This window comes from Thamnophis elegans, chromosome 16 (assembly GCF_009769535.1).
Source record: "Thamnophis elegans isolate rThaEle1 chromosome 16, rThaEle1.pri, whole genome shotgun sequence".
Classification (NCBI taxonomy): Eukaryota; Metazoa; Chordata; class Lepidosauria; order Squamata; family Colubridae; genus Thamnophis; species Thamnophis elegans.
The window spans coordinates 101,069-335,769 of NC_045556.1; the positions used below are offsets into that span (position 1 = coordinate 101,069).

Here is a 234,701-nt window from a genome sequence, read left to right on the forward strand (position 1 = left end):
AAGGTGGCTGGCGACCTGCTGGGCATAGGTATTCCTGCCATTCCCTTCCTGAATCCTTTTGGCCAGGAGGGCCTGGGGGCTGCTGGAGAGGTGGGGATGCAGAACATGAGCAGATGCCTTTGCGGTGAAACAGGAGGAAAATACAGTGCAATTACATGGGCAATTGAGCTTTGGGGAATGTGTTTTCAAAGCTCAGAACACACGTTCACTCGTTCGCCTCCATGAAGAAGAAGGAAGAAGCCTTAATTGGATGTCAGTTGAATTTCCATGGCAGAACGTCCCATCTTTCATTCCAGAGGCTCCAGGGACAAAGGAAATGCCCAATGCCAAAGGTCCAAAGTGCCACCTCCTTAATTACTTCTTAACTTGCTTCCAAAGTCTGGTATACCAAGTGTGATATTTTTTCAAACACTCCATGAGAATCATCACCAGCAAAATGCCCATTTAAACACACAGCCGTCCGTTTTCTGCACCAGGCACCCAGTTGTCAGAAAGCCAGGATATAGAGAGGGTGACCTTTGTGGGAAGGAATCCACTGGCCAGAGGTGCCACCCTCTAGGCCCCATTTGCACTAGGTTGGGGCTTGCACCTTTTCACAGTTCCTAGGGAGGCGATCGGGTGTGGCCTTTCAGCTGCCCAGGGCAAAGGCGGCTGTGATCTTCAGCCCCAGCAGGTATCTCCTCACAGTGTCAAGTGGCAATGCAGGAAAGCAAGACTTCCATTCACTGGCAAGCAGCTCTTGGCTCTCCATGTCTCTGGAGCCTGACCCACATATTATTTGCCTCGCTTTTGTGTGGCTACCCGGGGCTCAGCTGGGCTTTAAATGAGACCCGTCATTCAGTGTCTCTGGCGTTTCAAGCCACACCGAACCAAAAGCAGCCGTCAGCAGCAGCAGCAGCTCATAGCCATTTACAAACAGTGATTAGAAAAGAAGCAGGTCTGTTTGATAATGTATTATTCTTTCACAGATTTATTGCTTATAGGGATTGTTTAATTATGAAGTTTCTTCTCATTTGATAAAGGAAAAATGGAAAATTGTACCATCCCACCAGCCACTTAATCTCTTAAGGGCAGCCAGAGTGGAAAAAGGAGGTTGAATTACTAGCTATTCATCTGCTGGAGTTACTATATCAATGGGATGTTTGGTGACAATTTTTCAAAGGGTGCAAAAGAGGTCCCTGCAGTAATGGAAGGGGGCTTATGTGCCAGAATAGAAAGAAGATTCAAGCAGCCAGAATCCTGGTGAGGAGTAATGCAGCCCTCCAGCTGGCTAAGAAAAAAAAAAAAGGCTTTGGCAGAACCACAAGAAACCAGCCAACAGGAGAAGAGGAGCTGACCCACACCTCTTGCTGTACCAAAGCATCATAGGCGGAGACTAGAATTTCTCTCTCCAAGATGCCACAAATTTCATCCACACCCTTGCTGATGAACTGGCCATATTTCATATATTTCTTTGGAGGCTTTCTGGAGAACCCGAAGACACTGATGGTTGTGCGAAATGACGGGGCAAGCAGAATCTACGAAGGTTATGAAGTGGAAACAATCAGGAATGAAGCAAGAGTTGCCCAAGTGACCTCACTTGATCAGGCAGCTTTCTTAGTAGCCCTCTGCAGAGCCTTTGAAAAAGCACCCCACCAGCCATCCTGGTTAGCCAGCTGATTGTAGTGGATGCAGTTTGGAAGGACGCTTTCCAACCGGCTCCAAAAGTGTCTGATCAGGCTGGGGGGGGGGGGGGGGGGGGCACTGAATCATAATGGCTCGGGGGGGGGGGGGGGGGGGGGAGAGAAACAAGAGAAACCCCCAGACTCTCAAGGCTAAAAGTAGCTGAAGTGGAGGCTGCCTATCCATAAGCACAGCTGATCTTTTCAGCTCCCAGGAGGTCTAATGCTGCTGCGAATAATGTCTCTTCTGCAGGCGGTTGCTAGGAAGCCTCCAGGCCTGAGCGTGCCATCCAGATGGTATCCCAGCCAAAGGGCCCTAACATTTGTACAGATGCTGCCTTGACACCTGCAGTGCATCTTGAGCATGATGGCTTTAAGGTTCTCCTAAAGGCCTGACATCTTAACATTCGTTAAACAATGTGAAACAAGCAGGACTGTCAAGAAGGAAGAGGAGACCGAAGCAACAGAAATGAACAGGATGACAAAACAGGAAACCTTCCCTGGGAGAAGATTCACAGCACATTTTTCTGCAATTTCTGAGGTTTTTAAATATATATATATATATATATATATATATATATATATATATATATATATATATATATATATATATATATATATATTATACAAATAAAACAAAAAAAACATATATATGTGTGTGTGTGTGTGTGTATTTTATTTGTGCTGATAAATAAATAAAGGGAGACTAGTATAGATCTATTTCAAGCTATTTAGTTCTCATCAGCTAGCCATACCCTTACTGGGATTTGAACCTGGGCTATATTACATACTAGGCAGACATCTTAGCCATTAGGCCACAGGCTCTTATCCGTTATCATCTAGATAGATGATAGATAGATAGATAGATAGATAGATAGATAGATAGACAGACAGACAGACAGACAGATAGACAGACAGACAGATGATGATAGATAGATAGATAGAGGGAGAGGGGAGGGATAAATATGGAGATGATAAACAGAGATAGATGACAGAGAAAGATAGATGATAAATAATGGATGGACAGATATATACGTAAATACATGAATGAATGAATAAGAAAAACAAGAATTAATCAGGGTTTGCCATGACATGAGCATTGCTGTCCTGAGTTATGGGCAACTTGGACATTAAATCATAATTTGGCGGGGGCTCTATTTTGCCACTGCTTTGGTTATTTGTTCCCACATATATACAGATAGTCCTCAAATTACAACCACAATTGAGTCAAACATTTATGCTAGTATGTGAAACATTTGTTGAGTTTTGCTCCATTTTATGACTTTTTGCCTCAGTTGTTAAGTGAATCTTTGCATTTGTTAAATTACTAACATGTTTGTTAAGTGAATCTGGGTGCCCCATTGACTTTGCTTGCCAGAAAGTTGAAAAAGTTGATGGGACATTGAAACCATCATAAATATGAACCAGTTGCCAAGTATCTGAATTTTGATCAGGTGACCATTGGGATCCTGCAATGGTTGTGTGAAAAACGGATACGTCACTTTTTTCAGTGCTGTTGTAACTTCATTGTCACTAAATGAACTGTTTTAAATTGAGGATTACCTGTACAAAAGTGGATCTTTAACAGATGCCTCATGATCCCTTTTTCCTGGTTTTGTGTTTCGATTTTGGGAATAACAGGAAGCTGAAGCAGAGCGGTTTCTTTGCTTCGTGCCGATTGCCTGCTGCTCTCACCACCAAGAACAAAGACCAGCCCAAAGCAGGAACCCTGGGAGCTTGGCTTCTTTTCGCAGGATGCAGCTGAGGGGGGGCAAGAGAGAATCTGTCCTGGAATGCATCCCTGCAAAACCTCCTTTTAACCTGCTGAGCAACCTTTGAGAGTTGGCTGAACCCCTTGGTTGAACCACTGGAGAGGAACAAAGCTCAGGGGAAGCCCCCTCCTTATTAGGCCCACTGAGGTTCGCACCGTTTTCTAGCAGCAAAGAAATGGCCAGTTCAGGCAGTACGTTCTACTCTGGAGCACATCTACTGATTCAAAAACATTCATATCCCAGCTGCTCAGCCATGCCTGGGAAGAAGAGATCAGATAGAAAGTCGGAAAGGCAGGCCCCTACTCTATTTCAAAGGGAAACAAACCCTTGGCTTGCAGGATGGCAATAGCAATAGCACTATATGCTGCTTTATAGTGCATTACAGCCTTCTCTAAGCAGTTTACAGAATCAGCCTATTGCCCCCAACAATTTGGATCCACATTTTACCCACTTTGGAAGGATGGAAGGCTGAGTCAACCTTGAGCCTGGTGAGATCTGAACTGCCAAATTGCAGGCAGCCGGCAGTCAGCAGCGGTAGCCTGCAGTACTGCACTTTAACCATAGGATAGAGATAATGAAAGTCTCATAGAAAATTAATTTAATGCTATATAAAACGGCTTCTCTGCCTTCCCAGGGCTTAGAGCAAACCGACAGACATATGGCCTTCCATTTAAGCATTTGCTAAAAATTGTTACTGCTGATGGGGATGAGGGCCAGCTGGGCCTCTTCCATTCTAGGTGCTATCATCAGGGAAGTGGCTGCCGCTTCAGGCTTGACAGGGCATCTGCAGTGAAAGGGATGACTTCCCTTCTCCTGCCGTTTAGCAGGCCTCTCCATCTCCTGAAGGCATCTTACTCTTGGGCTGTTGATTACCCTGGAAAGGCGTCTGGGAGAACGAGCGTCTGGGTGATAGGGGAGGAACTGTCCCTGCTTGAAAGAAGTTATGAAGATGTATGTTTCTGACTAGCTTTTGTTCTTTTGGAAGCCAAGTTCATGCGATAAACGGGGTTACCACAGCTTTGCCATGCCATCCCCTTTGCTACCTGAAGTAGCAGATATAGGTAGAGTTTCAATCAGCCTACAAATAAAATCAGCTTTCCAAGTATTTTGCCACAAAAAGAAGACTAAGGTAGCAGATCCAAGGCTGCACCTTTCCTGCCTTGATTCCCCAAGCAAGTGCCACTGCAAGCCACTCTGTGTGATTTCCCTGCACCTCCCCATCTTTAATCAGATGCCAGAAATTACATCCACCAGCATTTCAGAAGAGCAGGCAGTGCAATTGTGGCTTTAGGCCAGCTGTGCCAAAACAGATGTCAGTTTCTCTGCAGCTGCCTGCCTGTGTGCTGTTCAACCCAGTCCTCCCTGGGCTTCTCCGGGTGGGCTATCCTAAAGAAGCAGAGATGCTGAAGGAAATCTGGTGCTAGCCCTGCCTCTCTGGGAACAACACACCAATATTCTGCCAGAAGTAGGCACGGAGTCTTAAGCAATGGCTACTTATTTTCATCCTTCTATCTCTTGAGGAAGGGGAAATTGTAAGGCACACAGGTGCATACATGCATTTCCATTTTAATGATTGCTACAAAATGCATTTCCAAGAGTGGATTGGAATCACCAAGAATGGGGAGTGTTACAACCTAAGGGGAAGGGGGAGAAACCTTGTCTTGGGTTTACTGGAGGCCAGGAACCCTTGTGAGGGAGAAGTTTGGGATCTAAGAGGAATCCTGCTGGGTAGAGGGTTTCCTAACCTGGGCAACTTTAAGATACCTGAATTTCAACTTCCGGAATTCCCAAACAACCCAAGAGTTGAAGTCCACACATCATAAAGTTGTCCACGTTGAGGATTGTTTTTAGGAGTGAGGTTTCTAAATTGGACAGAAGGTTCCCACCGGTCACTTACCTAAATGTGTGCCTATTCCCCGGCTATCCACCATCTCTGCTTCCTCCAATGAAGTCCCATTACAGCTGGGGATTGCCAGGGCAGCTGCGTGACTCACATTTGCCCAGTCATCGCTTGGCAGGCAGACCGACATGGAGTTATGACCAAGATCTGCCCTTCCAGGTGGTGAAGACACCTCCATGTAGGGCTTGTTTTGAATTCCAAGGAGCTGTTTGGTGCTTTTTCCACATATGTCAGAAACCACAGCACCCCATCAGGGTGCAATATTCAACGGTGCAGCTGGGAGCCTAAAGTAGCCATGGCGTTTTGAGCCTCTGCATTTCCTTGCACAGCTTCAAAAAAAAAATTGTCTGCTTTTTTAAAAGCGGAGTCCAGACGCCCGAGATGGCCCAATCATGTTGCAGCACTCTATTTCCTGCTTCTTGGAAGTAATAACTATCCACTAGGCTAACTAATTCCTATGCAGACAGCAGCTCTAATCATCTAATTGGCCTTAAATAGTTGAAAAATCTTTGAACAAAATCATCATTTTTTGCCCCTATTTTATTTCTAATTTCTATACTTCATTTACAGATATTCCTCTTGAAGCTTCAGCTCATGAAATATAAACACTAGTCACAGCCCCTCCCCCCCAAATTAAATAGGCCAGAACCCAAAGAACGTAACCCTTCAAGAATCTTCCATGGGCACCGTGTCCTGTAGCACCTGGACCATCTTTTCCTCCATCAGCTTGGCTTTGCCTGAAAGAAATAAATCACAGGTAAGCAAATGGTTTAAGCTTTTCTAAAAAGAATACATGGGTTCCTTGCAGAATGCAAGAGTTCAGATGCAGCTTCTGAACCAGTCAGCGAGGAGATCACAGCTAAATCCCCCAAAGCATCAGGCTATTAGGCCAGGATGGAGCTTTGGAGGATTAACCAAACAAGCCACTCGAAGGATCTCCCCTCTCCAGCCATCCTGGGTTCCATTGCTCACCTGCGTGGGGGGCCTGGATGAGGTGGATGCTTTGCTTGACTTCTTTGATGTCCTGTGCTTTCTGTAACTCTTTCCCCTTCTTTAATCTTGGAGGAGAGAGAAAAGGAAAAGCTAACAAGCATCCCGGCAGAAGCATTTTACTTTAAGACCCCGGGTAACCCACAGCTATACCGATGGGAAGTTTCCACAAAACCCAGGAAAGCTCCTTCCAATATTTGGCCCTTCAAGCGATTTAAGAGTCTTTACAAGGTCAGTGACATAATTTTCATGCATATTTTTCATTACACTGCTGGATGCCAGCAAAGTCGGTCCCAAAACGGCAGATTCCCCAAAATGAGTTTTTTTCTGCAGGAAATATCCAAACCGCCCGGCTTATCCCCCGAAAGTTCCAGCCGGAGGGCAGGGAAAGCTCCTACCTGTTCCAGATGAACTTGGCCTGGCGCCTCCGCTTGATATCTTCCACCCTCTTCATGGCTTCCACTGCAAGGGGAAAACAGCGGCGCGTCAGCAGAGGAGCCGCCCGGGAAGAAGGGCGCCCGGTGGACCCCCGCCTCCCCCTCCGCCTTACCGCTCTGGCTCCACAGCTCCCGCTGGTACTTCACGGGCTCGTGGCGCCGCTTCTCGAACTCGAAGGACCGGTCCTGCGTGGGGAGGCGACACAGGAGAGGCCGGCAGGGTGAGAGGCGGCTCGCAAACCGCCGCCCCCCCCCCTCCGTCCCAGGCGCCCCCGCCCGCCCGCCCGCCCGCCCGCCCGCCGCCCACTCACCACCGCCAGCTCCTTGCCCGCCGCCCGGCGGAAGGCCTTGGTCCAGCGCACCTTCCGCGGGTTGCGCTTCTTCTGGAAGCTCCGGTGGCACTTGGACCGGCAGAACCGGAAGGCCTGCGAGGAAACAGCCGCAGGACTCAGCGGGGGGGACGGACTGGGCAGGGAGGGAGGAAGGGAGCGGGGCCTCGACTCACTTTGCAGTCGTTGCGGACGAAGAGCATCCCGTGGCCCGGGTACACCGGTCCGGAGCAGAAGTAGCACTTGTCCACGCGCATGGCGGCGGCGGCTTCGGCGGCGAAGGCGGAAGGCGCCCCGTCTCACTGCGCCCCTTGCCGGCCGGAAGCCCCTGCAGCCCTACTGCGCGTGCGCTAGGCGCCGGACATCTCCCCCCCCCTCGTGTCAAGCGGAAGCGCCTCCCCCTCGACTTCCGTTCCGTCCGCCGAGCGAGGCCCCCTAGTGGGAGGAGCTACGCCGGGAGCGCTGTTGCCCCGCCCTTCTCTGCCGTAACGCATTTGGGTTCGTGGTCCCGGGGCGCTAGTCCTCAATAAGCCTTCCCCCCCCCCCCCCAGTCCTTCTAGCGGCGGCGAAACGGCGGCGGAAGAAGAGGAGGAGGCGGGATCTGGCCACGGACTGCTTTATTGCGCGTCTGCCGGAGGCGGGAGGGCCGCGGCGGAGCCCTCAGCAGCCGCAGCCGCCGTCGGGCTGCGGGGGCGCCTCGGCGGGGCCGTCGGGGAGGCGGGCGCGGGGCCCGTCCACGCACCGCTCCATGCGCTCCATCAGCAGCCCCAGCAGCGCCTCCACGGCCGGGCCCACGTTGGCGCCGTTGGCGGCGCTGGTCTCGAAGTAGGGCGCCCTGCAAGCACAGCGGGCAGCGTCAGGCGGGCGGAGGGGGCGGCCGGGGCAGGCAAAGGGTCGCCTCTCCCGCCGCCGCCGCCGCCGCCCGCGAGGCCCGCGCAGGAAGCCGCCACTTGCCCGTATTTGCCTGCCAGGCGCTTGGCCTCGTCCTCCTTCACCACGCGCTGCCCCTCCAGGTCGCTCTTGTTCCCGCACAGCACCACGTCGGGGCTCTGGCAGTAGGCGTGGGTCTGCAGCTGGCCTGCCGGGAAGGGAAGCGGGGAGCTGGAGCCCCTGGCTTGGCTGCCCCCCTGCTTAAAAGCCCTCGGGGCTCCCACCGGCACCCCGGCAGTCAGTAACCCCCCTGGGTTCCCACCGGGCTCCCTCGCGGCTGGCCCTTACCTTAGCCCGGTCCCGCCGCGGTGGCTGCAAGTGGGGTGAGACTTACTCATCCAGTTCCGGACGTTGAGGAAGCTTTGCTCGCTGGTTAGGTCAAAGAGCAGGAGGAAGCCTATGGCGTCCCTGAAGAAGGCGGTGGTCAAGCTGCGGAACCTACCAAGAGGAAGGGCCAAGCATTATTACCCTGCTGCTCTCTCCTCTCAGGCTGACTCCATGCCTGTCCCCGGAGGCCTCTTTAGGCTTTCTACTTAAGGACGAAATATCTGAAGTTTTAAAAGTGATAGAACAAATGTCTTAATTTCTAAAGTCATAAAGAACACAGGTTCCTCAGCCATAGGAAACGCCCAGTGCAGAGGTCGGAATACTGAGGGATTGCCAACCTCTGCTTGCACTCAGGCATCAAGGCGACTGGTCCCATCAGGAGCCAAATTGGCCGGGTAGTGGAGGTGGGTGGTTCGGTCCATTTTTCAAGCATGCTCACCTTTCCTGCCCTGCTGTGTCCCACAACTGAAGATGTATTCTCTGTCCTCGGCCGCTGACCCCATGATCTGGTCTGTTAGGTCGGTACACCTGATTCCAAAAGGATTTGTGAATGTCTCCAGCCATCAGCTGACAAACCAGGAATCTTTCTCTCTTCCTCCCCCCTCCCCCAATGCTTTGAGGAAGCCAATAGATCCTTTGCTTTCTTCATTCATGGAGGAGCTTTTAGAAAAGTAAGCAGATTCGTGTCTCACTGATGTTTGTATAGGTAAATCCATGGTGCTAAATCCATGGCCTCCTTCCCATGTGAGCCTATTGCAATAGTTTCCTGCAGTCCCATGTTTGCTTCGTATGCCCTTCCATCTGGTAGCTTTCCAGAATCTCAGTGTTTCTGCCTTCTAACCCATTATGCTGCTCCTGTAAAAAAAAGGTTGATTCCCCCTTTTCCTATTATGCTGGTGTTTGTAGCGCATGTCTATATAGTGCATCTACAATTTGCACAGAGCTTCAGCTCGTGTTTGCCATTCGCCCTCCTCCCGGCAGTAGCACCCATGTTTCTTGCACCCATGCATAGGCCCTGACTCTGACATGTCTGAATCTGCAAAATTCCCTTCAGGGTGAACCATGATTAAATATTCTTTTTTTTTTTAATGTACAGGAATGTCCCTCAACACAGCAGCCCCATATCCACAGGGAAGAAGCAGCAAATTTCAAACTTGCCTGCAGAAACCATATTGAAGAGCTGCAAACTTGGCAGCACTGTGTCTTTTGTTGGGCACAAAAACACCAGATCCACAAGAAGCAAGTTGTAAGCCTGGAGGAGGACTGAGGGCAGGCAGGCAGTCCCACACAAGGAATATGAATTCCCTCCAGAGCACGGCTGGGAGCTTGGAGTGGAAGACAGTCATTTCTCTCTTTGGAAAAATGCCAGGGAAGGGCCCAGGGCTGGCAGCGTTAGAGGCAGGATTGTTTTCTACACTGTGGAACGGGGTGGTAGGTGCCAATGGATTGAACCAGCTCTCTGGAAAGCTTTGCTCTTCTTGGACTGATCTGAAAGCAAGACTGCTTTGCAGAAATCTCATGGGAGGAAAGAAAGTGTCTATCAGCCACTGACAAAAGTCTCAAGTTCATCAACCTGTAGAAGGCCAGATGTGGACAACCAGAGGCAAAGTTTTCACTAGAAAGGCAGAGTCATTTAGACAGCCTGCCAGAGCCGTTCAAAAGGGCAACCGAGGACTTTGCGCAGGAGAGCAAAGAACCAGGTGCGGGGTTTTTGCAGACGACACCCCGCTTGGGCAAGCAGAAAGAGGCAGCATTTGGCTACCAGCTGCCTTCTGCTTGGAGGGCATCGCCCCCCCCCCCCCCCCGTTTCCACTCTTGGAAGGGTGGGTGGCTGGAAGGCAGTTGAGAAGGGGTGGATGCTGGCTCTTTCAGTGCTTGGAGGCTTGTGTAATGATAGCCAGTAGGTGAGAACAAGGTAACCAATCAGCACTTTCTCTGCATCCTTCCCTTGCAGCAGGATCTAGTCCCTAAGTGGTGGTTTTTGTCACTGGTGTCCATGCAGTAAGGGTCGGTGGCTGGGAAGGCAGCAGGAGTTCAGGCCAAAGGCGCTTCTGAAGACCGACCAAGAGGACGGAAGGCAGAGGGGGCGGGGAATCTCAAAGGAAAAGCATCTTGGCCTCTTCCCTTCTTCCTTCGTCTGCCCCGACATCAGGCACGGTTTCCTGAATGATTTCCTTCTGCATAGCTCATCCACAATTTCTCCCAAAAAGGAATGCAGTTGGAAGGGACTTACCAGCCTTTTTTCCTGAAAATCAATGCCTACAGTTGTGATGAATTTGGAATTGAATTTCCCATCTGTGTACTGGTAAAGGAAACTGGTCTTTCCAACCCCAGAATCACCAAGGGCTAGGAACTTGATAAGGTAATCGTAGTCCCTGTCAGACATACCGAGTGATCCTTAGTAACAGCCTGAAGGGGGGAAGAAAGGAAGAAAAGTTTTGAGTCCAGAGGTCTCAGAGGAGCCTCCCGAGTGGGTGGGGCCCAATAAGAGGCTCAAAGGGACACAGTGGGTGCCTGGAACGCTGTTCCACATCTCGCCCACAGGTAGCACAACATTGTTGGCGGGTGACTTTGGTTCACTACAGGTATCAAAAGGAGCCTCTCTGGATCTGGGCCATTGGGTGTGGAACTGCATGGAGGTGAGGTCAGCAGACAGGGCTCAGAAGGCGCCTAAATGGGACTGGAAGGCCAAGACTTCTCTGGGGCCCAGCACTCATTCCAGGAGATGCTGCTGCTGCTGCTGCAGGTGGGGGTACCCAGCCCTCCCTGGTCGTCTTGTAAAAGACAGGCTTTCCCCACAGATAATACTAGGGGGATGCTCGCTTTTGAAGTCCCTCTCTGTGGAAAAGGGGAGCCGTGTTCTTTCAGCAGACTCCCACTGCTTCCTCCTCCTCCTCGGAGGTTGCCTTCAGGCTGCCTGTAAGAGTCTTATCAATGCTTCCTCATTTGTCCCTAAGCACAAACATACCCTGGCCATCTCTTCCTTCCTTCTCTGTGACAAGGACAGAGACAAATCATTTGGATTTTATCAGGAGGCACGAGGCCTGCTGTCTCCTGGAGCCCCTGGCTGCCTGCAGTTAGATTTTGCCCACCAATCTGCATGTTTTCATTACTGAGGAAACAGTGGCTTTATCCCTTCTACACAGGTTGTCTAATAACGCAAGCTCGGTTTCAGATCAGTCTTGGGCATTTGACAATTGGAAGTGAGATAGAGAAAGCAGAGGAAGGCAGCTGCTCCCGAGGAATATAGCTGAGCTCATCATGCTGAACTTCTGAAATTGGCCAAGAGGCGAGGCGCCTCCTCCCTCCGCAAATATTGAATCTGCAGCCTCCTCCCTTTGTCTACTTGGATTTTGGATTGCCCAGGAGTTGCTTTTTGGCTAATGCCAAGGGGATCCTTCCCAGAATGCCTGGCAAAGAGGCTGCCTGCACATCCAGGATACAGGTGGGGCAGGAGCATCACTAGTGCAAGACTCATGACGGAGACCCCCCCTTCAGGAGTGTAGATTGCAGGACCCCCACCCCTCCCGCCAATTAACCTCGCAGGGGATCCCTAGACAGCTTCAGCTAGCCAGCAGTGCCAGACCCCCAGCTTGACATCTGGGAGGGAGGATCAGTCTTCTACTCTGCCAATTGGAGGGCAATGCCAGAAGGCTAATCTTTGAATTTGCACCCTGCGTGGCTGCCCCAGTAGCCATTGCAAACAGCCTCCCCCAGATCCTTGTGAGCAGACAGATGTGGGTTTTCTTAGGAACGTCAAGCTTTCTCTTTTTGTCCAGGGCATCCTGGCACAGCTGCTTTGCTGCTGCACAGGAGGCTTGTGAGCGATGTTGGCCTGGGCTGATCTCTGCCTCCCCACCTCCTTTTTGCATCAGCCACCTACATTCCCTGACGGTATTGGCGGCATCACCTTGCCCGCAGCCCGTCCATTTCCACAGGAGCCTCCATGCAGAATGCTGGGTTAAAAGGGGGAAAGGGGCTGCCTGCTCCCACTGCTTGGCACCTGCCTCACTCTTCCCTGGTCATTCCACCACCCTGGGAGGGCCCAGGCTCAGGATGCCACCCCCGCTCCCCAGCGGCTGCTTTGCAAGCAGTCAGGCTGAAACCCTCCTGGTGAAGGGAGTCATTTCCCCAAGTGTGCCTCCCCCTCCTCTACCCACTGCAGCGAAGAGGCTGCCCGCTCACCCGTTGCTGCTGCTGCTGCTGCTGCTGCTGCCAGAGTTACCTTGGGCTGGCCTCCCGAGCCCCACCTGCTTCTCGCCCAGCCAGGAACAGCAGCAGCCGCAGCAGCAGCTTACGTGTCACCTGGAGACTGCCATGGGTGGAAGGTGTGCTTCCTGAGGCCAGCCAAGGGCATCGGGGCTGGGAAAGGGGCTGTGCCATCACCCCTCCTCATTTGCAGGAGCTGAGGCTGCATTCAACACCACCTGGGCTTCCTCCTGCCAAGCGAGTGGGCTCAGTTGGGCAATTCCCAGGGCAGCCTTGTGTCCGGGCATCCCAGTCCCTGCAGAGGGAGCTGCCTCCACCAAGGACTAGCAAACAGGTAGGCTTGGCAGGAAGAAGAGCTAGTTTAGGAAGGGAGTGGAACTCTCTGACTGAAGGATCCAGACTTGGGCGTGGCATGAAAGCGGTGGGGGGAGGGGGAGACGCAAGAGGGGGGTGTCTTCTGCTGCATAAACTCAAAGGTGCCAAGGAGGTTTAGCAGGGTGCTCCCCACGTACCTTTTAGCAAGACCTCCCATATGCTGGAGGGCTGTGCGGGCGCATGTGCAAATGTGGGCATTTACTCTGAAGGCTTCAGCAGCTCAAATTTCATCGGCAGACTACTACAATACTAGACCCGTTCTGCCGCTTATCTTTTGCCCCACGCAGCCTCTGTATAATAGTGGCCCTTCCTCAGGCGCAGACCCTCCGCAGCTGCCTCTCTGCAGGCACAAAACCAGCCCAGGATGCCTCCCCCACTTCCCAGCCCTGCAGGATTTCCTCTGTGGTGGTGGTGGAGGAGGAGGAGAGCCGGGAAGGCCTTTTGGCTGAAGGCCAAGAGGGGAGGGGGAACAGCGGCAGACCTCCCAAGCTCTCTCTCTCCAGCTGAAGGGCTTCCATAGCCTGACAACCAGAGGGAAAATGCACTGATCCCAGAGGCTCTCGCGCCCTCACTCTACAGCGCAGAAGGCATCTGGAGCGGCAAAAGCTGAAAGGAGATGCATAGTGGTGTGGCTGGCTTCAGTAGGAAATGGTGCTGTCAAGGGCTTATCAGTCATTTCTCTTGCTAAATCAATTTGATTGCGCCTCTGAGGTGTTTTCTTTTATACCTCATCAGAGCAGAACTTATGCAAAGCCTCTCCAAGTGCAGAGAATTCACATCCTTTTCAAAAGAGCCCCCAGACTCAAAGGCTCACGGCTGGACCCAAACCGAGGGCAAGGATTTCTACCCCGCCCGAATGTTGTATGCATGTTGCTCATTATTTTATTATGTGTTGTTGTCTCAATGTTGTATTTCCCCTTTCCCTGGTTTTCTGTGAGCCGCCCTGAGTCCCCTCAGGGAAAAGGGCGGCCTACAAATGCAAATAAAACCTAAAACCTAAACCTAAACCAGAATAAACCTGCCTACAATTCCACCTTCACCCCATGTTAAGTTTGCAGAGCAGGGAGGGCATCTGCTCCCTTTGATTGAGGGCATAAAAAAGCAGAAACAATGGAAAAGATGAGAGCTTTAAAATGTGACTGCGTACATACGAGCATGTCAAAAGGAAATCTTTTGGGACTGGGGGACCTGCAGTCTGCCTAGATGGCTTATTTCGGTGGAGTTCAACTCCTTTGCCATCCTGTTTGCGCACTGTCTGAAGAATGAATCCGCTAGTACAAGATGCAGTGCTGGCGTCAAAAATTAGTGGGACCAATTTGAGGAAATCTGGGGGAGCAACGGCTCTTAGTGAGGCTGCTTCTGTGGGGCATTTGGTGGGAGGAGGATGGGCTTTCTTGGGCAATTGGCATACATTATGGAAACAGGATGGACCGAGGTCCCCTGTACTTATGGATATTGGGGATTCACCAATGGCCTCAGGACAGCCAAGACTCCACTCCGGACACATAAACCATTTTCTCTTAAAGGGGGTGTATTGCTGAGTCAAGGCAACTGCAGCCAAACCACTTTACAAAGTGAAGATGCTTTAAAAGCTGCCAAAGCATGGAAGACTGTCCCCCTGCTTCCGCCATTCAAGCTGCCGGTACCTTCTTCTGCTATGCCAGCGTTGCCGCCACGTTTACCTCCGCATCCCTTCTCAGAGTGGGTACGGAGTTGGAGACTGGCTGAAGGTCAACCTGCAGGATGACTGGATGGGAACATTTCTTGCAGCTTATCAAGCTATAACAGGCTGCGCAAACAAGTGAAGCCCCATCTGCGGGATAAAGGCAGCACGTCCCATGAACTGGTCCCCAGCGCCCGAAAGGTTGGGGGCAGCTGACCTATAACCATTGCCTCCGTTCTGGAGCAGCAGGAAACCAAGAGATTGTCCAGGAGGCCCATCCTGAACTGAAGAGCTGCCACGGTGTCTGAGAACGTGAGTGGCGCATAGATCTGCTTGGAAAGAGGTTGGGAGTTGAAGCGGCCAGAGGCTCTGGAAACAAAGACCATCGGATGCTCAAGGGGTCTGGAACAGGCTAGCCAGGAGGGAGGCTCCAAGCCCAACCAGGTGCCTGGGCTGGCTCTTGTCCTCCAAGGAGCCTCAGCTGGCGGCAGTCATGTGGCTGATCAAGTGATGGCGGATGATGTTTTTCACTTCCAGAAAAAAGGGGGCAAAGGGGGGGGGGGGAAGAGGAGGCGCAGTCCCTGGTTGGAGCCCCTTGCAGCAACATCTGTCAGACCCTCCAGCAGAGGGTGGGGATCTTCCTTGCCATGCCCAGCTCTTCTTTACATGGTGGAAGTATCAGGTGTGGTGGAGTTGCTGAGCTAAGCAACGGCTAATTTTTGCTACAACAGGCCTGGAGAAGTTGGCCTTGAAGGCCAGCAGAGATTCCAGCCTGGAAGGGGGCAGGAAGCAGCAATAGCCCTGTGTCCCATCACAGCTGGAACAACTGTCTCTCCTGAAGCAGAAGCCCCTTTTGCTCCATTCAGAGGGGAATATTTTGCAGGGGCCTGCAGCTGCTGACTAGGGGTAGGAGTCTTTTGGAGGGCCCCTTTGTCTGTTTTGCCCAAACCGGTTGTTCCCTACCTCAGCCCATTCCAGACCCAGGACTGTCAAGAGAGCCATCAGCCCTGGAGTCACCTTCCCTCCTGCGAAGGCCGGATGTCCCAGCTTCTCCAGGACCAGTTTGGACCCCTGTGCAAAACGGGGAGTTTGCCCATCTCCACTCCGGTTGCCTCCAGGTGTGGCTGGGTGGGGGGTTACTTACGTCTTCCCGTGGGCTGCACCTTTAGGGCTACTGACAGAAGGATTAGTTACCCACCGGCGGTTTCTTGTGATTTAAAAGAATAATGTCCTTTATAAGGTAATAAATGCGGGATAACAAATAAACGACACCCGGCAGCCCTTGAACACCACACTCTAGGAATTCTGCTCCCCTCGAGGCTCATCCATAAGAAGCAGCGAAAGCGAAAGCGGCGGGAAAGAAGGGAAGAGCGGCGTCTCCATTTCCCAGCCGTTTATTCCGCCTCTGGGAGGGGAAAAGTCTTATGTCCGCTTAGGCCACCAGCGCCGCCGAGGCTTCGGGAGCCCTCGAGGAGGAGGAGGAGGAGGAGGAGGAGGACGACGCGCGCTCCGCTTCGGCTCACGGGCGGAGATGGCGGCGTCCACCGAGAGGCCCCCTGGGCGGGCGGGCGGGCGGAGCAGCGGCGGACGAGGCGCCCCGGGAGTCCCGTTTCTCCTTCGGGGCCGGCCTCCTCCTCCTCCTCCTCCTCCTCCTGCAGCTTCAGGGCGGGCGCTCCTAGGCGGGCGGCGGCGGCGGGGCCTCCTCGGGCGGCGGCGGCGGCGGCGGCGGCTCGGGGTCGGAGAGGGCGCGCAGGCGGGCGGCCTCCTTCCGGATGGGCTCGGCGCCGTAGATGCCGCCGCCCACGCCCAGCACGAACACCGTCACCAGGCGCACCAGCGGCTCCCACCCGCGCATGGCGGCGGCGATGGCGGCGGCTTCGGCGGCTGCGCACGCGCGGGGGAGCGGCCGAGGCTGGCCTCCCGCGCCTGCGCCCTCCCTCCCTTCCGCGGCGGCGGCGGCGGCGGCGGGGGCTATGGAGGCGGCGGCGGCGGCGGCGGCGGGCGGGGCTCGCAGGCGTCAGCCGGGGGGTCGGCGGGCGGAGGGTCCCTCGGGGTCCTCCCGGGGTCTCCTGGCGCTGAGCCTGGCGCTGCGGCTGCTCTGCTGCCTCTCGGTGCGCACCAGCTTCGTCCCGGACGAGTACTGGCAGTCGCTGGAGGTGGCGCACCGGGCGGCCTTCGGGTATCCTGGGGGGGGCGGACGGGGGGCGGGCGGCGGGAGGGAGGGAGACCCCGCCTCGCCCCTCCGTCCAGCCGAGTCCTTAACGGCGCGCCAGATACGGGAGCCTGACCTGGGAGTGGGCCGAGGCCCTGCGCAGCCCCCTCTACCCGCTGCTCTTCGCCGGCCTCTTCAAGGCGCTGCAGCTGCTGGGCAAGGACCAGGCGCCGCTGCTGGTGAGGGGAGCGGCCCTTCCGCGGGCGCCTTTGCTCTTCAACGACCACAGGAGGAGGAGGAGGAGGAGGAGGAGGAGAGGGTGGGAGGCGCCCCTGAAGCAGCTCTGAGCCGAGGGACCGAAACGCCCCCCTCCCTCCCTCCGAGGCCCCCTCCTCGCCTCAGGCTCCCCCTCACGAGACCCAGAGGGCCGCATTAGGCCAGCCCCACCGGGTTTGACTGGCCCAGGGAAGCCCCTTCAAAAGCGGCCGGAGGGAAGCATCAGACATTACCACCAAGGGTGTGTGTGGCGGGAGGGAGGGGGGGGGCGCAGTGGTTCTTCAGCATCCTTCCATGTAAGCGACCACCTCAGTCTAAGAAAGCCGGTCTGAAAAAATCCCAAACAGGGAGACTGAAAAGCTCTGATGTCCATGCAATCCTTGTGCTTTTAGTTTTCCTGCTTCAAATGTGGCTTTGGAGGCTTTCTGTTTCAATGGGCCTTTGCATTTCAGCGAGAGATCAGATTTCTGTTTGGGAAGAAGCAAACGTTTCTTCCACGCTCTTCTCCTTGTGTCTCATCTTCTAACAGATCTGGCTCCCTAGGGTTTTCCAGGCAGTTCTGGCAGCATTTGCAGATGTGAAGTTATATTCCTTGGCAAAGCGACTGGATAACCTTGAGACGGCCAAATGGGTGGTGAGTCTCAGCCTCTCCCCTCAGTCTGCCGTGGTGTGAGACCTGGCAGACTTCAGAGCCAAGGACTTTGCTGTGGCTGGGACCCCCCAACACACACCTACTCTTCTTCGGCTTTGTTCCCAGTACTTTTGCCAGTTGTGTTCTTGGTTCACGTGGTACTGCTGCACCAGGACCCTCACCAACACCATGGAAGCAGTTCTCACCATCTTTGCTCTTTGCTACTATCCCATGGAAAGCACCAAAACGGAAATCAGGTGAAAAACCTTGTATCATGGGATGGAGGGGGTGTCAGGCAAATTATTCTTAGGCCAAGTTTTCTTGTGCTTGGCTGGTTTCCCAACATGTTTTCTTCAAAACTGCTTTTCCCTCAGTTCTTTTGAGCCTTGAGCTCAGGGACCCTGGACCTTTCTCTGTTTCCGTCTCTTTTGTGAAATGCATGAATGCTGCAGCTCCATGTACCTTTATATTTGAATAAACGCTAGGACTGTGTTATGGTTGGGAGCCCGTCTCGGTGGCTTTCCTGTAGCTGTCCTGAAGTTTCCCATCTGCTGCCTTTCCAGCCGCTGCTACCTAGCCCTGGTTGCGCTGGCGTGCATCATCCGCCCAACGGCTGCCATTCCATGGGCTCCGCTGCTGCTTTGGCACTTTGGGAAAGAGCCCAACAAGAGGCGTTTCCTCTGGGGTGCTTGCCTTCCAGTGGGGTAAGAGGGTCTTTACGGAGTTTTGTCAAAATCACCACAGTTTTAAACAGTGCTCAACAACACAGAAAGGAAGCGTCATTGGGTTCTAGGAAACGCTGTGCTTGGCATGGCATAGGTGGGAAAGAGCAAACGACTTGGCTGGGGACAGGCGCGGGAAACAATGCATGGCCCCCATCCAGGGCCTCATGGGGGGGAGGGGGGGAGACCCTGAGCAGGGGAGAACCTGTCATTTTGCCGTGGAACTGTTGCTTTTCTCTTTTAACAGACTAATTGCTTTGGGAGGTTCGTTAGTAGTTGACAGGATCTTTTTTGGCAAGGTAAGCTGGTATCATCAAATCCTCCAAGGATTGTTTAGTCTTGAACCCAAATGTCTGTCTTTCTCTGGGCTCTTCCTACAGCCTATAGGACTACTGAGATGGGCACTGGGCCACCAGCCTCTCCTTGCCTTCCTCTGCTTGTCCCATCTTCTCTCCCCATTTTCAAACGGGCGCTGGGCTTGCGGGAGAAACCGGTGAAAGGCTGTGAGCCCAGGTCGTGTTTTGAGGATCACATCAATGCAAAGTTGGAGGATGCAGGGTCTCCCCTCCACGTGATTCCTAGCTCCTTTTCCCAGCGGTGTAACTGTGTGCAGGAGAGGGTGGCGTTGTAGGATAATGGGTTGCATTAGGGTGGTGCCATTCCTTGCCAAGCAAAGCAAATCCTCCCGCAGCCTGGGCTGGAGACTGTGCGACGTACCCTTATGTTGGGCTCAATTGCTGGCATTTCTTTGCCCAACTCCCCAGCCCAGCTTAGAGTGCGGCCAGGCTGGCCATCTCCCATGCGAGCTCTAATCAGACCTGCCTGAGCCGGCTTACTTTTTTTTGTTCTGGAAAAGAGAGAACGGGGCCGACGTGGCTCCTGAACGTTCCCTCAAGGGGAAAACTGCCGGCGTTCCTGTCGTGGGGCAAGCTGACCATTCCTTTTCTCGTCCCTGCAGTGGGTTGTGGTTCCCCTCAACTTTCTGAAATTCAATGTTCTGCATGAGCTGGCCACCTTCTATGGATCCCACTCCTGGCACTGGTATTTCACCCAGGGCTTGCCGGCGATCCTCGGTCCCCACCTGCCTTTCTTCCTCCACGGCTGCTTCAGTGCCCCGAGGAAGCATCGTGTGTTCTTGGTGGTTGTGCTTTGGACTGTGACAGCCTACAGGTACCACATGTTCTTGTTCTTCTGAGATTGCTTCGTGCCCTTGTTCTTGTTACTGCTCGGGATAAAGGCTCTTCCTGCCCTGCCCAGCTAGAGGTGGCTTAGTCAGCTTGCCCTTAATCAGCCAAGCAAAGGGGAGCTTCTTGGCATGGACGGAATGGAGCCTTCCAGCGTTTCTGAGGAAGAGAGAAGCCTTGAACTTAATTATTCAGGTAGAAGTTGGGGAACGTCCATGATGGTCTTGCCCTGTCCACTTCTTTCAGTGTTCTTCGTCACAAAGAATTCCGATTTATCTACTCCATCCTGCCCATCTGTATGCTCTTCTGTGGTAAGCACTTAGGCTTGATGGATGTCGTCTTTCGTGGGGGGCGGGGGGGGGGGGGAGGCACTCTCCTTTCCCAAAGAGTGGTCAGCTATCGTACAATGCCAGTCCTGGTAAGTTCTTCTGCAGAAATGGCACAGGCCCACCCCCCACGCATCGTGGCAGCCGTGGCCATCTCTTCCACAGCCAAAGCCGCTTCCCCCGACTTCAGTTTTCTACCATACGGAGAGTCTTTTATTTTCTTGATATTTTAGTCCTTTAACAGGTGGTCCTCGACTTACAATCGTTCGCTTAGTGACTCTCCAAAGTTACAACGGGACCTGGAAAAAGTGACTGATGACCATTTTTCACACTTATGACTGGTCATGGGATTTAGATTCGGATGCTTGACAACTGACTCACATTTATGACGGTTGCCGTGTCCTGGGGTCAGGGGAACCTTTTGCAACCTTCTGACAAGCCAAGTCAACGGGGAAACCAGATTCATTTAACAACGGCAGCAATTCCCAACAAATGTGGCATGAAAAGTTGTAAAATGGGGCAAAACTCAACACATTTCTCACTTAGCAACATAAATTTTGGCCTCAGTTGTGGCAAAGGGCTACCTGTAATTCACATCCTGGAGTGACAATAACGTCAGGGATTTGCACTGTGTATGGCCCTTATTCTTTCAGGCAATTATTTGCCATCTTAAGAAAGGAACGCACCCCTTGGCGTCCCTCTCCTGGTCCAGCACCCTCCAACCGACTGTCTTGAGCCCCTTCTGAAAAGCTCATTTCCACAGGACATTCTCTGGCTCAGCTGAAGAGGTGGAGAAGGGCTGCCGTCTCCTTCTTGCTGAGCTCCAACCTGCTCCTTGCCCTCTACACGGGTTTGGTCCATCAGCGTGGCACTCTGGACGTGATGGTCTACCTCCGGGAGCTCTGCAACCCTTTGGCCCGAGGGCAGGCATCATCCATTCTCCTGCTGATGCCCTGTCATTCAACTCCTTTATACAGGTAAGGCCAAGGTTCTTGTCTAGCAGGCAACCTGTCTCCTCCTCCTCCTCCCCTGAAATGGCCTTTCCCAAAGGCCCCATCCCCCAGGAGGTAGCCTGCCTTGTATTTTTACTTCAAGGTGGTGGGTGGATCTCTGTTGTCTTGCAGAGACATGAATACACAAGCGTCTCATCATCTCTGCCCCCATTCTTTTGATGATGCTTTAGCACAAACAAAGGCCCGGAGGAATGTCAGCCCAGCCACCTCCCCTTTTCAACTGTTGGGGTTTTGTTTTGCTCCTAGCCATATTCACTGCCCACTGCAAGTGAGATTTCTTCAGTGCCCTCCGGATTTGATGGGAAGAAGCAACTATCTGGATGAAGCTGACTTATTTTACTCTCGCCCTCTCCTGTGGCTCCACAAAGAGTTCCCTAATGCTACACAACTGCCCTCCCACTTGGTCTTCTTCAATGTCCTTGAGCAGGTAGGTAAGCCCGAGTCCCCTGACCAGCAGAACCTTCTTAGCAGGGCTCCTTGTGGCCTCCACAGGGGGAGCCTCACCGCCAAAGGTGGCGTGTGTGTTCTGACCCACCTGAGGACGTAAAGTCTGCCTAACGAGATGCATGGAGGAGCCCACCGCCCTGTGCCTCCCTTCATGTCTTCATAGTAGCACATAGTAAATGTTAAGTCTTCTTTAGGGTAAGTCAGGCTACTGGTAGCCCTACCCTCAGCCAGGTTGGCATGAGTATTGCCAGCTCAAGACACAATGGTGCAGTGGTTAGAATACAGTGCTGCAGGCTATTTCTGCTGACTGCTGGCTGCCTACAATTTGGCAGTTCGAATCTCACCAAGCTCAAGGTTGCTTCAGACTTTCATCCTTCTGAGGTCGATAAAATGAGGACCCAAATTGTTGGGAGCAAGAGGCTGACTCTGTAAACTGCCTTAGAGAGGGTTGTAAAGCACCATGAAGCGGTAGTTAAGTCTAAGCATTACTGCTATTAAAACAGAACCGAACATAGTTGGAAGGGACCTTGGAGGTCTTCTAATCCAACCCCCTGCCTAGGCAGGAACCCCTACACCGCTTCAGACAAATGGTTATCCAATATCTTTTTGAAAACTTCCAGTGTTGGAACATTCACAAGGGCAAGTTATTCCCCTGATTAATTGTTCTGTCAGGAAATCCCTCCTTAGTTCCAAGTTGCTTCTCTCCTTGATTAGTTTCCACCCATTGCTACCCTCAGGTGCTTTGGAGATTAGCTTGCTTCCCTCTTCTTTGTGGCAGCCCCTGAGATATTGGAGCCCTGCTATCATATCTCCCCTAGTCCTTTTAATTAAACTGGACATAACCAGTTCCTGCAACAGTCCTTCGTGTTTTAGCCTCCAGTTCCCTAATCTTTATTGTTTTTCTCTGCACTCTTCCTAGAGTCTCCGCATCTTTTTTACATTGTGATGACCAAAACTCTGTACAGTATTCCAGATGCTTTGCAGTGTATGACTTTGCTCTGATTGATCAGGGGGAATGCCATTTTCTTTTCAAAATCAGTATTTGCCCTTTGTTTTTCATTATTGGGTAATAACTCTGTAAGATTTGGGGAGGGAGAAGGCAATCTACTAGTCTTGTGGCAGCTTCCCATGCAAGTTGAATGAACATTTTTCAAAGTAGATGCAATCTATGTAATCCTTAACTGTATTTTTAATTACAGGAAATATCATCATTTCTGATTTCGAACAGATATGTAAAAGCTGCCACATTCTTTCACACCCATTTGCCTCAAGGACGAGTTGGAAGCCACATCTATGTGTTCAAAAATTATTTTGAAGATTGATGAAAGTGGTTTAAAGGATGGGGGGGGGGGATGGAGCTGACGCAAGAGGAACAACAGCAGCAGCAGCAGCAACCCCTGACCTGAAGTCTGTGGATAAGTAGGAGAAGTAGGAGAAGTGTGCATAGCTCTGGAGAGGTGGAAGGTGCCACCTTCCACATTTGTTTTTGCAAAGGCGGCCTTATCCTTCTGCTAAGATTTCAGATTTGCTCAGACTGTACGCAGCTATGCAAACCTCTATGAATAGACAGTTTGGAACCATCTTTTTATTATTATTTTTACAATGTACAGTTGTGCAAGAAAATTTAAAAGCAAGATGATCAGAAAGAGGACACGCAAGAAATCCCATCATGATCAGGGTAATTAAACAGCTATCAAGATGTGCTTCTGGAGCATGAGATGAAATCTGTACCATATCTTTTAGTAGAACCAAGTACCAACAAGTGCAGAAAAGCTTATTTTACAACTTGTCTAAAGCTACTGCTTACCCTGCTGATTTATTGTAATAGTAGAAAGCAGCCAAATTAATTAATGCTTCCCAAGAAGACTGCAAGACAGGAAGGATGGAGATGAAGCCAGTGGTGAAAGCTCTCTGAGGGGCCAATCATGGAGGGATTTTGCCAGCCTGCAGGGCTCCCTCACCCCTTCAGTACTTAGGGTCAAAAGGGAGCCGCCCCACTTCAATCTCCAGGTTTGCCGTGTGCCTCCCATTGTTGCGGCCCTGCTTTTGCCATCGGCTTTCCTTCTTGGAACGCTGCTGGTGCTTTGGAAGGGGTCTTTCCTGCTGAGGGCTGTGGGAGAACATGAAAGAGGGGTGCTTACTGGGATGGGGTGCAAAAAGGAGGGGAAGCAAGGGGTGACCCTGGAAGCCTCAGGTCCAGCTATTCAACTCCTTGTCACTTGAAAGGAATGCTGTGGAAGCCCATAATCTCCTAGTATTCCTGATACTGGGGTTTGATGGGGCAAAGAAATTGGCCGACAGACCAGGAGTCCTTGTAACTTGTGCCTTAGCGTGAACAAGGATCGCCTTTTCATCTCTTGGCCCGAGAGAAGCCTCCCTTACAGAGGCATTGCTATGATCCCCCCTCCTCATCCCCGTGTGCAGCAGCCCCCACCCCCACCCCCTCCAGCCCTCGTGTTTTGCACTCACCTGGATCCACGCGGAGGAGGCATCTGGTTATAATGATGGAAGTAGTACTGGTATATATACTTGTCTAGGCCTTCAAAGGCTCCATCGCTGGCTCTCTGATATTCTTCCATGTCTTCGAGATAGTCTTTGACATCGTTGACAAAGTCTGAGAACAGCATCTGGTCGTGAATAAAGACACCGTTGCGGAAGAAGCTGCTGGTGAAAATTTCCAGTTCTCGCCAATGATGGAAGTTCTTTACTTCCTGCTGCAAATATTTGTGCATTAATTGATTAAATTCATCAGCCCGAATAGGATCCAGGACTTTGTTGAAGAGGCTAATAAATTCTTGGTGGGCACAGTCAAAAATGCCAGAACAGCCTTTTAGGATGGCGTGCTGCTTTGGGCTACCCGTGGGGCCCCTGGGACACTGCCCGGAAGCACCGTCCGTGGACAATGGCGAGAAGGGCTGGGGGTCCTCGGGCCGAGGCGTCCTCTGGCCAAAATGCCTTTGGCTCCCTGGAGCCTGGTGCTGCGCCGGCTTTACAGGACCATCCCGAGAACCGTCCGTCTGATGCATCATCCTCCCTTTCCTGTTGGTCTCGTGTCTTCTGTCGCTGTACCTCTTCTTCTCCCTTCCGTCAAAGATGTTTCTTGTTGTGTCCTTAAAATGTCTAAAGGTGGACTTGACAGAGTCTGAGAATTTCCTCAGGTTCTCTTTCACCGCTTCTTTGGCCTGCTTGATTTTCTCTTTGTGGTGGCGTACAAATTCCTTGGTCGAATTCTTCATGGCATCAAACGTTTCTTTCACAGAACCAAAAAAGGTGGCTTTTGCCTTGGCTCTATTTGGGCTTCCCCCTTTCCCAGCTGGCTTCTTCTGGGCTTTCTCTGCTCTCTCCTGCTTCTCTGCACGATCTTTAACTTCAACGTACAGCTTCTCCCACAAATCTGACCGCTGCTGTTCAAAGCTCAGCTTCTTCTCCAGTTCAGCCAACATCCCTCGCAGGGTCTCCGTCTCTTGGCCCTTGTGCGAACCGGCCTCTGCCGCCAGCGGCCCGTGCCGAGCGTTCAGCTTTCCCAAGGTTTCCCGAAGTGCTACCGTCACTTGACGTTCTTTATCAAGCTCCCTTCTCAGCATCTGAGCTTCAGCCAGCAGGGTCTCCTTTTGTTTCACAAAGCTCTGCATCCTGTGCCTCTCCTCCTCCAAGTGCGCTCTGAGTTTTTGGTTTTCGGTCACAACCAGAGACTCCGGCCCAGGGCCTCTGCTTTCCAAGTGCCTCACTTCTTCCCTCAGCTTCCTCAGCTCTTCCTGTAGCAGGGCCAGTGCTTTTTCCTCTCTCTGTAAAGACTCTCTCAAGTGCTGGTTTTCCGAGGCAAGGCGGAACTTCTGAGATTCAAAGGATTCCTTTTCCGTCTGTGTTGCAAGCCAGCACTTTGCAAGGCCCTCCTTCAGAGACTGGGTGGAAAAAGAGAGCACACGGGTTGCACAGAAGGGAAAAGAGGCAATGGAGCAGCAGCAGCAGAATTAGGCCAGCAGAAAGCCTCCCTCCCTCCCTCCCTCAACAGGGCAAAGTGGCCCAATTCCGCCCTTTGGGCTTCGATGTGGGACAAGCCCTTGGCTTCACCCGGGCCTCAGACTTAGCAACTGCTGGCTCTGCAGCTCAAAGCTGGAAGGACAAGAAGTAGGATGCGTCCACTTGTTTCTGCCCACTTGAAGTGACAAAGTTACAAAACTTTGTAAGGGAGAGGGGGAAATGATCAGGGCTGAGGTATTTTTGAATTATGGGGAATGGAAACGTTCTCCTTACCCCACACGGTGTTTTACTTCCTTGTTGGCATTGCAAAAGATCCCCCTTCATATCATTCAGTTTGTCTTCGTGAGTCTTCTCCACTAGTTCCTGTTGTTTTTGGATCTGAACTGTACCTTGAAACATAAAATTTTCTTTTTTATCTGACAAGAAAAATGGGAAGTTAGGCAGCTTATTAGAGACACATCTTATATTCTTCCTTTAGTTTCGTCAAGTGAACTATGGCCTGGTAGAGCAGATTGAAATGCTCAGCTTTAATAAAAATGAAAGGCTGATACTTTCAAAGCGGCAGATTGCAACGCATGAGTGCACAGGTGCAACGGGGGCATCCATCGCACAGCCAGTATCAGCCGCTTAACGCCTATTTTGAAAAGAGTGAACGGAGTGGGGGAGGGAGGACCAGCCCTCTTTGGAACAGTGGTCACATCAAACGGCGTCCACCTGGAGAGGAGTGGGAAATGTTGGGGACTGCAGCCTGCCTCACAGCCATCTCCAGCAGCCACTTCACGTTACAGGAGCTCAGGCAGCAACGTCTCAACAAACCGAAAAAACCTCATGTCAAAGGAGGAGCAGCAGCAGCAGCCACGGCCAAGGACACTCGGGAGAGGCAGCACTGGGGAAAAGTAGAGGGCCAGGCAACCTGATCCCAGGGCAGGTAAAGGTTATCTTGCCCACTGTAAACACAGAACCAGCACATCTGGCAAAGATGGCTAAATTCAATTTACAGCAGTCAATCGTGCCTCTTACTTTCACATTTCCCGAAGAACAAAAGCAGGTGGATATCAGCATTATTCTAAAGGTAAGTGTAATGTTTTCTACCTCAAACCAAACCAAAATCTGGGATCACCAGAAACCAATAAATACTAATTGATCCAAGAACAGCTACGTCGCTTCCATTCTGAGCCAATTCATTACAAAACCAGAATTTTGCCCATCATCTGGGTTCCCATCTAAAGAAAATTCTGGAGGATATTTGTGTTGCTGGTTTGTTATACGTTAATTATATGACACGGCACGGAGTGCCAAAGCGTGGTCCAAGGCTTATTTACAAAAGGATTTTTCTGCAACCCAAAATGTTCCTGTTGCGTAGAGTCTGCCTCTGGAGAGCAGCCTTTCCCACAAGCTCTGGGCTGGGACTGAAAGCGGGCTTCTCCACCGCAGCTAGCTATATAAAGAGTTCCACATCTAACCCTTATTTTGCTTCTGGGGATGGGCAAGCGGTTAAAAATGTTAGATTCTGCACAATTCCTCTGACGAGTCATCTCATCGCCTGATTGGTCATTGCAGAAGCCGCTTGCTTTTGCCAGTGGATCTCCAGGTTCTCCCAAGAGGCAGTGCCTGGCTGGAGCCCATGACTTGGACGTGGCGGACTGGAGCTGGGTCTCTCCGTGCGCCAAGCACTACCTAGAACTCCCCTCTTTAGGCCTTTGCTCACTTAGGAGAAAAGGGATCTTTCCCAGCAGCTCTGAACTTGGGCTTTATTCCTTTATAGCCCACCTTTCCTGGAGAACTCCGAGACTTCATCGTATGCCCTACGCTCTTCAGTTTTGCCCCACAGAACCCGCCCTATGAGGCTCCGACCTCAGATCCCCCAAGCAGTAGCAGCCTCGGCTGAAGCCCCCGACAAGAGGTTCCCGTTTTGCCCCTTAAAATGCTCTGCTGCACTCACCATAGAAATGTCCAAAGCCCATGCTGACCGCAATCACCAAGGCCAGGATGATGCACCGGTTCAGGCCGCTGCTCAGCAGGTGCTTGGCCTGCTTGACTTCCGGATCGGGAGGAGGCGGACCTTCCTCAGACTCTGAGCTGGAGAGAAGCCTCTTCTTTGCCCGCCGGCGCCTCAAGGTGGGGCTGGAGCCATGACTGGTTTCATCACTGCTGGATTCCTCCCCACTCGGCTGCAGTGGGAAAGCTGGGCAGCAAATCCAAGCAGTGAACACACCACCACTCTGGGATTCCCAAGCAGCAGCAGCAGCAGCAGCAGCAGCAGGCCTGGAAAGGGAGCTGCCCAAGCCAGGCCCTTGCACTCCACGCACACACACACACACACTCACTCAAGGGCCCCGTGCCGCTCTTCAGCCCACCGGCGCCTCCCCTTGTGCTCCAGAGCATGCCTCAGCAGAGGCACCTCTGTGCTTGCTGGGGCCGGCTGTCAAGCAGAGCTCTGAAACTCTCTGCGCCTGCTTTGCTTTGTGGGCTGTCTCCATGCAGGCTTTCTGGGGCTGAATCCTTGGCAAGTCCCGTACCGGCCAGTCACACCACATGAGAGCCGAATGATAACCAAAACCTTGGCCTTCAGCAGAATGGGTGAACTTTTGATTCCTTTGAATGCAGCTCACTTTCAAAAAGCCGCTCTTGTGCCAGATGCAGGGTAAATATACCATATTTTTCAGAGTATAAGACGCTCCAAAGTATGAGACGCGCCCAGCTTTTGGGGAGGAAAACAAGAAAAAAATTTTTACCTCTGCCTCCCAGCAATTTGCCTCCTTGCAGCAAACACCAGTCAGTCAGTTTCAGCTTCAGCACAGCCTGATTAGCACAAGCAGCTGATTGTCAGCCTCCCAACAATCAGCTGTTTCAGGCTGCGGGAATTGCCATAGCCTATTGCCGCCTCTGCACGCTCCATTTTCCGCCCATTCTGAGCAGCGGGGATCAGAATGGGCGGGAAATGAGGCGTGTGGAGGCTGAAAATGGGGTGTGGAGGGCAAAAATGGGGCACGCGGAGGCGGCAATAGGCAGCCTGAAATAGTTGATGGTAGGGAGGCCGATCCGACATGCTAATCGGGCTGTGATGAAGCTGAAACAGGCTGTTGCTGCAAGGAGGCAGAAGCCAAAGCGTGGAGGCTGACAGGTGAGCGGGTGGGGCTACATTCAGTGTATAAGACGCACCCAAATTTTCACCATCTTTTAAGGGAGGAAAAATGCATGTTATACTCTGAAAAACATGGGTCGTTCAGAAATCAACCAGTCTTTGGGCCCTATGAATTCCAGAGACCGTTGCCATCTGGGGTCATGGCAACAGGACCAAAGCTTATTCCAAGGCTTAATCAGGTCAGAGAAGCTTCTCGCTCTTGCATGAGTGGTCAGGTGTGGGGAAACCCTCCTCTGAAAGCCCCTGAATCTGTGTCCTGGTTCTGTTCTCTCTGCCTGTGGGCAAAAGGCCACCAAGGGCTCCCTTTTGTTAGGGGGAAGGGGCCGGGAAGTGCATCTCATCTTTAAGGGTCAGCAGGACAGGACGAGAAACCTCAGTATCTACAGTAGGTAAGTCTTCATATTACGTAAAGGATTTCATTAAACATTTCACACTTGCAAAATTGCATGCATGGAAACACACACAAGCACACGTTGAACAGCAAGTCAGAAACCAAAAGCATGAAGCCGACTATAAACTTGAGACTTTGGAGTGGTACAAGTCTTGCAATATGAAGGGCTTGTAATGCATTTTCTTATACTGATCTGGGATTTATGTTAGTCTTTTAATTTGCCCGAGACCCTCAACTGCTCTCATGCTCATCTTTAATGTACGGCTGCTCCAAGAGCCCTGGCTTCTCTTCCACTTCCCCCCAAACACCTCCCCCAAGAATTCTTTCTTGTGGGGGAGTGGTGGGGAAATGCATCCTCTCTGCTTCAGAAGCACGACGGCATGCCCAGCTCCGGCCATCATGCCAGCTAAGGAGAGGAGAGGCCGGATACCAGCTGCTTACCCCATCCACTCACCCACCGCAGGACCACCGTCCAAAGCTTCTCCAACCAACTGGCTTTCAATGCAAAAAACAAAGGGAAAGATTTGTAACTTCCAACCAAGAGGCTGCAGCAAAGGGCCATGTCTACGGAAGAAACCTGCCTCCTTCGAGCCCTCCCTGTTCAGGCTCCAGGCACTGAGGAGGCCTGGCCAAAAAAGAAGCAGCAGCTGCTTGTGTGCCGGATTATGACTCTCATCAATTAACCCAAGTGACTGGCAGTTAGTCTGCATCTCCTCCCAGAACAGGTTGAAGAGAAGGAAGAGTTATTCTAATGCCAGAGATGACTTGACTTCAAACACTCACTTTCCAGGTAAACTGTGATTAAAAGAGTTCATCTATTTGAGAGGTTATAGACCAGAAAGCAAATCTAATCTCAGAGAATCGAGCTTAATCTGAGGTTAAGTATTAACTCTACGTAACAGCTGTAAATAAGAGCTTAGAAATACACTTGTATGCTCCATCTCGCTTCCCAATGAAGGTTTTAAAAAATCACCAACAACCTTTATTTCAAATGAAATGGATGGGTGGAGGAGTCCCAAGTCCCATAAGCCTTTGGGTGTTGTGTGCACAGAGCAGCATTCTTTGCCAGCGCTGGCAAGGAGCATGGGGCTGGTTCTTCAGGACAAGGCCTCTCTAGAGCTCATAACCAGATTAACCCAAAGAATACCCAGCCCTGCTTAACTGGGAGGAGAGTTCCTTAGTTGGGGCATATCTTTCGGGGTGTCCAAGTGACTAAACAGAGAGCCCGAGGATGTTCTACGCTCAATAATATAATAAAACAGAAAGAGAGGGGGGGAGAGGAGGGATTTTCTTTTTTAAAGAGTCCTCACAATGGGGAGCCAAAAACATGGGCTATTTCGAATGCTCAAGAGACTTCAGGCGAAAACCAGCTTCCTATCCTTAGTCAAATCAACCCAATGACATACTCAAAGTTGGGGGAAATGTTTGAGGAGTGTTGCCCTCAGGACACAGAACGCTGCCTGCTTTTAAGAGGCTGAAGAACGCCACATACCTGTTTCTGGCTGGCAAAAGGTATACTGGCTGCTGGAAGAGGAGCCCATGTTGAAATTCTCCGAGGCCGGACCTTCCTCCTCTCCTGAGGCGGCTTCTTCCTGGCTTCCAACTTCTTCTACCTTCGGCACCTCCAAAGTCACAATGTCTGAATCATCACTTACTCCTCCCACACAGGAGGTCTCATCCAGCATTTTTTCTTTCTCATCCTTGGATATAAGGTTAAATGATTATTATCAACTTGAAAAATGAAATTCATAGCTTTTTGCAAGTGCTGTTAACTCAGAATTTACACACCGATGGCCTGGCGTCTACAGGCTGCTCACTGACGTACAACAGTCTCATCATTTGGGGGAGAAAGCTCTGAAGCCCAGCAAGCCGAAGAGAGAACACCCGTATCAGGATTGGGCAAGACATGTTCTGAAGAAGGGCAGCAGCAGCACAGCTCTCCTGCACGCTGTTTCCGTGGGCGATACCTTCCCAAGTGCCCTCCTCTCCTATGGCCCCAGGACTACAGCTTCCTCCTAGCTGGAAGGCTCTTGCAGGGAAATCCCAGCAGCAGAGAATAAGGTGAAATAAACACCCCTTAATTTAGGGCACATTCACGGGGACCCCTCTAGCAAAGTCAGAGCCTGCTGGCATCAGAACAGGCAACTCAGCAGGGATGGAGAGATCAGCTGGGCCTCCCCTGTTGGCACAAGCTCTGCCAAAGAGGCCACTTGCAATGTTTCGCCTTTCTGCTGAGAGCTACAGAAGAAAGAGGCATTTGTCTCCAGACGTGATCTTCCGAGCCCTGTGTTGAATCACGACTTACCCCAGGAACCAGCTTGCTGGGCTCCGTGGGGGACTGGCTTGTAGCGCTCACTGGTGCCCCATCACCCTGGCCAAAGTCAACTGCAGAAAGAAAGAAGACATACCAGGTTGCTCCTCCATGACCCTCCTGCACTGTCTCTGCTCTTAACACCCACTCACGCTGCTCAGGCCAATCCAAGTGGGCTCATCACAGCTTTCCCCCGGAGAACCTGGGCTGGGGAGCTTTAGTTATACGGCAAGAACGTCCACTGCACCCATTACACAGGAACCTGGCTATGGGAACCACAAGAGCTTGGGAATGCTTCTACCACAAATGAGACTTTTTTATCTCCAAGGCCGATATAGTTCCAGTCACAAACCAGTGACTGGGCCTCTGGAAAACTTGGCTGCTTTAGTGCTCCTAACGCTCCCCATCGGCATCTCAACTACCAGCCTGTTTCTGCCCTGCACAGGGAAGATCATTACGGAGCTTATCCGCAAATGCCTGTCAAAACAAAGCTCCCCATTTCACCCCTGGCCACCCAAACCTCAGATCTCTTCCCCTCCCACGCAGCCAGACGTTGCTCAGTTGGCCCAGGAATCCTCCTGTGCGATTCCCAGCAGCTCTTTGGCCCAAAAGAGAACGCAGCCAAAGCTCTGTGCCCAGACTCACCTTGCTGCTGGTCTTCCACTTGCGTTGGAGACAGACGTTCCTCCGAGGCCAGTTCCTCGTGGCCACTTATGCTATCAGAGTCTGGTGCTGCTGCTTCAACATCGGAGCCCTAAAAATACAAACACGCTCACTGGAGATTGAGTCGGAAGCCCCAGAAAGAGTCCCCGGATGTTCCACAAGCAGCATGTCATTGAAGCCGAGGAACAGAGATGGGCCACTAGTAGTGCACAAGCAGGATGCATTCTTACCAGCCGAGCTGTTTGCTCCCCAAACAAATGTGGGAAGCCTCTGAGAAACAAAGCAAAAGACAGAAATATTTCCATGCTGCCCACCAAGCCTCCCAAACTCTGCCTGGCACAGAGCAGAGCCTCCTAGGACCTGGAAGTGGACGGCGGAAAAGGATAAGAGAGTGCAGGGGTCGCCTGTTGCGGCTCTCACTGCCTGTTTTCACCCGTTAGTCTGTCTTTCTGAGTAAACGTTTGACTTCTGCAAGGGGCCAGTCTGTTCGTGTGTGCTATCCTCACACTTTCTGGAAATGGAGGCAAGGGACTGCTCTAAGCCAACACAGTCCTGCCGCTTTCAAGCCCTTTGAGGCTACAGATGAACCTTTCACCACCAGGAATCTCGGAAATGAACTCTGGATGACTTTCCTGCTCTATTTGAAAACCAGAGAACGCATCCGGTGCCAGAACTCAAAGGACTTGCTCTTCCTCTCTTTTATCTTATACTAGGGAGTGCAATTAGCTTCCCCACCCCTCCTCCTCTTAAGGACTGGCTTGCTTTGGTTCCTGAAACCGTCAAAACAGACATGAAGGGGCCTCCCAAGGGTCTCCCTTTCAGGAGCTTTAATGCAAGCAGCCGATAGGTCCCACAGAAGAGCTTCTCCAGTGAGGCGCTTCTGCCAAAAAAAACCCAAAGATATCAGGGCTTTTAAGTGGACTTTAACTGAAGGAGGAGGCCAAGACTGAGCATGTTTTGTCTCTTGCATGATGGGGTGGCTTCCAGGTCAGCTGTGCTGGAGATTTGGGGGGGGGGGGGGGTCTGGCAAGTTTTTGAGCTCCGGCTCAACAGACCTCATGGAAGTTGGGGGGGAGAAGGGGGGGGGGGGGAACTCCAGCTGCCTTTAAACCACTGAACGTTGGAACGTTGTTGTTATTAGAAAAGGTCAAGGCAGCAGCCAGGCCAGCAACCCAGGCAGGCCCAAGCTGTCCCGCACCGCAGCCTTTGGCAGCAGCCCTTGTAGCGCCCCCGCCCCTTCTTCTTCCGGATGGAGACCCGTTCCGCCGAGGAGGCGCTCCCGCTCCTGGAGCCGAGCACGGAAAGACAGCCCCACGGAAGTCCGCCTGGTACCTCGTGGTTGATGACCGTCCAGCCACAAGACGAGTCGCTGTCGCTGGAAATCTCTGACATTGTGAAGAAGCTGCAAGGAAAAGAGCCTCTTCAGCGGCCGCCTTCTTCCTCTGCCTTAAACAGACCCAGACCTCCGCTCCTCCCCTTCGCCCGCCTGAGCGGAGCCGAAACCGCCGCTGCGGGAGGGAACGCGGGGCGGACAGCGCCGGGGGGGGGGGAGGAGGAGGAGGGACCGGGTCCTTCGCCTTCCTCCCTCCCCCCCCCCGACCCAAGCCGGCTCGGCTTCTGGCCTGGGGGGGGGGTTTCTCTAGGGGCAGCGGGCCTGCACTGCCGCCCCCACAAGGCCGCGGAGACCAACGGTCGTCCGCCCCTCCCGTGCGAAGGGGGCGCAACCGGCGCTTGGCGGCCAGACCGGCCAGGAGGCCGCGGGGCGGTGCGGGACCGCGACCGGCCTACCTGCTGGAGCGGCGGGCAGCGCAGCGACCGGCGGCTCCCCCCGCTTCGCCAGAACAACAACCGGGGACCGGAAAGGCGACGCCGCTGCGCCTGCGCCTCCCGCGGGGCGTCCGCCGGGAAGTGTAGTCCGCCCCCGCCCGGCGCTGTGGCAGGCTGGCTGCTCCAGGACTACATGCCCCAGGGGGGAGTGCGGCCCCGCGCATCAACAAAGGGCGGGGCCGAGCCGTTGCCCGGGCGACGCGGAAGGCGGCTCGCTGCACAGGCCTCTCTCCTTTCTCCTCCTCCGCCGTCGTCGTCGCGGTCCGGCCGGGGCAAATGGCCTCCGGGAGAGAAGGGCCGCGCAGCCTCCCCGCCGCCAACCCGGGAAACCCCATCTTCACGTGCCTGGCGGACGCGCGGACGCTGGTGACGGGCACGCGCCTGAGCGCGGCGGTGCCGTTGCTCTACAAGACCACCGCCAGCGACTACGGCGCCCTGCGGCCCACCTCGGCCACGGCGCCCTGCCGGTTCTGCCCACTGGACAGCGCCTTCACCGCCCGCCTGGCCGCCGCCGGGCCGCCGCAGCACAACGGGATCAACACGGGCACCGACCGTTCGCCGGTGTAGCCTCCCCCCCCACCCCCCGCCGTCCCCGGGAGAAGAGAGCTGAAGAGACGAAGGAAGAAGGAGCAGGAGCGGCTTTATTGGGCCCAGGACAGAGCCTCTTCCCCAGGAACGCCGTCTTTCGGGCCCTCTGCCTCCCGAGCGGGATGCTCCAGCCCAAGAGGAGAACAGCCAGTGCAAAAGAAATCTTCCAAAGTTGCCCGAAGAGTTTTTCTACTCGTTGCCTTGAATTATGCGCCGAATCTTCTCCACATCCTGCTCTATATTTTTATCTGTAGGCTCGATCTTGAGAGCAGCCAGATAATCTTGGAGGCCTAGAATAATTGTTAGCACCCATCACTTATCTTTGAGGCCACACTACAGATATGGTATGTTTACGTAACAGCATTAACAGCCTTCCTCAAAATAGCTTTACACTCAGATAAGCCTAGAGGAAAAGGGTCCAGACACAACTCCTGAGCACTGGGGCTTCCTGGGCTCTTAATACAGCAAGTGAGTAGAATACGTGAAGTTTAGTAGAATACAAGTAATTTAATCTAAATACAAAATACCAACCCACAGTTAGCATTTTATAAATAATTGCAAAATCACAAGCTAGATTCCCAAATCACATTTCCCAAATAACAATGAAGAATGTGAACGGGTCAAGCTATATCGATGGTGATGGTTTTTTAAAAATAGCCACTGTGATTAATATCATTTTTTGGCATTCACTATATTTTTGTACATTTTTCTCTGGACCAGACACTAAACTAGAACAATACAACTGACAGGAAGAGCCTGAGAAGAGACGAAGAAAAGAACAGCCACGTTATAAAAGATTGATGCAAGAAAGCAGTTGATAATCTTAAATTCTTAATGAAGCTTAGCAGGCAATAGGTTCACACAGGACTAAGTTTAGAAAAGGAAAGGATTTGGAGTTTAACAAAGGAACAGAAGTTGTGAGCCTAGAAAATAAGTTTCATGTCCCTCCCAATTTCCCATAAACCAAAATATTTTACATAAATAATATTTTTAGTACAGTAGCTCATTTCTACTGGTTTCAAGAAGCACTGTGATAATAATCCTTTTTGTAAGGAGAGAATGGCAGCAATATAGTGGAAGAAAAATAAATAAAAGTAGAGGCATTTTACCTTTCAAAGTCTCCCTCTCCTTACCTTCTGTATACAATTCCAGTTCACAGAATGCTGTCCCACGCCTCAGGTGAGCTTTTAATCTTGCCTTGGCATTGTTGGAAACGGGAGGGATGAGCAAATCCAAGGCCTGGCAAAATAAAATATACAGATGGAGTGTGAACTAAACCCAGTCTTTGAGTGTAAATGCATCACTTCGGTCCTTTCTATCTGTTCTTTGAAGGCAGCCTGTAGTGGAAACTTCATGAGTGGAATTTATCTCGGATGGGAACCATGCCTTTCCTGCCAGCTCTGATGGGGTGGGCTGATGTAACCAGGGAGAGGGGATCCCTCAGCTAGCCTGATCCCATGCTACAAAGGGCTATAAAGGTCAAATACCTGAGAGGAATCCTCGATTACTTTATGTAGATTTCTCAGCCTCAGGTGGCAAGCAGCTCGATTCAAGTATAAGATTGGTATCTTATTATTAATACGAATTGCCAAGTTGTAAGCGTTGATGGCAGCCAGATAGTTACCAGTTTCAAACATTTTGCTAAAAAAAAGAAGAAGATCCATGTGAACAAAGGAATAGCTACTGCATTTCCAACGGGGCTTAAGACTTTGGCATCTTTACTAAAGATCACTCAATTGATCACTAATCACTAAACTGATTACGTCAACCACTCACTTATGAACATATTTATAGCGCTTTGTGACTCAGCAAATATATTTTTCTACTTACTGACAGCACACATACACAAAAATACACTGTTGACTCTGTAAGATTTATAAGAAACTGAAACCGAAGTCTTAAAACCAAACAATAGCCTAACTATCTTATCTTGGTATGCATATAGGACATACCTCATTTCATTGTAATTAATGAAATGCCCAGTTACACTATGATTGCCTCCGCAATGCTGTTGAACAGGGGAGCACATGGGAGCTGCCATTCTGGTTGCTTAAGGAAGAAGAATGTGTGTGAGAGAAAGCTGTATACTAACAAGCACAAATATTGAAGCCCTCTTCTCCCACAACCTCCGGTCTGTGGACTGGCACCGGTCCATGTCATGCCAGAATCCGGTCCGTGAAAACAAGTGGAGTCCCATCTGTGGACAAAACCGTGTCCTTTCCAGTCTGTGGACAAACCTCTCCACGGAACCGGTCCCTGGTGCCCAAATGGTTGGGGGCCGCTGCTCTAAATCATAGCAGGTTTTGGAGACCACCTTTGGGAAGCCCATTCCAAACTCACTTTCCCTTGTTTTTCAACCATTCTGGGTTCCTCTCCTCTTCTTTTAAATCCTCAATCTCGGCAATATCTGCATTTATTATCCTGCGAGCCTCTGCTTGTTTACATAGCCACTGCAAATAAAACACACACACACGCACATCAGCTAGATGCTCCTAGCTAAACTATCAGAGAAGCATGGCTTCAAAACAAGCTCTTCCTGCCTACGATTCTACTCAGAGAGGCTCAAAAGATTCCAGCCAACTTGTAAAACTCGTTGCTGTTGACATCCTGCTCTTGCAGAGGCTGCCTCTTCTCCTAGGACCTCTGTTAACAGAAAAAGAATCCCTGAAGAGAAACTGCAACATTTCTCTACAGTTGGTATATGTTGTATTTTCCCTAGTGTATGTCAAAGTTTGCAGTTACAATGTTTATTTTTGTCATGTACAATTATAATAGTGAAGCACTGCATGCATAGACATAACAAAATCTACCTAACTGACCTCCCTTAAATATTTTCCTAACAAATATAGCTTATTACCGTATATACTCGAGTATAGGCCGACCCGAATATAAGCCGAGGCACCTAATTTTACCACAAAAAACTGGAAAAGTTATTGACTCGAGTATAAGCCTAGGGTGGGAAATGCAGCAGCTACCGGTAAATTTCAAAAATAAAAATAGATACCAATAATGTTTTTGAATATTTATTTCAAAGAAAAACAGTAAACTAGCGGTGTATTCAATGAAATACTTCACTCACCTCATGATGCTGATGTCCCGCTGTGATGATGATGTCCCGCCTCCTATGACACACGGCACAGTGATTCCTATCATTGGATCACTGTACCAGAGGAGGTGGGACATCGCTATGTGGCTGCTTGCCATAACAAGGAGGAGGTGGGACATCGTTGCAGAGCGGCAGGAGGGGGAGGAAGGGGAATCGTAAGACAGCCCTGCATTACATTAGAACGTGAGGAGGGGGGATGGTGCGGTGCGCGCTGTGCGGCAAACTGACACAGAGGGAGGGGAAACTCACAGGGGCACTGGGCCATTCACGAGTGTCACCCAGCGGCATGGCCCCGCCCCTTTTTCTCCTCCATTTCGGGCAAATTTTTCACTGACTCGAGTATAAGCCGAGGCGGCTTTTTTCAGCCCAAAAAGTGGGCTGAAAAACTAGGCTTATACTCGAGTATATACAGTATGTTCCATTTTTATTTTCTAGCATTTTGTCTCTCAACACTATGTTGCTATTAAGGCAATGCCAGTCCTTCTATGTAGGCCTAATCAGGAGATATATTCTATATGTTTGCCTGGAAAAATACTTAAGCTTCTGTAACTGTTCCTATATAGTGTCTCTAGGGCTCCGTGGCTCCCTAGAGGTAATGCAGTGGGGTTGAAAATGCATTCCTGATACTACCTCTTTTTTGCCAGGGTGTTTAATAAGACACTCTTATTTCCCTGGGGCTATGGCTTCAAGCCATGCCTCATGAAACATTGTGGAACATTTATTCCAGATCTGCAGGGAAAAGGAAGGAGAATATCTTACTCTTCACAAGCCATTACAATTCCTCACTGTTTTATGAGGCATGGCCCAAGACAAGTTGCTGGCACCTTTCCCACCCAAGGACACTGAATATTTTTCAGCCTTAGTGTTGAAAAGTAGTGGAGGAAGCAAGCACCATCTGTTTTCCAATAACTTGCTGCAACTCCTCTGCCTGCCAGCCCTCCATGGCACAAAGCAGCTAATCCCCCTACCTCTTCCTCCTCTGGGATTCGTGATTCTCTGAGGGCTGTTGGAAAGACACGAGGTGTAAAATGTATCATAATGCTACCAGGGGGACGTGGAGAAGGAATTGAATCATCCTTCATCTTTTCTGAAAACATATTTCCATAATGTCCACCTGTAATAGTCAAACACAAAAGCTGTTTAATGTTATAGTAGCAATAAGGGAGAAAAAGAAGTCTAGCCACTGATATGTTTCTTGTTTTGGATATTTATAAGGCAGATGTATGCAGATACAAATGCAAGAAGATTTGAACGAAACCAAACACTTAATACATCCCTATGAGGCATTCCTGGAATGTACTACTATGAGAGTTATGACCCATGTAGATGGGGGGGGGGGGGGGGGACACACGAAAAATATGGGACTGTAACTGGTATCATGCCAGCATTTTGAGGCAATTCTAGAAATCTGAATGGAATTTTATTTCCACAGGAATAAAATCTTGAAAGCCCCTCCCCCCCCGGAGTTCTCCCCACTCTCCCTCTTAACACTATAGTGAGCTGGGAGAAGACAGACTGAGATTCTTTGCTACATTTTTGTTATTGCTGGAGCTTAAAGCTTAAAGCTTTTGCATATGTAACCATCACAGCCTCGGTCTGGTTTCCCCAAGGTGATATCACTGCAGAACATGAAGTTCAGAGTTCAGAGGCTAAATGCCTGCAAGCGCCTTTGTCTCTGACTGTAACCCTTTCCTTGGGCTAACAAAATAAGGCGCTACGGGAATTGATCAGCATTGTTTGAAAAATGCTTTTCAATAGTATTTGTACATCTTTGAAACTATGGTTTTATATTATCAATCTGTACACTGAAATTCAACAGGGGAGGTTTTTAATTTTTTAAAAAATATTTTAAATAAACACAGCCAGCCACAGCAAAGCAAAAAGACTGCAGTGTCCCGTGAAAGAAAGTGCAATGTCCATCTAGTAACACAATGAGAATGTTAATACCTTTAGTTAATGCTCCTGATGTGGACACTCCCTTTCCAGCCAAAGATTCCAGGTTCTGGCATTCTTCCATTTCTGCAACCACTTCTGTGTTTCTATCTGGCAGTTGGAACTTAGTACATGCTTTCTTTTGCATCTCATTCTGCCTCCTCCATGCCTCAATCTCCTCAGTGCCTTTTCTCCGCTCTTGTTCTTTTAGCTCTTCTATTCTTTTTCTTTCTGCTTCTTCTAGCTGTTTGAATTATAGGGCATTCATTCTGAAATTATTTTTCTGCTAAGGGACAAGCTTCCCCATTAACAACTTATCAGGCAGGTAATTAAGATTCCCACTTTCAGAGAGACAGTTTTCCGAAGGCCACAGGGGAGTTAAATATAAGGCAGAATCTAGAGATGCACCTACATCTCTTCTCTTACAGCATCATCTGAGCATAATAAGAATTTGCAGAAATGCATCTGATTTCCAACAGCAAATGGTAGTTACTGAACAGCTAGTTTTAATTATAATTCTTTATCCACCTACTGATAGTATAATACCTCATTTCCAGAAGCATTTCAGTATTAGCCTTTTATGTATTGATTTTAATAGACTTGTGAGTTGCTCCAATCACAAATAACTCCGAGCTGCATGTATAGTATACATAGACATTGCTGACACTTCAGAGTGAAGTAAGTGGAGACAAGATGTTCACCAGATTTGATAACCCATCCGATGGGAGCTAGGATAAGCAAACGTTCCACTCATGAAAAAGAGGTGAGTTAGAAAGAAGAAAAGAACAGGGGACGCAGGTTGAGTAGAGGAAAGCTTCGAGGCTGAGGTCTATGAACAGATGTGGGGAAACAAGTGTAACAGGACAAAGGAAATTAGAATTCAAATGTTGCAGGAAGAATAGAGGACCGGTTGGCCAAAACTTGAGAAGAGTTACAATAAGAAAAGGAACAAAAGGTGTGCAGGGGAATGAAGCTGTCATGGCTTGAGAAAGAAAAATAAAGGACCAGCTATGGGGGTTCAGAGGTGAAAATACAAGGCCAACAAGATCCAGAGCTTAGTCACAACAGACGGTAAATTACTGGACAATTAATTGAGACACCCGTATTTGAGGGAGGGTACTTCTGAAGAGAGGGGGCTCCAGGAAGGCCAGACGTGGGTTGCAACTGGGGGGAGAGGAGAAGGAAGGAAGGAGTGAAGAAGGAGAAAGACCATCCGGAGACTTGTGATGGGTCAGAATTCTAGGGCTGGAAGGCAAACGAAGCGGACTTGGACAGCAACCACTGGCGGTGCTTTCCCTCCTTGAGGGAGGACCGTTTACCTTCATGGCGGCATCCAGAGCGAGTCTGCCGCGTTCCCGTTTCTCTGCCGACTTCGCCGCTGCTTTCGCTCGGGCCTCCTCTTGAGTTTGCCGGGCGGCCTCCTCGCGAATTTCCCGCATCTTCGCTTCGTTCCCTGAAAAAGACATTCCGGCTGGGAAAGGTTCGGGGCAGGAGGCAGAAGGCGGCCGCACGGGATGCAGGGCAGGACCCCCCCCTCCCGCCCCACCCGGTCCTCACCGTCCTCCGCCCGCAGGGAGGCCCACGGGGCCGCTTCCTTCTTGAGCAGGGTGAAGACGACGCAGCCATCCCGGATCTCGGCGCGGCTGCGCTCGGCGTCGATGGGGGCGAAGAGCGCAGCTTCGAAGAGCAGCGGCGGCGCGCTCACCTGCGGGAGTCGGGCGGCAGCAGCGGGTCACCTGGCGTCCGCCCGGCCTTCCGCCCGGCGCCCCCCAGGCCGACCTTCGCACCCACCTTGAGGTACCGCTCCGTGCAGAAGACACCGTGGCGGCGGAGGCGGCCGGCCCGCAGCGGCACGGTCAGGCGCACGGCCTCGGCCGTCTGCTCCCAGCTGAAGTCGCGCACCCAGACGGGCATGGCGGCCGTTGCCAGGACGCCAGGGTTGCCGGAAGCGCCGCTCTTCCCGCAGACTTCCGCCGGAAGCCGCTCTAGCCGCGCGCGCCTGCTCGGCCACGCCGCGTTCACTCGGCGGTCCGACGTTCATTCGACGCCGTTGAAGGGAAACGGTCGGTGTCGCAGCGCCGATTTCTCAGGACCGTCAGAGCGGACACAAATTCCACGAACGACAACATAGATCAAAAACGGATGTAATCATTGCCCTGAGGTCCGCTCAGCTCGCCATCCATCCATCCACCCTCCCACCCTCCCTCCCACCCACGTAGAAAGAGAAACGTCATTCCTATACTTCATAGGAATAGGCTCGCACGGGCACCGTGATATTACGAAGGCATTTGCATTACATAGTAATTTCATTTCTTACTAAGGGAACAATAACAGACAAAGTTTGGGAGCTTGGTTCCAATATGAATTACATCATCTTTGCCGCAGCCACCGTCCTATTGTGTTATTTCAGAGATTATTTTAAGAGTCGCTGCAAAAATAAATGTCACCAATGTGGAACACGTTTGAAATTGTATAAAAATTACTCAACTGATATCCCAAAAGTAGGTATAGGTGAAGCATACATTACAAAACACATGTTTTAATATGAAATGGTAATTACATACAACCGAAAAGACACATTGCCAAGTATGCATAACATGTTACTAGCATATCTATTTATATATAACGAAGTTCACATATTTAAGCACCAAGGATAGCAACATTCCTATTAAAAATAAAATGAAAAACATAAGTCACAGACTTTATTTTTTTTAAATGCCTCATCCACATTAGGGTATTTAAACATCCCCACAATTTGTAAATGTGAAGTGTTGTTCCACACATAATTAGGGCACAGACAGATGAGAAAAGGGGAAGGGGTTCACAAGTTATGTTCCCTCAATTTGGGTGGCTTCTGTGTCCATGGTGGAGGGGAAGGGAGCAGCACCTTCCCTCCACAGGGCCAGATCTAGAACAAGCAGCAGCAGCAGAGCCCCTGCCTGCTGTGAGACTCTACTTTGGGACACTAATAGATTGCCAGTTGTTTTAAAGCCACACAGATACCTGAAACAGGAATGGGGGGGGGGGGGGACTACGGTAAATCACAACAGTCCTTCCCCAAATTCCAGGAGCATGGAAGCTAGACTCAATAATAGAAGACCTACTGGATTTCTAGGTTGACTTCCATCACTTACTTCTGGATTAAGTTGTCCAAGTTATTAATTTTGCTCCAATTGTTTCCAGCCCAGAGGTACAGATCCATTCTGATTTATCTCCCAAGACAAGGAATGAAAAAAATGCTTAGTGTGGTATTTATTTATTCATTTTGTTTTTATTGTTGGATTGATCTTCACAGCTATGAAGGCATTTGCCATTTGCTCAATGGAGATCCTAGAATTCCCAGATTGTTTGGTCACAACCAAAATTTTGTATTCATCTGCAAAACTGTATTGCTGTGGTGGTTGCTATCTGGGAGACTTTCCCACTGCCTGGGATAGCCCACCAGATTTCCTCAAGAAGAAGGGAAACGGTATGAGTCATGTTCCCATCCACAAAGGAACTGGAAACGCGTGCGTTTTCTTTTCCACCAACTTTTCCTGTTTTTAGGTAAGCATCAGGGAATCCAAGTCCCCTCCAAATGCTCAAGATGGTTTCAAAAAATGGCCACTGGACTGCAGGGAAGGTTGGGATATGCAGCCCCTCTCCCACAAATAGTGGCCATGTGGTTGCTGCTACTCCTCTCAAGATGCTTCTATACGGTTGTCCCTCCTCATCCTAATCTCCAGGATAAAACTCTGCAATCATGGCTGGTAGCCATGTTGATTGGGATCTCACACTCAATTATTAACTGCCAGGGGGTCAACAGATGGCCACAGTGGCCAGCTCTGTACCTGGCATTTCAGGGAGAAGGCCTGCATGTTTGGCTATCAGGCACTGAAAGTTTGGTACTTGAGGACCCTTGCTTGGAAACAGGCTGCTTGAAACTGACAAGAGAGAAAGTGAGAGAGCGCGAGAGAGATATCTTTCGATAAAGACCGGAATCTGTTTATTGCAAAGGCCCTGCACATAATACTAATGCGATCAGAAACAGGCACTATAAAAATAACAGAATAATCCAAAAAGTCTAGCTGGGTTCTCTCACTAGATAAATTCCAGCTCATATACAAAATCATTTTCCCTGTAGAGGAACAAGGTTAGGTTAGGTTTATTGGATTTATATCCCGCCCTTCTCCCAAGGACTCAGGGCGGCGTACAACATAAAACACATATTACAAAAATTAAAAGGGACATTAAATAAAGTATCCAAAAAAACCCCAATTGATATTTACAATAAAAATTTAAAAATTAAATTAAAATTAACAACCAAATTAATCCTATATTTTATTCTATTCAGGCCAGGACAGCTTGCTGGAAAAGCCAACTTTTTAGGGCGTGTTTTTAGGACGGAGGGGGGGGGGACAGCTCATTCCAGAGGGAAGGGGCTCCCACAGAGAAGGCTCTCCCTCTGGGGGTCACCAGTCGACACTGTCTGGCCGACGGCACCCTGAGGAGGCCAACGCTGTGGGATCGCACTGGTACCCTGGGCCTAAGCCACGGAGCGCTTTAAAGGTCATAATTAGTACCTTGAATCGCACCCGGAAGACAACCGGCAACCAGTGCAGGCCGCCTAAAAGGGGCGTAACATGGGAGCACCTAGGTGAACAAGTGGTTTGTTTTCCCTCTGGGATGGACCTTCTGCCTTTTCAACTGGAGAAAGCGCAGAGACAGAGTGAGACAGTAAAAGGTACTAATAATATATTGCCACATTATGGTTTGTCCACTGCATTCCATCAGCAGATGAAGAGTTGTACAAAAGCAGCCCTTTCGGAGGCTTAAACCTGTCAGGAAGAAAGCATCTCCACAGGTTCTTCCGAGGAAAGCTTAGTGCTCTTGGGCAGATAACAAACCGTGTGGAAAGTAATAGCGGGCCGCCCTGCCGGGCAAGCAACCGCCGAACCGGCAACCGCGATGCGCAGCCCGACCCCTCCGCCAGCGGGGCTGACCCTGCACGGGTCGCCTCCCCTCCCGCGGCGCCCCCGCCAGGAACTGCTGATCGGCCCGCTGGTGGGTGGGCGGGCATCCCCGGGAGGAGGAGGAGGATGCTCCTCCCGAGCTCCCTACCCAAGGAAGCGCTCCTGCCCGGAGAGCTCCTGCCTGCCGGCTGCGTCGGAAGATGCCTGCGAGTGAGGCGCTTCCCGGCAACCGGCCGGAATTGGAGGTCGATGGCGTCCCGGTGACCTTCCCCGGCCAGATGCGCAGGTCCTACCCCGATCGTTCGTTTCACCAGGGCCCCACCACGAAGTTGGGAGAAAGGATAACGGAGCCCTCAAGAGGGAAACAGGCCGCAGGTTACTACAGGAAACTTTTATTTCAACTGTGCAATCCATCTGTGTAAGATAGCAGTTTCATAAACATTTTGGCATTTAAATTTCTACTCATTTTTGGCATGACGTTTGTGCTAGAATCAGGACAAGCCTGAGAAGAGATGAGAGGACAGAGGAAAGACACAGGTAAACATTCATTATGCTATCAAAAGGGTTTTTTTTTTTTTTAAAAAAAAGCATATTATAAGCAAAATGTTAAAAAAAGATATCTTAAAAAGGTACATTCATTATCAGACCATCACCAACTGTCCTGACACAATGAAGTTCACAGAGCTGATCCCCTGAGTCAAAGATAAAATTAATATAATTCAGCCCGATTCCCCCATTGGCCGGCCAGCCACTGATGATGGCCCTTCAAGAAAACAGCAGGAGTGGCCAGAGCCAGAACACCCTTGGCCAAAAAGCCCGGCTGGACTCCCCACTGGCAATTCATTCACATTCATCTTTAAGGATACAGGGAAGCACATGTCCCTTAAACAGCCACGGAGCAAAGAGCCAGGCCTGGTGCAGCAGGTGCTCTGTGTGGGCAGTGACAAGCTTGAGACATCTTGGGGGGAGGGGAGGGGGGGTTCCCACTTGATGGAAGGTCCATATGCCAACCTGCCCAAAGAGAGCCAGGAGTCAGCCAAGCACGCCCCAGGGATGAGCTTCACACTTGCTCCAATGCACAACTGGAATCCAGATGTGATGGATTTCAGGTACTTCAGGGACGACCTTTGCCTCCTGCTCTGGTGTTAGTTGCTCTTCCTAATTGATGGGAAACGAATTCAGGGCTTCGCCCCAAAGTGCAAGGGAGAGTTGGGTGGTGTTGCCCCCCGTGTTTGAGATGCAAGGCAGCCAGAGTGTGCGAGGGGATGCCCTGGCGGTGGTGCCATTGTAGCCCCTTTCTCCCAAGGCCTCATTGCCCTGCTTTTGGGGTAGGGGGGTACACCACTTGAGAACAAGAAGAGTGAAAGCAGCAGCAAAACAGCTGTGCCCAGAGAAAGGAGCAAATCTTGCGGTGATGATGCCAGCTAGAGTTCTGAAGCATCCCGAGAAGGAGATGGAAAAGCATAAAACTCTTTCTAAACAGATAAATAATTTCAGAACAAAATGAAGAAAGGTGTCTTAAACCTGAAACCTGGGATAAGGGTCTCCCAGACGAATGGAAAGGTTTGCTGAACCTGCCGTGACTGGGGAGGTTCACAAACCACATGCTTTATGCACAATGCTTGCAGATCATTGTGGCCGAGCCCACACACTCAGCCGTGCCCCCCCCCCAATGCAGGTCAGGAGGTCCCCCAGGTGCCGGGGGGGGGGGGGGAGGACAGCCACACTCAACTGCCCAAAGTCCTGCAAACTGCACACACAGACCCCTCGTGCACCTGACCTGGCTCTTTTTTTGGCTCTCCATGGACAATATGCCCTGAACCGATATTTGGAAAAGTGGCCTTCACTCTCAAGGGGCATTTATGGAGGACCTGCTTACAGATGTTTCCATGTGAACCAAGTGCTTCACCCTTTGCAAGTGGCTGATGGCACAAGCATATGCACTAGAAGGGTCAGGTCACACTTCCAAATGCTTTCTTGGATGTCCCGGGGAACTGATGGGGGCAGATGCCCCTTAAGTCCCCCTGGATTGAAAAGGAGACGGAAGGAAAGAAACCATTTGCTAGGAAGCATCCATAGGTCCCCAAAGTGTCCTTCTCAACCCCCACCCCACACTGCTAGCCTAGGTTTGCCCTGTGATGAAGGAAAGGTCATTCACACACACACTCACAGCCCCATATACAGGTGGGGAGGGGACAACTGAAAAGATAATGTCAATTCAAAACAAAAACAATAAAACTAAAGAAAGGTCACCTACCTACCTAGCATAGGCCTCTATGTCGAGGTAGCCTTAAATATCTTTGGTTTTCTTCATTTGCTGCTCTGCAACTTTGGACACAAACTATTTCCCACTTGCGAACCCCCCTCCCTCCCTCCCTCTCTTGAGCTTGCACTCTGGCAACTCGGGAGAAAAGGACCCTCTACAGGAAAAGCGGGAGACCCAAGGAGGCCATCAGTGTACCTTCCTGGGCCAGGATGCCTCTGCTCCAGCCCCACCTCTGTGTGAGGGCAGGCTCCTCCATCCTGAGGGCTCCGCCAAAGGGCTCAAGGGACGGGGCGTGTCTTCGCTGCCAACTGCCAGAAACTAGGATGCCCTGGCGCTGCCTCCTCGTCCCCAGAAGAGGTCCCAAATTGTCAATATTCACAGCAAACAAGTCTTTGGAGAAGAAGGGCACAGCAGGCCTTGAAGGGTATTGCCACGAAAATCAGCAAGCTGCCCACTCAAGCAGACGTCATTTGATGGTGGGGCAGGCTGAAATCTGGCCAACAAGACACACACACCCCCAATCAATCTTTGGCAAGCAAGTTTCCTTTTCTTCAACAAGTATAAATGGGCATTCAGAAATATTCTCTCTACTGCTTAATAGAACTGCTGAAGAAATGGAAAACAAAATTACACTTGAAGTCACTGGAGCCAAGGAGGGCCTTACTCCAACTTTTATAAAACAATTCTGGCAGCAATAGCATGAAAGATCCCTTTGTAAAAACCACCCAGTCCACTCCTAATCTCCATTTGGTTCTCGGCTCCTTGGGGTCCACATATACTTAGGCATTAAAATTATTTGATGCTGCATTTTTTAACTATCTCAATTGTCTTTTGGGGGAAATATGTAGCTTTCTTCTCCTTTCCACAGAAGATTCTTTGGTACAAGATTATTATTTTCTTTAAAGCCTTTGCATCAGACAAATGGGGGGGGGGGGGAGACAGTGCCGGACTGGCCAACGCTCTCAGCTGATCCGGCAGCCTCTGGGCTCTTGCAAGGCAAAGTGGGGCAGGGGAAGCTGGGAGGGGGACTGTCGGTCTTCTCACCAAGCCTACCGCCATCCAGACCCACCACCAGCCTCATGTCCTAAATGTACATTTCCTGTCACCTGCAAGAGACCCACCCGGGAGTCACATCTGGGACCTTTGGCCAAACCTTTTCCCAATGGAAACGGGAGGGAACTGTACCAGCTAGCTTAGAATTTTGGGGAATACGACCGGGGGGGGGGGGGGGGGGGGTTTCGCTTCCCTCTCTCTCTTGCTCACCATCTCACTCACTCGCTCACTCACTAAATTCAGAACAAAACAAAACACGAGATACCCTGTCAGTTTGCCTTACAACACGCAAGGCAGCTTAAAAGTCATAAACTGCACCCTGAGCACAGGAAAACAAGAACACTAGAACAATCTTAAAAAGAGGTAGCATCAACCAAGAGCCATGTGGGAAGCAAGAGGATGCGCCGCTGTGCCTTTAGGGGAGGGGGGCTCCATCCGAGCACTGGCCTGAGGACCATGACCCAGGCCAATGGGCCCCCGTGCTCAGGACCAGCGAGGGGAATCAGTGGGGGGGGAGCCCCAGGGCAACCTGCAGGGCACATGGAAGGCCTCGTTCTGGACTCCAGAGAAACTTCGCAAGTAAGGCAAGCAGTGAGTTCATAACTATCTAATGGAAGGCACCGTTACCGCCAGAACACCTGGGGGCATCATCTGGCCAAGGGAGGACAGCAGAGGCGGAGACACACACACACAGAGAGACATCCTGTCTCCCCAGCTGCGGACTCCAGAAGAAGGCACTGACAAGGCAGGTGGGACCCTGGGGCTGGGGTGGCCCCCGGGTGGCCCCAGAGCTACCTGCTGCCTCTGCCCTGCTGGCCCTTGGAGTGACCCTCTTTTGGGGATCCTTCTGCCCAAAGCCAGTGGGGCAGCTCCCTCTGCTTCCCAACACAACTCCTTGGCTCCCAGGCACACGCTGGCTCTCCATACATTCAGGGAAAGGACTCGGGGCTGCCAGGATCGCCAGCCCTGCAGCCACAAGCAATACTTTCACACAGCAAATGAGGTAGTGCGGTTGCTTCCTTTGGCGTCTGCTTTGGCAAGCTGAGGTAGATATCCAAGCAAAGGGGGCACCTTTGCTCCAGTGACAGAGAGGAGAGCCACCCTGCCCTCCTTTCACATTTTTGCACACTGGACATTCACTCGGGAAGGGAAATACGAAGAGGCAGTGGAAACACGGGTCGCCTGCTGGTCCTCAGGCAGCCCATTGAAAGCTTGGCCTCCCAGTTCATTGTTCCCTGAAAAATGTCCCCCCGCTGCCATTGGCAGCCAGTGGCGGCTGGAGAGGCCCAGGGACAGGACAGCTGCCTGGGAAGGAATCTGCAGCCCCAAAGCCGGGAGGGGGGTGCAGCTCCTCGTTGGACTCGTGGGAGAACCTTCCCGAATCCCCCGTCTCGTGGCTGCCTTGGCTGTTGGCTGAATGCTCGGCGTCAGTTCCCAGGCTGCAGATCACTCGGGCACATGGCTGCAGCTCTTCGCCAGTGAGCACGGCTGTCCCTGGCCGGTACAGGAAGGCTGCTGAGGCCAGCTGCCTCGGGGCCTACAGGAAGAAGAAAAGCTGGATGTTTGATGCAGCCCCCACCCTGCCATTGAGCCTGCCTCCCTAGCCAAGTAGCCTTCTTTGGAATGGAAGGGCTCATCTATTCCTGGGCTGGCCTAAGGGAGACAGCTGATCTGGCTGGGCAGTGACTGGTCCTCGCACATTACCAGCACCTGTGACTGAGGAGCTGAAGAAGGGAATAAGATTCCTCCAAAGAAGCAGGAGAAATCAAAGAAGGACGTTCTGGTTCAGAGACCCCAGGGATGCCAGCTGGAGTGGACGGCCGTGGCTTCTCCCAGCGCAAGGTCCCTTGCCAAGCCAGTTACAACTTCTCAGGGGCCTGACCTGCCCCGGCAAAGCCTGCTGGGCACACGCCTGCAAGGGAAGCCCCCTCTCTTGGTAAGCAGCCCCAGAGCACAAACTTCATGCGCAGCTGCAGCCTAGCTGCAACCTCACGGTGGACGTCTCACCCGGGTATTGCCAGGCTGAGGGAGGGGGGAGGGGTCTTAGCTGAATTCACAGGGAGTTCAGACCTGAAGCTGCCACCACCGGAGAAGGATATGCAAGAAAGACACCCACCCACCCGCTTTTCCAGGCACTTAGCCTGCTGTATCAGGGGAAGAGCCAGCAAAGAGCAGAAGGCCTGGACCCCAGCAGAGGCCACCATCTCCCCAGGAGGTGGCCCTCCTCCTGCACTGGTCAACGGGGCTGCAGCTCTCACCTCCTCTGCTTCCTCCTTCCAAGAGCCACGGAGGAAGAGCCGTTTCTTCTGGGCTCTCTTCTTCATGACTGGGCCAAAGCGGTTTATAACGAGGTCAGTTCCACCCTGAAGGGCAGGAGAGACTTCCGTTATTCTCAGGGAGAAGGCGAAGGGCCCAAGGCCAGCCTGCCCCCCAGGCCCACACCCCAAGAGTCAGCTATGGTCTGCCACACACTGCTGGACGCTCTCACTGGCACAGGCCCTGCTGAACCTCATGGGACTTACTCCTGGGAAAGCAGGCAATGGACAAAGCCCCTTTGCCAATCCCCTGAGTGCCAATCCCCTTCGCGAGTGAATGAACCTACATTGCTGCCAGCAGACAGAAAAAGACCAAGAACTCTCCCCCAGACCAGGGAGGGAAGAGAGAGCCACGGTCCTTCTGTGGGGCCGAGGGATCACAAAACTGTCTTTCTTGGATACCTATCCCACCTGTGGCTGCCAGTATTAAAAAATGCAGGTAAACCACCAAATGTGGGGAACACAGCACAGGTAAGGACCGGGCCAAAGGCAAAAGAAGTCCCATCACAGCTTTAGCAGCCTCTCCAAGGTGACCCCTGAAGGGTTTTGCTGCTGTCCCACATCAGGACCCCCCCCCCCCCAAGAACTTAGAAAGTTGGGAAGAGTGGACAGGATATCCTACATGGAAGGGCTATGCATGAATAAAACCTGATGTACATGGAGAGCTGGACTAGAAGCCACAGTGACTGGCTCTCACATCAAGGTGCTTAGAACCCATTTTCTATTTCTTTCCTTTCCCTCAAAGCCCTGGGAAATTTAGTTCCAGGGCCCCTCCTTTCCCTGCAGCCTGCTCACTCCCTTTTAAGGTCCCCCAGAGCGGTCTTCTCCTTCGTGGACAAGGACAAAGGCCCCCAGACCCTGCAACGCCTCGTCCCCCGAGATCTCTCCCATATCTTTGATTCTGCAATGGGGTTAGCCAGTTGTTTTGCTATAAGCCACCTCACGAATTGCAACCGAGCCAGAAAAGCAAACAAACGTATCTTTGTACCTTGGCATCCAGAAAGCCTCCCCCTGTCATCCTGGGCAAGAGTGACCGCTCATTCTCTGCCAGGCTTTGAAGAGCCTTGGCTCCCACGGGGCTCCTTGCAGAAGACTGGCTGCCACTGCCAGGGAGCGGGTCAGGGCTGGGCTGGCTGCTCTTGGAAGGGGCGGCTTTCCTGGGGAAGAGGAAACCGGTGGTTAAACTGCCCTTCTAGTTCGACCGCTTGATAAGCTCCGATCCACAGCAACCCCATTCCGAATGAAGAGGGCTGTGGAGGCCTGACAATGGGCGGAGGGGCAGGAAGAAAGAGGAGAGAATTCCCCCCCCCCCACCCGATATTGCAAGGGCTCCTCTAAGCTCCCCCTTCTCTCCACCTGCCACTCCCTGGGACCGTCAAGGTTAACGGTGGGAGGGGGTTAAGAGACAGGAGAGGTGCCCGAGCATCCCAGTGTCCGAAAGGGGCAGCCAAGCAAGAGCCTGACCAGGAGCCCCTCGGTCCCTCTGTCCCTGAGGCCACGACGACCTGAGCTTCCACCAGTGAGGATTTGCTCCTGGTCTGCGTACAGAGACTCCGATGCGCTCGCACACCCTACGTTGGCACTGGGGGCCTCGTACTTCCCACCCAGCCTTTCACTCACACACCTGCAACAGGTTTACCTTGCTTTGCCACGGTAGATCAGGATGAGGATGCAGACCAAAATGCACACCAGGGCAATGGAGACCCCTGCAATTATGCCCGTCATGGACCTCGGGTCCAACTGGTAAGAACCAGAACGAGCTGCAAGAAGGAAACAGGCACTTCTGTCCCAGGGGCCTCGGTGGGATGCCCAGAGCAGGAAAGCCCACTCCACAATGTGCCAGGCTGCCCATTCTAGGAGAGGGAGGAGTGGTCTAGTACCCAGGGGGCAGGGGGACCGTGTGACGCATGCAGGTGGGGCCAGGGGCTCACTTGTGTCGGCCTCCGCGGAATCCAGGCGTTTTGGTCTTTGGTTTGCCTCCTTTGGCCGGACCGCAAGTTCCACCGTGCTGGAAAAAGGCCCTTCGCCCACTTCGTTGGATGCAGCGAGTTTGATGAGGTAGATACTCCCCACCCTGAGGTTCTCTAGTAAAGCCATGGTTATCGTCCCTGCAGGGAGGAGAGAGCGGAGATGATGAGGTGCCAACCGTTTCTGTCTCCCACCCTTCGCCTGGCACAGCCCTTCAGCCCGTTTCTGCTCCCGAGAGTCTTCCTTGTGCAGGATCCCTGTGAGGTCTACGACTGGCCAAGAAGACGTTACGGAGTGGCAGCCGACCCACCCTTGTTATCGGAGCCTGACTTCCAAAAGAAGAGCCTTGCTAGCTCTCCAAACAAGATGGTCACTTGGAGCCATCAGCCCAGCAGACGAGGGCTACCGCCTCCAGGGCAACAGGTGGGGCAGCCATGCGGTTGGGGAAAGCGGGAAGGGACCAATCCTGGCACGCGGAGTCTGCAGGCTCCCACTCACCTTCCCGATGCAGGACATGCCACTCGCCTGCGATCCAAGCTTGTCTGGAGGCATACAAGATGGTGTAACGGGAGACGACGGTTCTGATGCCAGCTGGTGGCTTCCAGGAGACCAAGGCCGTGTCTTCCTCAATCAGCGTGGCCTTCACTTCCAGGGGTGGACCCGCTGGGGCTGTGGGCACAGGTAGGCTGTCAACGAAGCCTCTGGGGCTCCAGAGGCCTCACCTGCTAGAGCCCGAGAGGCTGTCCTGTGGGCAGGAGTAGATTCTCAGTCAACGAGCACCAGGCAGCAGACTCCTCCTTACCTTCTGGCAGGGTGGTGTGGTAAACCACTGGACTCCATGGGCTGGAGAGCTGATCCACATGCAGCCGAACGGCAAATTCGTATCTGGTATTTGGCTCCAGTCCTTGGACCATCAGGTGAGTCTCTAACCTGGACAGAAGGAACCGGTCAGCAGGAGACCCCTGCCCACTGCTTTTTGCAATCCTCGCTGAGTGTGCAGCAGGGGGAGGGATGCACCTCAGCTTTGCCATGGGAGGGGAGGGAGGTGCGGCACTGGGCTGGCCATACAGTGGCAGGGCTCCCCCTTCTTCCCAGTCGGGACCCGGGGTTGCTCCTCTGCCTGGACTGAGGGGATCGGGCTGACCAGTAGCCCTTTCCTCATGCAAAGCCACCAATACCCCACAAAGGCAGATTTCAATGTCTTCATTGAGAGAATGCCAAGCAGACCTTTCAGTTTAAATATGCGATAACCAAGAGAAACTCTCTTGGTGCTTCATGCAGGCCCCCAAACCAGGCATGAAGGCGGCCTTTCCAGCGCAGAAGCCACGGCGAAGGCAACGATTCGGGCTTGTGTGAATGGAAGGGGTGCTGGCCAGCTCCTCGGAGGGGGGCAGGGTGAGGACAGAGCAGGTGAAGGAGGCTCACGCACGTTTGAAGGTAGAGCACCAGAGACGCATTCTGCAGCCCCACGGGGTGACAGCGCAGGGTGTAGTTGATGACCTGCGCCGAAGTGAAGGCAGGCCGTCCCCAGTGCAGGAAGATGGAGGAAGAAGAGTTGGCTTTGGCATAAAGGTGGTGGGGGGGCGGAGGGGGGGGGCACCAGGCGGTCCCGGACAGCTGCAGAGAGAGATGAGATGGCCTAATGTGAGGGAAGCAGATCAGGACTCCCCCATTTTTGAAGAGCAACGGTGACCAGAGGCTCATCATCAGAAGTCCAATCAGGGACATCTTCTGCAGTCCCCGTGCCCTGCATGGCTTCCCTCCTCCAGGCTGCCTTTCCGTCAGGCCCCCGTCATTTGCACCAGGGGCTTCCGGCGCTAAGGAACAGAATGGAAAAGCTTCAAGCCAACCTCTATTGTTTTGGACCCACATTGTCCCTTTCTCAGGCTTTACAATGTTCACATCATTCCAAAAGATTCTGGACGTGCCACAATTACAGCAGAAAAATGAGCTGGAGACTCACACACGCAGCTGGCGGTGCTGACGGTCTGGTCTGCCTCGTAGCCTTCCTCCATGCTGTTGTACGCCAGCAGCCTCAAGTGGTACTTCCTTCTGGGCTCTGGACAAGGTGGAAGAACAGCTGCTTAGCACAATAGGACCCAACACTGGGAGGGAAACACAACATCCTGATCCTCACTCAAGTCTCTAGACGGGCCTCCTCCAACTTGGTAGCCCAGAATTGCAGCCAGCCTGGTCTGATTAGAGTCTGCCTCCTCCTCCTCCTCCTCCTCCTCCTCCTCTCTTTCCTCCAGCAACAGCCCCGAATTTGCCCCTCGGACTCATTACTGCTCTTGATCGTGTCTGGTTGCCCCATGGCCACTGGTCTCCCCGGAGGCCCTGCGCAAGGACTGCGTGAACACAGCAGCGCACTGCATCCACCAACAGGGAGCTGAGAATGGGGGAGCCAGATGTTCACACCCCCTGGAACATAGCCGAAGGCCCAAAGTCTCCGCCCCCTGAATCTCCTAACCAGGAGGACTTAGCTGCTGCCTTTCATGCTCCACAGTCCTGTGGTTAACCCCCCTTCAGACGCATTGTCCCCAAACCCCCGGGCTATGGGGCAGGCGGTCAAGAAACAAAGCCCACCTCCACCCCCAACTGGACCAGGATCACTCTAGCCACAGCTCCCCCCCGCTCTCTATCTACGAATATCCAGCCAGCCTCTTCCTGCAGCAGGACGCCAGAGGGGGCCCTTCCCCTTCCTCCTCCGAAGAAGCCACAGGCCTGGAGGGGCGGCAAAAGGTGGCCGTTCCAACCAAAACCTCTGTGGGAAGATCAAGACTATCCAGTCAGCAAGGTCCCTGGAGTCCCGCAAAGACCCTTTACCTTCAGCACCACTTTGGTTTCCTTGGAAGAAACGGGGGGGGGGGGGGGGACAATCCCCAAATCTGAGCAAGGCTGTTTGCCTCAGAGAGAGAGAGGGGGGGGGATCTCTTCACAGTTTCTCCCTTTGAAGGCCAGCCCCCCCCCCCAAAGCCCCCTCTTCCCTTCAGCTGCTGCTGTTTCCAGGGCCTCCAAGGGGCCCCGGAATGAGGCCAGAGGTCAGGATTAGGTAAAACAAAGGAGGAGCCCAAGGCCAGCCTAACCTCCTCCTGGCACCTCCTCATCCCAGCTGATGGAAGGATTGGGAAAGCCCAGGAGGGGGGAGGTCAGCAATCAGGTGGGGCAAGGACCGGGGAGCTTCAAGGCCCACCAGTGTTTCCCCCCCCCCCCCGGCAGAGACGGAGAGGCGGGGCCTCTCACACCCACCGCCCCACCCCACTTTCCCAGGCCTGGGATTCCATTCCCCTTTTCCAGTTCTGTGGCCGTCTCTGCCGGTCTCTGCAAAGGATGGGTGGGAGGCAACATTTAATTAGCTGGGTCTTTAAAAAAAACACGGGAAGGTAATTGTCCAAGCGATGCCCGTGGGGGTGATGGCAGTTTGCAAAGCGGCTGGACCTGCGTGGAGCTTCATGGGACAGTCCAGACCTGCGTGGCCAGCAGACCCTTTGCTCCGCTTCTGCTGCGGGCACCCCACCCCCAAACTCCAAAGTTCAGCCCAGGAAACTTGCAAATGTTCCTGCTGGCATTTGAGAGCTGCTGAGCCTTTCAGGGAAAGGGGCCCAGGCTCCCCACCAAATGTCCAGTTCGGACTTTTGTCTTCCTGTCAGCTATTGTTGAGCCCCCAAGACAATCCCCTCCTCCTGCCGCACAATAAACTCCAGACCATCATTCAAGAAGGGGCCGGCAGCCAGGCTGCTCTGACATCTGGGTCGTGGCCTTTGACCCGGGACCTGGGGCTCTCCCAAGCCTGCTCCCAGCAACGGTTGCCCGGTGAGGGGGAAGGGTGGGAACAGCCCTGCAGAGGGAAACCTGACACTTAGAAGGGGTGCACTGGCGGAGTGAAAACAGGATCCACCCCACCACGAAGGGGGCCCGGCTACGGATGGGGGTGGGGTGGGGGGAGAAGAGCTCTGCGGGCACTGCTGGCTCCAACAGCAAGATATTTCAGAGACACACACACACACACACAATGCATGCATGCATGTAAAATAACATTATAAATTATAAAGTCCATCCTTGCAACTTGCAGCAACCCTGAAGGTTGCATTTCTGGCACCTCTCAGCTGGCTGGGTAGATAAAGGGTGCTGAAAGGATCCCTCCTCTCTCTCTGGCCTCCCTTCCCCTCCTCAGGGACAGATCCCGGAGCTTCCTAGGAGAGAATCTGGCCTCTTGCTCCCCCTCCCTCCCTCCCTCCCTCCCGGTGCTGGGCTTTGTTCTTCCAGAGGAAGGGGCAGAAGAGGGGTCTCTCTTTTTCTGGAGCTGCTGGGGCACAGCCTGGGCTCCGATGCCAGTCCACGCTTTGCTTCTCATGCCAGTGTGGAGGGATGCAACTGAGGGCCTCCTCCTTGCCCTTGATCTGATCCCTGCGCAGCCTGCCTGCTCAGCCCCTGTGGCGGCAGCGGTCACACCGCATGCCCTAACCATGCAACGCGCCCCTCGCTTTTGGCAGCCAGGAGCTCCCAGTGTGTGATGGCTAAGTGATGGGCTTCTCCTGTTGCCCAAAAGCAGATGGGAGGCCCTGCCCCCCCACCTCCCTGAAACGCCTCCTCACAAACCTCCCAAGGCTTGGCTAAAGGGCCCCCGTCTTCCCTGGAACAAATGCTGCCCATGGAAAGGGTGGGTTTCAGCCCAACAACTAGGAAAATGTGCAGAAGAGAACAGAGCCCCCCCCCCCCCATTCCAGAGATCCCTCTGATCTGGTGAGCGCTTTCCCCAAGAAATTGCTCTTTTTGAGAGAGTTGATTTCACTAGGTCACTCCTATCGGCCTCTGGGTCACTTACACTTGGGGATTGTGTTACACGTCTTGTGAAATGGATGGTACAGATACATCTAAAGAAAGCAGGATGGAGTCATTCTGGCTGCCCTCAAAAGCCCAACGCCCCGAGAGGCCAAATCGTGGCTCGTGAGGATGACTGCAAATCTCGGTTTTCAAATGCTTCCAACCAGGCTAGCTAGCCAATAGTTATTTCAGCAAACCAGTTGGATAGGATGTCCAAACTGGGAAATGCAGCCCCAGAGAGCTGAAAACTCCCACTATGGGGTTCAGCTTGAGTGAACCCTGAAGAAAGGCAGGGCAGAACCCCAAGCCTCCTTAGGGGCTGCAGCCAAGAGTAAAAAAAGAAGAAGGGAAAGAGACAAGCCAGACTCCCCCAAAGCAGCCTGGGCCTCGTAGCCCCTTCCTCCCTTTTGTTGCTGCTCATCCCCCGCTTTGTAAGATGAGACCAGGGCCTCAGACAGCTCACCTCTCCCAACACCATTCAAATGAAATTACACAGAAAGAGGAGGGGGCAGGGTTAAGGGGCACCAGAGCCCCCAGGCTGACTGGGGACGACATGGTCATCTTAAAGCACCTGGTGGGGAGGGGGGGAAGCTTGACAATTTTTGCAGTTTAGTTGCAATAACAATATAGAAACATAGGAAAGGGAACAAACAACAAACAGTTTCGGAATGTCTGAAGCTGCGGCTAGTAAGGGCTCCGCAGAAGGACAGCGCCCACTGGTTGCCCACTCAAACGGAAGCCCTTGTTTCAACATCCAGCTGCACAAACCAGCAGGGGGGTTCCTGCAAAGCAGAGCAGCCCAGGTGAACTGTGCATTGAAGGGAGAAGGAAAGAAATGCGCGCACCCCCCCCCCAGGGGAACACAAGGGGGTGGGGGAACAGAAAAGGAAAGAGGCCAGGCAATTCCACCGTCCTTTCGTCTGCAAAGCCCACTTGCCTGGACAATCTCGAGAGGGCCTTTGCCAACTCAGCATCTCTGGATGTGCTAGGACTACCATGCCCATGCTTGCAGAGAGTGATGGGGGCTGTACAAGAGCTTGGCATTTCCAGCTCAACACAGGAAGGGAAGCGGGATTCTTTTCATTCTGAGGCTGAAGGATCCTTTGCTGGCGCTACCAACTCTTGCCTAAGGCAGAAAATCTCTCAACAATCCTTGAATTTGTATGAATCCCCTTTCCAAAATCTTAACCTCTGGATGGTAACAAAAGCTATGAGCAGAGAGAATTAAAACTTTTCATCCATGTTCAGATGTTCCTTTTTGGTTTTAGACACAGGCAGCCACCAACTCAGGTCTTCTAACTCCGGAACCCCTTTCATATGCTAATGGCACTTAACAAATTGTCCCTCCCATCCGACTCGGCCAGACCTCCAGCAACCTCACAAGAGGAGCATCTGGGCCGATGGGTTGATTGATCCCCCAAATGATCAAGGTTGACTTCATTTCCTCAGGCAGACAGTCTCTTCAAAAGCCTCTGCTTTTTAAATTGGGATTGAAAAGCGCAGGGCTCATCTCAAGGAAATACAGCGTAATTCCCAAATTGTAAGCACCCGAGAACAAGTCTCTAGCTACAACTGCATTCTAAAGATTCTTCACTGAGAAAGGAAAAATAAATCTGTGTTTTTCCCCAGGAGTGAAAACACAGAGGAAAAATGACAGAATAAAAGCACAAACATTCCCCCCCCCCCCGCTTTCACCCTTGCCAAGAACGCCCAGATAGAGGGACAAAGCCTGCAGGTACCTCCAGCTCTGCTTCCAGCTGCACCACAAGGAAGGATGCTGGTCAGTTCTAAACCCAATTTGGCCACATTTTCCACGAGACACGCATGGTGAGCACAGAAGCAAACAGGCAAATCTCTCCTAGAAGGCGCACAGCAGCAAAGCCCTTGTTAAGCTCGACCATCACATCAACCTTTGCAACTAAGAGACAGGAACCACTTTAGCGAAAAATAAAAATGAAAAATGTTTGAATTTCAGTCAGCATGATGATCCCTGCTGGGATGCGAGGTTGGCTGTGGAGCTCTTTGGGGCTGCTGATTCTGGGGGAGCCAAGGGGGAACCCACCTGCCTCACCCTCTTTGACTCCCCCAGTGGTGGCCACCTTCTCTTGCTGACTGCCAGGTGCTACTATGCATTTGAAGCATAACGAAGGTCTGGGGCATCTTTTCACCAGGAGGAGCCTGTCAAGCCTAATCCAAGGCAAGACTCTTGCCCAGAAGGAGGAGAAGGAGAAGGAGCTCACGTATTTCTCCCTTGAAGCCTTCGGTGTCTTCAAAAAGTCTCCCCTCCCGTGCAGTGAAAAGACCGTCTCAGCTGGCATCACTGTCACTCGCAGCATAGCTTGTAGGGTGAGAAAATTACAGGACGTTATCTGAGGACTCCAGAAACAGCTCTGGGCATGGAGGCCCAGAACAAACAGGGATTTTCTGCAACTCCAGCTGGGTCACACCTCCTGACCTTTCCCTACAGCCAGCCTTGGCCCCCTCATATGGCGTCCAGGTGTCACTGAAGGAGGGCCACCTCATTGCTCGTACCAAGTTGGAAGGAAGGAAGCAATCTTGTACAAGGTGAAGCTTCCCTTTGAGATTCTCCTTTGCTCCAGAAGTGGCGACTCAGCAAAGAGACAGGAGGAGGAAGGATCTACATCTCTCAGACCTCCCAGCAGATTCTTCATCTCTCTCTGGGCATCAAGTGGCAGCTCAGGTGTGCCCGCCCATGTCGGCACAGTATCAGAGCAGAGAGCTAAAAACAGAACTCGAGCAAGTGAGCTGCAATAGCAGAATTAGCAATACAGGAGGTGAAAGCGTCTTTTGTTCAGGAGACTTTTGTCACTCTCCAAACTCTGGGTTCCCATCAAAGATGACCTTTCCGTCTAAGGCAGCTTCCAAAATATCTTATCCTCTTCCTGAAGAAATGATGGCCAAGGCAAATCAGTGGGGAGACTTTATGAGGAAATTTAAGTTGGCATCTTCTGAACTGCTTAGAAAGTCCAGTCTATTTTATGCCACGAAGCAGATCAAGCTTTTCTGGCCACAATGTTCTCTCTCTGGCAATGCTTAATTTCTGGCATAAGGATTTTGTTTCTTAATGAAAACAACGCCGCCCCGCCCCCCCCCCCCCCCCACTTTGGTTGGGTCTGTGTTTCCTTGAAATGAAAAGACCGGGGCAGAGAAGGGCCCTCCACAAATTGCATGACGTTTCTTTCGTATCCTTTAAACTCTTTTCATTTCAGATTTTTTTCTGATATTAATTCAAGGTGGAATATTCACCGAGAGAATATGCAGAGTATAAGCTCTCTCCTCTTGCAGATATGGAAGGGAAAACATCTCATTTCAGGCCACAAAGGAATGTTCTGTTCCAGAATCTCCATCCCACCTTGGGTGGTCAATGCCTTGGTTAACACCTCCGATGACCTGCAGCCATAATCGGGCAGAACCTCCAGACTCCCCTCTTGCCCAGCCTTTGAAGCCCTCCTCCCGTCTTTCATGGCCCAGCATTTCCTTGGCATAATTGGGAAGCAAAGGGCTTAAGCCCTGGAGACAGCCCACCTCCACCTGGGCTACGTGGCTGGTGGAAGAGGGTGGATCTCGGCCCTCAGCTATCGACACTTTAGACTTGCCCTCAAATGCCACAGTTAGACAGGCTCTTCCTTTGCCTCCTGGCTAAACTGCCTCAGCCGGGGAATCGGCAGAAAGACTCCGGCCATCTTCTTCCACTTGGCAACTCCTCTTTCAGCCTTATAATCTCCATTTTTTAAAAAAATGGCAGAGCTTGTCCTTTTCCTTGGGAGTCCAGAACCTCAGCTTCCGTCAGGGGTTCTAGTGGTGGCTTTCTTGCCATCTGGAGGTGGTTCCCTTCCACAGTCCTCAAGGCTCTTTTCCACTAGTTAGCACCAGGCTGAAGAGAAGACTCACAAGGGAACTGGCAGCAGAGCCAGGGATATGGCAGAAAGGGCTCATCAACACAGGCCCCCTGGGAATGGACTCCTGGCCAGCTGGGTGGGTGGACAAGCACAGAAGTCAACTTGTGGGGAGAGGGGAGCCTAGGAAAGTTGACCCTACGCAGCTTAAACACCAGGCTTGATTGACGTGGTCTGAGAAAACAGACCTGCAGAAGCAGCGGGCTTTCACATGGGCAAGGCCTACCCAGGCTAGCTGCACGGCCATGCCAGCGAGTCAGATAAACCTTCCTCTTCACCCGCCTTGTATGCACCCCCCCCCCCGCTAGGATTCTCTGAGGGAAGGAGGTGGGCAGAGCCCGAGAGGGGAGAGGATCTACAGAAGCTCCTCTGGGAAAGCAATCTCCCCTGAGGCCTTTTTATCACCTGCTAAAACCACATCTTTCCTCTCCCAAACACACAGGAACATTCCCAAGCACAGCCTCCTCGCCCGGCCCGTCCTGGGGAAGAGGACACAAGGCCACCCATAAGCATGGTTCTTGTAGTCCCCTTTCAGCTTTCTTCTTTCCACACTTTCCTGCAGGGCTAGGATCTTCCGCAAACCAAGAAAATATGTGTTTATTCCTCAAACAAAACATTGAGAAATCTGCAAAGGGTCCCCTCAGGGAATTTCAATGCCAGGAAAATGTCAGAAGGATGAAACGAAGAGTGGCAAAGATAGCAACCCAGGGTCCAAACAATAACACAGGAAGCAATATCAATCCACAGAACCACATCCGCTGTCATCAGCATCTGAGACTTTTGGCACCATCAACAAGGGAGCTGGACTGTTGGTTATAAGGGGGCAGCCCAGAATTCCAGCCCATCATGCGGAGCCTTCAAAAACAAACGGGGGACCCCAAGCAGGCAGAGTCTGGGGGGAGTCTGTGCAAGAGCCTCGGCCTCCAGGGGCAAAGAGCTCGCTCGCCTCTCCCAGCAAGAAAGGGAAGGGGGTGGCCTGGATCTTCAGGGCAGCCAAGGCAGGAGGGAGGCAGCCTTCCTGGGGCCAGCAGGAAGGGTGGGGAAAAGGCTGCTCTTCGGCAGCAGCTACTCCCCAGCTGCCAGCTTGGCAGGAGAACCTGAGAAATGGCTGTGAACTGTGCCAAGGGGACTATCCATCGTCCATAATCCCCGCCCAAAAGCCCCCACCTGGATGGCTGGGAGCCCAACTGAGCCCCGTCTCTGCAGTGGGTGATGCCAATGGAAGCCTGACATAGCCTTACCCCCCCCCCTCCCTCGCTTCTCCTGGGTCTCCGTTTCCATGGAGATGCTCATTTCCTACACACCTCCTAATCGGCTGGGCCCATTCAGATGCCAAAGAGATGGTTCGGCTGCTCCCACCCAGTGAACAACCTGCAGCATTAGCTTAGCTTAAGCACCACCTGTGAGCATTCGGTTGCCCCTTATCCTTTCTAACACCCACAATATTCCAGCACCAGCAGCAAATACGCCCCCCCCCCCCACCAACTGCTTCCTCCAGGCTGCCCACGAATAAGTTGGGCCCCGTCTGGGCTACCTCAAAAGGGCTACGATTGACCTTCTCTGGCCACCCTCCTTGTTCTCTGAGCTCCCCCTGAGCTGAGAGGGTCATCCTGCTCACCCAGGCCGCCGATGGTGTAGGTGGAATCGCTGGCCCCGAGCAGAATTGGCCCGCTCTCCTGCTGGCCTTCTTCCTTATAGTACAGCTTGTAGCCTTGGACGGCGGCCACGTCTGCCAGCTCTTGCTGCCACTTCACGGTGATTGCTGTGCAGTTGAGAGGCTCCAGGCGCAATTCGGGAGACTTTGGTGCTGGGAAAGAAGGGAGAGGAAAGGTTCACCCGAGGGCAGGACTTACACCTCCCTCTGACAGCCGGTCAACCCTGGGCACCCGAGTGGTTGGCCACGCGTTGATTTGAGCAGGGGGTGGGAGGCAACCCTGCCAAATTAGACATGTTTGTTTGCTGAAATTATATGGCTGACCGTCTCATCGCTCAACCCAAAAGAAAGGGGTCCACCCCCCCCCCCGGCCCCAGCGCTTGTGAAGAAAGCCAGATCACCCCGGATTCTCTGGCAACCTTAGCAGCGACGTCTTCTTCTGCCCGGAACTCCCCTCTCCCTGCCTTTACTTGCCTTTTGCTCCTTACAAACACACGTATGCAGGAAGAGCCACCACGTTGCTTGGGAGCAGCCTGCCTAAAGCCCCCTCGGCCTACGCCGACTGGGCGGCCCCCGGACCCTCCAGGCCACCTCTGAGCCTTCCTCGGGGGGGGGGGGGGAGCTCCGTTTAGGCAGAATAGCTCTGCTGCTCCTTTGGAGGAAAAAGGCACCTTGGACACTGGTGGCTTTTGGGGTGCGATGGGAAGTCCACAGAGAGGCCTCGCCCCAACCAACTTTCGTGGCAGCAGAAATGCGAACCAAGTAGATGCTGTCGGGCTTCAGCCCCCGGAGCAGGTATTCGTAGGTGGTCCCCGGGAGCTCCAGCCCCTGGATGCTGCTCTCCGTGCTGAGGCGGAAGGAAAGGCGGAAGGCCACCACCTCCCCTCGCCGGTACTTGGCCGGGATGGGCAGCCAGGAGATGAGGACGTCGGAGGGGGTTCTGCTGGTCAGGCTGAGCTCGGGAGCCCTCAGCGGCACTAAGGAGGCAAGGAGGAAGACAGTCAGCCTCTCCCGGGGCCTGAGGGGGGCTGCGGGCTGGAGGGGAAATGGAGCATTAAGGGACCGAGAGAGAGAGAGGCCTTGGCAGAAGGGCTTCCCTGCTTCTCCCACTTCTATCTTCTTCATGATATGTTTCCACAGCTTTCTAGTCCATAGGGAGGACTCTGTTCCAGAGAGACTCTGACTCTCCTCAAAGGGCTGGAAGCGGCCAGGCACAGACGGAGCCAGGCCTCTGCTGCTGGGGCCAGAGATGCTCCTGAAGACACACACCCCCCGGGACCCCCTTGGCCTGTGGCAGCTCGGTGGGCCTAAGGATGCAGACCCCTCCCTTACAGAGCTAGGAGGGGGGATTCTCCTCAATGGACTAAACTGTTGCCACCTGCCGTTTCCCCCCCCCCAGCCCACGCTCTGGGCTCTGGGTCTCTCGTGGCCATTTTTCCAGCAAGGAAGCCAGTACCGTCTTCCAGGGTAGGCCGAGTGACGTGGTCAGACATCTGGCTGGCCCCCAGGGGCATGTAGGCCACCACGTAGAAGGTGTAGTTGCTGGCAGGGTCCAAGTCATCAATAATATAGTGGGTGGTGTCATTTCCAATCACCACTTGGTATTCTTCATTGTTTAAGCCTGGAACACAGTAACAGCAGAAGGAGCATCTAGAACGGAAGGCTCCCTCAGAGCCACCAAGCGGCACGAACAGGGCAGGAAGTGGGTGAGATCTGGATGGAAAATGGGCTTTGATCTAAAACAGAGCCTCTTTTGCTCCTTAGCAGCATTCTGTGGCCATTGATGTCCAAAGGCTGGATGTCCGTCCGGCACAGCCTCCCAAGGCCTCCGAAGCAGACAAGAGCTGGCAACTACTCTGGACCCTCCTTAGCACCCAAAGCCCGTCAGCAGCCTCTCCGCTGTGGAAAAGGCACCCCCCCCCAACCCCCATGCCCACCCAGCGGAAGCAGCATCGGCTCCTCCAGGTCAGCAGGACGGCCATGGCTGACATTCCACCCGTTGATTTCCAGGCATCTCCCTCCATCTTCTCTCTTACTCCCTCACAAGGCATCAGGCACTGCCCCACGCTTCCCATGCCCACCATCGCCCTTCCCCGCTATCAACTTCCAGAGCAGGCCCCCTCAAGGGACCCTCGTTTCTTACACACACACCCACACACACACACACACACAAGCCCAATTCCCACGTTGGAGAACTGCTGCCAAAGTAGCAAAACTATCTGCTGTGTGAGAAGCCCCCCACCCCATTTGGGAAACAGAAAGCCAAGAAGCCCTCCGCACCCCCTCCCATCAATTAGGGCCCTCAGGAGCCTCAGCCTGGGGCCCAGCTCGAAGCCTCCCAAGGCCAGCCTTCTGCTCTCACAAGGCTCAAGCAGATGGGGCTCAGCCGCCTGCTTCCCCTCCAGTGCGGAGATCGGTCCCCCTTCCAGGACACGCTGGAAGCCCACCGTTACTCTCAAAAGGACCGTTTGCCAGCAATCCCTGCCCCTCCGAATGGGCCTTTTTCCTAGGGACGCACTAGTTAAATAGAGCCATTTTCCGGAATGAATCAATATCAGCTTTTCAGTCCATCATTCAACTAATTTATGCAATATTTATCCTTCCAAAGATCTGGTAATCTTTTAAAATAGTATTTAATAAATGCCAAAATGTACAATATGATGAGAAGGAAGTTATGGCTGCCTCTAACTGTTTCTGAAAACCCTGAAGGGAGCTCGCATGCAGAAGCAGCTCCGTGGTTGGTCCCACATGGACCCGGGAGGCTCCTGGCACCAGGAGCATTTCATCCCTCCCTCCCTTTCGCAGCCGCTCTCTTTCCGCGGCCCACGCGGCCCACAGCAGCCCTGCCCAACTCACCTTCCGCCTTCATGTAGTGCACCGAGTAGGCGATGACTTTGTCTGAATTATAGAGCGGCCTCTCCCAGGCCAAGAGAATGGCCGAGCTGGACATGGTTTCTGCGTGGACGTGGCAAGGGGCGCTGGGCCGGTCTTCGGAGAGGACCACCGTCAGGCGTGCCCTGGCAAGGACAGACCCTTGGCTGTTCTCAGCCACACACTGGTAGATGGCATCGTCTTCAGGGATGATCTGGTTGATCACCAATTTACTGGAAAGATGAAGAGGGAAGGCATTAGGAGGGAGCCAAATCAGGCAGGTGAGAGGCAAAGGATGCGTCCACCAGGCCAGACTCATCCGGGCCTTTAACTCTCACCCACTGAGCAGTGCTGGGAAGGGGGTGACGAGTGCTCCTGCCATGCTCTTATTCCGCTCATCAGATTCCACTTCCACGGAGGAGCAGCCTTTCTCAAGCACCTCTTGGGCAGAACCCTCAGCGGAAGGAAGGGCCCTGCTCCACTTCTCCCAGGAGCAGGCCCAGTCCTCCTCCCGAGCTGCACGTCTGTCCCTCACCACCACCACCACCAAGGACCACCCCTTGTTATCAGAGAACCAGGCCGCCTGTTCCCTACCTGCTGTAGGTTTTGATTCTGCCGTTGGAATGGATCTTCCGGCCATTCTTCAGCCAGGATATCTTGGGTGTCGGAATGCCTTCTGCCTGGCAGGCAAAACGGGCTGTGCCAGCTCGGGGCCTGGTCAAGCTCTCCGGCCACTCCACAAAGGCAGGGGGGGCTGGAGGAAACACCAAGCGGGTTCCATTTCACCTTCCCCCTTTCTAAAAACTGCCTCAAACTGTACCTCCCGGGACCCATTTCTGAGAGCCTCAGAAAGCCTGGCCCACCTTGGCCCAAGGCAGCCTGTGCCGTTTGTCAAAAGAGTTTGGCTTGAAAGCCCATCTTGGATCCCTGCCCAGAGCTGAATCTCCTCCAACGTGCTCCTCACCTAACACCAGCAGTGCTGCCATTGCAGTGGTGAAGTTGCGTGTGCCAGGGATCGTAGCACGGCAAACGTACACACCAGAATGTTGTACCTTCACGTCCGAGATCATGAGGTTCCCATTTCCAAGCACCCGTGTGTTGAAAACATCGATGGACTTGTGGTCTGTTTTGAGAGGGACATTTCAACCACCTGCCTCGGTTTGTGGTTCTTCCCACCCTGGGCTGCCTCGTCCCCTCTAAAATCTCTGTGAAGTGGAACCTCAGGCACTCATCCAAATGTCGGACCTCTGGAGAAATGCCAGCAGACCCCTAACTTCCCTGATAGGAATGGCTCTGACCCACCGCCCTGGCCTTTTCCCCGTTGAACAGCCTGCTCCTCCCACTCTTGATGCTTGTGCCTCAGGGTACACAAGGATTGCACAACCAGCTGATCTTGCGATGTGCAGAAGCATTTAGCGGAAGACAAGCAAATGGACTCTTTTCAGCTAGCATGGATGGTGTAGGAGTTTCTGCCACAAGTCAGACTGAGATGCCCATCAGCTGGAAAAAGACAGTCATGCCCACCAGCTGCCAGAAATGACTGTTCTCTCCAACCCATTTTTCCTTTCCAACTTTGGGGCACTGACTGAGAACTTCAAAGGGACAATTTCCCTTTTCACATGCCAAACTGTAGGCAGCAACAATGAAGGTGGCACACTCAAAGGGGTTCCCACTTACTCTCCCTCATGCCACCTGCAAGTTGTGGCAGCTTTCATTTCCCACAGCTGGAAGCCAAAGAGACAATGTGGACCATTCAGCACTCACCAAGGCGACTCCAGGACACAATTGGTTTTGGATTCCCGATGGCCACACACTCAAAGATGACTGTTTGGTGGAGAGAAGCTGTCATATTTTGGGGGCCAGCTATAATGGATGGCTTATGGAAGAGCTTGGTATTGGTAGCTGTTGGAAAAAAATGCATACAATAGAAATGTGTTGTCCACATACATCAAATGTGGACCACCTCAAGCCTTAGAAATGGAATTGTGGAGGGAGGCACTTTGGTGAAGACCCGTTTCCACCTGATACACCCGGATACACTCAATGTTTGCTGGCAACAATGCTCGAAAAGCAGCAATATTTTCTGGATACCTGGCGCAACGGTGAGTTTAGCCTCGCCACTCCTCCGCCGGCCGACAACTGTTGTAGCAACACAAGAGTAACTCCCTGCATCTTTTGGCTCAACACTATAGATCTGTAGCACTCCGGAGGGCAGCGCAGTTATCCTGGAAGGACAGAATGGGGGTAGGAAGGGAAGCCCCTCTGTACCTCCCAGGGGCCCTGCAAGCCTCTTGGGCTGCTTTGGCCCAGAGCCAGGAAGGGGGACCACCGCCCAGCTGGATTAGGTTGGGGGAGGCTGCAACAGGGAACCCTCATTTTGGAAGGCGGAATCGTGTTCCCAAATTGCACAAAACACAGCCGCATTTTCTTAAACCCAGCACTGGCCTCAAACGTCACCCATTCGTTTTCTCAAAGTCAAAGCAAGAAACGTCTGTCTGAGCGCTGCTGCTTTTGCATTTCAGCACGATTGGAGAGTCGACCCACAACCAAGACAGGCGGCAGACTCCGGTCGAAGGAGAGACCCACTCGCATCCTCCCCCCACCCCGCCTCCCCTCACAGGGCTATGGGACGGACTGAAAGGGAGGCGGCCCATGTCCCACCCTCTGCGGTATAGCGCTGCCTAGGAGAAACCCTGAAAGCTTACCTGTCCGTCTCCATTAGCAGCGCTGTCCCATTCACCTCCCAGGTGATGATGGCTGGAGGGTGGGCTGGAATTTTGCAGGCAAATCTAGCCACGCCCCCTTCATGGACTTCCGTGGGGAGGGGCTGGACTTCAAAGGCAGAGAGGGCTGCAAGGAGGGGGAAGAGGAGAGGCTGAGCCCCAATGGGGAAGGGGGGAGCTCTGCCTTTCAGTGCACTTAAGGAAGGCCAGCAGCACAACGGATCCGGTTAACCTGCTCCGGTTCCGAGGAATCCCGGGAGGCCTTGGGGAAGGCGGCCAGGAGCCCCCCTGGGAATCGCTCTGGGAAAGGCAGGCTCCCCGTCCCCACCCTCCCGGGAGCTTTATCAGCACTGCTCAGTTGAGCTTCAATAAACTGCAGTGCTGCCGATAAGAGGGAGCCTCTTATCAGCAAGGTCTTCTTAGGGTCAACTGAGCAGGCAGGAGCCCCTCTGCCTGCCTGGAGTCTCTCTGGCTTCTTTGCTGGGCAACCCACCTCTTTGCCCTCCCCTACGCTCCAGAGTGAAGCAGCACAGAAGTCTGGATGCAGCGCCAGTCAATTACAGAGACTCCCCAATGCCTCCCTGGGCACTCTGGGCTCTGCTCTCTTCACAAAACAAGACAGGAGGACCCCCTTTTCCAAGCCCCCCCCCCAATCCACCTCCCTTTCTGCCGTTACCCCAACACAGAGGAAACGGAGCGTACAGCCCATGACTCTCCTGGAGGGCCACTAAGGGAGCGCCATGAAAGAACATTTCCTAGGACAGAGCAAAGGAGGAAGGGCCTTTGCCTTGGGTCCGCTCCCCAGGGCTAGACCCAGCCTTCAAAAGCGGCATGGGGCAGTAGGTAGGCCTAAGGGCCATGGCTCTCAAGCGGGAGTGGAGCTGGCGGGAGAGCCAACGGGGGCCCTGTGCCAGAAGAGCATCCTGGGAAGCAGGGACCCTGCAGGGACCCTCCCCCCCCCACCTTCCGCCCAGCCTGCTCTGCTGCAACAGAATTGCCAGAAGTGTGAATGGTGCCTGTGCGTGTGTCTGTGTCTGTCTGTCTGTCTGTGTATGTGCCCGCGTGTGCTGAGCAACACATGGATCAAAGCATGAGGGGCTGTTTTTTCAGCACTCTGTTTCCCTTGGAGAGGTGTAGAGGCATAATAAATCCCTCTTGCTGGAGAGATGGAACAAAAGCGTTTGTGGATAGAGAGGAAGGGGCATTCCAGATGCAGTAATGAGGGAAGGTCCCAGCCATCTGTCTCTCCTGCCAGGCCCTATTCATCACCACTGCCAGGATCAATCCCACCAGGGGCTGCTCCACACAGCTCTCAGTCGCAGGAGGGCTGACCCACAAGAAGCAGGGCGAGCTCTGGGGTGCCCCCCCCAAATGAAATAGAGGAAAGAAACACAGTTGTGCCCAAGGGAGACCTTTGGTACAGTTCCCCGAGCGCCCCCCTCCCCAGGACTCTCGCCGTGGCATTGAGTCACCTTCCCATCTCCTGCCTCTTGGACAGCAGCCAGACTGTAGCTGAGACCTATGGAGAAAGGATGATTCAAGTGCATGGCAGCCAACCGACTCTCTTTCCGTGCGACAGGCCACATGTGCCTCCTCCTCCTCCCCCCCTCCCTTCCTTTGCAAAGAGCTTTTTCCCCGGCAAAAGGAGGGGGCCCTTCAGGAGGCACGATGGCCAATTGCTGTGCCAGGAGTGCCCTGTGCCAAAGACTGGCTCCAACAGCAGCGGGTAAAGGGGGAGGGGATTTTGAGCCCCAAATCTAATGTCACCCTTAGCAGAAGCTAAAAAGCCAACCGCCCAGGGAGGCCCGGGGGCCAAGGCTGGAAAGAGAGGAGCTCATAGCGGCAGGGGCAGCTGGTGTGTCCCCCCCCCCCAAAGGCCTTGCAGTGAGCAAATCTCCTTCCCGCCAATCACAGCCTGCTTCCAAATGGCCCAAATCTCGCCCCCGTCAGAGTTCCTGGCCAGGGAAGGCAGAGAGCGCCCGGCCCTCTTCCCCACCAGGCCTTGAGATCTGCAGAAGCGCTCACTGGGTACAAATCGCTAGGGCAGATCAGGAGGCCTGTGCCACCCTCCGGAAGGGAAGGGCAGGAGTAGGCATGTGGATAGGCATTCCACGGGGAGGGAGGGGAGGGAAGCAGGGCAGGATGTGCAGGGGGCCTGGGGGGGAGGGGCAGGTTCAGGGGGCAGCATTTCTGCAGGGTCGGCCTCCGTGCAAGAGAGCAGAGGGCCAGGAGAACTGCCCTCTTGAAACCCGAGCCGTCCATCTCTTTGTAGAGCTGGAGAAAAAGAGGCCCCCTCTCAATCTTCTTTGATGGCCGGCCAAGCTGGGGAGGGCCCTGGTGACCCCAAGCCCCCCCCTTCTCTGCCGGACCCCTCCTCTTCTGAGCAGATGAATAGCCTTCCTCAGCAATGTCCGCCTCCCCCCCCCCCAACAAAAGAATGCGAATCTGGAGACTGGAGGGAAGCGGTGGGGTCAGCTGCGCTGGCCGGAGCAGGAGAAGCGGCTGCCTGGTGCTTCCAAGTGTGGCCTGGGCTTCCAGAGGTCAGCCAGGAACCCTGGCAACCTCCCCCTGGCCCACGGGAATGCCGGGCGCACTCACGCCCCGGTGGGCTCTGTGTGGCCAGGCAGCTTTTGTCTCTCGCAAGCAGCCCAGCAGTTGGGGATGGGGGGGGGGCTTTAAGCCAAGAGACCCTCCTCAGACGGTTTTAGTTGTGAGCCCATTTGCTTTTCCCGCGCATGCATTGGGGCGTCATTAAAGCTGCCCTTTGATCTACGAAGCAGCCCAGGGGTTGCTACTGCAAGGGCCGAAGAGAGAACTAAGAGAGGCCTTCATGGGGACGGAGAAGCCACTTCGGAAGCAGCCTCTGTGGCGTTTCCTGCCCTGCCCTGGGAATCCCTCCTGTCCAGAGCACCTATCAGCCAGGCCCCCCTTTGCTCCCTGAGCATCCAGTGTCCGTGCTAAGCAACTCCCAGGACTCCCAGCCCAGCAGCCTTCTTCCTTTCCAGTGTTTGCCTCCGGTACGTTTTGAATGGCAGCTTCTTGATACCCACAGACTCAAAACTCTACAAGCAAATCAGGAATGTTTGGTCCTTCCTCCATTCAGGCTAACCTGCAATGTGATTTTGGATTTATAACAAGGAACACATTTTTCTTTTCAGTTTGGGAAATGGGAAGGCAGCTGCGGAGCACAGAGGTGGAGGATGCTGTGGAAATGAGGACCTCGGAGGAGGAGAGCCCTTGCTGGGGGCGGGGGGGGGCTCTTCCCCCAACTGCCCTCCCAGTGGTGGAGGAGGAGGCCGTTGTCTTCTAGCTTTAAAGTAAAGGAGAGGCATTTAAAAGGCTCCCCAGCACCAAACCAGAAGGAAGGATCCCGGTGCATCTGGGCTCCTGGATAGAAGTTTCTGGCCTTTGACCTGGGTCTGGGGTGGCAAAGAAGCTGCTCACAGATGTGCAAGTGGGCAGCAGAAATCAATCCCAGGTGCAGAGAGACAAGACCCCCAAGACCCCCCCCTCCTCTTTTGCTCGGGGGCGGATGGGATCAGCTCCCTTCACGGAACTGCCTGCTTAGGGGTTCTACTCTGCTCTGCCCAAACCTCAAAAGCAGCTTCTTCAGGGAGGGCCACGGGACGCACCCCCAACCCTGTCAAGCTGCACCCCGGCTCTGAAGGTCCAGAGATGCACGGAGCCTTTGAAGGAGCCGAGGGCTGGAGAATACCCTGCACTCTGGGCCTGGCGCCAAATGGGGAGGAGCAAATCTTCAGAAAATCTTTCCCTGCCGCCTGCACCATTGCCCTGGGCTGTGCCACTTGGGCGATGCCCGCTCCTCCTGTCACTTTCCCAGCCCAACGACATCTTCCAGAGCTCCGGGAAGCCAAAGGCAGCGAGGCCAAGCATGACGCCCCGGGGCTCACTTCCTTCATGGGCCCTTAAAGGGCACCTTGCGGCTTGAGCTCGGAATACACACACACACACAGCAGCCAAGCTGTTCCCCAGCCAATGGGAGAGCGGACAAAAATGCTTCCGAGGCGGCTCTCCTGTAGGATCCCAGTGGTTCTTTCCCTGGGCCAGACGAGGAGCTTGTTGAGCACAGCGCATCCTCACACGGGAGCCCCGTGGCTCCTCCCTGCCATATTTTGCTTCGGTTTTTTTCACAGAGTCCTGAAAAGGAGGGAAGGCACAGCAGCTGCCCTTCCCTTCCCTGGGAGCTCAATGCAGCTAGCGACTGAAAAGAAGGAAAGAACCCTGAAGTGTTTTAACACATCTCAGCACAAAGTAAACACCAGCTGTCACCCGACCCAAGACTCTCCCTGCTGCTCTCCCCCAAGGGGACCATCCCGGGGCTCCTGAGCAGCCGCTGAGCCTTTAGGGCTCAACACCAGCCCTAGAAAGGAAGCCCACGGGAGACTTTCCACCTGGGAACCGCTCGGCCCCATGCAGCAGCTAAGACTCTCCAGATGTGGGACTCTGCTCTCCTGCTCCAGCAAGGCAGCCAAGGCCCCGCACTGCTCCCTGACGGATGCTCTGAGGACCAAGACAGCCCCCTGTGCCCAATAATGGACACAAAGAATGGCAGCCCAACTGCTGAGCTGGCACCTCCCACAACTGCCGGAGCTCATCTCCCATGCTGCTCCACTATGGCTCACCAGCCACCACAGCTGGCTGAACATAGTGCCCTGAGCCCCACACAGACCGTGTGACAGCAGATTGTCACGGAGCAGCCAAATAGTGGAGCTTCTTGCTTGGGGTAGAAAATGGCGAGCGGGTAGCCCTGGACAAGAGATGCAATTTCCAGCAGCCTTCGTGATGTTGTAAACAAGACAGTTGCTTAGGGAAACCAGCCAGAGGGACGGAGGCCTCAAAGGTCCTGCTGGGCACATACACATGTGAGGGGGGCTGCATGTCAAGTCTGCTGTAAATCCAATCAGGCTGGAATTTTTGCTCCCCTTAAGGCAGCTTCTTTCTGAAGAACACCAGGAGCAGCCAGAACACCCTGCTTGGTCCTGGTGGCTTCCCATCCGCTTCTCACTTCTGCTGCCAGTTTTGCCCCCATGGTAGCCAGAGAAGCACCTTCTTTGGCAAAGCCCAGGATCCAGAGGAGATCCATCTTCTGCGCCCAAGGAACTTCCTTCAGCCCCACCTTCCTTCCAGCAGCCAAACCCGCAGCATGCGATGCCACTTGCTAGCGGTCTTTGCATATTGGCCCAGGAGCGCAACGGACGGCTCTGAAGGGGTTAATGAGGAATATTTGCTCCTCGTTCTGCTTGGGTCTCAGGAGCTGCCTGCCACGGCAAGAAGCCCATTCACACGTGCTAGGAGGGGGGAAGAGGCAGGAGCTCAAATTAGATCTGAGGATAGGATGCTGCTTCCTCCTTGCCATTGAGCCCAGCACTCCCCTTGTGCGTGGGCAGCTGCTTCACCTCCTCTCCCAGCACTGGTTGGTTGGCTCCTTCCTTCCTTCCATTTCTTATTCTTTCTCTGCCCAGACAAAAGCCTTTCCCGGCTGGGTGGCTGGGCATCGAGGCAAAAGCTTAGCATTGGGGCTCACTGTGCATGGACACAAATGCCTCAGCCAGAAAGCCACCCCTCTTCTTCCCGTCCCTCTGGGGATTGCAGCAAGTGCGGCTGAGCACCCAAAACAGGCAACCTGCGTCTTCACTTAGGTGAAGGTAACTAACTATGAGCCTGGAAGTCACCAATCCCAGTTTAAAGCTGGGCCAGCAAAGCCACCCAAGGGAAACAGTGCCAAGCTGAAGCCAAGGCGGCTGCTGTGGGGCTTCTGCACATGTGGGCAGGAACCGTCAACCAGCTTTCCTTCATACAGGCCCCTTGATGACTGACACCCTGGTCCTGCGGGGACCAAAAGGCCCAGCTACTCAGCGGAGAAGCAGGGAAATGGGGCCAGGAGGCCCTTTTGGCAGCTGCAGGAAGCCAACAAAGGCAGAGGAGGGGGAGCCCCAGTGGGAACCATTCTCCTCCTTCTGCCTTTCAGCCTTGTTCTTGTTCCACCACCCAAACTAACCAGGATCTGTTTATGCAAACCAGAGGATAGGGACAAACCCTGGGTTAGTCTTCCACAGTTAACATGGGTGTTAGAGGAACTTTTAATTAGGCAAACTTATTTGCTGACTATCTGGGGAGGAGAAAGTCCCTGTGGGCCACCAGCCACAGAAATAGTTATTAAGGGGGGGAAAGAATTGGCTTTCCTTTTCTGGACTTCAGGCTGTTGAGAAGCAAAACTGTAGGTTTCCATCTTTCCATAACCCTCTCTTTATTCCCCTTTTCCTTTAGAAATGTAGTAAAGTAGATGAATCTGCCAATTTCTTCTCTCTGAAAAACAGCTGTTTGTTTGAAATAATTTCAGGCGGGTCTGCAGTGTTCCGGATTCTCCCTTAGTCCGAGTCCTGCCTGCTGAGATACCAGGGCACAGGGAGCCAAGCTGAAGACTGCAGAGTCCCTCTCAGCTCCTCTTAGTTCACAGGGCAGGTGGGGGGGGGGGGCTGGCCTCAACTTCAAAGGAGAAGCCCAGCCCCCAGCCCCTTAATCTTCTTCTTCTTCCGATGATATTAGCATTTTACCCTCACTTGGTGCCTCACAAAGAAAATGGAGAGGAGGAACCTCCCCCCCCTCCACCACCCTCAATTATCCTGCTGTGCGGGAGAAGCCCTGCGGTTGGCTTTGCCTGGTCCCTATCTTATCTTTGCGGCCCCCTGTAAAAGGGGGAGGTAAGGAAGAAGCTGCCTAGATGTGAGACCCATCATTTCCTGCCCCCAAGACAGCCCCCCCCTTGCAGGATGCCATCACTTTGATGGCCTCTCAAGATAAGGTGTGTGTGTGTGTGTGTGTGTGTGTGTGCATTCCTCAGGAACAATCCAGGGCAATCACTGAGGAGTTGGCATGGAAATCTCCACCCTGAGGAGGAGGAGGAGGTCATCCGCTCTTTTAAACCTCATCCTGGCCAGTTTCTAACCTTTTAACCCAGCGAGTCCTTAATTTGCACATGAATAATGGAATGGTTGCAGAGAGGGCAACAAGACTCCACTTCCTGGGTAACTTTTTAGGCTCCCTCTGTGTTGGGGCCTTAAACTCCATGGCAGATTAAAGTGTTAGAATTCCACAGGCAGCACCCAGGATTGCACTCGAGGCACAGGAAGGTGCTGAAAGTCTGAAGAAAGATCCACAGGGTGGGGAGGTGGGCGGGGACCCCCCCCCCCATGCTTCTCCAGAGGAAGGGAAGGGAAGAGCAGGAAGGCCCCTCCTCCACCTGCTGAGAATGTGGGGGTTCAGCTTAGCTACAAAGAAGAAAGTCGTTTTGTTCTTAAAGGCTGTAAAGCCATCACAGACCAGGGGAAACTCTTTCCTCCCAGCACAAAATGCTGGAAATTCAACCACCCATCCCCCAAGGACCCTCACAGCAGACAACGGGCAGCTTAATTCCACCTACTTTCAGCTTCCTCACATTAATTGTAGGAGTTATGGACATCAGAGTTTGGACATGCAATATTTGAAGCACACAAGGAAAAGGCCATTCAAAACATTCAAACGCTATCAGTCTTCCCATCTGCAGGAAAAGTGCTTTTATCATCAATGCAGAGCTCCAAATTGTTGGAAATAATGGGGAGGCCCAACAATGCAACACCCCCTGCTTGATGTCTTCCAGAGATACCCAGGAGAAGGAGCCACACAACTGCAGGACATCAACGAAGTCCAAGGCAGAAGAGCTCAAGGAGCAAGGCTGCCAAGCACAGCTGGAGGAGGCTAAGACGCTTTGGGCCAATTCGTGGAGACAGGCGAACTCTGGAGTTGGCCAACCGACAACCCAAATGTTGTGCACCTGCAAAAGGCCTTCCCTGGAGCCTCTGAAAAGCTGGCAAAAGTTGGGAGGGGGTGGGTCTCCTTTAGGCTCTCTCTGGAGAGCATAACGTGCTGCTGCTTTGCTGCTCCTCGTCACTGAACACTCCATACAATCACCCCAATGAGGTATTTTCTTAATTCCTGAAGGCACAGTATAAATGTCCTTTCATCCCAGTTTCCACAAGATGGGCACAGCCCCAAACCTCCCTCCCAGCCACTTACAGGTTTATTAGCTCCCAGGGAAGAAGAAAGTCCTGCTGCAGAAGAGACACCCCCTCCCCGGAAAGGCCAGCTCTGTTGCCAGATCAAAGGGGGAGCTGTTGCTGCTGGCCCTTACCTTCATCAACACCTCCCCCCTTTCCGGCCTGACACTGCCGTGTGGATGGCAGGAAGGACAGCCCCCCCCCCTGCACCCCACAGCTGGATCCCGCTGCATTGCTTGAGGGATGCTGGGCAAAGGGTCCTTCCTGCAAGCATTGGCACGTCCACCCCTGCGTGCCCTGAGGGCAAAGGGTTCCCTGGTCATGGAGCAGCTGGGGGAAAGGACCTGCCGGAGGGCACAAAGGGATTCCCAAGATCCTTTCTTGCAGCTCCTTTTGAGAGACAAAGCAAAGCAGGGGAGCGAACACAAGCACAAAATAGGACTCCTTAGGACTCCTCCACCGAAAAGCCTGCAATCTCCACACCCAGCTTATCTCCTGAATTATTCTGTACCACCATTTGGAAGTAGGGAATACCTTTAACCTTAAAATGTAATTGGAATAAAGACCAGACGTGCATTAAAACAAATGTGTAAAAACTGCCCTGCAACGATGGGGTTGCAGGCTCAATCCGGCATTTCTTCCAACAACTGACAGGCAGATTTTACCCAGAGACCTTGAAGGGATCTTTGGCCCCACCCACTTTATCTGCCTTACAGACAAGCAGAGAAAACGCAGGGAATCTGAGAAGTTAACCTACCCCAAGATCCCAGGGCCTTTGCTGCCTCCGCTGGGAAGGCGGGCACAGGTGGGAGGAGAAGGCCCAGAGCACGGAACACACCTGCTTCTACGAAGCACCCCAGGACAGGTCAACCTGCCCCAAACCAGAGGCCCCGCCCTGCGATGTCCTGGAACTGACCCTCAAAGGAAGTGGTGGAAACTTACTTGCAAAGGTGAGATGCGCTTTCTGGCTGAGAACAGCGCCGTGTTTATTCAGGGCCAAGCACTGGTAGACGCCTTCGTCCGGCCTTTCGCCTGGCTTGCCGCTCTCCGGCTCCCGTATAAATAAAGAGCCGTTGGACAGAGAGTGGATCTGTTCGTTCTCAGAAACCGTAACTCCGTTTCTAAGCCAGGTGATGGTGATGGGGACCTCCCCTCGGGCCAGGCAGTCCAAAACCACCGCCTGCTTTCTGGCCAGGGTCACGTCTTGAGGCTCTTTTACGAAAAACAGTTCACTGAAGCTCCTGACCCCTAAGAGAGCGAGAGGAGCGAAGGGTGAGCAGGGAAAGGCTCTTTTGGCCAGGGGCCTTTGACCCTCTTTCAACCCAACATCCCCAGGGGCCCCACCGTGGCCGGCAGCCTTGGACCCTGGGGAGAAACGGCTGGGTCTTCCGCTGCCCCCCCCCAACGCGGCAGCTCCTGAAAAGCGGGGCCCTCCCGGGGACCAAGCCCTCCCCGCAAGCAGGGCCGCCCGGCGGAGGGGCCGGCCGAGCTCCCTTTCTGGAAGGAGGTGGGGAGCGGGTCGTCCGTGGGGAGGCCCGCGAAGGGACCCGCCGGGGAGGCTTCCTGAGCGGAGCAGGCAGCCGGGCGAAAGCAGCGCGCCGCTCTCCGGGAGCACAGCCGCGGGAGGGACCGGGCAGCAGCGAGCGGGCGGCCGGCGCGCAGTCAGGCGAGGCTCTGGCCTTCCCCGGACTGGCCGGCTTTCCAGCAGGAGCGCGCTCTCCCCGTCGGGGCTCGCCAAGGGCCGCCTGCCTGCCCAGAGCGCACGTGCGCCCAGCGAGCCGGCCGGGCAGCGGCGGCGGCGGCGGCGGCGGCGTTTCTTCCCGTGGGCTGCTGGCGGGGCCGGAGGCGCCGGGCGAGCCGGGTCAGATGCGCGCCGCCTGGCCGGGAAGGGACTCACCTGGGAGGGCGGCGAGCAGGAAGAGGGCGGCGGCGGCGGCGAGGCCAGGGCTCCGGCGGGGCGCCATTTAACAGCGAACAACGGCGGGCTCTCCGGGCATCGCCCTCCCCGGCCGGCCAGCCGCGCGACCTCTGGCTCCGCAGCCCCAATGGCTTCGCTGCCGCGGCCGGCCTCTACCTCCTCTCCGGCCGCGCGCGGTCAGACGGGCACACAAAAGCGGGGAGGGGCGCCGCGGGTCCGGCGGGGGAGGGCAGGCCGGGCCGGGCGGAGGGCGCGAGGCTTCCCGGACGCGCCGCGGGTCCGGCGCTACTTTTGCGGCGCTCGCCATTGGCCGTCGGCGCGGCCGGGGAGGGGCCAGCGACCCCCTGCTCGCCCCTCCCCCCGAGGCCGGAGCAGGCCCCGCGGGGCAGAGGCGGCGGGAGGGAGGCGCGTGCCCGCTGCCGGCCCCGCGCACTGGCAGCCTGTCCCTGGCGGGAGGCGAGGCGCGCAAAGGCCCCCGGCTTCGGCCGCTTGCTCCTCCGCCTCCCAGCGCGGCTTTGCGGACCCCGAAAGCTCCGCCAGCCACCCAGTTTGTTCCTGGGCGCTCGGTGGCCTTTCCCAGCCCGCCCCGAGCGAGCGGAGGGGACGGGGGAGGCCGCGCCTGAGCCGAGTCTGTCCGTCGCCTTCAAACCCCCCGGAATGCGCGGGCGGGGGGAGGGAGGCGGGGGGCGTCCTCAGCCCGAGGAAGCGCAAGAAGTGGCGGCGTTGCTTTGCAGGCGATGCGAGCGCCGGGGGCCGCGCGGATCGTTCTGGGCAGCCGGCTGGGCCGAAGGTCTCCGTTGCCTTCGGTGGCAAGAGAAGCCGGGAGCGGAGCGGAGGCCCCCAGCAGCCCCGTCCTCGGCAATCCGGCCACGCTTCAACTTCTGCCCCCTTTGTGGCCGGCAAAGTTTCGCGCAACCCCGAGGAGCAGCTCCGCGACGGCCGCTCCTTGAAGGCCCGAGGGAGCCCAGCTGGAGGCGGCGCTCTCGGCGCGGCTGCGCTTGCAAGCCGGCTGCGGGTTCCATGCTCTCCTCCCCTGGGTGGTTGCCGGCCTTTTGTTCTTGAAGCCGCTCCCGGGACAACGGAAGCTTCCGCCGAAGAGGCCGCGGAGCTTCACTCGAGACGGGCTGCTCCGGGGCGTCTTGGATGAGGAGCGAAAGGATCTCAAAGGAAAAAGGCGAGCAACTCCGGGGCCTTTGGAGAAGCGCCTTCGGGGTTTCCGCTGACAGGGAAGGTCGCCCCGCAGGGCAGGGCCGGTCCATCTGGAAGCCTAAGAACTCGGTCCCCGGCATCCACGGAACCTGCTGCTTTGGGAACCGGCCTGGTTCCGTGGATTTCAGGCGCCCCTTCTGGGCTGGACAGAGCGGAAGATCAAGGGACTCTGCTCGGAGGTCCTCTGCCCTCTGGCGGAAAAAGGGAAGAATTGCAGAGATCCTGGCTTTGGGAATTCCAGCATTCCCTTTGAACTGCGGAAAAGGTATTCAGCGCCTTCAGTACAAGTCTGTGGAGTCTCAACCAGCCTGGTTGGTCACGGTTGTCCCAAAGGGGCTTTTCATCTCCATCCTGCTCCCCCCTCCCCCGGTTCGGCCTTCTCTACTTTGGGGGAACAGGAGGGGTGCGCTTGAAGGATGGCTGGAGGCTCCAAAGCAGAACCAGAGGCCAAGAGAAGGTGGCAATGAAGCCTCATCGTTAGATAGCATAACATTTGGGGTCCACAATGCCTTGGAGCACCCCCAGAGGTTTACAATGTCAGCCCCCAACAATCTGGGTCCTCATTTTATCCACCTCGATCAGCCTCCGAATGATGGAAGGCCGAGTTCCCTTTGTGCCCAGTCAGGATCAAATTCCAGGCAGTGGGCAAGAGTTTGCCTGCAATGCTGCCCTTTAACCACTGCTGCCAGGGGGCTCCTGGTGGATACCATTCATAAAACTGGAACCACGTATTGAACAATTTCCACTTTTGTCTGCATTTCCACTTGGAAACAATTTCCCAAGATTAGGAAGAGCACCCAGCTTCTCTGCAGCAACTAGAAACCCAGGACTGCCCACCCCGGGATCCCCCAGGATCACATCCTGCTCCACCATGGTGGTCTCTCCCCGTGGGAGCCAGGGGGTCTTTGCAGGCCTGTGGAAGTCTTCCAGGGCTTCCTCTTTGGCAGCCTCCCTGAGGCACTTTCTTGGGGGCGGCCTAATGAGGCTCACGGGTGGGAGGCCACAGGAATCGTGACCATAAGCTTCCCTTGGGGAGGGGGCCCACACACAAACTTCCCACGGCTGTCCTCCCACCCAGCCACCTTGCCCCACTCTCTCATGGAAGCATTACCGGGTTGGAGTTGTTACCATTAAGAGCCCAGTTGCCACCTCCCTTCTTGCCACTTTGCTGAACTCGGGACCCCCCTTGAACCCTGTGGCCACCAGGTCTCCCCGTCCAGTCCAGCTCACCTCCAGCCCCAATGCCACTTTTGTGGGAGGGAGGAAGAGGCGGGCACCCCTCTCTCAGCCCAGGATCCTCGCTCTTTCCCAAAGAGAAGCACTGGGTCCAGAGGGGCAGAGGAGGGCGAGTGCCAAAGGGGCAGCATCCAGGCCAGGAGGGCCCCCAGAGGCCCCCTCCCTCCCCAGGCCAAGCCAGAATGGAGACCCTTGAGCTCTCAAGAATGTGCTTCTGGAGTCAAATTTCATAGAAAATGTTTTATTGTTCCTGAAAACATTAAAAAACAAATGTTGAGCACTTCCAATAAAAAAAATGAACTGAAATGCTACGCGGCAAGACCTATCCACTCTCCTTAGCGGTCCAACAGACAACGAAACGCTCCTCGAAAGCTGGGCCAATGGATTTGGGGGGGGGGGATTTACGGAGAGTCCAGGTGCGCCACAAGTGGCTCCTTCGCCTGCTTGGGGAAGAAGCAGCATCTGGCTGAGGGCGACCTTTGAGCCTGGCAGGATCGTGAAGCGAGTGGGCAATTCCCCGCACCAATCTGGTTGTGCAGAACCGGCCCCCGGGGAGGGGAGGGAGGGAGGGGTGGCTGACGGGAGTCTAACTAGCACGAACGAGGCAAGCCGAGAACACCACCGCATGCACATGAGTGAGGATGCACCAAGAAGTGAGGCAAGCACAGACTTTTCCTGCTGTAAGATTCTCAGGTAAGAGAATAAGAGGAGATGTATCTCACTGAGATAATTTTGCTACATAAAACAAACCACCTTTCCTCCGGGGACAGCCCGCCTTTCCTGGTAGAGGAATGGCCCAAAATCTCCTCCTCAAAACTGGGCCGCCCCGACTGCCCCGGTCCCAGGGAAGGGGGTTGCCAGCTGGGCCATAAGGAAGGGCAACAACCGGGAGGCCTGGGCTGTGGCAGTGCTTAGCCCCCCCCTCCCCCCCCCAGGAAGGCCAGGCAAGGGAGAGCGAGCGGAGGACCCCCTAGCACCATTAGAGCTGGGGTGGGGGGAGCCCCTTCAGCCTGAGGGGCCCAGCAGCTGCCCTGCTTCCAAGCTCTGCCAGTTTCCCTGGAAAAGGAGCTCCAGCGGCTGTTGCTGGAAACGGAAGGGTTGGCTTCTGCCTCTGGGGCGGAGTTCTGGGTGCCTGGATTGGGCACGGGAAGCCCACTGCTTACGCCCAGCATCCCAGCGACTCCGCCTCTCTGCATCCCACAGGGCAGCCCCACAAACACTACTCGAGTGGGGGGTGTGTGTGTGTGTGTATCTCTATACGAGCAATGCGCCCAGCAGCAGCAGCAGCGTGGGCCACCCTGGCAAAAGCCGAGGGCCACAGAGAAGCAAGCGGCCCCCCAGCGCCATCCGTGTGCTTGTACAGGAGCAGATTCTCATGGCTGCAGAGGCTTCACGAGAGACGCCTTTGCGTGGAATCAGAGCCCCCAAAAGCTTTCTGGGACAGGCCTCCTCTGAAGCCAGGGGTGGGGTGGACTGGCGGTTGCCCCCAGAGGGGAGGCCGAGGAGAGAGGCTCCCACTGCTGGCCTGGCGAAAGGCCAGGGCGGGGCCTCCTGGGCGCTTCCTTATAAGGCACCCAGTGCCCCTTGAGCCAAAGGAGGATCCTTGGGCTGGCTCCCAGGCCCAGTCGGCTGCCTCGGGGCGCTCTCTTCCCCCAGGGAGAGGAGGAGGAGGAGGAGCACCCCACCTTCCCCGGAGCTGTGCTGGTAAAAGAGGCTCAGGGCTGGCGATGCAAGAGCAGTGCTCATGGCACAGCTGCTCCTCGGTTGGCATCAGCCCCAGGGACCCCGCCCCAGCAGCCCCCCCACTTCCCCGTGGGTGCTGGGAGGAACGTTTCCGAGGACGGGCTCAGCCACAGCAGGCTCCCCACGGTTCCTACCACGGAAGGCCTGGGGACGCCACCCTCCAGCGTTAAGAAGAGTCCTCCAACTGGGCATGACTTCCTCAAGAGGGAACTGGCCAGTTGCGTCAATCCTGGAAACATTTAACTAGTTTCTGCAGAAAAATGTTTCTTTTTTTAAAAATAAAAAGCCTGTGAGTTAGGGAAACTTGAATCACGGTCATTCTTGCGTTCTAGTTTTTCGTGTGAACAAAAAAAAACTATAAATCCTGACAAACCTTTTAGGGTACATGTTGCCACGGAAGGAACAGATTTATTAATCGCAGGGGTTGGGACTAGTCTTTCCTACTCAGGGACATTAAAAGCAGCATTAAACTGTTTGCTTTTAAAACATTCTGCTGTATTCTTCATGTGAGCCGCCACCCTGTGGCAGAGAAAGTTTTCCATCTGGGAGAAAAGGTTTGGGCTGCTGCTGCTCCTTCCTTGCTAGCCTCTCCTGCCCACCGTTAGCCCTTGATAGAGAGAGAACTCCCATCTCCCCTTCCTGTCTATCGCTGGCCTTCCCTGGCAACTGGCCAATGAGGCACACCCCCCCCCCACCCCCAGGAACCTCCCCTGGAGAAGGGGGTGCCAAGCCCACCACCCTTTGGGAAAGGCCAGCTAGTAGCGAGCGCTGGGCCCTTCTGCTTTTTCCACTCTGCGGGCAAAGGGCATTTGTGATCAGGATGCTCGCTGGCTTTGGTGTGCCAGCAAAGACGCGGCGGGCTCTTTGCGCATCCAGAGTGCAGGAGCACTTCCTGATCCAATGCGTCGTGCAACCCATCCACGCACCCTCCCAGTTTCCGCACTGCCTCTCTGAACTCTGATGCCAATGGAAGGCCCTGCAGAGCAGACGGAGGGACCGCTCCCTTCCTACCTCCCCCCCCCACCCCCTCCCACAAAGGCTCTTTATCCTCCAGAGGCAGCAAGCCAAATTTTAAAACCTAATCCTGGCTCTGGAGCAGGCTGCATCCTTCAGAAACGCCTTAAACATTGGTTAAGATTGTACACACCCTGCTGGAGAATAATAAAGCAGCTGGTAGAGCAGTTCTTTTTCTTAAAAAAGTCTCACAAATTTTGTATCTGCTGCAGGAGGAGGCACTTCCGTTAAGACAAATACAGCATGTCTGGTCTTCGGAGTTTCTTAAATACAGTGTGCTACGTAGATTTCATACACACACACACACACACACACACACACACACACACGTGTGCACGTGTATATATATTTACACACACACGTATATATACACACATATATACATATATATATATATACGCACACACTCACAAATATGTATAGGTGTGTATACACACGCACACGCGCACGCACGCGCTTCCTAACCCAGCATTTCCACCGCGGGGTGGTCCTTGCTCTCCATCCAATCAAAACCGGCGGAGCTGATGGAGCCGATGGACTCGTTGCAGATCTGCTGGAAGAGGGGGTCGTTCTTCAGCTCCTCCAGGGTCGCCTCGTCGTCTTGGCCCTGCGGGTGGGCCGGGTCAAAGAGCAGGTTTGGGTCCAGGGCGTTGAGGTCGTTCATGCTGCCCGAGAGCTCCGAGGTCAGCCGCATGTCGCTGGAGAAGACGGAGGCCACGTTGGTCAAGTCGGGAGGCACCTGGCCGCCCTGCAGGCTGCTCTCCTCCAAAAGCTCCTTCACGGTGCCGCTGAAATCCAGCTGCTGCTGCTCCCCACCGTCCGAATGGGCCGCGTGGTCCCCAGAAGCAAAGTCCGCCGGATCGGGGCTGCTGTTTTTAGCGAGGTAACCTGGTGTTTGGAATTCAAAAACGGACGGGCTGCATGGGGGCATGTTCTGGGCGTTGGCACTTGGAAAGGCGGCAGAAGTCTCTAAAATCTGAGTCAGGTTCATCCTGGCGGTGTAGTTGGAGGGCAGGTTGTTGATGCCCAGGCCGCGCACGGCATCATCGTTCTCCGAGTCCAGCTTGCTGAGCAAGACGTTGGTGATCTTCTTGGAACTCGGCTGCTGCTGCTGCTGCGGAGGCTGCGAGAAGGCCGTCTCCATCATCACCGTCAGGGGCACCGACTGGCTGCGCTGGGCGAGGGCACTGGCACTTGGGTCTGCGTGGACGTTCGCCAAGGAGGGGTGAACCTCCGGGGTGACCGGACTCCCAAAAGAGCCCACCATCGTTCCAGGGCGGAGCACGGCCGTGACAGGGCAGACGGTGCTTCCGCTAAGATTCCGCTGGCGGTGGACGGCGGGACTGACACTCCGGCATCTGAAATGGCCGCCATGGGAGGAGCCGGTACCTTTGTTATCGAGAGGCGCCGGGACAGCAAAACCTTCCTGCTTGCTGCCAACGGGGGAGACGGGAGTCACTCGCCCAAAATGGGGGTCGTAGTGCCGTGACTGAGACTGGTAGGACTGGCCGGGGACGGCAAAGGCATGGGGCTTCCTGAAACGGTCTTCCACCGACTCCTGGTAGCCGGGCAGGATCCCCTGGCTGGTGACAGAGGACGCCCCCCCCACGCTGCCATAGCCGGCATTCATCCATTCCAGCTTGGTTTTGTCGGGGTGGGTGGCCATGGGCCGCTGCATGGGCTTCACGGGGCTGCTGGAGACCACGCTGGCGTCGTGGTAAGCCATGCTGGAGCTAATTGGGGTGAAGGCAAAGGGATTCCTACACTCCACGGGGCTCGGGGGCACGCTGCTGCTACAGTTGGAGTGTGGGGTGCCAACAGGCGTGTGCCGGCTGCTCCCCAGGGCGCTGTCAACAGGCGTGGTCTGGGCCATCCTGGAGCACGGACTCTCCCGGGACACGCCTTGCGATCCTGCCATGATTTCCGACGTGGGTGTGGGTGTCGGGGTGGGCGTGGGGGTGGGCGTATGAACGGGCGTGCCGTTGCTATGGATCGGGTGATAGAAGTGGGCACTGCTGGGGTGAGGGCCCAAGGGGGTCCCCTGAGCCACCCCCTGGCTCTGGAGAGCCATCCCCAGGGAGGCGCTGTAGAGGTGGGAGGTGCCGAGGGACATCTGCTCCTCCATCAGCACCAGCTCCTCCACGATGCTGTCCTGGGTCAGGTCGTCGTCGAAGGAGAAGAAGTTCTCGTGGGACTGGGAGGCGGCATCCTCAAAGTCCTTCAGCTCCTGCTGCAGGGGCAGCTGGCCGGAGCTCTGGCCGGGCAGGGGGTGGTCGAGGGAGGCTGGCTGGACCTGATCTGCCAAGGGCTGCCCAAAGACTGCCCCCGCCTGCTGGAACCCTTCTAAGTGCACCGGCTCCCAGGCGGACTTGGGCAGGTCCTCAGAGTCGGGTGGTCCAGCAAGCGTCATGACGCTGACGGGGGGCTTGCAGGCCTCCTGGGCAAAGGGGGAGCCCTTGGCCAGCTGCTGCCACACACTGGGGTTCAGGCTGCCCTCCGACTTAGAGCCGTTTCCCAGGACAAAGAGGTCTCCTTGTTCCAACTTCATTTCCACGCCTGCTGAGGCGGTCGCTGGGGGCGGCTCGAGCAGGGAGTCGCTGGGGGCAATGATGAGGTCGGCATCCAAGGGGCAGGAGGGCTCCAGGCTGATCCCTGAGGCTGCGGACTGGATTTGGAGGGCCTGGATTTGGAGGGCCGCCTGGCCGGGACTCTGGAGAACGGCAGCCGGACTGTCGCTGGTGGGGAGAGGCAGGCCGCCCGTCTGCTGGGCTTTCTTGGCACCGCTGGCCTGGGGGTCTTCTGCAGACGCCTGTCCCACAGAGAGTTTCTTGACTGGGGGCCCCTGGGCATCCACAAAGGCCGAAGGCAGCCTCTTCCGCAGGCCTTTCGGGCACCCTTGGTCGCCTGCAGTAGGTGAGGGGGCGATGCCAGTGCTGGAGACATGCTGACCCACGTCCAAGGGGCCCGGGGGGGCTTCATGCGCCTGGGAAAGGGGTTTCCTCTCTGACTCTCCCCCCTGGGGGTCGCTGCTAACTGCCCCGAGACGCTCCTCAGCCCGGCCCTTCCAGGCCTCGCCTTCCACAGTCCTCAGCTGATCCACAGGCTTTAGCAGGGCGACTCTGACCGACTGAGCAGGGCTGGGATTCTCTTGATTCTGCTGCAAGCTCTCCTCCAGCCCCAGTTCTGGCTCAAGTTTGACCTCTACCGAAGACGGGGCAGAAGCTAGGCCGCCGCCGCCGCCCCCTTTGGTTCCCGGGGACTGGAGTGAAACCACAGACCCCTTCTTGATCTGAGGAACGCTCCTGGCCTCTTCTGCGGCTGCCGAGCCAATGGCGGAGGCCGTGTGCTTGATGGGCGTGCCACTGGCACTGCTTGGGGCAAGCGAGATGGCGGTCATTTTGACCACGTTCATGTGCTGAGCAGGAACCACCGTCTTGATTGGGCTGCTCGTGAAGAGCACCGTGGTTGGGGAACGAATGGTCAGCGCGTTGGTGTTGGCTGGCTTTGGCAGGATCTGGGCATAGCGATGGCGAGCAGAGCGGTCTCCCACGGGGCTGGCCGGCACATTTTGGGGAGTCTTTGGAGACTGCTTGATGGACTGCATGGGCTGAGTGACCACCTGGACGTTGAGTGGAAGGACTTTGCCATCGGCCGAGCCCATCGGGCTAGGAGACGTCACCAACTGCCGGGACCTTGGCACCTGAGGGGGGAGAAGAGGGAGTGAAACCGAGAAAGGGAACAGCCGCCCTCGGAGCTGACCGGTTTGCTTTCTTCTGGGAACAGGGGGCTCCCCCCTCCCCTCCCCCAACCCTGCAGGACTCCCAGATTTCTCCTTCCCATCCACTCCGCCCCATCCCTCCGCCCTCCCAATTCCTGACTCAGTGCCTCAACCCCCCCCCTCCGGAGTCACTCCGGCCAAACCCCTCTCCAAATCATGGAATAGTTTTCCTTCCTGCATAAGGGTCTCTGCCTGGCACTGCCCCCCCCCCAACAACAACATTCCACGCTACTGGAGGCAGCCCTCCCTCCCTCCCTCCCCGAGAGACTTACTGTGATAGGACTTGGCACGGCAGCCACCACAATGCCAATGGACTGAGGGGACAGGATGGCCGGGCTCCCATTCGGAAGGCTGGCAACCCCGTTGCTCGCTGTGCCCTCGGCCTTCTTGGCGGGCGACTCGCCTGGCAGAGGGGACTGCAGTTTCTGCTCCTGCTGCTTCTTCTGGATCTTGCGCTGCAGCTGCTGCTTGGCATCCACGGGTGAAGGCAGGGTTTTCATCTGGGGCTGGAAGCAGTTGCTCTCTGCCGTCGGGACGAAAGCCGACGGCTGGGGGATCCCCTTGAGTCCTGGAAGGGGCAGGCAGGGCCTTGACCAGGGGGAAGGCTCAGCTCGGCCGGCGTACGGAGCACAAGGGGGAACCTCTGGACGTTGGGCAACAGGGCGGCCCTTCCAACAAGCCTCGGCCATGCCTCTAAGGAGCAGGGCGGCCCAGTTTGCTCTTTTAGACGGGCAAAAGGGAACTGGGCACCCCCCTCCCTCCCTCCCTCCCTCCCTCTCCTCCTCGTCCAGACCAGCCGTGAAAGATGCCTGGCAGATCCCCTTACAGGCCCAGCGTCTTCCCTGTCCAAAGGGCCTCCCTCAGTGTCGGGGTGAAGCCGTGTCTCAGGAATGAAGCTCTACCCAGCTCTTGCGAGGTTGGATGCCTTCCTGATGCCCCTCAGGGGTCCCCAGGGAAAAGGCAGCCCCTCCCTGGGCAAGAGCGAAGCTGCTTCCTCCCTTCGTACCTGCAGGAGCGCCCGCCATCACTGCCAAGGCGGCCATGGATTTGGTTCCCGTGTAGTGGCTCTTCACCAGGAAGCGGGCCAAGTCCAGGACAGAGTCAAAGGGCTGGCTGAGCACTTTCTGGGCCCACTCGCAGACCAGCTGGCAGGCAGCGGACACAATCTCCTCATCGGCACTCTGCAGGCGCCCGGCAGGCTCTGCCCCATCCAGCTGCAACCAAAGCCCAAGGGGGGACTGAGGAGACCGTGCTCGGCCACGTCCTGCCCCCCCCCACCCGCTCTGCCCCCATCCCCTCTGAGGAGGAGGACTCCTCCTCCTCCTCCTCCTCTCCCCCAGGGAAACCGGCAGCTTCAGAGCCGGCCATAAAACCTCCTCCGGCCACCCCAGTTCTCGGTTTTAGTCAGGAGGATCATTTCGAGTTTTATGGGAAGTCAATTTCTCTCTTTACCGTCTGCCATGAAGGCTGCCGAGTACTTTGCCTTTGTGTAAGGGGCAAGCAGGGGCTGCCACAACAGGCCTCGTCCCTCTGCAGCTCCCCAGCCTCCCCCCCCCCCGCAGGTGTCTCCTTGCTCCCAGCAGCGCAGGAAGGCCTCCGGGATGCAGCCCACCCATTCCACCCCAGAGGAACCAAGGGAAAACCCAGCTGCCCTTCTCCTTTCAGAGACTGCCGCCTCTCACGCCCGTCCTCAGCTGCTTCCCCAGGTTTCCCTTCCCTTTGCTCAGGATGGTCGGCCGTGGAGCCTCTTCTGGCAGAAGCCAACCCCCCAAACTGCCCACACAGCAGGGGTCTACGTTCTCCTCCGCCGGCTGCAGCGAAAGGAGCTTTATGCCACTAAGATGCCCAGATCATGCATCACGCCCATCAGGCGGCTTTTCGAATGGGGTCAGAGAAGCAGAATCCGGCTACCCCAAATGTCCCATTTCCCTCCCCCCCAACACCCCCCCCCCCCGCGGCCTTCACTAGAACCAGGGGGGGTCTGGCTTGAGAGGATCCCTCACATGAGACTCCGGGTGTCAAATTCCTTTCGTCTGGCCATCACCTTCCTCCGGCTCCTGGAGCCCCTTCACCCGGTCAACGGCCAGGAGATAGCCGCCCGCCCGCCCGCCCGCAGGGAGACCTGGAGGGCAGCGGCAGAGCTTACCCCGTCCCCCGTTTTAGGGAAGTCCAGATTGGGGAGCGATGGCATCAGCACCAGGGCTTTCTTCCGAAGTCCACTGTAGCAATATGTGATTTTAACAGTTAAGGCGGTGCCGTCTTTCAATGCCAAGAGGGCTTTTTGTCCCGAAGCGCCATCTGCCCCGCGGCCCACGGACAGCCACGGCTCTTTCCAAAGGATATTTAGATTTGCCTCGCGTGCCCAGGCGCCGGGCCTTCATGTTGGGAAAGACGTTCTTCATGATCTTGCCAAAATCTGCGGCGCTGAGCGGGTGGTAGCCGAGATTGTCACAGTAGCTCCTGAAACAAGAGGAGGGTCTCAGGAGGGACCCCAGGGGACGCAGGGCCCAACGCCTGGCTTGGCCGAGGAGGAGGAGAGCGGCCAAGAGAAAAACGGCCGAGGGGCGGGGAAATCTGGAGGCTCCCAGCCGCCCATCCATACAGCTCCCGCTCTGCAGGAACCCCCCCCCCCCCGAAAAAGCTCCTGGGATCCCTGTGCCGAAAACCCAGGAGGAGGGGGGGGGGAGGGAAGGTGGAGGTGCAGCCCCTGGGAGCCTCCCACCAGCCCTCTAGCAGAGCTGAAAGGCTTTCTGGGTGAGGGAACCAAAAACCCATCTCTGCACTCTGACACCCCGGCTCTTCCCCAGGGAGCCTGGCTGCCCAACCTGCCCCTCGGCACAGGACCAGCCTGGCATCGGGGCCGGCTGACTCTGGCTGAAGGGAGAGTGCTGGCATTTCGGCCTCTCAGCACGCTGGGTGGGAACCGCTGCTCTTGGCAGAGGGCAAGCTCCGGCCTGGCCCGCCCTGCCAAGGCCCGAAAGGCCAGCCCAGCCACGGGCAGACTGACCTCTCCTCGCCCCCCCCCCAGAGCCCAGGCGGGGAGCTGCCCAGGCCCTCCCTCCAGATCAGTGGGGCAGCTGCTTCTCCCCGTCTGAGCTGAAGGGCTGCCCCCTCACTTTGGTTTGGGGGAGCTCTGCTGCAAGGGGGACCCCCTTTGGGAGGCGAAGGGGTGGGGGTGGGCTTCAGGGCAGGCGAGCAGGGCCCATTCAGCAGCCCCTTTGACATCCAGAGGAGGGAGCAGCTCAGTAGGCAGAGCCAAGGGGCACCAGGCGGAAAGCAGCCCCCCAGCCCTCCCCCCCCCGGGCCACAGACAGGAGAGACTCACTTGTACTCATCGTAGACTTCCTGCTTGGGAAGGGAGGTCTCCGGGTGTTCCTCCAGGGTGTTCCGGATCCAGGAAAGGGCATGCACCTGTTGAGCACGGCTGGAGGAGACGGAGAGCTGATCACTGCAGCAGGGAGAGGAGAGCTCAGGTGTGGGAACGGTGGCATCGTCCTCGTGGGACGCCCCCCTGCCTGGGCTCAGAAGGGCAGCCTCCGTCCGTGAAGGGCCCCTGTGGAACCCCCACTGCCACAGGGCCAGGAGAGCTGCCTCCCAAGTGGCGCCCGAGGGCCTCGGGATAGGCACGCCAGCTGGGCCCCTGGGGAGAGGGGCAGGTCCTGGGCCCCAAACAGGCAGCTCAGGGTTGCCGCTCAGAGCCGTCCCCGAGCAAAGCGAGCGTGCTGCTCATGAAGCAGGGAGCCCCTCTGCACGCATGGGAAGCCGCGAAGGGCGCGAAGCAGACTCCCCCCGGAAGGCTGGGCTGCTTTCTCTCCGAGGGGAGGTGCCGCATAAGCCAAGGCAGCTCGCAGGGGAGGCCAGGCAGGCAGGGAAGGGCTGCAGGGCCCCAAAGACTCTCTCTCCATTCATCCTGGAGGGTTCAAGGCATGGCGTCACCTGCCCTTTCAAGGGGGAAATGGCTTCTCTCTCTGCCCCCAGGAGCAAACCCCACTCTGAGGAGGCTCCACACCAAGCCCCCCCCCCCATCCCGAGGAAGCCCCCCCCCCAGCACAACCATGTGACCGGGTGCGCTTGGTGAGGGGGGCAGATGTTCTTTAGATCCTGGGACACGCCCCCCCCCCCTACCTTTTCTCGCCATTGCTGGGACCGGAAGGCAGTTGAAGGTAGAGGTAGAGTTTCTGTAAATCTGTAAACTTCTCAACTTCTTGCTAAACCCAAGGAGGAGGAAGGGGGGACAGGTCAGCCCTTTCAGGCTCCCCTCTCTTTCCCAGACATTTCCAGGGCAGCCCAGAAAAGCTGTCCGCCTCCTTCCCTACCCTTCCGCCCCCCCCCCCCCGCTCCTCCAGCCCCACAGAGCTCTCAGCCAGTAGCTCAGCAGGGAAGAGGCTTTCCCTACGCCAGCCCCTCTTTCAGGATGGGGCCCTCGTCCAAGGAGCCTAACGAGGAACCCCCTTTGGGAGTCCCGGCGCCTGGCACCAGCGCTTACGGCACCCTGCAAGACCGTTGTTAAGGAGCCCCAACTAGAAACGCCCCATTTCCAGCTTTTACTCACCAAAATGCAGTCCACTTTAGATTGTACAGCTTTGCTAGGGAGGGAGGGGGGAAAGGAAAACAGAAGAACAAAACCAGCCCAGAGTTAATATACACGGGGGGGGTTATAAACAGGAGCCTCCCTGGGGACCCTCGGCCGCCTCCCACCTTAAGGAAAAGCAGAGGCTCTCTGGAGCCTGGCGAGGGGAAGAGGACTTGGGGTTCCTGCCTTCTCCCATCAGAATCCTGAAGAGGGTCTTTAAATGCCTTTATCTGAGCAGGAGGCCTGGAGGAGGGGACGTCCCCAGGCGTGTCTAGGGAGGCCTGGAGATCACTTCCAGCGGGTGAGGCTCTCCCCAGCGGGTAGGAGACCAGAAGGGGAGGAATGCTGCCAAACTCTGGACGGGCCCAACGGGGGCTCCCCGGGAAGCCTCGAGGGAACAGGCAAGGGGACCGTCGTGAGTCACTGCTCCCTCCCGGCCAGGAACGCCCCAGTTAAGACGGAACAATCCACAGGCCCCCTTGGCTGCCCGTTCTCTAGTTCCAGCCTCACCCACGGAAAGCAGAAAAACGCCACCCCTGCAATTCTCACCCGGGTCGAGCACCAGGTTCCCTCCACGAGGAAGGGCCCTGCAAGGCCGCTGCCCCCTCGGCTTCCTCTCCTTAGCCAAATCCACTCAAGGCCAGCCAGCTCCCCGGCCGTTGCCTGGCCTTGTGGCAATGAGTCCTGCGAGCTCCAATGGCGCCTTCTCTGTTGTGTTGGTTCGGCCTCCCTGCGCTCCTGAGCCCCCCATTTCATGCTGGCACAGCCACCCCCCAGAGGACTCCCACCAGCACCCGGGAGAGGCGGGGAAAGGCCAAGCCACCGCTCTCCCCCACCCCCAGTGCCAGGGCAAGAGCAAACTCAAATCAAGGGTGGGGGGGAGCAGCAGCATTCCCCCCCCCCCCCCGTGCTAGGCCTGCCAGTATCAACCTTCAGCATCCTGCACACCATCCTGCTCTGCAAGGGAGTCAGCCGCTTCTCCTTCCATGGCCAGCGCAGCCACTCTCACGCGAGGAAGGCCGACTGGCCACACAGGAGCCCCAGGGAGGCAGAAGAGCCAACTGCCCCTCTGCCAGGGAGGCCACAGCGCCTTTCCTTGTGACCGAGGGCATCCCCGGCCCCCGGCTGCTGCGTGGGTTGCTTGCAGCTCCTCTGCCTAGCCCAAAGGGACGTCACCAGGGCTACTTCATCAACCTAGGGGGCATTCCAGAGCACGGGGGCCACACCTAGACCAAGAGTGACATATACTTGTGAGCTCCCCATCTCCCCAGCAGCTCTGCTGGGCAGGGCAGTGAAGCGCCCTTCTCTGCTGCTGGGCCAGGGATTCTCAACCCCTTTCGGGTCTCCCTCCCCGAGCCCAATTCTTGCTGCAAGAAGAGCAGGAGGCGTTCTGGGAAGCCACGCACGATGCCTGGCCGACTCCGCAGGCTGCCAGGGTCCCAGGTGTCAACTGCCATCTCTGGGCCACGCCCCTCCTCCTACCCCCCCCCCCCCGAAATCCTCCTGGAGAGAGCCGAATCTTCCTTGTGGACACAAAGGCGATTAGCATAAAAGCTCTTGCGGAGCGAAAATAAAGCAGAAGCCCAGAGATTAGATCCCCAAAGGCGGCAGAAGCCGGACAATCTGCCGTGCCGGCCGTGAAGGAGAAAAGGAGAACCTCCAGCCTTTTCATCCAACCGGAGGGATAATGCAGCGCCAGGCAGCCAGACAAAACAAAGCCACCACATGGCCTTGCAGTGCTGGGCTCGGCTGCGCCTCCTTTCTCACAAATAACCTGTTGGAGGAGAAATGGCACCATTGCGAGAGGAAGGGGGGAAGAGGCGGCCACCCTCTCGGCCACTGTGGAGCAAGAAGAGCCGTCGGAGGGAGGGGGCTCGGGCGAAAGGTGCCCCTCCCTGTCTGGGTCGCCACTCTCTGCCCGACCTCCCCCAGCCCAAAAACACCTCAGCCGCACGATGCCCATTTGGGAGGCAGGAGGGGCAGCCCCCTGAGATGGAGCAAAAGGGGGGGGGGCTTAAACGATCTCCCAGAAGAAAAACAGAGCAAGCTGAAGCTACAAACGGAGATTAGGGGGCTGGGCAAATACAGCAGGGCGAGGGGGCGGGGTGGGGGCTTAATGCAAGAGGCTGATGGCTGTTGCTGAGCTCTGCTGCAGGCTGCCTGTTTTCCTGCCTTGCCTGCCCGGCTGCCGCCGCCGCCGCTGCCACCACCCACTGGACGTTCCTGGACAGGCCAGGTTCCATGTGTGGGGCGGGGGGGGGGGCTCCCTGGAATGCCCCCTTCTTTGAAACAATTGGATGCGCCCTGGGCTTTTCAGGGCTTTTCATTTAATCAGCACCTGAGAATACGCAGGGGTTCCCTGGCGCCAGCTGATGGGTCTCGGATTTGGTAGCAGTTATTTTGCATGTTAGATTGTTCTGCTTTGATCCATTTGAACATTTGGATTAATTTTCTGTGGTATTTTGTTGGGATGTATGGCCGACGTGAGCGTTGTGTATCTACACTGTAGATGAAGATTTATTGTAGCTGTGGCTTTTGTTTACTTGTCCCGCCTTTATTATTTCTACAAATAACCGAAGGCGGTGAAGGGATCCCACACAGCGTCCTTCTCCACAGCCACCCTGAGAGCTACTTGCAAACCATCCAGAATCACCGGTGGGAAGAGCAGTGTAGAAATTGATAAATAAATAATAAGCACCGTAAACAACTACTATCAGCTACAAGAAGCAGCGACACCTTTAGCCCTGTGGATTTCCCTGAAAACATTTTAAAAGGAGTCCCTTGTAAAAGCACTAGGCCTGCCGGCTGCCTGCAAAAGTGAAATAAATGGCTCCAATCTATCCTCGTTTCTCTGGAGGTTTTGTACTATCAGGAGCGGGGACCCCTGTAAGGGAACCAGTCCCACCCTCTGGGCTCCCGCGAACCCCTGGGAGGCAGGCGGACCGTCTGGTGGGCCAAGGCCCCGGGTCCCCTGGTGGGAGGCAGGAGGGACCCTGCGAGGTTTGGTGGCCTTATTATTATTATTATTATTATTATTATTATTATTATTATTATTATTATTATTATTATTTACGGACCCACATTGGGTCGAAAGGCTCATTTTATGGTCGCGACTCCCCAAAGGGCCCCCGAGGGCTCCACGGGCTCTTTCCTCCGTCCGGGGCCCCTCCGCCCCCTCCCTCCGGCCAAGCCTTCCCCAAGACCCGGGGCGCTTCGAAGGGCCTCCCGGCCTCCCCTCGGCGGCTCCCGAGCAAAAGCAACGAGGCGAGAGCTCCGACCGGCAGTTGACATCCTCCTCCTCCGCCGCACAGCGGAGAGCAGCCTCGCTCGGGCTCCGTCCTTCGGGCCCTTCCGGCGCTTCCACGCGGGGGACCCTCGGCGCCGTCAAGCTCCCCACCGGCGGCCTACTCAGAAGCCCCACAGCGGGGAAGGCGCCGGCAGCGGGCCAGCAGGTCGAGGCGCCCGTCCCGAAGGGCTTCGCCGCAAAGCTCCAGCCAAGCGGCCGCTCGGTTAACCGGACCCCCAAGGCGCCCCCGGAGCGCCCGCAGCCCCCGACGGGAATCTCCCCGGGCCGCCCAGCCGCAGCCCGGAGACCACGGAGGAGGGCGCCTCCCCCCCCCCCCCGGCCTCCTCCTCCTCCTCCTCCTCGCAGGGGAGCCCGGCGCTCGCGGGGGCCGAGACCAGGGCCGGGATGGGCGGCGCCCGCGGCAGGGGCCCCTTCCAGCAGGCGCCCCGCAGGCCCCGGTCAGGGCTCGCCTCCCTCCCTCCCTGCCTGCCTCCCTCCGCCAGGGGCCGGGCAGACAAAGGCGGCGGCGGCGGGAGGGCGGGGGGGCCTCGTGGCCATTTTGTCTTCCATCTTGGATCCGGGCCGCCCCGGCGCGGCGGAGACAATGGCCGCGTCCCCGGCCTGGCCCCGGAGGGCGCCCCGCCCGCCCGCCGCCCGCCCGTCCCCCTCCGGCACTCACCAGATGGAGCCGCGGATCTTGTGCTGCAGCGCCCCGGCCTCCGCGCCCTGCAGGCCGGGCACCAGGGCGGGCAGGGCGGGGGCTGCGCTGGCCCCGTCGGGCGCGGGCGGCGCCTCCTCCGCCATGCTGGGCCTTCCCGGCGAGCGCCGCCGCCTCAGCCGCCGCGAAGCAGGGAGCCGCCTCCCGCCCGCCCCGCACCGCCGCCGCGCATCCCCGGCACGGCCGCCGCGCCGCTAGGCTAGGCAGGGGGGCGAGGGCGGCGCATGGCGGGCGGCCCGCCGCTCCGATCAGCGCCGCGATGCCGCCGCTCCTCTCCGGCGCCGCCGGGAACCACAGCTCCGCCGCCGCCGCCGCACCAGCAGCCCCGCCGCCTCTCCAGCGCAGCCGCCGCCGCCGCCGCCGCCGCAGCGCCGCCCGCTGGCCGAGGCCGGAGCGGCAGGGAGAGCCGCGCGCGCCCCCGCCGCCTGGGCCGCCGAGGGGGCGGGGCGGGGGCGGGGCCAGCGGAGGGAGCGCGCGCGTCCTCCGGCTGTCCGGCGCGGAAAGCAAAGCGGCGTGTCCCCCCCCCCCCACCCCCACCCCCACCCCGCGCGAGGGTCCCGGAGCGCCGCGAGGCCCCTTCCCGGCGGAGGATTCGCCAGTAGCCGTGCGGACCCTCCATCGGCGGGGCGGCGGCTTCCCGCAGACTCCGTGGCCGTCGCTCACTGGGGGCCTTCGGGGGGCTGCACTAGAAGACCCCCGAGGCCCCCTCCGGCCGCGTTCGAGGGAAGCGGCGCTCTCCGCCCGGGCACCTCCGGGGGCAGCGCGGGAGCCGAGTCAGGGGACGGGAGGGGCGAGCCGGCGGACGGCCACTCCCAGGGCCCGGCGAGCGAGCAGGCCGGCAGCGGCGCGGTTGCCTAGCGACGGTGGGCCATGGCGGCGGCCGGGGAGCCCTCGGGGGAGCAGCCGGCCCGGCCTCGCAGCGCCGCCCCCCTCCTGGCCCGCGAGGAGGAGTACAGGTAGGGGGGGGGGAGGCGCCGGGGCTTCGGTGGGGGGGGGGGGAGGCGCAAGGCCCGCCGTGACCGCCCCGTCCCGTTGCAGGCGGCTGAACGCGGCGCTGGAGGCGAAGGCGGCGGCGGTGATGCGCCAGGCGGAGGAGCTGATGGTGAGCGCGGCGGCGGGGGCTCCGGGGGCTCTGGCGGCCGGAGGGGCGGTTCTGACGGCTGCCCTCCCTTCTGCAGAGGGACCGACGGGAGGCCCTGGCCAGGCCCGTCTCGGCCCGCGGGGACGCGCCGGAGGAGGAGGCGGCGGCGGCCAAGGAGAGGTGAGGAGCCCCTCGCCAGGCTTCTGTGGAGACCCCCTCCGCCGGGCTTAGCCTCGCCCGAGCCCCTCCAGTTCCCCGCCCCCGTTTCCCTACCGGCTGCAGGCAAAAAAGGCGGCGGAGGCCTCCGGGCTGGCGGCAAGGAGAGGAGGCGGCGGCAGCAGCTTCCCTTCCTTCATTGGCCTGAATAAAACCTGAATTTTATGGCGATCTGCTCCTCTCTGCTGCTTCTTTCCAGGGATATAAATTCTCCTGAACCAGCGGTTTCTTTTGCACAGAACAAGGTACCGGAACAGAATTTCCCTTTTACAGTAAGTCAGCCCTTCCCTTGTGGGGGGGAAGATGGATGGCTTTTAGCCCAGCCACATCTTGTGCGTCCCCCCCACCCCCCCCAGCAAACCACCTGGACAACAAACTGCACATTCTGTCCTTAAGGCTGAACCCCAGTGTCCGAATGAGCCCTTGCTTTTAATAGCTGCTTTAAATAGCCTCTTTTAAATGAACTTTCAGCATGCCGACCAAGGACCTAGAGTGGCTTTTCTGACTTCTCTTTAGCAGCTTCCCAAGAAGAAAGCCAGCACTGCACCTACAATTCGAAACCGGCCACTGACTGGAAGAAAAGGGAAAAGGCCTCTCTTAAGGTGGTATAGGGGGTATAGTTGAGCATAAAGCAGGATCCGCATTGGCAGCTTTGGGGATCTTGCAGCTTTCATAATGGGATGCTTATAGTTGAATTCAGTTATTTCTATCCAGCAGCCTCAAAAGGACACAAGGCAGCCAAGCACTGCCTGGGCAGTTAGGTCAAAAGAGCCGTGTCCATCTCTGAGGCCCTCACTCCAAGTCTGGGGAAATTCCCCTTTTACACAGGGAGGGAGGAGCTTTAAATGCTGGAGGGGAGGGATAGGTCTACCTTTTCTAGATCGTCTCTATCTCTGAATAGGGAGCTTCATGGAATCTCCTCACTTGCTCATACTTGTTGGACTGCTGCCTGTTTTTTGTTGTTGTTGTTGGCATGTAGCTGTGTAAAAAGATTGCAAAACATTATTCAATCTTCTTAGCTGGCACATGATTCTGGATTTAAAAGAGGAGGTTGAAATCATTTCAAACTGATGATTAGCTCCGTGTTACAATTTTAATATGCGTCTATGTTTTATTGTAATGTTTTGTACAAATGCTGTTCTACGAGTAGAGAATGTTTACTTATATTGGGTCAAATACCCACAAGTATGCAGTCTTGTTTTTAGTTTCCTAGACATTTGGGTTCACATTACTTTCAACTTTCCAGTACAAAATCAAGATTACAGGTTGACCCAAGCAATACCGATGTTGCTGCTCCAGGATGCTCCCTGACAAAACTAATTGGGAAAATTGAAGGACAGCTGGAAGAAGGAAACCTGCCTGATCTGGAAGATAATCTTATCCCAAGTACAGGGTGTGAACTTGGAGCAGGCGAGTGAGGCTGTTTGCTGGCACGTTTTGCTTTCATTAATTCTCCCGTAATCTGCCACCCAAATGTTTTTTTCAGGGTGGCTTAAAATGGGTTACCATAAGATGGGCTCCAGAATTAGAGATCCCACATAAGCTGGATTGTCATATGGAGTTGTTGCCAACTTGCAGAGGCCCAGATCCGGTTCCTAAAGGCAAAGCTGCGTGTGATGCAAGAGGAGCTGGACGCCGTTGGGCAAGAATGCAGCAAGAAGGTTTGTGTTAAGCCATGGATTGTGCTTGGTGGTCCACAACATGAAGGTATCTATTTCACATTTCCCAAGTCCTCTGCACGTTCACATTCACAACTTCCTCATGAGAGGCCGGGTTTTCCTCGCAGAACATAGGAGAGTGAGGAAAGGCCTGGTAGGGAAGTTGGAGGGATGTCCCAGAAGAAAAAGAACTGAGGAAAACAACAAATGTGTCTCCGGGGAGAATGTCTCTGAGCACCAACGACCACCACCCAAACGGGGGGTGGGCTTGTTTTTGAAGTTTTGATCTAAAGTTGGAATTCGGGGGGGGGGGGGGGGGAGATAAAGTTGCAGAGAAGAAACATAGCATCAACCCAACAGGCTCCAACTCTCTTGTGGCTCTTAATTTTGGGCCTGCAGGAAGGAGAGAATGAAAATTTGAGCAGCCGTCTTAAGGAGATTGAAGAAGAACGTGGCCGGCTGCAACGTGCAGCCAGCCTTCACCAGTCCCAGGCAGAAAAGTACAAACTGCTATCAGAGGAAGCCTCCCGAAAAAGCGAGGCTCTGCAGCAGAAACTCTCCACGCTGGAAAAGGTAACAGAGCCATTTCGACCTCTCGCCTTCCTTAGGAGGGGGTGGCATTGCTCACGTCGGGCTAAGCTTTGATTTATTTAATCGTGATTTGATGAAGTTCTAATGGCTCACAAGAAGTTGATCCAAAGACACATAAATTATCTGGTATGAATGTCCCAGAACTGAAGCAGGTAAGAAGAAATAGAAATGAATAGATGTAGAGCATCCTCACCGTGGAAAGCTCCTCTACCTTGTTTGTAAAAAAGTGCTGTTAATGTTTGTGGGAAGTTATCCCTCAGAAGGAGGCAGGGGAGGTGCCACTGCTGCCACCACCTCTGTCCCTCTGACTGGCAGACAGGGCTGGATGTTGCGGCTCTCCTTCCTGCTGCCGCCGCACCAGAGGGCAACTCCTCTGCTGAAGCCAAGGGAGGCTTTTGGCCATGTTTTAATTTGATGCAACAGGAACTGGAGAATCTGAAGCGAGCACAAAAACAAGCTGCGGCAACCCAGAGCACGACGGACATTCGCTTGAACCGAGCTCTTGAGGAAGCTGAGAAATACAAAATGGAGCTGAATAAACTCAAGCAAAGTAACAAGGTAGGGGGTGTGCATTAGCAAGAAATGTGAATTTGGGAGGCCCCCCCCCCCCCAGCCTAGGATAGCCCCCTTCCCCTTCCTCATCGGTCTTTTTCAACTAACTGCTCGGGAAACATCGTCCCATTTTTTTCTCATATCAACTATCGAATAGGATAAAGCTAAATAGCTTCCTTCCTTTTTATTCTAATTTGCTGTATGGTCTTTTCCTATCTGTTCCAAGCAATGCATTCAATATCAGTTCTAAAATGAAGTAATTCTGCAAGCGCACGCATTGTAATCCGTCTTTCTCCTGGTGACAGAATCACAGACCTTTCAAGGCATATCGACTGCACGTGGGGTTTGGTTAGGAAATTATGGGAGCTTATGACTGCGCAGTACTGCTGAGTCTTGTCGATTGTGGATGGCATTTGCCCTCTCCTTCAGATGTGCCCACCAAGGACTGTATTCCTAATGATGTAACAGTTTCTGTATCCTTCCTTGTGTGCTAGGATGTGGTCAACCAAGAGCATAAAAAGCTTGAAGAACTAAAAATTGAAAATAAGAGACTGGAGAAACAAAAAGAGGAGCTAGTGGCAGGTTTCAAGAAGCAATTAAAACTTATCGACATTTTAAAAAGACAAAAGGCAAGCTTCCCTATGCTATTAGTAACTTTAATTGGATTAAAATTAAGGGTGCAGCATAATTCATTATTTGGTTTGACTGAAATTTAGTCTCTGGGTTAAAAAGCAATAATGAACTGGGTCATAGAGTAAATCCATGCAGGGGAGGTGAGGGGTGGGGAAGGAATCAAAGATGTTCCAAGATCTCCAAAATCAGTTTTAATCCCCATCTCAAATCCCAAAGGACATACCAGAGTTTCAGGTGGGTTCCTTTTGGCCGTCCTTCATGTTTGAGCCATCTCAAGATAATGCTCGCTGAGAGGTGGAAACCGGTTTCTGTCTTTGGATGATCATTCAACAGGGGTTGCCAAGTCAGTCAAAAATATACGTGTGTGTGTGTGTTAACGTTACAAGAAATGCATTTCTCAAATTATTTTTCAGATATTGAAAGAGAATGCGCAAAACCTCTGTTGGAGGTGAAAGAAACATTTCTTGAATAAAAATCTTCTTTCCCCCCTAGATGCACATTGAATCTGCCAAGATGCTCTCTTTTACTGAAGAGGAATTTATGAAGGCTCTGGAGTGGGGCAACTCTTAATTCAATACACAGCATCCCCCCTCTACAGAAGAGTGAAATTGAACCACACCTTTTTCGGGGGGGGGGGGGCGGGGGAGGCACAGTATATGCTTTACGCTATTGGCTTCTTCCCACCAATGTTTTTGCTAATAGCTCTTTTCTCATTCTCCATCACTTAGGGTTAATCTAACTCTTTGCCAACTCTTTTAATTGATAGCTGTCATTAAACTTCTAGACTATAAAAATAATTTGGATGCTCACGCTTATTATTGGAAGTAGCTTTATAAAGGATTTTTTTCAAAATATAACTACAGCAAATAATTGAACATTTTTCAGTTAATAGAACAGATGTAATAGTACATTGTATAAAAATAGCAGCTAATTGGAGAAATGAAAGCTGCAGTACTGAAAAAAAGCTACCTGCGTGTTTTTTTGCTTTGCTTTAAATCGCTAACTAAGCAAAGCAGAATCCAATTTGTTAGAAATGCTTCTAATGCTTGGAATTATCAATCTGTCTTCAAAGAGAACTCGAGCTCTAGTCAAAGAAGTAATTGATCCATATAAAAGTCATTTGTTAAAAAGTCTGTAGCGAATGCTGTCTGTAGGGTGGGATGACTGCTGGGTGGGCTCTTCAGGTGAAGCAAGGAAAACTCAGGTGCCTTCTGAGAGCCCGCCCCCTGGCCTCTTTTGGTAAGCTTGCCGGAACTCTTCTCCAAGCATATGAACATCCCGCTCATCTTTAAGGATTCCCTGAACAGAAGGAAAAAGTTCAACATCATCAGAACTGTTTTCAAAATTGCTACTTAACTCCACAGCTTTTTAAAACAATCAAACAAAATGGCCCCTTTTTTCCTTTCCTTTTAAATGTAAATCCCTCCCAACAGTTCATCCTTGTTGTAAATATCCAACTTTTTCAAACAAAGGAGAACTAAAAGAGATTCTGCCACTTTATCACAAATCCCCTTTCAAAAGTCAACTCTAATCAGGTACAAAGCAGTCCAGCCACTTCTGGTTTCAGCTGCCACAGGCCCCCCTGCAGGATCTGCTCTACAGATCCAGTGCAACGAGAGAGTGGAAACCCACGGAAAGATTGCTGAAAATGCTCTGTAACCATTTAGCCACTTCAGGGCAACTGAACCCAGCGTGGGTGCAGGACTGTAGGGTTTGGGTGACCCCACGACATTTAAAATCTTTGGGCCATCTTAATTCCTCATATGAGAATGCGGAGTCGCAGCTGGAGGAAGGATATAATCTCCTCCTCCTCACCAGGAGGAAAAAGTAGAGGCATCAGAAAACTCGCCTGCACTCTTCCTGCTGGGGCCTGATGCCCAGCCGGTCACAGTTCTGGTCCAAGCAAGCCCCCCACTTAGTCATTAGGCTGCCTCGACTTACCCGTGGAAGATACCCCAGCAGTTTAACTGCATGCTCTTTAAGAAGCTTCTGCCGCTCTTCCTCAATAATGTCAGCAACGATTCCTCTCCTCCTCTCTTCTATTTGTCTTTCTTCTAGTTCATGTTCCTATGGTAGTAAAATTGAAGCGTGTAACTTTTTCACTTCAAAAGCAGTTTCGTGCTTTGGCTGACAAATGATCAGCCGCTGCTCTTAATACAGGCTGCAATCTGTACTCAAATGCCAGAGTTCCTCAGTTCTAGAATTCACTTTACCTTGTCTGCGATGACCTGTTTGCGTCGCTCTTGGATCAGCTTCTCCACCTCTCTCCTGTGTTCCAGTTGCTTCATTCTTCGCTTCTGAGCATTCATCTGCTCAATACGGTCGTCTTCTGCAAATTTGGCTAATAGGGCCTGGCCAAAGGCCTCCTCCTCTTCCTTCAAGGCCTGCAGCAGCATCTTCCTTGAAGCCAGCTGTTCTTCATAGGCGCCGCGGAGCTCTAGGCGCTGCCTGATCCTCTTCTCCAGCTCTTCCTGCACATGGAACAAAAGCTCATCTCCAACCATCTTTTGTGCCCTCAGCCAGAAGAGCAGGGCTCGGGCATCCCCCTTTCCTTGCTGCCCCCCCCCCCCCCCGAGCCCCCTGGCTCAATCAGGCTTGAGCCAAAAGCATTTACCATCTCCTTCTTCCTCTCTGTCTCAGCCTGTTCTTCAAAGTGCAGCTCAGCTCGGATTTGCTCAAGTTCCTCTCGCTCCTGCTGCTCTTTTTTCAGAACTTCTGTAAGCTACAAGCAAGAGGAAAGACAAGTTTAGGCAGCTCCCACCCAACCAAATCTGAGGGACAGAACGGCAATGTCAATACCATTTGCTGGAGCTTTCTTTTTTTCTCCTCATTTTCATGAATCTTTGCCATTCGGTTGTCTTCTCTCTCCTGCCACATGTTAGCAAATTCCATGATCTTCTGGTTTTCCTCTTCCATCTCTTCACGCTGCCGTCTCCTCCGCATGGCCTGGTCTTTTTTGAATTCTTCAATGAATTTCTGTGTGGTTCTCTTTTTTTCTAGTCTGTCTTGTCTTGCCCTACGGGAAACGTGCAAAGCTTCAGTAACGCACACGGAGGAGCCTGACAACCTATACTGAGAGCTTGGTCACCCTCCCTTCTGAATTGTCCCCTCTTCTGTGAGCAATTTAAAGTTTCCCAGCTGCATGCATTGGCATGGGCACATGGCAGATTGCCATACTTCTATCTTCCAGAGGTCCCACTGCTTCTTGTGGCCACAAGAAGGGATCACAACTAAAGATGAATGGTATGAGAACCTTTCAATGTGGCCCCACCCAGCCATGGAAGGGGCCAACAGCCTTAAAAGACGGTCCAAGCTTTCTCCCCTGTGAAGTAATTGGCCCAAAGGTTTCTGAGAAGCCTCGTGCAAGTGAGGGAATGGGTGGAAGCACTACTGGCCCTCCCAAGGCCCGGAGGGTCCTTTGCAGACCAAGGGGTCAGGGATGGGAGCCTTTAAGCAGACTCAACCGCTGCCTGTTTGGGAGTGTGATAACCCACAGCGTGTTACAATTAGTTCTTGACTTATGAAAATTGGGGCTGGGACTTTTGTCACTAAGTGATGCAGATGTTAAAGTGAGTCACTGCTACACCCACTAAGAAAACCACAGTTGTTAAGCAAATCTGGTTTCCTTCACTGACTTTGCTTGTTGAACATCCTGACCCCCGAGAAGGTTGTAGTTGGCAATCGCGTGCTCCCCGAGTTGCGTGTTGCAACTATAAATACACACCAGTTGCCACACTGCAACTTGATCATAAGTTGCAGGGATATTGTGATCACTCATTTTTCAGTGCTATCATTACTTCCAATAGTTATTAAATGAATGGTTGTAAATCAAGGACTGACTATAATTGTCAGGCCAATTCATCCTAAAGGAAGTACAAGTAGTTCAGCCAAGTAAGTTTAACGTAATATAAACTTAACTTTTCATCTTCCTCATAGATCTTCCTCACAATTTCATCAATCAAGAGCTTCTCTCTAAGGAACTCCTTGTAAGCAGCCTGCTTCCGCCTCTCCTCTTCCTCCAGCTGTTTCTCCAGTTCTTGCTGATAGAGCAACTTCTCCTGATTGCGTCTCGTTTCAACAGCATTCTCTGCGTTGGCTGCTCTTTCTTGCTCTTCCTTCATTGCTCGGTAGATATCTGCATCCTCCTTCTGTTGGCACAAATCCATCTACTTGCTCTATTTTTCTCCTACTTACTTATAACTTACAATCATTCACTCCATCTTCCTTGTCAGGTACATCTACGTTTGTCTGAGAAGTTAGTTTCCAGATCCGTTATCTCTACTGTATCACAAAATCTAAGATTTGCTACAAATCATTCAGGTTCTCACACATTACAGCATCATCTGCATATAAAACATCCCACATTCCAGTCAACAACCTGTAATTGCACCAGCATTCTTTATTGACCTATAAATATTTCTCCAGCTACTTTTTCTGCAGTTTTCCAACATTCACACTTATTTCATCAAAAGTTCAAAAATTATTCCATAAAACTAGTTACCATTTTTTCATATTTCAGAGCTTCTTTTTCAGCAATCTGAACAGCCCTCTCTTTATTCATATATGCAGATTTCAGTTTCCTCTCTAGTTCCCGCAATTCAATACTAGAAACAAGCAGACCAAAAAAAACACAGAAATGATTATTGATTCAAGAGCCCTCTAAAGAATTAGCACAAAAGGCACTGAATGGCATGACGGTGGGAAACAGCAGCAGCAGCAGCTGGAGCGTGAGCTAATTAAGGAGAGCTACAGGCAATGCTTGATTTATGACAACTGGGGCTGGAACTTTGGTCATAAGTTGAGGTACCTGTGTGACTGAATCCAATTTTTCCACCATTTCTCTAAGTGGACAATGTGGTGGTAAGTCAGAATCACCTAGTCTCCCAAATGGGCAGTTATTGGCAAAAAACAGCAAAGAAGTTTGCAACTCACAGTCATGATCATGGGACACTGCAACTGTTAGTAAATGCAGCCCTGTCCAATCGTGTGCGTCTGCGCTTGTGACATTTCACAACAGTGCTTTTACAAGCCATAAAGCGGCATTTCAGAGTCTATTGTTTCTTTCAATTGTTGTTAATCAACTGCTCATAAGCTGAAGACTTTCTGCACATGCAGAAACTCTCTCTGATCCACACCCTCTGCTCCCAAAGATGCTTGGATGGGCCCCAGCAACAACGTCTGCTCCTCCATATGTAGCGGGAGGATGGTCCTCAAACAACACAAGCAACAGAATGGTCAGTAAAGGAAATACCTATTTTCTTTGATTTGTTGCCTCATTTTTTCATCCTTAAGTTTGTCATGGTTTAATCTTGCCAATTCAGTTGCCAGTTTTTCTTCCTGCTGCAGTTCCAGGTCTTTTAGCCTTTTGCTCTCTTCTGCCTGGCAAAACACAGATTCACGTACATTTCAGTGAATGTTTGTCTGCGATTCTCCGATGCTTCTCTTTGCGGAGCCATGAAACGGGGGGGGGGGGGGCGGGGGGGTGCGAGGAGAGCCGGCTGCGACTCCCGCTGCCGACCAGGGGAGGCCGCCCTCCTTCCCGCCGCGTCCGCCCGCGCCCACCTTGCGCACGGCCTCCTCCAGGCGCTGCTCGTGCTCCTCCTCCCGCAGCAGCCGCGTGACGCGCTTCTGCTGCACGCGGTCCTCGGCCTCCCACATCACCTCCAGCTGGTGGACGCGCTCCAGCTTCTTGCGGTGCTCCAGCTCCCGCATCTGCTGGAAGTAGAGCTCGTGCTGCTTGCGGTCCATCAGCTGCGCTGCGGTGGGCTGCCGTCGCCTCGGCTTCTGCGCCATGGCCGCGGGAAGCCGCCCTTTGCGGGCCACAGGCGCGGAAGGGCGGCGGCGGCAGAGGACCGAGCGCAGCGCCCACTTTCCCCCGGCGCCGCGCTGCCTAGCAACGGACGCGCTTCCGGCGGAAGCCAGATGGGTGAGCGCGCCGCGTCGCCAGGCAACCGCGCCCGCTGCCTACGGGGGGGGGGGGGGGCGAGTCCCCCTCGCTCGACCGGAAGCGCCCCGAAGAGAAGGCCGCGGCCCGTCCGGCAGCAGCTGCGGCGCTCGGCCGCCCCCGAGCCCCGCGGCAGGACTGGGAGCGAGGCCCGGCCGACCGAGGGCGGGGGGATTCCGGCCTCCCGGCAGGTGCTACCACCCACCCGGCCTCAAGGCTGCCCGTTGCCCGCCTCCCCCTCTGCTCGGCCGCCCAGACAGCATTCCCTGCCCCCCTCCCCTCCCCTCCCCTCCCCTCCTTTGCAGCCCGCCGGCCGTGGCCTGCAGTGGCTCCGTCGGCCCGTGGCTCCGATGCGGGCTTTGTCCTATTGCTTTTAAATTTGTACCTCAGGAACCTTTTCCACCCTTCCAATGAACGAAGAGGGAGGCTGCCAGGAAGTTTTCTCAGGCGCACCGGGCTCTTCCCAGCAGCCTCTTTCTCTTTTCACAAGATCTGCATCTCCTTCACATTTACTCAAAGGAGTCTCTCCGGCATTGGAAGGGGAACGGAAGCAGCTCTGCCTCAGAATGTGTGGTGCCTTCTATGCATCTGTACCCAGCTTAAGCAGTTCCTACATGCATTCCTTCTGGGGAGCAAGCATAGAACCCGAGACTCCTCCCATAGCCAGTTTCAAAAACATGAAAAGGAACAAAACCAGTAGTAATTTCTTGCAAATATTTACTCCAAAATATGTACATTGGTGTCTTAACGGAAACTCAAAACATTTAAGTTCATAAAAACAAACTTCAAAGGTTCAAAATCACTTTCTACAAGATTTAGAGCAGCATTTTAGTTAAGCGTGTTAATATTGAAAATGCAAACTATTAAATCATGTTATACATTCCTTCACTAGCTACAGTATATCAAGGATTTTCATGCCACCCCACCCCACCCTTTCCATTTGTTTGACTTAAATTTGGTTCCAAAATCCCTCTTCAGTATCTGACTTAAATGCTTCCAAATTTATTCCTCCTCCTTTTGGTAACAGATTACATCATTTTAGCTTAGCGTTTCTTTCAAGCCACTTTTTATTTTCTGGACCTGCCGTTAACAGAAAGAATAAAAGAGTGACTGCCCCAAAGGAAGAGCCGCAGCCCACCTTCGCTACACAGGTATGTACAATTTTGTTCTGCTGGCACACAGAGAAACTCACAAGTATATTTATAACCATCCACTTTCACTGAAAGTTTTAAGGTGAACTCAGCCTCTTGTAAGATCACACTGATCCAGAGGTACTCAAACTGTTGCCATTGATGGGATGAGAATGCAACCCCCAGTCCAGGATTTCCCTTTGAGTGTTCTTCTGGTGCATAATCTGGTGTTTTCCTTTTAATGTGGCTTCTGTAAGAGCCCTTACTTTGAATCCAGTAACACCTTTTCCTCCGGCTTCACATATTGTAAACAGTCAGTCTTCTTCTGGGCTCTCTGCCTACCTAATTTGCAACAGGCAAGCTGCACCCCGTCTCACCTGTTTCATATTTCATAATCTGTGTTGTCAAGGCAAAGTCCTCCTTCAGCTGGTTTCATCGTTGGCTTCCTCCTGGTTACTGGTTAAGTCCTCTTGGTTTGGGCTGCTGCCGCCTCCAGAAGAAAGGTCAGCCGGCTCAGAACCGAGCCCGGTTTTCTTGGCTGAGGCCGGGGCGCCTCCCTTTTGCTGCAAGATCTCAGTGGCCTCGTGCTCAAGCACCTCGGAGGGAGTCAACGGCTCCAGGTGAATGCTGCCTTGCTCGCTCGCATCGGAATGGGCAGAGTCGGGCTCTCCCCTTCTTCGCAAGAACTGTTCAAAACTGACCTCTTCCTCATTGGATACCAGCGGAGTAGAATCCATGTTCACGTCTGCCAGCTGAGCTTCCTCTAAACTGGCCACCTTTGTCTGAACGTCAGAGCCTGTCCACTCTGAACAAGCGCTGCTTTTATTGCTTTCAAGCTCGGTTGGTTCTGCTTCTCCTTGCTTGTCAAAAACTGCCTTTCCACAAGAGCTCTCCAATACATTTTCTTGCAACTCTGGAATAGTACTGTTTTTCACAGCGGACGAAGAGGGACTTCCTTCATGCTCATCCGCAGCTGGGTTTCCAAGAGGATCCCTCACCATTCCAGTTGGAGAGTTTTTTGAAAAGGTGCAAAGCTCAGCAATGGAGGATTCATCTCCAACCAATTCAGAGATACTTCCTCCACATTGTACAGTTACAGACATGGCTTTGTCCCCCTCTTCAATTCTGTCCTCGCCTCCTTCACTTGCGAGATCTTCAGAACCATCTGAATGAGCCGAGTCCCCTGAAGAAAAAGCATCTTCTATTCTTTCACCTTTGCAAACTAAAAGTCCAACATCACAATTGTTTCTTGTAGCATCGGCATCCCTTGCTGCTTCTGGCACTGTGGAGTCGCTTGAACTGGCTGGGAGTTCCGACCCAGAGGAGCTTTCTGTAGCGGTGGTGTTCCCGTCCTGCTCAGCAGCCAGAGGGCCAAAGTCATTCTGACTCGGGGGGCAGCAGTCTTCGGCAAGACCCACCTTACTTGGACTGCCTATCAATTCGGAAGTGCAAGCACCTTCTGGGACTGGCAAACTGGCTTTGCTTTTAGCAGCTACAAGACTGGGGTTTTCTGGATGTGCGGAACCCTTTATGCTGCTATCTGTGGAACAGCTATGAGGTTCTGAAGTGGCCGCAGCTGACAGCAACACAGGGCCTTCCTTTTCTACATCGGAAAGGTAACCCTCCATTTGCTTCCCAGAGCTGGTAGCGCTGCTTTCTTCTGTGCAGGCTGCTTCAGGTTCTGGGCCAGAAACTGGGTCGTCTTCTTCAAGAAGAGATGGTTTTCCTTCACACCTGGCCGCTGGCACACTTTCCTCCTGATTTTCAAGGCCCCCAAGAGCCCCTCTTATTGCAGGGCTCCTAGAGCAGGCTTCAAACTCTGAACTAAATCTATTTTCTGGAACTGGCCTTTCAGTTCCTTCACTGTCTGCAGCTAAAGTAGTGTCAGTGTTCTCCTTTCCAGGAAGATCTGCATGTGTTTCTCTCACAGACCCCTTCATCTGCGGGCTGAAAAGCAATATAAGCACTTTAATTACATGAATATAATAAAACATGCTAATTGCTTCAGCCTGTGGGGGTTTGTGGGGAGGGGTCCTATGTCCCCATCTTTACAGTATAGAATGTCAGAGGGCTCTTCCTCTGTCATTCTCACCCTGGCCAGGCAGGTGATGCTCCTGCCCTGCTGGCTCAATGCCTGAAGGCTGGGAGATGTATGAGGTGAGCAGGCTGAGCCTGAGAGAGGAAGGGGTCAGACAAGATTCATTCGCGGGTAAAACCCATTGCGCTCACAAGAGATCCAAGTCCCACCACATTGAATTCCATTGGCTCCTGATTTCCTGTGCTGGACAGTTCTGACCCAAACTCAACGATGAGGAGTCGGGACCTGCCCTCTCTCGAGTCTCAGTAGGGCATGCTCTGGATGGGGCTGTGGCACAGTCTGGTGATCCTGTTGGGCCTGCAGTTCCTGCTTAAAGACCAGGTGACAACTCTGCTGGGGAAGGGGGGGGGTCTCCGGAGCACATGGGACCAAGAGCAGGATACTGCTCGCAACCTTTAAAGCAACCACCTATTTCCCTGGGTCTCCCACCTGTTGTGCGATTCAGAGAGAAGAGGCACTTTGCTGCCTCCCAGTCCAAAGAACCAATGGCCCTACGTTTCACCACACTCCCCGCATATGATTTAAACAGGCAGAAACGTATTCGCATTTTAGTTTGTGAAAGGTCTGACTTTTTACCTTTCTGAAATGCATGCTTCCCCTTGTTCTTCACATACGGTGGGCACCCAATGCTTCTAAAAAAAGAAAAAGAGCACAATATCACAGAGCGTCGTATTTTCCCTCAAGGTCCACATTTAATGCCATGAACGAATGCAACCCACAGAAGCTGGACCCCTGACAGAGGGACCAACGACCGGCATTGCCACAGAAACACCACAAGAAGAAAGCATGCAGGCGTGGAGGCACCAACGATCTACATCAGCCACAAGATAAAGTAAGCCAGCTGGAAGAAACCACTCCGAGAGGAGAGAAAAGCAGGTGGAGCAGACAGGTGAGGGAGGGAAAAGAGCAAGGGTGCACTGGGACCGACAGAAAAGGTGGGCGGCTGGGGGATGGGACGCACTCCCAAGCGGATTAGGCAACAGGTAGTACCAGATTCTGCTCCTGGCTGGATTTTTACATTCAGCACTGCTGTTTCCTATCTGCTTCCTTCTGAGGTGGAATTTCCCCCTCCCTCCTGCACCCTCCTCCTCCTCCTCCTCTCTAAGGAGGCGAATGGACTACAGCCAGGTCTGAGGAGGTTTTTCTTCCTCCACATTAAAAGATGTTAATGGAACATTGTGCTACTGGCACAGAGAACGAAAAGGCTGCTTTCTAAAAATTCCTTATTAAGAATAAGATTACCATTTGTAAAGCTTCTCATCTGAAAAATTGAAAACGGACACTGTATTTGAGAGCTGTGTATTATTGCCCTTGTCACCATTATGGCCGAAATTAAACATCTACTAAAAACTTTCAATAGATATGGCCACACAAAAGTTTTAAGACAAAAAAAGGGACTACCTCTGATTTTTCTTCAATTTCGTTGTTCAATGCTGCATCCTTTGCTAGGCTAAAGGACAAAACAACACTGGTTAGCTTTAATGTTGATAATGTCTAAAACTACATGAAAACACACTAGCATGTACTTGTTTGATTCTTCCACTTCCCATAAAAGCACGGAACTGCCACGGAACTGCCACGGAATTGCCTGTTATTTGTCTCTTGCCAGTGGTTTGGTCAAGGTGACACTTCCCTGGTAACCCCACTTAAAGAGTGTCCCACTCCATTGCAAGCTCAAACCAGAAAGGATGTCCAGCCACACCTGCTCCCTTGTTCATCCTTTCCCCAAGAAGCAGGACCTGCTAAAGTTGCACCTTTAAGGCGAGGGGCTTCACCACCTCCGCCTTGTCTCTCTGGGGCAGGTTCTCCTGCAGTGGAACAGCGTTGCAAGGACATCTGCTCAGGCGAAGCACGGAAGCAAAGAAAGACAAGGGAAGGGACAGCCTAGAGCGCCTCGGTCAGGGCCTGTGTGGCTGCTTTTGCCAATCTCAGGTTCTTCTTTGCTACGCCAGGCAAGGGCTGCTCCTCCCTTCATCTGCTTAGTCTATAGCTCTTGTGAAGGAACAATAGGAGCTGAGGGAAGTGGAAAGGAATGGCTGCCTCCTCCTCGCCACACCTTTGTGACAGGTGAACCAAAAGAAGTGGGGGAGCCTTCAGCTCCATCAGTGCATCTTGCCCAAAGAAGGCAGCTATTCTGGAACGCTCTGGGCCCAAAAGGCAAGACCTCCGTTTGTCACTCGCAGCAGAGATTTTTCTGCAGAGATTTTCAAATCCAACCTAGATTAGCTGTATATTATTCAGATGTATTGCTTCTAAACAGCTTATCACATCACCAAGATTCATTTTTAATTCCTCTGCATGGATAGTGAGAAAGGCGTGTCTTTTATAAAACCAGGTGCATTCATCAGTTTCTGGAACCCAATTTCACTTTTCAAAGGCTTTTTGCTCAAAGAAATTGCCGATACCGGGTATCTGCTGATACAGTGAAAAGTGAAACCCAACGGCCCCCAGCGCTTCATTAAACCTCAGTGCAACTTGTGGGCCAGGAGAGGCTTCGCCAGTGAGGCCTTGGGATGCAAAGCATCTGCCAACACTGACGTCGCTCACTATTTGTGCCATCTCCACTACTTTCAGAGGACAAATAGCATTGGCCTGGGTCCAGCTATTTTCAAAACTTCCAGATTAGAGGGAGGGAACCTAAGCACCATTAGAGGGGAGGTCCCATGCTTGCTAACACAACATGAAAAAAGAGATGTGCTTATCTAATCAGGAGCACAGCGAAACTTGCTTTTCCACAGCCTTTGTCTACATAAGGAACAAGTGGAAAACCTTCACATCCACCCAGCTGACCAAACAATTAATTTCAAAAACTCACCCAGAAACAGCAGCAGCAGTGAAGCAATCCACGGGAACTAGAAGGGAAAAAGAGAATTCAATATTCAAGGTACCCTGTTTTCCTGAAAATAAGACCTCCCTGGATAATAAGCCCAATTGAGCTTTTGAGCGCATGCGCTAAAAGAAGCCCGCCCTTGAAAATAAGACCTCCCTGAAAATACTGCAACACAGCTGCAGCCATGAGGTGACCATCTCCTGCACCTCAAAAATAATAAGACCTCCCCGAAAATAAGGCCAAGTGCTAATTGGGGGGAGGTCAAAAGAAAATAAGACCTGTCTTATTTTCAGGGAAACACGGTAACACCAGTGTGTCATTGCAACAACTGAAGCCAAGGCCCCAGAAACACTTACCATGTTCTACAATCACTTGGCAGCTATGAGTTTGGCTTTCATTAAGGTGGGTGGCCATCTTGTCCAAGCCAGAATCATCCGTCAAGAAATCACAGTTAAGACAAACCACAGTGGTGCCCCTGGGGAGGAAGCCATTGGAAGGAGGTCAGCTCTCCAAATTCCTCTCCCGGAGGTCAACAGAGCTGTTGGCCCCTCCTTGCCCCACAACCCTAAGCCCCCCCCCCCCCCCCCCCCGGGCCAACAGTCTTGCACTGCTCATGCAGGATGCTTTGCCCCCAGGGAAGCAGTTAGAATGGCACTGCACACTACCAGAAGTGCAGTGCTTAAATAAAATAAAATTAGAAGATGGTTACCTCAGTTCATCTGAATGTGTTTTATAAATCCAAAATCTTTTAGTTTGTCGAGTACTATGAAAGCTACAAAGAAACAGAGTGCCTTAAATTGAATTCCTGATAAAAACGACTTGTTTCTATCATACAATATACATTTAAAAAGCTAGTCACGTGGTTTGTGTGCTGCATCTTTTATAAAGAACCACATTCCGTGCCATCGCAATTAACAAGAAATTTAAAAAAAAGAAACCCAACCCCAGGTTCACTTGAGAACAAATTCTAGCAGCTCCCTCCCTCCCTCCCTGGCATCCTAGTACAGCCCCAGCTGTGTTTTTCCCCACCAGCTTCAGGGCATCTGGGGCAATTCATCCAGGAGCAGCAGCCATATAGGGAATCAGGGAAATGAGGGGTTTTACTTTGTCAATGTTCGTACTTAGGGATTAAGGCAGCTCATTTTACTGTGAGCAACAGCAGATTCTGTAGCTAAACAACCCAACTCGACCAAGGCAGAAGCTGCTAGCTGGAAGGCTAAGCGGGGAAGCCCGGCAGCACGGAGCCTTCCCTTCCCATCTCAAGGCTTTCTGTCTCCCTTGCCCGGACTGGAACTCAAGGTCGCTTACCCCATCATGTGGTTCACGTAAGCTTTACTGCAACTGGTGCTGTATCTGCACAAACTGCAGCGCACATACGACGGGAAGTGGCTTGCGAAAGTCCGGATGTCTGAGTAACACTCAATGCACTTTTGAATGCTGGGACACCTAAGGTTAACCAACATCTCAATTAATTATCAAAGAGTAAGGTAATGTCTGCTAGGGTGAGACTTGCTTAGCTTAAACCGTGGAGCCAGAGGTGGAGGCCATGTGGACCTGCAGAAGCCCCAGGGGCTGCAAGGCTTCTAGCGACCCCTGAGAAGAGTTACCTTAGGTTATTTAGCGCTGTATTTGCAACCTTATTTGCTTTCTTGCTGCCGCCACCGCTGCTGCCGCTGCTGCCGCTGCTGCTGCTGCCGCTGTGGTTCTTGCTTCCCCCGCTGCCGTCTGTCCCCGGGAGCAGCTTCTTCTGCACGCTCAGCGGCTTCAGCTTGGCCTTTCCCTTGCAACTGGCAGCCGGCTTGTTCTGAGCTTTGCCGTTTGCTGCTTTAGTTCCAGGAGACAACAGCAAGGCGGAGGTGTTTGTGCTGGCGGGAGACGTCGTCACAGAGGCAGGTTGAAGAGACCCAGACGAGGCTCTAATTGTGACCTAGAATGGGAGACTTCGTTTCAGTTTTCACTGCCTCACAAAAGCTGATCTGCCTCGTCAGATTTCAAAAGGAATTTGGGCAATCCTTGTTTTTTCAATACGCAAAGTAGCCCCAGCACAAGGCCGCAGGGTCTCCGCCCAACCAGCCTCCGTGCAATTTCAGCAGAGCAAGAATCAAAGGAAACCGTTTCTTTCTTCCCCACCCTCCCCGGGCTCTTCTCCTGGGGGCTCAGCATTCTCATGTGACGCTCCCAGACAGCCAGATTCCAAGGCTGGATCCCACGGTCAAACCAAAAAGCAGCTAGAATCCAATCACCAGCCTGCTACAAGACAAGCGACATCTCCCATCAGCTACCCGGAGCAAGACACCATCGCAAAGCATCTGTGTTCTGCCTAAGCCTCCAAAAGGAGGATATGGACATGGCCAAAGGAATCCAGAGATTTTTATGTCACGATTGACAAGTGAAAAGCCACTTAACGAAACTATTTCTTCCATGAGACACCACCACCGTCATCCTGAAGAAAAGCAGCAGGCATTGCTCTGGAGGAGCCGCAGGCAAAGAATCCTTAAGAGCAGAGAGTACCAAGGGGTCTCTCGGGCCGCAGCCCTGCTGACAGCCTGGCTGAAGACTGCACCGCCTGGATAAGCAGAAGGAAGACCTTCCTGAGCTATTCACACGTCGCACCCTCCACCCACTTACTTTGGTTCCTGGAGGCAAGCCCTCCAAACTGCACAGGCTTTTTGAATGTCCGATGATGCTGAGATTTGTGGTCCAGTTTTTCTTTGGAGGTCAGGAACTGGAGTCTACATTTGGTACAGCGATGTATTCCTTTTTTCTTTAGAAAGAGGGGGGGGGGAAATGAGGGGGTAGAAGCATTGGTTGCTCATCCCAGAATAAGAAGACAGACCACTGAATCCACAAGGGACCTAATGCAACGTTGCAAGAGGGTCTGAAAGTATTAAATCATGGCCACTTGCAACCACGCCTACAAAGGGGATTTAAGGACATTCAGCATTTCATCTCAAAGACATTCACACCGAGTTGGAAAGCCCAACAGCCTCTCATCTCTCGACCTTCGCTTTAGTCTTCTCCACCTTGGCCATAACCAGCGCTTTGTCCTGCATTAGCTGTGCCCAAAAGTCTCCCGGGCGGGTTTCAAGCAAGACGGCCAGCAGCCACAGGGCCCTGCGCAGGAGAGGCAGCTGGGCGGCCCCTTCTGTGGGGCGGGTGTGGGGGTTAACAATTCTTTGGGCCCCACTTACCTTCCTTAAAGATTACAAATGTTACCTGATGTCTCATAAAATGGTGCATGTAAGGTGCCCCAATTTTAATAACTTTAAGGCAAAATGGGCAAAGCAGGTTCTTTGTGTTTTCATGAATGGATCTGAAGTGTTTCTCCACATCTGAAAATGCTGATGATCTGTAATTGCAAACCTAAACATCAATATAAAGAGGGAGGGGGGAATATTTACTTCTAACGGCTCTTCTTAGGAACAAGGAACATAGTTAACCATATGTACAAGGGAGGGGGGGGGAAGGGGGGTTGGGAGTACCTGGCAGACATAAGGCATTTCCCCAGGCTTGTGATTGTCTTTCATATGCTGCAACAGAACTTGCTCAGTTTCAAAAGAGAGTTCACAGATTTTGCAAATAGCTAAAAAAGAAAATAGGCATCAACTGAACTTTAAAAAAAACAGAACACAGGAGTGACATCATACTGGCGTCTGTGATTCTGCGAGGACTCTGAAAGGGTGCTTTATAGCCCATGTGGCCCCACTGGTCCCAGGAGGGCAGTTTGAGTGCTTGGCAACCTCTTTGCAGTTCCTGCATCCCACTGAAGGGGCTCCCTTCCACGCATGGAGGACAGCCAAATTCCTTCAGCAGGGCCCAGAGACTGGAGGCAGTGGAGAAGCTGTGCAGTTAGATCAGCAAAGAGGTGGGCAGTCTCTGATAGGTGGGAGGCCCTGGGAAGTCCAGATTCGGGTCCCAATTGTGTCCATAAGTCAAATTACTATCTGTAATTTTGCTTCTAAGTGAAAGCAAACTAATGAATATTATTTATGACATAGATATGACAGGTTAACTATTTTAATTACTTGAACTGTCGTATCCACATCAGAAGCTGTATTTACTTTTTAGTTAAGTCTGGGGGTGAAGTTGATATTATTGTTTTCTCCATCAATGGGCAGACAGCTGAGAACTTCCGGATTCGGTTCAGCCTCTGAACCCAAAGTCTACCAAGGTCCTTGTCTGTGGACTGTCTCGCACCCCTCCCCACCGCCCCTCCCACCCAGAAGAACTCACTGGAGGACTCGTGAGGCGTGTGGGTGCTTTCGATGTGGCACTGCAGCTGAAAGGGAGTAGGAAACTGACGGTAGCAGTGCTGGCAGGTAGTGTGGCTTTCCCAGCTCTCACTGTTCTGCTTCTCGAGCTCCAAATGATGCTTCATGTGGTTCATAAATCTGGGAGGAAGAGTTTACAGTTCAAGCACGTTTTTAAAGGGAAACCTTTAATTCCACACACCGAGGAGGGATAGAGCCTTCTGTTTGGCACATGGTTTCCAACGGATACCCCTCTGGCTGCTGGCCCCAGGGGAAACCTTTGCATAAGTAAATGGTTAATTCCTCTATCAGGTGAGCAGAACCCAAAGTACCAGAAAAATAGGACATTAAAGCATGTTGGCACAATCACTCATCCGTTTGAAGTAGATGAAAACTGGAGGGACTTAAAAGATTCCAGTTATGAACCAAAAAGGTCAGGAGGTTTATTTAGCAGAACTATTTGAAGGAATGCAAAATCAGATCTGCTAAAATTAAAAATAAACACCGACACCGAAGAAGCAAAGTAATGCTTAGGCCTGCAACCCCCAAAGCTTCGGCTGCTCCAAAGCTTCAGGTCAGAACTGGGCCACTGCCAGGCTAGAAATACCTGATGTTGCTTTTGAGGACTTTCATGCAGCTGGCACACTTGAAGGTCGTGTGGGTCTTCTGCTCTTGGCGCACTTGCTGGAGGTTCCCTTCGTGCTTGCCATAATAGAAGTCATTAACCAACATGATCAATTTCCCCTTTTCTGCTTCAGCAATTTAGGTGACAGACCTGAGCAGTCCGTTTTGGTTATTCCCGGAAAGGTGTGCACCATATCAGGACAGCAATACTGAAAAGACCAACAACTACCATAAATTTTGAACAAAAAGTGTTTGCTGAATTGTTGGGAAATCACTAAGAAGCTAATCAAGATGCCTTCCCAAGCTTTTAGCAAAATCGGGTATCTGAATTCAGAAGGCTATTGAAAGAATATCACCAGTGTTTATTGTAAATGCGGATAATCCTAAATTCATGGCAAATTAATATGCTACCATGAAATGAAATTGCTTCTGGGGAAAAACAGGCAGAAAATTAAGACAACCAGTAAGTCTTAAGGGAGCAAACATAAGACAATGTGAGAAAAAAATCCCCACACGAAGGAAGGAAAAATCCCACAGAAGTCATAGCTCCCACCAGGTTGCATAGAGTTTTCCACTCTTCAACCTCTTCTGAGCCTCATTTCAGCTGCTGCAGCAGCAGTCTAGGCTGTGACTTGTAAGAGTGGATTTAGTGGGCGTTTTCTCACTGGAATGGAGACACAGGTTCAGCTCAAACAAAAATGTGGCAGCCAAACAAGCTATTTTAAATGGTATCTGTGCCAGGCAAATGGGAGAAACCACAAGAAAACACAGTCGCCTTCCAATCTATACTAAGAATACAAAAACAGAATAAAATAGTCCAGATTTTACGTTTAGAAATATATAACTCAACATTATAATTGTATTTTACTTCCATCCTGAAGATATTTACCTTTATATGATTTTTTAAAGGCTCCAAAAGGTTAAAATGAATATTACATTTGGGCATGCCTGTGGAAAAGGGGCTCCATTCTTAATATTACTTGAAGCAACATCTGTGGAAAAATAAAATGGGATATGTTGTTATTTAATGTGTGTTTGAATATATGAGACAGATATGTCAAATTCATTATCCAAAAGCATTCTTTAAGCCATTTGACCGTTCGCTGGGAGTGAATGAAGCCCTTATGTGGATTCCCTTGATCACAAGCTTTGATTCCCCCCACCCCACCCTTCTTGCTAAGTATTTCAGAATGGTCTTTCAAACCCCTTCGGACAAGATTCTCCCCAAAGAAGACATCCGGCGTGTTCTTGGTAGTCTTACCTTTCTCAAGCAGAGCCAGGTCATCTGGAGGTTGAACAGAGGACAGGAGAGGGGACTCACTCTCAGAGCCCGTTTCGTTAGCCTTGGCCTTTTTGGGAGTGATACTACTGGCTTCAGAAGTGGACGGACGCTGGACAATCCTAGAAATGTTTTAAAATTTAAATTTTGGTAGCTTTTCATAACCAATTACTCCTCAGTCTCTCGAACCCCAGGCCAGGTTACTCCAAGCGACCCTAAAGGCATAATAAGATTGGTCCACAGAGACAGCCCACGCTGCCATCCAAGCCATTTTTTTCTCACTTCGTTCAGCAGGACTGCCATACTAGGAAGGCCCTCCATGCCTTATATCAAAGTCACTGCTATCAAGAGCGTCCCTCCGTGGTTCCCGCCCAGCCTTCCTTAGGTGTTTGCACAATACTTGATGGTCCCTGACTATGAGCAAACCGCACTCCAAGTTACCTCCTAGTTGGCTAATGAAACATCTCCAAGAAAACAACCAAGCTCAGAAAGCACCCAGGGCCCCAGAGCCCCCAACTAAATATTTAGCTTTTTAAGCTCCCATTTTTGCATCAAACCACAAGCAAAATGAAAACCTGATTTGGACAAACCCGCCGTCTTCATGGGTGATCCACTCTGGTATTGTGACCCTCCTGAATTCTGCCTTACGCCAAAGGTCAGGCCCGAAGTTCTATCTGGGGTCACCTGTGGAGGATGTGTTCAAGAGCTCAGCCACGGGGCTCTTTGATTCTACAGCGATTTTCTTCAAAAGATTCACACACACAGAGCCAAGTTTACCCTTTAAGGGTTCTATGCCAGCAAATGCACTTTCTGTCGGGCCCTTCCCCATTTCCAAAGGCCCACAGAGGGGCTCCAACTGGCCCAGAATCCTCGGTGCTCCTGCCCCGTGTCAACTGCCCCCTGTGCTCAGAACACAACTATTTCCAGGACACAGCAAGCAGCAGCCCTCACAGGTCAGGGGACTCTTGCTGCCGGCACCATAGGGCAACTCCAAACCTACCCGGTTCAGTGCAACAGGCTGTGCTGTTACGGTGGCCACCGGCCTGGACGCAGACTGGGCTGACGCAGGAATATGTAGATTCCGTGACAAGGACTGGGGAGGGGCAGATATATTGACGGGCTGGGAGATCCCAGCACTAGACTTAGCTCCTTCCTGCGGTGACGAACATCCTGAAAGCGGCTTCTGCAAGACCTGAGATGATCCCGAGATGCTGCTGACGCGTGGCTGTGGCTGAACGGCTAGGGTACTAGTTGCGGGTCTGCCCGAAGAGTGAAACCCCGGAGAAACAGCCACAGCACTGCCGTGAGAACCAGGAAAGAAAAGACCAGTTAGACTCAGAAGCGTTCAGAGACTTCAACACTTGGCATCGCTGGAGAACATCATACCTCTTATGGGGGCACCATTCTGCACTCCAATTCTTGATGAATTCGGGTTAACTCTGTTCAATATATCTGTTAAAAATGATCATTACTGCTTTCAGAAATTACAGGAGAAAGAAAATATGCTCAAGGGAAATTATCAATATGTACCTAAAGAAGGAAAGTAACATCTCCCTGTGAAGTTGCCCTAAGTCTTAAAAAGTGTTTGCAGTCTTCTCATTCCTGGAAGTTGCAATTGTTCCAAGAATGGATCCAAGAGCATTGTAATCAATTATCCCAGTTTAACTAAATTACATTTACGCTATGATTCCTACCAGTTCAACAGGGTTTTGGAGTGGAACCATTTTGGGCAGACGTGCAAGTTAAGCTTGATCAGCCTATTAGCAACTCCCTAGCAGACTGTGATGACTAACTTTTGAAGCTTGCCCTTCTTTCCCTTGTGCGTGCCACCCCCCCCCCAGTTCAAAACAGTCCCTTACAGGTATGGTTGGTTTGGAGCTCAAGAACTCCCCAACAAAGATGGGCTCATCGTCGTCTTCGTCATCATCGTCAACAACAATGGGCTTGCTTTCTGTTGCCAGGGTTCAAGCTCTTCTTCTTCGCATTCCATGAAAAGCTCTGCCATTGTGGAACTAGAGAGAGAAAAAAGCAGCAGGTGGAACAGACTCTTCTACCCTGAAAAGACGACACGGCCGCACTCCTTGCTTAAAGCTGCGGTTTGGGCAGGCCAAGGAAAGGGCTCAGGAACCCTACAGCCCAGGCGAACAGCTGCATCTTCACAAAAGGAAACCCAAAGGCCATTTTTTTCTACCTCTGCCCAGCCGACATGCGTTAACCAAGTGTGGCCCCAGAGGTTCCAAAAAGCCCCTGACCTTCATGGATTAGACCCAGCCCAATACTTTAGGCAGCAGGCAGATGGTTGGCCCAGCCCCAGCCGCCCCTTCTCCCTGGGCCCAGCCCAGCTCTCCCCGAAGGAAGGGACCCAGATTTCCTCACGACTTCAGGCTGGCCCAGGCGCCCCAGGACAAAGAATTGCCTAAGAACCAGGCAGTGGCCTTGGGGAACAAGCCCTCAGCCCGCCCAGGAGGAAAGGCGCGGCGGCCCAGAATTGCAAATCCCAAGAGGCCGCGGGGACCGTCTTCAGAGAGCAAAAGCCCTTCGGGGGAGAGCAGGGGCTCCCGATAACAGGGCCTCGGCCTTTCCTGCTCCTTTAGCCCAGCATCATCTCCCGGGGGAGCCAGCGCCAAGGGGCTTCCCCGGACAAACCCCTTCTCTCCCCGCCGAGGCTTCCCCGCACCTTCCCTTACTCTCCGGGCTTCCCAGCCGGGCTCCAGCCTGGGCGAGGCGGAGCCCCCGACCCTTGCGACTCCCCCGCCCCCCTCACTCCCACCGCCCAGCCACCCGGGAGCCCCGGAGGCCGCCCGTCCCAGGCCTAGCTGGGGGGCCGCTCTACGTCGCCAGCGGGCCTGCTGGGGAAAGAGGCGCGCCGCGACCACCCCGGCGGCCGCCCCGCCCTGCCAGGCCCGCTCGGGGCAAGGGAGGAGGCCGCGCTCCATCCAAGATGGCGGGGCCGCCAGGGCGCCCTCCCCTGCCGGACTGCGCGGGGCCGCTGCGGAGGGCTCACCCGGGGGCGCGGCGGGGCCGGCGAGGAGGGCGGCGGCGGCGGCGGCGCGCGGCGGCTGGGCCACGAACGGCGGGGGTCGGGGACGCGCGGAGGCCCCTCCCCTCGGGCGCCCCACGTGGCCGGCGGCGGCGGTGGCGGCGCCCGGCCGGTGTGTCTCCCCGCAGGCGGCGCTGGCCGGTCCGGCGGGTAGGAGACGCGCCCGGCAACTTCCCGCGCGCCAAACCCTCCAGGGCCCCGGCACGTTCGGAAGCGAAGCGCCCGCGCCGCCCTTTGTTTCCCGCGCACGGCCGAGGGGCGTCCCTGGAAACAGCAGCCCCCCCCCCCGCCCCACCCCACCCGCTCTGCTGGCCGGGCCTGCGAGACGCGGCCCCCAATGAGCGCCGGGGGCGGAGCCACGCGCGCCCCGCCCTCCACGGGCCGCTCGGGGGGCGCGACGCAGGCGCGTGGGGGCGGGGCCTGGCTCTGGCGCCCGTCCCGTCCGAGGGCCGCCGCTCCGCGCAGGGACCGGAGCGTAATGCGCGTGGGCGCCGGGGGGGGGGCGGCGGGAGGGGCGGGGGCAGAGCTGCTCCTGCGGAGATTAGGACCCTCGAGGCGGCTGCACCGGAAAATCTCTCTCTCTCACACACACACACACACACCACACACTAGCCAGCCCGGGCCTGGCAAGCCGCCCGGCAGCCTCCCCGGGACGCCGACCTGGCCTCGGCTCCCCCCCCTCTCGCCCACCACGGCCCCGTTGGCGTCGCCTTCCGGCCGCGGCTTCTCCGCCGGCGCCCGGACAGCGGCCCTTGGGCTCTTCTCGAGCGCCGCCGCCGCCGCCGCCGCGTTGACCGGCGATGGGCGGGGCAAGGGCAAGCCACGCCCTGCGCGGAGGGATCCCGGGCAGGCGGCGCGACGTGGCGGTGCTGCGACCCCTCAGAGTTCGCCGGCGGAGGCCGCGCTTTCCGCCAGGGAGGGAGGCGGCGCACGTCGCCCGCCTGTCGCGGCCGCCCTCGGAGCGGGCGGCCGGTGGGTGCCCGTCCCGCAGGTGGCGGCGGCGGCGGCGGCGGCCAAGATGAACCAGCAGCAGCAGCAGCAGCGCCTGGCCGCCATCGGCACCGACAAGGAGCTAAGCGACCTGCTGGACTTCAGCGCGGTAGGCCCTGCGCGGGCGGTGGGGCGCCCCTCCCCCCCCCGAGGCCCTCGGCGCCCCCCCCCCGCTGAGGAGCCTCCCCTCCCCCCCCTCTCCGCCCCCCCCCCCTCTCGCTCTCTCTGTCTCCCCTGCAGATGTTCTCGCCCCCCGTCAACAGCGGGAAGGCCCGGCCCACCACGCTGGGGAGCAGCCGCTTCGGCGGGGCAGGTGAGGCCCTGCGGGAAGGAGCCGCGCGTCGGGGAGGGCGGGCGGGCGGGCGCGTGGGGCCTGGCGGCGCTCCCTCATCGGGCTCTGCCCCGAGTGCCCGGCGGGGGGAGGAGCGAGCGGGGGTGGGGGGGGGCGGGCAGCATCCTGAGGGGCTCCGCTGGGCTTCCCCGCCGGGCTCTTCCTTTGGGCGGACGCAGCCCTTGGGGGCGGTTGGGCTACCAAGACGGTCGGAAGAATAGGCGGCCTCGAGCGAAGCTTCCCGGCTGCCTCCCCTCCACGCCCCCCTTTTGCCCCGCGGAACGGCCCGCTTGTAGCCGGGCGCCTCGTCCTTCCCAGGGCTCCAAAAAGGCTGGCGGCTTTTACTTAATGGGGCTGCGAGGATGCGGCCCTCGGGAGTGCTCCGCCCCGGACTCCTCCTCGGCTTTGTAGCAGCACAAACCCCCCCCGCAACCTTGGGGAAGGACGAAAGCAGCGCTCGGAGCTAGGGCTGCTGCGCGGGAAGAAGGCTCCCCTTCCACTGGGCCCTGGGGCAGAATGAGAGCCGTAAGCCCCGGAGGCCCCTGTGCTCCCTGCACGCAAGGGAGGCAAGCCCAGAGCTGGTTTGGATCCGGCCCTTCCTTCGCCTCGGCAAGCTGGCCGTTGCCTCCCGCCCCCGCCCCCTTGGTTGTGGTGTCTCCGTCCCTGCCTGGTTCTTCAATCCAGGACAAACGGAGCAGAAATAGTCATGCAGATGATGCAGGGGTCCTGTTGTACTGCTACTAAAGCTAACCACCCTTGTCCCAAGCGATGGTTGCTAAACACGCTTCCTTAGTATATACTACTCGGTAATATGTTGGGGTAGATTTAATCATTAGCACAAGAAGCAGAAATAATTAACGATAATTAGGGTTTTTCGGGGTTTCTTGATGTTGGAAAATAATTTTTTTCCTGTACTATTATCTGTCTAGAAATTGCATGAAATTTAGCAAAGCTGCAAACCAGCCACCCATGTGTAATGATATCCTTAGTTCTCTCTTTCAATCCTTTCATCGACTTTCTGTAAAAAAGCAAATGCTTCTGTTACATCATTTGTGCATACATTTTTAACATCTTTCAAATTTTCTACAGTTGATAATCCTTTTATATAAATGTAGAAGGAGAGATTGTATTTCAAGAATTATGTTTCTGATCTAATGTGTACCTTGTTGGAGTAGATTTAGTGATTTCCTTGCCAAATGTTGATTTTTCATATCGGTAAACTTTGCACGTATGTTCTGAATGCTGAATATTTCATGTCAGTTGTTCCTACCTTACTACGGTACATACAAGTTATTTTTAACATTTTTGGATAATTGATGGATTTGTGAATTCAAAAATTTTATAATCTGAAAACTGGATTTTGAAAATAAATATCAGTCACTGGTGAAATTCAATTTTTTTACTACTGGTTCTGTGGGTGTGGCTTGGTGGGCATGGCAGGGGAAGGATACTGCAAAAATCTCCATTCCCTCCCCACTCCTTGGAGAAGGATAGTGCAAAATCTCCATTCTCATCCCACTCTGAGGCCAGCCAGAGGTAGTATTTGCCGGTTCTCCAAACTACTCAAAATTTCTGCTACAGGTTCTCCAGAACCTGTGAGAACCTGCTGGATTTCACCCCTAATATCAGTATTTTTAGGGGGACGGGATAAATATTAATACAGTGCTTACATGAAATCAAAAAACTCATTTCTGTTTAAACATGAAAAAATTCTTTCAGCACTTTCACTTGCTATGCTAAATCACATCTATACAGTGTAATTTTTCTCATAAAGCTTTTAATTTTATTTGTGTAATTTAAATTATAGCACCAACTTTTTTTCTATCCCTCTTTATTTTTCCACGTCATGGTCTACAGCATCTTTCATATCATGACTGAATTATTCTAATATTTCCTGAAATTAAATAATTTTATTTGCAATTGTCTATATAGTTATAGAATTCAATTGCCTTAGTTTCAGACCTGAAATCTAGTTGTTGTCCAGGTAGATTGCCGACTGTTTGTAATTTAAAGATTCTTTGCCTCTGAAGGAAAGAACTTGTATTTTTCCTGGGTCAGCTTGTCTCTTTGTTTCTATCCTTACAATGTTAGGATGTCTTTGTTCTTTAGCAAATTAAAAAGACAAGTTTTCTGCTCACTTGGAAGAGCATGCTCAACTTCTTTGTGGCGGATGCTTCATGGCCAATATTAAAGGGAGTTATGTTGTCTATTGTTTTAAGTATTCCTCTTCCACTGTAGCTCAGCTATTCCTTTACAACAGATTTGCTGGTTACTCTTGTGTCTGATGTCATGTAAACTTGCATGACAGCTGACAATTCTAGTATTAGATTCTAATAGAATTGTTCACTAATACTCTAATTTAAATGTATAGTTTCTTACATACTATTTGCTTATTCTTCTCACGGTTTGACAAAGTGAAATGAGCACGATATTGATTAAAGTATTTCCAGTAATTCTCCTTAGTGTGTTTCTCTAATTCTCTATTAATAATTATCTATTTTCTAAAGAATATTGCAAATCGGTGGCCAAATTGTTTCCTTTTACCATGTATTCTGCTGTTCTGACAGCATTTTGCAAATTGCATTTTGGGTATGATTTGAATATTTTGTGTTTGGGATTTGGCAGCTTTGACATAAAATTTGTTTATCTTAATAGTTTCAATATTATTAGTCTTCCTTATTACATTTGAGTCTTCAGTAATATTTCAATAATTTAATCTGGAGAAACATGTCTACGGTTTTATTATATTATGCTTAATTTTAATACACATCCTGTATCACTCAGTCTATATAATGAGCTATCTAATTTGGTGCACTAAGTGGGGAAGACATGCCAGAATATTTCAGCATTCCTCAGAAGTTGGGCGAGCAAAGCAGAGATTTCTGAAAGAAATTCCTTGGAGGAAAACTTCCAATTTCTTACTCTCATACCATATCTGCATTTCTGCTTTCTGCCTTCTTCAGATAATATTGAGTGGACAAGAAGGCCTCAAGAGTGAGTTAGAAATTGATTGGCCTATATCCAATCTCCTCTAGACTGGCATTAATTTTTATTTATTTGTAAAATTAATTGGCCACCCATCTTACCCCAGGTTTACATTTAACTTTGCAGAGCATTCAGTCTATGTTGGGCATAGAGAATAAGTATGGTACCTGGGCTGGTTCCATTTTTTCTACAGGCGACTAGAGAATCCTCTTGGTTATATTATGTGGCTCCTGTAAAGACTGTAACTTTCAACTACCATTTTAATCATTGTTGCTGTGGCTTGTAAGGCTTAATAAAGTTTACGATTCTGCTCTTCACATTGTGCTTCAAAATTTTAGAGCACTAACTTTAGCATGTGTGAAAGTATGAGGGAATAATCTTGGGAGCTGAGTAGCTTACTACAGACTTGTCATAAAACACAAATATTCTTGACTTACGACCACAGTTCAGCCCAACAATTTGGTTGCTAAGCAAGACAATTGTTAAATGAGTTTTGCTTCATTTTATAATCATTCTTTTGCCCAGTTAAGTGAATCAATGCAATCTGGCTTCCCCATTGACTTTGCTTGTCAGAAAGTGCAAAGGTGATCACACAACCCCTGGACCCTGCACCTTCATAAATACATTCCAGTTGCCAGGTGTCTGAATTTTGAAAAAGTTTTATTTTTTTTCTTTTAAAACAAACATTTCATCATTCATCAATCAGTGTGTCATCTGAGTACAATTTTTTTTGTGTCGTAATAGTTATAGCTTACCACCAAATTCTTTATATACATCTGTTCTTAATTCAGCATTACAACTTAACATTCCTCCTGTTATAACATTTCTCTTCCTAAATTATTTACTTTTATACTTTTTATCCATATTCATTTTCTAACCAATGATAAAATAACTCCCATATATTATAATCAGATTTTTCCTTTCCTTTAATTGCTAGCGTTAATCATCTCATTTCTGCACAATCCAATATTTTCTTAATCACATTTTCATCTTTAGGAATTTCTTTAGCTTTCCAATTTTGTGCAAATACAATTCTAGCCACAGTTATTACATGAATAATCAAATATACATTTCTTTACTATATTTCCCTGGTAAGATACCCAACAAGAACAATTCAGGTTTTAAGTCGGTATGTTGCTGTGTCATCTCTTCCAACCACATTTGAATTCTTGCCCAGTATTTTTTTCGCTTTGGTACATGTCCACCACGTGTGATAATATGACCCTGCAAATTGATGGTATTTCCAACATTTGGTTGATTTATCTTTAAACATTTTTGCCAATCTTTCGGGTGACATGTGCCATCTATAAAACATTTTATACAAATTCTCTTTATATGCAGTTGCCATTGTTAATTTATAATTTTGTTCCCATAGTTGCTGCCATTTATCTAACTCTATCGAGTATCCAAAAAGTTTTGCCCATGCTATCATCGTTTCTTTTACCTGTTCCTCTTCTAGTTTAACATGCAGCAAATAGCTATACAATTTTTTAATCATTCACTGTTCTGTCCCTGTAAGTATCTCATCCAATTCTGTCATCTCCATATGGAAACCATATAATTTTAGCACCTTTTTCATATCTAGATTGTATCTGCAATTGTGTGTACCAAACCATGTCTATCCCTTGTTATTCTAATTCTTGTTTCCTTTTAAGTTTCCCCTTTTCTGTCAAAATATCTTTATATCTAACAATGTTTCCCATATTAATATTTAGATGTATTAACGCTTCCATTGTCGAAAGCCAAGCTGGTATCTTCAAATGTTTTTTCTCTTAGCTTTCTCCCATACTACTAATAAAGCATTTCTTATATGATGCCTTTGAAAATAACCACCTCTTGTTTTTCCCATATCATAAGAAGGCATGCCAGCCCAACTAAGGCATGTCCCTCCAATGTCAATAACCTTGTATTTCTCAATACAATCCATTCTTTCATCCATGGTAACACTGCTGCTGCTTGATAATATAGTTCCCAAATCGGTAACCCAAACCCTCCTCCAATTCTTCCATCTTGTAACATTTTTAGATTAAGTTTTGCTTTTTTTCCCTTGCCATATATATTTCACTATTATTTTGTTGAGATTTGCAAAATATTTTTTCTCTAACTTTATCGGGAATTTTTTGACCATAGGGATCCTGCAATGGTCACACATTTGAAAAAGTCATGTAACTTCAGATGGTCACTAAACTGTTGTAGGTCGAGAACTATCTGTACTTCCTTTCAAAACTCTTTTTTCCCCCAACCAGTCAGTCAGTTTGCACTAGAAAACAGATTGGCAAAGCAATTAAGTCTTGCCCATAATTAAATTCTCAATTAGAGTTTATAAAGTTATTTCATTACTAGCAGCAGCATTAGTTGCAGGAGTTCTGTGCCAGTGTAAACTTGTAGATAATGAGGTCATAAATAACAATCCCTTGAGTCTGTTGGAATTCAGTGTTTAGATTGTGGAGTCTGTGGCCCAACACAGCGTTCTGTCCGATATACAGTAGCTGTATTCATTTCTCCTCGCTCTGTTCTAACCACAATTGCTGGACCAATATATGGGGCATTCTTGCTTCACTTACCCCAGTTGCTTGGAATAATTTGATCCTTTAATGAAATAATTGAAAGAGGCCGGGTATGTGGGCAAATTATACCATACAAACAACCTTATCCCAACTCTTTAAAAAATGTTTATGCGTAAATAACCAAAAATAAGGCCAGAATTGCAAATACATGAATATGTGACAGCCAAAATTGAGCCAGTTGTATTTGACATGTTAAAATCTCTGCAACTAAGTAGGTACAACAAATTATGTCTGTCAATTGGGGAAAATACTCCCAAATTAATGTGAAAAACAGTTCTGTCTGGAGTTAATATTTTAAAGTTAATATACAAAATGCATTTTAATTGTTGAAGATACATGTCATTGTGAATGCAATAATGTTATTTAAAAATGGCTTAGTGCATTTTTTGTAGTCAAAACATTCCACCTGAAATTAAAAAATCAGATTGATTTAATAGGGCTAATGTTAACTGATGTGTGTAATAGAAAATTAAGAAATCAGAACTTCAGGAGATGATAATGTTCCCAGAGAAGAACAGATATTGAAAATTTAAATGAGTTGGGTGGATCTGTTCTTAAGACAGCATGTGTTATATTTTGTTATAGAACCTGTACACTTTTTATATCTTGTCCAATAGAATTAGATACATTAGGTTTCTATTTATCCTTGACAAGCACTTTTGATCCTCTCCCAGCTTCCTACAATGGAAAGCATTTAGGATATTGTTGTGGTCCTGACTAAAGTTGACTATCCTTTATCTCCCTGAGGATTTTACTTGCATTTTGTCACGCCCACTCTCTTGCGGAATCCTTGTAATTTTAACTTCAACTTTTAAAACAAGCCAAGTGCCTCTCTGAAAATTTGATGAAGACAACAGCTGATGAATTTCATGTTTTTTCTTTGATTGCAATTGTGTTGAAAAAAGTTTGATCATCTGAGGATGGGGAAATTGGGTTATAAAGCTACCTTTACAGCATAGCGGGGGTTTAGTTCCCTAAATACTAAGATTATGTTCACCGAAGTTATTGTGTCAAAAATTTAAGCAGCCGCAGATTTGTGAAATTATTTTCTTAATGGCTTAATTCCTTTCAGTTAAACAGACCCATAGCAAAATAATCACCAGCATTTACCTACTGACTGTGACACTGTGGGGAAATATGTTTTTTAAAAAGTTTGAAAATAAAATGAACAGTGGATTTTTATTTCCACATGTAATATGCTTAGTGTGTTATTTCTCTTGAAATCCTAGCCATTAATAACCAATTAAATAAAATGATTTGCCTCTCAAAGCATATCCGTCTACAAAATCAGTTGACCCCCATCTGCAAGTATCAGTCAGCCTCTTTCACAAACAAACCGGCCACTGTCCAGGAATGGAAGCTGTTGCAACTAGTGAGTTTTCGTGAAGAGAGAGAGAAAAAGAATGATGAACAAACCTGGATAAAGAGAAGGCGAGAAGAAGAAGATGATGTTATGAGCTAGTAGGAGTGAAAAGGGGAAGATGATAAGGTCAGTTAGGTCTTAGACTGTCTGTGTGTATTTAATCCAGTGAACAGCCCTCTTCCCAGAGATCGGTTGGCTCTTGGTGGTACCTTATTTCTTCCCACGCAAAAGCTTTTCATATCTATTATGTAAGCCATGTAGTCAGTTTGTCAGCAGTTACTTGGGAAAAATTGCACCAATTTTCAATCCTTCCTTGAAAATGTTACCAATCACCCCTGTATTACAGTTGGGTAAACAAAATCTTGAAGGCTACATACTGAAACATACTGGTAAAATTTCAAATCAGGATTCTTAGGCTTCTAGATTAATTCCTTCCCTGTCATTTAAACTATATTTGGCTGTGTAGCGTTGTATAACACCTAGCACTCCTGGTTTTCCTACTCTCACAGGGCGGCCATTCATAATTATATACAGAAATTTTGTACATGATTTCTTAAACATGCTATATATCGCTTGTTGCATTTAAATACTTTTCAGCCTTTTGTGTATGACTTGGATTTTCATGCAGTGAAATATTGATCAAATAACTTTCTTCCTAATAGTGGAGTATATTTTGTTTCACTTAGTTAGCAGACATTTTTTTAAAAAAATTAAATGACATGTAATTCTTGAATATATTATTGTAGAAGCCAGAAATGGCATTCATGCAATAGATTATAGTTTAGACGTGGCTTTTCCCTTTAACTTCATTTAAAGTGCAGAAGAAAGGGAGCAAGATATAATAAGCCAAAGAAATTAAGGCACAGTGTGTGTGTGTGTGGGTGTGGGTGTGGGTGTGTGGGTGTATAATCTTGCTATTTATATTTATGTTTGCATACAACTTTCATTGTAAATTATGTATTGTCCATCAAAGTGTTATGCACCACTTTAAAAAAATCTTAACATTCACTAACACAATAAAAATAAGAAACTTGGTGGGCTGGGGAACGAGCTGCTTCTCAACAGGGATCTGAGGAAGGCCCTGTTAGCTGCAATGGCAGGTTTTTAAACTAGGGTACAAAAAACACAGAAAAAAGCAGTATCAATTTTTCTCTGAAGGATATAGCAGCAGTACTTGCAAGAAACAAATGATGAATGAATTCATTCTCAGGGTAAATTTTATTTATTGAAATATAGGATTGTGGCTTTGTCAGACATCCCCACTAAACCAGACTGAAAATGACTAAATGAACCAGTTTTACTTTATTGTAAGGCTTATTTGTTCCTCTGTTCTCCGGGAATTTTCTTTAGCAGAACTACTTTATGATGCACATGGTTGATTATCTAGTTAGTCGATGCTGCTAATTTTAGAAAATGTTTAGTTGACTTTAGTGTGCATATATGGAGATCTTTTCTACATCAAGGTATTCCCAATGGTCATTGGACAATATTTAATTAAAGCAATTAAAGGGGGAAATGTTGCTTTAAACGTTTGACATTAAAGACTTTTGGAAAGCCTTAAATGAAAGAAAACAACATTTTCAGGTGTCTTGATGACTGAGAACTAAATCAGATTTAGCAGTGTTTGCTGCAAATTTCAATTATTAAAATGTGCAAACATTCTTAATTATTTTTACATCTCTGCAAATAAATATTAGCTAAGTATATAATGGTACACAAGTTTATTTGTGTTAGCTTTACTATAGGATTTTACTGATGGTTGAAGTTTGACTGTTCATGTAAAATTCAGTGATGTACATTTAAGCAGTTTTGGATAAAGCAGTTGATCAGTCTGTGATCTTGTCTGATTTGATAGCAAGGATCAATCTGTCTGGATAACTTTCCTTGGGCAGAATGAAAGCAGAATGGATAATAAATCCACTTTTGCAGCTAGCATCATTGCTAGTGAGCAGTGATCCACCAGGCAGCTTCTAGGGTTTTCTCTGATTGGATATTATATTAAATTGGAAAAGTTGCCATAAATAGAGCACATGTTTACGGCCTTTATTGTTTAGTGGTGCTAAAGGCCTGGCGTATGCTCTTCCCTGTAAGAACAATGTTCTGCTTTTTCTATTACAAACCTCCAAACAAAGGCAAGTGCGGATTCATTAGCAACCAAAGTTAATTCCTCATTTTCTGTCATTCAGGTTTTGACATTGTTGTGAGATTCAGTGTGAGCAGATGGTGTGGGTATAATTTAGTTTTTAAAGCAATCATAGTAGTCTTTGACCTCCGAAGAATGTTTGGAGGGTTGAATTTCAAAGCCATGTTACGGTATTGATTTTGGTGGCACTTTGAATATTGGAAGTGCCCTGTAATGAACTGATGGCTGCTTCTCTCATTTATATTGGAACAAATACTGTATCCCAAAGAAACACAGACATTAACATGCTGAAGACTTAACAATAATTAATGTGCCAGGTGGAAGCCAGTTCCTTAAAAGAAATGGTATTTAAGAAAATAATCCAGGCCTCACTATGTGCTCTACGTATTTCCTATGGAATTGAGTGTGGTTGCAAAGGTGCATTGTTTTCTAAGAGGGGACTCGAGTCCAGTCTTCCCTGGGCCTGGTGCTCATTAGGTATTTGGGAGTTGTCATTTCCTGGATTCCCACCTGCTGTGCTTTTTAGCCAGGCTGCCTAGGAAGCTTGAGAACTGTTGGGAAACAGGTTGTGGAGAAGGACTCCTTTGACCTGGGTTCTGTGAGAATTGCCCAGCGCTCCTGCCTTCATTCAGAGGTTCATATAAATTTAGCAATGAATATATTATCTAGTGTAGGGCTGACCTAAGTTATATTTTTAACATCTACAGAATTATTTTGACCTCACCTGAGATTTAAGCACCTAACAACAACTAATATTTCTGTGTCTGATAGTAGGTTTTCTTTACTTTCCTTGGAAGATTTAGATTTTGAGCCTGTAAATTCCCCTCACTGGGGATGTTGCCATTAAAAAATTGTATTTGTTACTGTCTCCATCTGCTTGCAGGGAACAACTGTACCCAAGCGTCTTGGAGGATATAGAAGAACTCCATGAAACAGAATAAGCAAGTAAGAGACAACCCACCTCACCTCTAATGTAGAAGCAGTAGAACTGGGAAGTGCAGAATGGGTTCTAAGGAGAGAGACTTGTGACGAAGAATAGAAAGTTTAACATTGGATCCTGGGATCTTAAAAAAAGTTACATTAGCATTGGGTTGTAATATTCAGATAAAATCAAAGGCAAAACAAGCTCCATGCATCACCTATGACCTTAGTTTAATTGCCTTCTGACCCTCAAAATGTAACAAACTATGTTTGAAATTGGAGAGAATTTTTTAAAAAGTCTGATCTTAAAAAGAACACTAAGAATGTTTTGGCTTCTGATCAAACCACATTTTTTTCTATTTCTACTTTATGTATTTGTTTCCCGGCTCTATCTTGGTGTACGTTTTATATTCTTCAAGGAAGCTTGTCGGTATGTTGGATAATGGCAACCCCTGGAACATTTGTGACATACACTTAGTCCTGGACTTGCAAATGGTTAGTTCAAAAATCACTTGCAACCCATCCTTGATGTTACATCTACCCCACCACCTCTACAGTCCTGTGATGGCATTTTGGGCACTTGGCAAACGGCTCACATTTACAATCAGTTGCAGAGGTCCTATGGCCACGGGATCACATTTTGCAAGGCTTCTTGCCATTTTCCAGCTAAAAACACCCATTAGAAAACCTGGATTCAGACTTAAGAACCAGGCGATTCACTTACGGTGACCAGTCACATGACTCAACTTACCACAACAATGTATAACCAAAATTAGAGAGTCATTTGCGTTCATAAATGGAGGATTTCCTTCATTGGAACTCAGATGCTTCATAAAAATCTTCGGATGAAACCAGGAATGCTGGTCTAACTAAACCTGTGCACATTTCCCTTAACTTTGACGGGAATTAGTTTGAAAAGATCTATGGAAAACAATAGGTTGCAGGTGTAGAATGTTGACCATTTTTGCCACACACAGAAAATCAATATGGGAAAATTCAGTTGCTACTAAATTTTTACATTTACTTCAGATAAAATTCAGATGAAAGGTTTTTTGGCTTTGGTATTTTTGGCAGTTCGTTCAGCTTCTTTTGACTATTTGGTTATTAGGGATCAGAGTTCAATTGCTATTTTGAAATTTTGCAGTTGCTAAAAAGTTTGGAAGAATTGATTGAAGTTCCTATGCAAATAATCTCTTTTTATAAGAAGTTGAAGAAATTGATAAGATAAATAATAACATGAATTTTATGTAAGCTTGGGATAATGAGCATAGTGTTGTGCTTTTATAAAGCACTGGAAGTGGCCTTGAGCAATATAAATTTTGATTTATAATTCGACAATGGGCAATTTTGTTCAGGTACGTCCTGTCGCTTTAAAGGATGTTCAAGAATAATGAGCTGCAGTTGCCTTGATAAAAATAAATTCCAGGCATTACAATCCTAACTTGATATTCTGTCTTTTGAGCTAAAGAATTGTTTAAAAGACTTTGAATTGAATGGTGGGGAATCAAGATGTTCAGATAGTGCATCCCTAATATATTAAGCCCTTGAAGACTGGGAAGATAAAAGAAAGCCATGAACATTGGATGAATAAATCTGTACCTGATTCGCAGCAGAGGATTGCTGATAGGCGGTAATTGTCACTAGTCGTTTCCTTGCATGGAGTGAGTGTCCCAGGAACAAGGGGATGAGCAATTGGGTCAGTTTTGGGGAATGTTTTGTTCATGAAATAATTTTGCATAACTTTTTCCCCATTTTTGAAAAAATATTTTGTTAATACTATTATTAATACTATAAAACGCTCTGCATATTTTTTCCTTTTAATTTATTTGCTTTAGTTAAAAGAATTCTCATTAGAATGGAGGAATTTTGAAATGTTAAGTAAACTTAACGACTACTTTTTGCTTGGGGGGGGGTCAGACCTTTGGATGTATGTATATGTGTATGTTCCTGTTTCTGCCAAAGATCATTTAGACCAGGAATGTCAAACTTGCGGCATCATGGCGGTGCCACGTGACATATCGGGACTTTCCCCCCCCCTTCACTAAACCAGGCCTGGGTGTGGCCAGTGTGTGACACATTAGAGCCGCGAGTTTGACGACTCTGATTTAGACCATTTTGTTTGATTTTATTTGCAGCAATTAGGCTTTGATCTGCAGAAAGCAGCTGAGGGACAGGAAGAAGTGAGAAGGAGGGATGAGTTTTGCTTCCACATTCAGAGAGCTGCTGGCGGCTCTGAATAGGTGATAGCAGTGTTCTCCTGTTAAAACCAGTTAAGAGTATCAATTTAAAGTGCTTCTTGGCTTGCTTTCAAAGGCAAAAAGAAATCTAGGTAGCTTGCATAAGTGAATCTGATTCATTGTAAAGACAAAACCCAGGAACAGTCCAGTGTCCAAATGCAAATAAGGAAGCAGGTGGGATTTCACAGCTTTCCTAGAAAATCTTCATTGGGGGTCTTGATAGAATGATGTTAGTTGGAAAGTGTGTTATTTCAGTCCATTGCAATTGATTGGCTAACAAAGCCAATGGCTTTTTTGGCATTACACCTTTGGTTTGCTATTCGGTAATAAGAAAGCAATTCAGTAAAGAAAGTCTACTTTGACATCCATTATTTGCATGACACTGAAAAACTATTTTCAAATTACTCTCAACAGATTGCATATTCATAATATATTTAAAGATGTTTAAAAAAAAGAATCATCGCCTACAGATTATTACAGTAAAACAATGACTCATTGTGTGAAACAAAAATGTATAGACAGTGCTTTTCATTTTTCCGTAGCCTGATTTTTGCATGATCACTTAAACCAGTTATTCGGTTTAGGGAGAAAATTACTAAATGTGATTATGAGAATTGTGTGAGTGTGAAATGATTTCTTTGGCTTATTTCCTCCTGTTTGTGAAAGTAGTTAAGTGTAAACCAGAGAACATTTGACTATCTGATTCCTGTCCTCATAACCACAATTTTTTTCCCTCTGATCTCCCTATCCAAAAACTTGGTATTTTTTGTTTTGCATTTTGCTCACAAGAGGAAGAAAGACAGTCCTACTAATTTAGTATTAGAAGCGACTTTGATGGAATTTTTCATGAGAGTATTTATTTATTTATTTATTAGACTTATATACCGCTTCATGGGGCTTTCAGAGTAGAATCTTACTTGCATCTATGTAAGCTATAGGTGCTAATTATAGAACTATTTTTTTCTCTATACAGTGTATTTGAGCCTATGTGTGCTGTAAGTTTTGCAAATCTTTTAAATGTATTGTGTTCTTTGCCCCAAAGGTGCTTTTTCAGGAGGCAACTGGAAAAGTCCAGTTGCCTCCCAAAAAAGCACCTTTGGGACAACCCTGACCTGGCTGACTGAGAATCTTCATAGACATATATTGTTTTCTTTCTTTGCATTGGAAAATGAAAGATCTTTATGTTCGCATTTGCTGTGGTGGTCATTTTGCCTTCTCTATGGAGAAAAGAATGACACGCCAAGGGTGACCTCGGCCTTCGTTGGTGCCAGCCACCAACCACACTTCCTCACTCCTTGGACCAAGTACATAAAACGATTACATTGTCAGCTGTAGAATGTGGCAAAGTTATACCTGGACTGTGGCTCTGGGAAATGCTCTAGAAAATTACCATTGTATAATGATAATATATCAATCGTATGATAAGATTCTATTGCTTTGTAAGTTATGGAGTTGACAACAAATGTCATTTCTTTGGTTTTTGAGTAAATCCTGCATGTGGAATTACTGTATGAAGATTATTCTCAAAAACAAATCATTTGTCATGCAATTTATTAGCGTAAGAATTTGGGCCATTTTGTATTAAGTTAATACAGTTGTTACATCCTTTTTACTCACAAGTGTTCCGTTGTGTATCTAAGAAGTTAGAGGAAAAATAAAAATTACTAACATTTACTACCAGCAGTAAAAGCAGCCTCCTTTCAACACTGATTTAAAATAAATGATGGATGTATATCCAGAGAATTACTGTCTTGAAGTTTTTGTTCTTGGCATATTGTAGACTAGGTGGCACTAGGTGGATAGTTTTGCAGAATGGTATGTCAGAGCTCACCTAGCGCCCGTTTCAGCTTTTTTAAGAATTGACACCTTTTCCCAGGTTTCTGCAACTGCCCCACATCCCAGGAAGAGCACCCCTGATTAAAGGAATGTCACTCACATCCTCGGTGTTCTGAGGCATCTCTTTGGAACCCAGTTCAGAGTTGATCCAGAGCCCAGGAAACATGCAAAACAACCAGCTAGAGATGATGAATCAGCACCGTCATACCGTTAAACTTTCCCTTGCCACACTTTCCAAATTTCCCAAAACACATTTGATAGAGAAGAGAGCAAGGAAATATTGAGTTTCATTACATTTGTGAATGACTTGCAATCAAGCTTGGACTCTGCAGTATGTAAGATCACAGATATTATTACTACGGGCAAATAGATTGAAAGGAAATACAAAAGAAGAGTTTCCCAAATTGCCTTGTCATTAACAAGCGAATGTGATTCAGTGTAACTAAGCTTAAAGCATTTTTTTCAAAATATACCTCACTTAATATAAACTCATCTAATTTGGGTGTGAGTAATCAGGAGAAAGCTGCCTGAGATATCTTCTGAATGCTTTCAGGGGATTGAAGTTGAGCCTAATTTAAACCCATGATTTCTTTGAATCTCACATTTTATTACAGAGCATGCATTTTCTTTCTTCTGATAGGTATGGAGGACACGAGCAGGGGTGATATCTTGGGATGCAAGCAGTCAGTCAAGTCCTTCCTATGAACCTACAAGGGTAAGAGAATGATTTAAATTGTAGTTCAAGCCCATGACAGGACTATCCAATATCTGAGCACTTGTATGTATTTGCCTTGAGGTTGCTTTTCATGAGCAACGGAATTATTTCCCAACACAATAACTAATCAGAAGATGGGATATGAGCCAGGGAGGTTTGTGAACAGATCTGAACACGTGTTAGAGCAGCTGTCCAGGTTTGGGAACGCAAAGTTTGGAATCTAGAGCTCATTACTGTCCAGAGAGGGCCTCAAGTTTCAAACAGTTTCCTGACTGCAGTTTCCTCATAAAAACGTCTCATCAGACATTGGGTCCCCAGCCAAAATGTGGATATTAGGTTTAATTATTTGTTTATTGTCATCATGTTCTATTTATGCAAGTCCGTAAAGCAATAAGTAATTCTTACCTGTAGAATCAGTAATATAGCATACTTGTTTGAAATAGTTTTTGGTCTGATGAAGAAAATAGTTTACTGCTAGCATAAGGGTTTAAAATTGTTAGTAAAGCACCAGCCTATGGCCTAGAAACAGGAAAACTAACTCAATTCTAATCCTGCCTTAGGCATGAAAGCTGGCTGGGTGACTGTGTGCCAACCCACCTCACAGATGGTTGTTGTGGGGAAAGCGGGAGGAGGAAGGAGCATTGTGTATGTTGAATGTTGAATGTTGATTTATTTATATGCCGCCCTTTTCCCCCAAAGGGGACTCAGGCGGCTCACACTCAACCCAGGAAGGGGGGATACAGACAAAATAAAAACGACACAAAACAATACATGGTTTAAAATACATGGTTTTGCCATCTCAGTTACTTATAAAATAATAAAAGTGGGTTAAAAATATATAATCTGTGTGCCTCCAGATGTTGATTAATTACAATTCCCAGCCCTTCTATTATTTTGATTACAGTGACTTATCAGGAGATTATTAATTTAATGACATGTTTTGGACTAGAGTTCATCCCCTAGCAGAATATAAAATGTTTCAGCAAAAAAAGGACAACATAAGTTACTTGAAGAGTATTTTCGATAACTAGAATTATAATGTCCCCCTAGCTAGCTAACCCAAGGGGATCCAGTTGCACTTAGGTCATGTAGCCAACACTGCAGCATCAAACACTGATTATAGCTTTTTTAAATTTTTATGAGAGTTCGTATACTAATTTCTTAAAGGTTGGCAAGTGGCTTTGGAGATAAGTGGGTTATAAATCTGTTGCCACCTCTCTTAATTGTATTAGGAACTAGAAGTATACAGGACATTATGTTCTTAAGTGGCAGGTATGCTTCAGGTTACTAATCTCCCAAGAGCACAAAGTGTGTCTGTGTGTATAATTTGTAGTTATCATGATATAAATTGTCCAAATAGACCACTGATCAGCCTCATCAGTTTCATCAAAACTGAAATGATCAGTTTTCTTAGGATTATGCTTTGTTTATTTAGAAATGCAGAGGTTGGTACATTATGCTAAATGTTTTTTTTTCTTTTACAGGAAAATGGCAGCCTTCTTGGAAAAAGCTCAGATATTTCAATAGCTCTGGAGAAACTGAAACATGAGGCGGTAGGATTCGCTTCTTGTATGCATGTGATTCTTCGTAGGATTCTCTTCTCTTTTATCTCCTTATCTCCTTATACACAAGTCTCCCTGAAATGCCAAACAGGAAACTTTCCTGACTCTACAGATTTCCCATTAAATCATAGAATGAAGAAATAGCATTCCAGGAATAGTCTGCATGTGAGAGAATCCTGTTGGGGTGGAAGGGCCTATTGAACTAACCCTGGTCCTGGCAGAGAAGAACACGTTGAGGCCACAATCCTGGCTGCCCTTTCTGCTTCCATCCTGACCAGCTGCTATTACGGGAAAGCTCTGTATTAGTCAGGGGTGGAGAGAGTAAGGTAGGGGTAAGGCATAGGGGAAGGGCTACAATTCAGGCGTGGTGCATTACTTGGCATGCAGATCATCTGGCTGGCATATTGGAATGACCAAGAGGAATCGGGGAAGTCTGGTGGCTGAGGAGGGAAGAGGTAATAGTCAGATTCCAAAAATGTCTGCTTTTAGTGATGGGATAATCCTAATAGGCAGATATTCATTGATTCCATTATATGACACCTCTTCAATATAGTGTGAACAGTATTTTTTTATCAAAAGCAAAATATCTACATATAGAATCAATAACTTAAAACTTCCAACATAAAATGCCAAAGGTTGCTTTTTCAGGAGGCAACTGGCTTTTCTGTTCTTTCTTTTGAAGACTTTTCACTTTTCATCCAAGAAGCTTCTGCAGTTCTGACCGTTCCCCACTATCCTGTCGGAGCTAAAGAAGCTTCTTGGATGAGAAGCAAAACATTCAAAAGAAAAAACAAGACAGTCCAGTTGCCTCCTGAAAAAGCAGCTTCAGACAACAATGACCCGGATGACTGAGAATCTCTACAGACTTCCACATCAAAATACCAGTATAGGATAAGACACCAGATAGAGTAAACTTAACCAATTTACATAAGTATGCATACTTCTACTGATATTAATTGCTGAAATGTTGCTAAGAAAGGATTGCTGCTAATAAAAGTGGTGACATCATACTACTGAACCTTCTCCAAATCTAATATAACTGTCCAATCAGGGTTGTGCTCTGTATTCAAAAACGATCACATTAGTTATATAGGAAGCCACTGCAAATACAGGTGTGTTCTGTGCAAAATATTTACCTTAAACATGTGCTGGGTTGAATATAGAAGAGACTGTATATTCTGATCTTGGTTAGGAACATCATGTTTTCTGGGCAGCTGTTACTCCATGCTGCCTGTTAGATGAGAACAGGTCAGAGTTGCTAGAAGGCACCCTTATGATTATAAGCAAGTTATCAATGTCATTAAGTTATTTCCTGCCGTGTGCATATTGATGATTTTGAAGTGATAAAGTGGAAGAATCTTTGGACTTCCGAGAAGGTAATGCGAAGAAGGAAGTTGTGCACTCATTCATGAGCATTTTCCTTAGTTGCTGGTATTCCAGTGAGAACTCCCAGCAAACTAGAGGGAGTGGAGGCAGCATTGTGATGAGATGGTGGCCACACAGCATTTTCCAATCAGCCAAATCTCTCCAGATAAAGGCGAGACTATGGGATTCCCCTGTTACACTCTGGTTGGCTGCTTCTCTTCCTCAATTTCAGGAGCCAGATGCAACGATTAGGGAGTTCCACCAAGTTTACTTTCAGTGCAAGCCCCAATCTGGAAAATAATAAATGTTCAGGGATTGATGGTTTCTAGTCCTGTGGGATTTTGGTGATCTCTTGTTTCAGGAGTTGAGTAATACATTTAGGCTAGTTAATGTGATAAATAGTCCAAATTGGAAGCTTTTAGTATGCACTTGCAATAACCAAATTGTCTCTCTCCAAATAATACTATCAAGAAGAGAACCCTAAAACAAATTTTTAATTGTCACCATAGCCACATGAGCCTTTAATTAAAGATTTCTCAAACATATTGCTTGAGTCTGTCTCAAGTGGACTGAAAAACCAACAAATGATCTTGTTACCCAATTTTACATAGGTACAGGCAGCAGGGAGCCCTAGTTTCATAAACTACAGTGGCACAGTGAATGTTGAGTTTTACTATTTAATTACTTTTGTGCACATTTCTTTTTGTATTGTCTGACACTCCCTTCCCTTTTGACTGTAAGCCGCCCTGAGTCCCCTCAGGGAAAAGGGCGGCCTATAAATGTCTAATAAAACAAAAAAAAAACAAAAACACAGAGTCTTAGTCAACCAGGCATCATTGTATGGAACGTATTTGATGTGTACATGTGGGCTTTTGCTGTATTGGAAGGGGAGGGCACAAAAGGAGGAGGGTACAGTTAACAAATGATTGTGAAAAATATGTTACATATACCGTGACAAAGTCTTTGTGTAAAGTGCTGTTGTCTCTCTGGAATGTCTGTCAGAAGAACTGGGAAGAGCTTTGTACACTGTAGCTTAGTATACCATAACCAGAACATCTTTGAGCTGCTTCTGCATGCATGTATCCACCAATCAAGACCCTTCCCGGCCCAAAATTGACATTCAGCATAAGGGGCAGCAAATTCCCAATGGTGTAATTAAAACCATACATTTGCAATCGTTTTATGGAAGATATTGACGTCTCACCTCTGGCATCATTTATGAAAACCATACTATAGTATTTATAGTATGATGGAAGTTTAAAAATGGCCAGTTATATATATTCTGTGACACCAACTTTTAAAATCCAATTTTATCAAAAATGATCCACTGTACAGCACGTTTTCATTTGAACTGAGTAAGTGGAGCTGCAAAATAATAGCTGCTTAATACTGTTCTTTACACACAGGGTTTTATAGATCCTCCTTCCTATGGTGATCAGTTGAGTGACGGACAATTAGAACCCAGTGAGGATTATCTGCAACTCCTTTCCTGAATTCAAATCTGATAGGTAAGTTGATATTAATTTCTGTGTTGCTCCCTACAAAATGATTCCCCCGCCTAGGTTAATGCCATTGGTATGATCAGGCAGGAGCAAGCAGTCAGTGCCAAGACTGAGGCATTAGAAGTTGGTCGTAGCAGGACCCAAGCATCTATTTCATGGGTTTCCGAGATGGATCTGGAGTCCTAGTGGACAACACACTTGAATATGCTGGGCAAAAAGCCAAGGACAAGTCCTATGCTGCATTAGCAGAGGGATTGAATCAAGATCATGTGAATGTTAGTATTACAAGGCCTCGGTAAGACCACACTCGGAATTTTGCACCCACAATATAAAAAAGAGGTTGAGACTGAAAGAGTACAGAGAAGAGGGTTGGACTAGAAGGCCTCCAAGGTCCCTTCCAACTCTGCTATTCCTTATTTTGGCAGAAGCCATTCAATGTGAGAGTCACCAGAGAAAAGGAAAGCGGGAGGGGGAAGGGCAAAGAGGTGTCCAATATCAGTAAAGAAGGAAGAGAGGTCCCAATAAAGTTCTGTGAATAATCCAGTGATTGGTGATAGCAGAGAACAAAGGGAAGCGCTGGCAGATACACAAAACAGAGGAGGGGGGGGGCTGTAGTTTGCGTCAATTTTCTAATTTTGTTAGGAGGACAACCTGTAAAGTGTTAAATGTTTTACTTTAACGTAACTAACTAATTGTTTACTGTGGTAAATAGTTTCAATGGAGCAATAGTGACTATTAGAATTTATAGATTTCAATTATAAATAAATTGAGGAAAGAAGGGAAAATACAGGATGCTTCCTGGTCAATGTGTTTATGATGCAACTTAGAAGAAGGGTTGTGTAGGTGCCTTTCCCTGGGATGTAAATTACCTTCTCTAAGTGCTCTAATTACTGTGCCTTGAAGATATTTTTATATACTGATTGAAATTACAAGTAAAAGCTTGCTTTTGGCTTCCCTCCTTTTTCAGAATTATGTGGAATATAGGGGATGGTTTCAAAAACAATTTGCTTTGTCCAGATGTTTTGCATCTTGATAACGTGCAGCTTTCTGCAGTTATTCAAATGCAGGTTTTCAGATGAGGGTTTATGCAGAAATAACTGAGGAAGTAATTATATTTGGTCCATGAAACCAGTCAATGAACAATCAGGAGTAATATTGATTCATAAAGTTCCCTGTCTGTGCAGTTATGTTCAGGCTTTAGGACGTAAAGGAAGTGAGTTTGAACTCTTGCTACACGAGGGAAAATATTGGATAGCCCAACTGAGACCTCGTGGGTCCTGGTGACTGTTGCCAAAACCACAGAGGCCATGAAGCTGGGAGCAGAGGCCGTCCCAATTCAAGGAGCGCAGGGGTTACTGTCCACTTCGTCTGCTTTTGAATTTGCTGGCTCCTTCGGAAGCCTCATGGTTGCCGGTCGCTTCGACCACGAGAGATCGATCTACCAGCCCAGGCGCTGGCCTTGCTCCTGCCCCGCACTCTTCTTGGGCTTTAGGAAGCAGGTGCTGCAGTAGGTCCGAAGGGAGTGATCGTAGGAGCAAGGCATCTCACCCGGGTCCCACTTGCTGGCCTGGGGAATCTGTTAGGATTACGCTCCCTCGCAGAATAGCAACCTAGAGAAGCAGACCCCAGGGGTTTCTTTCTTTTCCGTACACATTGATCCATCGCTTGTCCGTCTAAAGTTTGAGGAGGTGGCAACTTACGTGCCTGCGCTCGCTCTCCTGCTGCTGCACAGACAGTGTTGCAGGTAACCTACCTCAGAGAGTTTCCCTGTCTCCCGGCTGGGGAATGGGACCGCTTCTCTGGCTGCCCCTTCCAGTGAGGTGGGAGAACGTGGGATAGGGACGGCCTAAACAATACTGGTCCAGAAGGGCCCAGAGAGGAAAAAGACAAGTTGGCCGGTAGTTCTCTATGAAGACTATAGAAACCTTGCTGGAGCTTTGATTGATTGTCCTGGAATACAGTTAAATGGACACAGCCATCACTTCAGAAATAGTTCTGAACAAAATATGAAGGGGCCCTATTGACTGCGGTGTAGTTTTCTGTAGCAAATGTTTACATTATTAAATTTTCTACCTACGTTAGCTTGATGTATCATTATTTCTCTGTGCAAAGATTAAATACCTAGACTTTTAGTCAAAATGAATGAAGTTTTTAGGACACTTGGGCTGAACAGAAACACTTTTAAGGTAGAAGTTTCCAACTTCATATAATTCAGCCGTATGCCGTATAAATCCACGACTTCATTGCAGAGAGTGCCCTTAATAACGTGCACACCGTGGACTTCCTGGGGCGTGGCCTGTTGCCGAGGAGGGCTCCACCGCGCTCCTCAGAGATCTGGTCTGTATATCTAAATAAGATCATAGATAGCACCCCCTTTTTGGCTAAAAAAGGGGCAGGGAGTAGCTCTGTAGGCTAGGGTCTATTCGTAAGCCACAGCCTTTTCTTTTTTTTGGCTGTGGACAGAGATTAGATCCAGCCGGAGCAGAGCTTTTATCTCCAGCCAGTTCTTCTCAGCTGCCTTTTTTTTTTGGCAGCCCCAGACAGGCTAGCCCCCCCAGGACAAAACAAAGTTTTTTTCAAGCTAGAATTGATACGGGCGGGTCCCACCCCTGTGAGATTTATGCTTTTATTACTATCTTAAATACCAGCACCATTTGTCTTAGAGACTTCTTTGTCTAAATGGACTTCAAAATGGCGATTTCTCTCCGTGGATGATTGATAGTGGATGTACTTAGCCGGTTTTACCTTTCTGCAGACCGCTCCTTAACAAAATAAACTCTTCTTCTTTGGAAATAGAGGGGAGCAAAGCGCTGCTTACTTGTTTATTTATTATGGCACCCAGGTCAAAGAAGCGTCTTGCTACAAATGTGTCTAAAGAATTTAAAGAATTTTTACTGGAACCACAGCCTTTGTCTCCTATGCCCTCTACTGGAGAATTTCTAACACCAGGAATATTTCTTTAAAATGTTTAATGCCTTTAAACAAGAAATTAAGGAATTTGTATTGGAACTATATGATGATTTAAAGTCTAAAGTTAATCAAATGAAGGCGAATACGTTTGCAGCCGTGTCTGCCCTGTCAGATTACTCTGCTGAAATAGAGAACAAATTGGAAAGTTTGGAGAAGGCTAATTTTAATTTGACTACCAATATTCAAATTTTACAACAAAAAATTAGAGACAATGAAGAACAGCTCATGATGATAAATTTTAATAGGAAGGCATTTGCAATAAGAGTCAGAGGATTCCGTGAAAAGGAGCAAGAGAATTTGAAACAGACCTTTGCTGAAGCCTTCAGCTATGCGGTGGGAAGCCCGGGACTTAACTTTGATTGGCAGATTCGGAAAATCTATCGCCAGAACTCATTGATAGCAGAACAGCGACAGCTCCCGAGGGACATAATTATACATTTTCTACAAAGAATCTAGAAATGCGATTGTGCAAAGTTTCATAATAACAGTCTCCGAGTTGATGACCAAGACTTGATTGTCTTCAAAGATATTCCTTTCCAGATGCTGAAAGCAAGAAGGGACTACACCTTTTTAACTAAGGAGCTTAGGAGTCAACAGATTCGATACAGATGGGAGGCCCCTGCCGGCATCACGGTTACATTTGAGAATCAAAGATTTCGTCTTAACTCTGTTCGGAGGCTCAAGATTTCTATTGCAGGATTCTGAAGGCGGGACTTCCTGACTCGCTTGGAAGAGAGGAGAGACAAGCGGAAGGAGAAGGCAAACGGCAGGCCATGTGGTTGCAAGATGGAGGGGGTAGCCCTTCCTCCCTCGGAGAAGCAGAAAAACGGAGATCGAGAATTTAGACATTTTAAAATACTCGCCAAAGTTGAGGACTGAATGGGGGTTTGAGACCTCTCTCCGGTAGAAAAAGCGGACTAATTCTTATTAGAAGGGAAAGCTGGGTGAAACTACTTTGAGCTAGATTTTAAATTAACGTTAGCATAAATTTGATAGTGGTAAACATCAGACAAGCAAGGGATGAGGGTAAAATATATGTGGAATGATTTACGTTGTTTAAGGCTTATTAGAACAGAAAGCCGGTTGGGATTATCTTAAGATAAGTGTAAAAAGAATGCGGAATGATTTATGTTGTTTAAACTTTGTTAGAAGGGACTATTTTAAAACAGAAGGTTAACTGACTCTTGCTGAAAGTATTATTTGAATATGTGGAATGATCCATGCTATTTAACTTTATTAGAAGGGAAAGTTGGTTGAAATTGCTTTGAGTTAGATTTTAAACAAATGCTAGTATAAATTGATAGTGGTAAATATCAGACAAGTAAGGGATGAGGGTAAAATGCATGTGGAATGAACTACGTTATTTAAATCCTATTAGAAGAGAAAGTCGGTTGGAATTATCTTAAGATAGAAATTGATTTCTGTGTAAAGTAATATTTGATCTACGCTGCTTAATTTTACTAAGAAGGGGAAGCTTGGCTAGATTATTTTGAATTACTGTTTGAAAAGGAGGTTAAGAAAGATCATTTACGCTGTTTAAATTTTACTAGAAGGGAAAGTTTGATTACTCTTCTGTAAAGTCATATTTGAATATGTGGCATGAACCACGTTGCTTAAACTTTATCGGAAGGGATCATGAGGTTTAGGAAGAGGAACGGGAGAGTCTACAGAAGGTTGGGGTAAATAGCAAAGAAGTAAGAGACGAGATAAAATATAGATAGAATGATTTATACTATTTAAGCATAGATAAAGATGGGGGGCTGAGATCAACACAAAGAGTGGTTTCTTTTTTTTTCTTTTTTTCTTTCTCTTTTCTTTTCTCCTTTTTTTTCTGTTTTTCTTTCTTTTGACATATTATTTTTATTTTTTTAATCCATATGCATACAAGATATTTAGACAGAAGGTAGTGCCAGGTGTGGGCCCTGGGAAGTCGGGAGGATTGGGGATGGGGATTGTGGGGGGGGGGGTGGGGGGGTGTTAACATAGTCTTAATAAGAACAAGAATGTATTTATATACGGTGGTTTTTTTTTTTCTTTTATTTATTTATTTTTTTCCCTTGGTTCATTTTACTTTTATCAGATCAAACAACACTCGAATAAAGGCATACACCAAGGAGGGAGGTAGAGGGAAAGAAGAGGGAGGAGTAAGGAAGGAGTAAGGGGAATGTAAGGAGTGTGTCTGGGGAGTAAGGGGAGAAGGAAGGTTTGAGGGGAAAGGGAAGTAGGAGGGGAGTGTTAGAGGGAGAAAGGAAAGTTGGAGGGGGTAGATGGGGTGTATGGAGGATGGAAGGGTTAGGTGGGGTTGCGAATGATGAGTTGTGTTTCCTTTTTATTTGTTTGTTTTATTCCCTTTTCTTTTTTCTTTTCTTATAGTAAATACCCTGTATATAAGTGATTGCAAATGGAATGTGAAAAATGAATAAATATATTTTAAAAAAAAATAAAATAACGTGCACACCGTGAAGCGCTTCCAGTGGAGGTTATTAAAACACTAGTTGGTATCCTCCAGTGAATGTAATAATGTGTGATTATGAAGTCATCAAGCATGGACCAGTAAGACTCGAGAGAGCCTCCCCCATCTGAAGTCCTTGGGGTGCCATTGATTGGCGATCATGTGTTTGTGCCCGATAGGCTGTGAAATGTGGGTGTTGTTGTACGGCTGTGTTGCACCTGCGCTCCGCAGAGGTGATGGATCGGTTTGGTCATGTGGAATGTCCCCATCTGGTCTTCAGGAATAGGGTCCCCAGCAAAAAACAAACAAGCGATAGCAAAAGACTAAGGAAGATGTTCCTTTTAAAAATAAAGCGGTATTTTAAGCCCTGCTTTCCCCCCTTTTCCATATGTTTTACAAAGCTAAAGATGTGCATGTTTCAACTATAGAAGGATGACAAATCCTTTATGAAAATCTTTGTCAAATAGACTTTTTGCAATGTCTGAAAAATATTGGTCCAGCTCTGCTTTGCAGAACACATTTATTCTTTCAGATATCTGATTAATCTATTGTCACAATCTCACTTATTAAAAAAAGGTTTATTGTAAACGAGTTTTGAAATCCAAATGATAAATTGTTATGTGGACATTTTAGTTTTTTTACTTTTAATTTTTTAATTGGGTGTTCTCATTTGATTATTTCTTAAACTCAGTTTTTTCCATCATTGATCTATTCACTCCACCTTATGACTAATTACATATCGGGCCACTTCATCAGCACTATTCATCATTGTAGAATGTAATAATGACATTTCAACAAAGGAAAAAATAAATATGCAATAAGACTCATTAACATTTGCACAAGCTGTTTGAATAATCACATTGCTGACAAGGCTGTAATTAACCGAAATTGATGCTGTGTTTAGGGTTTGATGGTGTGTTTTCGTAGCGATTTATTGTTTTTCCTCTGGAGGCCAGAATTGTAACCATTCTACTCTTTCGGCATCTTCCTTGCCTGGGGCACCAGGTCCTGCCAAGAACTAGAGGCTTGGAAGGTTTATTGTGACTGCCCAAATTGGCCTATAAAAATACTTGCTTTAAATAAGTTCAGCTCTAAATGAAGCACTGTTGTATTTCTGAGTTATGCAACACCTCTATTAAAGACATGAATATGAGACTCGAAGAATATTCATTTTTATCAACATTCTTCTGTGAATCACATTACAATAATATAGCAGTTTTATTTCAGGCACTCCATCATGCCGTACAGAAGGCGTATGTGTATGATAAATCCGCATTGGCGCTTTTGAGTTTATTTTGAGTGAGTATTTTTATGAAAAGTGTGATTAGTTCACAACATAAGGTCATAATAAGAGCTGAGAGAGGGTAGTGGCCCCTCAAGCACAACACGCTGGGTGGAAACTCACAGTGGAACCTGGGCATGCAAGCGAGGGCCCCTTTTCCCTGTGGCTCCTGGGGGCCTTGGATCCAGGGCTTTCTGGCTCTGGGAAATGGACATCAGAATGAGTTGCACTGGCATCCGCATCTGTGGGTCCCTGGAACTTCTTAAAACCATCCCGATTCCTCTGTCTTGTGCCAGAAGCCCGTCCATTAGCCAGTCCTGAACCTCTCTGCACTTTGAGTTATGTGGTAGACTTTGGAGAAAGCGAGACTCACTTCGGTCTCTTCTATTTTCTGCAACATAGCCCAGTTCATGACCTGCTTCCATCTCTCCCATTCCCTGCTTTCTCTCCAAAATGTTTGTCTATAGTTGTCTAAGATTCAGTTCCAGATGCTGGTTATGACCTTGAAAGCCATTTAAGGCAGAAGGCTGGGTCATTGTGGGGCTATTTGTCTCCAGCTACTTCCACTTTCCACAAGATCCCACATGCAAGATCCCAGGGATCCCATGGTCCACATCCCTTTGGTTAAAACCACATTACCCGGTGGGACCCAGAAGTGCCTCTGCACCTCTTCTGTGGAACAGTGAATATCCTCATACCTTGGTGGCCCCAAGGACCTGTGAGTGGTGTATTTTTCATTTTTGTTTTGATGGATGTTAGTGAGCGTGCCCAAGTCACATGGTAAGTGGGCAGCTATACAAATGGAATGAAGAATACATTGGAGCATTGAGTAAATGCCAAGTACAGAGAGGGAGGGAGGGGAGGGAGGTTTCAGTAAATTGCTTATGGCAAATTTGCTTGGTTTGTCTGCATACAAGGAGGGGAAGTGAAATTTGGACCTCTGAACTGTCATACAAAGTGAAGCACTAGTTCTCCATTTTGTACAATCATCAATTTTAAAGTAACCAGCAGGCAATTCAAAGGTCAGCAAAAGGGGGCTATTGAAGTAACAATGTGCTTACCACCATAATTATTTTTATTAAGCTGTGAAAAATAATTATACCTTAGTTGTGAGTCAAGGTTCTGTGTGTTCTTAGTGACTGCTTCTAAACTCTGGCACTCCAGGAAGAAAGCGCCTGGGAGGAGAATGTAATTAAAATGATAATAGGCCGCGAGAAGAGCGGTTTTGGCTCATCTCGCCCAAGGGAAGAAGGGTACCTGTAGCAGAGGCCTGAAAGTATAAACAGCACAACACATTTCTTGAAATATTCTCCCAGGAAGCAATTGCTTTAATCAATCCTTTTTATTTGTGGTAAAGGGAACCGTGTCCCTTCCGACTCTGTTGTTCTCTTATTTGGAATGGAGTTTCTCTAATAAACCGTTGCCTTCTGATCATCTCCTCCTCCTCCTCCACTGTAGTCGCTGGAGCTTCATTTGCACAGCCTCTTGTCTAGGGGGTTCTTTGAATGTATATATTGCCTGAATTCAAGCAGTTCAGAACTAATAGACTCAGATCTGTACTCAGATTTATTCAGAACCTGGTTTTGGTTTCTGTTTTAATCAACTGACCTTGGTTGCGTAGGAGTTCCATCTGGAGCTGAGAATACCCTTCCTTCCACTTTATCTACACAAAAAAACAACAGCAGCCAAGTGCAGGGCTAGAGATGCCGTTGCAGTGATTCGATGAAGGCTCACCTGGGATGCCTTTTCTGCCTGGAGTTCAGGGAACCCCGCTGTCCCGCCTGGCTCTCGGGTGGGTGGTGGTGGGGTGAGCAAGCCATCCACCACTGTGGGTTGATGGCAAAGGAGTATGTGTAATGCTCTCAAGTAATAGGGTAGTGGAGTTATTTGTTGCCTTATTTTAGATACAATCGGATTTGCATGATTTTGTGCATTTTATATAGAAGAAGCTGCAGCACTCCAAAGATCAGTTTATCAGGGGCTGGTTTTTCAGGAAAGATAAAATACACCGATCTCTGCTGTTAAAAATCAATTTGATTAAACTTTAATGAAATAAATAATACACTAATTAAACTGTTTAGGGCATGTGCAATCCCTTGTTTAAATCACTGCTTCTGTTTAGCAAAAGATTTTTGAAGTTTTTCCAGTTGTTCATTTACAGCAAGATTAATTCAGGGACCCTCTGCATAGCATTTGGCAGAAGGCTGTTGGAAGAATATCGTGACGGCCTCACCACCAAATAAGTTTCTTGGCTTTGCCAGAGTTGTTTCCCAGAGATTAGACCAGGATGACTATCAGTCTAATTGTAATTATGCAGACTTTTTAAACTACCTATTGATTTTAGTGATCTAAACGGATTCTCTTTATCTTTAATATCAGTGTTATCTTTCATTATTCGGGCCTTGAGACTTATTTGTAATTAATACACCGTTAATTACATGTTCACTTGTGCTATGGACTTTTCTTTAATTGATAGCCAATCTAGAACCTCAGTTAACTTTGAAAAAGGCAGAACTGGGCCCTGGTGGGCTTTGGGTGGCAAACTCTTTCCAAAATACCACTGTTTGTGGACTGCAAGGAATGTAGCTTCTTGAAAGAGGCTGCACCTTGTTAAAAGATTCTGAATCATAGTTTCCCACTAATGGAAAAAGCATCTCCAGGCTCCCTGCGGTAAGAAAATTGCTGGCATAGGTTGGTAAGCCATCAACCGTCCCAAACGGTCAGTTTTGCAGGCCCTGGGCATGAAATGATATCTGCACCCCCAACCAGCTATTCTTACTTAAAGTACACAGGGTGATATATTTTTATCACCATTTTTAAAAAAATTAAATTTAAGTATGAAAAATAAAAATTGAGTAAAATATTTCCTTTATAGTTTCTAGCCTGCCTCCTATTTTACTCAAAGTCCAACAAAGAAGGCAACAGCCCCCACCCACCCCCGGTGGGGCTTCCGCATGGGCTTGCAGCCAGTGAAGAGGAAAGGCTGATGGGAGGGAGATCCTTGAAAGCCGGGGCTCTCCGGGGTGCTGTTAAAGGTATCCATGGTCTCCCCCAGGGTTTTCATCAGGCAGATTTAAAGTTTTCCAATATTAGTATTTTGTTATTGTACTAACCTGTTATTGTAAACCCTGCCTGAAATATGACATAACTTAAGGGTCGTTTATCAGTTGGTGCTGGGCTTTTGATGCTCAGACCAGTGAAGGTGGAAAGCAGGGTTGATATCATGAGAAAAATGGGCCTGCTGGACATTATTATTTCCCTTGGTTGGTGTCTGGCAGTTTTTGGAGCACTTAATTGCTTGACTGGGTAGCTGTTTCTGGTTTTGTTTTTGAATATGGATATGAATTTGTTCTTACGAGGAAAGTCAAGATAGAAATTGGGTTATTGGGTTAGTTGCATCCAAAACCCATGAAATGGGGGGTGGGGGGTTCCTCAATTTGCAGTTTCACTGTGTGACTGCCTGGCCAACAAAATGTGTTTGAACCTCATCAGGAGACATTTTGATATTGGAGGGGTGGTTATGAGACGGAGACACAACACAGTACCTTGGAGGGAGAAATGACACACGTTTAGTTATTATTTTAGAAGGTGATAGCATGATCATGTGTATGATAGATAACTTCCATTACCATTTTTGTGTGTACAGACTGGCACACATAAAAACTGACATTCTGATGCCTGCTCTCAAAAGAAAATTTGCTGTACACACACACACACACACACACACACACACACACACACACACACGGTAGGTTGATGTGTAAAAATCACAGTCCATGTTGAATATGTAGTGGGAGGAGAGTTTTGAGAGTTAAGGAGGTTGATCCTATATGGTGCAAAGCTATCAGGAGGGCTGAGTTAGTCCTTTTCTCCTTAACAGCAACAGACAAATGGAATTTGTTTCACACAGGAAAATAATCTTGATCCTGAGAAGGATCAGCATGTTGTGCTTTGTATGCTATCAAGGTCCATGAAAGAGATGGAAGCATTCTTAAGTCTTTCGTCTTCCTCCAAATTATTTACTGCTTTTGTTAAAACATTGTGCTGGTTTTTAATTTATATTCCCTTTTAAAATGTAGAATGCTGTCATTAGGAAGTTCTCAGTATTTCTATAACGGGCGTTCATTTTTAAGTTTGTTTGCTTTCTAGGAAAAGCCTCTGAGAAGAGTCAGTTGCCAATGTTTGGTCGAGATGCCGGGCTCTCAGGCTGCCAGGTAGATCTGCCATTTAAAGAGTTAGTTTTTTTTTTCTTTCTCTTTCTCTTTGAAATTCTTAATACAAATTACACACACACACACACACACACACACACATACACACTCCTAGACTTTACAATACAGTAGCAATAGATGAACACATTATATTTCAAGGCTCTTGAAGTTGTGGCAGAAGAAAGTTTCCTGTGTTATTTATTAGATTTCTGCTTTATCATTCCTCCGAGAGGTTCCAGGCGGTGGACGTGGCACTCCTACTTTTTCTCACAAATATAATTTTGTGGAGCAGATTGGACTGAAGGAAAATGACCGGAATCAGAGTCTCCCATTTTAACTTTTGAAGCCCCCACCCTTTTTTTCCCCCCCAAAGATTTGGTTGTAAGTATAGAAAATGAGATTTCAGTTGCTGGGGGACTTTTGTTGGTCTACACATAACATCTCACTGAACTAAAGTTCCTGGGGAGAGTTGAGACAATTATAAGTGATCAAGAGGAAGGGAGATCTTGATAATACAAGCTTCTTTACTGATATCAATATTACTCTTAGGAGGAATGTATTCTGTCTCCATCGGATGACCTCCGGATAGATTAATCTCAATATTGCAATTGTGTTATTATTTGAGAGACAGTAAAAGCAATATGATGAGTTAATTACATTTGTATTAATTTTAATTTGGCAACGAGTAGTAATTCATATAAACGACATGGTTTTTTTCCCCCAGGAATCAGCAGGAATAGAAAAGAAACCTTATGTCTTTGAATAAAGTCCTTTTTAGCAATAGCAATTAGACTTGTAAACTGCTCCATGGGTTTTCAGAGTCAGCCTCTTGCCCCCGACAATCCGGATCCTTGTTTTACTGACCTCCGAAGGCTGGAAGATTGAGTCAACCTTGAACCGGTCAGGATCGAACTGCTGGCAGTCAGCAGAATCAGCCTGCAATGATTCTGTATTCTAACCTTTGCGCCATCAGACCCTTCCTTATTGTTGGAAAGTTATCTAAAACTGGCCTAATACAGAGCACATTCAACCATAATATAAAGGTGAAACTTGAAAAATTAGAATATTGTGCAAAAGTCCATTTATGTCAGTAATGCAACTTAAAAGGTGAAACTAATATATGAGATAGACTCGTTACATGCAAGCAAGGTAGTTCAAGCCGTGATGTGTCATAATTGTGATGATTATGGTTTACAGCTCATGAAAACCCCAAATCCACAATCTCAGAAAATTAGAATATTGTGAAAAGGTGCAATATTCTGGGCAAAGTGCCCCGCTCTAATCAGCTAATTAAGCCGTAGCACCTGCAAAGGGTTCCTGAGCCTGTAAATGGTCTCTCAGTCTGGTTTAGTAGGAATCACAACCATGGGAAAGACTGCTGACCTGACAGTTGTGCAGATACCATCAGAGTCACCCACCATAAGGAGGGAAAGCCTCCAAAGGTGATTGGAAAAGAAGTTGGATGTTCCCAAAGTGCTGCATCGAAGCACATTAATAGAAAGTTATGTGGAAGGGAAAAGTGGAAGAAAAAGGTGCACAAGCAGCAGGGATTACGGCTGCCTGGAGAGGATTGTCAGGAAAAGGCCATTCAAAGTGTTGTCACAAGGAGTGGACTGAGGCTGGAGTCAGTGCGTCAAGAGCCACCACACACAACGGATCCTGGACATGGGCTTCAAATGTCGTATTCCTCTTGTCCTTTTCCTTTTTTATTATTCACATTTTTTTCTTTCTTGTGTTTTGTCCTACACTCCCTTCCCATTAATTGTAAGCCGCCCTGAGTCCCCTCAGGGAAAAGGGCGGCCTATAAATTTAAATAAAATAAATAAAATAAATAAATTGTCAAGTCGCTCCTGAACAACAAACAACATCAGAAGCGTCTTACCTGGGCTAAAGAAAAGCAGACCTGGTCTGTTGTTCAGTGGTCCAAAGTCCTCTTTTTGAAGAGAGCAACTTTTGCCTCTCATTTGGAAACCAAGGACCCAGAGTATGGAGGAAGAATGGAGAGGCACACACTGCAAAATGCTTGAAGTCCAGTGTGAAGTTTCCACAGTCTGTTGATTTGAGGAGCCATGTCATCTGCTGGTGTTGGTCCACTGTGCTTCATTAAGTCCAGGGTCAACGCAGCCGTGTACCAGGAGATTTTGGAGCACTTCATGCTTCCTTCCGCAGAGGAGCTTTAGGGGCTTGCTGACTTTATTTCCAGCAGGACTTGGCATGTGCCCACACTGCCAAAAGCACCAAAACCTGGTTCAATGACCGTGGGATTACTGTGCTTTTAAGTTGCATTACTGAAATAAATGAACTTTTGCACGATATTCTAATTTTTCGAGTTTCACCTGTCCTTATTCTGTGAATGTAGCCATTCACAAGTTACAAAACATAGCTTACCTGTTAGTGCCTTGTTTTCCAAAAAGTCTTCTGGATTTTGATAAGGATCGTTTCTTTGTCTTAATATGGGCAAACTGCCAACCTGCACAGCTATGTTTCCATTGATGGTGATAATCACCTCCCACCATTATATATAGAGTCAGGTAACTTGTTTTGTTTACAGACAAGTCTGCTTCGGTCTGACGTTGGTGTTGGAAGGCCAGAGCCCCTGGCTTGCTCAGGAAAAACTGGAACACCCCATTATCCGTTTTCCTCTGCAAATCCACGAAGAAGGCCCCTCCGTGATTCATCTTCCCTTGGTGAGTCAGGCATGCTGTGCCCCTTTTTCCCCCAGGGAACACATTGGATTATAGGCTTCGTTTCATGGATAAAGATACATTTCACAAGGAAGAGACTGCAGAAGGGAGCTGCTCTTTAGTAGCCTGGAGGATAGAACTTGCTGATAATTGCTTCAGGTTTCTCCCCTTTGCCTCCACCCTCCCCACTTCACACAGAATTTTTTTGTGTGTGTGTGTGTGTAAAGAGATTTTCCAGTTTGGATAATAGTGTAATTGCTTACTTGCTCATGAGATTTAACTGTTCAATTTAATTATCTAATAATTCAATTATATAGAAAGGAGTTTGTTCTAATTTATACTAAGAAAGCACAAGTGGAATGTCCTTCATATTACACATTCAGGACTATTCTGATAATAGCTATTGAAGGGCCTCACCCAGTGGCTTCAAGTAGAGGTTGAACTATATATATTCCTGAGTTCCCTTTGCACTGTGTTGTCTCACTTTATTTCAATACTGCTACTTTTCCTGTTAATTAAAGCATTTTTTTTCTGTGCAGATTCTCTGCAGACAAAAAAAGTAAGGAAGGTCCCTCCTGGTTTGCCGTCTTCTGTAAGTCCCAGAGGTTTTAAACCTTTTAATAGAAGCATACGCTTATTTATGGATCTAACTTTCTCAGTCGTAAAGATTCAAGTTTGTCACCCAGCAAGGAAGGAAGGAAGGAAATTGAAATATGAAATATAAACTCCTATTCAGTTTTATCTGCTAGTTCCTGTAATCCAAGAGGAAAGGAGTGTTCCAGGAACTATCTCTTGATACACATCTTTTGATGTTTAATTAGTTATTACGTTGCTGAGGAGGAGGAGGGCAGAGATTAATAGCAGAGAAGGGTAAAATTTACATTGCTAATGATTCAAGTGGTGTTGAAGACCTTAAGATTCGATTGGTAGGACATGTACAGCTCAGCTAGCTTCAATAGGACTGAGGTTATTAATATGCATAAATCAATTATTGTGAAGCCCTGGTGGATTTTCAAACCTTCATTAAGCCTTTTCTAACTGGAGCTGAGCATCAGAAAGGCTTTCAAGCAGCTGGTTCGTTGATCCTCTTGCACATTTTTCTTTTAGCCTTTGAGAACAAAATACTGATGAAAAATGGAGGGGCTTGGTAGAAAAATCATTATCAACTATGATAATCTTACACTTTGGGAGTTTGAAATATTAACCATTTTCATTCAGCAACGTAAGAAAATGGTTACATGTATCTGCATTTAAAATCCATATCAGATAAAAGGAGAGCCCTTCATTCCCCTCCCTTTCCGAGCACACAAGAACTCACTTCTTTGTTGTGCAAATGGGGGTGTTGGGCTTCTATTCAGCAGCACGTGGGGTAGGTGCCCTTGGGTGAGTTATAGCTCAAGAGTTGTGCAGAGCGAATTGAATGCGCTGCTGCTCCGGGCAGGAGCAGAGCCAGTGCGGCCCCCCCAGAGTGCCTGCTCGGAGTGGAAGCGGGAGCTGCAGCTTGCTTCCGTGCTGCTTCTGTTTCCCTCATCACCTCCTCCTCCTCCTCCCTTTCCTTCTCCCAGGTGCAAGACGCTGCAATTCACCTGGAAGCCAAGCTTAATACTGGACGCCCTTAGAAAAGCAGCTCCAGCATAAGCACCTGGCATGACAAGCTTCCGGATAAACTCGGGAGCAGAGAGCCAACCATTATTCCTAAATATAGGAACCTTCCCCTCCTCTTCTGTTCCCAAGAGAAGTTTAAAGCTACTCCAAGTTACTTTTTATGATATTTTTAACTACTACAGTTGACTGACACACAGCATTAGTAACTTGGGGGAAAAAGTCTACCGTAGACTGGAGTAATAGTCATGCACACAAAGATAGACTACTCTTTCTGCCATTCTTTAAAAGGTATTTAAGCTCCGTTACTAGCTCTGATTTTGCCTAGGTTAAAGCAAATTCCTTTGTTAAATTATACTTTGGTTTTTGATATTGAATAGTAATGGCCATCTCTACATCAGCAGATAATGCTAAGCTTTTGCATATCAATTTCTCAACCATTCAGGCTCTCCTGAAACTAATGCATAAGCCCAGTTAGTACTGAAGTGTTTCAAGTTCCATCTTCCATTGCTTCTTTATGAAATGTTGAATGTGGATGCCTTGGTTAGACCAAGCACTCCTGCCTGTGATTGGGAATGGGCAGGTAGAGGCAGGTGGGCGGTTGGCGCTCTGCCCAAAGGGGTTCTGCTCCTTTGCCCAACTACCTGTTGGAAAGGGTTTTATCCAGTGCTGGTAGGCTGTGAGTGTGTCTGTGCTTGAAAGAACATGGGAGACTTTGAATAAAAAGCCAAAACTGCCCATACTCCTTTTGTTGTTGTATATTCCATGCAGGGTTTCTTGATAAGATGCAAGCTCTGCATAATGCAGGATAAATCTGACATATTAAAAGAGGGGTGGGGAGAATAAGCTGCGTGTGCAGTAGATCTTAGAAAGAATTCGCCCTTCGCAATGCTAGACCCAGGATCATCCGGTGAGGCTGAATTGGTTAAGAGAAATGGTGCTGCTGTCTCACTTCTCAGTACTTGGCTGGTGGCTGCACTAATGGGTAAACATGAATATTTCTTTTTTCCCTTCCTTGTTGGAGAAACACTAACTGTTCAGAAGAGGACTAGGGCATTTTATCAGAAAGGCTCTTAAATATTTGGCTTGGTTGCTTTCTTTTCATGCTGTACAAATGTTCTTATTCTGTTGAAAGTGGTGCTAAAATATAAGAGTAATCATTTGCTTTCTTGTCCTTATTCCAGGGCATATAATTGATGATCCAGTAAAATATTATGGAACATTTAATCTGTTCCTTGAACCATTTTCTGTGCTGATCTCTTAAATATGGTTTAAAATCCTCAAAAGCATTTGTGTTAATAGTGCTGTTGCTTTTGAGATCTTCAGTTAAGGCAATTGTATTTGTGGCTCTCTGCATTGCATACCGTAAAGCTCCGTGTAAATAAATGCATATTTCTAAGGGCGGGGGGGGGGGGGTGGTGGAAACGGGTGGGGCCCCTGGAGCAGATAGAGTCGGACCTTCTGTTCCATGCAGGCGTCCAGCTTCTGCTTGAAGACATCCAAGGAAGATAGCCTTGCTCTCTTGGCAGGATTGGTTCTGTTGCCAGATATTTTAGTTGTTAGGAACTGTTTTTAACATTCATGCAGATGTTGCTGTATGCCAGACCCCTTGCGAGAGACGTTAGCCGTAGAACGTAGCAATTTGCTTCTATTTGTTCATGCGTGTTTTCATTAGGCATTAAAATGTTCTCACAACAGAATAGGTTTAGATTATACAGCCGTCTACGGGACTCAGTCAAAACTGCATCTTCCCCTTGGTAGGCTGAGTTGTAATTTAATATGAATTGGTAAAGTACTTGTTAAAGGAATTGAGCCGAATAGTCTTAATTGCTGGAACCGATCCGTTACAGAAGGAAACCCTAGAGAAAAGGACTGGCTCAAAGTTACGACCCTTCTTAGCTGAGTGTCTTCTGTTCACATCCACTTTCCTATTTTGAACATCGCCCTCTACTGGTGCGCAACACATTTGTGGGACAGAGTATACCATGTTTTTCAGAGTATAAGATATACTCCCCGGCCCCCTAAAAGAGGCTGAAATTTTGGGTGCGTCTTACACTCCAAATGTAGCTTTTTCCAAAGCTTTTTTTCAGCCCTAATGAGGTGCTAACAAGTGAAGCCTTTCTGTGCTTCCCCTGCTTTTCTCGGCTGAGGATTCCAGCGGCTAAGAAGCTGTTTATAGTTTGCCTGCGCTGATCCTTTTTATTTTCTTTGTATTCCTCCTGTCCTTCAGTGAACATGAAAATCTTCCCATTTTCCTCTCACTCAAGCAATCTCTGAGCTAGGCTGGGCTGAGAGAGGGCGGCTGGCCCAAAGCCTCCGGGGGTCTTCCAGGGTCAAGGAGAGATTGGGCACCGGGGCTCCTGCTTCAGCATCTTAAACACTATGCCCCTGTGGGGTTCTCATTTAGGAGTTTAATTTTGGAAAGTTCACGTTTCAAGTAAAAAATAAAATAATTTTTCAAATTAAAAAAAAACCCTTTCTGGTAACTTTTAGAATTTTACAGTGACAGCTGCCTATAAATGAAATAAAATATTAAGCTCTGAATATCCAGTTAAAGGCGACTGGAAAAAAGTGGAAAAGTTTATTATTAGTAAATAGATTATTAGTACCCTGCATAAAAGAGAGTTCAAATGAATTTTAAAATACAGAAATACTGGACTAGTTTAAATGTAAAGAAATAGTACATTTTCTCCTTCCATCTGCCTGCGGTTCAGCCGGAGGCAAAGAGAGGCCGGATTAGGAGAACTTGCAGCCGCCTTTAGGGAGAGCCGGTGGGTGGGAGAAGGGGTCTCTTCTCCCATTTCATTCAGAGAAAAGGATTAGCCGGCTGAGGGCTCTGCAGGCGCTTTGGAGTTCAAAACAAACAAACAAAAAACCAGGTTGGGATTAGCTGGAATGTTCTTTTAAGTTCAGATTTTGACCTTTCTAACAGAAGGGCTTCCTGGTTGGGTCAAGAGCACCCTGGAGTAAATCGGACAGACCATTTCAGAGGAGCCCGGCTGCCTTAAGATGCACTCACCCCATTTTGCTGCCTGAGATGGTTCAGTCCTGCTTTGCATACGTTTCTTCCAAAGTGCATCCATATGTGCCTCCCTTGCCCCCCCCAGGAGCCGCCGCTGTATTTCATCGGGGGCATTTGACATCACGGAGGGGCGCCAGGCTTGGGACTGTGGCAATTTCCCAGGCAGGCATGTATTGCGCATACCCAATGCCTGGAATGAGCAGCACTTCTCTCGTGCATTACTACTACTACTGTGGGGAAATGGTGAGGTTTCCTTTCTTTTGTTCAGAGGTCGATTCGGAGGTGGCCTCAGCCAGCCAGGCGGTGCGTCTGGAGCCCTTCCAGCCGTGTCCTCCAGGGGAGGGTGGACTTTCTGACAGGGCTGCCATTGGTTCAGAGATGCCGTTCTGATGGCAGTTGAATACGGCCTGCTTCAAGACGTGAGTCAGAGTTGCCCCTGGATGATTCCCGGGGCTGCTTTCCAATCTGGAGCTTCACATGCTCTCGTGATTGACCACCAAATGCTCCTTCGGGGGAGGGGTTAGTGTACGTAAGATTGTTCACAAATTTGAGTAAATATTTCTATCAAAAATAATCTACTGTATTCTAACCAGGAATGATTATGCACCCTGTTCAGAAACATAAAACACTAAAATGGGGATTTCTTGTTAATTATTACCATGTAAATTGCCTGTATGATTATTGCATATCATATAATAAAACTTCCACATCTTATAGGAGACATAAACTTGATTCCAAGTTTTGATACCAACATTTGCTTCAGACAAAGGAGAGATTCAGTCCAGTTTCATTTGCAACGTGTCGTGCAAAATTTGTTTTAGATGCAAAATATTTCAACTTTTGAACTTTGTGCTCTGATAAATTATGTAAATAAGAGCTATGTTGAGGCTCAGTTTCATCTACGGGTAATCTTCAGTTATTGTCTAATGGTTTCTACTCATTGATAGGGACTATGAAATCTCCTTACTGGAGTTGGGTGACTTAACTTTTTATTTGAAGCCATTTTAGCAAACACTGAAGAGTTCGGGATTGACATCTTCATGACAGCTCAGACTCACTAAGGAAGGCAGATTGGTGTCAGGGGCTGGAGAGAGGTTGCCTGTTCTCTTTAGTGGTTTCTCCAGTGAAAAGCGAACTACTGCAGATGTGATTTTGATTCCTTCCCTCCTCTGCTAAAATCATTTGGAAGCTGAGCTGAGAAGTCAAATCACATTAACTTTCCCCAGAGTCGTAACATTACAACTTGTGTGAAGTATTGATTTTACTCTTCCTTGAGCCCAGGCCATTCCACTTTGTTCTGGGGGGAAGGGAGGGCTTTGATGCTATTTCCAGGCAGCGGAGGGAAGCGATCCTAAAGCCTGCCAGGGGTGGAGACTTCAGAGCGTCTGCTTGTTGCTTTTCAGGAGCGTCGAAAATTGAATGAGAAGTCCCCTTCTTGGTATTCCTTAACTGTGTGACATGGCCTTTGGGAGGTACTTCAACACTGGGGGCGAGTGGGGGGAGACTAAGGTGCACTGAAGCACAAATGTTGTGATGCCATCCCTGGAAGCCCCGGCTTCTATTTGGTCCTGGTTCAAGCATGGTTATACCTTGAGAGGGAGAAGTCTCAGAGAAGCTGCTTTTAAGAATTGATCGCCATTCCCTCCATTGTTTTGTTCATAGCGTTTTACCAATTAGTTAATAGATTGCTTCAGAACTTTAACTAAAAGGGGTTTTTAAAGCCTTGTTATATATCAACGGTTGTTGATAGGTAGCAACTGCTGCTTGGTGATAAAACGGAGGAGCGCCTGGCAGCCGCCTGAGTTGGGAAATGCTGAGCTGGCTTTTGAGGGTACGGCTGTGTTCAGATCCGCCCTTGACCTGGCTGGTTTGGACCCTCGAGAGGAGATGCGGCTCAGAAGCTTCCGAAGAGCCGCAACAGAGGCTGGAAATACACTTGCAAGGAACATTTCTCAAGAATTGATTCTTTTTCAAGTTTTGCAGTTTACGTTAAAAAATACTGTCTTAAACTACAGCCTTTATTTTAATCAAGCACTTTTTTTAAGGGTTTGGGCAATGCAAGTTTTAGGAAAGGCAATTTAATCTCTGGTCAGAGTTGCTTTTCCACTTTCATTTAATACATGGAAAAAGAAGAAGGCTCTATATAGAGTATAAAGAAGAATAGAAAGGGGTTCCTATTGGGCGTATTTCCATCCCCCAGGCTGCTTCGTCCAATGGAGTTAAACAGTGGCACCCTGGCAGAAGTCTTATTGCTTTACCTAGGACAGGCTGTTTATTACTTTTATTACTAATTTACAATAAAAAATCACTTTCTGTAAGAAGATTGTAGAGAAATTAATGGATACAGTCCATGTTGCTGCATGTAGTAACATGCATTCATATTGTTTTGGAAGAGTGTATTTTCCAAAATCCATATCATCAAAGAAGAAAAATATTTTAAAAGATTCTAGATTTTACATGCTATACAGTATATTTATACCATCATTTTTACTGCAATCGTAGAATGGGATAATTTCATTAGACTCCATGTAAACAATATTGCATAATTTATTAAATGGTGCATAGTCATAAAACCTCTATGTTTAAAGTGTACGGCACAATGTGCCGAAAGCCTTGTACTTCAGTGGCGTCTAGGTAGATTTGGGCAACCATTCAGCGTAGCCTTGGGCGATGGTTCTCTCCCTGCCATCCGTTGGGCTGATTCCAGAGCCCTGCAGCCTGTTCCTGGCTCCCTCACCGAGGCTGTAAGCTTTGGGACCCCCTGCCCAGCCCTGGTGCCTTTTTCAGTGCAACCTGAATTTTGAACTGAGCATGTAAAGGCTTCAAGCTGTTTTGCTCAGCATCACCACAGCAGCCCTCTTTGGAAGAAGAACAAGCTTTTCCCATGTAGCAGAGATTACACGGGATCTCAATTCAACCAACCCCATGTGTCAGGGGGAGCCTTCTTGAAATGTCATTTTCTCTCCTTCTCGCTGCAGGAAACATTCATTCCTTGCATTTATTTCTCATGGGAGACGCAGAAAGCCCCAAACACGTGGCTGGGTTGGAAATCTGGAGCTGCCTTGGAATCATTATCTGGCCGCCCCAGGATAATCCCTCCCTTTCCATAGCGGCAAAGGAGGGCTGAAGGGAAGGAGAGTTCCCGGGAGCTTAGGAGAATTGGGGGGTGGGGGGGAAACGACCCAGGAAGTTGAAATTTCTCCTTGGCTATTCAACAAAATAATTCACTAACACTGCGGGAGGAGGACCTGCACTGCTCAGGAAATGATGTGAACAGCAGCCGTGAGGCCACCCAGAAGAGCCGTCCGTAACATACACCCTCCCGACTCCCATTTTCTGGCAGCCACCAGTAAGAGGAGGCTACCCAGTGCCAGATGAGGCATGTCTCCTCCTCCTGGAAGGGCCTCTTCCGAGGGCTAGTAGTTTGGTGTAAGATGTATTTTCCCATTGTTTCAAGCAGAAAATGGGCCGTAAATGTGTATGTGTAATGTGTAAATGTTTTTCAGTGTGAGCAGCTACCATTAGCTGGTTACTGGTGTGAGTACAATTTTGAAAAAGCAGCTGATCAGTTGGCTTCCATAGGAAGAGAACTCGCACAGCTGTGTGGGGACTATTGCATGACAACTCTAGGTAGACAACCTGCCATCCGGGTCTGCTTTTAGTATTATTTGGGCTCTTCCATATCTCAAAATGTATTTGGAGTACCTGTTTTCCACTAGGCTTTTTGGTGCTGTTTCTACAGATTTTCTGTCCTTGTTTTTTTTTATTAGGAAGCCTCTGGCAACTTATAGGTTTTGCCTTAAAAGGAAATGGGCAGCATAAACATTTAATTGTTACATAAAATTAAATAATAGTAGAATAGTTTGATTAAGAAATAAAATAATAAAAACCATTAGATGTCAGAAAGTTAAAACTAGATAACATCAGAGCTACAACTTATGATTTCAAGTATTTCTATCAAATATATCTCCTTGAAGGACTAGTGGAATCAGGCAGGCGGTTGCATCCCTCGGTGGCTAGTAAAGAGGCAGATCCAGAAGAGCAGAAGGAAGCTTGCTTTGGTTGCTCAGCCTGGACCTGAAATGTGCTGGCGAATATCTCCATGCTGAAAATTCAATATACTGCCTTGGTCAAATTGTGGCACTAAATGTGGAGCAGGCTACTTACAGACTGCTTAATCTTACCTCTCAGTCAGTCTTCTGCTTTTTCATTTTTGTTTGCAAGAACAAAATAGAATAAAACTTGTGATTAACCAGGGCGGGAGGAAAAACTGGCAATCATCTGCAGGTGATCAAATGACTTGAGAGAACTGGTTTTAATTTGCGTGTGGTTCTCACTGTAACAAAGGAAACTTGCTTTTTGTTTTAGAATTGGCAGACTTGTTTCCCAACATCTGGACTGAATGAGGTCTGAGACCACATCAGTTGTGTTTTGCCACAAAAGTTCTTTGATTTTCAGAATCCAGACTGAAAGAAGTGCAGTTTGATATTGCTGCTTGAGAGGGAGGGTTGCAGACTGCTTAAAAACAGGGTGCCACTATCAGCCGATTCTGCTGCTCCTTTCTATGCTTTTCATTAAGAACTGTCAGAATTTCCCCTCTTCCTTCTTCAAAATATAGCAGAAGAATCTCTGGGCTATTTCTAAGAATAGTGGATCCTTCCCCTCCCCCCTCCTCACATGTTAGTACAGGTAGCGCTCATCTTAAAACCATTTAGTGACCATTTGAAGGTACAACAGCACTGAAAAGAATGACTAATGACCATTTTTTCATGCTTATGTCTGTTGTAGCATCCCCATGGTGATGTGATCAGAATTTGGACACTGGCCAAACTGGCTCGAATTATGACCGTTGCAATATGTAGCCAATGGGGAAGCTAGATTCACTTACTTACCTTGTGGCTTACTTAAGCCCTGCAGTGAGTCACTTAAAAACTGTGACAAGAAAGTAAAATTGGGCAAAACTCATTTAAATGCCTTGCTTAACAACCGAAGTTTCGGTCTCAAGTGTAGCTGTAAGCTGACTCTCTGTACCAGCATATTTCTACCCAAATGCAGGCTTTTGTGTCGCTCCCTCTTGTTCCACTTTGCCAAGTTCTTTCTCAAGATCCTCTCCCTCTTCTCAGTAACTGCTGGGGGTTTCAACCCCTCGAAGGGCCTTGTGCCTGCTGAGCAGAGTCAGCCCTTCGGCTTCTGTCTCCCTGCTTGCTGGAATCCGCATCTCGAGAGGGAGGTGAAGAAATTCCCCCCAAAGCATTTGCCGTCTGAGACTTGTGACTTCATATTCAGCTGTGCTTCTCTCCTCCTCCTCCTCCTCCTCCTCTTAAGCTCTGCTTGATGGTGGCTGGATCCTTTCAGCTGTTGTATATTTGTCCTTTTCTCCCTTTCGTTTCATGGATTTAGGTCTATGCACCTTCTCCTAATTCAGATGACTTTAATAGAGACTCTCCGAGTTACCCATCTCCTAAAGCACCCAGCAGTATGTTTGCTAGCACTTTCTTGTTACAAGGTAAGAAAGACTTTTCCGTAAAAGGAATGAATAGCATTAGTAATCAAATAATCCCATGTTGGGGCACCTGATCCATAGGGCAGGTGGCTCATCTGCCTGCTCATCCTTTCTGAGCCACCCACCCCTCCCTCCCTCCCTCCCTCCACCGTTCCCAGGGCCTGCTCTTCTTGGCCGGTTCCTCCTCAGTGCAGGGCTGAGTCTCTGAAGAGCATAAATTGAAAACTGCCTGGCCAGACGCCTTCTGTCTTTTCTTTCCATCCAACAATAAAGATGGGACCCACGTTGCTCCTGAACTTTGGAGCCCCTCCCATGGAGTGAGCCAGTCGGCTTATGGTGGAATGCTGGAAAGTCCTTCTCACCTGTCGCCCTCCGGTAGTTACGGCAGCCGGCATCCCCACGAGCGCCTGGTAAGAAGGATAGCAGTGCCACGTGTCCCTGAATGGTCAGCCAAAGTGGAGGCCATGGGAAAATCCCTGGTGTTTTGGGAAGTCTGTGTATGTAACACATTCTGTTCCTTTGTCTTCTTAAATTTGTATCCGTTACCCTGGGAACAAATTCCTCTGGATCAGAGCAAACTCGCCACTCCGGGTATGGCTCAGGGTTTTCAGGAAGTTCACCTTCCAAACCAGAAGAGCTTTTGGTCTTCGGGCATGGCGTAGCCCTTGTCCCTGGAGTGGATGATCCGGCTGTGCAACCATTCAGACTTGTAGGGAGAAAGTGGCTTCAGAGCTTCCTTGTCCCTACACATGGTGCCTGTGGCACCTCAGTGTAATAATTTGACCTTGGCTTCCTGCCTCACAAATGAGATTGGAGGAGCATCGGCTTCTCCTGCACGCCTTTCTTCATTCATCCAGTTGCCCATTTCGTTTGAGCTAAACCTAAGAATTGTAAAACTAGGTTTTAGAGTTTGTTACCAAAATCCAGGTTTTAGTTTGCTGAAGTGTTACAAATTTCAGTTTTAACCGGTACCTGTAGCAGCATCTGCAGAATGATGGGACCCTAGTTTTTATTTCCAGATAATGGAGAAAGGGGGTTTCCCATTATCTCTAAAGAGCCCCCCCCCCTCCTTCATTCAGCCAGCACTGACTTTCATGCCTAAAAATAAAATCTCACCTCCAGAGAGGATTGTGGATTATTGAGGCAAAGTATCTTTCTGCCCATTGCTTCATGGACTCTGGCTTGGTTGGGATGACAGTTGTGCTCTTTGTAACTAAGAGTTTGGGGTAACTTTGACTTTTGCTAATATGAAATTGCCCCTTTTGTTCCCTTCTTGCAGTGTGATTCCATTTCTGCTTTTTCGTAGAGTTGTCCTCCTCCTCCAGCTTCACCAACAGATGGAAGCACTAGCCTTCCACCAATGTCCAGCTTTCACCGGGGCAGCAACTCATTATATGCCGCTGCCGCCACCACCTCTCATACTCCACCAGTCAACGGATCAGAGACCAGTGTGCTTGGTAAGATCTCGGAGTCCTAAAATTGTCCATAAAATTTATAGCTAGTTTAATTACAGTTATTAACCCGTGATAGTAAAATATCTCTTAAAACTGTAAAAAGGATTTGTCAGCTGGCAAGGCTTATAATGTTGGTATTTTTAGAGTCGGAATATGTTCACACATCTCTTAATTTGACCTCCACTCTTAGAGCACAGCCTAGAAAACATTTTTCATACCTTTGTAAAAAAATGTTTAGATTTGCATTTTAATTCTTGACCATAAGAAGATCAGGATAGGGCAGCCCCTTTACCTGGGCTCCCAAAGTGGACAATGATCACCGCACAGGTCCAAATGGAGGCAATTCTGGAATTCCATGGGATGCGAGAAATACAATCCTATATAAACGGATTCAGTGGATGCTTTGGAGCACAAAGTTTGCTTTCCAGCCCTTCTCTTGGCATCTTTGCAAACCAGCCTTGCCTGTAGTCAAGAAGCTGTGCATTCCCCAGAAGGAAGGGCCCTTTGAGAACAGCAGCTCAGAGGTGATTTCCCTTCTTCATCTCTCTCTCCCTCTCCCCCTCTCTCTCTCTTCCCCCCCTCCCCTTCTGCTCTCTTAAATAGTCTGGGTGTTCTCACCATCTGCACCACATCAAAGTGTGTTGCCTTTTTCTTTACAGTTCATAGAGGGAATCCTGCTGGAAGTGCACAGACTGGGGATGCCCTGGGAAAAGCTTTGGCCTCTGTAAGTAATTGTATGTGGAGCAATTCTGTGCAGGACTCAAACTCCATTTACAAAATGTCAGTTAGATCTCAATGAGCAAACCCAGAATGCATCCGTAGGTGTCTGTGCCCAGGCAACCCCAGGGTGGCTTGGATTGGAGGGGGGAATTTCCGTGAATTTGTGATGTTGTCATCTAAAGTTTGTTCACATCTAAAGCTCCTTTCGGGCACATTACATGCAGGCGTGGCACAAAACACTCCCCCCCCCAAAAGGCAGATAGTGGGGAGTGCACCCATGGAGCCACAGAAAACAAGGCGCAAAAGACAAACTGATTAAATAGTTAAGTGCTGTAAAATTGCATTGCTGAAGGCTTTGTGTTTCCAAAGACTGTCTGGAGAGCTCTCCTATTCAGGGTTGTTTCTTTAACGCCATTTATATTTTAAACCCTTGAAATATTCCTCTAGAGATCTCCAACAAGGGGGCGGCTAATAAGATGGAGGAAGCTGCTGGTTGTCCAGAGGTTAAGAAATAAATTCATCATGAGAAATACATTCTCCAATTAACCCCACAGCATAGGCAGGGGTTGAGTGTTGCAGCTACCTTGCCTGTAGCAGCTTTACCCTAAAGTTTCCTCCCCAAAGCTTCCTCCTGGGGTTGGCTCCCCAACAGAGGAGGGGTCTTGAGTTCCATTAGAATAGATATCCTCAAACTATCCTCCACCAATGCAAAGTATCAGCCCGTGGAGTGGTGGGATGAAAAGCAGCTGCCAGCTTGTAAAGAAGTGCTTGAAAATTCTTTCAAAACAGCCTTTCAGATGTGATCCAGGGCCAGAGGATGAGTAGGGAAGGGGCTGCTTTTAAAGTAGCGCTTTAAAAATGGGTGAGTTAGTGAGGGGCGTGTCTCCACAGCTCCTAGCTTTTTCAAAATCAGCTGAAGTTGGCTAACACTAATTCCAATGCAACCTCAGTATAATGCCTGAAGGAGAATTCACCCACTGCTTTGATTCTTCCCATATATAAAGTACATCCACCAAATTGGTTGCTGAACAATTTTGGTAGATATTCGTACATATGCGCAAGTGTGGCAAATCAGTTTGTGAATTCTCCTCCAGGCTTAAAAGACCTTTAGCCCTGTAATCCCAAATAAAGAGGCCCACACTTCCCATTGAGTTAGTAGTATATTTATGTTGGTTAAAATAGTTCTTCATTTTAAATATTGTATTATTTCATGTTTTTTGCGCTATAAATGAAGATATATGCAGTGTTCGTATAAATTTGTTCATGCTTCTTTCAAACTATAGCCCAGCCCCCAACAGTCTGGGGGACCATTATCCCTCCTTAATTCACCATTGGAGGCTGGGTGTGTTTGTGTGTTGATTCTCGCCTTCTTCCGCCTGCTTCCATTGTCTCTCAGTGCCCATCTTGGCGGTTTTAGTTGCTGTCTTAATTGGTGCAGTTCTCAGCCTGGTTTATTGTGTGGTCACCTGAAACATCAGGAGATATTTTGAAGGAAATCCTGTTTGTTTGTTTTTTGTTTTTTTCATGGCCTATTTTAAGTGGCCTGAAGCTGCTGTTGTAAGGAAGTTAGGCAAGTGGCAAGAAAGTTTGTGCTGTTTTTTCCCTTTGGAGGGAGGGGGGGGGGAGACTTAAGTAAATAGATTCCTTGGGTTGAGCAAGTACAGCAAGGACAAAGGCAAAATGGACTGCTAAATTGGCCACGCCCACCCCCCAGTTGATCTGGGCCCCCAACTATGTGAGGGACTATGAATTGGCCCCCTGTTCAAAAGGTTTGAGGACCCCCCTGCATTAGAAGGTCTCCACGACCAACAAACGGGAGGGAGATTGGATGCAGCCACAGTTTGCTAAGGATCTAGTCTGAATGGGTGCTGTCAGTTGGAGGCAGAAGAGAGGAGTATAGTGTGTGCCTGGGAAACAAGCAGTTTGCACAACTGGAAGATAAGGAGGCCCTTCTTCACCTTTGCCTCAGCAAATCAGTTCAGGGCTGGTTGTTGGCCTCTCAGCCCTTGATAGAGCGGAGAGCCCCCCTGGGTTTTCCCTCACCTGGAGGTGTGTGTCCATTGTCCTCTGCTACTCTTGAGAAAGGCGGCAGGTGAATGAAGGAATCCCCATACTTTGTTCTTTAGCTTTTGACCTGTCTGAGGAAGCAATAAAACCATCATGAAACTGTAAAGCTGCTGCCTTTCTCTCCCATTTAAATGTTCTCATTAATAGCAGAAATAAGATTGTGTCTGGTGTGATGCTTTTTAAAAAAATAATAGGATGCAACTTTTGTTTCCCAATCTAAATATACCAAATTCCTTTCAAAATACTCCATGGTTAAAAAAGAAAGGTCAGATAATACATTTGCAAAGGTCCTTTTATTTTAGATTTAAGCCTGGATAATTGCAGTCTTAATCTTAGAGTGGGAAAGAAAGAATTTACGAAAGTATTTACCCAAAGCTCTCAAAGCCCATTGGATTATTCTTGGGCTTGGATAACGAACTGGTGTGGATAGAAAGCAAAGGAAATCTGGGCATGTCTACCAGATCTAACGGGCCTCCCTGAACAATAACCCGATAGATGGTGCTCGTAGGAGGGTCCATGGTGAGAGAAGCATCCGGTTTTATGTCGGTGTTTAAATGCCAAATCAAAGCACTTGGTTTGTAATTTAAAGGAGATCAAACCAGAGATTTTTCTTTAATGTTGTTGATGATATCAAATCTCTGTCCAAACCTACGTTTTGCTCTCCACTTCCAGTTCAGAGAGAGCAGCCTTGGTGCAGCTTGGATAGCTCAGAGCTCACAATCTCTGGACAAAGAGGGAAATATTGGGAAGTTGACTTTCCCAAGTAATCCTTGAATGGATTGCATTGCTTGAGGCCCAGGGCTTAGGCTTAGCCTGAGGGTTAGTCCCCCCCCCCCGCCCCCATTTAACAGCCCAGAGCCTGCAGCCTCAGCCTTCCTGAGGTGGAGTTTAAAATTCCTCATATTTTGTTTCTAGTTAGGTGGGCATTTAATGTAAACAGTAGCATTGGGAACTATTATATAAGCACTATTATAAGAACTGCGTTGGGGAGAGAATCACAGCAGGGAATGATAGTTATTGATAGAAGGGAATATCTGTCCCTCGGGATTGAACTGTGGGGTCCTTGGTGCGCTCTGAGCTTGGTTGTTTTCTTGCAGACATTTAATTACCAAACTAGATAACATTATCAGTCTTAGTAGGGATTGTGGTTTGCTCTCAATTACCAAGTTGAACATTTCTAGACATTTCAATTTCTTCAACTGGTGTTCAGCTGAATTTAAAAAATGTGCAGATTCTAGCATATCAAATAATTCAAATGGATAAATTTATATTGTGATATTTCTTTTTCCCCCCTAGATTTATTCTCCTGACCACACTAGTAATAGCTTTCCTTCAAATCCTTCAACACCTGTTGGGTCACCATCATCTCTCACAGGTAGTACCCATCTCCTCCTCCTCTTCCTTTTTTGAATCCTTGTAAGAACTGGTTTTCTGGCATGCAGGTGCACTCGCTCTGCTCTCCAGTAAACATCAAAAAGCTGCTGATCATGTGCAGACAACCTGTGAATTGCCCCTTTGACCAAAATTTGATATTTAAGGTGCTCCTATTCAAGATTTGGGAGCCAGTCATTACTTTTCTGGCATGGTTATCTCCACCCCCACCCCCAGTTGTCAGTCGGCATTCTGTGCTTGGGCTCCACGAAGAAAATCATTCCAAAATGCGTATAAAAATAATAGAAAGTTCTTTATAAACCAGAAGATGTTGGGAAGAGTAGGATATGTTTCTCCTGCATGTGCCATGCTTCAGCAGTGTTGGTTTTGACAGGTGCTGGTCAATGGTCAAGAACTGGAGGACAAGCCCCCCCATCTCCAAGCTATGAAAATTCTTTACATTCATTGGTAAGAATCGCTGGGCAACTCTGGTCAAGAAATGGCTTTCTGGTTTTATTCAAACAAATCTTACTTATACGTTCATTTCCTCTTAACAGAACCAAGATGGTTATTTTTGGTTCTGTTAATGGTTGCCTTTCAAAACCATTTTCTTTGGAAAATTTACATTAAAATCATATTTCCCTTTTTTTTAAACAAACAAATTCAACAATAATTAAAACTGCAACATCAAAATGAGTTTTATCCTTGAGCGGTTCTTACATTGAGTTGGAAATGGTGTAATTCTGCTTTCCACGTGTTACATTACTACTTCAGCATCTCTTTTGTTCATGGATCATTGATCTCCAAGCATATTGCAGAATTTGAAAATATGCCAAAAGGCCATTGGGATAACTGGAGAACGGAAGCATGGCGTTGGGCTCTTCAGCACAGAAGAATTAAGGGTGAAGAGAACCCACAGTGTGTATGGAGTGCAATGGGATCTAGACATGAGACCATCAGCATGAAAGGGGTTTGGGGGGATGAATCTAGACAGGTGGCTCCTGAGAGCTGCCCCTGGGTGCTGCGGAAGAGGGAGGAGGAGGAGGAGGCACAAGTGCCTCTGCTTCCCCGGTCCCCCCGTCCCCCCCCCCCCCAAACACCTTGTGTGCATCTGTGGAGGAAAGATGGCGATAGGAATTGCTGGAGAAAGCTTTCAGTCCTGTCTCAGAAACAGAAGAGAAAAATACCGTGTACATAATGATGAAGCATTTTAAGATCTCCCAAGGTCATATTTTTCTCATGCAGCTAACAAATACGGTACTTTGCCTGCTGCCTTCCATTGCGAATGTACATAAGCAATCTATAGAGATTGCTTTAGTTCCAAGTTTAATTAAATCTTTGTGGAATTAACTTAACTAACCACTGAGGCTGACCTGCACACCAGCTATTTACCCCACCTCTTTATCGTTACTTAACTTGTGCTTTGCTTCTTCTTCTTCTGTCTTGACTTTGCCAGAAAAATCGAGTTGAGCAACAACTTCACGAGCATTTGCAAGATGCTATGTCCTTCTTAAAGGATGTCTGTGAGGTACTGTTTCTCTTTAGAGGGTGCCTTTTGGGGAGTTTTTGGGTTAATCTACTTACAAATTTTTAAAAGTAACAGCCCACCCAATTTACTATGGCATGGCTGATGCATCTCTTCCTTCCATCAGTTTGCCTTTTCAATTTGTAAAAAGTTTTTATGCTTGAATGCTCTTTTGCATACTTTATTTCATGGGTGTCAAACTGCATGAATCACTTGCAAGCCACACCCATCCCAGTTCCACGAAGGGGGAAAACATCGCAGAATGTCATGTGACGGCAACATGACGTGCTTTATTTGAACAATCAGTAAATATATGCCAAAATAAATGTTGGCATGAAATCAAGAAAATCTGATTTGAGAGTTCAAACCTGAAAGCAAACTGCTCTATCTCAAACCCCCCAACCCCCCTTTCCTGCATTTGCATCATGGTCGTAATAGTCAAATCTGACTCTGAGGGATCCTGATGGGGCTGGTGCCTGGCTGCTCATTCCGAGCCGTGGCTTTTGTCTGGGAGCAGATCAGGGCCACAGAGGCTCTGTCCGACTCTCAGGAGTGGCCGAGGAAAGAAGGAAGAGTTTGCAGGGCAAGAGGGGACTTGGAACCTGTTTTGAATACTAATCTCCTCCGGCTATTTCCGCTTGGGGTCATTTGTTGCCTAGAAAACACTCGTCTTGTCAAAGTCAAATTGTGGTGCCATTTTTCCTTTTAATCCCCATTGAGAGTTTTGCTTCTTTCTTTTAAGCTTTATTCCAGAATACCAGACAAAATTAGTTTTGTAGTTCACCTCTCTTTTGTTTTGGAACCAGAAGTGTTTCCCTCGCACTTCTGGCTACTTTTGAAGTCCTTTTGATACCACCACCCCACTTCCCTGGCCGCCTTCCCCGTTTCCCACTGTAGAATGCTTGAGAAGCGAATGTGTGCCACAAATGACCTTCCTGCACTCCTCAATCCCAACAGCAGTCCCGGATGGAAGATCGCCTGGACAGACTTGATGACGCCATCAACGTGCTGAGAAACCACGCCGTGGGGCCTGCAGTGAGCCTGGCAGGGGCCCACGGAGAGATGGAGGGCTTATTGCGGCCATCCCACAATAGGCCCATTAGCACGTTGAATGCCACTTACGGCACATCCGGCCTCGTCATAGCCAGTAGACAAGCTTCAGTGGTGAGTGGCTGATCTTTCCATATTAGGTGGACCCTTGTGACTGAGCAAGCGACTTTCCTTCCCTGGTTTTGGTCCAGCCGGCACGCTGGTCCCCACGAGATGCCTGGAAAAGAAGAGGTCCCTCTGCTTGGTTATCTATGGAGATTCTCAGTCATCCCGATCATGGTTGTCCCAGAAATGCTTTTTGAAGAGGCAACTGGACTGTCTGGTTTTTCTTTCAAGATGTTTCACTTCTCATCCAAGAAGAAGAAGAAGAAGCTTCTTGGATGAGAAGCAAAACATCTTCAAAGAAAAATCCAGCTGCCTCTTGAAAAGGCACCTTTGGGGCCTCTGCTTGGTTCTTACCCATTCTCACGCCCTCCATTCATCATACTGTCTGTCTGTCTCTCTCTCTCTCTCTCTCATACACACACACACACACACACCTGACCACAGCATCGCAGCACCTCTGCACAGTTCTTAAGTAGCACATAGAACCATCATTGAAGAATGTACACAAGGCCAGAAACAAAGTGGAGAGTCATTGGCCAGAGACATTAGAATAGATGGAGAGGGCTAAAATGAAAGAACTCTTAAATTCTACAGTCATTTAAGTATAAATATTGTGAGATCGACGTCCTAGTCCACAGAACATCCCATGCTGTACTTCCAGGAAGGGCACTCCCGCTCATTCCGGGTGCAGCTTGTGACTCCACTGCCTCACAAGCTCTTGGCACAAGCCCTTTTTTCTCTTCCTTCCCAGAAGTCAGCCACCAGATCTTGCCTCTGCTGGGAGGGCAGCTCCTGCAGAAAGTGTGGGTGGGGGGTGACTCCCGCGCAGTAGAGTCCCTCGGAGACCCTCTCCGCCGGCTCACTGATTCCCACAACTTTCTCACGGGGCATCCACTTGCAGTTCCTGACATGTCCAGGAGGATTGGACATTGTTGACCTCATGCCAGGCTGAACGGTGATCTGTGTCTGTGCTGTCTTTGTCCTAGGTCAGCACACATCGGGAAGATGGTGCCAGCCTCAGTAGCAATAATTCAGGGGTGTGCAACACTGTTCCTGCCCAGAGTACAGAACTAAATCATAAAACCCAAGAAAGCTATAGAGGTGAGTCACATTTCAGTTTCTTCAATCTGGAAATTTATGGGAATCTTTGTGAAATGAGTAACAACCATAAGCCTTTTCATGGATCTGTAGGATTCCTTGACAACAACAGTTCTCTTTGCTTGCTTATGAGTTGGATAAAGAACTTCCCACGTCCCAGTTCTCCCAAGTCCAGCCATGTTTTGCTTCAGTGGATTGGCCCCTGCAGATGTCTCTAGAGAAAGAAAAACTTGTCTCTGTCTTGGTTTCCCTTACTATGCATTACTTCAGATTCCTCTGTTATGTGTCTCCCCAACACGTGCGTGTGTATGCACACACGCACACACACTGTTTTGTAACTAAAATGTTTTGTCTTCCTCGTGGAAGAGCTCTTGTAGCTGTTTTGATTGCTCTTTGTGGAATAGTAATTTTCTTTTTATAAATTGTTTAGACCCGAACAGTGCAAAGAATTGCACCACGCACTGAGGGCCGGGTGCTGCTTCGTCTCCAGTCCCTTCCCGACTTAGGCCTAGTGTGCACAGAGCCTTCCCTTTGGATATAGAGCCCTCTGGGGTGTTCCAGAAGTTTCTCATCAAACCACACTCATCTGGACGTTCCACAGAAAGCTTACACCAACCTCTGATCATCTGATTTTTTTCTTCAACAAGTTTCAAATTGTAACTCTTCAAATATGTCCTAGCACTATTTCATAGGAATTGCCCTTTGTTGGCTTTCATTGCAGTGCTGCCCGCTGGACTGCCAACCCCGTCAGTAGCGCTGGGCCCGCTGAAAATCAAGTTGGAGCACAAGGAGAAGGATGAAAATGCAGAGGAGCCCGCGTCCTCCGATGACGAGTCCTCCCAGAAGGATATCAAAATCTCCTCCAGAGGCAGGACGAGGTACGTTGGCTCCTTTCCTCCTGTCCCAGAAATCAAGTGGTCTGCCTGGATCAGAATACCTCCAGACTCATGAAACTAGTTTCTCAGTATGTGCCAATGGCAAGGATCAGTTGTACGTCCGGAACATGCAGCAGGAAAGAATCTGATGAGGAATCCTCTCCACTTCCTGTCGCCTCCTGTGAACGGAAGAAGGGGCAGAGGGGGGTCCCCTTGGGGTTGAGGCCTGAGCATCAGGCTGGCAGGAGGGGGATGGGATTCCTTCTTAAGTTTAGCAGAAGTCGTCCTTGGATCTATGATGGCATTGGGGACTGGGGTGACTTGCTAAATTATGAGGTGGTCATAAAACGTCATGTTGTCATGTGACTGCATCACTTAGTGACAGCAGCTTCGGAGGCTGTTGTAAGCCCAAGATGTGCCTGTTGTTAAATGGGGGGCAGAGGCAGGAGTCTCAAGTAACAGGCTGTGGGGCGGGGGGGGGGATACTTGGAAGGGGGGGGTTCAGGGGAGAGCTGGTGTGTCTGTGCAGCGGGTGGGAGAGAAAGCAGGAGAGGCTCACTAGAGCTGCTTTTGACCTTCCCTGCTTTGCTTGGGGAAAGGGGGCAGGGAAGGGGGCAGCAGGTGGTGGTGTGAGGGTCCAGGTCGTGATCATGGGGCATTTGCAATGGCCAGAACTTCCGAGGGCTGATTGTACATCCATTTTTGGTTCCGTTACTGACCAAGTGGATGTAAGCTGAGGACTGCCCAGCCTCTTGGACCACCTGACCCAGGTCGCAGGGGCTCCTGTGTGATACCTGGCTGCACTTGCTGTCCAAACAAAGCAGCACCTGACTAAACCTTAAAAAGTTTGGCTACCACAGTGGACAACCAGCCAGGGGCAAGAGGAGGAGCCATATTGGCAATGAACTCCCCCCTGCATCTCCCCTGTAGAACCAGGTGGGCTGTGAGTTTGCGCCTATTCTTCACTTGTGAGAGGCAGAGCAGTCAAGCCACCCCTTGGAGAACAAAACTACAGCCTTGGTTGCAGAAAATGTACACACACACACGCACACACAGAGCAGTAGTGGGATTCAAATTTTTTTTACTACTGGCTCTGTGGGTGTGGCTTGGTGGGCGTGGCAGAGGAAGGATACTGCAGAATCCCCATTTCCTCCCGATCAGCTGGGACTCGGGAGGCAGAGAGTAGAGGGGGGCGGGGCCAGCCAGAGGTGGTATTTGCCGGTTCTCTGAATTACCCAAACTTTCCGCTACCGGTTCTCCAGAACTGGTCAGAACCTGCTGAATTTCACCTTCTCCCCCCCCCCCCAAAAAAAAAGGCTTTTCTGCAGATCGAAGAATGACATAGATTGACTGCTGTAGGCGTTGCTTTAAAAACTCTGGCTGGTTTGAGGCAAGGCGTCACTTGGGGCAAATGTGGAAGAATGGAATTAACTTGCAACGCCTTTCCTGTTTTTGTTTCAAAAGTAGCACGAACGAAGATGAGGAGCTGAACCCGGAGCAGAAGCTGGAGCGGGAGCGGGAGCGGCGGATGGCTAACAATGCCCGGGAGCGCTTGCGAGTCCGGGACATCAACGAAGCCTTCAAGGAGCTGGGCCGGATGTGCCAGCTGCACCTGAAGAGCGAAAAGCCCCAGACCAAGCTGCTGATCCTTCACCAGGCCGTGGCAGTCATCCTCAGCCTGGAGCAGCAGGTCCGAGGTAAGCTGGGGCCGGCCGGGGGTTTCCTTTGCCCCTGAAGGCGAGCGCTGCCTGCTCTCCAGCGTGCATTTTGTCCATTGCAGACTTGATCCATCCTTTCTCCTGTCCTCCTTTGGTGGAGCTGAAAGGACAGTTGGCCTCCCACAAGGAAGCTTTTTTTTATTCCAGAAGTGATGCCATCAAAGCCCCCCACTTTCTATTGGGGGAGGGGGGTGTTCTTTCTTCCGGGACGGCAGCCAGATCAGCCTGTGCTTCTTCCTGTGGGGCTTCCTCAGCTGAGGCTTTTCCAGGATGGGTATATAAATGAGATGCTGATGGTATCTACTCAAGGATCTGAAGCATTGGCACCTCATTCATTCCATCCCTTCTGCCAGCATCATGGACCCAATTTTTATTCTCTTTCCCTGCCTCGGGGACTTTGTAAAGAAGTAAGAATTGGGAACCACTGTTTTTCAGCCCCTTCCTCTTGGAAGGTTGGGTGGGAGGGCTTGTGTCCAAACCTTCAGATCCTTGCTTAAGCCAAGGTGGCACAGTGGTTAAGAGTGCAGTACTGCAGGCCACTTCAGCTGACTGTTATCTGCAGTTCAGCGGTTCAAATCTCACCGGCTCAAGGTTGACTCAGCCTTCCATCCTTCCGAGGTGGGTAAAATGAGGACCCGGATTGTTGTTGGGGGCAATATATGCTGACTCTGTAAACCACTTAGAGAGGGCTGAAAGCTCTATGAAGCGGTATATAAGTCTAACTGCTATTGCTATTAATCTGAGGCTGTCTGGGTGACTTCGCATCAGCCCCCTTTCTTTGCTTGACTTCCTCACGGGACTGTTAGGCATTTCAGCAAGACTGGAGTTCTTTGAAGGAAGAGTCCTATGGAAAATGGACTTTTAAACAGAAAGGCTTCTGGCCTAGTACAAGAATAGGTCAGACCTCACTAGAGATGCCAAAGAGCAGAAGCTGGGAGTGGGGGAGCACTTTGGAAGAGCGTCAATGGGGTTTGGGCTTTTCTGCAAATCCTGCCCCCGGGCAGAGGCTTCACTTCAGTGCTAGCAGCAGCTCAAGGAGGCATTTCCCGTTTCTTTCTGTCCTTGCTTCTAGAGAGGAACCTGAACCCCAAAGCAGCTTGCCTTAAGCGAAGGGAAGAGGAGAAGGGGCCTCTTGTTTCAGCAGAGCCCCCAGCCCCCCATCCAGGAAGCCATCCGGCGCTTAGTGAAGCTGCCACTCCAATGGGACACATGTGAACATCAACAAGGTGACCTGTTTTACGTCTGCAGGGGTGGGGGGTGGGGGGCTGGCACGGGTGTTGGTGGCAGACAGATGGCAAAATCCAAACACTTGTCAGTTACATTTTGGTGTTGAGTTGAACTGCAGCATAAGAAAACCCAGACTGTGTGTTGGAATCTTTTACTATTTTAGTCCAAGATCACCAGGACGATTTATGAAAAGCAGGAGTCACACTCCACAAAGCGTACGGCTTTTGTTGGGCGAGGCTGCTCAGCTCTGGTGCCTCAGAATAAGAACGGGGTCCCCGGGAAGCAGATCCTGCAGTGCAGAAGCCAGAGTCCCCCGTCCCCCCCGTGCCCTGTGACTGTCAGTGCTTCAGAATTGCCCTTTTAATGTCCAGATCAGAATCCAGAACTTCCATGTGGAAGAGACCAAGAAGGGGATCTTTTCTTCACAAGGACACGCAACGTAGCATTCAACAGGACCATCTTGCTGGAGAAACAACCCATCCGGAAGTGGCCCTTTGAGACCACCCCCAGCCCCTGAACAGCGAATGAGCAGCCAGCTCTTCTTCCAGCAGGACTCCCCCCCCCCCCCAAAGACGATGGTGCCTCTCCTCCTCTTCTTTGCAGTTCTCCTGTCGCTCCAGCACAATCAGAGACTCTGATCTCCTCTCCACTTGGTGGGGGAACTGCCTTGTGCCTAAACCGAATGGACAAATGCATTGTAACTACAAAACCTTATTTATTTGTGATGGAGCTGTCAAGATCCATCCTGTGAAGGGAAACATTGACACTCTGTTTAACGCTTGGTTGAGATCCTGGTGTTGAGCATTCCGAGAACGAAGCCACAATGATCCCCCCCTCCAAGCATCTTAAAGAAGGGAGGAGGGCGGGTGCCAGCTCCCCTTGCTCTGGCCCTCAGACAAGTGTTTCCCGGGTAGGGGCCCTCTGGCGCACAGTCCCCGGCCTCTTGCCTCACAGGGAACCCCCCCCCCCTCTGCCTTTTGCCTTCTCCAGCGGCTTCTAAGGCTTGTACTGGGACCGAGAGGAAGCCCCTCTAGAGCGGCCCTGGAGCTGTAAGAACAAGCAGTGCACAACCTGGGTTGAAATCTTGGCCTGGGATGGGAGCAGTTCAAGAGGAGGAGCCAGGAGGCCCCGGTGCCTGGCTTCCCCCCTTCCTGGCCGCTTTCCCCTGTTGAGGGTGGAGCAGGGAGGGCCTCCCTCCGGGCAATTCCTCCCCCTCTGAACTTCCATGAATGCTGTCTTCCACTGTGGCGGCCCAGCCCTCCTGAGCAAGCCTCTCCACCGGGATTGGAGTGGCTCCCCCACCTTTGAGAGTGTTGTGGCTCTCACTGGTTTCCTCCCTACCAGGGGAGCCGGATCTTTTGGATGGTTCTTAGCACAGGCTGGTCTGTTCAGTAGCTGTCCCAACGTGACCCTGGGCAAGTCTCTGTGGCTCTGTTCTGCCCCCTTCTTGGGGTTCCCCAGTGGCCTTTGGCTCCTGGCTGGCGACTTCCTGGCTCGGTTGGGCTGTGCAGGATGTGTGCTGTGCGCCCCAACGTTTCCCTTTGGGAAACCGAGAGAGAAGACGTTTGGCTTATTTTTCACCGTAGGTAGTCTTTTATACAATAATCTTGTAAGAAGTTTCCTGAATTTTAAATATTACTCTTTCTAGATTTTTGAAATCAAAGGTTTTCAGTAAAAAAATTCTTACTTTATTTTACTATATTAGGTAGTAAGAAATGTAGGGTTGTTTACCATAACCTACCTGTTCATTAATATCAAAAATTTACAATAGCATTGTGAGAGCATAGTAGGGTTCTAGCATCCTGTGTAGTACCTTATGGAGTATTGTAAGAGCTATTTGTCCGAGATGAATTGCTTCTCATCTTGTTATTCAATTCCCATATGTTGGTTTATTGGAAATTTGTATCTTGTGTCAAATTTCAAGATATTACAGATACACCTTTTTGACCAGCAACAAGCTCAACACTTTTTCTGTCTGTGTTGTCTATCAGAAAACACTATGTATATAACATTTATGTAGCAATAAATGTGCCATCCTTTTGTAACTATTGTTTCCAGGCAATCTTGAACCATTTTTATGCCATTATCTGCACATGAGTAGGAAGGACATGCCAAGTGATTTAAAGCCACATTGATTTTAGTGTTCAAAAAGTGAAGCCTTTCTCCATTTAAATTAAGATTAGCAAGGATGCTGAATTTGTTTCTCTAGATTTACACAGTTCCTCTGTGTGCTGCTTTAAACCATTTGGAACATGCCCAGCGCCCAGGCCTGCTCCAGACAGATGCACATGCAGAGACCAGAGGAGAAGTTCACAGAGGGACCCCGCTTTCCAGGCAGAGGCAAGGCATGGGGAGGGCCAGGCAGGTCGGCCACAAGTGTATGACACCCAGCTCAAGTGGGGGGGAGCAAGGGAAGAGGAGCAGGAGGAACTGTGGGCCTCAGGACAAAATGGCCCAAGATTCTTCCAGGTAGAGAATGAAATGCGGAGATTGCCTCCCACTTGTTGCTTTTCCAGGCAAATTGCTCTTTCCGTGCCATTGCAGCATTTATCTATTTATGTATTCAATTTATATGGCCACTCATATCAAACAGGTGTTTCTGGGTGCAAACAATCATAAAAGCAATTTAAAGCATGATATATAAAAAAATTAATGAATATAGCAGCTGAAAAAAATCCATATACACACACACACACACACACACACACACACACACAATATCCATATAAGATACAAAATCTTCAAAAATCAGATTACAAAAATAACGACGACGCTTGTAAGGGCCGGCAGAAGGCATTCGCAAATGAGGTGAGCCACAATGGTGGTGGGACCCGGTCTGCCTTTAGGAAACGGTTCTTGCCCTCATGGGCTTCTTAGGGGCCCCACTCACTAGTTGCTACTACAGAACAGTGACATACCACCGACTCCACCGAGATTCCTTGTGGTAGAAAACATGAAGCTCTAAGGCCCAAATCAAACTTCCAGCCTGAGGAGTATTTATCAGTCCAAAGCTCCGGAAGCAACTCACGGTGACCTTTGCAGTCCACCCGGACTCCTTGCTGAGCTGGAAGGGAGGAAGGCGGAGACACCTTGTTGTGTCTTGACCAGCCTCTCAACTCTCCCACATTAGGGATCTTGGGGATCTTACGAACTGCCCAAGGATGCTTGAGAGTTGCAGTACGCAGACCCCCAGGCAGTTTCAGGAAGCCCCATTCAGAGCAACCTCCCCCTTTGTGCCCCACTTCTGATGGGACACCCTTGGGGGGGGGGGCTCATAATTACCGTATTTTTCAGAGTATTAGATGTGCCTCCCCCCCCCTAAAAGAGAATGGAAATGTTGGTCTTGCAGTCTGAAAAATACGGTACTCCCACAGAAGGTAAGATTGGCTGTCATTTTGGGTTGTTGAGCACATAAGGAAACTGCTGAGAATCCCAATCTGGAGACTTCAGAGCTGTCTTGGACTGGAATCCTAGAGCTGCCTTCCTAGCAACACCAGAATCCACACGGTGGCTTAGAATCCAAGGGAGCGAGCCGCTCTGTTTGGCTTTGCCATCAGTCAATGAGCCCTTGAGCCAAGTTGTGTGAAGGATGCCATTCAGTGAAACCGAGGCTCCCCTTCTGCCTTGTTACGGGCTCTTCGTTGTGCTGTCCAACCCTTTAAACCATGGGGTACGTGCAGCTAAATTTTTCTATCCTCTCCCCTCCCAGCAATCCTTTTGTTCTAGCTAGGTAAGTGATAAAAAGACAAAACTAGTTTTGCAAAATTGAGATCATCCAGAACCTTCCTTGGCACCATCGTTCTGCCTCCTGCTTCCGCTCCTCCATCAAGAGCCCCCCCCCCAACTAAATTGGGCTGCTTTGAAGGCCGCAGTGGGGTGCAGGGGTCTCTCTCATTATTGCCAGATCTTCAGAATCTGCCATTCTGCTGTGACAGTGAATGGGTCTCCGAGCTGTCAAATTGATGAAATAAAGGGAGCCTTCCCGAGGGTGTGCCTGCCAGCCAGCAACAGCCCACAGTCATCCTGAAGGACACAGCCGTCCCAGGAGCAGAGGGCACAGGGCCTCTCCTAGGAGAGAGGGCAAGGGGGTCCTGGAAGCAGCCCCGGCGCGTGTCAGGGGCCTTCAGTTCGCTTGAGCCCGTGGATGCCAGAGTCGAGGCCGGAGCTGCAAGCGTTTCCCAGTCAGTGACCGCTTCCCAAATGTGGCCAAGGAAAATGAGGGACTTGTCGCCTACCAGTCACCGGGAGGCGCCCACACACCAGCAGGTGGCGCTCTTGCCTTAGCTCCAGAGCTCCGAGGTGCCGAAGGGAGACGGGGCGGGAGAAACCCCTGGGGTTCTTTTGGGGGGGGGGGGTGGAGGCTTCCCGGGATTCCCTTCCCCCCAGTGGACGGGAAGCCTTTCGCCGCCCAGGAGCCTCAACCCGCCCTTTGGCAGAGGGGGGCGGGGGCGGGGGGCGCCCCTTCAGGCAACGGTTCCCAAGGGGGAAAACCTCTGGAGATGAACCCCCCCCCTTGGAAGCGCTGCTCCCACAAGACGCCTCGCACAGCTGAGGAGCCGCCCGGGGGCCCTTCGCTCCTGGCTGGCGGCAGGTCTGGCGGCGGGGCGGCGGAGGAGCCGGCTCTGCTCGGACGGCCCCCATCCCCGCCTGCGGGGGCTCCGTCGGGCAGAGGCAGGCGGCTCCTGAGCGCGTGCAGAAGGCGGGCGGCCGTCCAGGCCCCGCCCGGAGAGCTGCCCGCCTCAGGTCCCTCCCTCGGCGGCCTGGAAGAGGCGGGCGGCGGGCAGAGGCGCTCGCTCGGCGGGGCTCGGCTCGGAGGAGGACGCGGCGCGGGCCGGACGGAGGTGCGCGGGGCCGGGGACGCGCTGCGCAAGGGTCGGGCGGCCGTCCGGCGGGCCAGGGGCGGAGAGGACGGGCAGGCGCGGGCGGCCTCCGCTGCTGCGCTCCCCCGGGCCGAAGTCGGGTCGCCCGCGTGGACGGCCGGGTGCCATTGCTGCCTCGGCCGGCCTGTCCCGGGGGCCTCTTTGCGGTCGGGCCGGAGGGGAAACTCGGCTCTGCCCCGGCGCCCAACCGGCGTGGCCCCGCCGAGGGCAGGGCAGGGCCCGTCGGGGAGAGCGCCGCAGCCAGGCTGAAGGGCCCGCCGGTCGGCCGCGCGGGGCTTTCCCCCCTGAGCCCGGCGCCTGGCAGATTCGCCTCCCCCGCAGGGTTGGCGGTGCTTCTCTCTCGGCCGGGAGGCCGGGCGGAGGGCGTCGTTTTGCAAAGTCTTGGCTTTTGCCTTCGAACGTCGTCCAGGGAAGCGGCGATAGGAGCGCTGGAAGGAAGGATAGAGTCTCCGGCGGGGCCCCCGGTTGCAAGGAGGGCTCAGCCCGGCCGCCCAGACAGAAGCAGAGCCGGTTGTGGCTGTCGCCTTTCCTCCGCCCGATTCCTTCCCAGAAGTGACTCCCAGGGTGCAATGAACCCGCGGAGCGTTAGGCGTATTTTAGTGCAAGACCCCAAGTGGGAGCCTGGAAGCAGCGCCGGCCAAGAGGCCGCCAAGGAGGAGGAGAGCCAGCAGTGAGGGGTCGGGGGCTTCTCCTTTCAGCAGGGAGGGGCTGCTGGGATGCCAGGCTGGGTAGGGGAAGCCCCCTGGCTCCCTTTGGGATCTGATCCCACTGCTTCCTTTCGCCTGCCCGCTGGGGTGCAATCCATGGGTTTTGGAGTGCAGGGTCAGCGAGGGCACCTCGGTCTGTGCCATCCGTTTCTCTCCAGCTCCTCCCTCTGGTTGTGGCAAAGGAGCCTCTGGGGCTGGGACCTGGACGCCACGACCCACAGGGGTGTGGATTTCTGTGGGACTGCTGCACTAGAGGCCCAAAACCTTGTGTGGCAAAAATATAAGAGGGCGAAGCTGACTCCTTTTGCATGCTGCAGGGATTTGCGGGGGGGGGGGGGGGGGGAGGCTTGTTTGGGATTGTTCCTTGTGCTAAGAAGGGAGAATCAACTGGTTTAAATTTGGTTTTAAATGATTGTTATAAACCCCAGAACCTTTCCACCTCTGGTGCCAATCCAGTGTAGGTTTCGGCACACCTCCAGCCCCGCAATGAGATTTCTGGAAGAGGCTGAGCTGCTGCATAGGGAGGAGGGCCTTGGGTTCCCTTGGCCTCCCCCCCCCCCAAGAACTTTTGTGAAAATGATGTAATGTAATTCAAGGAAATGCTGGGACCCCGAGAAATGCCAGATGAATCAAATGCATGTGCAGCGAATGTGCCAAGAAGAGTCTAAGGGGCCCAACGTGCCAGGACTGTGGAGGGGGCCACGCCTGGATCCATAGAAGCAACAAGTGTGCAAACCAACCGAAAAGGAGAAGCAGCTGATAAGGCAGGTGGAGGAGTCAGAGAAGGAGGCGCACAGCCAGGAGAGAACCTGGAGCTGCTGGTAGAAAGGTTGGAAAGAAGGGATTTTAAGGAGAGGAGCTTTTTGTGCGAAAGGAAGAGGAACACACAACAGAATCATTTGTTGAGAGTACAGTCACAAAGAAAGCGGGGAACTTCCAAAGTTCTCACTTTCAGGCTCACCTGCTCACTTCAGTCTGGCATGGCCCTCCCATTCCCACCAGGTGGGCAGAGAGATACAGAGGCAGGGTCCTCCTTTTAAAACGCTTGCAAAGGGACCCCAGAGACAATCAGTGCCATTTTGCTCGCGTCGGGTGAGGGAACCAGGTCTGAAAAGACAACTAGATATTTTGACCCTGACAAAGCCTCTTCTGGAGAAAAGTATTTGCTCGGTCTCAGGAGTTTGGATTCCAAAAAGGTAATCATTTGTGGAACACCCACAGTGGACTTTGTGAAGTGAGGGCTGCAGCCAGCGTCCACCACGCATTTCCTTGCAGGCCAATCTGTTTACAGGCAAATAAATCTGTTTCCCCTGCAAATCCTGCTACAAGGACAGTTGTGGTGGGGTGATCCAGAAACCAGGGTTACAGTGGATATACATGTGTTTGAATAACATTCAGAAAGGACGAGAAGTAGAGATCTCCAAAGGTATAAAACAGAGGATGAGAGCAAAAATGGAAAGTGGAATAAATGTGGGGAAACAGACATTTCCTTAGAGCAGGACCTCTCCACCTCTAAACAATGAAACAATGTGTGTGGCTGGTTCCCTGTGGATCTGAAATCCGACTCTTTGACTAAGTGAAAGAAAGGAAATGAGGGGGGGGATTTTGGGGGTGGCCTAAATAGAGCCAAGGTGGCGCAGTGGTTAAATGCAGCACTGCAGGCTACTGCTAGATCAGCAGGTCAGCGGTTCAAATCTCACCGGCTCAGGGTTGACTCAGCCTTCCATCCTTCCGAGGTGGGTAAAATGAGGACCCAGATTGTTGGGGGCAATATGCTGACTCTCTGTAAACCGCTTAGAGAGGCCTGAAAGGCCTATGAAGCGGTATATAAGTCTACTGCTATTGCTAAATGCAGCACAGAGAGCAATGGGAGGAAATGACAGAATGATAATTGAGAAAGGAGGGAAGAAAGGAAGGGCGTTTGTAATGCCAGGAGTTGTGTAAAGGCAGCAGGAGGGGAGGAAAGGGGCAGAGGAAAGAGTAGCAAGAGTTGGGGATAGGCTGGAGGCCTGTGTAGGAGGAGCTGCAAGGGAGAAGCGCATCCGGAGCCCCTTGAAGGCCAAGTCGCATTTCCCCTGCCGGAGGAGAGCTACTCTGCACGGGATCCGTTTCAGGGGCCTGAGCTGAAGGGAGCCCCCTGCGGAAGAAGGCTCAGCTCAGCTCAGCCAGCAGGCTTGGACACAACCCAGCCATTGTCTTTGCAAACCGGAGCTACCGGTGGAGGTTTCTCTGCGGCTCCCAGTTGTGGCTCTGCCGGAGCTTGGTCGGGACTTCTCCCCCGGGCTGAGATGGAGCTTCCGTTCTGGGCCCAAAGCAAACGGAGCATCTTCTGGGAGCTCCTGCCACTCCACCAAGGAGTCCAGGTCTTTTCCTGGGGTCCAGCCTGGGAGGCTCACCCACCAATCCAGCCCAGCCTTGGCACTAAGCCACCAACTCACAAGCAGTTCCCCCCCCCAAAGTGCCCCTTTGCCCCTTGCATTGGGGGTCCATTTCAGGAAGGAAGGGGGTCTTCTTTCCCAACTCTTCAGCCCTCCCTTTGGCAGCCAATGGGTGTCCGCTCTGCCCTCTCAGTTTTGCCCCTGCTGATGGGGGGGGGGGGGTTTCTAGAGGGAGGGTGAAACAAGTGTGGGGAGGGGAATGAGGAAGAATTCCATGGTTCGGCTTCCTTTCCAGTCTCCCCCTCCCTCCCCCCCCTCCCCGGGCGCCTGCCAAGGCCCTTCTGTCAGGAGTGTCCCTTCCCACAAGGGAGGATAAAGAGGCCGATTGTCCGAGCTTGGAGACAATCTGAGCAGGCAGCCTGGCCGCTGGCCATGCTGGTTCAGCCGGGGAGACGCTTCAGCCCCAGCGATGCCATTGGGTGACCGTGTGGCACAGCCAGTGAGGCAGCCCAATGACAAGGCTGAGGGATTTGCCCTGGGGACTCGCTGGCACCAAATGAGCCTTGCCTCCGTACTCTTATTGGCGTGCCTGGGATTCGGCTGCAAGAGGCTGCCCCGCGAAGCTCCGGAGTTTGGGTGCCTTTTTCCTTCCTCTCTTGCAGCTGAATTCCTGGATGCCCAAAGGGAGAGAGTGCGGAGCCGAGAGAGCTGAACCACAGCTGGATGCCTCTGCGGACCCAGCTCTGTTTTGCAAGGCAGCCCCAGAGAGGGAGCAGCGGAGAGGCCGGGGGAGGATCCTTCTGGGGGTTTTGGCTCCAAAGGGCCCTCTGAAGAGCCTTTCAAGCAGCCTTCAGTCTCCAGGGAAGAGGGTGCCCAGCCTCGGATCAAGTGTCACTGAGCTTGAAACCCTCAGAACTGGAGTGGGTCTCCTCCACTCCCAGCTCTCTTTAGGAGGGCAGCAGCTGTGCAGGGAGAAAGGGGGGGGAGAGGGTCTCTGCCTCTTTCCTCTTTTTAGGGACACCATAAAGGGGCCTGGCTGGGGGTACCTAATTGGAGGAGCTCCAGGTCAGTAAAAATACCATCATAAGTAACGTCCAGCTGGCCTGCGTGATTCATAGCCCTTCCAGGGGGAGTTTCCCACCCAGCAGAAGCAGGATGGGGCCCTTGTTGCTGAAGGGAGAGAAAATGCGGCTTATGCCAGGAATTTGAAGGGTGGTGGAGTCTGACAGGCTGCACCCAGAACGACCCAGCTGTCCTAGCTGGGAGACAGAGTTGAGGATTTGCGTATATATGCTGATGCCGTTTTCTTAGAACTGTTATCGTTTTCAGGAGATGTCTCTGCCAATTGCAGCATAGAATCAAAGCAGCATTAAGCCCACAAAATCAATGAAAAATGACAACCTGTTAAGAGGCGGCAAATCGTCTGATGTCATTCGTAGAATCTGTCCAAGCTGCATCTCTCTGGTTATCCCTCAATTACAGGCCCACTTTGTGTGGTGGGTCCACCTGTCTCTTTGCTAGACTTGGTCCACCACAGCCACCGGGACAGACGGGTTCTTATAGCCCAGCTTCAGATTCTGCTCTGATCGGCATGGGAGGCTTCTGTGGATTCCAGAAGATGTGAGGTCTGGTCCGGTGTGATTCGGTGGAGGCCTGGCTTCCTGGAAGTTGGGCTGCTGGAGTGAGTGGTGGAGGGTGTGTGGAATAAACGAGTGGAATTCCTCTGGAAGTGGCTTGGAGGTCCGGGAGGAAGCACAGAGCTGAGAGAAGCCAGCAGACTTCCCTTCCTTCTCCTTTCCCCTCGTCCAGCTGGAGCCTGGGGCCTAAGGCGGTCTGGGGCTCAGCCTCCCCACAGGTGGGAGAGGATTCCCAATGGCAAGCCCTGATACAGGGAGGGGGCCGGGCTGCACCCCGAACTGAGTGGGGTCAGAGGGGCAGCCTTGCCCTTTGCTGGCCTTGGAAGCAGCCAGTCCAGGATCTGTGGGGCTTGCTAGCCTGGACTCCAGGAAGGGGGGGGGGGGCCTTGCTTTGGGGTTGGGAATGGAGGCCAGGCAGAGAAGCAGAATTCCTGGTCTGGGTTTAGCGAGGGGGCAGGAGTGGGCAGGCAGCCGGTGGTCCAACCCTTTCAGCTGCTTGAGGCCTGGGACAGCCTGGATCCACTGCCCATTTCCTGCAAGTCCGACAGGCCTGTGCACGATTCGCCATTTGTCCCTCACGCCCTTCCTGGCACCACGGAGCAGTTCTCCAGAAAAGGCATGTTAGAGATGCAGAATTCCAGCGTTGGGGCTTCCGTTTGGGAACTCGAGCACCGGGTCCCAGCGGGAAGTTTCCTGGCTCTGAGCCAGAAGCTGAGGCAGCAGAAAGAAGGCCAGAGTAGCGTTTGCCTCCACTTGGAACCAACAATATTCGTCCACGGGGGCTTCCAGGGGCTTCCGGTCTCTTCTGGCGGGAGACAATCCAAAGCAAAGTCTTTATGGCCAACAGATGAACTGAAATATTAACGAAAGGCGGGGGAGTAACTGATGCAAAACAGCATGGAAAACAGGCCCAGGGCTGAAGAGGGGAGGAAGCGCAGCACATCCTGGGCTTTGCCTGGCGCCCGGGTGGCACAAACAGCACTTAGGGGGTGGCGACCGTACCGGCCGGGCACCCTGTAGGGGAGCATTCCAGAGCGGGGCGGCTGCTGAGCCGGCCGACTCTCCTCCCCCTGTGCTTCCTGTAGCCGGAGGATCAAAGCAGGAGCTGCCAAGCGGGGAGCCCCCTGGCTATGGGGAGGGCAGGAGGAAGGGAGGGTGCTGCTGCCGGGGCCTATAGGAAGGGGGGGCTGACGAAGCTGGGGTGCCACTGAGCTCCACCTGCATTGCGCGGCCATTTGTCGGGGTGCCTCGCACAGCTAAGAGGTCCAGGAAGGCTTCTCCCTGGGCAAGGTCACCGCCTGACTTCTTCCTCTCTGCTTTCTCCGTAGCTTTGGATTGTGTGAATTATGAAGTCCTCTCCCAGTGGCTTCCGGCAGCGGAACCATGTGACCCCCCCCAAGTTGGCAAGACACGAGAGCCCAAAGAACCCTCCGGACGCCAAGGCTGGGTCTTACGGAGTCACCATCCGAGTCCAGGGGATCGACGGCCACCCGTATCTCGTGCTCAACAACACTGAGGGATGCTTGTCAGCAAATCTCCTGGGGCCTGAAAACGGCCAGCAGGTTGCAGCTGATCAGCCAGCTCCCGATGCCGCTCTTCCTGCCGTTCAACTCGTCAAGAAAAGCCGCAAAGGAAGTCCCTTTGGCGGGCTCTGGGATGATGCGCCACCCAGTTGGATTACAAGCCTGGACGAAGCCAGCAGGGCAGAGGGAAAGGAAACGGCTTCACCTTTGAAAGCGGAGATTTCCCCAGCCTCTAATTTGCTGAACTTCCAGAAATATCCGGAGCTGCTTCAACCCTATAATCCTGCAAACAGTATCTTGAGTCTGAAGGACCTTCAGCCTCGCCTGCTGAGCAAATTCCAGTCTCTTGAGGAGGAGAAATTGGACGCCAGGCCTTGGACCTCGTCTCTGAAGGTAGCGGTAGGTGGCTCAACCCCCCAATTTGCAGAAGTGGCTAAATCAAAACCTAAAATGGTGGACTTGACCAAGCCTGACCAGAACAAGCCGCAGCAGCTGGAAAGCCCTGGTGCTGCAGACAGTCCTGGCGGAAAGCCCGCGTGGCTAGCCTCTGGGGCTGGATCTTCTTCACCTGCAGGGAGTTCCCCTGCCTGCCCAGGTCCCAGGAGGTGCAGACCAGACCTCCTCCCCTTCCGCCAACCGGACTCGGCAGGAGCAGCCCTGAATGGTTCCCATAAATCTTCCTCTTCGTCCACAACTCCGACGTCCGCCGCCTCTGTGTCCAGGTTTTTCCTAGATGACCAAGAATACGCCATCTACGCCGACCACGTCAACCGGCATGAAAACCGGCGGTACATCCCATTCTTGCCTGGAACCGGCCGGGATATTGACACGGGATCAATTCCTGCAGTCGAGGAGCTGATTGAAAAGTTTGACGGGAAAGTTTATCCCCAGAGGAGGGGGAGGTTGGGGTTCAGGACTCGAACTCTTGCACAAAAGCGATCCAAGAGCGTAGACAGCGCCCTGTCTCAAGGACCCCATTCCGACTGCATCGGTGACTTCGCCCGAAGCTTGGGGAGATCATCCGAGCGATTGGTCCAGTCCTCCCGGGCTTGCCTGCAGAAGCCGCTGTCTGCAGAGAAGAAGGCAGCGTCTCCTGGGGAGCAGTCGGCCCCCCGGGCGGCAGGCAAGCTCCAGACAAGCCCAGGGAGGCGAGAGTCTCCCGGCAGCCACTTCAGATCCCTGCAGCACCTGAGACCAGATCAAAGGAGCCCCGAGAGTTTGCCTTCTAGGTCTTCCACTCTCCCAAGGCAGCTTAAAAGAAGAGATCACAGAACCTCCACTCAAGGCTCCTTCCCGGAAAGCACCGAGAGTCCGGCTCCTTCGATGGGAACTTTTCCTTCTGGTTCGAAACCTGCTCAGGTAAATTGTGGCAACTGAGGCCGCTTCAGTTTGAGCCAATCGGAGGCCGCTCAGCTCCCGCGGTGCCGTCCTGGCCAGGGGGATGGAAGGGGCCACGCAATGCCTGGGGAAGGGAGGCTGCTGGGTGGAGAAATGGGCCTTCAAGGCAGAGGGACTGGCAGTTGCCGGGTATTTGGGAATGAACAGCTCTGGGTGATTTGCATCCTTAAAGCCACGTTGCAAAATTTAAAAATAGATCACTTTTGTCCTCCGTCTCCACACGCAGCAAAACTGCAAAAACGGGAGGTGGCCCCATTCTGGCTTCCGTCTGCAGGGCGCAGAGTTGCCTCCCGCATCCGAGGCCTCCCTGCGTGCAGCTCAGCTGAAAGGCAGCACGAGTTGCCTCGGCCCAGTTGGAGAGGAGACTCTTCCTCCCTTCCAAGGCCTCCTTTCCACCCTGGGTTTTGTGTTTCAGGTAACGCCTGACCTGCTCAGGGGCCAGCAAGAACTTGCCCGGCAAAGCAATGAGGAGACGGCCAAGCAGATTCTCTACAACTACCTGAAGGAAGGGTGAGTGGGCTCGCATCACACCTTGCCTGTGGCCTGGTACTTTGTCTTGCGTGGACCCAGCATCCCGTGGCTCCCCAAGGTGAAGTTCTGCTCCGATTAATTCGCACAAGAACTCCCTGCAAGCAGGTAGACCCTGCATGTGACTGGAGGATCCAGGGCCTTCGGCTTTCGGACCATTTGAACAAACCTGGGTCTCTTCTCACATTTTAGTACCAGTGAAAATGAGGATGCTACCAAGAGGAAAGTCAACTTGGTATTTGAGAAAATCCAGACGCTGAAATCCAGGGCGGCCGGGAGTCCCCAGGTGATGAATGAATGACAGCAAGGCAAGAGCCCCCTCCTGCCTCCCACGGCAGCCCTTGCCCAGCGCTTGGTAGAGAGGCTGCCGGCGTCTTTGCCATCGTGTGAGGCAGGATTGGTTTTTGCCAGCTCTTCCCCCTCCCCTCGAGCAACACGTGTGTTTCCTGGCTTCTCTCCCACAACCTTTGCTGCTTTCTTTTGAAAGAGCCCCCCGAGGTCCCTCCCGAAGGCCTTACGGGCCGGCTTCTTTCATTGCCTCCTGGGGAGTTCAGAGGCTTAGAACAAACGAACCTTATCCAACTGCAGGCGCCTGAGGCTTCAGTGGAAGTCAACATGTTGGTGGAAGAGACGAAGCAGTTGACAAAGAAGGTTTCTGAGCTACAGAGGAAGCTGGACGTGGAACTCAAGGTAGCCCCATTTCCCATTGGTCACTAATCCTGCACATGTGAACGGAGAATGTAGGTCTTTTAGGAGTGGCTCAGCCACCCATAGGAGCACAATTCAGCTTCCAGCCTCTGGAGGACTGCTGGCTGTTGGAGCTGGCTGATCCAGGCCCATTCCAGGCTAAAGACGGGCTGTGCTCCTTCCCCCAAAGACCCCCTAGTCTTGGCTTCGCCCGGCAGCCTTCAGAAGAGCAAAGGGGGATCCCATTTGCCATTTCTCAGAAACACTGGAGTCTTTAGAGAGGTGCAAAGAGATTTAATAGATTCTTTTTATCTTTTCCAAAATTTGCTATTTTAGAATCAGCAGAACCTCAAAGCTGAAAAGCAGACGATGGAGGGAGAGCTTCAGAAGCTTCAGCAACAGCTTCAAGAAAACGTGGAGGAGAAAGACACTTTCAGGAGGCAGCTGAAGGAAAGCGAGAAAGACCTGAGAGAGAACCTGGAGGAGTGAGTTTCCTATGAGTGTGGATTATAATAGTAAATCCAATGCAAACTAAAGAGAAGGAAAGAGAAAGAAAAAAGAATATTGTTCTTCTTACAACAATATTTAAATTAACTAAAGCCTTTTGAGCACCAGGGGATCGTTGGAGAGAGGTTTTCCCATGGACCGGAGGGGACTTGGTCTCACAGGCTGCCTTCATCCCATGGATGGAGCTTCACTTGTTTGCACAGACTGATTTTTGGCACAGACTGGGGACGGTCCACGGAGCACGGGTTGGAGACCCCTGAACTAAAGATTACGACTGTTACAAGTAAAAGGAAGGAATATAAAATTGGTTTCTTTGATCAAGATTAAAATATGTTGCTATTTCTGGCAGCCCATTATGAGAGTTTCTGCTGACACCAGGACTGAAAAGATGATGGTTTGTAGATGTATCCCTGGAGATGGGACCAGATATGGGATGAAGAGATACACGTTTGTAGCCTTAGAGGGGTTGGAGAGTGACTAAATTTGTATATACTTGTGATGAAAATTATTTCATTATATATTTTTCTTCACTATATTTGAATTTCTTCTTACTTCTCCCTTTTCTTTTGCCTCGTGCTATTTATTCTTTCCTTCCACTCATTCCCTCCCCTTGCAACTTCTCTTTTATCCCTTTGGCCGCTGTGAACTCTGCTGACGAGGATGCAGCCGGCAGAGCAGAGCAGGCCTCACGGACGGTTTCTTCTTCCTCCCTTTCAGGCTTTTCCAAGTGAAGATGGAGCGGGAGCAGCACCAGAGGCAGATCCGGGACTTGCAAGATCAGCTTTCCGAGATGCACGATGAACTGGACAGCACGAAGCACATGGAGGACAGTGAGAAGGAGCAACTCGCGCAGGTGAGACACTTTTCCTGCCTGGAAGGGCCCTGAGCAGGGAGATGTGGCAGGCAGGAGGCCAGGCGTTCAGAGCACGGACACAGCCTCCTCCTCCTCCTCCCCCTTTCTCCTCCTCCCGAGTTTAGGAGTTGATGCAAACGAAGCAGGGCCTGCAGGAGATGCTGGAGCTTAAAGACCAGCGAGAAAAGACCCTGGCGAAATGCGAGCGGGAGCTGGCGGCCCTGAAGGGCGTCTTGAAGGAAGAGATGGCCAGCCAGGAGCGAGAGATGGGCCGCCTCAGGGAGCAGCACATCCGGGAGCTCCAGAGCGTGGGAGACAGTCTGGCCAAAGCCACAGAGGTCAGTGAGGCTCCCAGCAGAGTCTGCGGCTTCTCGGGGCAGAAGTGCAGCTCAGCCCTGGTGCCCCTCACACCCCCCTCCCCCCGGCTGAACCGTCTCCCTCACCCGGCAGGAGGGATGCCAGGGACGGCCCAAGGCAGCGCTTTCCTTCTCCCGCCGTTTTGTGCTGTGCCACAATCTCAGTCCTGGCACCGAGAGGGCTCCGCGTTGGGGTTGGGCATCGGGAGTAAAAGCAGGGCTGTTCATCACTGGCTCTTTTACTCTCCTGTCCGTTTTTTGCTTGTTTGGAAGAGAGACATTTCCCCGTTTTCCAAACAGACCTTGAGACAATCCATTAATTGTTTTTAATTGGGTAAGTTATGCTTTAAAAAATAATAATTGCCTGTTGTTATTTTTAAAAATCCTCCCTCGGGTGGCGGCCCTGCCACCGTCTGTGTTTCTACTCCCTGGCAGGGCTGGGCGGTCGGGTGCCTGTTCAGAAACCCTTTCTAGGATGCCCTTCCTCTTCCCCTTCTTCTGCCCCCCCCCCCCAGTACAAGCCAAAAGGGTGACCGCCAGAGTCCTGAGGCCCAGGCAGCGAAGGGGGTCAGGCCGGCCACCAGGCAGAGCCCCCTCGCCTCCCCTCATCTGGGGGCTGCTTGGCGAGGGCTGGGAAAATGTCCTGGTGCTCCGTTTCTGATGGATGTGATCTGTGCCGCCCCCCCCCCCCCCCACACACACACACACACACCAGTCCTGTTGCATTTTGCTCTGGTTCTGGGCTGCCTGGGACGGCGTTCCCGTCCTGCAGCAGAAGAGGGAAAGGTGTCAGCGGAGGCCCTGGGGCAGAGAATCCACCTGGCCCCTGCGGGGAATGGCAGTTAACGGGTGCCCGATAGCTGGCCTTGGTTGCCTGGGAGGGCTGTGAGGGGGGCAGACGGCTGGTGTGCCCTCCCCCCTTCTGCAACACTCTTTCGGGGTGCTGCTGTTTCCCAGGACCACCGGCCACTTGGCTGGGTGTCAGATTCTTGGACAAGTCGGCTCTTCTAGCAGCCCCCAAAGCTCCATTTCCCTCTCCTGGCCCCGGAGCTCACTGGAGCAGGAGGCAGGGTAGAAATTGACCTCTCTGGAGGACTCCCGTGGCAGGGAGGGAGAGGCCCATGCCTGAATGGCACTTTTCAGGGAGAAAAATAAAGTTTTGGTGGCTCAAAGGTGGTGGCTGCTGCATATGATGATTAGCTGTGGAGCAAGAGGTGGATTTGCCTCCTGGGGAAGGTGGGGTTGGGGCAGCTCTGCTCACGGCCCGCCTGACCACCTGGGAGCCAGGACAAGAGGGGGGAGGGGAGGGGAGGGGGACTGACCATCAGCCTTGCCGGGTGTCTCCCGGGTGCCTCTTTTCTGCCCGGAGACTGAAGGGGAGCAGGGCCGCCCTCCGTCTCTCCCGCGTGGGGCTCCTCCTTCCAGCCCTTATTTAAAGTAGTTTCACAACTGGTTTTTCCGTGGGAAGCACCGCAGCCGCGTCCTCCTCTAGAACGCCAAAGGAAACAACAAGACGGAAAAAAGCATCAGGGATAAACATGCAAGCAGGTTTTTTTCCTTCAGGAATAAGCCATGCAGGAGACGCCTCTAAGGCCAGCAAAGTGCTTGGGAAAGTTTCCCCTACATTTTCCCAGCATTTGAACTCTGAAAGAGGGGCCGGGGGGGAGGGGGGGCTGCCATGGCCTGCCCCCTCACTGAAGCCTCTTTACAGCCCAGTTGGAGGTCTGCCAGCTCCATCGGGCCAAGGCTGCGGCCTTGAACCCAGGCAAGGTCACTGTTAATGGGCGGCAGGGATTTGCCCAACAGGTCCTTGGGCTTTGGGCCATTCGCTCCTGAGTTTCCCCAAATTTCGACCTCTCAGGATTCGGCCAGGCTCCCCCTTTCCTGCCGCTGGAGATGCCCCCCCCCGGCCCTGGAAGAGCAGCAGCAGTGGTGGTGGACATCACGGAAGAGCGCTAGGGCCACCCCCCCACCCCCCCACCCCCAGTCTGGGCCATTCCTCCTGATGGCCTCGGAAGGACTTGTTCTCCTGAACTCCAAGGCCAGTCGGACGGGCTCTGGAAGCGCCTTGTTTGCGTTTTCTGGTGTTCTCCGAGCGTACCTGGCTCTGTGAACAGGTGATCCTGTCCTCGGTTTGTAGGAATCTCGCCCGGCCAGTTTGGTGGCTCTGATGCAGGGCTGTGTTGACAGGACTAATCACACTTTAACCCTTGGAAGAGTCGCCATGAGCTGCATTGCGCTGAGCAGGCTTAATGCAAACAAACACACAGCTCTGCCTGCTCTGCCTTTCAATGTGCTGAGGACATCCTGAACCAGGCGCATTGGTGCCCTCTGGCCAGTGCCGCTTCCTGGCGTAGGGGAAGCCGTGCCCTGCTCCACCTTAGCATGGAGAACCGCAGCCCTTCGTGACCTGGGAAAAGGGCCCTGTGACTTGCTAATGAATCCCAGCTCTACGTTCCCTCATTTTCAGGGAGCCCTTTATGGCCGGCCGGAAAAGGTGTTGCTCCTGTTTAGCTTGATTGCGCCGTCCTTGCGCCTGCAGGCAGATTTAAGTCTTCGTCCTCAGCTCACCTCTGCACAAGACGCCTGGTGCATTTATCCTCGGTCCCTTCTGGCTCTTCGGCTCAGCAGCCTAGGAAACTGGACCAGGCCTTGACCTGCCACCCCACCCCTGCACCCCCACCACCCCCACCCCCGGGAGAAGCATCCTTGCTCTTCTTCTCCTGGCCTGCTGGGGAAGGCCTTCTCTGAAGACAGCTCGGGGAGGTCAGGACAGAGGCCGCAAGAGCCTCTGTGGAAGCTCTGCTTTTCATTCGGCCTGCCTCAAGCCCACAGAGGCAGGGAGTGGTCAAGAAGACCAGCCCCCTAGCAGCTGAAGACCCTTCCCAAAGGTCTCAGGGCAAGGCCTTCTCTTGTGGACCACTGGAAGCAGGCAGCTGAGAGAGGAGAGGCCGCTTCCCAGGGCCTTACAGTGGCTGACGTCCCCTCTGCCTCTCCTCCTCCTCCAGGCCACAGACAAGCATTTAGGTGGTCATCCACTTCAGGGCAAGAGGCCTCCCTCTTCCCAGTCAGGTCCTCTGGGCTGCCTGCCTGTGCTGGGCACCAAGACGCCAGGCGGAGATGCAGCCCAGCCTCCCTTGGCTGCTCCCTCCTCAGCCTTGCTGGCATTTCAGGGCGAGGAAGGAGTCAAATGGAGCCCCCCCCCAAGCCCCCTGCATCTCCCGTGAGGGTCAGCCGGTCTCAGCCCTGATCCGAGTTGTTGTCTTCCTAGAGGATTGGCTCCCTGTCCAGTGCAAAGGCCGAAGCAGAGAAGGAGCAAAGGAGCCAGGAGGGCCGCGTGGCTGAGATGGCCGAGCAGAACGGGCAGCTGAGGAAGGCCCTGGGACGGCGGGAGAAGCAGCAACAGGAACTGCAGCTGGAGCTTGAAATTTTGAGGGGAGGCAAGGAGGAAGCTGAGGGGAGGCTGAGGAGGTGCATGGTGAGTCTGAAGCGAGGAGCAGAGGGGCTGGGCAGGAGGGAGGAAGGGGAGGGCAAACCCCTCGGCCTGGCCCCCATTTTCTTCATGGCATGAAGCCAAGCTACCGTCGGGGTTCGCTTGTAGGAAGAGGCAAAGAGCTCCCTTCGCCTGATGGGGGGCGTCATCAGCAGAAGTCACACCTGCCATCTCCTTCCTCCCAGATGTCTAGCTGTCAGCCAGATGCCAGGCGCCTGCCAAGGGTCCCAATTCCACCAGGGGCCGTCCAGGGCCCTGGCACAAGAAGGCCGCCCTTGGGTCTCCTTCCCTGGCATTTGCCATGGGCCTGGGAGGAGGGCCTGGTGGGGGGCCGCCTCTGGGCAGCTTCACAGACCGTAACCTTCTGCCCGTCTGTGGCCTGCCCTTTGGCCCTTGCCTGGAGCTCCAAGAGGGTTCGCAGCCTTGAAATCCAGGGCTCCCAAGGTGGGGTGGGGCTGCTGTGGTTTGTTTAAAGGTAGCCAAGTCGGGAAGGTTTTTCTTTTATTGTGGCACCATTTTTCTTGTTTTGTTACTATTTAATATATTGGTTTTGTTGTTCTTGTGAGCTGCCCAGATTTGCTTGAGATGTGCAGGCAAATGAATCCTTTGAATCTCTCATCCTGGCAGGGAGAGGTGCAGTCCTTGAGCCGGGCCAAGGAGGAAGCCCGCCAGCTGCTCTCGGCCAAGGTGTCTTTGGAAGCCCAGCTGGAGGACGCCCAGGTGAGAAGGAAGCGGGTGGAAACACGGCATCCCGGGAAAGCTTTGTGGGGTTGTACGGAGCAGAGAGTCTTATCACGTGGCAGCTGTGCATGAGGCCGTCTCGGTCGCTTTCAGTGCCGGAGAGGTGGTGGTGGTGGCGGCGGCGGCTGGGTCTGCCTGCTAAGGTTCTCTCCACAGCTCCTCTCCCTGAGCCTCCCTCTCGCTCTCTCAACGGCTGTCCCATTGCAGGGTGCAGCGGAGGCCTCCTGGAGCCTTTGCCTCCTGGTCCCTCTGGTGGTTGGAGGGTTCTGCTTCCTCTTCCCGGTGCCTTTGCCTCCCCCCTGCTAGCAGATTTCTGGTGGCTGCTGCAGAATTTGGGTCTCATTTTTCATTTTAAAGATTTTTTAAAGGTGCATGTGGAATCCCTGGGCCCGTTTACTCATTTATTTCCCACCATTGTTATTTCTACAAATAAGGCAGTGAACACCTCCTGCTCCTTCCCGTCCCCCCCCCCCAGGAGCAACGCTTCCCCTGTGGTGTGGGTTGGACTGGGGGGCAGGGAGGGAGGGACTGAATCAAAGTCACCCAGTCGGGTTTCATGCCTAAGGTAGGAGTCAAACCCACGGTCTCCGGCCTAATGCCTTAACCACTAGACTGCACCGCCTCTGCAGGTAGCATTTCACAGCCTCGAGCTGCCTGAAGGGGTCTCACCTGTGTTGGGGGTTAGCTGAAGGCACTGGTGGGGACAGGTTTGGTTAAGTGGGGAAAGCCCACGGAGCTAGCCTGGAACCGGCCGTTACAGTGAGCCGGTGGTAGTGCTCTGCCCCTGGCCACTGGAGCCCTCTGGGGCCTCGGTGGCCTCAGCCCACGCAGCCACGTCTCCCTCCCTCCCTCCGCAGAGGAACATCGGTCGGCTGAGCCAGGAGCAGCAGCAGCTGATGGGCCGCCTGGAAGACGAAGCTTCCCAAAAAGATCAGCTACAGAAGACAAAGGGCGAACTGGAGAACGAGCGGCGGCAGCTGGACAGAACTGTTGAAAGGCTGCAGAAGGAGGTAAGTTGCCCATCTGGCCCGAGAGTTTGGGACTTCTGGGTGAGATTAGAACCCCCACATTTCAACTGCCAGCCCCCAAAGTTCCTGAGGAGGAGGAGGAGGAGGAGGAGGAGGAGGGACTCCCCACACACGAAAACAGCTGGCAGCCACATCTTAAGGGGGGCCGCATCTTCTGGTTTCCAAATGAGGGTCCACCAGAGTCACTGCAGGAACGCCTGAAAATCCCTTGCAGATGCTTTCAAAACCCAAATGGTTCTGGAGTGGACTCTCCTGCTCTTCCCTTTGGGTCCCCGTCCTCCCTCGTCAAGGTCTGTGGAGCGAGGAGAGCAAAGCCATGATCCGAATGCGATTGTTCCTTCTAATTAGGACGTCAGCAAGTCTTGCTTGCCAGTTCGGCCCAGCTTAGGAGGAAGAGGGTCTTCCAGTGGGGTTTGGGCACCTGCCTTTGCCCCCTGGGGGGGGGGTGGGAGTCTGCCTGGGCCATTGAGAGGCTGCAGCTGCCCCTCTTCCCTCCTTGGAAATCTTTTATGCCCCCCCCCCCCGCCCATCTCAATGGTTTTCTCTTGGGTAGATGGCGGAAGTCCGTAAAGTCTCCCAGGAATCAACCCGGCAGCTCCAGAAGCAACTGGACGAGTACAAGGAGAAGAGCCAGCAGCAGCTGGTAGATTCACAGCAGCAGCTGAAGGGCAAAACCCTGGAGCTGGAAAAGGCCCACCAGACAACCCTCAAAATGCAGGAACAGGTATTGACCTCTGACCTCCTAGTCTTCCTCAGGCTCCCTCCCTGCCTCAGCTGGAACCAAAAGCATCAATTAAACTCCACCCAAACTGGAAATGACTGGAATGAAAACAGCCCAGCGGAACTACAGGTAGTTTCAGTGGATGAAACTACCTGTGGCCAAAATAGACAAACAGCTAAAAATACCCAAGTGAGGCTGTCTCCCAGTTGTGTCGTTACAGCATCAGCAGGCATCCCTCGCCCCACTTGACCAAGTCTGTGGTGCCCCAACAGCTGGCTCGGTACCAGCGAAAACCACGCCGGGGCCTATGAGCCTATGGCCCAGCCTCCCTTGCTGGAGGTCAGCCCAGCCGGTGCTTGTGGGAGGTCTGGCCGAGGGGAGTCTGCCCGGGACCGGCTGGTACTCCCAGTGCCAGGGACAAGCAAGGCAAGCTGGAAAAAGCATAGAACAAGCCAGAAGGAGTTCCAGGCCGGCTGCCGGAATAAACAGACAGCTCTTAAGAAATGTCAGTCGGAAAAGGAAACACCAGGAAGCAGATTATATAAAGCAAATAAAGTTGCCATTTCTTAGGAAGCTCCCTCTTCCCTTTAGCCCTCAGCTGGGTGGGGGGCCCAGGGAGTCCCAGCCCCTGGCCTGGCAGCCTCGTGTTGCATGGCTGCCCCCTTGTGGCTGAAAAAAGACTGTGCACATGCTCTCCGAAAGTTCAGTGCTCACAAGTGAACTTGCGCTCTGAGGAACGGGCTGAGGGGCTGGATAAGACCCCTGGGCAAGCAGTTTGTCCTCAGGATGGCCTGCCCACAGAAGACCCCCCCCCAGTCTCCCCAGCTGTTGCTCTGCAGAGGTAGCCATGCTGCCATCCCAGCTAGGAGCCCTTGGCCCCCAGGACTGCCGGGGGTGGGTCAACCCGTTTCTTAAACCAGCACCACATCTCACGGCACATAAAGACCAGGGGAAGGTGCTGCACGGTCTGCAAGCTCTTGCCCCCTTTCTGGAGCTGATCTGGATCCACCCAGGAAAAGAGGCGGATTACCTGGTGTCTCTTCTACGGGAGACGATTGCAGAATCCCCCATGGTTTCCGTTTATCATTCGCTTCTCCTTCAGGGAATGGGTTGCGGTGAAAGGAGATTAGGGCTAGCAAGCCAGAATTGAAGGTTGGCCTCCTCTGGACCTTCGCAGACCTGAGTCTAGTGGGGACGGAGGACATGTAGGATCTGGGTGTGCAAAAGGCCGAAATATTCCCTTGCCTCTGGATCTACCTGCCCACAGCAGATGTCTGCAGAGCACATTGGGGAGAGGTTTGTGGGACACTTTTCTTTGACTTTCAGGTACGTTTCATGGAGGAAGAATTACAGAGTCACAGAACAGCCCAAAAAGAAGCCCTCACCAAGACTCGGCTTCTGGAAGACGCGGTGAAGAACCTGGAATATGAACTGGAAACCAAAAGCCACTTGAAAGAAGATCGGGCAAGACAGGCCAAGATACTGGAGGTAGAAAGGAACCGTATTTGCAGGGAGGCAGATTGAAGCGGAGAAATTAACCGTCTTTTGCTGTACAAAGACCCCCCGGCCCACCCAGCCTCTCGCCTGCAAAGCCCTGAAGGGCATCTGGGGCCTCTCCTCCCCTGCCTCATGCAGCCTCCCTTGATCTGCCCCCCCCCCTTGGATCCCGCTTCAGAGGGGGCCCAGCTGGCGTGGCTGGGGGTTGCAAGGCGGGTCCTTACCTTGCAAGACCCTTGAAGTAAAACACCCTAAACTGCCCCCCCCCGGGTGCTTTGAGCAACCGTGGCCTCCCCCCCCCCTGCAGCTGGCAGAAGACGGAGCCCAGGGGCTCACCCTGTGCTCCCCTGCGGAAGGGGTGGTTCCCCATGGCCCTTTCAGTCGGGGTACCCTAGTGAGGGCCAGCCAGAAGCCCTCCAGAGAAGGGTCCTTCAGGTGGAGAGAGTTTCCCTCTGGAGCCTCTCCCCAGGTGCTCTCTCGGCTTCCTTTATGGGTGCCAGGCTGAGAAGTCTCCCTGGAGTGCCCTGGGGTCTTCTCTCCCCTTCGGCAGGGTCTCATTTCGGGGGCTCTGGTGTGGTGGGAGGCACAGATTTTGCAGTGGGCCGATGTTCTCCTCCTCAGGACAAGATATCCCAGCTGGAGTTGGAGCTGGAAGAAGAACGGAGCAGTTCTGACATCCTCTCTGGGAGGATCGGCAGGGGCAGAGAACAGGTGGGCATCGGCTCAGCTCAGGCGGCGGTCGCAGGATTGGGGAGGGGCGGGAGGGGCCCAGCTGGGCCTGCTCTGCCTCCAGCGGCTGCCTCGGGAGCATCTCTGGGAAGCAGGCTTGGCCCTCCCCATAACCAGGGCCTCCGCACTCACGGACACATGCACCCCCCCCCCAGCAGTCAGCCCAGGTGGATTCCCGGAGGTGGTCCGGCCCCTGCAGTGACCCGTTCCCTTCCACCTTCTCTCCCTGGCAAGGCCTGGCAGAGGCTCCCTGGAGGCTGGAAGCACGTAGAGCTCAGCCGATGGCTTCAATTAGGCAAACAAGGCTCCAGACCTCCCCGTTTCCCTCCCACGGGACAAAGCCTGGCTTGTCCTCGGTCCGGCTTGGCTATTTCAGGTCTACTAAACATTCACAGCAGCGGAATAATAGCTCTGTTATTGGTCATTATCACTGTTGATTAAGCGATTAGCCAGCCAGGAACAAGGAGTGCAGCCCCCGTGCCCAGCTTTTCCGAGGGGCCTGGAGGGGCGGCTGCAGGGAAGAGAGCCCAAGGCTTCTCGGATTGCACATAACCGCAGGGGTTGCCACAGGTGCAGCCTGCTTCAGAGGGCCTCTCCTGCCTTTGCCCCTGCCTTCTTTCCCCCTGGATCTTAGCCTGGTCCGCTGGTGAGCATCTTCTTCCCCCCGGTCTGACTTTTCACTTACTGTGACTGTTTTTCTCTCCCCTCCCTCCCTCCCTCCCTCCCTCCCTCCTTCCTCTGCAGGTGGAGCAAATGCGGAGTGAACTCCTCCAGGAAAGGACAGCCAGGCAAGAACTGGAGGGCGACAAGGCTGCCCTGGAAAGGCAGGTCAGCAGGCCGCGGGGTCTTTGCTCTGCTCTGGGACTGCAGCCCCTGAGCCTCGGCCAGCCCCCTCTGTGTCCACGGCCGGCCTCCTCCAGGCTCCCTCGCCCTGCAGCCAGGCCCCTCGGGCTGCCCAGAGTCCGGCAGGTTGAGGGCTTCCCTGAGGTTTGTGCCCAGACGGGCTGCCTGCACCCACCAGCTCCCCTTCCTCTTTCAAGCCTTCAGAGTCCTTTTCCCCAGGACGAATCTCTTGGCACCAACCCACCTGGCAGCCAGTGCTTAAGGACCAGGCACCCACTGCCCACTGGAGCCTGCCTGGTGCTGCCTCTCCTCCCTTCTGCTCCATGCACTGGTTCTAAGTTGGGCGAGGGTTCCTCCCTGAACCTCCTGCGGTTTCCGGGCTCCTTGGCTGACAGGGGGGGGTGATTCCTTCTGCAGAACAAGGAGCTGAGAGGGCGGATCCTCCACCTGGAAGGCTCTCACAAGCCCAGCAAGGAGGGCCTCCTGGCCCAGATGGAAGCCCGCCTCCTGGCCCTGGAGGAGCAGCTGGAGAATGAGGAGAGGTATGAGGAGGCGCCTCCCAAAGCCCCCCTCTCCCGGGGCTCTCCTCCTCCCCCCCCACACTGGCTTGTCGCTTTGCTCCGTGGGTCACGCCTGATTCACAGGAACACCCCCCCCCCCATGGGGGCCTTCTGGGATTCTTGGAGTTGCCCCCTTGCCCACAGACGGAAGACCGATCCTGGGATTTCCTTCTGTCCTCCTGCCAGGAAACAGCCTGAGTAGCCACACAGAGTTTGAGGAATAAATAAAATTACATTAAATTAAAATAACCAGCAGTGCTCTGCAGGGAGAGAGGTTTGAGGTGGAAAAGAGGCATTTGGAGGGCCTGTAGCTGCCCCGGCCGGCCTCTCCTTCAGCCACAGCCTCTCTCCCCAAAGCCCAGGCCAGGAGGCAGCCGTGGGGGCGAGACATGAGCCCCAGCCCCTCCCCTCCCCATGTGGCCCAGCCCACTTGGCTGCAATCCCCCCACCACTCCGGAGGTCCCTGTGCCTGGCAGGCAGAAGGAAGGGGGTGGGAGACAATCCTAAATGCAATCACTCCATGCAGACATGGAAACGTATGACTGGTTTCTCCCTTGTCCGTCCTTGTATAAGGACCGTTTTCTATATTATTCATGTTGTTTTGTGTTTTGTTATGGATTGCACCAGTAGAAGCTAAATCAATTCCATTGTATATGTATATATATACACACAATGACAATAAAGCTTATAACAAGCAGTTTGGGGGAGGCCAGGATAACGAGAGCAGGGAAGCCCCTTGGGAGCCAGAGGGGTCCTCACCTGGTGCCCCCTCCCCTTCTGGCCTCCCTAGGGACCGAGCTCGCCTCCAGTTGACCAACCGCCGACTGGAGAGGACGGTGAAGGAGCTCCTGATGCAGGTGGATGATGAGCATCTCTCCTTGACTGACCAGAAGGACCAGGTAAGCAGGGAAGGGCCCTGAGGGACACAGGGCTTCTTGGGGCCCCCCAAGGAGCCTCCTTCTGATTCCAGGAGGGCCCCCTCCTCGCTCCACAGCTCGGCCTGCGCCTGAAGGCTATGAAGCGGCAGGTGGAGGAAGCAGAGGAAGAAATAGACAGGCTGGAGAACACCAAGAAGAAGCTCCAGAGGGACCTGGAAGACCAAGTGGACCTCAACGACCAGCTACAAGGACAGCTGACCACCATCCGGCAGGACCTCAGGTGGGAAGGGGGGCTTGGGCAGCCTTGCCGGTTTCCCTGGTGCCCCGGCTCATGTGCGGGCAGGGCCCCCTGCTCCCTTCCGCGTCTTCCTCTCCTAAAGAGGATGGTGCTGCATGGGCAGCCAGCCTCCCCTGAGCCCCTCCAGGCTGGGCTCCTGCTGCTGCTCAGCCTGGATTCTTCCAACAAACGGACCGCCTGGCTCTTCAGTGTCCAGGAATGGGGCTGTGCTGACCTTCCCTAGGAGGGGATCCACCTGCCCCAAACCAGGTGTGCTCTGCAGGTCCTTGAAGGACTCGGCTCTCCGGGCTGCACCCACCACGGCTTTATCTGCTTTGCCAAATAGATGAAACTCCAGGTGTGGCCCAGAAGGTTGCAGGGCGTTTCTCAGTGGGTGAACCTTTCTCTCCTTCCGCAGGCGCCAGAAGAGCTCCAGTAAGCTGCTGAGCGACTTGGACTACGACGAGGACGATGACTTCAGCACAGATGGGGGGAGCCTTTTCGACGCCCCCCTGGGGCTGAAGTCCTTCAAGGCCGGTGAGGGCAAAGCCAAGCAGGACGCCAGCCTGCCTTAAAGGCCGAGAGGCTCCACAGAATCAAGGTGCCACCGGCTGCAGGAACCAGAGCACCGGGTGACCCAAGCTCCTTTTTCTGAAATGCTCCATGTTCAGATTTGTTTCAGAAATAAACTTTTGTGAACAGAAAGGAGCTGGCCTTCCACAGATTCAGGGATACTTCCAGCTCTGAGCGCCTGGCCGGCCCCAGACTGCTCCCCACCCGAGCTCTTCCTTCTCCTTGGAAGCTGTTTCAGACCGAGGAGAGGAAGGATGTATTATCCCTTGTTTACGAGAGCAGAGGAAGGAATATACAAAGCAGGAGGGAAGAATGTTATGTATTTCTGAATCAAGAGTTTTCGCAACTCTTGCAACATTTTTGTGTAGTTTCATGTTTCTATAGCGCACATCAATATTGCAGGAATCTATATTAAGTGTCATATCATCCATAAGCTTTAAAACCCTATTGCAGTAAACTCCACTTGCTCAGCAAACGTGTTTATGGGCTGAAGGAGGGCAGCGTGGAAAAAGCTGGACCTTCTGCCAGGAGCCATTTCTGCTCAGAAAAACTGTTCCCCGCTCCCCGTCTCGGCTTCCTCGCTCGGACCTCCAGGGATCCATCGATGCGGGGACCGTTGACGTCCTGATCTTGCCAGACTTTAGAAAAGGAGCCTCTGGTGGGTTATAAAGGACACTCTGAGAAGCACATCTGGAAAGGCACTTCTGTTTTCTTGTCTTCTGGCTTTAATTGTAGTTACCTGTAAGTGGCATCTGAGTGCACTGGAAGAACTTCCAAGTATTTGCAAAAGTTTCTATTTTAACCTGCATTTTTATCTTTCCACCAAATCTTGGCTCTATTAGGACAATCTTTAATGAGGAAATAATAGTATTAGCAGCCCTATGCAATTCTTCTCTTCTGCAACTTGTTAAAGTGTTCAATTCAAAACTGGTTAGCATCAAGTGCTTTTTCCAGAGTCAGCACTGAGGATATTAAATTCCAACATAAAAGCGAATCCTGGAAGCTGCACAAAGGAGTCTCGTCATGGAAGAACGCAGTTGTCAGCTCCAAGTAATGCACCCATAACAAATCGGACTGCGAGGCATTGCTTTTCCTGAAAGAACCAATATATCCCTTGAAAGAAAATATTTCCCCCAAGAAGCCGGGGCGTCTGGACTTTGTGGGTTCGTGAGGGGAACCTTAAGTAGGGCCTGCTCTGAGCCCCCAGCGGCCTTTGGGCTTCATTACCTCCACTGGGAACACCGAGAACTGCCTTCGCCTCTCACCCACCAATCCCAAGGGCCGCCGCACGGGGGGGAGCAGAGACGGAGAGGAAGGGAACGGGGGGGGGGGGGAGGGAAGGGCAGGGTTTTGATTTGGGAGCCTCAGGTGCAGAGACAGCACGTCCTCCTGTCCAGCTGACTTGTTCACGGAAGGAGAGCAGCTGGTCCTGGTGGCCGTTTACTGCTGACTCTGGTGGCCACGATTCCTTGCTCGGATGCAATCAGAGTCTTTGTGTTGCCCTGAAAGGTGAAAAAAGCAGAGTTCTGCTGGCTTGATGAGGTCAGCCTGAGCCAAGAAGAGGCGGCTTTTTGCTTGGCAGGAAGGCCCCCCCAGGGAAGCCCTTCGCCCACCTGCTGACAGCCCCTGGTTCAGCCCCGTCATCTCAGGTGGGGCAGGAGAACCCGTGGGGAGGAGGAGGAGGAGGAGGGGGGGTGTGGGGAGCGGTCGATCGAGTGCCTTCGGTTCCCACAGGGAAGGGGGCTTGTTTCAGTTTTACAGGGTTCCATGACTGGGAGCCAGGAAACAGCACAGGAGACGAGCTAAAAGGTTGGACCCGCTTGATAGGCGGTTTCTGATAGTAGCAAGGAGTTTGGACAGACCTTGGAACCAGATAGTGCTATTCTTTTGTTCCAGCAGTTCTTCATGAATGATACCATGAAGTAATTTGTCCACATTGTTTGGGTAACTTTAGTGTTTGTCTCCTGCCTGGAGTGAGGAGGAGTTAATTTAACTCCTTGATGTCATAATCTGAAAATATGTGTCAATCTACATAGTAAAGCATTTGATGTCCACTGATAAGCTAATAGGAACATATTTGCTCTGAGATGTACCTTCATTTTCAGCAGATGTATCCTCGGGAGGTTTGTAGCTAATCTGAATGAGATGCATTTTTCTTTGTCCTTAGCTTTTAAAAACAAGGAAGAAACGACCTGGAAACAGCTGCATTGTCAGTTCAAACTCTTGTATTTTTCTTCTGATACTAAGATGCCAACTTTATTTTAATACTACTCTTTATAACTCTCTTCTTGGATCATGTCTGAGCAAGCTGAAGACAAAAATCCATTGGGAAACAAATTCACTTTTAATTTCAAGGGCTTTTACTGGAAAACCTCTAGTATAAACTGAGACTGTAAATAATTTGGGGGAAAACCGAGGAATGTTTGCAGCTAAACCATAAAACTCTATAGTTATTTTGAAATAAATGGTAAATCTTTCTGCCTTGGTGTTCGTAGTGTGCAATTCTGTGTGTGCAACATTAATGCACAAGGTTCCAAAAGTGCCCCATTATTCCCACCAATTAGCTTGAGAGGTTGGGAAAAAAGCAAAAAATCCTCAGATGTTTCCTGTTTCCAATTGTTAGTAAGTTTCCCATCCGGTTACGGCTTGTGTAGATGTCCCAGAAATGTTGCTGTTGATCTCAGGAAGGGAAGCGGAGAATTGGGGCCACTTGCTCCATGAGTCCCTTCCCCCCAGAGGACAACGATGACCAGAGGAAGACTGCCAGTGCCAGCTCAGTGGCCAAGCAGCTTCCTCTCTGCATCTCCACCTCCCACTATATTTCAAGTTGTCTGCTCCAGCAGAGAGACAAAGGGAAGCCCCTTCCCTAACTTTCCCCCCACCCCCACCCATCAACTCAGCAGATTTTCATTGGAGGCTTCTCTAGCGCTGTAGGAGATGGGCAGATGATAAAACCTATTAGGAACCAACATTCTGCACATTTCCAAAGCATTGGTGTGTGTTTCCATGTATGGATCTCATTAAAAGGTGGCTTATGCATCATGTTACAGAACTCAAATTACAAAATTATTCCTCCTACTAAAATAATTTGATTCCTGTTTGTGAGTTAGTGAGTCACTTAACCTCAACCTAAACATGTTCTCCATGCTGGCCAACTTCCATAGTTTTGAAGTGCATCATTCATAAAGTTCTAAGCGATGGTGTCCGTCTCTCATTCAGATGCACAAGGCTAAAATTTGGTGCCACTTGATCAGCTGTCAGTAGATTCCAAGCAAAGATAAACAGAACATGAGCCCTGGCAACAGAGACCTTCGTGCCTACCAGCAGTGGGTCTTTAAAGGTAATGGGCTGGTGGGGAACCCCATAGCAGGAGCAGAAGGGTAGGGTGACAATCCAAATAGGGGTTCTTGAACAGAAATCTCAGCTAGAGGGTTAAGCAATATCCCCCCTCCCCAAATGTACTTCAATATTTAATCCCCTCCGTGGAGCCCTTGATGGTCTCTTGAGCTTGATGCTTTGCTTGCAGATCGTTTCTTTGCCCGACTAGATAACTTCATCAGTGCAGGGGAAGGTGGGATTTGTTCCCAAGATGTTCCCCAGTTGGGTAACGAAAGGTCTGCAGGGAAACCATCCGGCCAGGAGAGCACAGCTGAATCTGGAGCCCCAGAGATTCCCTTCCATGAACTCCTTCATTTGCACAACTTTTATCTCTTTGGGTGAAGCCAAGAATCAGAAGGTCAGACTCCTTCCAGCCTTTGGATAATCATTGAAAGATCAGGATGTGAGTCTATGAACAAAACAAATACTTGCAATATCAGATCCACGGCGAGGCCATTATGCAGCCCTAATTAGTGTCAGGGCTACATATAAGATTGAAGGCAAAGCCTCAATTAGAGTCAGATTGGCTAAATTATTATAGGCTTTGACAGAGCTGAAGTACTTATTAAGTAGGCTAAGTATTGTAAATAAAACTCGGAGTACACAAAGAGAACACCCAACAGCTGCCAAGTCTCCTAACTTACCCCAAGTCTAATGGCCGATAGGACGACCCAGTGTGAAGATTTGACAACTCCCAAGATGGGCCCCCCAAGCTGAGGCAGGCCAGGCCCACGGAGGACCCGGGCGCTCATACAAAGAGTAGAGGACGCCTGCTGCGTAAACACAATTCACCATTAACTTTTATAGTTCCTTCTGTTTGACTATTGGGATTGTCTGCTCATTCCTGAGGGCTCAAGAGTGGCCTTGTGGGATGCGCAGAGAAGGGGCCATCAAGGAACCCACCCAAGATACAAAAGCAAACAAAAGGAAGGGAGGGAAGAGCCGACTCCAACTGATGGAGCTCTGATTCTGGAGGAGATGCGCTGATTCAGCAGCCGATGCATCAGGACTCCCGGGGCCTGGATGCAGCGCCCGCCGGGCAACAGCCGCTTCTCAGATTTTGCCGTTTCTTCTTGTCCCTCAGCAGGGAAGCCTTTGGGTGGAGAGAATAAACTCATTCAATGGCCGGAGCCTGTGACTGGCAGCCGCTTAAGGCTGCTGCTCACCCATAACTGTGTCCTTGGGTGCGTCACGTTTGTGTCATTCTGGCTTAATTGCTCAACTGACATTGTAAGGGCAAATGCTAACCCTGATACAGCAACCTTATTATTCCTGTAGTGCCTTTTGCTAAAGGACCCTGGCAGGTTCTCCCGCTCTGCTGCCAGGTGCCACCAGCCCCCTTGTTTGGGGAAATGTCGACTTTGACTAAGGAAATGGTGCAGAAGCCTGTTGTAATCGCGACTGAAAAGTAGCATCTAAAACATCTGCAAGAAGAGCCCATTTATCTGATACTGGGAGAATAAAATCTATATTGAGGCTGAAGTGTCTGTGTGGGGGGGGGTCTTTGGTGCTGGCTGAGCCTGTTTTCTTGGTGGAGACATTTCATTGCCCAAACTAGGTACCATCCACCAATGCCAGGCAGGAGGGCGGTTTGCCCTCAGTTCATATTCTGGGGCCTGCCTGCCAGTGGGGGAGCCTCCTGGGACAAAGAGCCGGGGGCATTTTGGAAACATTTGCCTTGAAATGAGGCCACTTTTCCCTCGGAGCCCAAAGTTTGCTTTTGAAACAGCCCCACGGCCACTCCGGCTGCCTGCCCCGCGTCGTCCTCGTCGTCCCTAAGGAGCCGGGCCTTCTGACACCGCCGGGGCCGACAGGGCCGAGCTGGGGCAAACGGCCCGCTGACTTTCCCAGCCGACCCCGAGGGGGAAGAGCCGGGGCTGGGCCGGCCTGCAGGGAAGAGCCCGGGGCTCAGCCTGGGGCCGCCGTCGCTTCCCGACCCGGGGCCGAAGCCGGACCTCTGCGCGCCCCACTGCAGGGCTCGGCCAGCCGAGCTCCTCGGCCGGAGAAGCGGCGGAGACCGCCCGGCCACAGCGGCTCCGTGAGGGGCTGCTGGCCGAGGGGAGACGCCCTGCACAGCCTTCCGAGGCGCGGCTGGGGCGCCCTTCCCGCAGCCGTCTAAGAGGCACCGGCCGCTTTCCCGGCAGCTGAGCAGGCAGCGAGGCTGGTCCGGGCGGGGCGGCGGTCCGGGGCGGGGCGAGCGCCCTTCCTTGCTGCGCGGGGCGGTGGATCGGCTCACTTGGCCCGAGGAGGCGCCGCGCCAGCCGTGGCGGGGGCTGCGGGGAGCGGGCAGCCAGAGGCGGCGGCGGCCGAGATGCTGCGCTACAGCTCGGGGCTGACGGTGACCCACACCAAGCCGAGGCAGCCGCAGAGCAGGCGGAAGGTGAGCGGGCGGGCGGGCGGGCGGGATCCGTGGCCGGAGAAGCGGCGGGGACCCTGGCGGAGGAGGGCGGGGAGGCTGCTCCAGACCGGCCAAACTTCGCGGCCAACAAAGAGACGCTCCCTCCGCTGCGGCTCCTGCCGGTCTGCTGGGCCCGCCGCCTGCCTTTCCCCGAGGGGCCCGGGAGGGGCCTGGCAGCCGGGAGCCCTCGCGTCGGTCGAGTCTTCGGGCCCCGGGGAAGACGTGGGCTCCGGGGGGCGGGGAGGGGGCGGCCAAGGGGCAGAAAACCCCCGCAGCCTTCCGGCGCCTTGGGCGGCGCGGCCCGGCAGCGGCTCCCCAAAGAGGAGGCCTTTGGAGGCAGACCTGGAGGGGCGCGCCGGAGGTCTTTCAGCAGGCCAGGCGGGGGCTTTGGGGGGGTCTTCCGACGGGGGTCTTGGCCTGCTGCCCTTGCCCGAGGCTGGCAGGGAGGAGAGGGCCGGGTGGGGCAGGAGGCGCCCTTGGCATCCTGGGGGGGGAGGGGGAGGCTGGTCTCTTTGGAGGCTGCCAGGCGCTGCTTCCCACTTTCCCCCTCACAAAGAGTCTCTGGCAAGTTGGGTTTTAGTGGAACTGGAGGCGGAATGTTGATCCAGGTTTCCCCCAAAACCAACAAGGTAAGTAAGTAAAATATTGGGCTGTTTTGTCTGTGAAGATTGTAAAGGGGCCTGGGGTCCCCAACCCTCTTCTCTGCAAAATGGCTGCAGAAGCAGTGAGCTTACGCCATGGGCTTCGTTCTCCTTTTATTTATAAAACTTCCTTATTCCATAAGAGCGTTTCCTAATCAATTGAAGCTGAACAAGCCGGGCTTTGGAGAAAATGCTTGGCAGAGACAATCCCTTTGACAACGTGTGGCCATTTCTGAGCTGAGCTGCCCTTCACCTCCGCTGCTTACCTGCCCCAAATCAAAGGGCGCAGAGGAAGATGGTAAGCAGATCCTTTGCTCTCCTCCAGGCAAACGTCTGTCGGCTGCGCTTAACTCTGCCTGCGGAAGAAAGCTGGCCGCCTTGGGGAGGAGGAGGAGGGACAAATACGGCTGAAAAGACCCCAAAGGTGAGATGGTGAAGGGCAGCAATTCACAGGACCCCCCCCCCCCCCCAGTGGCCTGGGCCCCTTGAAACGAGCCACTTGAAAATAAGCCCAGAACATTTGTGGATGGGCGTTTCTCCCAGAGGGCAGATCCTGCGGCAGAAACACTCCCGGCTGTTCCTGGAAATTTCCTTCATCCTCTGGGGGGAAATGCATCCAAAGATGTTCAGGGCTTTCTTTTTAATTAAGCCCGGTGGTTTTGAAGGAAAAGCTGTTGCTGGATCTTAGTTTTGAAAAGGTTCATCATCTAGAATTCGACCTGATTAGGGGATGGTTTCTGAGGCCCTTTTGAGAGGCCCTTCGGGGTCCTCACCAGAGGCAGATGGGTCGGCTGAGGGGGGGGGGGGGGGTGGAAGTTTGGACCTTGAATGAAAACCTCCTTTTGACTGGACATTATTTAGTTCTTCCCCTGGAGTGGCTTTCCTGACTTAATTGCTGTTTGTACGGTGGGGAGAAATTGCCCCTAATAATAGAGTTAAATTGGAGAAAGAGCGTGTGGGAAAGGGTCCGTAGGCTCCTGCAGAAGCCCGGGGGGAGCCCACTTGTGGCAAGGAGGAGCTTTCAAGGCACAGATTTCATGTGCCAGGCAAAAGTCAGAGAGTTCCCTTCTTCCCCACCTGGAACACGCAGCAGAATCATCCTGTGAAGTTTCTAACAGCTTTATTGTCACCACACCCATGGCCGTGTGAGGTCACGTGGACATCCCTGTGCTCTGTTGGTGCCAGTCGGCCTTTAGCAACACAGCAGTAATTTGCCCTCTGAGAGACAATGCTGGCTGGCCAGGGTGGGGCTCCTGAACTGGCTTCTGTGCTTCCTGGGTACTGAGTAGATGTTGCTGCCCTTGGAGGGGTGATGCCATAGAAATGGGGGGGGGGTCAGTCTGCAGATCCACCCAGAGGAGCCACCGTAAAGGTGGCAGAGCTTGCTGGGCCAAGAAAGAACCTCCACCCCCCTCTTCCTGATGGAAATCTCTGGGGCACAGCCAAAGGGGCCAAAGGTTACTGGAAATCTGGTTAGATCACTCTGGAGGCTGCTCGCCTCTGGGAGGGAAAGCCAAGGGGGCGGACCAAAGGTGGGACAAATGCTGGGGAAGGAGTGGCAAGGCCAGATCTCCTCCGGGCACCATCTCCCAGGCCTTCGGCTCCACAGGGAGCTCGACTCCACCAGTGGCTGCAGGAAAGTTTTGCTTCTGCAGCCAAATACCTTCCTGTTGACCTGAGGAACAGCTGCCCTCTTGAACGGCAGCAAACAACAGCATTTTGCCTGGGAAGACTCTTTATTTTTTAATAGGACTGGAAATAGTCGCCATACTTCCCTCCTCACTCTTAACACGTAGCATTTGGGGGAGGGAATCAGCCGAACTGAATTAACAGATTTGGATTTTATTAAAATCCTGCCGCACAGTTTATACTAGTAAGCTGACATTTACAGTCCTGTAGTGAGAAGGATTCAGAGATGGCTGCATGAATTCAAATCCTACATCAAAATTTTGTTCCAAATTTGTTGTTCTGTTTTATTCATCCAGGCCTCGGTTGTGTTTGCCTCCAGAAGGCAGCCATAGAGAACCCCAAAACCCACATCCCCTTATCAGCCTCAATACTTTTTAAAAATCAGGAAGTCCGGAGTATTATCCCCCCCCCCAGTGGCCGTGGGGGTCGCTGGGAAACCACTGTAAATGGCTCTTTGCATGGAGAAGAGGGATTAGAGAGGAATCCTACGGATACACACCATCAGGTTCAAGAAGGGCTCCTCCTAGGCCATTGTGCGTTGGATTGCAGAGAATTTAATTAGATGTGTTTCTGTGTAAAGGTTTGTGTAAACATAGCTCATTGCTGAACTATCTTGAGGCGATCTTGAGTGGGAAGAATGTGATCCTTTGAACAGGGCCAGAACTTCTGGTTCTGTACCTCTTCTTCGGAAGAGCACCTACCTCTGAACCTCCTCTTCTCTCCTCCAGCCACTTCACTCCTGAGTGCCAGAGAGGAGCTCTTAGCTATCAACATTATAGTCAAGTGTTGGATATGAGACCAAATAAAACTATCCAGGAAATGAAACATTATTTCTGCATCTGGCTCTCCACCCAGTTCATCTGGAAACGCCTCCACCCCCCCCCCCCCACACACATTTTATCTAAACAAAACAACGTATGTCACACAATGAGTCTTAAGTGCCATTAGGCAGCCAGGTGACCGTGCCCACATGTTGCAACAGAGAAGCTTTTGTTGAGTTGATCTTTTAGACAATGAATTAAAATTGGATGTCAGAGGCTCTCTGGGCATGGAAGGCGACTCCTGCAGGAGCTTCCGGAAGGGCAGAGGAGCAGAATTGAAACAAGAACATTTTGACAAAGTAGGTGTAGATTTTCCCTTCTTGAGGAAGACAAATTAGTTTTAAAAGGTAGCAGTTCAATTACACTCCAGAGCTGTTTTTGTTCCTCGGGTGCCTGGTCTGTGAGTTCAGAGCTTGGTGTGAGAGTACGACTAGCTTTGACCGATGATGGAAACGCGGAAGGTGTTCAGAGAGGAAGATGCGGCTGAAGGACCACCTAGGCCAGCCCCAGAGGGTCGCCAGCTGTTGCCCAGGGAGCCAGGCAAGGAGTAGCCCTTTCCTCCTGCTGCCCTGTTGGCCCAGGATCCCTTCAGTCTCCGGGAGGGAACTGATGTTGGTGCTGTGCCACCCACTGATGTCCGGAGCCTTTTTAGGAACGAGCACACGTTCTGCTCATATTACTTGATGTTTAAAAAGTTCCATCCTTTTATCTTGAAGAGCCTTATGAAATTGAAGGTAGGTTAGAATAAGTCATAGATTACGTGTTACTTTTCTTTACATTTATAACTTTTGAATATACTCCGACAGCAACTCTACCAAGCGCCTGGAGGATTGTCTGCTGGGGACTTAAAGCACGGTGTTGTGTATGGTGTTGTGCACCGGTCCGATGACAATCACAACAAAGAAATGGTGGTTTATGGATGGTCAGCTCACCAGCTGAAAGAAGAAATGAGATATATACGAGATGTGAGTCACATTTGTATACAATGTGCTTGCAGGAAAGGAAGGATTTTGATCGGCTGCTGCTCCCTTCCCCATCCTTTCCTTCTCTCCTTCTCCATCCAGCACTCTGGTGCCTTTGCTTCCAGTGGCAGGATGAGGACAATTCACCTCATTACTCCCTGCAGTCAGTTCTGGTTTCTCTCGGAACAAAATTGTAAAATGAAGTCAATTTGTTGTCTGGAATATAATTTGCATATCTTTAAATTTTGCAAAGTACCGCTATGCATTTGGATGCCTGGGGCATGTTCCACTGACCAGATTCCCCCATAGACCTGGCAGGTGACCTGCGGGTCTGCAGGGGGGCCACCAGGTAGAGGGGAGTGCGGGAAGGGGCCTTAGGCCGCGTTAGGTTTTGCCCTGTCTGTAGGCCAATCTCAGGTGGCATCAGGGCTACATTCTGCCCCATCTGCCCCTGAGGCTCTTCAGAGGCTTGGACGCAGGGCAGGCCCCTCTCTAATCAAACACCCTTCATCAACACGTGGAGGGGCCCCAGGCTCCCTTCCGATCTGCCTCCCCAGACTCAGGAGCAGAACGGGGGCCAGAAGCTCCAAGTGGGGCAAGGCAGGTGGGGAGCATCTCTCGCTCAGGTGTAGGCTTCTGTCTGAGGCAGTGGGACAAGAGCGGAGACGTCACCTGGCTCTGTGAAGGGGGGTGGGGGGAGCCCTGGGATGGGGCTCCTGGTCTCAGCTGAGGAACCACATTTTAAGCTGTGAGAGGTCTGAGATTATACCTGCCTCAGATAGGAGAAAGAAACAGCCAGGATTTCCTTAAATTCTTTGGTTTCCTGTTGCTTTTATAAACCTTTGACTATTTAGATTCTGAAAATTATTATTTACCTAGCATGGAGAAGAATTTTAGGCATCGTAACCTTTCTGTTCCAGGTGAGATTGACATTGGAAAGAGTGAGAAACAAAATGTATGGAGAATACGATGAAATGAAGCGTAAAATCCAGGCGCTCTCGAGTGAGCTGACGGTACGTGCAGCAGCTGGGCCTGAATGGCGGCTGAGCACCCAAGTTCCTCCTTTCCACTTTGAGAGGTGCTTTTTGTGCCTCCGGACCGTCGTGTTGGGGGGTCTGACCCTCCAGCTCCAGTTCTTACCAAACTGATGTTTGTCGATGCTTCCCGAAGAGACTCCTCCCGCGCTGGCCTAGATCCACACGGGGCCTTGGCCAATCAGGCGTTTTTCAAAGCAATCAACTGATTTGTCTTTATGGAAAATATGGACCGCCTTTCCTGCAGCATCCTTTACACTCCGATGGCTCTTGTGCTGGCAGGCCATTGTGGCATGTGCCCGTTCAGTGTGCAGAAGACTCCTCCTTTGGCAGCCTGGCACCACCTGGTCTGGCTTGCAGATTTCCGCTTCTCTTACCTTCAAGCTGCTTTACTTTCCCTTGAAACGCCAAAGAGCCACCTCTGTTCCAGGTCTCCAATACGGAGCGCAAGAACTGGTGTAACCTCACATATTTCTCATGAATTTAAAATAGAATAGAGTTGGAAAGGACTTTGGGGGGCTTCTAGTCCAACCCCCTGCTTAGGCAGGAAACCTTATCTCTCTCCTCAAGGGTTAGGATTTATACCTGAATCTTTAAAGTGTCTCTTTAAAGGGATTCCCCTCCCCCCCCCGCAGATATATGGAGCTGCTTCTTGTCCCTGCCAGATGTGGGTGGACTGCCACGGATGGTCAGCAGCAGCAGCTCCTTGGGCAGTTAGCGAGAGCCTATGGATTCAGCAGCTTGCCAGAGGAAGATGGTGTGTCTCTTTTTGCCAAAACAGGCTCCAGCCTCACTTCCCTGCCGGCAATTTGTGCCCTGGCAAATGTACCAACCTTGCCTTTTCTTTTATGGGCTTCTAGTGAAAGTCCTTGGATGGAGATGTTAGTTCCTGTTGCTCCCATGCAATTCCTGCTTCCTGAAACTCAAGCCTGGCGTTTCTTCTACAGGTATCACATGCTGAGCAGGCATCCCTAGAGAGCCACATCCAGGTGCACGAGGCAGCCCTGGAGAGTTTCCACGAAATGAGCAGTTCACTAACCTCGGCATCCATTGAGCTGCAGGTAAGAAACCCCCCCCCCCAGCTCCTTCTACACTCTGTTGGGTCTTTGGAGGGCAGGGCCTGATCCACATCCCCGTCCGTCCGTAGAGGGAAAAGTTTGAATCTGAAATTCGACAGGCTGAAAGTTGGCTTCCTTGCTCTGTAGAAATGGCTTTGCTTATAAAAGGATATTGTGCTGAAAATTCCTAGGCTTTATTCACAGTACTAGTCCAAAGATAGGATATTGATTTATTAATTTAATTAACTCACAGGTTTTATTTGCTAGCACTTGGAAATTTGCAAGGTCAATGTGCTGTACTTAAACACGTGGCAGAATTGACCCTTACAGCTGAGAGTGTATGTTTTAACATGGTAGTATACAAACATAATAAACAGAAAATGTGCAAGGTGGATGTTTGTTTATTTATTCAGTTTGCATTCCACCCAGCTCCCAAGAAATGTTGATGTATCTGTTTCTCTCCTTCCCTCCACTCACAGAATCCCATTTCAAGTCTTAAGGATGTCTCTGGGGTCATTCATCACCCAGAGTCCCCTGGAGTTAGTCAGCAGATTTAAATAAGTGGATGGATTTAAGCTAGAAGATGAGTTGCTGCCCTCCTCCAATATAACGTGCATTTGGTACATTTCCCTTCTTAAGAAAGCCAGAAGAGTTAGTTCCTTGCAGTTCTTGCCCAAAGGTGCATCTGGGGGAAAAAAGGATTCATCCTAACTTTTGTCAAGCAGTTGTGAAATAATTTTGTATTTTATTGCACACGTTTTCAGAAAACCTTAGTTGATGTTACTTTGGAGAACACAGTTATACGTGACCAGATACAGAACCTGAAACAAACTCATGAATTATCCATGGAAAAACTGAAGGAAAAGCAGAAGCAACTGGAAACGGCCAAGGTGGAAAATGAACTGCTCCGTCTGAAGGTGAGCGGCAGGAATGGGAGTTCCTGGGAGGGCCGTCCAAAACCACGGACTGGCTGGAAGCCTTCTGGCTCAGAAGCAAAGAGGGCTGATCGGGCGAGGCCCACCTTCCTGCTCCCAGGGCCCTTTAGGCCATCTGGGATTTCAGGCTTCTGCATTCAGCTTGTCCTGGAGGCCCAAGGCGGCCGTTTTCCGACAGGAGGGGCTGAGCTGCACCGTTCTCAACTTGCAACTACCAGGTTTTGCTTGAAGGCATCTGCCCCATTTCCTTCCCCCCCCCCCGCACTCCACTCCATGCAGGCAAGAGGAACAGAAGCCACTTCACAACCCAAAGGCCGTGTGCTGCTTCTGCCACTTGAAGTCCACCCACTGTGTAAACGGGGGGCAGGAGCCTTGCAAAGGCCGGGTGCTTATGAGCCCCCCCCCCCTTTTACTCCCATCCATTTGGCTGCCATAGACAAAGCTGGTTTTCTATGGGCGGCCTCTATTTCTGTCTTGCATTTGTTTCATTAAGTGGAATCCCCTCCCCCACTTTTCTTTCTGTTCTTTTAAATAGGTGGAAAGCTCACAGGAAGCAAATGCGGAAGTCATGAGAGAGATGACCAGGAAACTCTACAGTCAGTATGAGGAAAAGCTTCAAGAAGAAGAACGGAAGCATTCCCTTGAGAAGGAAACACTCCTTGTACGTGGGATGCTCTGGCATTCCCTTCGGAAGGGCTGCCACCACCCTTAGTGCAAATCAGGGTGGAGAGTCGGTTTCTGGGGTTGTTTGCAGTCTGTGGACAGCAGTTTTCAATGTCCCAAAGATTAATAGTAGAAATTCAGTTTGCTAAATTACCAGCTTGAATGGGGCTCTTGTTGGAGTGTGTAAAGGACACCTGTGCTTTTATACAATTTTCAGTTGTACAGAAGAGTGATATACACGTTTTACTTAATGCAGAATCTCCTCTCTTAAAATACGACTTTCCAAAAGTTTTAGAAACAATAAAGACAATGGGTGAGGAATAAGAATCCCTAAGCAAACCTAGGAATGTGCGAATGTGGTGGCTTTGTGCATATTATCTGGAAGTCGGTCTCATTAAACTCGGCTATGAGTTAAACTGACTCTAGCCGAGAAGAAAGCTCAGGTTTCCCAGCTATGAGAAAACACATACTTAAAATAAGCAGATGACCCGGGCGGTAAGAGGGACGTGTCTTTTCTGCAATTCTGTATGAATTCACTTCCTTTCCCTGGAGATTTTAACAACTGTAAAATCGTTGGGAATAAATTACGGTTTGGGGTCTTGCCAGGAGGAATGCGGGTATGGTTTTTGTGGAAGGTCAGGAATGGGTTCTTTCTTGTTGCTGCAGGCAATTCTTAGGATTTGGGGAAAGGGGGGAACCACCTGGAGTTAGAAGCCAGGCAGCCTTGGAATTGCCAGTCGGGGGAATGTGATCTCGTGTGTTTTTCTCTTGGAAGTTGGAAACGAATCGTTTACTTATGGCCATTGAGGATGCCAATAAGAAGATGAGGCTTACAGAGACAAGTTTGCAGGAAAAAGATCAACGAATTGGAGAGCTGGATCGACTCATTCAGCGCATGGAAAATGTAAGAACATCACTTAAATCTTTTTCTAAATATAGAGGTACAGGTGGTGTTGGGGGTATTTATTCCATGCTCTTCGCACTTTGCAAAATAAAGATTAAAATCCCCTGACTTTTTTCAGTCCACATCTGTATAATATTTCACATCTGTAGCAGGAAGGCCAGAAACGGCCCTTTTCATCCTTTTCCTCCGTATTCTAGAGAGGCCATTGTGTCTATTCCTTGATCAAATGGCTTTGGAGGTGGATCCCTTTTGCAGCTGGAAGGCAGAGGGGGGGAAATAACCCTCCCCCCAAGACTGCTCTTCCTTCATTTCCATGGGGTATTCTTGGAAGGGAGGGGACCAGCCTCCAAGTAGCTGTCGAGTCCACCAACTGGGGCAGGAATGGACAATGTAGGTGGGTGAAAGATTCTACCACTTCAGCAATGCCGTAGAGCAGGATAAGTTTTCAGAAACCAGAACGATGTGTCAGCAGACCTGTTGCTCTTAGGAACTCACAATTTACCTAGGAAAACAAGTCCTGCTGGCCAGGTAATCCAGGCCACAGGAAAGGCAGGGCTGCGGAACTGGTTGTAGTAGATTCTCTCTCCTCTCTTTTTCCTCTTGCTTGAGGCCTTCGGACCCCTCAGAGGCCTTTTCAGCGCTGCTTCTTTCCTTTATTTGACAGATGGGGTCTGTAGGGAGATATTGGCAGGAGCAGGATTGTCCTGTTGAGATTCTGTTCTATAGGAGTCGTTTCTATATTTTTTTTTAATATAAATTTTTATTTTTATTACATAGACAACACATACACACAACAGTAAAAAAAGCATCATCACATACAGCATGTCGTTTGGTTACAGGTGTTTTAACATCCATATTTTCGAATAACATTTACCATCTCAGATCTTTCATCTAGTATAAACTAAATACCTTCACTTTCATTGTACAGTATACGTTCAGTTACAATTAGTATTATTATTTTTTCCAATAAATCATAATTCCCTTACATTCTTGATTGTCTATTTGATAACAGTATACCTTTATATAATCCCCATGTGATAGGAAAAAAAATTTTTTGCCAACCATTTATATTTGTATATCACTATTTTCAATTATGCATAATTCCACCAATCAACTTATCAGGTATGCTTATGTTCATTATTATCCTTGTACATCATACATTCAAACAGAAATCTTATTCCTTCATTTTTCAACAAAATATTCTAAATAGTCGCTACATATATATACCAATTTTCAATTATTCCCTTATTAAAATTATTTATCAACAAGATATCATTGTAATATGTCCTTAACGTTATACATTATATCACCAATCCTCTATCAAGTATACATAAAATCATTATTATCCTTATCCTTTTTAAATCAAAAAAGAATTCTAAAGTATTCAATTCATAGATATATCAGTTTTTCATTGTATCGTTGTTAATTTATTTCACAGCATGTTTGTGTTATCATTTAACTCCTTCAATTAAGGACTGAAGGAGTCGTTTATTTGAGGACCAATATGCAGCTCCAGGGAAGTAGGGATGATGGGGAGTCCATCAAGCCATGGTTTGAACGGCTGCTAGAGGGCTGTCCGTGCAATTTGCCTGGATAGGATTCTTGCTCTAGAACAGGGGTGTCAAACTTGCGACCGACGGGCCGGATGTCTCACGCACTGGCCACACCCAGCCCCACTTCAGTGAAGGGGAAAAAAGCCACGTCACGAATTTAAACCTGTAAAGCTGTAGAAGATTCACAGGCAATAGCAATAGCAGTTAGACTTATATACCGCTTCATAGGGCTTTCAGCCCTCTCTAAGCGGTTTACAGAGAGTCAGCATATTGCCCCCAACAATCTGGGTCCTCATTTTACCCACCTCGGAAGGATGGAAGGCTGAGTCAACCCTGAGCCGGTGAGATTTGAACCGCTGAACTGCTGATCTAGCAGTAGCCTGCAGTGCTGCATTTAACCACTGCGCCACCTCGGCTCTTGACAACAGGTGTATGAAAGTTACAACATTCACAGACTGCAATGATATCTATGACAGAGAGATGTGAAATGTGGCTCTCTGCCAGTCTCCGGGCAGGTAACTGAACGTTGCTTTGAAAAGTCAACGCCATCACTTACTTGGCTGGCATTAAGGCTGCCGAGGGAGGCCGAGTCGTTGAGGAAGGCCAAATGTATTCATTTTCCTCCGTATTTATCCCCTCAGGAACGCCATCAGTTGCAAAAGCAATTAATGGAGCATGAAATGCAACGACAAGGAGCGGATCTCTACCACCAGTCCAGCCAACCAAGGTAAGACCACCTCTTGGGGACTTCTGGTTCTCTTGGGGAGGCTGCTCAGTTGGAAGAGGGATATGTCTGGACGTCCTGCTCCCATCCTGGAAGGTCTGATTGAGCAGGCCTGGGAAGGGGACAGTGACCAAGAGTCCAAGCTGGACTCTATTCTGGAAAACGAGAAGCAGGAAGTGCAGGATCACTGAGAAAGCTTAGCAGAGAAAAGGGAAACTTGAAAGCCCTTCATGAACCGGTTGATTCTTTATGGGCCTCTTTCCTTCGTCAGGTCTCTCAAACTTGAGGAAATTACTGACAGCCTCCGAGAACGAATCCAGCACCTGGACGACATGGTTCTGTGTCAGCAGAAAAAAGTCAAGCACATGGTTGAGGAGGTGAGTCACACACTGTGCGGAGAACCTGCCAATGCGTCCATGATGATTAGAGCTCCTAAGGAAAAACTCCAGGAGCAGATCAGCATCCAAGCGAAACAGCTTCTCCTGCGCTGTGGCGAACTTCTCACACCTCACGTAGGTTTCCAGAAGGAATTCTAGAAGGGCCGTCTTGAATGCGCACATCCAGATCAGGGTTTAGTAGATCTGCTGGGTTCATGGCTTTCTCCAAAAATTCAGGAAAGGTCTGCAGTGGGAGAGGCGTCTCTGAAACACAGCAGTTTGAGCATTTGGGGGCCTGCCAGAGACCAGCTGCCAGGTCCAACATTTGATAGGGTTCCCAGCAGCATGTAAGCAAAATTGTTCTCTTGGTATTTCTTACGTTTTGTTTCCTCAAGTGCCCAGAAGTTCCAGACCATTACATCAGAATAGACGGGAGTAAAATAAAAACGTCTACGTAGACGTTGATGTATTTTATGAACCTTTGTGATATGAAATTGGCACTTAGTAAGACTGACCGAAGAAAAACCAAGGTGGTGGTGACTGATTACAGGGAGTGACATTCAGCTCCTTGTTCGGGTACTTTCCCCCCCTCAGCCTGGTTTAGAGATGGGAGGACACGATGTCCCTGGAAGGAAGGTGTGAAAAGAAGCTCCTTATTTGAGAGATTGTTTGCAGAGTCCACTTTTAGAGCGACCTTCCCCTAACCAACTGCATCACACTGTCTCTAGGTTATGGCCCATGAGCTCTTCTCCACATTTAGTCTCAGATTCATTGGACGATGATAGATGGGGGTCACCCAGCACAAAATGGGGCAGGATCCATTACGCAGCATGGAGAAAAGGGACTCGGGTGCCAAGAAACCAAACCGGATTGTGATACTGTAGCTCACCTGGAAAAGTCCAGTGCGGTAGGATGGCCGTTCCGATGGGCAGTCCGCACAGAATCTGAGCTCCACAAGAGGAAACCCTCGGCCATAAACACTGCGAGAGTCCTGCAGAAGGCTTTACCTTGACAAGGGTTCTTGAACGCTCAGTGAGAAGGCGGAACCCGGGAAAATCCTGTCTCAGCATTCCCCTTTCACATGGAGCCGAAAAAGGGGTGACCTTCATCTGCTATTTTGGAGGTCAAAAGACAAAGCGTGACTGGGAATGAACACACAGAGGTCTATTGGCCAGAGACGACACGTCAAGCACTTGTGATATTTTTTGTGTCGTTCCCATTGTGAAACCTGAACCAAGGCTTAAGCCAAAGCTGTGTACAGAAGGGAAAGCTGTAATGGCGGCTTGAAATGTTTCATCACCTAAAAGCAACTCTTTGCAATGACAGTCACATTTTCAGAAAGTGGGAGTGCCAAGCTGCGTCCCTCATCCCCCCCAGTGGAAGGAGCGTTGGTGCTCTGAGATTCTCAGGCGGAATTGGATTACGTCGTAGAGCACCTGTGCAGACCGAAATGCAGAAGTAAAACGATTCCTTTTGTGCTGGTGATGTTTGCATAAATAGGGACTTTTATTAATAAACATTTAGCGGTCTAAACTGATCCCTGGTTCTCCTTCTCCACTCCACATTCGCCTTACGCAGCATTCTGCTTTTGGGTGTCCTCTGGAGGACACCTTCCGTTAATTTTAAACTTGTAGTAACAAAAGCTGAAAGAGGCTTCTCTTTGCATGCAATTCTGGAGAGCTGCTGCCAATGGTGTAGTAATATCGAGCCAGAAGGTCCAGCTGATACTGGCAGGCTCTGCAATGGAAGCCAAAATGGCTCCTCCCAATTCCTGCATGGCCTCCAAAGTTGATGAGGAGGCTCGGTGGAGGGGCAAAGCCCAGAGAGAACCTGCTAGGAAACGGGGCTTCCTGGCTGTTGTGCAAGAGGAGGATATCCAAGGGAAGCACCTGACTCGATGGAATGAATCCCAAGGAAATGAAAATTGCCATGAAAACAGATAGCAGAATGTCACCAAAAGTGTCCATGAGGACAGAGAAAGCTGCTTCGGTGGCCGATTTGCTGGGAACAACTGCCAATTTGTCCTCCCTCTTTCCCCACTCCCCCCCCCCCCCCCGCAACATGCCCCTTGGCTCCCTTGTTGCACTGGTGGTGGAAGAAACCCAGGGGACACAGAAGAATCATCGAAAGGCTCAGCCAGGGCACTTTCGGTCTTATGCTGCAATATAGTTACTACGTAGAGGAATTCTGTTTATAAGAAGGTGTGCAATTGTTTTCAAAGAAAAGCCTGCCGATTCTGGACTTTGCTGTTTCACTCTAAGTTGGTGGTGGTTGGGCCCCGAAGCCTCCCCCAGACCCTAAAAGGCTGAAGCCAGACCTCAGGTTGGGAGGGCTGGAAGACCCGCCAGGGGGAGCTTTTCAGGCCGGCTTCCAGAGATTCAGTCTTCAAAGACAGAAGGTTCGCGTCGGCTGTTCTGCTGCTCTTTTGGCAACTCTGTATTTCAGTGAACTACTTTTATTTTAAAAAGTGTTATTGAAGTTCTAATAAATTGTTTCCACTTGAAATTATGTGAATTTTGAAAGCATTCTTTGCCGAAAGGGGGAGGGGCTAATAGGTTTATTAAAAACAACAATAAAGAGCAACTTTGCTGACTACAGAACAAACCAGGAAAGGGTAGTTATTATTCCACGCTGCTATGACTCTAATTGAGATAAAATAATTGCCAGCTGGTCATTATTTTTAAGGGTTTGGTGTATTTCACTGTAGCCTCAGGAGCTGCTGTCCTGTTGGGTGTCTGTCTGAATCCTGACTGCACAAGCATTTCCTTTCAATTCTGGGGGAGCCAGAATTGTTGCTGCCCTCCCCGGCTGGCCCTGCTGATGCTCCCCCCCACCCTCTGTTGCACACTCATGCACACACCCAGCTCTTCCCTTGTTTTCCACCAGAACACCCTGCTCCCAACTCCCCTCTGGGCTGCTCCCTGTCCCACCTGCTTCCCGGCGTGGATAGTGGGGAAGATGTGTCACCTATGGCTGGGGAGGCCTCTATCCAGCTGTTCTGTGGCAACAGCTCCAGTGAAATGCATCCGGCCCCTTTGGCTCATTTAGCCTGCATTTCCTTAGGAGGCCAATGTGTCTGTCCAATTACTGATAAGGACACTGCTGGGATTTTCAGCTTTTCCAAATGGCTGTCTGGGTGCCCAATAAATCTCTGCTCTTGTATATTGGTTACGAGATATGAGCCCTAATGTATTGTCACTGACATATTTGCACTTTCTTCTAAAGAACTTGGGAGGGCAGAGGACAGGAAGCAGTTTCTGCAAAAGCTGAAGCGTGACGTGTCCAAAACTCTTAAGTGAACTACGCAGGGCCAGGAGATGCTCCCCAACTTCGCTGGTGGAATCTGACAATGTGGGAGGCCTTATATATTAAATGGATTTCCTCCCCCCCCCCCCCCGTGGAAGTCAAGATGTGTGCCAGTGTGCCGGTGTGTGTTGGTGACCTGCTCCACAGGCCCCCTTAGTTCAGCAGGGCAGTGGGGGGGACGTCCTGGAACTCCTGTCCCGTGGAGATCAAATCCTCCACTTCTGAACCTGCTGGATGACCATGAAGGGCTCAAAGGAAGCACCCTCCAAGGGCCCACAGCAGGGGCAAGAATCTGCTTGGGCCCCTCCCCAGGCAGGAGGGGCTCTCAAGCATCAGCAGCCGCCTCCACTCAATGCTGGTTCTGCCTTCTGGCTGTAGGATTTGATCTCATGATTTTAATTTTATGTTTTGATCCTATTGGCCACTTTCGTTGGAAAGGCGGGGAAAAAGACTCAAAAAAGAAAAGGAAATCTTTGGAGTCATTCTCGGAATCCTAAAGCAAATTCTGTTTCCTGGTGCTAAATACTTACCTGTGCCCCAATTGTAATTTTGAAAATTACCCACCTGTATTCTGCAGGAAAACGTTTTGAGGCCTGTGGTTTCACCGTCTGAGGATCACGGCCTGTGGAGAGGCTTTGCTGGTCCCCCCCCCCCCCCCCCCAGTGGGTCCTCTGGAGGAGCTGCAGCATTGTCTGGAGTTACTGGTTTTTGTTCTTTTTCCGTAGACAGAGCTGCAAAAGAGGAAGCTGAAGCAAAAGGAGATCTTTGCATTACAACTTTTAGAGAAAATCTCTTTCCTCGAGGGAGAGGTAAGTCTTTGATTAACTGTCAGAACGTGTTCGATCCTCAGCTCTTCCTGCACTGTCCCTGTTGCAGCTGCTTTGAACTCTCCTGGTTTTAATCCCAGCGGCTGGCTTTGGTTTTCCTGAGTCGCATTAGATTGCCCTCCGCCTTGGGCCCACCTTCCTCCTGCCTGTGGAATTCAGGTTTTCAAGGCCCTCAGCAGATGATGATAGCTGACTTTCCTTCGACCACGATGAACCACCACCCATCCTCGGCTTCTCTGTGCCAGGCCGAGTTCCAGTTCTTGTTGGTCGTGAAACTCCCTTGGGCCCCTCACTGCCCCCCCACTTTCAACCTAGCTTACCTCACAGGGTTGTTGTGGGGATGAAATGGGGGAGCTCTTTCGTGGCTGGCATCTCCTCCCTGCACCTTGGAGGAACACCTGGGAAATGAAGCCTTGCAAAAATGAAAAGTGTGACGCCCTTGGGGGAGACTCCCTTTCCCCCCCCCTCCTGGGTATGGAGGGCTGAAGGCAGGGAAGGTGGAGACAGGGCTCCCTTGTGTGTCTTTCAGAACAAGGAACTGCAGGACCGTTTGGATTACCTGAGGGAGACCCAGTCCAGGCCTGAGGTGGACACCAGAGAGATCGGGGTTGAATGCGACCTCCCTGCCAGGTAGCGGCCTGACTCCTTTGCAGAGGGTCTCCTGGAGGGAGCTGGGGGTGGTCTTCCCCAGAGGACATAGCAGGGGCTGGAGGGGCTTCCCTGGCACCCTTTGTGGGTGAGGCTGGGGTCCCTGGCAAGCAGACAAGAGCCCCCCCGCCCATTTCGTCATGGGGCCTCCTGCCATCAGGTTCAGCCCTGCCCTTCCAGCCTGCCCACTTTGCCATCGGGCAGCTTCCACTCAGAGGGGGCTGCAGGTGGAAACCTCCTGAGCTGCCTGGCTTGATGGGCTGTTTCTGAGCTGCCTGTCTTTCATTTTCTGAGTAAACCAAAGTGAATTTACAAAGGCTTTAAGCCGGAGAGATGAGTTGAAAGGCACCTCATCCTGACGTGACCCTGCCTCCCTCCTTCTGGGCTCAGTCCGTCCACATGCCTAATATTTGGGCAGGGAATCACAGTGAGGTTGCTTCTGTCCCAACAGCCCCCCGAATGGAAGCCAGCTACCTCTCGAAGTGCTCCAGCCAGCCAGAACCTATCGTCCATTCATGCGGGTCCTGGAATATTCTTCCAAGCATCACCACCTGGACCCGGCAGCCCCCTGCAAGTGAGGCCACGCCCAGCCGGCTAGCTCAATGGGTGGAGGTCAGCAGCCGGGCGGGCCGCCACTGAGGCCCTCCAGCACCGGGGCCATCCTGGGGACTGCAAGGCCAGCAAAGGAGACGAACAGGATGAAAGCAACGCTGTGCGAGAGGCTTCTGTCCGGGAATTCTGGGAAAGGAAATGGCCCCGTGGTCCAAACATCATCCAGGATGGCAGATCTTCGTGCTTCTCTTGGAGAAACAGTCATCGTGGCAACTTTGCTTCCGGCAGCAACTGCGGCCTAAGAGAGACTGCCGCGTGCCACGGACATGCACTTATGGCTCTGCCATGCTGGTGATGCTCCTGGACGCTAATGGCGGAAGACTGCAAAACCACCCGGCAAGGACGGCCTTCCTCCCTCTGTGCGGGGGGGGGGGAAAGGTTTGCCCCCCCTCTCTTTCTGAGCTCAGGGCACATCGGTCATCATCTCGTTATTGGCAGGGATCCTTCCACACCTGCCTCTCCACTGAACCCAGGACACTCTGCCCAGGTCTGACGTGCCAGTCCATGCCAGTCCTGACATTTCTGCTTGTAAAGTTTGTTTAAATGGCTGCATTGTTTTATAAACCAAGATTTCCTAGCATTTATCCCTTAAGGTCTTTTAAAGGCATGTCCCATGCACAGACCCCTGAATAAAGTTGTTGTTCTTTATGCTGTGCCACTATTTTTAGTAAGATCACATTGCTTTTCATATGCAATAAATGCTACATACCAACAATTGTCTAATTGGCCGTAACCTGCTACCAGTGACATAGAAATCTGAGTTAAGAACAGGAGCTTTCAGGCTCCCCAAAACAAGAAATGTGGAGTTGCTCCTGAACGGCCCCCTTCAGTCTTCCTCTGGTCTGCTACACCGGGGATCCGGCCGAGCCGAAGCCGCCCCTGCAGGCAGACCCTTCCGAGAGAGACGCCCAGGCGAGAGCTCTCCCCACCCCCGGGAACCCCGAAATAATCGCTTCCTTCGTTCGGGCATCTGCTCCGCATCGCCTCCCAGGGGCGGCTGCAGGCTGCGCATCCGAATCCGGAGAACTCCGCGGGCGGCGCCACATCCAGCCGCGGAGCTCGGCCAGGCTGGGGATCAGCCGCTGCCCGCGGACGCGCGTGGGGACCTGGGCGAGGCCACTGCCAGGCGGCACAGGGGGGCTCCGGCGGGCGGGGGTGAAAGCCCGGCTGGGCCGGCAGGGGGCGTCCGGCCCGGGACAGCTGGCAATCGGCCCAAGCGGAGGCAGCTCTGCGCATGCTCAAAACTAGCCCGCTGCTCCCTCCTCTAGGGGCGCCGTAATTCTCTGATCTTTTGGCCCGGCCGGCCGCCGTAACCGGCTTCCGGCAAGATGGCGGCGCCCAGCAGGTGGCAGAAGAGCGCTGCCGCTGCCGTCGACGGTCCCTCGTCGCCAGCATGGCGAAGCCCGAGCCTGACCCGCTGAGCGGGCGGAGCCTGCCGGAGCTGCGGGAGATGCTCCTGCGGCAGGAAAGGCTGCTGGGCGACCGGTGAGGGGCGGAGGAGGGACGGGCGGGGAGGGGCGGCCCGCTGCGCGCAGACTCAGCTTCTGCCTGGTACCTTGCAGGGCGGTGGCTTCCCGGTTGCCCGACGGCGGCGAGCGCGTGCGCGAATGCGCGGCCAGGCTGCGGGCGGCGGTGGCGGAGCGCGAGCGGCGGCGGAGGAGCGACGGCGCCCCGGATGCGGCTCCCCTGGCGGCGGCGCTGGCCGGCCTCTCTCTCGGGGCGGAGGGGGCCCTGCGCGGGGCCGGCGCGTAAGTATGGCGGGGCCGGGCGGGTCCCGCGGGGTCCTTCTCGGCCCCTCGCTAAGCAGCGTTCTCCCGCAGGCGGCGCGGCGGAGCCCCCCGCGGGGAGAAGCGGCGCTCGGAGGACGCGTCGGCCGCCTGGCTGCCCCCGCTGCGTCACGCGCCCGTGCGGCTGCTGCCCCTGGCCGAGTCGGTGGCCATCCAGGCCCGGCAGGAGGAGGCCCGGCAGGTGCGGACGGGGAGCGGGGCCGGGTCTGAGGCGAAGGGTCTGCGAGCGCGGCTGGGAAGCGAGGCTCCACCTCGGCCCGTCTCCCCCCACCCCCCCGCAGTGGTGGAGAGATCGGGAGAAGTGGGGGAAGGCGGGGGTGGGGATCTGGTGACCATAGGGTGGGGAAAAATTGCCGATTTGGTTAATTAAATATAGTAGCTAATATCAAATCTGTTGCAAGCATTACTGCCTCTCCCCCCCCAGAAATTCTTCCTTTTGGAATATTTAAACTTCGCTTTAACATGACTCTATAAAGCCTTCGATGAAACCTCTGGCTTTATTTACCCTGTGATGTATCTGTTTTACGATGTGTGCTTGAACAGAAGTGCAAAAGTCACAGTTCTGAAGTTGGGGAGTTACTCACCACTTCTCCATCCAAAGGAGCTTCCTTTGACTTTGTGGCTTTCTAGCTCTCTCTCATTCTGATGTGCTTTTGACATCCAGATGTTTTCCAAGACTCCTCACTATCTGGCAAAAGTCTCATTGTTTAGTATGAATAATCCTTTCTTTTTCCTCCCTTGCATTTTGCAATGTTTTCCTGAAAAGAGTTCTGACCTGTCTGCCTTCTTTGCAGTAACCTAATTTAGCTTTTTGTCTGACACCGATTCAAATGTCTGATGCAAAGTTTTCTCTCTTGTTGTAGGAGATGCAAGCTAAGGTCGCTGCCCAAAAGCTATCGGAAAGGTTTGGGATTAAGACCGTCCACTATGAGCCGGAAGGGCAGATGATGACCGGCTACAGAGAAGTCATGGATGAAGAGGAAGACAGCTCAGCTGAGGGTTGATTCTAAAGAGAACTGGCCGGCAGGCAAGAAACGGGCCACACTGAAGACGTTCTCCATGCTCAGAGCCAGTCGGGAGTGTGCTTTGCCTGGGGGCAGCATCACTGTTGCCTAAAGCTGCGCAATGTTGGGCAGCCTGGCTGTGGTTTGTGCTTGGCACAGCTCTCGAGCCTGACAGTCACTCATCACAAGCGTTAGGAGAGGAGAGCAATGCCTGACCAAACAGCTTCCCAGGTGCTGGATTGAAGATCAGCTATGCAGGAGCAGCAGAAATTTTGTAGCTGCCTTGGAGCCTTCTCTGGTGAGGGTTGCTCCAAAACAAACACAGTGTAAGGCTGCAATATTTTTTATTAGAGTTGTTTCTACACTTTTTTTAAAAAATTACATTAAAATTTGGGGCCTTTGTGCACTGTATGTCTCTTCTCGTTATCTCCAGGAGGAGGAAAAAAGATTGTCTCTCATGAGGGTGTTTGTCTCTACTTCTGGGTGCAGGGAACACTATGTCCCATCTACCCTCCCCAAATGGCCCTGAAGGAAGAGTTGGGGCCTCTAGGAGGTGGCCTCCGTGATGGGTGCTGAAATCCCACAAGCCTGATGGGCAGGCTGGGTTAAGAGGTCCTGTGGGAGAGTTGGCCGTGAAAGGGGCCGCAGCTGTCCAGGTGTTCATTCCGGAGGGGTTTCTGCTGCTTCCCTAACATTGGGGGAAGCTGCTCTTGGCTAACAGGGAGGCCCCCAACTGGGTGGGCATTTTGTGGAGCTGAGTTTCAGATTTAACTTTTGCCCTGCTAGCATTTCAGTGAGTGACGGGGGCACTTAAAGAGGCCTTGTTTGATCATGAGTGGAGCCCGGGTGACCCTAATAAAATCTTAAGTGCAACATAGTTCAGCCCACATGAATGTCTTCCAGACAAAGAGTGCAGCCTTAGCGGGGTTTCATTGGGGGGGGGGGGGTGTCTTCTGTCCCTGCCCTTTGTTATCAACCTGAAGAGTAGGAGAGTTACAGTCCTTTTCTAGAATTTTGCTTCTTTCTTGCAACAATCTTGCCTCGCTCATTTACTCTCCCTTTCTGGTTACTTTTCCTTCCTTCCCACTGACTGGTCTGAAGTACTGGTGCTCCGGACAGGGCAGGGGACGGGAGCTTTTCCACTCAGTCTTCTTGGGGTTTTCCAATACATCCACCCTTCTCTTCGCAAGTGAACAGGTGCAACCTACCACAACAATGGCTGTTTTCTCCCACACACAAACACACATACAAACAGACACAGACGCCCGGAATTCCCCAGTCCACACATTTTAACATTGCCAGGTTTATAAAACACTGCTCCAGAGGCCGCCTTTAGCTCTTCGTCAATTTCTCCGGGGGAGATTGGCCTGTGCATCTCGTAACAGTCCTGAGTTACCACCAATCTTTGTTTTATTGCGGATTGTTGATGAATGCATCTTTGGATTATTTTGTTTTGCTTTTTTATATAAAGGAAGAATAATTTCACCTAAACTCGTGCTGGAGTTTATTAATTCCTGATTAAATTGTGAAAAATCTTTTGGACCCCTTGTTCTTTTTCCCCCCATTCGAATTCCTCCAGATTGTCACCACATCAATTTTTGCAAGGGTTAGTGACAGGAGGTAAAAAATCTTGGCTGTCCTCAGACTAAAAGCACAATTATATATGTCATGTCTTCAGGCTGCTCTTTTCCAAACCTAGCAGATTTTTCCCCTGGTGGCAAAGGGCAGGAATTTTAGCGAAAGAAAACATCAAAGTTGCAAAAGAAATGAGAATATTAGTCAACGATTTGCAGGGTTATTCCCTGATAACCTTCTGCTAACTGACTTCAGAGCTATGTGGGAGCAACTTAAATAAACATCTGGATACCAAGTTTAGTCATCCCTAGTGACAAAACCCAGACAGATCTTTTGGGCTTGCAATAATAAATATCTCTGGGAAGCCTCCATGAATCAACTTTAAATCCCTGTTTTCAATTATTCTCATTTTAGAAAGACATCAGAATTAATTATCCGTGGATAAAACCTCCTCTGAAGTTTATTGAACTTGGCTTTTTTTCATTATGTTCAATTACCATTTTTATTCAGAAGATCCTTAATTTAGTTTTGCTTCCAAAATGGTAAGCTGTTTGCTCTCAAATTTTTACCAGGACTTTGGTGATACCATGCTCTGTCCCATTCTAATCCGCAAAACCCCCACACACGGTTTCCTGGGATAAGGGAGGGGCAGCTATGCAACTCTTTCTGGCATCATACAACTCAAAAGTGAAAAAAGTTGTACCTAGTCAAGCCTCCAGATTCCCAAGATTCTCTCTGGCGGCTGGGGAATTCTGAGAGTTGTCCACAAAACCAGGAAGATGCCAAGGTGGGGCCCTGCCAGCTGGTGGTCAGAGGCGGTGCTTTGACAGACAAGAGAGCAAGGATGGAGGAGGAAGGCACGGCTGCCGTAAAGCTCATCCCCACAAAGCGGATAACGGTGCTGAGTGGAAGGACAGCGAGTTTGTTATGGGTTTGTCAGTGGAAGGACAGCGAGTTTGGGGGTGGGTGAGTGTGTCCTGCAGGATAGCCAGTTCCTTTTCCAAGAAGGGAACTTCTGCTTTTCAAGGCCAGTGGAGGGAAAGAGCTGTAAGCCAGTTCCTCAGCCTGCCCTCCCCCCCCCCCCCGGCTGCATTAGCAGCACCCCCAGATCACTCGGCCTGCTGTCCTATGCGATGCTGGGGCCAGCTGGACCGGACCCTGAGAAACACATTGAGTGCAGTTCCCGAGAGACACCTCTCCCTCGCTAGCACCTTGAGGGGTGGCTGCTTTGACCCCCCCCCCCCCCCCCCGCGCGCGAGTTCCTCTGCAGCAGCCCAGCCACAGCCAGCTTTGCACCACAGGGCTGTTTCCATGCTGTAAACATTGGTGGTCTCTTGAAGAGAAAATTGGTTGGACTTACTGGGCACTTCCAGAGGAGCAGTTGTCATCCCTTGTGATAAGGAGGGAAGGAGGAAGAGCTTGAGATTAGTCAGGTTAAAGAAGCATCCAACAGTTGGTTAAAATAACACAACTCCCAGGGAAGCATCTACTTTTGTCACATCGGCTGGGAGCAAAGCTTTGCAGAGCTGGGGAGGCTCCAAAGGCCGAGCTGGCGATTGAGTTCCCTAGGTTGATGGTCCTGGGGGACTTCAATTTGCCTTCGCTCGGTGAAAACTCTGATGGGGCGCAGGAGTTCATGGCTTCCATGACAGCCATGGGCTTGACCCAAGTAATTCGGGGCCCAACCCATTCGGCGGGTCACATGCTCGACCTCGTATTCCTTTCAGAGCAGTGGATTTGTGATCTTGGTCTGAGGGGTAACGACATCATACCCCTGTCGTGGTCAGACCACTGCCTACTGAGGCTCGACTTCCAGAGACCAAACCCCCACTGTAGGGAGGAGGAACCGACCAGGTGGTTCCGCCCCAGGCGACTCATGGAACCATTAAGGTTCCAGACGGAGCTTGGGGTCATTCCTGATTCTTTCGCCCACAATCCGGTAGAGACTTTGGCTGCTGCCTGGCATTTGGCAGCATCAGAGGCCCTCGACCGGATTGCGCCACTACGGCCCCTCCGAGGCGGCGGATCCCGGAGACCCCCTTGGTTTACCGAGGAACTCCGGGAGATGAAGCGCCGGAGGAGATGCCTAGAGCACCTATGGAGGTCCAATAAGTCCGAATCGAACCGAGCAATGGTAACCACCTGCACCAAGGAATACACCAGAGCACTTAGGGCAGCGAAAAGATCCCACATAGCCACCTTGGTTGCGTCCGCTGAGTCCCGCCCAGCCGCCCTGTTTAAGATAACCCACTCCCTACTAAATAAAAGGGAA

At 51.0% G+C, this 234,701-nt stretch overlaps 16 protein-coding genes and 1 long non-coding RNA gene across 29 annotated transcripts; 8 read left to right on the forward strand and 9 right to left on the reverse strand.

Annotated features, from left to right (window-relative positions):
* Positions 1-5,855: 5,855 nt before the first annotated feature.
* Positions 5,856-7,590, reverse strand: RSL24D1 (ribosomal L24 domain containing 1). The gene is made up of 6 exons (XM_032233687.1): positions 7,266-7,590; positions 7,072-7,185; positions 6,874-6,946; positions 6,722-6,785; positions 6,306-6,391; positions 5,856-6,070 (listed from the first exon to the last, which is right to left on the reverse strand). Exons 1-6 carry the CDS (start codon positions 7,344-7,346, stop codon positions 6,000-6,002), a joined length of 489 nt encoding a protein of 162 aa, XP_032089578.1. The 5' UTR covers positions 7,347-7,590; the 3' UTR covers positions 5,856-5,999.
* Positions 7,591-7,689: 99 nt separating this feature from the next.
* Positions 7,690-13,349, reverse strand: RAB27A (RAB27A, member RAS oncogene family). 2 transcript variants are annotated; one of them, XM_032233685.1, is made up of 6 exons: positions 13,068-13,349; positions 10,580-10,755; positions 8,786-8,874; positions 8,354-8,457; positions 8,044-8,167; positions 7,690-7,924 (listed from the first exon to the last, which is right to left on the reverse strand). In XM_032233685.1, exons 2-6 carry the CDS (start codon positions 10,730-10,732, stop codon positions 7,750-7,752), a joined length of 645 nt encoding a protein of 214 aa, XP_032089576.1. In that variant the 5' UTR covers positions 10,733-10,755; positions 13,068-13,349; the 3' UTR covers positions 7,690-7,749. The 2 variants fall into 2 exon arrangements, with proteins under 2 accessions (XP_032089576.1, XP_032089575.1); XM_032233684.1 differs by lacking the exon at positions 13,068-13,349 and adding an exon at positions 12,532-12,626.
* Positions 12,815-23,047, forward strand: PIGB (phosphatidylinositol glycan anchor biosynthesis class B). The gene is made up of 10 exons (XM_032233683.1): positions 12,815-12,889; positions 17,551-17,655; positions 17,779-17,909; positions 18,216-18,356; positions 18,622-18,673; positions 19,333-19,544; positions 19,805-19,869; positions 20,648-20,861; positions 21,144-21,324; positions 22,544-23,047. Exons 3-10 carry the CDS (start codon positions 17,842-17,844, stop codon positions 22,664-22,666), a joined length of 1,056 nt encoding a protein of 351 aa, XP_032089574.1. The 5' UTR covers positions 12,815-12,889; positions 17,551-17,655; positions 17,779-17,841; the 3' UTR covers positions 22,667-23,047.
* CCPG1 (cell cycle progression 1) lies at positions 22,910-33,849 on the reverse strand. Of its 2 annotated transcripts, none has more exons than XM_032233681.1 (9): positions 33,624-33,849; positions 33,168-33,237; positions 31,818-31,926; positions 31,167-31,246; positions 30,354-30,561; positions 27,268-27,510; positions 25,599-25,714; positions 23,814-25,246; positions 22,910-23,454 (listed from the first exon to the last, which is right to left on the reverse strand). In XM_032233681.1, the coding sequence occupies exons 1-9, from the start codon at positions 33,824-33,826 to the stop codon at positions 23,310-23,312; spliced, it is 2,607 nt and encodes an 868-aa protein (XP_032089572.1). In that variant the 5' UTR covers positions 33,827-33,849; the 3' UTR covers positions 22,910-23,309. The 2 variants fall into 2 exon arrangements, with proteins under 2 accessions (XP_032089572.1, XP_032089571.1); XM_032233680.1 differs by having other exon boundaries at positions 25,599-25,741.
* Positions 33,850-33,913: 64 nt separating this feature from the next.
* Positions 33,914-34,243, forward strand: C16H15orf65 (chromosome 16 C15orf65 homolog). Its single transcript, XM_032233688.1, has one exon. The coding sequence runs from the start codon at positions 33,939-33,941 to the stop codon at positions 34,227-34,229; it is 291 nt and encodes a 96-aa protein (XP_032089579.1). The 5' UTR covers positions 33,914-33,938; the 3' UTR covers positions 34,230-34,243.
* Positions 34,244-34,285: 42 nt separating this feature from the next.
* DNAAF4 (dynein axonemal assembly factor 4) lies at positions 34,286-41,268 on the reverse strand. Its single transcript, XM_032233682.1, has 9 exons — positions 41,080-41,268; positions 40,846-40,993; positions 40,608-40,741; positions 39,304-39,532; positions 38,325-38,470; positions 36,591-36,700; positions 35,738-35,891; positions 35,384-35,489; positions 34,286-34,540 (listed from the first exon to the last, which is right to left on the reverse strand). Exons 1-9 carry the CDS (start codon positions 41,200-41,202, stop codon positions 34,440-34,442), a joined length of 1,251 nt encoding a protein of 416 aa, XP_032089573.1. The 5' UTR covers positions 41,203-41,268; the 3' UTR covers positions 34,286-34,439.
* A 6,468-nt stretch (positions 41,269-47,736) lies between these two features.
* Positions 47,737-78,081, reverse strand: PRTG (protogenin). Its single transcript, XM_032232797.1, is given in 21 exon segments — positions 47,737-49,096; positions 49,818-49,922; positions 50,863-51,031; positions 51,514-51,634; positions 51,806-51,982; positions 52,341-52,511; positions 52,645-52,772; positions 53,272-53,438; positions 53,440-53,459; positions 53,806-53,901; positions 62,202-62,390; positions 62,909-63,214; positions 63,694-63,858; positions 65,094-65,341; positions 65,703-65,862; positions 66,073-66,231; positions 66,873-67,010; positions 67,200-67,333; positions 67,814-67,958; positions 76,828-77,133; positions 77,783-78,081. Coding segments are annotated over 21 exon segments (3,483 nt in total). The 5' UTR covers positions 77,850-78,081; the 3' UTR covers positions 47,737-48,784.
* Positions 78,082-82,338: 4,257 nt separating this feature from the next.
* RFX7 (regulatory factor X7) lies at positions 82,339-95,673 on the reverse strand. 2 transcript variants are annotated; one of them, XM_032232794.1, is made up of 9 exons: positions 95,322-95,511; positions 91,336-91,369; positions 90,909-90,991; positions 90,109-90,231; positions 89,127-89,243; positions 88,930-89,014; positions 87,790-87,997; positions 87,056-87,351; positions 82,339-86,705 (listed from the first exon to the last, which is right to left on the reverse strand). In XM_032232794.1, the coding sequence occupies exons 1-9, from the start codon at positions 95,444-95,446 to the stop codon at positions 83,466-83,468; spliced, it is 4,311 nt and encodes a 1,436-aa protein (XP_032088685.1). In that variant the 5' UTR covers positions 95,447-95,511; the 3' UTR covers positions 82,339-83,465. The 2 variants fall into 2 exon arrangements, with proteins under 2 accessions (XP_032088685.1, XP_032088686.1); XM_032232795.1 differs by lacking the exon at positions 91,336-91,369 and having other exon boundaries at positions 95,322-95,673.
* Positions 95,674-95,808: 135 nt separating this feature from the next.
* On the forward strand, positions 95,809-100,877 carry TEX9 (testis expressed 9). Of its 4 annotated transcripts, none has more exons than XM_032232804.1 (11): positions 95,809-96,316; positions 96,399-96,462; positions 96,539-96,621; positions 96,857-96,929; positions 97,174-97,259; positions 97,904-98,067; positions 98,236-98,318; positions 98,715-98,888; positions 99,330-99,464; positions 99,953-100,087; positions 100,584-100,877. In XM_032232804.1, exons 1-11 carry the CDS (start codon positions 96,231-96,233, stop codon positions 100,659-100,661), a joined length of 1,161 nt encoding a protein of 386 aa, XP_032088695.1. In that variant the 5' UTR covers positions 95,809-96,230; the 3' UTR covers positions 100,662-100,877. The 4 variants fall into 4 exon arrangements, with proteins under 4 accessions (XP_032088695.1, XP_032088696.1, XP_032088698.1 ...); XM_032232805.1 differs by having other exon boundaries at positions 97,177-97,259; XM_032232807.1 differs by having other exon boundaries at positions 95,810-96,316; positions 96,857-96,902; positions 97,177-97,259; positions 100,584-100,875.
* Positions 100,878-100,965: 88 nt separating this feature from the next.
* Positions 100,966-106,011, reverse strand: MNS1 (meiosis specific nuclear structural 1). The gene is made up of 9 exons (XM_032232803.1): positions 105,654-106,011; positions 105,343-105,470; positions 104,593-104,695; positions 104,010-104,239; positions 102,891-103,107; positions 102,706-102,813; positions 102,305-102,562; positions 102,033-102,158; positions 100,966-101,390 (listed from the first exon to the last, which is right to left on the reverse strand). The coding sequence occupies exons 1-9, from the start codon at positions 105,882-105,884 to the stop codon at positions 101,292-101,294; spliced, it is 1,500 nt and encodes a 499-aa protein (XP_032088694.1). The 5' UTR covers positions 105,885-106,011; the 3' UTR covers positions 100,966-101,291.
* A 724-nt stretch (positions 106,012-106,735) lies between these two features.
* ZNF280D (zinc finger protein 280D) lies at positions 106,736-121,236 on the reverse strand. The gene is given in 23 exon segments (XM_032232810.1): positions 106,736-109,112; positions 109,840-109,895; positions 110,665-110,713; positions 112,079-112,115; positions 112,450-112,568; positions 112,803-112,865; positions 113,402-113,539; positions 113,701-114,020; positions 114,722-114,748; positions 114,750-114,857; positions 115,310-115,456; positions 115,576-115,676; positions 116,327-116,484; positions 116,951-117,104; positions 117,107-117,176; positions 117,857-117,906; positions 117,909-117,959; positions 118,229-118,368; positions 118,833-118,930; positions 119,247-119,544; positions 119,626-119,698; positions 120,096-120,194; positions 120,197-121,236. Coding segments are annotated over 23 exon segments (3,936 nt in total). The 5' UTR covers positions 120,252-121,236; the 3' UTR covers positions 106,736-107,587.
* Positions 121,237-121,309: 73 nt separating this feature from the next.
* LOC116519109 (transcription factor SKN7-like) lies at positions 121,310-137,366 on the forward strand. 2 transcript variants are annotated; one of them, XR_004256622.1, is made up of 5 exons: positions 121,310-122,385; positions 122,517-122,589; positions 129,430-129,648; positions 132,549-132,610; positions 137,300-137,366. XR_004256622.1 is itself a non-coding variant. In XM_032232808.1 (3 exons), exons 1-3 carry the CDS (start codon positions 121,624-121,626, stop codon positions 132,581-132,583), a joined length of 870 nt encoding a protein of 289 aa, XP_032088699.1. In that variant the 5' UTR covers positions 121,316-121,623; the 3' UTR covers positions 132,584-132,600. The 2 variants fall into 2 exon arrangements, 1 of the variants encoding a protein (XP_032088699.1); XM_032232808.1 differs by lacking the exons at positions 129,430-129,648; positions 137,300-137,366 and having other exon boundaries at positions 121,316-122,385; positions 132,549-132,600.
* A 1,492-nt stretch (positions 137,367-138,858) lies between these two features.
* On the forward strand, positions 138,859-180,784 carry TCF12 (transcription factor 12). Of its 4 annotated transcripts, none has more exons than XM_032232801.1 (17): positions 138,859-138,927; positions 141,708-141,809; positions 152,657-152,721; positions 155,270-155,405; positions 155,942-155,994; positions 165,427-165,532; positions 165,803-165,939; positions 166,836-166,986; positions 167,643-167,707; positions 171,067-171,145; positions 171,536-171,609; positions 172,598-172,669; positions 173,624-173,830; positions 174,808-174,922; positions 175,641-175,797; positions 177,259-177,491; positions 178,585-180,784. In XM_032232801.1, the coding sequence occupies exons 3-17, from the start codon at positions 152,686-152,688 to the stop codon at positions 178,725-178,727; spliced, it is 1,764 nt and encodes a 587-aa protein (XP_032088692.1). In that variant the 5' UTR covers positions 138,859-138,927; positions 141,708-141,809; positions 152,657-152,685; the 3' UTR covers positions 178,728-180,784. The 4 variants fall into 4 exon arrangements, with proteins under 4 accessions (XP_032088692.1, XP_032088693.1, XP_032088689.1 ...); XM_032232798.1 differs by lacking the exon at positions 138,859-138,927 and having other exon boundaries at positions 141,774-141,809; positions 178,585-178,738; positions 178,903-180,784; XM_032232799.1 differs by lacking the exon at positions 138,859-138,927 and having other exon boundaries at positions 141,775-141,809; positions 178,585-178,738; positions 179,111-180,784.
* Positions 168,851-186,020, reverse strand: LOC116519111. 2 transcript variants are annotated; one of them, XR_004256624.1, is made up of 3 exons: positions 185,288-186,020; positions 169,747-169,841; positions 168,851-169,169 (listed from the first exon to the last, which is right to left on the reverse strand). It is a non-coding gene; the product is annotated as an uncharacterized LOC116519111 (long non-coding RNA). The 2 variants fall into 2 exon arrangements; XR_004256623.1 differs by lacking the exons at positions 168,851-169,169; positions 169,747-169,841 and adding an exon at positions 178,651-179,412 and having other exon boundaries at positions 185,288-186,000.
* Positions 183,109-208,014, forward strand: CGNL1 (cingulin like 1). The gene is made up of 19 exons (XM_032232796.1): positions 183,109-183,580; positions 189,670-191,223; positions 191,678-191,772; positions 191,983-192,076; positions 192,379-192,480; positions 192,814-192,962; positions 193,702-193,837; positions 193,963-194,175; positions 197,465-197,671; positions 198,314-198,406; positions 199,285-199,437; positions 200,009-200,179; positions 201,503-201,664; positions 202,295-202,384; positions 203,147-203,230; positions 203,663-203,787; positions 204,596-204,704; positions 204,800-204,963; positions 205,379-208,014. The coding sequence occupies exons 2-19, from the start codon at positions 189,688-189,690 to the stop codon at positions 205,533-205,535; spliced, it is 3,840 nt and encodes a 1,279-aa protein (XP_032088687.1). The 5' UTR covers positions 183,109-183,580; positions 189,670-189,687; the 3' UTR covers positions 205,536-208,014.
* A 3,083-nt stretch (positions 208,015-211,097) lies between these two features.
* On the forward strand, positions 211,098-228,711 carry MYZAP (myocardial zonula adherens protein). 2 transcript variants are annotated; one of them, XM_032232867.1, is made up of 13 exons: positions 211,102-211,291; positions 212,276-212,374; positions 215,267-215,425; positions 216,343-216,435; positions 217,404-217,517; positions 218,279-218,431; positions 218,985-219,110; positions 219,888-220,016; positions 222,211-222,296; positions 222,565-222,670; positions 226,702-226,785; positions 227,333-227,433; positions 227,903-228,711. In XM_032232867.1, exons 1-13 carry the CDS (start codon positions 211,223-211,225, stop codon positions 228,027-228,029), a joined length of 1,446 nt encoding a protein of 481 aa, XP_032088758.1. In that variant the 5' UTR covers positions 211,102-211,222; the 3' UTR covers positions 228,030-228,711. The 2 variants fall into 2 exon arrangements, with proteins under 2 accessions (XP_032088759.1, XP_032088758.1); XM_032232868.1 differs by lacking the exons at positions 226,702-226,785; positions 227,333-227,433; positions 227,903-228,711 and adding an exon at positions 223,399-226,622 and having other exon boundaries at positions 211,098-211,291.
* A 640-nt stretch (positions 228,712-229,351) lies between these two features.
* Positions 229,352-231,260, forward strand: POLR2M (RNA polymerase II subunit M). The gene is made up of 4 exons (XM_032232869.1): positions 229,352-229,548; positions 229,626-229,811; positions 229,884-230,031; positions 230,714-231,260. Exons 1-4 carry the CDS (start codon positions 229,457-229,459, stop codon positions 230,852-230,854), a joined length of 567 nt encoding a protein of 188 aa, XP_032088760.1. The 5' UTR covers positions 229,352-229,456; the 3' UTR covers positions 230,855-231,260.
* The last annotated feature ends 3,441 nt before the right edge of the window (positions 231,261-234,701 follow it).

Coding starts and splice junctions, on each gene's coding strand:
- DNAAF4 (XM_032233682.1), bottom strand. CDS start 41,202: ATGCCCGTCTGGGTGCGCGACTTCAGCTGGGAGCAGACGGCCGAGGCC. Junction 36,701..38,324: donor GAATCCCAGAGGAGGAAGAG/GTAGGGGGATTA, acceptor TTTTATTTGCAG/TGGCTATGTAAACAAGCAGA. Junction 35,490..35,737: donor TAATCGAGGATTCCTCTCAG/GTATTTGACCTT, acceptor TTATTTTGCCAG/GCCTTGGATTTGCTCATCCC.
- POLR2M (XM_032232869.1), top strand. CDS start 229,457: ATGGCGAAGCCCGAGCCTGACCCGCTGAGCGGGCGGAGCCTGCCGGAG. Junction 229,549..229,625: donor GAAAGGCTGCTGGGCGACCG/GTGAGGGGCGGA, acceptor GGTACCTTGCAG/GGCGGTGGCTTCCCGGTTGC. Junction 230,032..230,713: donor GGCAGGAGGAGGCCCGGCAG/GTGCGGACGGGG, acceptor CTCTTGTTGTAG/GAGATGCAAGCTAAGGTCGC.
- LOC116519109 (XM_032232808.1), top strand. CDS start 121,624: ATGAGCGCCGGGGGCGGAGCCACGCGCGCCCCGCCCTCCACGGGCCGC. Junction 122,386..122,516: donor ACCTGCTGGACTTCAGCGCG/GTAGGCCCTGCG, acceptor TCTCCCCTGCAG/ATGTTCTCGCCCCCCGTCAA. Junction 122,590..132,548: donor CAGCCGCTTCGGCGGGGCAG/GTGAGGCCCTGC, acceptor ATCTGCTTGCAG/GGAACAACTGTACCCAAGCG.
- TCF12 (XM_032232801.1), top strand. CDS start 152,686: ATGTTTGGTCGAGATGCCGGGCTCTCAGGCTGCCAG. Junction 172,670..173,623: donor TCTTAAAGGATGTCTGTGAG/GTACTGTTTCTC, acceptor CAATCCCAACAG/CAGTCCCGGATGGAAGATCG. Junction 173,831..174,807: donor CCAGTAGACAAGCTTCAGTG/GTGAGTGGCTGA, acceptor TCTTTGTCCTAG/GTCAGCACACATCGGGAAGA.
- MYZAP (XM_032232867.1), top strand. CDS start 211,223: ATGCTGCGCTACAGCTCGGGGCTGACGGTGACCCACACCAAGCCGAGG. Junction 211,292..212,275: donor AGCCGCAGAGCAGGCGGAAG/GTGAGCGGGCGG, acceptor GCTCTCCTCCAG/GCAAACGTCTGTCGGCTGCG. Junction 216,436..217,403: donor CGCTCTCGAGTGAGCTGACG/GTACGTGCAGCA, acceptor TTTCTTCTACAG/GTATCACATGCTGAGCAGGC.
- C16H15orf65 (XM_032233688.1), top strand. CDS start 33,939: ATGGCCTCCGGGAGAGAAGGGCCGCGCAGCCTCCCCGCCGCCAACCCG.
- CCPG1 (XM_032233680.1), bottom strand. CDS start 33,826: ATGCGCGGGGCCGCACTCCCCCCTGGGGCATGTAGTCCTGGAGCAGCC. Junction 27,511..30,353: donor CTTTTGCCAGCCAGAAACAG/GTATGTGGCGTT, acceptor TTTGCTGCCCAG/CTTTCCCACTGCAGCCGAGT. Junction 25,247..25,598: donor GAAGTAAAACACCGTGTGGG/GTAAGGAGAACG, acceptor TTTTCCACCCAG/TCTCTGAAGGAGGGCCTTGC.
- TEX9 (XM_032232804.1), top strand. CDS start 96,231: ATGGCGGCGGCCGGGGAGCCCTCGGGGGAGCAGCCGGCCCGGCCTCGC. Junction 96,930..97,173: donor AACAGAATTTCCCTTTTACA/GTAAGTCAGCCC, acceptor ACTTCTCTTTAG/CAGCTTCCCAAGAAGAAAGC. Junction 99,465..99,952: donor AACTCAAGCAAAGTAACAAG/GTAGGGGGTGTG, acceptor CTTGTGTGCTAG/GATGTGGTCAACCAAGAGCA.
- CGNL1 (XM_032232796.1), top strand. CDS start 189,688: ATGAAGTCCTCTCCCAGTGGCTTCCGGCAGCGGAACCATGTGACCCCC. Junction 199,438..200,008: donor TTGAAAGGCTGCAGAAGGAG/GTAAGTTGCCCA, acceptor TCTCTTGGGTAG/ATGGCGGAAGTCCGTAAAGT. Junction 203,231..203,662: donor AGGCTGCCCTGGAAAGGCAG/GTCAGCAGGCCG, acceptor TTCCTTCTGCAG/AACAAGGAGCTGAGAGGGCG.
- MNS1 (XM_032232803.1), bottom strand. CDS start 105,884: ATGGCGCAGAAGCCGAGGCGACGGCAGCCCACCGCAGCGCAGCTGATG. Junction 104,696..105,342: donor CAACAAATCAAAGAAAATAG/GTATTTCCTTTA, acceptor GCTTGTTTCTAG/TATTGAATTGCGGGAACTAG. Junction 102,563..102,705: donor CAGAGAGGAAGAAGGAGATG/GTAAATGCTTTT, acceptor TTCCATGTGCAG/GAAGAGCTGGAGAAGAGGAT.
- RSL24D1 (XM_032233687.1), bottom strand. CDS start 7,346: ATGCGCGTGGACAAGTGCTACTTCTGCTCCGGACCGGTGTACCCGGGC. Junction 6,786..6,873: donor GGAGCTGTGGAGCCAGAGCG/GTAAGGCGGAGG, acceptor TTCCCCTTGCAG/TGGAAGCCATGAAGAGGGTG. Junction 6,071..6,305: donor CATCCAGGCCCCCCACGCAG/GTGAGCAATGGA, acceptor TATTTCTTTCAG/GCAAAGCCAAGCTGATGGAG.
- RFX7 (XM_032232794.1), bottom strand. CDS start 95,446: ATGGCGGAGGAGGCGCCGCCCGCGCCCGACGGGGCCAGCGCAGCCCCC. Junction 89,244..90,108: donor GAAGTCTACGATGAGTACAA/GTGAGTCTCTCC, acceptor CTCTTGTTTCAG/GAGCTACTGTGACAATCTCG. Junction 87,352..87,789: donor GATGGCGGGCGCTCCTGCAG/GTACGAAGGGAG, acceptor TGCCCCTTCCAG/GACTCAAGGGGATCCCCCAG.
- PIGB (XM_032233683.1), top strand. CDS start 17,842: ATGGAAGCAGTTCTCACCATCTTTGCTCTTTGCTACTATCCCATGGAA. Junction 17,910..18,215: donor AGCACCAAAACGGAAATCAG/GTGAAAAACCTT, acceptor CTGCCTTTCCAG/CCGCTGCTACCTAGCCCTGG. Junction 19,870..20,647: donor CATCTGTATGCTCTTCTGTG/GTAAGCACTTAG, acceptor TCATTTCCACAG/GACATTCTCTGGCTCAGCTG.
- RAB27A (XM_032233685.1), bottom strand. CDS start 10,732: ATGTCTGACAGGGACTACGATTACCTTATCAAGTTCCTAGCCCTTGGT. Junction 8,168..8,353: donor CAACGTCCGGAACTGGATGA/GTAAGTCTCACC, acceptor CCTTCCCGGCAG/GCCAGCTGCAGACCCACGCC. Junction 7,925..8,043: donor CGCCTGGCAGGCAAATACGG/GCAAGTGGCGGC, acceptor CTGTGCTTGCAG/GGCGCCCTACTTCGAGACCA.